The following is a 288358-nucleotide window of genomic DNA, read 5'->3' on the forward strand; positions in this document are numbered from 1 at the left end:
CCCTCCCATCACTTTTCTCCTGGCAGAGAACTGCATCGAGAGGCTGTTTTTTTGTAAGACTACACTACCCAGGGAACCTTGCGGAACCTGACACATCAAGAAATGTTAGCATGCATACAAAGACAAATTTCTGTACCAAATGCACCACCTGCTCAGAGCGTGATAACTGCTGGTTCACCACTCACACCACTGCCTGGTTGTCACACTAAAAACATACTTTTGTATTCTGGAATCAATCCTGTCAGATGATCATAGCAACCAATATTGGGAAGAACTCCAGGAATGTCATGTTCCTGGAAATAGCTGTCCCCAGCTAGGCAGCTGACCAATGCAGAGCACATCACCTCCCTTCCAAGTACAATCCAAACCCCACAGCCCGAGTAGCATTAGAATGCAACTAGAAAGTGGCACTCTTATCAGAGAGTCACTGCCAGAAAAAGGTGCCATTGAAGCTGTTGAAGAAAGTGCGCCATACCTGCAGGTCCTCCTTCATCCCATTGGTGATCCTGATGTGGTTGGGGGTGAGGGCTATGACCCCAATGGACAGCCTCCCGAGGAGGGCACAAAAGGCCCTCCTGGGGACCACCACCTTGTATGCGAAGTTCAGGTGCCCTAACAGGGACTGAAGCTCCTCCAAGGTACAGTTTTTGCTTCCCAGGGCCCTGTCAATCTGTCAGTCCAACAGGCAGCCAGCTTATCTGATGGCAGACTTGAAGTGCCAGCCATGGAGTTGATCAAGATGCCCAGGCAGACTGTATATCACACTTGGCCATCAGTGCACCCAGCCTACAGACCACACCAGGCTGACTGCACAGTTGAAGGAGGCATACTGGATTGAGTAAGCCTCCTGTGGGATTGCTTCATTGACAGAGGGGCCCTTGGGGTATGAAAGGTGATGGATCAGATGGAATTCACCCGGACACTTCTTGGACACAACGTCCAGTGGGGAAACCCTGAGTTAAGCAGGGGAGGTGCATTGAAGGGTTCAGCCACCCTGCCTGCTGCTATCTTCTTTTGCAGCTTGGCCTCAACTGTGAGGCAGGTCTATCACTGATTTCAAATTGGCAGCCATTGGTGGATACATGGGGCCCAATGTAGGTGGGTATCTGAGGCCCAATAAACTTGAGTGAACCCTTCTTAAATCTGGGGGGTCTCCAGGCAGTTGGGGTACCAATTGAGCAGGGGGTAAAAGGCCATTGAGTTGATCGGCATCAGAGTAATTCCAAACTCTACTTCACCTGCTGACCGCCCACTAATTTGAGGCTGCATTAGTGGACCTTTGGATGGCATTGCTCCTGTTCTCTCCCTTGACAATACTGGCTGCTCTTCACCCCTCAAAACGATTGTTGGGAACTTGCGTTGTGCAGGCAAGAGGGTGGGGGAGTATGCTCCAAAACTACTCTCACAGATGTGGTCAAACTTGCAGTTGAACCTGTGGCACATCTCCAGGTTGAAGTCTCAACATGCCCAGTGACTGAGGTCTTGCCAGGGGCTGATCTTCCCCACCTGGGACTGGTAGCTCCTGCCATGCATTTGTGGACTGACTGTCATCAACCATATTTTGTATTGATGGTTGTTGTGGGTTTTCTGGGCTGTATTGCCGTGGTCTTGGCATTGTAGTTCCTGACGTTTCGCCAGCAGCTGTGGCTGGCATCTTCAGAGGTGTAGCACCAAAAGATAGAGATCTCTCAGTGTCACAGTGTGGAAAAGATATGGCAGGTCATTTATATCTACTCAGGAGGGGTGGGACTGAGCTGAGTCATCCTGTAGGAGTTTCCCAGGGTGTGGAATGCTAATGGCGGGAGGCTTCACTGTATCCTGAGGAGGTTCTTTTGCATATGGATTGGTGCTTGATGTGCTAATCTTCTCTGCAGGGCTATTGTCGGGTGTGGAGTGTTTTGTTAGCCTGGTGTTTTTCAGAACTGGAAACCATGCTCTGTTCATTCTTAAGGTTTCTTCTTTCCTGTTGAAGTTTTGCTTATGCTTGTGAATTTCAATGGCTTCCCTGTGCAGTCTGACAAAGTAGTTGGAAGTGTTGTCCAGTATTTTGGTGTCCTGGAATAAGATACTGTGCCCTGTTTGAGTTAGGCTATGTTCAGCCACTGCTGATTTTTCCGGTTGTCCAAGTCTGCAGTGTCTTTCATGTTCTTTTATTCTTGTCTGGATGCTACGCTTTGTGGTCCCGATGTAAACTTGTCCACAGCTGCAGGGTATACGGTATACTCCTGCAGAGGTGAGGGGGTCTCTACTGTCTTTTGCTGATCGTAGCATCTGTTGTATTTTTTGGGTGGGTCTGAATACTGCTTGGAGGTTATGCTTTTTCATAAGCTTTCCCATCTGATCAGTAATTCCTTTGATATATGGCAAAAACACTTTTCCTGTAGGAGACTTTCAGTTAGGTCACAAGGTCTACAGGAAACCAACTCACACTGATCGGTACTTACACAAAAACTCCAATCACCACCCCCGACAGAAAAGAGGCATAATGAAAACATTAGTGGATCGTGCAAGACGGATATGTGAGCCACACTTTCTCAATGAGGAAATTAATCATCTAAACCACGCACTTCAGGCAAATGGCTACTCCAGAAATGAAATCCAAAGAGCAATCAAACCCAGGATGAATCAAACAACCAAGGAAAAACAGTCTCCTACAGGAAAAGTGCACTCCCTAACCTTCCAAGACAGATGGAACCCAGGCAGTGCCTCCTTGGCAGTGAAAAAGGGTGCCTTTGATAGAGGCCATGGGGGCTGCCTTCACTCCAAACAAACTCCAGCCTGTTGCTTGACTTGTCCCTATACAGCTACCAGATAGCCCATGGCTGGAGGCCCAGAATGCGAGCCACTATCCTCCAAAAGTTCCTGACCCCCATGTTTCCCTTCCCCATCTGAAGAAGACTCACACGAGGAACCATCAGAGGTAGTTTAGTCATGACTGCAGGTCTGTTGCTTCACCTTATACTGCTTTGTTAGGCTTTTCTTTCTCGCCAGTGGCCTGCCATATCAAACTCAGCCCTCAGGGCTGTTGGAGCTGTGAAAGGAGCTCCAGGACTGGACTCTCATAAATCCCCTTGTCTTTGGTCATGCCTTGGGTTGTGCCCTGGCACTTTGACCATGATCCCACCGCAGCCCTGGAGGGAATAGCAGCACTGTCCTCCTGGGAGCAGGAGGTGAGCTGAGTCACAATGCACTATCATCCTGTCCTCCTGGGCAGTACCTGCAGACAGGGCTCACCCAAACCTCTTGAGAATGGCTGCCCCACCTTGGAAGCCAGCATTGTGCAGCACTTGTATGGTTTCCCAGCCTGCACCCTCATCCAAGGGCTGCTCATTACTAGTAGCTGACTCTCTGTGCTGAACTTGTTCCTTCATGCCATACTCCCTGTCAAGATGCAAAAGCAAACCATTGTAGATAAGAAGCCTGTAGGAAGTCCCAAATCAGAGCCTGCATGTGGTACACCATCTCATGGTGTCCACCCCACCCCAGAGGGCCTGTCCAGAGGGCTGCCAACCACCAGTCTCTCCCATCCAAGCAGTGGGCCAATGCAGGCTGAGTGGCCACCTCTCCCCTCCAAGTGAGCATGGAACTGGAGTGGGTTCCTTGGCAACCACTTCCACCCCTGGCAACAAGCCCTGCCAGTGTAGTGACTCAGGTGCCTCCACAGCTTGGAGATGCTGCCACCATCTTTCCAGTGTGGGCACGGGGAAAGGGGAAAAATAGACCTAGGGACCTGCACCCACAAAGCCAGTGTGGTGAGGTCAAGGGAACCCTCTTCCACCCACTCAAAGATAAGAGACAGCTTGTCAGGGACAGCCCAGGGACAGTGATAGAGCCACTCAACAGAAGAGGCTAGTGGTGGATGCACCAAGGGGCCAAATCGAGTCCACCTACCTTGGCCACTATGAGCCTCCCCTGTTGGCCCTGAAGCCTGGCACAGAACAGGCACCTCAGGAGGCTCTGGTGAGCCAAACCAACCTATCCTGACCCCCCCCCCCCAGCCATGTAACTGTGCCATCAGGATGTGTAAGGGTCTTTGCAGCCCCACCCCTATGGCATAGCCCAAGGCTGCTACTGAAGAAAGTCTCTAGAGTCCCCCCAGTGTCCTGCAAGGAGGGGGGGCAGGTGAGTATCCTGGCATATGTCCAGATCCTCAAAAAGGGGAAGGATAGCCTTGATTGTGGTGCAGGCCTCCCTTCTCTCTTTCCTATTGTTTCTTTTTATTAACCTGACGGTGCTCCAAGTGCCTCCTGCCACCAATCAGTCACCTGTTTGCCTCAGCAGCCCCCATGGAATGACAGTGAGCACTATGAGGGGCTGCTGGCATAGTGCCAGGTCCCCCCACTCCTCCTTGCTCCACCCTCAGTGGAGTCCACTGCTTCTGCTGCAGGCATGCAGCCAGCCCTCTGCCTCAGCCTCTCCTCTCAGCAACAGTGTAGCCCACGGGTAGGCCCACAAACCTCTTTCTTATATGGTTCTTTATCTCCTATTCTGGTTAATTATATCACAGTTTTTGTTGTTTTATTTCTTCTGTCCTTTTCAGTGGAGAGTGTAGATTTCAAAAGTCCCTCGTGTGTTGAATCACTGTCTAGTATCTTTTGACTGGACTGCTAAACTTATGTACTCTAATTGACATCTGAACAAATACAGAGAAGAAAACAAACCCATTGCGGCAAACATCCCCTAAGCATTTCTAAGTTATAACACTGTAATAGTGATAAATTTGATTGGGCATTGAAGCATTTGGAAATGAAAGTGAGAGACATCGTGCTTCTGTGTAATAGCATAATTTGTAAAGCAGTCTGTACCAGAAATAAATCAATGTATTCTGTACCAGAAATAAGTGCATTTGTGAACACTGTTACAGTGTACAATGCAGGGGAACAAAATGAATTCTAAACGTTAGAAATTCTTGATAATGGAAGTTTGAGTAACAGCAATTCCATTATGTATGTTGTTCATTTATTCATTGCCGAAAGTAACATTAGCTTTGTTTTCTTTTTATTCAATTTATATCCAGAGTAATGTCTGAATTTTAATATTTGTTCTATTACATAAATCAGAGAATTATTTGGATTTATCACTGATATAACCACACCATCCACATAGCTTTTCATTTTATGTATCTCTTTCCCCTCCTTGATTGCTGTTGTTGTTGTTGTTGTTATAACTCCTTCTTTGTAAAGGTTAGAAAAGAAAGTTCTAATCTGAGCCTTCATTTCTTGCTCTTTATAGATTACTTGACTGTCTTTCCTAATTCCAGGTATCTTTCTATTCTCTTTCTCTTTTCTCAAACAGTACGCCAAATATCTTCCAGGTTTGTTTGCAGCTTTGAAATGTCTTTGTTTTAAATATTTCATTTTTTTCTGAGTTTCTTCTACCTCTCATAAATCTAATTGGTTCTTTAACTGCTTAATTTTTTTTCATATATCTTTATCCCTCGTTACTTGTTCCAGTTTCTTCAGTTTTTGGATTAGATTGTTGTAGCTCCCAATTTTTCATTTTTCTTTCTGGATGCTATTGCTAACAAGGTTCCTCTTATGTAGGCTTTACTGGTTTCCCATATTGTTAATGGATTAACATACAGTGGAACATTTCCATACAGTGTAACATTTATTTATGTCATTTATTCTGAAATAATCTGTCATTTCTTTCCTACATTTTTGCAATACATCCTCCTGTAGCAATAAAGTGTCATTTAATCTCCATCTTCTTTCTTTCTTGCCTCCAATTTGACAAATTACTTCTATCGGATTATGGTCTGCTAGAGGCCTGGGGAGAATTTCTGCTTTGTCCACTTTTGTCAATAAACTTTTGGATATCCAACACATATCTATTCTGGAATACATTTGATGCCTATCTGAGATGAATGTGTAATCTCTTTCTTTTGTGTACAACCGTCTCCAAACATCTTCCAATTCCAAAGTGGACATATAGTTGGGTATACACTTGGGAAGATTCCCTCCCGACCTTCTAAATCTAGCTATTTTTGAATCCAGGACACCATTCATATCTCCAAAAATCAAAATCTCTCCCACTTGAAAATCTAATAATGCTGAAAATATATCTCATAAAACTTCTTTTTGTCATTATTTGGTGCATATATTGATGTCAGTGTCCATATTTGTCCATCAGAAAGTCTTATTTTTAAAATCAGATCTCTTTCCTCATTATTGTTTATTTCTTGAAGTATCTCCAAGCTTTGATTATTACTAATAATTCGTGAAGAATCTCCAGGCTTTGATTATTAATATAATATATATTTTCTTCACTTGTCATAATGAAGTATAAATCTTGCCCAGTTTTTTATAATTTAATAGGTGTTCTTGATCTTTTAAAATATGGGTTTCCTGAATACATATAATATCTACTTTTAATTTCCTCAACTGATTGACACCTTGATCTTTTAGAGGGAGAAAAATCTGATTTAATTTTTGAGGTATCTTTTATATGAACAAAACTGGATAATCTTGATACTATAACTAAATTATTTCAAACTTTTAATCTAATTAATAACTGTTTAACAATTGGAAGAGAGGCAAATGAGGTTGAAATCTGCTTTGGGTTCCTGCTGGTGAGGGATGTGGACTGGAATATCTAAATAAATAAATAAAATGTATTGTCGAAGGCTTTCACGGCCGGAGAACGATGGCTGTTGTGGGTTTTCTGGGCTGTATTGCCGTGGTCTTGGCATTGTAGTTCCTGACGTTTCGCCAGCAGCTGTGGCTGGCATCTTCAGAGGTGTAGCACCAAAAGACAGAGATCTCTCAGTGTCACAGTGTGGAAAAGATGTAGGTCATTTGTATCTACTCAGGAGGGGTGGGGTTGAGCTGAGTCATCCTGTAAGAGTTTCCCAGGGTGTGGAATGCTAATGGCGGGAGGCTTCACTGTATCCTGAGGAGGTTCTTTTGCATATGGATTGGTACTTGATGTGCTAATCTTCTCTGCAGGGCTATTGTCGGGGACAGAATGTTTTGTTAGCCTGGTGTTTTTCAGAACTGGAAACCATGCTCTGTTCATTCTTAAGGTTTCTTCTTTCCTGTTGAAGTTTTGCTTATGCTTGTGAATTTCAATGGCTTCCCTGTGCAGTCTGACAAAGTAGTTGGAAGTGTTGTCCAGTATTTTGGTGTCCTGGAATAAGATACTGTGGGCACAGTATCTTATTCCAGGACACCAAAATACTGGACAACACTTCCAACTACTTTGTCAGACTGCACAGGGAAGCCATTGAAATTCACAAGCATAAGCAAAACTTCAACAGGAAAGAAGAAACCTTAAGAATGAACAGAGCATGGTTTCCAGTTCTGAAAAACACCAGGCTAACAAAACATTCTGTCCCCGACAATAGCCCTGCAGAGAAGATTAGCACATCAAGTACCAATCCATATGCAAAAGAACCTCCTCAGGATACAGTGAAGCCTCCCGCCATTAGCATTCCACACCCTGAGAAACTCTTACAGGATGACTCAGCTCAACCCCACCCCTCCTGAGTAGACATAAATGACCTGCCAACACCTTTTCCACACTGTGACACTGAGAGATCTCTGTCTTTTGGTGCTACACCTCTGAAGATGCCAGCCACAGCTGCTGGCGAAACGTCAGGAACTACAATGCCAAGACCACGGCAATACAGCCCGGAAAACCCACAACAGCCATCAAATAAATAAAACTTGGGGAAAATATTTTCTTACTTTGGAAATGCTGCTGTTTGAAGTTCTTGCAGCTCCTTAATTACCAGTCATTCCATATTCCAATTCCCCAATATTAAAATATGTATAGTATCTACTATTGTCAATAGTCAGTATTCTAAACTACTTAGTTTTTGGCATTCCTTGGTTAACATTTTATGTTGCAACCAAGAGTGTCAGTTAGTGGTATGAGAAAACAAATCTTGGCATGCTACAATTTGTTCCTGATATTAATGGTAAATTCATTGATAAGTTCTGAAAGAGACAATGCCAAGAATTTTTATTATGGAAAATACCTCAAATACTTTCTTTGCATTCTTGTCTCTCTTCTGTTTTAATAGTATTTTCTTTAATTAAGCTACTTCTTACCTAATAACATTAATACAGACTCTCCTTATGGTATTATTGTAAGGATTACTGAAGTAAATCATGACAAGAGATTTAACAATATTGTTGTTGTTGTTACTCCACAGCATTAGAATTAAATCAGGTGGTGCTAAAAATATTGCATTGCCCTAAGTACAGAAAATCAGTATTAAAAGAAAATGGCAAATGTGCCATGTTTTTCTAATTCTGCAAATGAGATGTGCCTGTTGATGACTACAGTCCACAAAACAAATGTTATATAATGTTTCTGAAACTTCTTGGTCTGTTGCAGCACACGAGATTCAGATTCCTCGTTGTCCCTTCACCTTCCTGTATGCTTTATTGAGCTAAAACAATTCATAAATTTGCCACATATGTAAAATATGATGCCAAATATCTGGACCAGAAGTATATATAGTGAGAAAATCAGGCTTGTATCTTGCTAAGAGTGCACAAGTTAAGAGTGCACAAATGGGCAATTTTTTCTGATTTCCCTCTCCTACAGTAGCCCTCTAGTTCCTACCTCATAATATTCTTAGGAGTCCCCTGTCCCCCAGTAGAAGCACTTGGGGGAGCATTTTGGGCTGCCGCAAAAGCAGGAGGGATTGTACTTCTGTGCATGGAAGTTTAAGATGTGATGGGATCCCAGACTCAGTTTGGCCACTCATAGGGCAGCATCAATATAAGTGGGTGTGGAACCTCTGGTGTGAATGACTATTATTTCTTCATAAGTCAGTTGAACATTTTTTCCTGTCACTAATATCATAGATGCAAGTGTGTATCCCTGTATACTATCTGGAGTCTTTAAGCATGGTTTTCCTCTTCCTTATACAGCAATGCCTTTTAGCTTGTGATGTTTCTGGATTGCTGCTAACTGGCCTATTCAAGGGCACAACTCTGTGAGTCTCGGCTAGTTTTTTGGGTGTGTGTACTGTCATCTTGAAGATGTGATGGGTCATTCTTAAGCTTGAATGTTGTGACCAAAGGAGACTATCTCTGCTTTCTCTCCAGAGATGGCAAAAATTCTGCTCAGTTGAGGCACAAGGCTGTGTGGATCAAATCTAGGCTTCATAAGCCTGCCAGTCAGATATCTAATTCCAGTCCTACCATCAGCAAATAAATTATTCAAACAAAAGTTAAAACAGTGAGCCACATAGGTGAATTAGAATAGTGTTTATTTGGAAGTACAACCTCTTGCAAACAAGGCTTTCACATAGGGACCCCTGTATTTGCACACTCCCAAAGACCCTCTGAATTAGCTGTCAGATCCTAGATAAAATAATCCAGTTCAATATCAAAGTGGGAGCACCTGAAATAGCAGTAATTTCCCTAGTCACTCTCGCATGGGAGTAACCTGCCCACTGGAGTGCTCTGGAGAATATATTAATTAAAGGCCTTTCCCCCTTAAGTCTCCACAAGCTCCCTCACACCTATGGCTAAGAGTAATCGACTTAGGTCCTCTGGACAATAACTTGAGTCTATGGAACCCTCCTCAATATACAACCCACCCTGGGAATTCAATCGCAAATCCAGAGAATGTGGTCAAAATGCTGCTCACCCTCTGTTTAACCAGCACTGAGCTGGTCTACCACTCCGGTAACTCAGTCACCACACCAGAGTTGCCCTGCTGTAATCTGTTTTCTGCCCATATTTGGACTTCCAGTTCCCTCTAGGTGTGCACCTTTTTGTACCTCATCTTTCCAAACCCATAAATAGGGCATCTTAAGCTTTCCAGCTTTGTAGTTGGCTCTGCACCTGAGCCTCCTTCATGACTTTATAGTTGGCTTATTTCTGGACTTTAGCCCTCTTTGATGAATCACTGAATCCCTCGCTTGGACCCTCAGCTTCATAGTTGATTTTGGTTTGGGATTTTTCTTTCATTCTGGGAATTCCCTGTCCTGGGCTTTAGCATAATCGACTCTTCTCTTCAGGAAAAGGCAAAGTATGCTTTTCATTTCCTCCTTTATTTCTCTTTAGATTCCCAATTCAGCTCCCCATTGGGAAAGAACCAAGAGCAGCATTGCTAGGATTGTGTTACTATACTGCTACATTATTTTGTGTTTTTGCTTTCACTTGCATTTTATTTCCCTAGCTTTGGATCTTGTTGGGGAATAAAAATGGTTTCATTTGAAATTCTCTCTCATTTTTCTGGAGGGCTGTATCAGATTGAGACTCAGGTATACACTAAACTGATTAGTCCAGTAATTGGCCTGGTGACATGAATTGATCCTACACAAGTAGAGGATACTTTGCATGTTATGGACCTGGACCTGACATATTTACCAATTTGGGTAACAAAGCTTAGTTGTTAGTAAGCTTAGAATACCTTAGTAAGCATGTTTAGGTTTGCCGTCTGGGCAAAGTTCTCACCATACATTGTTGATATTCAGTGAAATAGCTGTCTTTTTTTTTTTAAAGCCAAACTTGGAGTGAAAGGCAACCTTTTCAAAATTAACTCAGTTTGGTTACCAATTGTTTTTAAAGTCAGGCTGTTTTGAGGTGCATGGATGATGAAGTCGCCTGAGTTCAAAATCTTTGGCTATTTCCTGCTGCCTTGAGCAGCGTATTAAACACACTAAAATTCTTTCTCCTTTTGTTCTCCTATTTTCCCTTTCTTTGTTAGCTTAAAGATTTGGACACAGCTATAAGGAGGAATGTTTCAGATAAGGTCACTCCATGCATATTTATCGCCTGGTGCAGCTTTCCAGAATACTGCTTGAAATGGCCTAATAATTTATCTATCCAAGAAAATGGTTTAAATCTATGCTTTCATAAATTAAAACTGCTTGACCTCTGATGCTAAGAAAATCCTTCTTAAGAGAGCTTCCATTCCTCTTGTTTAAGATCAACAGTATATGCAGTGTTTGAAATAATGGGATACTTGTTATTTTCTTTACTGTATTTTTATGCTACAAAAAGAAAAAAAATAAGGGAACACTGTACAACAGTTTCTGTGTGTTCAGAGAACATTTTCTTAGTAATCTCTGCAACAGTCCAGTTCAATATATCAGGCGTGTTGTTCCCTTATTGCTGATGGGAGTCAGAGAGTGGCTTGCCAAAGGACACCTAGTAAATTAATGGCTTAGGTCAGATTCGGTATCCTTAATAAAAGTCTACATTATTAGTGTTATTATAACTGCTGAGATTACTATACCTGCTCAAGACACATCTTTCTACAAACTTGAGGAAAGCCTCAGGTTTGCAGAAAGATCTAAAATCTAACAACAACAGCAACAACATGGGGGTAGTGTTAAAACCTCCTACTGATAAAAGGAACACCTGTAGCTTTAAGAAAGAGATGCCCTCAGTGGCTGTTGCTAGGCAAACACAACCGTATTGTATGACCTTTTTATGGTTGTTTTGACCTTTGAAGATGGACTCATTGGGGTTAGGCCCATCAGCAACAACTGGGTAATTCATGACTCACTCAGGTCTGGCTGCTCACTGTTATTCAACAGTGGTCACCCCACAAAAGCCTGTGTGGAGTAGTAATCTGATTTTCAGACTAGGATTTGGAAGACCCAGTTTCAAATCCCACTCTGCCATGGAAGATTGCTGTGTGAATTTGGACCACTCCCACATTCTCACTCTAACTTACCTCATAGATTTTTTGTGAAGATAAAAAGGAGAAGAGGAGAATAATGTAAGCTGCTTTGGGTCCCGTTGTGGAGAAAGATGTGATATACATGAACAAAATATATGTAAATATGGCTGAATATGGGGAGGCAAATAACAGGTAGGTGGGTGGGTGGGTGGAAAAGAGAATGAAACAGGGAAAAGTGAGGCAGTTGCCAGGAGGTGGGAAAAGAGGAAATAGTGTTGGGAAGGGGATCTTTCTACAAACCAGGGAAAGGGAGTTATCATAAGTAACTTGCAGGACTGTGTAACTGGGCCTGGTCCAGTGAATGGTAGCATGCAACTGGGCCAAGCTTTGCTTAGAGAGAGCTGTCATGGTGATAGAAGGAGGGAAAGATAAAGATAAAGGAGAGCAGATAAAGTTAGGTTGGCTGGTGAATGGAAAAGAGAGAAGGATGCTGAAAAAGGGGAGAGGAATAAGGGCTTTCAGGGAAAGAAGAAATATTGGGAGACATATCTCCTCGCAAGACCTTGCAGGTTCCACACCCTGCAACTAGGCTTTAGACATGGGCATGAACCAAAAAAAAAAAAGAACCATGTGATTCGTGGTTCATAGCATTCCACGAACCACGAACCATGAACTTCTGACCTTTTCCCAGTTTGTGGTTTATGAGGCTGTCATTTCACAGACTCCGTGCTGGAACCGGCGTGGGGTCTGTGAAACTTACAGCCACTTTCTCCCACTGCTCTGGCAGCAGGAGAAAAGGGCTGTCAGTTTCACAGACCCCGTGTTAGAACCCGCACGGGATCTATAAAACTGACAGACTCTTTTCTGCTGGCTGGGTTGTCAGTTTCACAGATCCTGGGTCTGTGAAACTGACAGCCCGGGCAGCAGGAAAAGAGGCTGTCAGTTTTACAGACCCCGCTCTGGTTCCAGTGCGGAGGCTGTGAAACTGATAGCCTCTTTCTCCTGCTGCTCTGGCAGTAGGAGAAAGAGGCTGTCAGTTTCACAGCCTGTGCACCGGTTCCAGCGTGGGGGCTGTGAAATGATAGCCTCTTTCTCCCGCTGCCAGAGCGGCAGGAAAAGAGGCTGTCATTTCACAGATCCTGCATTGTTCCAGTGCGAGGTCTGCGAAACTGACAGCCCGGGCAGCAGGAAAAGAGGCTGTCAGTTTCACAGACCCCATGCCGGTTTCAGCCCATTGGCTGAACCCAGCTCAGGGTCTGTGAAACTGACAGCCCCTTTCTCCTGCGCAGGGGCTGTCACACTGGGTTCAGCTGATGGGTTGAAACTGGCGTGGGGTCTGTGAAACTCCGAACTGACCACGGAACGGCTGGAAAAATTAGTTTGTTCCGTAAACACGCATTCCCATGGAATGCGTGCTTTGGTACAAATGAACCAGCCATTCCATATGGAACCAGCCATAGACATGCTCTCGTGCTTTGTGTGAGTCTAAGTCTGGCCCATTTGGGGACAAAATTGCTCCACTGGGAGATGGCCCAGTGGAGAGTTTCCTGGGTTGCCTGACCAGGCCCAGCAGTAACCACTGATGACTTGCTACCATGTGACTTGTGTGACTTAACTTTGCCCAGCTGCTTGCTACTGTTCAACAGCAGCCATGAAAGCCAGTGTTGTGTAGTGGTTAGAGGTTCTGATTAGGATCTGGAGACTCAGGTTTGAATCCCTACTCTGCATTGGAAGTTCACTGGGTGACTTAGGGCCAGTTACACATTCTCAGTCTAACCTAGCTCACAGGGTTGTTGTAAGAATAAAAAGGAGAAGAGGAGAATTATGTAAGCTGCTTTGTGTCTCTATTGTGGAGAAAGGTGGTAAATAAAGTAAATAATGAAGATGGTGGAAGCTGATGGTGGGAGCAGATAAAAGGTAGTTTGGTGGGTGGGAAGGAGTGGAGGAAGCAGGGAAGAGTGAGGACATGGGGTAGCAGAGAAAGGTAGGTTGACTCGTGGGTGGGAAGAAGAGAAGGAAGCAGGGAAAATGGACAGAGAGAAGTAGGGAAAGGGGAGAGCCTATATGGATGGGCCTTTGGAGGTGGAGAGGAAATAGTGTGGGAGGGGAATATTCAGTTCCCTGTGCAAAATGCATTAACTTCCAGAAGAAAGTAAGATAAATCAATAACCAAAGCCCCATTCAGACAATATGTTTTTAAAAATTAAAGTCCCCCAAGTGTTTCAAAACTGTCCTTTTGCTGTAACATATTTCTGTGCGTTCCAAATTTCTTTCAAGTTTGTTCTTCCTAAGCAACATCTGTCTGGAAGTCTTTTGATTGAGCATCTAAATACAAGCCGTCAATGCTGCATTCCCTCCCACCCCCCATGCTATTTTAAGAACATTGTTTTGCTATAACCATGGGCATGGGGTTGTGCCATGAGTGGGATTTTTCATTATTGCGCTTGTGTCCAATACTGAAGATGACGCAGTATTTGACACACATGCTTCTGCCTTTGTTGTCAAATAATTTTGGAAACTATCATAGCTATGAAATACATGAAGTTCTTTTTCAGCTCTTCTCAGATCCTGTGGTTTAAAATTTTCTGTGAACAGAAAGCTTTTTTTTTTTAATTGCAGCTTAAAACTTTGATTTATCAGAGATCAAACATTGGGGGTCTTTTTCTCATTTTTAATTGTGTTTGATGAAATTAGAAAAATCACAGTAAGATTTAATGAAGTAACACATAGAAGCAACTCTTTGTGAGTGATATGATCAATCCTAGTTGTGCATGTGCAGCTGAAGGTGAATTTGGAGGGGGGGCAGGTTGAAGACTTCTCAGCTGGTTGTCTTGGAGGACTTCAGCATCCACTCTAAGCCTACCTTGTTCAGAGTGGCTTAGGATTTCATGGTCTCCATAACAACCATGGGCATGTCTCAGATAATACTACACCCCCCCCACACACACACACACTGCAGGTATCACTCTTGATCTGGTGTTTTGCTTTGAGGAAGAAGGTGATCTGAAGCTGGAAGGACTGAAGATGGCCCTCTTGTCATGAATGGATCATTACTTGCTGGGGTTTAGACTTACATGAATACCGAGAATATGCAGGGTTGGGGACTGATTAAGATGATCTGCCCTTGTAGTTTGATAGATCCAACAGGTTTGGTTGGTGCTACTGTTGATATCCTGGTTGACCTCAAGAATGAGGAAATGACCTGGGCAATGATCCCACCTAGGTATCCTCTCTTAAGTCTAAGAGCCTGGGCAGCCCCTTTGTTTAACATAGGTTTGCAGATGATGAAAAGACAAGGGAGATGGCTAGAGTGGCAGTGGAGAAAGTCAGGATAATCAGACAAAGCATGGGCTAGAGTACTCCATGGTGGTGATGGCAGCAAAGAAACAATATTTCTCCACTATCACTGCATCCGCACAGAGTAGATCTGCACAGGGCCGGTGCGGCCATGGAGGCCAGGTAGGCGGTGGCCTCGGGCGCGCGGGCATTGGAGGGGCATCGGAGGGGGTGTTGGGGGCGGAGGTGCACGCAGCGAAGCTGGCATGACTGGGCTGCAGCTACTGCTGCAGCCAGCCAGCCAGCTCCGTGCTGCTGCCGCCGCCACATACCCCAGCCAGGCGCAGCCTCCGGGCGCTGCCCCAGCAGCGGCTTGCGGCTTGTGCACCCAGCTGGGGTGCGTGGCGGTGTGACGGCACGGAGCTGGCTGGCTGGCTTCAGCAGCAGCTGCAGCCGGCCACGCCAGCTCCGCTGCATGCTCCTCCACCCCAGCCGGTCGCAGAAGCCGTGAGCTGTTGCTGGGGCTGCGCACGGAGCAGCCTCTGCGCGCCACCCCAGCAGCAGCTTGAAGCTTCTGTGCTCGGGGCTCCGCGAGCTGCCCAGCCCCCCTGCGGCGCGTGATGACATCTGCGATGATGTCATCACACAGTCTGTGGCGCGCGCGCACGCGCGCGCAGAGCGCACGCATGCCGCCTTGGGCGCCAGAACCTCTGGCACCGGCCCTGGATCTGCAGATCTCTTCCGGGTGGTCAAAGGACTATTGGTTTCTAGCCTAGAGGAGGAAGTAAACTACTCTACAGTCCGCTGGGATAATTTTACTTAGGATATTGTGGATAAAATCTCTTGCACACATCATGACTTGGACTCCACATTAGCAACAACAGGATTGGATGGTCCCAGGTACTAATATGTCCAGTTGTGTGAGATATCTTACAGCTTGTACTGTGTGAGGATGTTGACAGAATTCTTGGAAATTTGAGACCTATCACCTGCTTGTATGATCTTTGAGCCTCCTGGCTACTTAAATCTGCTACTTAAATCAGCCACCCTGAGCCCATCTGTGGGGAGGGCGGGGTATAAATCTAATTAATTAAATAAATAAATAATGCTAAGGGGTGGTGGTGGGCTGCATCTGGGAGACAGTAAATGCCTCCCTGAGAGAGGGGTGGTTACTCTTGCCTTGAAGTGGGCAATGGTGTGTCCATTCCTAAAGAAACTCACCATGGACCCATCCAGTCTCAATTGTACCATTCTTCAGCAAGGTATTTGAACAAGCAGTGGGTGGCCAGATCCAGAGATTCCAGAATAAAGTGGATTGTTTGGATTTATTCCAGGCCTCATTAGGGGATTGAAAGGGCCTTGGTTGCCCTGGTGGATGACATGCTCTGGAAGCTGGATAGATAAAGTGTGACCCTGTTAATTCCCCTGGATCTCTCAGTGGCTTTTGATACCATTGATCATGGTACCCTTATTGATTGCTTTTTAGAATTAGAACTGGGAGGCACTATTCTGCAATGATTCCAGTCATACTTTGAGGTTCCAGTCATAGGTTTCAGAGTATGGTGCTGTGGGACTGCTGCTAAGCCCCTTGGTCTCTGGTCTACGGGGTGCCCCAAGGTTCCTTCTTGTCCTTCATGCTTTCCAACATCTATGTAAATCCACTGGGAGGGATCATCTGGAGATTTGGGCTGAGATATCTCCAATATGCAGATGATACTCACCTCTATCTCATAGTATCAGCAAATCCCAGGGAGGGTGTGAAAACTGTAAATGGGTACCTAGAGGCAGTTTTGGAGTGGATGAAGGGTAACAAGCTGAAACTTGATCCTCCTGACAAAACAAAGGTGCTACTGGCGGTGAAAAGTCTGACCCAGGAAATAGGTTATTTCCTGTTATATATGGGATTGCACATTCCATAAAGGAGCAGGTTGATAGCCTGGGGGATGCTCCTGGACCTGGGTCTCTTGTTGGACAAACACGTGGCAGCAGTTGCCAGGGTTACCTTTCACCAGCTTTGACTGTGGCCCTTCCTGGGCAGGAAAGATCTTGCTACTGTAGTACATGCCCTGGTAACATCTAGGCCGTTTCCAGACGGCTTACCTGGCTCCGGAACGTTGCGCCATCTTGTGGGGAAAACGCAAAATATCGCGTTTTCTCGCGTAAGTTTTGTGCGACGTCGCATGACGTCGCGCAAAACTCGCGTGAGAAAACGCGATATTTCGCGTTTTCCCCACAAGATGGCGCAACGTTCCGGAGCCAGGTAAGCCGTCTGGAAACGGCCCTAGACTAGATTACTGCAGTGCATTCTACATTGGCCTGCTCTTGAAGACTGTCCAGAAGCAACAGTTGGTACAAAATGCTGCTGCCAGAATGCTAACTGGAGTGGGTTGTAGGGACCATATCACTTCAGTCTTGTTCCATCTGCACTGGGTCTGTTTCTGACCTTTAAAGTCCTGTGCAGCTTGGGGCCAGCATACCTTAAAGACAGCTTTCTCCCATATGAACCTGCCTGTTCATTCCAGTCATCTTTGGAGGCCTGCTTAGGGTGCCCTGTAGCGAAGGAATGACAGGAGACGTAGTCAGGATGCAAAGTCTGACCCCCCTTCTGGAGGCGAGGGCTTTATTAGAAACTTTCCAGGAAGTCCTGGAAGAGAGCAAGACCAAATAAGTCAGCAAGTAAAAGTTACATTACAATCTGAGACAGTTTCAGGCGACTGAGCAAAACACGCTGTGGTCAGCTTTTCGTCTTATCTGTGAAGCATAGCAGAGTACAGTGTGAGCTTGTGTGATTATATTATGCAGCTTCTGTGAGGGATGAGAGAACACGTTGAGACATGCCGAGAAAGACCCAAGGCCAAGATGTTTTCCCTGATCATTGATTGATCAGAAAGAACAGTGTATTTGCGCAGAGGGTCTGCAGACTGGCCCGCATGCCAGGTGTAGCTCATGCAGAGGGTCTGTGCAGAGGGTCTGCAGACTGGCTGGTGTGCCAAGTCCAGCCCACAGTGCCCCTGCTACCTGAGTCTAGATGGGTAGCAACCTGAGAAAGGGCTTTCTCGATTGTGGCAGCAAAACTTTGGAACTCCCTTCCCAGGGATATTTGGCTGTATCCTATATTGCTGTCTTCTGCAAGGAGAGAAATAATTGTTTGTTTCTTTTAGCATAACTGTTATTGGACCTCTTCCCTGTTCTTGGTGTTGTTTGTTTGTGTGTGTGTTTTACTGAATTATTTATACAGCTTTAAATGATGTTTTAAATTTAAATTGTTTTAAATTTTGTTTTAATTTTTTAAATGTTCACTGCCTTGGGGACCCTATTTGGGTAGAAATGTGGCATACAAATGTTTTAAATAAATAAAGTACTGACGTTAATATAAAATGTCTTTGAAGGGTGTTTACAGTTAGGCAAGTGTCCCTCTAAATAACTTAAAAGTGGATGCAAGAAGTGGCTTCCAAGTTTTTAAAGAGACATATATCTCATTCTAATTTTCTGAAATCTTTATACTAGAGGAAGCATGCATGAAATTTACTCATGATGACTGGTCAAAATAATAACAACAAAACCAATGAGGATTGAATGAGCAGATGTTATAAACATTGGTCAGTCTACAGAATGCTGTGTGGAAGATGCTTTTCTGATTAATTGGAAACTGAGAAATAGTGGGTTTGTTCCTGTTTATGCCACTGGTTGGCCCAGGCAAGCCATTTTACCACCCGAAGCATTCTCTGTATGGTATGTCAAAACAGCTTCTAGGTGTGATATATTATCTATATGCTACATAATACTGAAATGGTGCTAATACTCTTGAAATAATTAATCCAACCAGAGCCTGAGATAAAGAAGTGTGAAAAATGTAGTGTGTAATCACTTTTATCCATGATCCCTGTATTCTTATTGGCTAAACCATGCTTCTTTATCATGCAACAGGCTTGCTGAGCTTTAAAAAAACAAAACAGTGAACCTGACACATTAGTTGAATGGCTGTTCACAGAGTAATTTTTTTATTAATACTGTCTATTTGTAAAAATAATGCCCTCTCTTCAAATGAGAAATGAAAGCCATGCAATATGTCATCTTGCATATACACATATATATGGCCTCTAAATCTGGCAACACTTTCTTACTTTAATTGCCTTAATTTGGTTCTCTGCAGATGAGGGATGGTAAAGGTCTGAAATTGGTTTTTCAGTCACATCTAACAAGCAAAGCCAAAAGAGAACTGACAGAACATTTTCACAGCCTTGTCAATGGTTTTACCTTTTGCTTCAATTCAACATTCTCGTGGCCTTGTATGTTTGACCCCATTTCTTCTTTCATTAACATATTGGTGTCTGTGAAGTGTTACAATTCCCTAGTTCAAATTAACTTGCAAGGAACTAGAATGATGCACCCAGACATCTCCTAGGACTTTAACATTACAAAGAAATGTGTTAATAGAAACGTGTCCTAGTCACTATTCCTCATTACATGTTCTCATAGACCTATAAAAAGGACAAAGTGTGCAGGTATACTTTTATTTACAAAAACTTAATGAATAGCCTGTTCTTTTGAAGTGGAACATTATTACTGGCGAAGGTTACTAGCTCCAGGTTTAGAAACTCCTAGAGATTTGGGGGGTGGATCCTGGAGAGGATGGGGTTTGGGAAGGGGAGGGACCTCAGCAAGGTATAATGCCATAGAATCCATTGACCAAAGCAGCCATTTTCTCCAGGGGAACTGATCTCTATGGCCTAGAGATCAAGGGACCTCCAGCCACCACCTGGAGGCTGGCAACCCTATTACTAGTAGTCTTGCATGTCTATGAAACTTTTGGCATGCTGATAGCCTTCATGTCTCTAATATGTAGGGATACAGACAGGCTTGTAACAGACTGTGATCATATGGAATTGTTGTTTATGTGAATGTGTGCCTACTGCCTACTTATTCAGGCCTCCCATGAAGAGGTTCTTGTAAACATGTCTCAACTGCAAGCCTGCTTGTGGTCTCATATATTCCAAAAGATCTTGCTTGGGACAGTTTGCAAGAGTTCATAGTCTAGCTGAGTGAACTGATAATTATACAAACGGATATACATTTCCTTGAGAAAACTTTGTGGAATATACTCACTATGCAAATTTCACTTTAGTGTGGAATACATGCTCAATCTATAGAAATGAAGACAAGTGTCCTGACTGACTCATCAATGCCCAGCCCAAACCCCTAGACCTAGAAGCGTGAAATTAGGGGAGGATGTTCCTTTTGTGATGTAGGGGCTCACTAAGAAGGGATTTTAAGAAATTCACTCCCTAAGGGGGTAAAAAGGGATAAAAGGTGTTTTCCCATAGGGATACAGCTTCCCTGTGTGGCTAGCAGGGTCCTCCCCTCCCCTGCCAACTGCCACTCTTCCCTGAGGTCATTTGCATATACGGCCTTGATTGGTCATCTCTCCAACATTCTAAAGAGTGTATACTTGCTATTGGGAGTCATTGAATGTGTCTTGAGATAAAAATACACCTCCCAGTCTAGGGTTGCCAGTCTCCTGTGGGGCCTGGCTTTACTGTGTGGCTGGCAGGCTGATGGGTCAGCTGTGGAACTGTGTGTTCTGAGGTAAAAATTAGGCAAAGGAAACTGCAGACAGTAGAAGAAAGACAGTACAAGCCTCCTGAATAGGGATTTTATACAAAGTATGGCAGCTGAGGTTACCGTGTGTGTCAAGGCAACATATCTGTGGCCCCTCATCAGGAAACTCTCACTAAGAAAGAACATGAGGGTAAACTTGAGAGATAAGGTGTCTGCTGGGAAATTCTCTGAACTCCTACTAAAAATAGGGGACGGAGAGTATCCCGAGTGCAAAGAAAAGGTGACCATCCCTGCAGGCCTGGGCACAATAGTGATGACCCTAGCAGACCAAACAGCCACGATATACCCTGATATTGTCACTGTCATGGAGAAGACCATGGACTGGCTGTGCACGTGTGCTATTCTCAGGGCCGGCGTACCCATTGAGGCCAGGTAGGCAGTGGCCTCAGGGCGCGGGGTGCCGGAGGGAGCGCCAGAGGAGGGGCGGGGGGCGGGAGCGTGCGCCACAGAGCTGCAGCCTCCTATCCCTCCTGCCCCACCCCGCCACTGTCAGCACACACCCCCGGCTGAGTGCAGCAGCCGCGTGCAGCCATCTAAGGCTGCGCAAGCAACCGAGCGGGAAAGCTCAGAGGCCGCTCGCGCACCATCCCAGCTGCCCGCCGCAGCAATTGGGCTGGCGGCATGCGTGCTCCCGTGATGACATCACATGTGACATCATCACACAGGCCAGTGCATGTGTGTGTGCGCGCGTGTGCGGGGGGGGGGTGCCCAGCCCACTAGCCGGCTGCGAGCGCCGAAAACCCTGGCACCGCTGCTGGCCATTCTGACCCCCCAGATCAACAAGGCTGCCATCATTAATGAAACACAACTCCCTTGAAGGGGCACAAATGGAGTACAGATCTGTGGACTTAGTGGTGCAAATGGATGATGTGGTCCACTAACCTGTAGAGTTCCTCAGTATGCTCATCCCTCCTGGCTTCCCAGCCCACAAGCTTCTCCTCAAAGTGGGGGCTCCAGTGATGTTGCTCCAGAAACTGAGCCCACCTAAACTCTGCAATGGCACCAGATTGTGAGTGAAAGCTCTCCACAGGAACGTCATCGAGGCGATATTGTTCACCAGCAGTGCTCGGGGTGGGGGGGAGTCTGTGTTCATACCACACATACCACTCATACCATCAGAGAATCCCTTCGAATTCAAGAGACTCCAGTTCCCCTTTAAGGCCTGCTTTGCTGTGATGATCAATAAATCCCAGGGCCAGACACTGAAGGTGGCAGGAATTGACTTGAGGGAGGATTGCTTCTCACATGAGCAGTTCTATGTGGCCTGCTGCAGAGTGAGCTCACCCAGCAGCCTGGTGATCCTAGCACCTGAGGGGAAAACCACCAATGTGGTCTACAGAGAGGTCCTTCAGTAGAAAAAAAAAGTTGCATGTATTTGTCACTATTTATTGCACTACAATCTTTTTCTTTTAAAATCTCTTCGACAAATGTTACATTTCAAAATTCATTAGTTTTTGGCATCAACACACTTCGCTTTATTCAAACACCTTTGTGAAGCTCGGGTACTATGAAACCAACTCCAATAAACGCCCCACAAACCGAAAATGTTACATACTTATAAGTATTATAACTAGAATTAAAGTAGTTAAATACCGTAGCAAATCATGGGCATCAAGCTAGTCTATATATATAAGGACAAGTGTCCTGACTGACTGATCAATGCCCAGCCCAAACCCCTGGACCTAGAAATATGAAATTTGGGCAGGACGTTCCTTTTGTGATGTGATCACTAAGAAGGGATTTTAAGAAATTTGCCCCCTAAGGTGGTAAAAAGGGGTAAAATGTGTTTTCCCATAGGAATACATCTTCCCTGTGTGGCTGGCAGGCTGCTCCTCTCTCTTCCCTCCCCCACCAACTGCGAACTCAGCCACTCTTCCCTGAGGGCATTTGCAGATGCAGCCTGATGGGTCATCACCCCAACATTCTAAACAGTATGCAGTTGCTGTTGGGAGTCATTGAATGTGTCCTGAGGTAAAAATGCACCTCCTAGTCTTCTTCTCTAGGGTTGCCAGTCACCCTGTGGGGCCTGGCTTTCCTCTGTGGCTAGCAGGCTGTGCCTGCTTGCAGCCCCTCCTCCAATTGGTCAGCTGTGGAACTCTGTGTTCTGAGGTAAAAATCAGGAAAAGGAAACTGCAGACAGTTGAAGAAAGACAGTACAAGACTCCTGAAAAGGGATTTTATATAAAAGCCACTGAGTTTTTAAATGTCCATGGGGAGGTGGTGCATGACCTTTCTAGGGGCCATTTCAATGCAAACCTCTCACATGAACCTGCTGAAGTGCCCACCATACGACTCCTCCCTCATTCCAACTCCACCTCACACCTCTTGCAGTCATCACCTCTTATGGTCGCCAAGAAGCCTTCTGGCAGACGTCCTGCAAGATACACTGACGTTAAAAGGAGGAAGCAACTTAGAGATGCGGCAAAAAAATATGCACATCCTACTCCTGTGGTGCACTGAGCAGTAGTGGCCAAGTACTAGCAAGATCACCCCGAGGTACACAGAGCGGTAGAGTCTCTCTATGAGCAAAGCAGTCCTGGAAGATGAGTAGAGAGGCACTCACTTCCATGGAAGGTCAAGGCTCACTCAGGCATGGCATACAATCCTTTGCTACATTCAAGCTGCCTCTTAACCTCATCCACACAGAAACTCCCCTGTTCAGCATTTCAAAACAAAGCAACATGGCCCAATTGCTGTGGAACTGTAAGCTCATTGTTTGGGATGAGAGCACCATGGTGCTTAAGAGGTGTTTTGAGGCACTGAGCATAATGCTCAAAGATGTCAGGGGCAATGAGAGAGTGATGGGGGAGTCAACTTGCTGCAGGATGGGGACTTCTGGCAGACTGCCAGTAGTCCCAAGGGGAACTTGAGCTGACGAGGTTACCATGTGTGTCAAGGCATTGTATCTGTGGCCCCTCATCAGGAAGCCCTCACTAAGAAAGAACATGAAGGTCCATTTGAGAGGTGAGGTGTCCACTGGAGAATTCGCTGAACTCTTACTAAAAATAGGTACAGATAGTATCTTGAGCCGAAGGGAAAAGTGACCATCCTTGCAGGCCTGGGCACAATAGTGATAACTCTAGCAGACCTAACAGCCACAATATACCCTGACATTGTCACTATCACAGAGAAGTCCATGGACTGGCTGTGCAAGCATGCCATTCTGACCCCCAAGAATAACAAGGCAGCCATCATTAATGAAACACAACTTAACTCCCTCGAAGGGGCAGAAATGGGGTACAGATCTGTGGATTCAGTGGTGCAAATGCATGAAGCAGTCCACTACCCTGTGGAGTTCTTCAATATGTTCAACTCCCCTGGCTTTCCAGCCCACAAGCTTCTCCTCAAAGTGGGGGCTCCAGTGATGCTGCTCTAGAACCTCAGTCCACGCAAACTTTGCAATGGCACCAGACTATGAATGAAAGCCCTCCACAGGAACATCATTGAGGCCACATTGTTCACCAGCGGGGGGAGTCAGTGTTCATACCACGCATACCATTCATACCATCAGATAACCTCTTCAAGAGACTGCTGTTCCTCCTCAATGTCTGCTTTGCTATGACAATCAACAACAAGTCCCACGGGCAGATACTGAAGGTGGCAGGAATTGACTTGAGGAAGGACTGCTTCTCACATGGGTAGTTCTACGTGGCCTGCTCCAGAGTGAGCTCACCCAGCAGCCTGGTGATCCTAACACCTGAGAGGAAAACCACCAACGTGGTCTACAAAGAGGTCCTTCAGTAGGGAAAAAAAAGGTTGTACGTATTTTTCACTTTATTTATTGCACTACAATCTTTTCCTTTTAAAATCTCTTCAATAAATGTTACATTTCGAAATTCAGTTCATCAGTTTTCGGCCTCAAGACGTTTCGCTTTCTTCAAACACCTTTGTGAAGCTCGGGTAATATGCTATTATACTACAAAACCAACTCAACCCCTGCCACAAACTACAAAAATGTTACATATCCTTAAATATTATAACTGAATTTGAAGTAGTTAAATACCGTAACGAAGCACAGGTATCAAGCTAGTCTGGTATAAATGTTCTATTGCCCTAACTTTGTTTCTGCAAATAATTTTTCTTGGCACATAGATATATGTAATCATTACTATTCTTCTAATACAGTTAAGATATTATAAAACAATAGTGATAGTCAGAGGCAGATTAGACATAACATGCAAATTCATTTTGCAAACCTATCATATGTGTCCTTAGAGTATATAGTTTTAAGAGGCAAGGGACAAGAAGACCTTTTCTTCATCAACTACATATTCTGAGAAAAATATTACCCACAGAAATACAAATATAAAACAGTGAATGCTAACTAAATATAATTAAATAGCTTTTTATATATGATTAAGGGAATATTTACATGAAAATTTCAAAAGATATATCATTACAATACATATCACATGCCCTATATACTAATGTCTCTCTAAATTATTACAATCTCTTAAAAAAGACAAGATGCAACCCACTATAAACAGAATAGTTGCAAATACACTGTCACTGTCTCAAAGGTTAACTGAAAAGCAATAACTCATTTTCTAGAAGGTTTGCTGGGAATTAGTAACTCTCATTATTGAGATAAGATGTCCAATGCTTTCCACAGACTATATGTAGATAAAGGAGATGGCAGTTCCTTCTTGTGACTCCACTAAATATTATCCAGATGTTCACCTGCCCCATCCCAAGTTCCAAATACACGTTTTCCAGGGAATTTTTCTTGTAACTGCAGCCTTCAGGCTGCATTTTGTTTTTAATAAAGTACCAGGGCTTCTTTGCATACAGTTGCACCCAGTGCTTAGTTCCTAAAGGTAATCTCTTAAGAAAATATTCTGGAGGCTTTGAAATGAAATGGACTTTTTAAATATTTGAAGCTTTGAAAATACTGCAGCTTTCATTATAAATTCTGAAATGTTATATACAGTTTTTTGTGGGAAAGGCTCAATTAGAACTCCTGGGTACTAGTTTAGTTCATTTATAGTCTGTCCTTCAACTAAAAACATTCCAGAGGCAATTTGCATCATAAGATGCAATAAAAGTCATTCAACAATCAATAAAACAATTCTGTTTAAATACTGTAAAAATCAATCCAAGAAAACAAAAACTCGTTTTTCAGCCATGCTATTCTGCTTGTCACACCACTATCAATCTAATTCAAAGGCTCTGTGGAAAAGGCACATCTTCAAATCCACCCAGAAGGCTTTTAGGGAAGTAGCTGAAAGAAGGAGTTTCAAAATCTGGGAACAACAGCTCAAAAAGCGCTCATCAGTGTACATGAGTAGAACCTCTGCCAAGGCTGGTTCCTAGAAAATGTTCCTTGTGCCAACCTCAAATCTTGTTGATTGAGGGATAGAGACAGTTCTTCATGTACTATGGATCTAAGCTGTTTCTGGTTTTAAAAGTTATGGCCAGAACCTTGTACTGAAACTAGAAAGAAATTAGAAGCCAGAACAAATGGTATAACACGTGTGCACTGTGAACACTCTGGTAGGTATTTGAAAGGGTCTTAGCTGCCGCATTTTGGACCAAATGAAGTTTCAAAACAGTCTTCAAAGGCAGCCTGATGTAGAATATATTACAGTAATCAAAGTCAGAATGTAATCTGTGCTCAGGTCAGCTTTCTCCAGGAAATGTTGCAATTTGATGAATCAGCCTCAATTGGCAAAAGACTTTCTAGGCAACTTCTGATACTTGAACATCAAGAGCTTGATGTTTAGAAATACCCTCCAAGCATCACACACAGCTTTTCAAGGGGAATATAACCTCATCCAATATTGGGTGAATTATAATTTCTGGATTGGCTTTAGTCCTCCCATGTCCGCATCTTGCATCTTGTCTGGATTAAGCTTTAGTTCATTAAACCAGCATCCAGTTATTTACTGTTTCCAAACATTAGTTCAAAGCTTCCACTGTTTCCCTTGGTTATAATGGAAAGGAGAGAGAAAGCTGCGTGTCATTTACATATTGATGACACTGTACCCTGAATCTATGGATGAGCTCTCCTAGTGGTTTTATGTAAAGGCTGAGAAATATTGGGGACAAGATTGTGATACTCCCTTAGTCAGTTGCTATTGGGTTGGGCAAGTACTCAAATGCAATTTCCTACACAAGTGCTTTCTTCATAAAACACATGTCAGTATGAAGTAGACTTCAAAATATTCAATTTCCAAAGTCCCTCCCCCCCTTGACCAACAATGTACTGTGAATTTGAGGCGATCAAAGAATGACAGTTGCCTGAAGTTTTTCATTTTTCTGAAAGCTAGGAATTGTTGTGTTCAAAAGCTGTTCACATTTCAACAGTAACCTCCTGTTCTTGTTAAAAATACCCTTGCCTGTCAGAAGGTTTCAGGGGCATGAAATCCAAGTAGGATTGTTCTGGTGTTTTGTGTATTATATCCTGACATCAGGAAGTGGTGACTGAATGAGTGTACACATCTAGTTTTTAAGGCTTAACATTTGAACACACAATCAGTTCGTACCAAGGTGTAAGACAAATTGGAAGCAAATTACGTGCAGTATGTCACTCTGTCAGGGAAAACTGGTTCACTTAAGAGAGAGAGAATAGAATGATGGTTCAGGCATCTTCTACCAGGAAGCTGGCTGGACTAGCTTACTTTTCATCTTTGGTTTGAGATTCTTAGATGTGAAAACAAACTGTCCTAAGTTCTTTAAATGGCTACAATGCTAATTTATTTGTTGCATTACTTTTAGATCCTACTTCTCAATGTGGTTTACTGGTGGAACTGAGACTTCAACAAGTTAGGGCCCACTAATAATAATAATATTTGATGAATATTTTTATTGAGCATTATACCCATAGAGCTCAACACAGGCAATGGTGGATTGGGTCCTGTGTAGTGGTAACAGATGGCAATACAAAGCTTTCCTTGACTTCCCCCTGCCTTCCTGTGAGCCTTGAAAAAAACAAAGCCAAGGATTGGGGAATCCCACCTTGAGAAAATTATGTGTAATAACAAATACACATACATTTTCAAATGCAGCAACCATCAGCTTTTTGGGGGTTCTTCAGTTTGTGAAAATGGTGCAGAGAAGAAGGCCAAAGTCCCATCTCCATGCACATGTGATGTGATTGGATTACAATGCCTGTACACCTGGGAGGTATGCACCTCCTGGTGGTAGCTGTGGGAAGTTTCCATTCTTTGCTTATGGCTGTTAGGATCCTATTCACAATGAGCTTTTTATCATAAAGAAACAGTTTGCATGGCTGAAAGCCTTTGCTTCTTACAAAAATGTGCACATTTTCTTTTTGCTTTAGCTTTGATTTTCAAATGTAAATCCCTCCTCCTTCCCAGCTAACTACAGTACTTAGGCAATCCTATTTGCATTTTAATCAATGCTCTCAAACCTTCCTGATTGCTCATTTCCCAATATCTTGATAATAGATGGCTAAAAGAATATACAAAAGTGTGATTGAGTGGATCAATACTTGTCTAACCTAGTTTGCTCTCTCCAAAATTGGTATATACTGAATACACTAGAGGAACTGAAGAAGACTGAGCCATCACTATGTGTTCATGTCCAGACTTCTGATAGCCATTCAAATTGAGAATTGAATTCAAATATTTTTAGCTGTAAGTAGGGTTGCCAGCTCTTGGTTAGCAAGCAGCGGGAGGGTCGGAGGGAGGGCAGAGACAGGCAAGAATGGCATTATGTGACATTGCAATGTCATTTCCAGCTGAAAAAACTGGAAGTAAAAGCAGCTGTAGGCAGGTTTCAAGGGAAGGGTTCATTACCTTCCCTCTTGTCTGTTTCAAAAAGCCCCATTCTGAGGGATCTTTGACACAGAGAAGGGGATGCTGTACCCTTGTTTAATGCCACTGCAATGAACCATGTGGTTTGGGTTTAAGAGACAGAACTCAGAGACAAGATAGCTGAAGGCACTGCTTACAATTCTCAGAAACAAGTATGGGTGGCAGTTGTAAGAGAAGACTTGAAGAAATGTGCAAATGAGACAGGAAATTGATTCAACAGAGAAAAATCATTGAAGGGTCTCTGAAAAAAACCTCACGGTTCCTAAAGTTTCCCCATTTCTTCCCCCTTTGCCTCTTGGCGCATCTGTGGATTCTTCCCTCTGGCATCCTTAATTTTCTCCAAAATCTCCCTCAGGCAGTCATCTTCGTTTTTCTTGCTTCCGCTGCGGTTGCTGTTGATGGTGATAGAGATAAGTAGTGCCAGAGTTGGCAAGATGCAAGGCCCGCTTCCATGCCACAGAAGTTGGTCAGCCAGCACCTTTTGATGCAGCTGGTGGCTGGGATGGGCTCTGTTACTCTGGTGGTGGCATGCCGCTTTCAGCAGAGCCTGTCTGGTCGCCCACTGGAGGACTGTGCATGCACAGACCTCAGGTAAGTGTTTTTTTGGGAAATGTAAACCCCCTTCAATGGTCTTGGGGGGATTTCAGATTTTTCTTCATCCCTGGGGGATCCCCCAAAGTCGCAGAAAAATATGTTTTGTTCCCAGCTGGCTCCAATCTGTGGGTTTAAGTATCAGCAGATCAGGGCTACTTGGCTATTCGTATGTAAGATAATGTATCCTTCAGCCCATGAAAAATCTTCTTGGTGCACCATACATTTGTGCACCTTCCTTTCTCCTTTTCTACATCTAAGAAGTGTTATTGGCATGATTTCTTTTTTGTGGTTGCATTGTCTTGACCTTTGCCGCTCACATGTAAAGTTACCAAGTTAGGAGGATTCATGTATCCACATAAAGAGCCAGTTAAGTCTTTTGTTAAAAAATATGGGAAATTTTTAAAGAAGTTTTCCTTTTCTCCAAGTAACTACATCTTTGTTGATTGTGGAATTATGATAAAATTACAAGTCCATTTTCCCAAATGCTCTACGTTGCCATTGACTAACATCATTACGTTATGGTGAATCTAGATGCTGCTGCTATGTAAGGAACCATTTGTCTGTCCTGAGATAATTATCTGGCAAGATCTAACAATTCACATTCAGTGCATTTTAATTACTTTTTTGGATTTATGTCAGTCAGAAGTTTTTTTTTATAGTTAAAGTCATATATTTTTAGCAAATCTGCTGTTATATTTATAATGTATTTTACTGCACATGTTTACATGCATATGCGTTACAGCATGTGCTTAGAATCAGAATTTAATTTCTTGGCCTAGAGTGGGATTCTAGATTATGTTCAAGTTAGCAAGTTACTTGTGACTTTTGAAGCCTCAAACAGCTTGTGCCGAAAGTAGCTGAAGGACTGCCTTGTTCCCATAAAGCCAGCTGATACAAAAATATATTTGTCTCACAAAGTTCTGCAGAGTAGCTTCTGAGAACTATAATTTTCAGATACGTAGATGCTCTATAAAGTTCTGTGAGTAGTAGGACTTGTTTTTTTTTTAATTGCTTACGTGACTAGACAACTAGCGTTAGATGGACATACTAATTGTTTAAATGGTTTGTGATAAGTATTGGGAGGATTCACTGGTCTTGTATTTTTGGGAAGTAATGATGTAAGGAAACAAAAGAGGCATGTCACCTCATGCTAAAAGATCTTCATTGGCTACACATCTGTTTCTGGGTACAATTAAAAATGCTGGTTGTTACCTTTAAAGTCCTAATATAGCTTGCCTCCAATCCTAGCTCTGTTTCCCCACCTTTTGAGGTAAGGCAGGTTAAAATTTGAAAAGGGTGTTTTCAGTTGTGGCATCTCATCACTGGAGCCATGAGGCTCACCTGGGGCCAACTGTAATATCTTTTAGGTACCCAGCCAAAACACTTATTGTTACCCAGGTACTTAACTGAGGATTTTTATCCTTTTAGCTGTTTTCTGATCTGCTTCGGGTCTGAGACTTTTTAAAAGATATCTTTAAGCTGGTTTTGTGTCTTGTTTGTTTTAGTTTTATATTCATAACTTATGATGATTTTTATGGTGTTTATACTTGTAAGATGTCTGAAGCAGGACTTAAGAGAGGTGGCATAATTTTTTAAAATAAATAAATGAAGTCCTGAAGTTTTCTGTCATAAAGGTGAAAGTTCTAGCCCAAGCTTCCTTTTGCAGAACATTTACTTGGGTTGAGCTACACTGGAACAAAGAAGCCTGCCAGGGTTTAAGGAGGGTAATTGAGACACACATTAGTGGCAAACTAATCATGGAAATATTGTGGAAAAGGTTAATAAGTGTTCTGCATCCATCTTTCCTATTTTTACAGAGGATACTGTAGAAATACCCACACCTGTGTTATTCTTTTGTGATAATATATCTGAAAAACTGTCACACATTAACATTTCCACAGGAGAAGTTTTTCAAAGTAGCTGATAGATTAAAGAGCAATAAGTCACTAGGTCTTGATGGCATTCACCCAAGAATATGGAAAGAATTAAAATGCAAACTTTCTAAACTGCTGAGTCCAGCATGTAATTTCTCCGTTCCATAAGCTTCTGTCCAAGACAAATGGAAGTATGAGAAGTATTAAAACTAAAAGGAATAGATGGCTTTCTTGCAAAATTGCACTACCATTGTTGGGGGAGGGGCTGTAGAAATTATAGTAAGAAGAAGCATAGTTACTATACACAAACATGGGTGCATTCTATTTTAATGAAAACTGTCCATAAAAAAAGAAGGAAAGTGATATAGTCTGCAGTGTACTGGACAAAAATTATTACCAACAAACCTAGTAGAACAGTGCTTGTGGAGACTTCCAACGTTGTTACCTTTGTTTCCATCAAGCCAGCCTCCTTGCCTCAAAAGTTCTATGAGGCATGCAATCCATAAATGCATTTGTTAATCATCTAACTCTTCTAACAATACAGAGTATTTGCAAAGGAAAAAAACACAATAGGAAGTTCATGGCATGGGGAGGAATTTAGTGATGAATGAGTTACAGCAGAAAAAAATAAAGAATTGATGTGGAAATGGTTCATTATTCACTATCTAGGCTTGCCATTCCCCCACCAGGGGTGGGGGATTCCCCGCTCCCATCCTCCAATTCAGCCCTTGTGGCATGCTCCCACAGGCCCAATATGGCCTGATTTGGGCCTGATCTGGGCTGATTTGGGCCCCAAACAGCTTGATTTGGGCCTGGATCGGCCCAGATTGCACCACTGAAGAGTGCCAGAGCACTCCCCACTCCACAGCAGCCCATTCCAGGCTGATTTGAGTCTGATTCAGGCCCCCATGGAGCACAGGAGCAATCCAGGGGTGGCCGCGGCCTGTGCGATGATGTCACTTCCCAGATCTGTGAAAAAACATCTGTTGGGGTCTTGTTACATGCATTCACAAAAAATAAAAGCATTCACAACAAACTAAAACAATCTAATACTTTCTTCACCTACGTATGTTCAGTATTGGAGTCAGGATGACTGGTTTGGACTAGATTGTCAATCATTGTTGCTTTTAAAATTAGCATTAAGCGTGCCCTACTTGTATACCTTTACCAGATAAAAAGTGAATGTTCAGCCCTTACCGTTCCAATTAGAAAGAGACATTATCACAAACTGCTGTACTGAAGTTTGCATAAGTGAAAGCATTTTATGTGCTCCTGTAATGGGAAGTACATTTTAAAAACTGTATAGAAATGTATATGAAATAGTAGGTTGAAGGCACTCAGAAGAAAGTTAACTTCTTTATGAAAATATATCTTATACCAGCGGGTCTCCAACCTTTTTGATCCTGCAGTTATGTTTGAAATTCTGATAAAGTGTGGTGGACACAACAGTAAAATGCCACAAAATGGCTACTGCAGCTTCCCTTCAACCACACTGTAAAGATTTTTGTGCTGTGGAAGCAGCTTCTGCCAAAGCAATATTTTAAAAGTCTACACAGCTGATCAAATCTCTAAAGCCCAATCAGAAACCTTGCTGGGCAAAAGCCCCATCCACTTTCTAAACCACTTGGGAGGTACAAAGAAAGGTTCTCTTTTATAGGATATTAAAACATTCCTGTAATGATTTCAAGTAAATGGGTGCATGTGTCTTTAAATGCTTGGTTTGAGCTAGGTGAAGAGTGGGGGTGAGAGAGGGAAGAGTGAGTGATATGATTGGTTGATGACTGAGAGTGTGGGGAGTGAATACAGTTTAGACTGACTGTGCAGAGAGAAAAGTTTCAGTCAGAAGAAAGCAGGCTAGCTGTGTGCTGCCTGAGTATATTGAAGTATTTATGAGAGAAATATAACCTGTGTGGAACCTGAACTGAGCATGTTTGTGAAAGGACACTCAGTCATGGAAAGAGAGGCCAGCTGTGTGCTGCCTGAGTATATTTGAAGTATTTGTGAGAGAACTATTGAGTCTAGTGAAAGAGGCTAACTGTGTGTGAAGCCTTAGAAGAGATCGGTGTGAATGAGTTTATAGGAAGTAACTTTAAGAACTAAGAACTACTTTTATGAAGCCTCCGGCGTGGAACTTTCCCGCGGCGGCGTTTGCGGGGCCACAAAGCGGGAAAGGAAGGCAGGATGGCTTTCCTGCCGGCCCAGCCCAGGCGCGTGGCTCCGCAGCAGGCTGAGCTGGGTGGTTTGAAAAGCTCAGCTGGCCAATTGAAGTCGCCGCCTGGGAGCCAATGGGGAGAAGGCAGTCAGCCGACCTGAAAAGGGAAGTTTTCCCTCAGGTCCTCCCCAAAGGTTTATAGGGCTGGGCCAGCTTCCGTAGCTCAGTCGGCTTCGGAGCAGCGATCCCCGCCCACCCTCCGCTTGAGGACAGAAGTTAATGTAATAGTTAAGAAAAACTTAGTGCAGGATTACTTCAGTATGAGCATCGAAGTTAAACTTTTGTTAGCGTTAATTGTCACAACTTGTTGGCGGTTTGGGCGTGGGGCACTGATCCCGTTGGGAAAAACAGTGCTGGCCGGCACTGTGTTCCTATAGATGGGGATCCCCATAAGGGATCTTGGACCAGGCTTGGCAGTGGTAAGCCCAGCTCGGGAGGCTGACAGACCAGGCCTGTGTTCAGGTGACGGGGGAGCCACACAGAGGCTACCGCCCAGTGTGACTCCCTTAACTGTCACCCCATGGTTTCCCCCTGCAGCGGGCCGGCTGGAGGGGTGAGGGGTCATCGCCTGGCAGGTGGGTCAGACGATGCTGGGATCCGTGCCATTACGCAGCCATAACTCCATGATTCTGTAACCAATAAAGTTGTGGCCAATTTTCTCCAAAAGAAGCATCAGCGTGTTTTTTCCTGCCTGGTGAATTCTTGCGATTCAGGCTGGTCCCGCAAACCAATACGCTTCTTGTAAAATAAACATTTATTTTGTTTTGTTATATCCCAGTGTAGCTGTCATTGCTATATCCCATTCATATCCTCAGGGCCACATAGAACCACGAAGGAGCCTGACGCTTAAACACGTTACCAAAGGGGAAATTTGAATAAAATATTTTGGAATAATATATTCCTGGTGGCAGCAAACTACCCAGAGGGTGTAAAGGGAAGATTAAAAGAAAAATCTACCCCAAAGAAAGTACAGGGCCGTTTCCAGACGGCTTACCTGCCTCTGGAATGTTGCGCCATCTTGCGGGGAAAACGCAAAATATCGCGTTTTCTCGCGCGAGTTTTGCGCGGCGTCACACGACGTCATGCAAAACTCGCATGAGAAAACGCGATATTTCGCGTTTTCCCCGCAAGGTGGCGCAACGTTCCGGAGGCAGGTAAGCCGTCTGGAAACGGCCCAGGTCATAACAATTCCCATTTCTCCTATTCTAAAAGGGTTTTAAAAAGAGTCCAGTAGCACCTTTAAGACTAACCAAGTTTATTGTACCACCAACTGAACTATAATTTGTGAAGAAAAAAACTCTCAGTACTTTAGTGCAAACCTTTATTGAAAGCTAGCATTACAAGCCATCACACTTTGTATTCTCAACCAGGAAACTGTGTAATGATGACCAGCCTGAGAAAGTCAGAAGAGCCCCCACTCTCCTGGCTTTTCATAAATGATGCAAAACTGAACAATTCAAAAAGGCTTTTTACTCAAATGGGAGGGCTGTATTGTAGGGATGGGGTCTCAGATGCTTCGCTAACGAGTTAGGGACCATATACTTCATCATTGTATTGCCTTACATATTATCTGGTGCTTTAAATATGTATTCCTATGTACCACTGGTGCTCCATATTGTCTAATGTTAGTCCTAGAATTGATTACGTTCTGCTTCAGTATTTTTTCTACTCCATATTGGATTCTTGCTAATACTATGTCTTTTAAACTTGTATCTGTTTACCATATGACATTGTTTATGGAAATGTCCTTGATACTGTATGGAATTATCTTTGATACTGATTGTACTAATATCATACTATGTAATCTGCTTTGAGTCTCAATGAGAAAGGCGAACTATACATGACATTAATAATAATAATAATAAAATTCCGTGGCATCATTGATTTTTGGCAGCAATTCTGTAATAAAAATTAAAGTGGCGCAAGCTTGCTTTGCGCCTCATCCGCAGGAAGCAGATGTGGATGCCTCAGTTTGAACTACGCTCAGTGCAGGCACATATGCAGAGGTAGGCTGGTGATGCTTTTATTACCAAAACTGAAATAGAATGATACCTTTGTGGGAAAGTATATGAATTTTGTTTAAGGTCTTCGTTTCTACTGAATTATTTTTATTGCTGAATTTATGTGTAGATGTTTTCGTCCATTTAAATTGCCTTTTTGTCAATATGCCACAATGCTAATATATTCTGTACTTCTTAGATGAAGAACAGTATCTTTAATGTAATATATTATGTTAATACTATTAAACTGGCATTGCTCTGAAGACAGCTGTCATTCACTTTTTTGTCACTCTGACTGGGTGACACTCCTCCTTACATCTTTGCCCTGGTTTCCTGTGACTGTCCATTTCCAGATCTCCAATTCATGCTCCATGTCTGTAACATGGTGTGTGTGTGTGTGTGGGGGGGCATTTGTACTGAAGAATCAGCTGCAGTACTCTCTGTCTTCCAGTTGCTGATTCCTTTTTGCAAGCCTGTCCCCATCTCTGTATTTCCAAGATCTCATTAAATGCAGTATAATGTATTATTCCATTTCCAGTAGCTGTGGCTAAACTGGTATTACGTTTTCTCATTTTTTTCAAGATGTGTAAATTTAAAAGAAGGATGCACACTTACTGTATTACACTTCCATTCATGGCATTAGAAATGTCATTACTAATGTAGGATCTTCTATTGTAATTATATAGTAAAAGATGCCACACTGAGACTGCTTTCAAATGTGAAGGAATTTAATAGCAAACACTGCGTTAAGGTCTCTCTAGATATGCGTGTTTTGGATCAGGGCTGAGCTCATAATTTTGGATCTGGGCTTTGGGGGTGGGAGGAAGTGTCTCCCTTTGTGTTTGAGGGCAGGAATGTACAATAGGCCATCTGAGTTGTGATTTTATGATATGATTTTAATTGTATTTATATAATTATGTATTTTATGAATGTTGTACCCTGTCCTGAGCCCACTTGCGGGGAGGATGGGCTAAATACCAAATGAAGTAAAGTAAAGTAAGTAAAGATATTTATCATGATTGCTTATTTCCAGATAGGACATTACAGGTTCATGATTTAATTTAATGTGGTTTTTCGGGTTCTGGAGTTCAGAATCATTGGAGGGGGCATAGGAGGGTTTAGGGCAGCTGATAGACGCTAGAAACATAGAGCTGGAAGGAACCTCAAGTCTCATTTAGTCCAACCCCCTGCACAATGCAGGAAATTCAAGCACCCCCCCCCCTATTCTTCCAGTGACCACTGCTGTATGCCCAGATGAAGACAACTCCCCCCAAGATCCCTTGTCAAATTGGCCTGGAAGAAAATTCCTTCCTGATCCCGAAGTGGTGATCAGCATTACCGTGGACCTACAAGAAAGGGCCATGAGAGCCTAGCACCAAATCATCCCTTCCTGCCTTCCCTCTCTTTTGGAAAAATAAATAAATCTCTTTTGGAAAAATAAATTTATAGAATGCTGTTTGCAGATAGCAGACATCCAGTTGGGACAGAATACTCCTCAACTGGAGGTATGATTGGATAGGCTAATGGTTTTTTTTTAAAAAAAATTATCTTCCTTTTATGAATGCCTCTTCTTCTATATCTTCTGCTGTAGTTGGTTACTGATATTTCTTTAATAAATTGTTTTATATTAAAATAATTGCTTTCTGCTCAAATAATTATCAGTGTGTGTGCTCATAGGTCAAAATATGTAAGTCAAAGCTATAGCCAAATTTTAGAAAATGCATTTTGAAAATCACTGTTGGGTTGGGGTTGTATATAATGCAGCTCAGATTTGTGAAACTTTTCCATTGGCTTTTTTCTGCTGTGCTAAGTAAGCATGGTTGTGAAACATATAATTTTGGTTAGGGCATATGATCAAATGTTTTAAACTTTGCTGGACATATAGATATGAGTTTTAAAAAATTGAGAAATGTGAAGGAAGAAAGTAAAAAACATTGTTTTTGTTTTGAATCACGTTTCTCTTACTTTTTAACCATAAAAGTATTTTGATTACTGAGGGCAATAAATACACAAGTTTTTATTTTATTTTCTGTGAGCTAGACAGCAGTACAATGGTCACCTCAGCCCACAATTTTGGGACTGGAGAAAGTGAGCTCTTCTACAGCCTGGGTTGCACTTTAGTGGCACAGAAAGTGTGGCCAGGTTTGGTGCAGTATTACTTGCCAACCCTCCCCCAGTTCTCCTGTCTGTGTTAAATTGTTCTTAGTCAGTGCTGAATCATGAAACTGTCAGTACTCGACTCCTTTCAGCTAGGGCTGAAATGAGACTCATCTCTCTTCAGCATCCTGTTCAGAAGTCTCTCTTCAGCTCCTGCTACCCATTCAGATTTCTTGGAGTAGCAGGTCATTCAAAGCTCCCTGTTTCTGTAAAGAATTAACCCTTCATAATCGTTAAGCTGTTTGTACAGCACTTCTAAGCTTTTAAAAAGTGCAGTCCATCACAGATGACATATTAGCCTTCCAGTACATTTCCATTATAGCGTCTGTGACCGTATATTCAAGATAGACTTTGCCAAGCCATCACTATATTAAAACAAACTAGGGAGGGGATTATATTGAATCTGTGCATGTTTGTCTGAAAATACTTGGAAGTTTATATTGATCATATGAATCACCCATCCTATTATTGGGAATGTGTATCTGCATAATCTGCTTCCCATCTTACAATTCAAGGTGCAGATATGGTTAACCTATAAAACTCTAAATGTTATGCTCTGGAAAGCTGCATGTGCAACAAATCTCAAAGCTAAATACAATGGCTGGCAGCTATATTTTTATTTAAATTGTAGCACTACTAAAAATATACCAAGAACATAATTCTGGGCTGAAACTTCCTTATTCTATTACCTTTACAAGGGTGTCATTTTTGTTTTCTGCACTTTAATGCATGGAGTCTACTCAGGGTGTGAATCAAGAGCAATGCTAAACAGGGGCAGTGTTGTTATAGTTATTTTGGGAGTGATATTTGTTTGTCATTGTAATATCTATAATACTAGTCTAGCCATTCTGCTCTGTAAAGGCTTCTGTCTGTAAAATGTATTGATCTTAATTTTAATTAGAATCAAGAAAAATTTTCACAAAAAGAAACAAAAATCTTATAGGTAACATTTCCTGCTCTTTTTTTCTCCTCTTATTTTTAGCATGCACTTAATTCAGGTGGATTCAGTGCAGCGCTGGATGGAAGACTTGAAGCTTATGACTGATTGTGAATGCATGTGTGTTCTTCAGTCTAAACCAATCATCACAGAAGAAGATACTGAGAGCGAATGTTCTCTTTCATCACAACACAGTACATGTGATAACTTGCAATTGTTGCTGAAAAGAGCTTGGATTATAAGTACTGAGCTGACCAGGATAGTTCAAAAACTAGAGAAGAACAGATGGCAGAGAGTCCATAGCATGACAGTGAGAGTCAACTGCCATGTCCGTTCAATGATAAGTGAATACAGTACATTCACAAGGAATTCTTGGGATGAAATGCACCAGGTAAGATTGTTATGAGGTACAATTGACATCCTGTGTGCTCTAATAAACTAACAGTGCAATCCTATGGAGAGTTACACCAGTCTAAGCCCATTGAAGTCAATGGCCTTAGACTGGAGTAACTCTCCAAAGGATTGCACTGTAAGTCTTTTTAAAAAAAAAATCTAGATCCTCCTAGAGTTTCATATGATTTTTAAAAAGCCCTTCAACTTATTCTAATCATAGTAAAGTGTTATGATTAACCCCTTAGGAGATTTGAAAATGCACATTTCATATATTGCGTGTTATGTCATAATGCTATTACTCTGAATAGTATCAACTAAAGAACTATCAGTGAAATAATTAAATAAAATAGTGAGTCACAAAAGAAACACCTCCTGTCTCTATTAATTTTCACTAAATTAAGATACTTAGTAGACAGAGTAGATGTAACCGAGAAGATGTATGTTTACGTATGTGTTTTCTCATGGGGGAGAACAGGAGGCTGAAAAGTTAACACCTTCCCTGGTGCCAAAGCCATGATAAAAATTAGAAGTCTCTTAATAACTGTTTCTAGCTCTTAAAAGAATTGTAAGAGATCCTAACCAGAGATTTCCTTAGGCCACATCTAATTTGGCCCTAAGTTCCATGAAAACACATGGCCCTTTATTTTACAGACGATTGGCTTTAGAAAGAGGATAACTCAGAACAGGGCAGCAGGTAGAAAGGGTGCTTGATGCTTTCAAGTATCCATTGATTCTTTGCTCTAAATTTCTAGTTCATACTACTTTCAGTTTCCACAGGTTCCTAATCACATGCATATCCTTGTATATTCATACTCCCCCACCTGTAGGTGGAGCTGCTAGAATGGGTGAAGGACCCAAGGATCCTCCCTCCCCAACAAGTGGCCATGTCTTATGGTATGCCGAGAGAATGGGCTTGAATCAAGTTTGACAGTGATCGGGAATGTTATTGACTGAGGTGGAACTAAATATTTGGCCCTTGATGAAGTGCTTGTCGTGAAACAAGTTGGATGATATAGCCAGCCACTTGCTGGGCAGGGAGGATCCTCAGGTCCTTCACCCATTCTAGCGGTTTCACCTACAAGTAAAGAAAAAGAAAAAAGAAAAAAGTTTATTTTCCTGAATTGTTGGATTTCTTACCTGTTGAATTGGTTTCTATCTGGACACCTGTCTTTGGCTTTACCATCTGGAAAAAAGAAAAAAAATGACACTTAAATGTAAATATTATAGGACTGTAACATTTAAAGGGACTGCTACATATTCTCATATGTGGCCAACACCTATATGGATTCATATTTTTGTATTATGTATTGTCTTCCTATTATGAAATTAGGTTTTTAGGTATTTATAAATATTTATTAAGAGCACAAACTTTCACACTTTGAAATATATTTATAAATAATTATAATTGGATTGTATGACTGATTTAAAATTTGCTTCCAGTTGTGATCGTTCCACCGAGGTTTTTGGTTTGCATACTGGGAGTGCCTCTTGTATTTTTGCTTAGTGGCTTCTGTGAGTTACACTGGTTCTGTTGGGCTTGCAATAGTGTTCCTTGTTTCAATTTGGTTCTGCTAAGTTTATCTGATTTGACGTTGGTTCTGCTGGGATTCTCTAGTTTGACATTGCTTCTGTTGGGCTTTCTTGATTCAACTTGCATTGGGACTGAGCCTTTGATTAGTGTTGCATTTTCCCTGTGTGTTTGTGCCTGAAAGACAGCTTGGACTTCCACCCCCCCATCTCCAGAACAATGGAGAGTTGCTGGGACGGTTTGTTCAAATGCCCCTAGAATCAGAACCATAGGTCCAATCTTTTTGAAACTTGAGGGTCTTTAGTGGACAGTCATGACTAGATTCCCTGCAATTTTGATGGCGTTTTCTTGAAAAAAGCCCCTCCAATCCCCCTGATAGGTTCTCCCATAGGGAATAATGGCTGAATATATTTGGTATTATTGAATAAAACTGGATCTGGATCCCATACAAGTTTATTTGGACCTGAATATCTGTAATATCGAATATTTATAGTACTACAGATACTTGGATCCAAATAATACCAGTTTTTTTACTGCTGCACACCTCTGGCTCACACACACAAGTGGGGCACCTCCAAGAACTTGTGGGGGACATCCATTTTTCCCTTCCTCACTATTCCCTCTTTTCCTTTCCTGAAAGTCTCCATAGCCTCTCCTATTTCCATGCTTCCTTCTCTCCTTCCCACCACCAGTCAATCTATCTTTATCTGCCCCCACCCTTATCTTCAGTTTTCCCTCCTTCTTTTCTGCTGGCAGCCTCTCCGTGGGAAAGCTCTGTCCAAGTTGCATGGTCTTGGCTGAGCCAGGCCCATTTGTACAGTGGAGTTAAAAGTACTTGGGGGGGGGTACCTCACTTTTCTGTGTATCCCTTCCTCACATTATTTCCTATTTCTCTCCTTCTGGCAGCCTCCATATCTTCACCTATCCCTGCTTCTTTCTCTCCTACCCACCAACCAACCTACCTTTTTTCTGCCCCATCTTATTTAGTTACTTCATTTATAACGTGCTTTCCTCTTCAATGGGGACCCAAACCAGCTTACATCATTCACCTCCAGTCTATCCTCACAACAACTCTGTGAGGTAGGTTAGGCTGAAAGAGGGTGACTGGCCCAAAGTCATCCAGTGAGTTTCCACTGCAGAGGGGAGCTTCAAATATGGAATTTCCAGATCCTAGTCTGAAACTCTAACCACTACACCACACAGGCTTTTATGGGATGGCTGCTAATGAAGAATACCAAAGAACCACTCCTTGGTGAGTCATGCAAGTTGCATGAAATCAAGTTATTCTGTGGGTGCTGTCAGACCTGGACCTAATGACTCCACTGTCAAAGTCCAACACAGCTCTGGAAAGGGCCCTGCCTTCCCTTGCCTTTTCCTGACAGAAACCAAGGCTTGAAGACTGGCAATATTGTTGTAATTGCCTAGCAATGGCCACTGAGAGCATTCATTTCATAAAGCTACAGGTGCTCCTTTTATGATTGGGAGATGGGTAACACTTTTTTTAAAAAAAATCAGTTTTCTGCAAGCCTGGGCTTTTCTCCATTTTGTAGAAAGATCTGTGTTTTCTGTCCATGGATCTGGTCTGCATTTAAATATCCAGAGATGAGGTTATATTGAAAATTAGATATGTTGGTATATAATATTTGTATTTCTTTTCTTCTGTAGTATGAAAAAGTGTTGGTATATAATATTTGTATTTCTTTTCTTCTGTAGTATGAAAAAGTGTTAGTGGAGAAATGCTCGGAACTTACAACAGTTACTGAAAGGTAATATTAATTGTTACTGGCTATATTTTTACTGTATTTTTATTTAGAAAAAAATTGATGCCAATCTCTCCATAGAACCTGCTCAAGGCTTTTTTACCACATTAAACCTGCCCTCTGTTTAAATACTGAGGATATTTAAATTTCCTCATTTTAACATTTAATCTAGCTCCTAAATCCAGCTGAAGTCACCAGTTTCAATAACCAACTTCAAGGCCCTTAGGGTGGAAAATAAATATTCTTGGCCTAGACTCTATAAAACCTATCTTTTTTTTTTGCCTGTCCCTGACATCGAGAATTTATGAGGAGCTCTTTTGCACATTCAATTTACCATGGGAAGTTGGCTCCATTTAATTACTTTTCAAGTAGGGGTGTGCAAAGAAGAAAGTTCAGTGGATTCAGTTTGGTAATACCAATCTGGAAAAAAATCCAAAATTCAGGGAATACCGAATTCATGCTCCATTTCGGTTCGGTAATACAGAGCAAATTTGGTAAAATCTGGCCATTGTTTCCTATAGGAAACACAATTTGGACATTTCTAGTGGTCTGAGGGAGTGATTTTTAGACTGAATTTTACCAAATTTTCAAGGAGTCTACTCTTAACTGTCCTCTAACTACCACCCAAGTTTCATGAAGATGGCACTCCAGAGGACTCTTTTATGGACCTCCAAATAAGGTGCCACCAGCCACCTCCAATCACCATTATTCGCTATGGGGAAAACTATGGGGTTTCTCCAGGAGTCTAGAGGTGGAATTTTGCAAGCAAAATCCACTGAATTAGCAGGGGATCTACTCCTAACTGTCCTCTAAAGATCCCCCCAAGTTTTAAGGAGATTGGACCCCAGGGTCAAGTTCTGTGGGCCCCTGAACAAGGTGCCCCTAGCCATTCTATTTGTTCCTATTGTGGGAAAAATACTCCAAGCTGACTTCCACTGCAGAAGCACATGGACCAAGCACCCCAACAAACACTCCCCAGAAGAAGAACAACCAACAACAATCGAACACCACACCAACGTCTTTGCTAACAGAAAACAGAATCCACCAAAAAACACCAACCAAACATCTGTAAAGAAAGAGCAAGTCCCAACAACAGAGGAAAACTGTGGATAAGTCCTAACAGGGGAAAACAGCTCCCCACCACAAGAACAACCAGCCAAAATTTACAGAAACAAAGAAAGCTCCCACAACAGAGGAAAACAGCACTCCCAGAAGAACAAGCAGCAAAATGAACAGTAAATAAAACATCAAAAGCGAGAAATCAAAGCCCCCCTACACGAAAGCTCAACCAAAGCACTCCTCCCACACACAGCAAAAAAGCAGTTTTTAAAATGTGAAATAAAAATAACCTCCCCTCCAACCCTTTTTCTCCCAGACACCAGGCCATCCTCTCCTCCCAAAGAGAGAAAAAACCCAGTGAGTCTACAACTCTCAAACCAGGTGCCAGCAGAAGTCCTGGACTGGTTACAGGCAGCAGTAGCTAGGAATCTACGCACTGGGCAGCAGGATCCAGTTGCAACTCAAAGCATTCGGAGGTCATATTCCAAGGCAATCCGAGGTCACGGGCTAGGTAGAGTCAGGTTCAGTGGTGATGGGGTCGAGGGTGATTTGACTAGTTGCTTCCACAATTGGTCCCCCCCCCCTGTATTTTATCACTTAGGTGCTCGTTTCGCTGCCAAGCTGTACCTGCCCAGTGCGTGCACTCCCTGCACCCTTGATCAGCCCCAGGTGCCTTTGAGTTGCTAATTGTGCATTTTGCCTCCTCTACCGTAGCTCACAGTGGACCCTCTTATACCTGTGTTCCAATGGCTCCAGGAATGGGTCAGGTGAAGTGGGTTGTGAGGAGCTAATTGGTGTGTCCTGGGCCTCTGCAGACTGGCAGTGGATTGCTCATAGCTGAAGGCAGGCAAAGTCCTGCTGTGGTTAATTTAATTTAATTTTTTAGATTTCTTGCCCGACCTTCCTGCAAGAGGCTCAGGGCAGGTTACAACATTATACAGTAATATAATAAATTAAAACAACAATACACAATAAAAGATCATAGAATCAAAGAGTTGGAAGGGGCCATACAGACCATCTAGTCCAACCTCCTGCCCAGTGCAGGATCAGCCTAAAGCATCTCTGATAAGTATTCATCCAGCCTCTTCTTGAAAACTGTCAGTGAAGGGGAGCTCACCACCTCCCTAGGCAGCTGATTCCACTTTTGAACTACTCTGACCGTGAAAAAGTTCTTCCTAATATCCAGCCAGTACCTTTGTACATGTAATTTAAGCCCATTGTTTCGGGTCCTACCCTCTGCTGCCAACTGGAACAGCTCCCTGCCCTCCTCCAAATGACAGCCTTTCAAATACTTAAAGAGAGCAATCATGTCCTCCCTCAATCTCCTCTTCTCCAAACTAAACATTCCCAAGGCCCTCAGCCTTTCCTCGTAGGGTTCAGTCTCCAGACCCCTGATCGTCCTCATCACTCTCCTCTGCACCCTCTCGATTTTGTCCACATCCTTTTTGAAGTGAGGCCTCCAGAACTGCACACAATACTCCAGGTGCAGCCTGACCAAGGCAGTATAAAGAAGGGCTATGACCTCCTGCGATTTCGACGCTATGGCCCCTTTGATACAACCCAGGATTGAATTGGCCTTTTTTGCCACCACATCACACTGACTGCTCATATTTAGTTTACAGTCCACTCTTACCCCAAGATCTCTTTCACATATACTACTGCCTAGAAGTGTATCCCCCATCCAGTATTTGTGCTTCCCATTTTTGTGGCCCAGATGTAATTCTGTGCACTTGTCTTTGTTGAATTGCATCCTATTCACAGCTGCCCACTTCGCCAGAGCATTCAGGTCTTGTTGAATTTTAATTTGTCTTCTTGGGTGTTTGCTACTCCTCCCAATTTGGTATCAGATAAAATACACAATTTCATAGTTCCAATACAAAAGTTAAAACCACAATAAAAATGCAGCCTGATATGGTTCATCATAATACATCCCACACTCCAGTATCATGGAGGTAGGCAGGCACATCTTCAGAATGTAAAACAAGCGTACCAAGAGGCCACAGCAGAGAGGCCAACCAGGAAGTTTGCCCACACCTCAACCACCACTGTAAACCTGGTGGAACATCTCCAAGTCCCACAAGGCCATAGTCTTGCTGGAGAGAGAGTTCCACCAGGCTGGAGCCAGGGGCAAAAAGGCCCTGGCCCTGGTTGAGGCTAGATGAATATCCTTGGGGGCCAGTGATTACCAGAAGGTGTTTGTCGGCAAAATGAAGAGCACTCTGGGGAACATATGGTGAGAGGCAGTCTATGGTATGTTGGTCCCAGTCCATTAAGGGCTTGTTTTGTCCTCTCTCCTCAAGCTGTCTGCTTCATTGGGGCTGGCTGTGCCTGACTGACACATGATACAGGCAGTGTCTTTCAATCTCCAGATGAGAGCAAAATGGAGGCTGACTCCTTGCAGGGCAGTTTTAAAAAAGGCACTCTCTTTCTTGAGGATCCCATTGGCCAGAGGAGAGCTCCTGCACAGATTGGCCAGTCATTCCCCCCTCCCTTCCCTCTTCCCCCTCCCTTGTGCCTCTGGCTCACTCCCCCCTCTTTTCTCCCCCTCCCATCTGGTTAAAGAAGGTGAGAAGAAATGTTTCTTTGCTGTTCTTTAGCAAAGGAACAGCAAGGAGCAGTCTAGCTATGATTTCTGAACTTTACCAAATAAATGTGGCAAACTTAAATTTAGTAATCCCCTTTAAATTTGGTATTACCGAATTTTACCAAATCAGGTAAAATTTGGTGTTTTTTTACTAAATACTGAACTTGAATTGAACACCCATATTTTCAAGCACATACACATCCAGTGTAGTTGCTTCAACATATTATCTCCAACCTGATTAAGCCCAGTAATTGTTATTTAGCTTCACCTTGTGGGCAGCATTAACCAAACTGCAACTGCTTATTAAGACTTCTTCCATTTCATTTCTTTTATATGTTTAATGTCTGTATTACTTGAACATTACCTTCCACATGCTAAGCCTATTTGAACTTCCCTTTTTCCTGAATTTGAACATACGAATTATCTAAACTTTACCACACTGAACTCAGATTTGAATATTGAGCTCAATATTTAGTGAATTGATGTACCACTCTCTTGCTCTATGCAGTTTACAAGTTAAAAAATACCATAAAATATGTCATATATATATGACATGTTTTATGGTATATGTTTATACATCATAACATAAAACAATATTTCCAAATGTTTCAGAATGGCTCTAGTTTTGCCTTCTTCAGGATAGATATTAGTTTGTTTTGGAGTATGTACATTTAAATTGCAACACTTTACACACTTATATGCAAGGGCAATCTAGAAATTATAGGGCCTTGGGCAAAAAGATAAGGCCACCACACCCTGTTTATTCCTTCCCAACCCAATCTGAACAAGAATAAGAAATCCAACTTTCAAAGTCACCCTCTATGGAGGTCAGGGCACCACCCAACATGGGGTCCTGACAATTGCCCAGACTGACCCTTATTCATATATCATGTGAAAATCAACTTGTCACATGCAGGCAAATCTTATGCATAGTTAGTCAAAAATCTCTATTATATTCAATGGTGATAAGGCCTATGTAAGTGTGCATAAGATTGTAGTCTCTGATGCAGAAGTTGATGTTGTAATGTGTTATAAACTGAGCTCTCACTTTTTCTTTTAGGTGCATACAGATTGAAGATGAACAAATATTAAAGTCTATGAAAATTTGCATTAATGATGCATTAACCACAGTTGCACATTATTTTGGTCAGCTGATAGAACTAGCTTTAACACATGAAATAAAGGTTAGTAAATATTTAGTACTGTATACACATTGCATTTATCAGTACTTTAAGAATAAACAAAATATTTGGGGTCTGTTTTTAGGGTTTTTTTTAATTGCTCTTTCATAATCTACTACAGTTCATCCTCACATTTTGGGGATATAGAATAGAGTTTTATTGCTCCCAACTCCCACATGGTAAATGTTCGATAAGCTCTAATCTAAGTTTACTAGCCATTTAATGATCGGATGTCATGGTTTCCTTGTTTACATGTAGATATTATGCCACACAATACTCAGAGTAAAAACTAAAATGTTTTTGGAATTGTTTCATACACTTCACTTCTAGATAACTGCTTCTTAAGCAAAATATGCAATAATAAAATTTAAAATTCACGTAATAAAACAAAACCTAAAAATTAGATTATCAGAAATATGAATATTATGTTTATCTATGGTGAAGGCCTTTGAACACCATTCTTAAAAATGTGGTAGAAGATGTATGTTTTATATATAAATAATTAAAAATTGTACTTTTTAATTTTAAAATTACTTTTAGTACAATCCTATGGTGAGTTACTCCAGTCTAAGACCACTGAAGCCAATGGAGTTAGATTGGTGTAACTCCCCATAGAATTACACTGCTAGTGTGCCAAACATTGTGGTGTTTTTTTGTTTATTTCTTTAAGAGATATATAATATTCTAGTTGTAGTAAAATATTGTATATTCATTTCTAGGTGGTAGCATAAATTTACTTGGGTACTATTTTTGTTATTCATAGTACTAGCTCAATGGCTGGGGGAACAAATAATGGCATTAACAAATAGGAAGACAGACTATTTTCCCGAAACAATTACTCTCCTGCCCGTTTATAACACAATACTTTAACCGATACAAGCAAAGCCCTAGACAGTGTTCCCTCTTTTTTAATGGAAGTAAATAAAATGTATTTTGGTATATGTCAAACAGAACCTTGTAAGGGAAATAGATTCATCGGATAATCTGTATTCTGCTGAATCCGCTACAAACAATTTGTTCAGTCTTACCCAGGAAGGTGCTCATTTGTGTCGCATCATTGCTAAGGTAAGCCTAACTTGGACTCTCACTCATTCACAAAACCACTTGGAATTTTTGTAGATGTGCATGTGTGTTTTTATGGGTGATTATTAGAGGTGTGCACCAAAAAAAGGTTCAGGTTTCCTGCTTTAGGTTTACCAAAGCAGGTAAAAAAACCCAAGTAACTAAACTGGTTTGGGATAATGATGGTTGTTGTGGATTTTCCAGGCTGTATAGCCATGGTCTTGGCATTGTAGTTCCTGATGTTTCGCCAGGAGCTGTGGCTGGCATCTTCAGAGGTGTAGCACCAAAAGACAGAGATCTCTCAGTGTCACAGTGCGGAGAAGATGTTGGCAGGTAATTTATATCTACTCAGGGAGGTGGGCTTGGGCTGAGTTTCCCAGGGTGTGGAATGCTAATGGAGGGAGGCTTCACTGTATCCTGAGGAGGTTCTTTTGCATATGGATTGGTGCTTGATGTGCTAATCTTCTCTGCAGGGCTCTTGTCGGGTATAGAATGTTTTGTTAGCCTGGTGTTTTTCAGGACTGGAAACCATGCTCAATTCATTCTTACAGTATCTTCTTTCCTGTTGAAATTGTGCTTATGCTTGTGAATTTCAATGGCTTCCCTGTGCAGTCTGACAAAGTAGTTGGAAGTGTTGTCAAGTATTGTCAAGTAGTGTCCAGGACACTAAAATACTTGACAACACTTCCAACTACTTTGTCAGACTGCACAGGGGAGCCATTGAAATTCACAAGCATAAGCACAATTTCAACAGGAAAGAAGAGACTTTAAGAATGAATAGAGCAACATCTTTTCCACACTGTGACACTGAGAGATCTCTGTCTTTTGGTGCTACACCTCTGAAGATGCCAGCCACAGCTGCTGGCGAAATGTCAGGAACTACAATGCCAAGACCACGGCTATACAGCCCAGAAAATCCACAACAACCATCATTCTCCGGCCGTGAAAGCCTTCGACAATATATTGGTTTTGGATTATTAGATAAGATTTGGCCATTGTGTCCAATGGGAAACACTATTCCTGGCTATCCGGGGGCCCGTGGGGCATTTTCTTACCTAATAATTCTGATTTTTCAGGGGACCCTCTCCTAACCCTCCTTTCACATCCTTCCAAGTTTCAGGGAGATTGGACTTCAGGGGGACATGTTATGCCCCCCCAAAGAAGGTACCCCTATCCACCACCGATCTCCATTATTCCTTATGAGGAATGGGTGCGGGGGTTCCTAGGTGGCTAGGATTGGCATTTTGCAAGCAAAGTGCATCAAATTTGCAGGGGACACTACAAATGGAAAGCTTTTTTGAATCCGAAGAGAACATAGGGAGTTCCAAAGCACATTTTTTATTCATTCATTCTAAACATTCTATACTACTAGACAGCCTGAAAAAATGCTCATAGAAGCTAACAAATAAATCACCCTAAAAAAAGACCAAGTAGCAATCAAATGTAGAAAAACAGTAGCAACAGTCTAAACAACCAAGAACATTGTTTTTTTGCTGTCTTCCAGAATGAACTTAATGAACTGATTGGATAGACTTCTCCAAGTGGAGAATTCCATAGACAGGGTGCTAACCACAGAATAGGATCTACGCTTCTACACCATCATTTTGTCCGGCAAAAATAGTGTGGGCAGAGAGATTCTCCCTCTTCTAGCTAAAGCTAAACTAAGTGGGGTCCATATAATACTTACAGTGCAATCCAAAGCAGAGTTTGCCCCCTACCAGTCGGAATGAAGAGGCAGACACAAGTGCTGGGAATTAAAGGGCCGCTTTATTAAATTAAAACAACATATTTGTCAGCACGGCAAGGGCCTAAATAGCGGTACAGGTCGGGCTCTGGGGTCACTCCTGGTCCCCACCCTGTCCCCACCCTGTCTGGGTGATCCACCAACAGCCCTGGGGGCATGCCATCTATGGTATGGCCGTGACCCAGCCGACCTGGCAAAATGGTTCACCCCCTTAAAGCTCCACCCCAGTTCCACAGCTGCAGAGGGGGAATGGCTTGTCCAGGGGTTCCCCACCAGGGTGTCTGACCTTGCAGCTGGGCTGTACAGCAGCCAGCCGCTCCTGACAGACCCCAATTCCCCACCATATGCCTGGGATGGTCACCGGCCTGCTCATTTTCCCAACTCCTAACCTGCCACCGCTAAGGCCTAGCTTCTGCTTAGGCTTTCATGCCCCACAGGAGGCTTAAAGCCTCCCAAACCCTTGCTGCGCCTCCTCCAAATAGCTGTTCCCCCATCGTCTCTCTAGAGGTCAGCAAACGCAGCAGAGATTTGCAGATGGGAATGGGAGACCTACCCTACCCCAATCCCTGTCCAAGCTCCATGCACACCGCAAACGGGGAGCGGTGGACAACTAAACCGGGAGCCCGAGCAGCCTCGGGCCCCAACAAAACAGACCTTCCTGCTCTCCAGCAGAGAAAATACACACTCAGGCACACAGGCCGTGGGCCCATCAAAACAACTCCAAGCTTATTGCCCCCAAGGGAAGCCTTGGAGGTCAACTCTCCTCAAACAAAACAGTTCTAGCTTGGAACATACAAACCCAGGTCTTGCACCACGGAGAAGCCCCGGGCCTTGACCTGTAACAAGAATTCAAACAAACAGTCCACATGGTTGTTGTGGATTTTCCAGGCTGTATCGCCGTGGTCTTGGCATTGTAGTTCCTGACATTTTGCCAGCAGCTCTGACTGGCATCTTCAGAGGTGTAGCACCAAAAGACAGAGATCTCTCAGTGTCAAACTGTGGAGAAGATGTTAGCAGGTAATTTATATCTACTCAGGAAGTTTGACACTGAGAGATCTCTGTCTTTCGGTGCCACACCTCTGAAGATGCCAGTCACAGCTGCTGGCAAAACGTCAGGAACTACAATGCCAAGACCACGGCGATACAGCCCGGAAAATCCACAACAACCGTCGTTCTCTGGCCGTGAAAGCCTTCGACAATAAACAGTCCACATATCAATGCCAGGCCATCGCCAACCCTCACTTTGAACCTAGAGAAAAAACACCATTACCTCCAGAAAATGCAACAACTGTACAGAACCTGCTTAACTCGTTGAGGTGAGGGGCCCTTGCCTGCTGTTGGGAAGGACCTGAACCCTCTGGCCCACACCTTTTGGCCAGACTTGCCCACTTACATGCTGTAAAGGCATGAGGACTCCCACAAACTGGGCACACATGTTGAAACTTGCAAGGCTCCCTAGTACAAACCCGTTCGTATGCGAAATCCCAACAAAGTGTAGGAGCTGGAGGGTCCTGATCCCCAGAAGGGCGTAAGCCCATTAGCGCAGAGGACCGTTGGACCAGGTGACCGCTGTCCATGTGGTCTCTTGCATTGGGCTTAGCCAAGGACATGAACTGCAGCCAAAGCTGCTGGTGGATTTGATCCCAAAGCAAGGCAGGGTTAAGGGCGGCTCACATACAGAACTCTTCATCATATTGCAGCCAAGCTGCACTGGCAAAGTCTGAATACCCCCTGTATATAATATCCATATACTGGAACAGGGAGGCTGCCCTCCAGGGCTAAGCTCGGGCAATGACTCCTGCGTATATGAGGAAGCCTGGGCAATGATGTCATCACGTACCACAGCCATTTCTTCTGGAGGCTGTGCACCAGTTCCCTCACCTTCAGGTGCCACTGAAGGGCCACCCATGGCAGACGTACCCTCAAGAGCAGAAATCATTAAAAAAGGCAGTGGAAGAGGTCATCCGTACTGGCTTTTTGTGTTTTACAGAAAGGTTAGCGCCATACACTCCCTTGGCCTGCTCTAGAACAGCAATGTGCTCCAACAATTCTTGCCTGCTAGGGCCTGCATCTTCCTCATCAGGTGATGATAAAGCCACCGGGTGGCGCCGAAAGGCTGGCTTTGTGGTCTTCTTAGCAAGCTGCTTGCCCTTTGGGGGGCCAGATCCTTTCTTTGGAGGCATACTAGCCCCAACTCCCCAACAGAAGTCCTGCTGCTCTTAACCACTACACTAAATTGGCAGTCAACCAAACGCTTCTAGAGCACAGACCCTATGCCCTATACACCCAGCTGCCAAAATGCCCAAACATGCCCCCCAAAATGGCGACCCAGGCAACCCAAGCCCCTTTTCCAAAATGGCTGACAGGGCTACACAAAATGGCCACCAGGCCTGCCCCTGTGAGGGACTCTTGAACTGAAATGCACTGGGCACTGCCGCCCAACCCCAAAACCCACAGCCCCAAGCAGGGGGAAGGGCAATCGAGGTAGCTATACTGCTTTAAGCAAAAAAGGGGGGCACCTAAAATGGGAAACACAATTTAATCCAAAGGCAGAATGACCGCAGCAGCCTGAATGCTGAAAAAAGGGGGAGGGGGAGAAGCAAGCACTGCTCAAAAAATGCCACCCTAAGCTGCTGAGACCACAGGAGAAAAGGCCCCCCAGTGGCTCATAAAGCAAGGCAGGAAATAGCCGCAACAGAGCCGCACAGGCCGCCCCAGCCCACCATGACAAGCCACACCGCTAAACGCAGCCAGCAAAACATGCATCCCGCGTCGGGCCACACATAGCTTATGCTGGCCTGGGTGAAAATGACCACCAGGGACGGCCTAGAACACTCCCCAACACCACAGCAGTAGAAGGGGGGGACACAAACAAACCACAAGCAAGGCAGCAATGGCAGGGACAGGAGGAGAAGCACAATAAGAGCGCTCCGAGCCGCCTCCAAGCCCCAAGCAGCCAGCTGCCCCTCACTGTCACGCAGGTTTAACCGGATGGGCTGGGGTAAGAAGCACTGACGATCTCTCCCCAACAGCCATGAAGCCAAGCCCTCGAGCTGGGAGAGAAGGAGACACACGTTCTTACTCTGCCCGAACACGTACTCTGCCCAAGCACGAGGTGCACTGAGGCGTTTAGGGGTGGAGCGGCCAAAAAGGGGCCACCATAGCCCCGCCCCTCCTGAATGTTCCTCCATGTAATGGGAGGCTGCCGGCGCTGGCTCCTCCTCCTCCAGAGAGGCAAAGCACAGCCCCCACCCATAGTGGCTATCGCCACCGACCGGGAGCGCTGTATTTTATGAAGAAGATCAACTTATACAATCAGAATCTGCTCTCTTCCAATCAAGCTTTTTGGAAGACTAGCTATTGGTTAGAGATTATATGATTAATTTAAATCCAACAAATGATACCTGTCTGATCCTTTTGTTATATAAAATGTTATATAGAAATACTCTTTAGTATTTTAGAAACATGTTCTATGTTGTAACTAGGGGTGTGTGATTTGTGTTTCTGTTTCGGGATAAATACCCAAATCAGACCTGATTTGTAAAGATTTGGGATTTCCAAATCTGGCCTAGCATGCTGGTCCTGATTCGGAAATGCCGGATCAAAGCTTCCCAAAGCGATTTCCAAAGCTTGAAAGTGGCAGGGAAAGAACTCTTTCACTGCCTCAGATGGTCCGAAGGTGGAGATCCCCCCCAATGGGCCAGCAGGAATTTAGAGGGCCCTTTCTCTGCTGCACAAGCAGCAGGGAAAGAGCCCTTTTGGTGCCTCAGTTGGCCCACGGGGAGAGAGCACCCCGTGGGCCAGCTGAAATTTAAAGGGCACAAAGGGCGGGGAAAGAGCCCTTTCAGCACCTCAGTTGGCAGACTTAAGCCTAGCCCTGATGCTTCCCTTTGTCTACTGCGGAAGCAGGCATAGTAAATGTCAGCGGGGCTGTAGACTTAAGCCTAGCCCCACTGCTTCCCTTCGCCTGCTGCGGAAGGGGCCAGGGGATTCCCTAGCCCTTTCTGCATTGGGTGAATGGACAGCCAGGCAGCAGGGCTGCAGGCTTAAGCCTAGCCCTGCTGCTTCCCTTCGCCCACTGCGGAAGGGGCCAGGGGATTCCCTAGCCCCTTCTGCAGTGGACAAATGGAATGCCCAGCGGTGGAGCCTGCAGCTGTATCCATTCCCTTTGCCTGGTGCTGAAGTGGTCAGGGGATTCCCTGGCCCCTCTCGCAGTGGGCCAAACGGGGGGTAGGTTTTAAACCTACACTTTTCTAGCCATTTGCAAGCAGCTAGAAAAGTGTAGGTTTAAACTTCACGCCTGCCGCTTATTTGACTCAATGGGAGTGTGAGGAGGGCACTCTCTTGCACACCCCTAGTTGTAACTTTTAGTACAAATTCATAATTCAGACTTATGCTGTTACTAAATGATGCCATAATATGTAACAGTTCAAGTTCTTTCCTTAATCATTTTTATGTTTGTGGTTAGTGTTTATATTGTTGTTTAATGTTAACATTTTTATAAAAATTTAAATAAAAAGGTAAATTTGCATACCACCCTCTGTTCAAGAAGTTCATGGATCCCCCCCTGTCCTTTGCCCTCCTTAGCACTCTTGTAGCTTAGGGTGGCACAGAGTGATTTTGCTTACAGCTACCTACAGATTTTGGATCCTGTTCCTTCAGGAAAGTGAAACACTGTGGCTGCTATGGCTGCACATCCTGAAATTTCTGAGCTAAAAATATACACAAAAATTACTGTTTGCATTGGTATTGTGGTTTCTGGAATGGTAAACACAGATCCAGGATTCTTAGGTATTACAAAACAAACACACAACCTGAAAAATCCAGGTTGTTTTTTGTATTCAAGTTCTTACCATTGTCAGGAGGGCACCTTATTTATTCAATTCTCATGATTTCCCCAGGCCACAGCATTTCTCCTTTTCAACTGTATCCTGGCAAGGGATCAGGTGCACTCACAGCCAATCATCATTTGAAATAAGACCCAGAAAAAGAATTTGTAAGGTCTGCAACAGCTGCTGTAAGCTGGATGACATTTTAAGAGTAATGAGAGAACCAAACCAACATGAACCTCATAGTGGATGCAGTTGTGCAAATATGTGTCTTGCAGCAGTGATTGATTCATCACACGCAATCACCTTGCATATACATACACGTGCTCTGTTGTTGTTGTTGTTTTAATTCAAACCATTTTCAAAGATGGAAGTTTTGTGCAAAAGAATCCTTCCTTGTGAAAGGAGACAACAGACCACAACAAACAGACTATTCAGCAGAAAAGCACGAAAAATGTTTTTATGAGAGTCACTATAAGAATGTGTAAAGAAACTGGATGCAGTTCGGGATTTTTAAAAAAATTTTGGCACAAGGCCATTAACATTTCCCCCCTCAAGGAAACAGTGGAGAGAAGTGTGCCAAAGGACACCTTCTTCAGTGGTCTCTAAAAGCGAACCTCTTTGTCCATTCTGCTTGAAATGTGGGAAATCTTTAGAGTACAGGAAGGACTATGTTCTGTGCAAACATAGTGTTATTATCTTTAGAAACAGCTGCATCAGACCCTGCTTGAAACTTTTAATCATTCTTGTATTTAATGCTTAAGTAGTCTAGATGTGTAAAAAACTCTCCAGTATGAAAAACTGGAATTATACTAAGAACTTCTAAATATTACAGACTCAGAAATACTGCAAGGTTGAGTAGTGTTGTGATGGTAATCTATTCTCATTCTTTTATTAAAACTCCATTGATTTTCACAGAATACCTATACAATAATAGGAGAGATCTATGTTCCTTCCTTCCCCCATTCCCTCTCACCCTGTGGGCGTGTTAAATTGCTTAAATTAAAGTCTTCTGTGGGCTACCAGCCATGTGTAAAGTGATGCTGACTTTTTAAGAAGCCTATAGGGACTCATTCTTTTAAAAGTAAGGCTTAACTCCAACTTATCTAGTTTGAACAGCAGACTATAAACCTCTTTGATCTCCTCAGTAGCTCCTTTTTGAGAAGGCTGTTGTATGACAAGAATGCATCCATATTAATTGTTCTTTATCTGTTGTACTCAGTTTGGTTTTAATTTTGAGAAAACCTGGAGTAATTTCCATGGACAAAAGTTATTTCCATCAGCAGAACAGGATTTCCTCATATCTTTCATCCCACTGCAGTCCAAAATGCCCCGACATGCTGTTGCTTTGAGGCATGAGGAGGATAGGGACTTCCAAAAATAAAATGAGGGGAGTTGGATGTCTGCAGTGTGGGCTAGTCACAGCTCTCTGGAGCTCTCTCAGCTCCACCCACCTCACAGGGTGTTTTGTTGTGGGGATGATAATGACATACTTTGTAAACCGCTCTGAGTGGGCATTAAGTTGTCCTGAAGGGCGGTATATAAATTGAATGTTGTTGTTGTTGTTGTTGTTGTTGTTGTTGTTGTTATAGTTCAGCTCTGCACAGAGATTCTCAGATTTCTAACTGCATGAAGAATACTGTGCACATAAGTTGATTTTATACATAGAATTGGATCCAGCACAAAATTTCTGCTTGAAGTAGAGCTCGTATGCAAGTGTCCATTCAATAAAAAGGCTGCAATAGCCTCTTGCACTAAGTCAAACATTGTACGCTCACTTGCATTTTTGCTTGCACATGATCATGTGCAACCATTTTCAGGGCAGTATAACATATATGGAAGAAAGTGTTAAGTGTCACAAAGATCTTGCTCAAGTGGAACTCCTCTAGGTCCAGCTACATCTGTACTGGATCCAAGCCATATACTCCAATGGAGTCAGAGTTTGATACCATGATCCCACTATCTATTGCCCACTTAGAATGTCTGAAAAGGGATCCCATGATGGCAAATCACTTAAGCTTGGCTGCACAGTTAGCTACTTCTATGAAGTAGAAGTAGCTTGGGCTGTGTAGCACAACATGACTTGGTCTGATTATTTCCTCTAAGCCAAACCCATCATTAACAAGGATGTTTGTGGTTTAGTTAATTGCCCGAAACCATGTAACATGTATTTAGAGGAGCAGCTAACAACATTGAAAAGTGTCCAACTGGTCTGGGTTCATGATGGCAGTAACACAGGTATCATATTGTTAATTGGACTTTAGATTGCTTTAAAACTGATTATATAAATATGGACAGCAGGTTAGTCAATGGCTATTACCCATGACAATATAATAGACCTTCTATTGCCATACAGTAATATATCTGAGTACCAAACAAGCAAGAAGAGATACCATCAGCATCCTGCTTGTAAACTTCTGAAGACTGACCCCAGCTGGAGACAGAATATTGGACTAGATGGAATGCTGGCCAGATCCAGGAAGGATATTCTTGTGGTTGTATGTCTCAAATACAAATCTGGATAAGTTATTATACAGTTATTACACAGGCAATGGGTGGATCTAGCTAGGGTTTTTTGGTCCATATTTCCCTAATCTCTTCCTAATTACAAAGCTCTCATCACACTTGGCCCTAACCTGGATAGCTCAAGTGAGCCTGATCTAGTCAGATCTCAGAAACTAAGCAGGGTCGGCCTTGATTAGTAATGAGATGGGAGACCTCCAATGAAGACCAAGGTTGCAGAGGCAGGCAATGGCAAACCACCTCTGTTAGTCTCATGCCATGAAAACCCCACTAGGGATCGCCAGAAGACAGCTATGACTTGAGGGCACTCTCCATCACCACCATCATACATGACTTTTGTCCATGATTTGGTGCTCTTTTCACCTGTGGAAAAGCTTGCTGGATCCCTACCCAATAATTCCAGTTACTCTAGTGTTTTCTAACAGAGGACCCAACACTACACACCAAGCCATGTATTTCATACCCTAGCCTTTCCTTAACAGATATTAAACATCATCACTCACCTGCCCCTTTATAAAGGAAATATATAGGGGTGTGCAAAAAAAAAAATCATGTTTCCCACTTCGGAATTTCTGAAGTAGGAAAAAGGTCAAAAATAAGCAATTTCTGAAGCACCAAGCCCCTCGGGGACTCCCCCATGGGTCAACTGGAACAAGCCAAGGGGGGTTGCAAAGCACCCCTTTCCCCACAGCTTGAAAGCTGCATGGAAAGGGATGCTTTAACTTTTAAATCCCCCCAGCTTGCTCCAGCTGACAGGTGGGGACTCCCTCCCCCACCCATCAAAGGAGAAAAAGCAGCGGGGTGGGAAGTTTGAAAGCAAGTACTTTTCTGGCTGTTTGCAATGCAAATGGACAGGAAAATGCTGCAAAGCGGCTGGTGCCACTTTGCCCAAAGCTTCCCAAAGTGATACAAATTGCTTTGGGAAGCTTTGCTTCGAGATTCCCAAATTGGCTCAGCGATGCTGGGGCTGATTCGGGGATCTCGAATCTTTGCAGATCAGCCCTATTCGGGTTAAAAACCCGAATCAGAAACCCAAAGCACACATCCCTAGAAATATATGCTTTTTCACATCAAACTCATGTTCACTGACACCATACAATTGAAGTGTCTGGCAGTCATAAACAACTTCTAACCCTACCTTGTCAATTGACTTCAAATAAAAAAGAAACACATGCATGATTTAGGGAAAGATTTTTGAATTCAAATGATTAACAGATTTCAAAAGAATGTACGTGTAATAACAAATGATTATGCCTTTTTCTACTTATCTAACTAGAGCTGCGTGCTGGAATTAATATGATAGCTTATCACCCTTTCACTAAATGGAGAGTGCTAAGAACTAAATACACATTCTAAATCATCATAGTGGTGAACCATGTGATCTAGGAGATTTTATTTAAACCAAGAATTAATTAGTTGGAATTGGAAAGCTGCTACTATCTCAGCACCAATTCCCCTCCTCCATCTGTGATATCAGAATAATAATAATGGCCTATTTAACAGAGCTGCTGTAGAATGACTGCAATAAAGCAAGCAAAATGCTCATCTAAATCTTGAAATGAGCTGTATTAATACCAAGTATGTACAGAGTTAATCTCACATAACAGATGGTCAGCATTGTAAAACAACAACATCTCTTTAGAAGGACAGAGACTTCTGAATCAACCTCCATTCCTCAATGGACAGTCAGTATAGATAGAACAAACAGCAAGGACTCTGTTTGGGCTCTACATGGGAGTGACAGGCAAGGTTGTTCATGTCAGATTTTGGATCAGGGTTTTTTTAAGGGACATGATTTCCAGTATGCCAAAAAATCATGATATTTGATAACATTTTGTAGTTTTTTTCTTCAGGAATTGTGGAATCTGAAAATCATGCCCTTTTTAAAAACAATTTTCAGGTCCATTTCTCCCTCCCCATGCAGCAGGTTATCCTGCTATTAACTGGTGTATGTTGTACATTTAAATTTATAAAACTATTATTTTCCATGAGAGCAGTGTTTTGGGTCATTTTGGATATCCCCAAACCAATCCAAAACAGCTAATCTGGGTTTCAATTCAAGGAAATCTGAATGTACATCCCTAGTGGCAGTGCAAACTATATGCACCTTCAGTTGTTGTTTCCCCCATTCCTCTACCCTTTTTTGCATGTTAATTAATTTTTTATATCCCGCTTTTGCTTAAAACATCATTCTCTCCTCCTCTGTTCTCCCACTACAACACCCTGTGAGGTAGGCCAGGCGGAGAGTTTATGACTAGCCCAAGGTCACCAGCGAGCTTTCATTGTAGAAGTGAGGATTCGAACCCAGGTCTTACCAGATCCCAGTCCACTACAACACAACAGCTCTCCATGAAGCCACAGCCAAAAGGGCAATCCAGACAGAATTTTTTTAGTGCATTTTTTTTCAAAATTTTATTAGGTGAGAATATTAATACATACAACTTTCAAATAACATCCCAATATCATTTCCCCCCACCCTTTCCCTCCCCCCCTTTTTCAGGACTTCCAACAGCTTTCCAACCCTATATCTTAATCTATTCCTAATCTATCCCCTTTTTCTATAACTCATTATATCATATTTACATTCTACTTTGTTCAACCAAGCCCTATCTGTTAACTTCAGAACTATTATTATTAACTTAAAATCTATTATCTGTTACTTTCTGTTGACTTCAAATATATTTGAGTTTAAGCTAACAATTAAATAAAATATCTACTTTATTAATTCTACCAATATCTATTAACTCCAAATCCACTTAAATTTAGGCTAACAATTAGCTAATACTTCACTTCATATGGTAAAGATTCTGTATCTTCTAGTAAAAAAAGAAACCATTCTAATAATTTTTAAATTGCCATAATTCTCCTTTCATGTCCCACTTCTTTTCTAAATATGTTTTCAATCTTCCCCAATCAGTAAAAAATTCTACTAAATTCTGATCTCTCAGCTTTCTTGTCATTTTGTCCATTTCCGCCATATACAGCAATTTATACATCCAGTCTTCAATAGTTGGTATTTCTTGCACTTTCCATTTCTGCGCATATAAAAGTCTTGCTGCCGTCGTCATGTAAAATAGTAATCTTCTATATTGCATAGGAACATCTTCCATATTTAAATTCAGTAGCAATAGCTCTGGGTTCTTCTTTATTTGGGTCTGCAAAATCTCATTCATTACTTCTATAATATCTCCCCAGAACTGTCTGGCTACTTCACACGTCCACCACATATGATACAATGATCCTTCATGCTTTTTACATTTCCAGCATTTATCTGACATGTTTGCATTTCCAAGTGCAATTTTCTTAGGCGTTAAATACCATCTATAGATCATCTTATAAACATTCTCTTTGATACTGGTACAAGTTGAAATCTTCAATGTAGTTTTCCATAAATATTCCCATGACTCCATTGGTATTTCTTTGTGACAATTAATTGCCCACTTCACCATCTGTACTTTGACCGTCTCATCCTCTGTATACCACTTCAAAAGTATTTTATAAATTTTAGATATCTTCTTTTTACCTTCTTGTAGTATAGTCTCTTCCAACTCTGAGTTTTTCCATTTGATTCCTTCTTTTGAACAATCCGAGTTATAAAGGTCTCTAATCTGTCTATATTGGAACCATCCATAACAAGAAGATAACTCTTCCTCCGTTTTGATTCTTATCATTTTTTGTTTCATAATCAATATCTCTTTATATGGTAGACATTGTTCTTCATTATAGATAGCTCTCGGATCGATCACTTCAAACGGTACCACCCACGAGGGGATACCTTCACCCAGATATTTTTTATATTTTTTCCAGATCGTGAAGAGGCTCCTTCTGATATAGTGATGCAAAAACATAGAGTCAGCTTTTATTTTATCCTGCCACAAGTAGGCATGCCATCCAAACAACTTCTTATAACCTTCCAATGTTAAGAGCTTGCGATCTTTCAGTGACGTCCACTCTTTTAACCATACTAAACATATTGCTTCATGATATAGTCTAATATTCGGCAACTGCAGTCCACCTCTTTCTTTAGCATCACACAAGACTTTCATTTTTACTCGAGGTTTCTTGCCTGCCCACACAAAATCAGAGATCTTCCTCTGCCATTTTTCAAATTGTTTAGCGTCTCTAATAATTGGAATTGTTTGTAATAGAAACATGATCCGTGGTAACACATTCATCTTAACTGCCGCTGTTCTTCCCAGCCATGACAAATTTAATTTATTCCATTTAATCAAGTCTCTATCAATCTGTTGCCATAGCTTTTCATATTCTTGAACAGATCAATATTTTTCGCAGTTAACTCAATTCCAAGATATTTAACTTTATGTGTTACTTCACAATCAGTAATTTCCATTAATTCTTGTTGCTTTTGTTTAGTCATATTCTTGCATAGTATCTTTGATTCCTTCTTATTAACATAAAATCCAGCCAGATCTCCCAACTCTTTTATCTTATCAAGCAACTTCGGCATGTTTTGTATTGGACCTTCCACTATGACCATCACATCATCCGCAAAAGCTCTAACCTTGTAGGTAAATTCTTTAATCTTTATGCCTCTTATAGTATCATCTTCTCGTATTTCGATCAATAACAATTCCAAAATCAAAATGAACAACAGTGGAGATAAAGGGCACCCCTGTCTTGTACCCTTTCTTATTTCCAATTTTTTTGTTAAATCATCATTTACTACAATTGCCGCACATTGATCTCTATATATTGCTTTTACTGCTTGAATAAAATCTTTTCCCATTTGCAGCCTTTCCATTGTGGCAAACATAAAATTCCAGTTCAAATTATCAAAAGCTTTTTCTGCATCCACAAAGAAGAAACCAACTTCTTTTTCACTATGTTTATCATAGTATTCTATAGCATTTACTACAGTTCTCAAATTATCTCTGATTTGCCTGTTTGGAAGGAACCCTGCCTGCTCTTCTGCAATGAACTCAACTAACCAATGCTTTAATCTCTCTGCCAAAATTTTTGCAAAAAATTTATAATCATTATTTAACAATGAAATAGGTCGATAATTCTTGACATTGCTTAAATCTTGATTTTCTTTTGGTATCAATGATATGTTGGCCTCATTCCAAGACTCTGGTGTCTTTTGTCCTTTTAAAATTTCATTCATTACCACTTTCAAAAAAGGTGCCAGTTCGTTTTCCAATAATTTGTAGAATCTAGCCGTAATTCCATCTGGGCCTGGTTCCTTCCCTAACTTAGTCGTCCGAATAGCCTCTTTTATTTCCATCTCCGTTATTTCTGCATTCAACTTTTCCTTCCATTTTCCTGATAATATTGGTAAATTGATCTTGTTCAAATATTGATCAATAGTATCCAAATTCACTTCTTTTCTTTGATACAATTTTGCATAATACTTAAAAAAGCTCTGCTAATAGCCAATTGATCTATTAACGTCTTGCCATCTTCTTGAATCTTAGTTATTACTTTTTTCTCCCTTTTCTTTTTCAGTTGCCACGGTAAAGATTTCCCAGGTTTATTCGCACCTTCAAATGACTTTTGATTCAATTTTTTCAGTTCCCACTCTAATTCTTTATTATTCATTACTCTCAACTGTTCTTGAAAAATTTTTATTTCTTGATACAACTTCTTCTTCCCTGGTCTTTTCTTTAATTGTAACTCCTTGGCCTTTATCTTTCCCATAATTTCTTGCCTTTTTTCTTCTTTTCTCCTCTTGTCTCTTGCATTTAAATCCATTAAAGTTCCTCTGATCACTGCTTTATAGGTGTCCCAAACTTTGTCAATTGAAACATCTTTATTTAAATTGTATTGTATAAAGAATTTGGTCTCTCTTTGTAGTAGCACTATATTATCTTCTAATTGCAGCAAATCTTTGTTTATCCTCCATCCTCGTCTTTTGGTGCCTTTCCCAAATTTCCACATTACTGGGTTATGATCTGAGTCTACTTTAGGCATTACTTCCACATCTTTAGTCCATACCACCAAATCTTTAGAGGCCCAGATCATATCAATTCTTGATAATGTCGAATGCCTCGCCGAATAGAACGTGTATTGTTTTGTTTTAGGGTTACTTCTTCTCCATACATCTTCCAAATTTTCCTGATCTTTAATTCCAAAAAAGGATTTTGGCAAAAGTCCTCTTTTTTTATGAGCACCTTTCATTTTTTTATCATCGTCCAAATTTGTTACTCCATTAAAGTCACCTGCCAGAATTATTTGAGCATATGTTAGTCAATCCAGTTGGTTCTATAGATCTTTTAAAAAGTTCTCTTTAGCACCATTAGGTGCATAAATCTCAATCAAAAGTATTTTCTTTGTATTCCAAATTATTTCCACTGCTATATATCTAGCTTCCGCATCATTTAAAATCATTTTCAGCTGCAGCTCATCTTTAATATATAAAACAACTCCTCTTTTTTTCTGGTTTGACGCAGCTGCAAATTCTTTCCCCAGTTTAGCAAATTTTAAATATTTCACATCCTGTTTCCTAATATGTGTCTCCTACAGACAAATTATATTACAATGTTGTTTGGATAGCCAGTGGAAAATGGTTTTACGTTTAGACGGTGAGTTTAGTCCATTTACATTCCAAGATATGATTTTATACTCCATAGTCAAATTTTAGATCTTTTGGGTAAGTCTTTTTCATGATCCTTTATAAGCGTTTCTATCTCATGTCCAGATCTGAGTGTTCTTTTGATCTCACGAAATTCAAAGCTCAATCCTTCTGGTATTTCCCATCTATATCTAATGTTCAATCCTTTCAGCATTTGTACTAGTTCTCTGTATTTCTTCCTCTCCAACAAAACCCCCCTAGGGAGTTCCTTCATTATTCTCACTCTTTTTCCATCAATTTCCAGAGGGTTTTGAAATTGCTTACTCACAATCTCTTCTCTTATTCTTTTTGTTGTAAATTGGACTATTATATCTCTTGGTAGATTTTTTTGTGCTGCATATTTTGAATTGATTCTGTATGTCACATCTAGAAAGGCTGCCACCTCATCCAATTCTTTGTTCAAAAATTCTGCTAATACTTCTGAAATCTGCTCTTGGGTTGCTTTGCCTTCCACTTCCGGGACTCCATGAAATCTGAGTTGTTTTTCCATATGTTTACATTCCACCATGAGCCACAAAAAGAGAAAAGGGTCCCAACAAAGCCAATTACCACCAAGGGCAAGATGCCCTAGGAACCCAATAAATCAATAAATTATTTACTCAAAATATTATTATTCGTGTCTTGCTCACCATGTGAATAAAAGATATACAATCAGTCAAATTTTTACAATGTGTACATATACAATTACATAAATACACACATATGTCCCATAATAGCTGCAAAGAGACAATGATAATTCTACAACTTCCTATACAAATTTGCTGGAGTAATGACAGTTCTTGGAATGATTCTTCCTCGTGTCCTCACACTCCAAATATGTGGTGATGCCAACAGGATGGTCAGTATAAGGTAAGTGTTCAAAAACAGCAATGTCAGAAGAGCCTGATAGGATCCCTCTGGATCTCCAGGTAGGTGGCAACGAGCCCGCCAGCTTAGAGTTGCTCGTTTCGGTTTCCCTTCATCCTGGCCTCCTCTATGCACATAATAGTCCTAGTCACACTCTCCAGATAGAAACTTTCCAATTCCAATCAACGCTAATTTACAGCAAGATAGACAGGACCTGGGCTAACTGGGTCCCAGGCTTCCTCATATACGCAGGAGTCATTGCTCAAGCTCAGCCTTGGAGGGCGCCCCCCACCCGTTCCAGTATATGGATATTATATACAGGGGGTATTTGGACTTTGCCAGTGCAGCTTGGCTGCAATATGACGAAGAGTTCCATATGCAAACCACCCTTAACCCTGCCTTGCCTTGGGATCAAATCCACCAGCAGCTTTGGCTGTAGGTCATGTCCCTGGCTAAGCCCAATGACGGAGATCGCTCCGATAACAGTCACCTGGTACAACGGTCCTCCACGCTCATGGGCTCACGCCCTTCTGGGGATCAGTCCCCTCCAGCGCGAATGCTTTCTTGGGATTTTGCATACCAAGGGGTTTGTACTAGGGAGCATTGCAAGTTTCGACATGTGTGCCCAGTTTGTGGGGGTCTTCATGCCTTTACAGCATGTAAGCGGGCGAGGCTGGGCAAAAGGCATGGACCAGAGGGTTCGCGTCCTTCCCAACAGCAGGTGGGCAAGGTCTCTTCACCTCAGTGAGTTAAGCAGGTTCTGTACAGTTGTTGCCTTTTCTGAGAAAATGGTTGTGCGTTTTCTCTAGGTTCGAAGTGAGGGTTGGCAATGGCTGGAATTCATATGTGGACTGTTTATTTGAGTTCTGTTGCAGGTCAAGGCCCAGAGCTTCTTTGTGGTGCAGGATCTGGGCTTGTTCGTCCGAGCTGGAGCTGGTTTCTTTGAGGAGAGCTGACCTCCAAGCCTTCCCCTGGGGGCAATAAGCTTGGAGTTGTTTTGTTGGGTCCATTGCCTGGGTGCCTGGGTGTGTATTTTCCCTGCTGGAGTGTGGGAAGGTCTGTTTTGTTGGGGCCCGAGGTTGCTTGATCTCCAGGTTTTGTTGTCCTTTGCTCCCCATTTTGGTATACATGGAGCTTGGACAGGGATTGGGGTAGGGTAGGTCTCCCATCTGTAAATCTGTGCTGCGTTTTCTGACCTCTATGGTGGGGATGTGGGAACAGCTATTTTGAGGAGGTGCAGCAAGTACTTGGGTGGCTTTAAGCCTCCTGTGGGATGCAAAGGCCTAAGTAGAGGCTTGGCCTTAGCGGTGGCAGGTTAGGAGTTGGGAAAATGAGCAGGCTGATGACCACCCCTGGCATATCCCCATTTGTGAGGAATGGCGTATGTCTGGAGTGGCTGGCTGCTGTATGGCCCAGCTGCAAGGTCAGATGCCCTGGTAGGGAACCCCTGGACAAGCCAGTCCCCCTCTGCAGGTGTATGGCCTGGGGGGAGCTTTGGCTGCAGATAGTAGTATAGCCATTATTTTACCATGGATAGCTCTCCCCCGGGACTGTTGGTGGATCACCCAGACGGGGCGGGGCGGGGACCAGGAGTGACCCCAGGGCCCGACCTGTACCGCTAGTTAGGCCCTTGCCATGCTGACAAATATGTTGTTTTAATTTAATAAAGCAGCCCTTTAATTCCCAGCATTTGTGTTTGCCTCTTCATTCTGATGGGGGGGGGGCGACAATACAGCACTCCCGGCCTGCCACGATAGCTGCTACAGCTGGAGGCTGTGCTTTGCCTCTCCGGAGGAGGATGAGGCAGCGCTGGCAGCCTCTCATTACATGGAGGAACGTGCGGGGGGCGGAGCTACGGTGGCCCTTTTTGGCCACTCTACCCCTAAGCGCCTTGTGCTCTGCCCACCCACCTCTCCCTATTTCAGTACAGGATTAGCCGGTCACCGTTTTTCGGACCAGGTAGGAATTTTTTCGCTTCTCACCCTGCATTGGCTACTGGGTGGGGCATTTTTCGCCTACCTTGTACTGTTATCAGGAAGGTAATTAGCTTTGGTGGGTCGAGTTTACCATTCCTTGGCAGGTTAGGAGTTGGAAAAATGAGCGGGCTGGTGACCACCCTGGCATATCCCCATTGGTGGGGAATTGGTGTCTGTCAGGAGTGGCTGGCTGCTGTACAGCCCAGCTGCGAGGTCAGACACCCTGGTGGGGAACCCCTGGACAAGCCAGTCCCCCTCTGCAGCTGCACAGCTGGGGAGGGAGCTTTAAGGGGGGTGAACCACTTTGCCAGGCCGGCCGGGTCACAGCCATACTGGGGCTGTTGGTGGATCACCCAGACAGGTTGGGGCGGGGACCAGGGGTAACCCCAGGGTCCGACCTGTACTGCTAGTTAGGCCCTTTCTGTGCTGACAAATATGTTGTTTTAATTTAATAAAGCGGCCCTTTAATTCCTAGCACTTGTGTCTGCCTCTTCATTCCAACTGGGGGGGCAATAATGGTCCCAGATCTTACTGTGCCACATTTTCAATGTTGAGGGTTTGGGACTCTTCCAAACAGTGGCTATAGTTGCGTTGGCTGCAGATAGTAGTATAGCCATTATTTTACTTGTCCCTTTTGATAAATCATAGTCAGGTAATAAATTTAACACAATTGTTCCTCGATATGCAAATTTAATAATAATGTGTCCTTTTGTGTAAGGCTGATTTAAGATCAGCAGACTTCCAGCTTGACCAATCCCATTTTTTCTGCAAGTGCAAAATACAGGATACGAAAAATGAATTCTCCTCTCCTAAGAAATTTGCTAAACTGTAAATGGCTTTTTGCAGTTCATGCACTATGCTTCTTTGTGACAGGATGCTGATGGTTCACTTTCCATCAGTGGTAGACGAGAACAGGGTGCCTTTTTGTCTCCGTTGTTAGCAGCTAGTGCACTAATGTCACTGGAGATCTAGCAATGCCATCCATTTATAACCCCCACTTAATAAAGCAGTAGAAAAGAAACATTGCCTTTCAGGAATGCCAATGGTCTTGGTGTCATTCCATTAACTGATGAATTGTACAAGTTTTTAAATGTTCAATGACAAACTCTAACCAGTACTTGATTTAGAAAATGTTCAGTATAATTGTTTGTTATGTATGTCTGTGAAAATTTATAAAATTGGCATTATCGTATATCTAATCTTTCCCCCACTTCTCAAGTTGTGAGAAGCTAATAACACTGACCTACAGTGGAGTTTGGCTTTTTTGTCTTTAGGAAAGGCTGTTTCCTCAGATATACCTTATATGTACCCAATTGTCCCTTACTGAACACTTTAAACAATGAAGGGGCCCTCCTTCCTTGTATTTAAAGGATCCTTGGGGTTGCAAAATGCGTTCTGACAAAGCTGCCAAAGTCCCCGTTTTGTCTGGAAAATGCTTGAACTTGTATGCTGCTCTCTGCTGCCAATGTTTCAAGGCAGCAAGAAGACATTATGTGCACCTTCACTCCTGTTAGTTTGCAGAAAGGTCTCAACCTTCAAATTTTCCTGTCTACTTCAAGGGTTTCTCCATTTGCAGAATGAACTCATTTGATGTTCTTCCTCTTACTTCAAACCCAGCACAATGTCAGTCCCTGGTAGTTGGGTCCCCAAGTTATCCACAGTTTACACGCAGGTGTTCTAGCTGAAGTAACTTTATTAGAGATCCATTCAGTACAAGGTGCATTGACAGTTGAAATTGGCAGAAGTGACATATATGGGCTAGCAAGGTTAGTTATAAGGAATCTTCCCGCCAAGGAAAGAGGACCATTAAGGGAGTGGGGGAGGTTGTAGTGAGACATTATTTTAGAGCAGACAGTGAGAAAGACAAACTTATCTTTGGGTCTCAGAAGGAGCGCCCCACGAGCCAGCTTTGGCTGGCTGTCAAGGACACTGGCTCCACGGAGCGAGAAAGAGAAAGTAAACATAAGTAACATTTGTAAGATAACCCAATGGCATGGAGCAATAAAGAACTTCCCACACTCTCAGAAGCCAGAGACATGGCAGATATGCAGGAGGCCTTTAGATACCATAGCTAGTTTGAAAATGGAGGGGTTAATGAAAATTGATTTTTAAATTGTTCTGGTATTGTGGAAAAGTTTAAGGACCACTGAGAGATATTCGGCTTCCCTAAGTCATTGCAAAACATCTTTTAAGCCTTTGCAGTTACATGATAAACAAAGAACTCAGTTTACACTATTCAAGCTTGTCTTTGGCTTAGGTAGAAGAGGTTTAAAAGAAAGGTGAAGGAACAGGTTTACAAGGCCCCAGAACATGATTAAGGGTGTCACCACCTGTTAAAATTGACAACCTGAGTTTTTGTTGTCAGTGGTATATGGGCAATATGGTCTTGAAAGTGAGAGATTGTTGACTCATGAATCTCCAGAGGTAATGATATGGTTAATTTTTGCCCTGTTCAAGAATATTCTCAGAACTTTCTTCTGGAAACTGTTTTGCCTCCATCTGCCTTAATTCTGGAGCGTTCCCAGAAGTTTCCACCAGGTTGAATCCATGGGACTGTTACCAGAATGAATCTCCTTGTGAATAGGGGGCATTAGCAAGCAAGGAGAAGGCTTAATGAGAGGCAGTAACTAGTAAGATACTCTACCAATTTTTATGACGTCTAAGACTGAAGGAATTTTTCAACCACTCTGCTGAACAAAACGATGAACAAAGCACTGAATAGACACCATCACAGCAGCAATCACCCTTCCAACCCAGCAATGCACAATCATTGTTACAAAGCTCCAGAAAAAAGAATTCCACATGGACACCCCCTGAGGGCCACAACCCCTCATTGGACTTTTACAATGAATGCTTCCGTCAAAGCAGGCTGAGATAATTGACAAACAACAAGCTGATACAGGCTGAGATAATTGACAAACAACACTACTTAAAGCAGAATCTCAGCCATGCAGAAAGAGATGCCATAAGCAGCCTCCAAAATAACTCTGGCATCGTAATCTAGGAAGCTGACAAAGGCGGTGCAGTTGTCATCATGGACAAACATAACTACATACAGGAAGCAGAGAGACAACTCTCCAACACAGCATTCTATAAAACACTACCTTCTGACCCTACGGAGCAATACAAAAGAGAACTCAATAAAATATTAAAGCCACTCCCCATGGACATACAAGAATGTATCCATACGGACACACCCCAGGAACCACGACCAGGAACATTCTACCTATTACCCCAAATCCACAAACCAGGTAACCCAGGATTCCCCATTGTTTCAGGAATTGCCACTATCACAGTAGAAGCCTCAGGATAAATGGACTCCATCCTCAGGCCCTATGCCACCAGCACACCCAGCTATTTACAGGACACCACTGACTTTCTCAGGAAAATACAGCCAATTGACAACCTACCAGATTACACCATCCTAGCAACCATGGATGTGGAGGCTCTGTACACCAATATCCCACATGCAGATGGACTGCAAGCCATCAGGAATATTATCCCGGACAAAACCACAGCACACCTCGCCACTGAACTTTGTCACTTCGTACTCACTCACAATTACTTCAAATTTGGTGACAGCTTATATCTACAGGTTAATGGACAGCCATGGGCACACACATGGCACCACAATATGCTAACATATTCATGGCGGACTTTGAGCAATGCTTCCTCGGCTCCCGTCCACTGAAACCACTCCTGTACTTAAGATTCTTGGATGACATCTTCGTCATTTGGACCCATGGGAAGGAAGCCCTTGAGAGATTTCATCAGGACTTCAACAACTTTCACCATACTATCAACCTGAGCCTGGACCACTCTACACAACAGATACACTTCCTGGACACTACTGTACACAATGGACAGATAAATACCACCTTATACCAGAAAACCACTGGCCAGTACTCATGTCTACATGCTTCCAGCTACCACCCTAAACATACCACTCAGTCGATTGTCTACAGCCAAGCTTTACATTACAATCGTATCTGCTCCAATGCTCTTGATTGGGACTTCCACTTAAGAGATTTACAACAAGCATGGTTGGGGCTACAATGAAGTGAAGAAACAAATCAACAAGGCCAGACTAGTACCCAGAAACAGCCTGCTCCAGGACAAACCTAAAGGAACTAACAACAGCACACCACTGGTTGTCACCTACAGTTCCCAGCTCAAACCTATCCAATGCATCATCAGTAACCTACAACCCATCCTGGAAAACGATGCCTCTCTCTCACAAGCCCTGGGTGGAAGACTTCTCCTTGCCTACAGACAGCCCCCCAACCTTAAACAACTCCTCGCCTATAACCATGAATCGGCTAGCAGAGTCGCCAACACAGGTACCAGACCCTGCAACAGACCCAGATGCCAGCTCTGCTCTCATATCTACCCAGGAAATACAATTACAGGACCCAATGGCGTCAACTACACTATCTCTGGCTCTTACAGCTGCTCATCCTCCAACGTGATATATGCCCTCATGTGCCAACAATGTCCATCTGCTCTGTACATTGGACAAACCAGCCAACCTCTGTGCAAAAGAATAAATGGACACAAATCTGACATTAAAAATGGCAACACCCAGAAACCAGTGGGAGAACACTTAAATCTATCAGGGCATTCCATCAAGGACATAAAGGTCACTGTAGTTCAACAGAAACCTTTCAAAAACAGAATCCAAGGGGAAGCTGCTGAATTGGAATTCATACGTAAATTTGACTCAGTCAGGCTTGGATTGAATAGGGACTATGAATGGTTATCTCATTATCAGAAGTAACTGATTTAATTATCAGAAGCTACTGATTGCATCTACTCCCCCCTCCCCTCTCCACCTATATATCTGACCAGTTTCTTCTTACCCTCCGTGCATCTGATGAAGAGAATTGTGATTCTCAAAAGCTTATGCTACAGTAAAGTTGGTTAGTCTAAAGGTGCTACTGGACTCTTTTCTATTTAGCTTGAGAATGATAGCCCTTTCATTCCAGAAATTAATAAAGCTTTTGCTTTGCTCTTCTTATGCCTGGAAAGCTATTTGAATTGCCTTATTGCTGTGTAAAAAAAACAAGATAGGTAAAAAGATAATTTCATGAAGCTGCACAACCACTAAAATGGTGATCTTATTCACTGTTATTTGCAAGAATCAGCACAGTAAGTGGAGATGAATTTCAGAGCTGTAGCCACATCTATGTGTTACTACAAAAATAAAAAGCACTATTGCATCTGTTAGTCTTTATGGTGCTGCTATAATTCTTTTTTGGGAATTACTAAGTACCTGCATTTAAGCAGAGTTAAGCAGGAATAATTCTATTTCTGCACCAACTGGCATTTTGTGTGCATGTGTCTAATAAAAACTTCCAACTGAGGATAATTGCCATACATCATGATCTGACAAAGTGAGCTGTAGTGCGCAAAAGCTTATTTCCCAATAAATCTGTTCACCTTTAATGTTCCATAAAACGTATGTAGTTTAATTCTAGGTGTTTCACTCAGGAGTAAGTATCACTTTTTATGTACTGATCATATTTTAAAAGTATACATTTTCATGGAAAATCACCATAAGTAAACTTAAAGTGATGTGGGAAATGAAATTAAAATGTTTATATTCAAATGGAAGAAGCAGTTGTGTAAAATTTGGTCTCATCCCTTGCCCTCACTTTATAAAAACTAATATACTTGGTTAGCTCTTAACATGTCTTTATTTCTGTTCTGGTGAAAGGTACTTAGAAGAATTTACTAAAAGAGCAGTGATCAGAAACAACACTTAAGGCAGCAATGAATGCATAGCACTACACTGCAGGATAATGTCGTTTACCTTATGTTTTCCTCTTCTCTGCAAACCTTTCTACAGGAGGGAGGCATTGTTGCTCTGTTTAAGATCTGCCGTCAGGATTGCTTCAGATGCCTTTATCCCCAGATGTTAAGGACATTGGCATCCATATGCTGTGTAGAAGAAGGAATCCAACAGCTGGAAAAGGTACTAGTTCAGAAGTTGGTTTTTGTAGGGGAGATGTATTCCCCTTACTAGTGTGCTGCTATATACATAATCTGACCCAGGACATAGAGGCAAATAGAAAACTCTTTGAAAATAGGCATGTAGCCTGAGTTATTTCAAAATATTTTCCGAAGTGAATGTTCTGTGTTCTTTGAATGTTTCATGTGTCTTTTTTTTGTCTAGAGGGGCAGGTGTAGGTTGCAAAACATATCCCATTGGAATAAACAGCAAAACTACCAATTCTTTTAATGGACATGAGCTGTAGTTTTAGTGAACTGCTAGATTGTCCCTATATACCCTATGTTCACAAGCTGTCCTGCAAGGAAGGGTCTCTGCCAGGTACCTTTTTTGGTATATGTGGAGGTGTCTTCATTCTTTGTATCATGCTATTGTGTAACTCACTAGGTTGCCTTAGATAGGTTTCTCTCCTTAGACTTGCCCATCTGCAATATGTGGATACCAATAATGGCATACTTTACAAGTGGTAGATCAGGTTGCCTACACATGAAAGCAAGTAGAAGTTACTTCAATGCATATGTGCCATGGTGAGATTACAATCTAACCTTTTAAGTGGTCTTGGTTACCATATGATGGTAAATCAGTAGGGTAGGGGTCTTTCATGATGAATTCTATTTTCATACATTCTTCCATTATTTACGCCATTCCATTAGAATGCTAATAACTTGTTCAATTGCCTGTAATAATAATCTTGAAGTAGTTACCATTTACATGAGGAAAGTAAATGTGGAATGGCGTGATAAGGGGTATATGAAGTGATTATTTCTGAATTTGTTATATGACTTGTTTAGAAATTTGTGCACTCCAAAAAAATAAACACTGAAATGCGGAGAGATCTAAACAGACACTGTTTGATGTTCCTGCAAAATATCACCGTCTGAGGTGATAAGGTGACATACAAGGGGTAGAATTGCAGTTGAACAGCAGTAAGAGGCTTTTGTCAATATATGATACAGGCTAATTTTAACTCTCAGAGGTACAGCTGACAAACTCTTTCAGTAAGCATACAAATTCTAATGTTTTTGGAATCCTCATACTGGCACTTTCTTCTCTCAGAAGTACATTTTTTACTTTGGAAAATGAACACTTTTACTAGTCACTAAATCATGACCTCATCCTTAGTATTTTATAAAACGTATCTTGTAAGTTAGAATAATATGCCTCTTCAGCTTAATGATAAATGATTTCATTTCTGCTTCACAATGACATGTCTTGTAATTTAGTGCCCAGAACAGAAGCAGAGAATGATAGAACATCTGTAGCAAAAATGAAAACTGTAATCCTTTTGTCAAGCAAGATTTTCCATAGTTTAGTTGGCGTAGGAGTTCATAAGGAGATCTTCAGTCTATTTTCCGCAATGTTTATTGTAAACTAAGGAAACAGCAACTTGAATTGAAAGAATTTGTAAGATCTTCTTTGTCAATGGAACAAGGCATGTCGGTCCTTCAGTTTCCATAAGAGCTTCTATGATGTGGAGCTTAAAGTTCCATATGGTTTGATGAAGACTTCTTCAGATCTTTTGAGATTTTGTTGTAACTGGATAGAAAAGACTCCAGTAGCACCTTTAAGACTAACTAACTTTACTGTAGCATAAGCTTTCAAGAATCACAGTTCTCTTCTTCAGATGTTGTAACTGGTGCACTCGTTATAGTTATATTGCTGCTTGTGATGAATCATGGAGAATCAGACTTCTCAAGTTAGGGATTTTACATGTTATCTTGCTTCTTACTTCTTTGCCTTCTGTTCAGTTGCCATGGATAAACAGTTTTCCTTGTGTCTATAAGCTGCATATCCATCAGTAGTTGCAACATAGTGTTAAGAAGGCTTTTACAAGAATTACATAATCAGAGAATTGCATTCTACATGGCAGCCAAATATGTTTTGATATATTTGATGTCTTTCTAATAAGGAGAGCAATATGGTCAATAAAAAGGGCATACTGCCCTTTTCTTGTTTTTTCTTGTGCAATATGTCAGGGAACCACTGTAGGAACAAGTGGATCCCCAACATTCTGTTCCCTTTATTGTTTTTAATTCCAGTTTGGGAAATTTCTAAAATTAAGCACTCCAATGCTGCAATATTCATTCCTTTAGTACCTTGTTTGCCTTCCTGATGTGCTTACATGCATTAATAAAATACCAAACAAAAAGAATCCTAATATAATTCTAATATATCTTGATATATAACCATCCACAGTTTCCTGGATCTCACAAGATGGTAGGCCTTATCCCCAAGAACTGCAGTATTGATTGGATGGTAGCTCTAGCATCATACCTCTCTATTTCAACCCTTTCCGTCTTTGGTTCAATCCTGTAATTGTCCTCCTGATCCCTTCTGCTAGGCCATGTCTAAGTTGTTGCCCCCTGAATAAGTAGCCAATGAGGTTCTTCCAAGCTACCTAATGGGTAGCTTGCCCCCATTAGCTCTGCTCTGCCCCAAGTTTGTATGATTGTATGGAGTGAAGGTACCTGATGCACCAACCTTGCTAAAATTAAGTTATTATTGCTTTTATTTATTGTTTTGTATCTTTGATTTGTGAGCTGCTCCAGTAATATTTTTAAGCTAACAGTTTTAGAGTATAAATTATTAAGTAAATTAGTAATGAACTGAAGGCAAATATCTATAGCTCTGTATGAAGTTCATAAATAAAATGGAGGATTCCTAATGGATCAGTTTTGCTTCCAAGATAAGATCAGGCAATTTGGAACATCAAATTCTGGGAAGTAATTTATATAAAGAGAATTTGTAAGTATTTCTAAGAACTAGAGGTTGTTTTGTGCCATATGAAATCTTGGATTTGGGGAAATAATTACGGACAAGTGGTATGCTTTTGTCTTCCATTAGCAATACTTAGAAATTTTGTAGAAGTCCCATCAGAAGCAAAATAAAGTTTAATTGCTTAATTAATGTCAGTTCCAATTAAAACCTTTTTATGAAGTTTCTGAAAAATGTTGATATGACACATTTTGAAATTTGTTCATACTTTATTTGTAGCGGGGTTCATTAGAGGTCTATTTAAGGATAGCATTCCTCCAGCAGGGGCAACCTCCGCCCCCCCCCCACCTGGCTGGGGTCAGAGGCACAGGGAACAGGCCTGGGATCCTCCACAGCATTCTCCTGTGCACTTTGGAGCACCTCCTTCTTGCACTGGGAATGATGCCCCCAAACTAATGTCAGTCCTCTTGATGCATTTGCCCCCTCAAATCCCCCATCCCCTGGTTTGAGCTCTGGGGGACTTAGCAATCCTAGATCTATTTGAGGTTTTATATTGATTTTTATGATCTTTTAGATGCTTTTCTATTAGGTGCCATTTGAGATGATTTTTAATGAAGATTGCTCCTTTTGAGCTTTTACTTAAATTTTAAATTTCAGTTATCGTGGTTAGCTGTCAATATTGATGTTTTATTTTTATTCTAAGTTGGTTTGAATGCTCCTTTGAGGACTAATTCCAGATGGGTAGCCAAGTTAAGTCTGTGGCAGCAAAATAAAACAAAAGTCCACTTTAAAGATTAACAACATTTATTTCAATATAAGCATTTGTGAACCAGGCACAGAACCAGGCTCTGACTAACAAAAGCCTATACTGGAATAAATGTTTGGTCTTCTAGGTGCTACCAGACTCCTGCTTCATTTTGAGGACTAAGGTTTAAATGAAAGAGTATAAATAAGATATAAGTAAAACAAAGGCTAACATTTATTAAGTTAGATCCCATTTCTTCAGATGCTATGGAGAAAAATAATTTTTCAGATTTTAATAAAGTGTTTTTTAAAAAGCAAATCTTCCAGGTAAGAGTCACTGTGAGAATGATTGGATATGAATGTAACTCCGTGTTTGTCTGTAGCATGTGGATTGTTTTATATGCTCCAGGTGGTAAAGCTGGAAGCATGCAGGTATATTTGGTGGTCGGTTGGCTTATAGAATAAAGTGGTACTTATGAGTCAGTTGCATAGTTTCATCAGGGCATCTAGGAAATGCACCTGTTGTGTGGAATGATCTCTGCTGAGGTTGATGTCAGAGTGAAAATTGCTGAAATCTTGGTGGAATCTCTTCAGAGCTTACTTTTCATAGGCAAGATGCAACCTTGGTGCATCTTGATGTATTTTTGGTGGTGGTGGAGACTGCCCTCGAGTCATAGCTGAATTATGGTGACCCCTGGTGGGGTTTTCATGGCAAGAGAATAAAAGAAGTGGTTTGTCATTGTCTACCTCAGCAACCCTGGTCTTCATTGGCAGTCTCCCATCCAGTTACTAACCAAGGCCAACCCTGCTTAACTTCTGAGATCTGATGAAATCGGGCTAACCTTGGCTATCTAGGTCAGGGCAATGTATTTTTAGAATCACAATCACCTCCCAGTAAAGTAAAGGAATAGATTAACAGATCAGAATGGTATCTAAAGCCAGCTTGCTGCAAGACAGACCAAATAAGATAACAATGGAACACCACTGGTTGACAACTGCAGCTCACTATTTGAACCACTTCAATGCATCATGAATGACCTACAGCCTCTTCTGGATAAGTATATTTCTCTTTCATAGGCCTTGGTTGGCAGGCCTTTCCTTGCTTACAGGCACCCCCCCCACACACACACACATACACACATAAAAGAGCTTCTTATAGCAACAATGGGCCACCCAACATAGACATAAAACCAGGAACTAAGACCTGCAACAGATGTGGTGGTGGAAACTGCTGTTAAGTCATAGATGACATATGATGACCCCCTGCTAAGGTTTCTAAGGCAAGAGACTAACAGAGGAGGTTTGCTATTGCCTGCCTCTGCATAGTGACCCTGATCTTCTTTGGAGGTTTCCCATTCAATTACTAAAGAAGGCTAACCCTGCTTAGCTTCCGAGATTGGGCTTGCCTGGGCTCTCCAGACAGAGTACAACAGATTCAGTCCGCAATATAAACTAAGACAATATTAATACAGGACCTAATTACATCAGCCACTCTGTCCTGGGCCCATCCACTTGCATACAATCCAATTTAATATGTGTCATTATGTGCTAACAGTGCCCTTCTGCTGTCTACATTGGACAGATTGGCAGGCTCTACATAACAGAAATAATTAACATAAATTTAACACAAGAATTACAACATTCAGGAACTAGTCTGGGAATATTCTGGACATACTTAAGGCACTCTTCTAAAAAAAAAACCACAGGGTATATGCAAAGTTAAACTGCTGAATTAGAATTCATCAAGAAATTAAACACTTTGCCACCCCAGTTGGAATGAAGAGACAGACATTGAGCTTGGATCTAAGGACCACTTTATTAATTAACATCAACTGATAGCAAGAACTAATAACTTAGGCAAGGGCTGACTAGCAGTACAGGTCGAGCCACGTGGTCTCCGCCTTGACCTGTCTGGGTGAGCCCCAACGCCCCAGGTATGAACCATCCTGTGGATGGCTGAGACCCAGGCAACAGGCAAAATGGATCCCCACAAATCAAGCTCCTAAGCCTTAGCCGTACAGCAGTGAGGGAAGGACTTGCACATGGGGTTCCCCAAGGCACTCTGCCCACATAGCATGGCAGCTGTCACAAGCAGTACCATCCGGTACTGGCAGACCCCTCTTCCCCATCAGTGGAGAAGTGCCTAGGGTGCTCACTGGCCCACTCCCTATTACCAAACTGTATCATGCCATCACCAGGGCCAAGCCTCTGCTTAGGCCCTAGTGCCTCACAGATGGCTTAAAGCCAACTGGAGCCTTTGCCGCAAATCATCCAAGAAAATTTCATTGCCAGTTACTGACAGATGTACCCTGTCACCTCTGTAGAGGTTGGCAAATTTGGCCCTGATCCTAGGGTGGGGTAAATAAATACCCAACCGTTTCCCTAGGGCCTTCTGAATGGCCCTATTGGGCTTCATACAAGCCCTCTCAATAGCCTGCCGGTCCTCAGTCTCCTGCCAAATCCTTTGAGGTAACATTGCTGACCACATGATCAGCACGCCTGGCCAGCGCTGTCCTATCTCCTGCAGGCCCATTTTCACTTATAGAGACAAGGCCTTGCCTTGAACAAGCCCCAAGTCATTCCCTCCCAGGTGAATGACCAAGATCTGGGGCTGAGGACCACACCTGTGCCCAAATAACAGTAGCAACAAGCTTGGCCACAGTGACCCTGCCACTCAACTGTTGCCCATTCACTCAAACCAAGCTGGGACACAATCTGTGTCCTCCTCACTTGATGGGCCACCCAAAAAACCATGCTGTGCCCACAGATCAAAATTCTTTGCTTCTCATGGCGAGACACAGCACCTACAGAAAAACCAATTAGTGAAACACTCAAAACTGCGACAAAGGTCTAACATAAGCTTGATAAGCAGAGGACTTCCATCTGTCTACCCGCTGAATCATCTCTACCAGGTACCTCATAGCTGCAATCGTAGAAGCTGCCTCAATCCTAAAGGAATGAGTGCTGAATTTGACGCCAGCTAAACCCAACTTGGCTAATGCTTTTGCAGTCACTGCCCAAAACTGATAATGGGTTATGGGCCAACCGTCCTCATGCCTAAACAATATCCCCTGGTCTTCACCCCAAACTCTAAAATACTTACGTAGGGCCCAGACTGGGCACAACTCTAAATCTGCACAAGTCCCCAATTTGACAATCACTCCTCTCTATTTCTGATCTGTCTTGGATTTATGGATTGTGAGGGAAACCCCGTCTCCCTCCAACTTGACATCCCACACCATAAGGGCTTGACCCGATGTGTCTGTACTAGAGATGGGCACGATCCAAAAAATTTTAACGATCCAGCGGATTGTGGATCAGCGCCGACGACAATCCCGAAATAATGATCTATGCCGATCATCTCCCGTTCCCGAGCCGTGGATCATGGATCGTGATCGTGGAGGCCAAAGCAGGGCACGCTGGTATTATGTGGGAAGGTGGGTGGTGCTGGCAGCCGCGGGGCCTTGTGGGCACGAGGAGGAGGTGACAAGCCACCTCCCCTCAGGTGGCGGGGGGTCTGGCTGCTGGCCGGTGGCACCCCCCATGTGCCCGCCCACCAGGACAAACTGGAGCATGCTGGTATTCCCAGCGATACATGAATGGTGGGTGCTGGAGGCCGCCGCTGGGCCTGGCGGCCCCCCTCAGATCCCATTCAGCAACACAGGAGGTCTGTGTTTGGCCATCAGAATTGCCTATCAGGGTTTGCAGGGATGAGATTGGCGTGCCCATGACTACAGAACACCCCCTTCCCCCTCCCTCCCCTGGGTGTCTTCTCTGCTTTGCTGCTCCGTGGTTGGAAGGAAGCCCTGCTGATCAAGGAAAGCTGGGCTTCCATTCAGGTTTCCAGGGCGACAGAAGGAGGGCAAACAGAGCTCAGGCTTTCCCCTGGCTTTGTTGCCAGGGGAATAGATTGTTGGCGCCTGAGTGTCTGGATACCCAATCCGAGGCCAAATGCAATGATCCAGGCCTCTCCCGATCACTGGATCGTTGGCCGTGGACGATCACGATCCGCTGGGTCAAGTTCGCGTGGTCACTATTATTGTGGTTTTTTTCCAATCGTAATGCAGATCATGCCCATCTCTCGTCTGTACTAGACTGGACACGAGTTCACTAATGTGCAGTGCCCCGAAGAAGGCAGTCAATGCTGCTGCCTTCTTTGGGAAACCCCTGAGCCTTGCTAATAAAAGCCAAGGCAGCCAACTGCCCCCTTATTGTCTTAACAGCCAATCCACAACCTTTCTGATGCACACAAAAGTGCATAATGTGCTTAACAGGGATGGGCCACTGCTGTTGAAAGCTGACACCCCTCCTAAACCCCACCAATTGTCCTACCACTGTGATGTAGGCTCGCCACATGCTGGGGGCAACCACAGACCGAATGGCCCTGAATGCTTCAGCCTCCCAAGCAGCCATACCTCCTGGTACATCTGCGCAGGTTCCAGGTTGGCCTCCAAGGCAAGCTGCCAAAACCGCTCCATCTGTTGGCGAGACAAAGCATCTGCCACACCATTATTAATTCCAGGAACATGTTTGGCTTTAAATAAAATGTTTCACCGGAGGCATAGCAATGTAAAGGCTCTAATCAGCCTCATGACCTTAGGGGATTTAGTAGTCAAGGAGTTGACCACATGAACCACTGTCTGTCACACCAAAAGTGGACAGAGTGGTTGGCCAACTCCTCACCCCACAAGTGCACAGCCACCAGGATGGGGAAAAATTCCAGAAAGGTCAAGTCCCTATCTAACCCCAATGCCTGTCAATTGGGAGGCCATTGGTCTGCATACCAATGCCTTCGGAAATACACTCCAAAGCCCATGGAGCCAGAAGCATCGGACGTAACCTGCAATTTGGCTTCGAGCAGCAGGTCCTCATGCCAAAAGGTCACCCCATTATAACGCCAGAGGAATTTGGACCAAACAGCAAAACCCTCCTGCATGTCCTTGCTAACTTGGAGGCAATGATGAGGAGCACACGGTACTGCCATGGCATTGCAAAGCCACCTTAAAAAGGCCCTGCCTGGAGCAATCACCTTACATGCGAAATTCAAGTGGCCCACTAACTGCTGTAGCTCTAAGCGGGATACCTTATGCTTAGACCGAAACTCCTGCAGCCTGGCCTTGAGATCATCAACTTTCACCTGGAGAATCCTAAAGGATTGCTGCGCAGTATCCAGTTGAATACCCAGAAATGTTAACACCTGACAAGGCCCTTCCATTTTCTCATGCTCCAAAGGTACCCCCAGCTCCTCTGCAAGCTTGATAAAGGTGTCCAGCAGCCAGGCACACTGCCCAGATCCCTCTGCCCCCCCCACCAAAAATCATCTAAATAATGTGCTCTGTCATGGCAATGTGAACGGTGCCTCAATTCCCACTCCAAAAAGAAGCTGAAGCACTCAAAGGCAGCACAAGAAATGGAACAGCTCATTAGGAGGGCATGGTCCATATAGAACTTCCCTTCAAAGGAAAATCCCAGGAGCTCAAAGTCCTCGGGGTGAACCAGGAGTAGGCAAAATGCAGACTCAATGTCGCATTTCGCCATCTCAGCCCCCACCCCGCACCGACGCAAAACTTTGACCGCTTGGTCAAAGGAAGTGTACCTAACAGAGCATAACTGCTCTGGAATAGCATCATTGACTGAATTCCCTTTGGGGAATGACAGGTGATGAATAAGGTAGTACGCCCTTGCTGCCTTCTTAGGAACCACCCCTAAGAAGGATACCCTCAAATTAGGGACTGGAGGGGTATCAAAGGGGCCTAAAATCCTACCCTCAGCACACTCCTTAGCTATTTTCTGCCAAACTATGTCTTCTCTACCAACAACTGAATGTAAATGGTCAGTCATAAAGGGTGAATGTGGCCCCTGAACTGGAATCCTAAAACCAAATGGAAACCCATTCAACAGAAAAAGAGCATCCTGCTCTTTAGGATACCCACACAGTAAGCGTTACTGGGCTGGACCCTTTTCCCACAGCTTGCTGACCACCAGCTCCTCTGCCCCCAGCCTTCCTACCTCCCCCACCCTGCTTAACCTTGGGGCAGGCGTTATAGGGGTGAGGCCCAGCACATGAAGGACATTCATGTTTGAACCAGCAGGGCTTGCGATTATACACCCCCTTGTAGGTGAACTCCCAGCAAAGCATCCAGGGTTGAACCTGCTGCTCCACTGAGGTGCAGGTACCAGAAGCTGGAGCAGTATGCTGAACTATGTGGCCACTATGGGACTGGTCCCCCAAGCTTGGTTTTGCTGGGGACATCACCTGCAGCCATAGCTGCTGATGAATACGGTCCCAGGGGAGGGAGAGATTCAAGAATGCCCTCATCCAAAACTCCTCATCGTACTGCAGCCAACGCACACCTGAGAAGCTGGTATATCCCTTGTAAATAATGTCTAAATATTGGAACAAAGGTGCTGCCCAGTGGGGCTGCGGCTTTGCCAAGACCCCTACATATATAAGGAAACCAGGCAGCCAATTGGGCCAAGTCCAGTCAACGCACTTAAGCCTCAACCATTCCTTGTCCGTCATCTAATTCATCTTTATCCTTCTTCTCCAGCTCCTGGAAAAGAAAGGAAAAGACATCCACATATTCCTCTTTTAGTATTTTATCCCTTGTTGCCTGAGTTAGATGATCCCCAAGGGGTAGGGTACTATCCCCAAATGGTAGGGCACGTTGCCATAAGCCATATAAGCATAAAGGTAACCGCCCAAGGGCCAGTCATACATCCTGGCCACCCATGGAGTTGCCGGCATATGCCAAGCTCTCAGCCCCCCCACATAGTAGATGTACTCAGGGGGAAGGAAGATGTACTCATGCCTTGACCAGCCCATGGAGCGTGCCCTGATTGCTGCCATGGAGTAGAAAATTGTGGGCCCGTCACCTGAGGTGCCCTGTGCACTCGAAACACGGCCCCTTGACCCAAGTGCCCCCACGGCCAAGGGAATCACCTCTTTACCTACTGCTTCCACCGGGTCAACAGCCACGGCCACTGGAGCCGATTCAGTAGACTCTTCCTGAAGCAGCCTTGCTTACAAGGCTGCTTGCCTTTGGAAGGCCCCTTGCCCTTTTGGGGTGGCATAATCCCTATAACCCAATGAAATGGCACAGGCCCCAAAATGGCCACCCACCACCAGATGGCTACCCAAAGGAAATGGCCACCACAGAGGTACTCCCCACCACAAAATGGCCACAGAGCCAAACGAGGCTGACACTAGGCTGAAGGGCCTCAATGAAGGCCTGAGGTGTGGGACAGGTATTTTATTATAGTTCCTTTATTATTGGTATCTACAAGGGCCAAGTGATTGGGAGGAGTATAGTCCTTGGCAAGATAGGCCCCCTCCCAGACCAGCAGGCAATAAGCCCTGCACCTGCTAAACTTCCAGCCACACTGGCCGACAAACAAGGCCTCCCACCTATAAAAGGGGGGGTGGGGTGGACCATGCACCACAGAACAATCCCCGCTAGCAAAGTGCGCTGCAGCTGCCTGCACCCAGGCTGTGCGCAGGCCCCAAGCACGAGGCGCACTGGCGCAGCTTGCACTGGGCCGCTGCACTGTGACACTGAAATCCATCTCTGCCCATTACCACCATGCTGCAGCCTCATAAAGACACGGCCCCTGCTGCCCAGGTGCCACCGACTGAACTGCCTAAGTGGTGCCTGCCAGGTAGGCTGCAGCCTCTGATCCAGCTGCTGCCTCTGCCACAGCAAAAATGCCGCCGATGCTGCCTCGCCCCAGCCAATTTTCGCTGCCATGCTCAGTGCTGCGCTTACCGCTGCTAGGCCCAGCACTGGAGATGCAGGCACACATCCTGCTTCTCTGAGGGCGAAGCTACAAGTGACGAATGACACTTGAACAGCAAGTGTATTTCTCCCTGTTCACTTGCGCTCCACTCAATCCACTTGCCATTCAAGTGTTATTCGTCACTTGTAGCTTGGTCCTGAGTGCTTGAAGCAACTGAGGCCAGGGGCAGATGGAGCCACCTGAACGTGCTACAGGCTCCACAACCCCCAGCAAGGATCCGGGTGTCCAGGAAACAGTGCTGCCTTCTCCTCCTTATGAGGAGGCAAAGTGCAGCCCCTGGCATGCACGGCTTGTGCCGGCAGTCGAAGGGGCTGTTCTCTCACCTTGGCCTAACAGAGACTTGAATGTCCTTACTCGCTATAATTTCTAATAGCTCAACAGGACCCACTATATAGAGGCTTACATTGGCTTTTCTTGACATGTTGTATCATACTGTAAACCTTTACTGATGTTAGTTAATTTGCTTATGTTTCAGACTGCTTCTTCCTCATTAGTAAGATTTATCCTACTTCATTATACTTCTTTGTATTTCACGGGAGGCTGGAAACTCTGACCTTTTTCATCATCTATTATATGTAACAACCAAATCTTTTCCAATCCCTTACACATCACACCTGAAAGATTTCTGACAGGATTCACAACAACATTCTCTCTGCCCTTTCACCCCCTTTTGTGGTTTATAAAAATTTGTAAAATCTTCCTTCTATAGCTTCTGAAGAAGTGGACCCTGACTCGTGAAAGCTCATGCTGGAATAAATGAATGTAGTCTGTGAGGTGCAACTGGACTTTTGTTTTATTTTGCTTCAATAGATGAATACAGCTACTCTTTTGGAATTAAAAATGATCTAAACCAACAATACTTTAAAAAATTCATTTCAAGGTAACTAGACTGGTTTTAATGTAGAGTGTAGAATTTTAACTAGGAAATCTAATCTGGACAGTTGATCTGCTTTCAGGATCAGGTTTGTAATTTATCTCCCTTTCTGCTTTTAAAAAATGTCACCTTAGGAAATCACTTCTGATGTTAGTGTAATTTGTCCCATGGTACATCTGCAGCCTGCCTCATAATACCAAATAGTGCATTAGACTTCAGATTATTACTTTAAATGGAATGGCAAATGGATTTATGAAAGTGGAAGTTGTTTGAGGATAAAGCAATAACACCAGTCAAAATTACTTTTTGGTCAATTAGTTTTCTAACAATGTGGTCCTAAGGAGTGTTTTACCCTTCCAAGTCCATTGAAGTCAATGGTTTTAGAAGGGTGTAACTCTGTTTAGGATTGCATTGGAAGCAGCTAATACGTATACAAGGCGACTTGAAATTATAAAAAAGATTGTATCAGCTAATGGAATATTTAATGCTGTGTTGTGGTAACTGGGAGTGGCACCCTCATCAAAGTGGATTTATCAAGTTATAGGAAATAGTAGAAACCTTCTGCAGAAGTTCCTGATGTTTATGTAGCTCAGTGCTATTCTAACCACCCCTTTCTTGAATGCTTTTGGGTCATCATAATGTGTTTTTCTATTAATTTTTTCAGACTGTTACCTAATAACCTTGATTTTATTTTTATACTGTTTACATTAATGGTATTTTTAAATTACATTTGATTTTAATGTGATCATGATTGTAAGCTGCCTTGATACAGAAAGGTAGAATGCATTTATGAAAAAAATATAAAGATAACGATTTGCTATAATGGGAAGTCATATTAGTTTTAATACTTAAGAGGATAGTGTTGCAACTCTTCCTATTCCTGAAGAAAGTATAAGCAATCAGTAGGCATATGGGAAATTTACCAGAGAAACATTGTAGGTCTTATCAAATCACTTTTGACATTCTTTGGATACTGTAAGTGAAAAGGAACCACCGTGCTTGCTCTGAAGTTCATTGCATGTATGAAATTCATGTCTTATTATATTGAAATACTTCAGGCTGAATTTTAAGTGCTTTTGCTGATGTATTTATTTACTACATTTATATACCAGAATTCTCCTCAATAGAGACCCAAAATAGCTTACATTGTTCTAATCTCCTCTATTGTGTCTTCACAACAACTCTTTTGAGTTAGATTAGGCTAAGGGTGTGTGACTGGCCCAAGGTCACCGAGCAAGCTTTGCAGGCAGACTGGGAATTTGAACCTGGAATGTCTCGGATTCTGGTCCAAATAGTGTAGGTGGCATCTTTCTACAATGCTTCATTACCCTACTTGACAAATTACACAGAAAGGAGTCAGACAACAGAGTGTAATCTGCTAATTCTCTTGGATCTTGTAATAGCTTTTAAAATGTTAAAACATAAGAAAAGCCCAGCTGGTCAGACCAGTGATCCATCTAGTTCAGCATCTTGGAAGGCCAACAAACTGGACATAGAAGTCAAGTCCTTCCCCTGATGTTGACTTCCAGCACTAGAGTTCATAGGTTCATTGCCTCTGAATGGGAAGGTTCCTTTTAGTCACTAGACTAAGAGTCTCTCTACACAAGACGCCTCGGTGTGTGTTCTTCAAGTTTAGAGAGATGCAATGTTAGCCAGGAAACATAGTTTTAAAAGACAGAGCAGCAAAGTTCGTTTCTCAGAGGGTTTGTTAATTTCATCTTTGCCTCCCAAAGGCTCTGTCAATTTCCTCTCTCCAGTCCAAAACTGTGAGATTGCAACCAGAGGGCAGTAAGGAATGGAAATGGAATGGAGCTGGCTTCCAGAGCAGGGCTTGGGCCTGAAGAGGTTATAATTGGCTGAAGTTTCCTTTCTGGCATTTCACAGCCCCTTCACACAGCAACAGTGTATAGCAAAGCCTTTGCCCTGCTGCCAGCTTTGTCTTTTTAACCTACCCTTCTCTGTTAACATTGCATCTCCTGTCCTGACACATGCACTTCACATGTCAGATGTCTCATGTAGAGAGACTCTAAGACTCCATGAGTCTAATTTCCTCTTCAAGATATATATGTTTATTGTGGCCATTATAATTTACTTACTGAGTAAAAAAATACTTTTGTCCATTCTGAATATATTGCCTGTCAACTTCATTGAGTGCCTGTGAATTCTAGTATTACTGAAGGGATAGAAAAAGTTTTCTCTGCTTTTTCTTCTCTATGCATAATTTTATAAACTTCTATCATAGCTCCCATGAGTGACCTTTCCTCATAGGAAAGTTATTCCAACCTCTTAATCATTTTGGTTGTTCACTTCTGTCCTTTTCCCACCTCTGTAACATCTTTTTTTGGAGATATATTCAAGCCTGGAATCATTCTGAGCAAACTCAATGGGTTGCAAGTTAGAGGCAGTGTAGATGAAGTAATGGTAGTGGGAGATTCAGTAAACTGGCTAGATGGGAAATTAATATTCTGGATGGGGCACTCTTGCAGGATTCAGGAGTTCAGTTTTTCTGTGCACTGAACTTTTGAAAATGAAGGCTTTGGCCTCTGGCCTGATTGCTGTTGTTTTTGTTATTGTAATTTAGATGTTTTCAGTACTGAGGTTTAGAGATTGGTTTTTAATTTTTTTTTAACATGAACAGTTTTGAGACTATTGTTGGTGAAAGACTGTATATTGGGATTGTTTTCTGTATATCTGGAATGCAGGTATGGAAAGTCTGGAGTCAGGGCAGCCATGGTCTCAAACTAGAACTACTTGCATATATGTTCCTTAGGCTACAGGACTTTGCAGTCTGTAACAGAAAAGCAGACTACTACAGGGCTCCTTAAAGCTCCAAATGTGTTTTGATGAATAAAATGAATTTAATTGATATAAAATGTATTATCTGTTAATTATCTATATTGTCAAATATTAACTACTGATGTGTTCCAAGTGTAAGATTACTGACTCATATGAGGTTTTGTAGAACACTCACATGCTCAGAGAATGTTTGCCATCAAAATGTAGAAAGGTGAAGTTTCAGCATTAGGATGCATCCATGGGAGTCAAAGGTTCAAGGTATGGGGGACTTCCACACGGGTCATCTGCCCTAAGTGCAATACTTTTGGGAAACTTTTTTTACCTGATACCCCACAGTGTCATGATACAATCGTTCACCTCCAGGAGTTTCCCTAACTTTTCTTCAATCTTTCTGAAAACTGCTTTGCTCTGAAGTTTTGGGAAAGATGGCAATAAAGCCTGGATATCTTTGTATGAGTGAGTAAATTCAGATTTTCTGATCTCCATGGCAGCCATTTTCTCCTTGTGCCATTGTGGAGGTTTTTTGGCACAAAAATATTGTTGAATCCATATATCATTGTAACAATAGTTGTAATGGGGTCTCTGAAATCCCAGCTTTCATTTTTTAAAAAGGTAACTCTTTAGCTCCTTCTCTTACGGAGATATATGAAAAATATATATAAAAATATATAAAAATATATATAAAAAATAAATATAAAAAGATATATCTCTGCAAGGGAAATAGAAAAAAGTCCAGTAGCACCTTTAAGACTAACCAACTCTACTGTAGCATAAGCTTTCAAGAATCACAGTTCTCTTTGTCAAATGCAAGTTGGTTAGATGCATCTGACGAAGAGAACTGTGATTCTCGAAAGCTTATGCTACAGTAGAGTTGGTTAGTCTTAAAGGTGCTACTGGACTCTTCTATTTTGCTACTACAGACTAACGTGGCTATCTCCTCTGGATCTATTTGCAAGGGAAGGGGCCAAAGAGTTATTTTTAAAAAAATGAAAGATGGGAATTCAGAGAATATGCTATGTCTATCATTAGAATAGTATGTCAATATATTATTATGCGGATGTTTTCATAAAGAATTGCAAAAGCCCTGGTAGCTTAGGGGAGGCAGTTGGCCACTTCCAAGGTACTGGGACTGTGTGGGCTGTGTGGAAGCCCATTGCTGCTATGCTTTATCTGCCTCCACATTAGCAACGGAGAAACCACAAAGCCTCATCCCTGTATGGAAGGCACCAAAGTTTCAAGATTCACCGACTGATAAAGTGAAGACATGCAGAAAAGGGCAAGTTTAAGCACATGCTGTCAACAGCCCGTGAAGTCAAACTAGATCATTGTATGGACCAGTGAGGTGTGAAAAGATTGCTCCATGCTCTTTTCAGGTTCTGAGAAAGCAGTTCTCTTCTATGCTAAGGAAACAGGAATGAAAGATGTAGTCTTCTGAGTGCAACAATTACTGACAGTTGGAATCCAGATAAGCAATAACTCTATTACTAAAATTAAGGCATCTTTCCAAACCATTATAGACCCAATGCAGAGCTTGCATGTGCCAGTAGGGAGTAACTGACAATTTCTAATTAGAGTAAGAGGAATGTATTACCATGCCAGTAATGAATACCAGTTATTGCAATATAAATTAGCACCTATGTTTCATAGGACATTAGATAATGCATTAATTAAGCCTACATTTCCCTTTGAATCAAGGAAGCTGCTTCATATTATCATTGCAAACAGTAATTCAAATAGCTGCCTAAATATTATAATTGAACATATTTGTTTAAAAAGTCACGTGGAGCCCAAAAACTGGAAGTTATCTAAATGAAAAGTGATAGGAGAAAGAGATCTGAGAATGGCATTTAGCTGTTCCTTTACTGAGTGGCATATTACAGTGGTACATTAAAAAAGGCTGTGACAAGAGAATGGAAACATTGCAGCAAATCTTTTAAGGCTGTGAATCATGTTAAATGATTCAGCAATTTTGGAATGGTTATAGTATTTCAAGGTTTTTAGATTGTTGGATACAATAAATATCCAGCCCCAATGTGGGGGTGGAGGGTGAACTTCTTATATGTTTAAGTGAGTTAAAAACAAGAATTGCACTTGAAGAGATAATGCACACTAATCTGGGAGATCCCTTTATCACAGCCTCCTTGAATCCTCAAGGGGGTTAGAGTGGGGGGTCAGGAGCAAAAGCTCAATACTAAGAGGTGTGTCCTCACCTCACAGGGTGATGAGAGCCAGCACAAATCACTCTTGACTAACCTTAAGCGTAGAGATTGAGGAACAGAGTCTTAGCCCTACCGGTGTTAAGCAAGAAGTCAGACTTGCAAAGTAGGACACCTGCAGGCTGAGTTCCACAAAACAATTACTTGGTAGCTGTAGCTAAATTAGTCCAAAGTACTGGTTTTAGATTGATGCCCCCAAACTCAAATAACACCATAGAAGTATAATTAATAAAGTTTAAGAATAGTGCAAAAGATTACAATTTTAGAAAGTGTGCAAGACAGGAAAGAAAATAGTAAAACTAAATATCTACCCTAAAATATTGTACAGGCTTTGGTTCAACTCAGATGTTAACTTGGCAGATCAAACCACTAGTCCAACAAAACTCCAAAGGGCCAATCCAAGGTCCAAAGTTCAAGATGGCATGTAAGTGGCTACTCTCCATAAGCAGCACACAGAATAGAATGAAGACCCTTGCTTTATGCCAGGCCATCCTCAGAATAGCCTGATTCTGCTTGACCAATCATGGGTGTTACTAGGACCTGTGACCACATCTCTTTGCAGCTTGGGTGTGTTTATCATCAGAGCAACTTACTCTTTCCAGTGTTCCTTGTGCTGATTAGGTGGAATGCAGTGTTAGCGGTAAGACGCCCCCATAATATTAGAAGGCTTATGATTATGGATATGCCATAAGCCCCTTCTTTGAATGTACTTCAACCGCTAAAGCTACTGCTCAAGCAGGCAGGAAACATGGAAGCTGCTATCCAAACAGGAAGAAAACATGAAAGCTGCTGCCCAAGCAGACAGGAACATGGAAGCTAAATCCCAGCCGGGAGATAGAATGTGCAAACATCGGGATGATAGGTGAGGCCAGCTCACCCCCTCCCACACCCTGGAGATGCACTAAGGATCCTGATACAGTTGGGCCTTCCTGGAGTTCCTGAATTAATCAACTCAACCTGCCCTATCAATCTCCCCTTAAACACTTCCCTATTCTTAGGCAATTCAGAGAGCTGATAGCCTCACCCCTCCACCTCGTAGGTCATCATAACTTTAGTTCCACCCAGGAAGACCTAATCAAGCCTTCATAGTTCATTGTCACACCCCGGAGATGGTTTTCTGGCTTATTGTCCCACTTTGGAGACAGTTTGCCAGCTCTTTGTCTAACCCCAGAGACAACCTCTCAATCCTTTGTTCTACCCCGGGAACAACCACTCAAGCCTTTGTCTTTGAGGTAGAAGATGCAATCTTGCCCCTAGACAGGATCCATGGTATAAAATAAGCTGCCCCCTGCCCTAATCTGTGTGCATGTTTTGGATCCAGCATCTACCCTTGAGCCTCCATTCGAGTCCTTCCACCATAAAGTGCAGGCTGCTCAATGCTGCTCCTCTCTCCTAAATGTCTGGATGGTAAATATCACCCAATCCCACAAACTCTAACTTTCACCACTGCTTTCTAGTTAGCTCTGAATGCGTGTTGTTTGTATGTATTGTGTGCTGTTGATCTCTGTTATTTTCAATAAAAATCCTCTTTTGGTTGAAATAGCTATCTGGTTATTGGAAGGAGTGCACTAGCTAGGACATTGGTGGAGATCCCTCGTTACTGCCTCTTGCTGCCTTCTTCTTGCTGCTAATGCCCCCCAACTCGCAAGGAGACCTTCCCTTTGGGTAACAGCAGTAAAGAGCCTCCCACTCTGGTCTATGGCCTTGAAGTCCTCTGATCCCATGATCTTACCTGCACCTGTGTTCCATCTTATCTCTCTGAGAACTGCTAGCTCAGAGCTCTGTTAATTACCAGAGAGGCCAGTTTCCTGACACCTTTTAGTCAGGAAGGATGCGGCGAGAGAGAAATTCAAGAAGTGTTGTAAGACCATTTGGAAGAACTAGAGATGGTTGGTTCATGGGATTGAATGCATTGTAAAGAATTAATCTGCCTTGTGGGAAGGGGCTTTTTACCTATGTCTATAGGAGTCAGAAGACTTTTCAAGTTGAGTAATTTATAACTTGCATTGAGTTCTTAGGGTGGAACAATATACACATTGTACCAATATCCCCAGGTAAGGACGTGAGACACCAGTATGCAGGTTAACAAGTTTATTAATGGCTGATCTACATCAATTTAAATATTCCTGAATTAGTGCGAGTTGCTGTTGATAGACACTCTATTGCAGCTACTGGCATTTTGTGCAAGCCCACCCTGCCTCCAAATATGACCAGCACTACTGCTGGCTTTGTTCATCCTCACCTGCATGTAACACAGTGCCCTACATGCTACTGCAGATACTAAAAGTTTGGCTGATAGTGCTCAAGAACCAAGAGAGTTCTCTCCCCATCCCATGGGCAATGTTGGTTATAACCCTCCATCCTTAGATAGGTCAGGGTGTTTACAAATGATCTCTTCCTATATTGTAACAAGAAGGGAAAGCACCATGGTATAGCTCAATCTCATCAGATCTCAGAAGCTAAGCAGGGCTAGTACTTGGATGGGGGACCACCAAGGAAGACTTTGCAGAAGAAGGCATTGGCAAACTACCTCTGCTTCTCACTTGCCTTGAAAGACCCTTGCTAGGGTTGCCAGAAGTTGGTTGCAATTTGATGGCACATATGTACACATAGTAGCAACATGCATTATTCCTGTGAAAACCAGTTATGACCCAACCAGTCAAAAGACCAGTCCTAATCAGAGAATACCACCACTTGCCAGCAAACTGGGAAGTAAGGGAAAAAACTTCTTTTCTAGGCCAACTTGAAAGTATGTGTGTGTGTGTGGGGGGGGGCACGTGAATTTCCCCCCAGCAAATTCCATGCTGCCCACAGGTAGGGAAGGTGGGTGAACTTGCAGCAAAATCTTGCTGCAGAGAGCAGGGAAGAGCCCAAATTGCCCCTCCAGCTCCCATGAGCCCCCAAGAGCCAACAGTGACCGTGTTGGGACCAGCACAAACCAGTGCCTCGGCTGTATAGGCCAGGTACTAAGTTTCCTTTCTTTCCTTTCTTTCCCTGTAACTTAACAGCCTACAAGCCATTTTATAAGTAGTTTATAATTCCGTGGATAAATATGGCTAGATCACATGTACATTTTTTTATCTTGCCTAACAGCAAGATCTTTAGTTTCTGTTGTTCAGAAATATTCTAATAGATGTTCAGTCCAGGGAGTAATATATTAATTGCAAAGTAAATTGTAATGGGGGCAGCTAAAAAGGATATGGGCAGTTGAATCAACTTGATCCATACAATGAATACAATAGTGTTTCTCAGGGGGAATTCTACTAAAATGGCCCTTCATCTTAGTGGAAGGTAACACATTGCATCTGAGTAACATGAAAGAGTGTTGATATTTTGGAACTGTTAAGAAGAAGAGAGGTTTAGCTGGTTCAAACATTTTCTGGTAGGATAGATGAAAATAAATTGGGGAGCATTTCCAATCAACTTTGAATTTTAGCCCAGTCTTTTTTAAATAATCAGTTTCATACATCTTGCAAAGATTTTTTCAGTGAAACCCTATGAATCAAGCTTGGGTTTAATGTGGCAAGCTTTGAATTGGTTGAGCTAAGCCAAGTTTTGAACTAAATTTAAATAAAAATGTCAGCTACTAAACACTGCACATTGATAGTGATGATCTGTAATAATACTTCATAAATTTCATGTAATGTATAGCAATGGGGGTTCCGCCAAAGGAGCACATGGGTCTTGGCCCCTTCAAGAAAAAAAAGCAAAAGAACAGCAAAAATGCATTCAAGATTTAATTATGTTAAATTACTTAAAGATTTCTCTGTGACCTAGGCTAAGTCACTGATTAATTAATCCTGTTTTTCTTTGGTCATCCAATATCACTGCTTCTCTCTCATGTCCAAGTCTTTAGTTTCAAGCTAGCTTCTCATTCAATCTTCTCTGATGCTATCAAGGCAAGTGGAGAGGGCCAGCAGGCTACAGACTTGCATGGCAAGACTCCTTTGCAATAATTCCCAGTATAGGAAAGGCCTGTTTACGTGTTTCACTATTTGGCATTTTTTCTGAGGAAAGTATCAAAGCTTTCAGCCAATGACTGCTGAGGCTGCCAGTAGTTGTTGTGAGCCAATTTTTAGCCAATCGTATAAATCCAGGGAGACTTAGGTAGGGCTCACCTTTCAAGGAGCCTGCAGATGATGAGCAATCTCCTGGTGATGGGCCTGCACAGCAGGAGGCAAGCTGGGGAAATGGGAATGCACACTCCTGTGTCCCAGCCAATGGTCGCTTCCATTGTGATCCAGAAGTGATGGTGTCATTTTAATGATCAACCAATGGAGGCTGTATGTTGATATCTTCAAGGAATGTCAGCAAAAAGGTAAGATAGTATCTATTGCTATTCAGTAGAAATCTGTCTGCATGTTCTCATATTTATTTTGTAGGAAAGACTTCACATATGAGAAGTATGGAAATTGGTAATGGCTGCAGAGAATAATAATAATTTATACAAGTGGAGACCCATAAAGATTTGCAGGGGGTATCTCATTTCCCTCTCCACCATGTCCTCTTTTCCTTCCTTGCCCCCATAGCCTCTCCTATTTTTCCTGCTTCCTTCTGGCCTTCCTACACAACCGTTGTGTGTAATATAGGTTATTTGGGGAAATTGACTTTTAAGTGATATTAGGCTGGCTGCTTGTTAGGTTCTTCATATAATCATTGTTATTTTGAATCTTTAACGTAAGGAGACATTGCTTCTTCATCTTTGGGGGGAGTTAGAAATCCCAAAAGGAAAGTCTGACCTCAGGTTGCCTAATTTAATTTACAATGGATAAGGATCAGATCTAGTATAATAATGCATGAAGTGACTATAAGTTGTATTTTGTTAGAGTGGCAGATAATCCTTTTGAAAAATACATTACCGGGGGAAGTATCAGTGAAGGGCTTTTGTTTGGCATATAGTGGTTATCCAAATGTGTGCATGAACACACAAAAAATCTGTACATGTGTGTTGAACACATGCAGCACTATAACTGTTGTAATGCATACTCTGCATGAGCAAAAGAAATTGGCCTAACCAACTCCAAATCTCACTGGCCACCCACCACTGATGAATAGTCTTTTATGTTAACCAAGAAGAAAGAAGTTATTTTCCTGATGAGTGCAAGCATCAGAGGAGATGAATGAGTAGGAGTCAGCAGCAGCAGTGGGCCCCACCAGAAGCCGCAGGCTGATGCTGGCCCTGATCTAATGCTGAGCACTGAACGCTGATGACTCTTTCATAAGTTGCTGGTGAATGTGTTTCACAGATCCCTTTGTTCAATGCTGTTTAGATCATAATTGCCAATGAAGAGGCAGACTTATAGACACAAAATGATTAACAATATGTGGCAATTAATGTAGGAGGATGATTCCTAAACTTATCAGTTCTTCTGAGAACCTGTCATGTGTTTCAAGAACTGTGTGACATAATTAGATAATATCGGGTCTAAGGCTCAATTCTGCCACTCTGAAGACTTTTTATCAATTCGAAGTGAAGAACATGTTGTGTTTGACAAGCAGTTGTGTGAATTAGTTGTCATATCTGCAAAGATACACTGTTATGGATGTTGTAGTTTTTATATTTATGCTTTTCTGAGTTGGAATTGAGTAGAAGCGAATTGGGGACGATCAGGTAGTTTGGTGCCGAAGGGACACTGAAAAGAACAAATGCACTAGCCGCTCCATCTTATGCAGACTTGTGTCTTTTTGTTCATTAAAATCAATGGGCTTAGGAGGATGCAACTCTGCTTAGGATGGCTCTGTAAAATTTCTATGAACATTCCGCACAGCTGTTTATTTATTTAGACAATATATATGCCACCTCTGCAAAGAAGCTGATTTGATTAAAAGTATTTTGCTTAAAACTCTGCTGAAGTGGTCTGTCGTGTGGTAATATGTTCCCCCCCAAAGTCTTTGGGAGGAAGTATTTTTATTGGTATTATATGTTAATTCTTCACTATTTTCTGACATGCATATATTTTCCCCCTGAGATAAATGTTTTATTGTGCAGAATTTCAGCTAGCACTAGATTTATGATTGAAAAGCCCACCATTAGTGGAGGAAGTTCAGAGACTATTGTGAATGAGAAATAGGCTCCAGTTGCCTGACAGTGCTTTTGATTTTATTTAGGGACTTATAATAATGGATAAAGTGAAGGCAATAATCAGGGCTGACAAATGGTTCCCAATCAGCATTGAAGAAATCAGATCCAATGTGACTAATGATAACTTTGTTTTATTATAGCTCAGGGAAACCCACCTGGCAAGCAAGCTGACTTTTCTCTAGAGGAAATAAAAGCTTGCTCAGCTTTTATACTCTGGGCAGTGTTTAATGAAAATCAATGAAGAAATTTACAGCAGCGAGGCTTAAACATTCTCTTTCCCCCTTCAGAAGACAGTGGCAGAAACTGAAAGAGGCCTGTAGAAAAATAATATTGGTTTTAGGAAATGTGTATGTTAGCTGCTTTTCTAGGGGAAGACCAAAGACATCTCTTAGCTTGGGTGACTAGGAATAGGAACACAGAGACTGTGGTATTGACTCTGGGAAGTAGGGTTGCCAGGTTCCCTTACCCTACTAGTGGGGGGTAGGGAACATGGCACTCACCTTTTGGAACATCTTCACGTGCACTCCCGGGGGTGGCATGATGACATCACTTCTGGGAAGTGATGTCATCATGAAATGGCTGGGAATGCTCCTGTACTTTGTGGTGGGTCAATTTGGGACCCAAACAAGCTTAATCACATTTGGTGCCCAAACTGACCCGGTGCAAATCACAGGAACACATCCAGGAGGCCTATTTCCCTGTCTTCCCCTCCTACTGGCCAGGTGAGTGGTCGTGGTGGGCCAAGAGTGGGAGCAGGGATCCCTCCCCCCCAGTGGGGGAACTGGGATCCCTACTGAGAAGTTATAATAATAATTGCACTCATTTAGACAGATTAGTGCCCCACTCAGAGTGGTGAACAAAGTCAGTGTATCATTATCCCCACAATACAGGTGGGGGGCTGGGGCTGAGATGGGGTGGCTTACCCAAGGCCACCTGCAGAGCTAATAACAGTAGTGAGATTCAAACCAGCAATGCTGATTTGCATGCCAACCACTTAAGCAGTATGCTACAGCAGCTCACAAAAGTCACATTTAAATCCACCCTCTTAATTTAAAAGATACAATATACATTGTACACTAATGCACACAACTTCTATGCAGAGTAGGGTTGTCATCTCCAGGCTGAGAAATTACTGGATATTTGGGAGTGGATCCTGGGGAGGGTTTGGAAGAGAGAAAGACTTCAGCAGGGTATAAAGACATAGAGTCCATCTTTCAAAGTAGCCATTTTCTCCAGGGAAGCTGCTGTCTCTATTCTGGAGATTAGTTGAAATTCCAGGAGATCCCCAGGCTGCACCTAGAGGTTGGCAACCCCAATGCAGGGTCCAATATGTAGCTATTCAGATTTTGCACAAATGCATGCATTCACTGGACACTGGAAGAATTAACAAGTAGTAGTCAGTGTGCTTAGTGACTGATTGAAATAGTTCATAAAGAAAAAAGCAGGATCTGTTGGCACACATTCTCCTTTCCAAAGGATATTTTGTACCAGAGCCAAACACACTACTATAATGAAGTAGACTTGCTGACATACTGGCTTTATATCTCACTACAAACCACATTGCTGACTTTGTGTTTTTTCACTGAACTCTTGAGACTCAGAGGAACAGTGAAGCCTACACATTAATTCAGATGTATCTCCTTTGTTGGTTTCGGTAATGTTTGGAAGTCCCTGTTCATGCTGTGCATCTAAGCACATTCTACATATATTCAATGTGAATGCACACATTTCCTGGTGTTTGTGAACATTCTTCATCCCTATAACAAAGGCCACTTACCTGTGTTGTGAAACTACTTTGCATGGTGGTGAAGTCAGATTATATACCATCCATATAAAAGAGTGTTTGGCATAGAGGAAGAGATTACCTCTTTACTGTTCAGAACTTCCTAGAGAATGGCAAGAACCATGGCTTGAACAGTAATCACCTCCCTTCCTCCTGTGCTAATGGATGATTTATTTATTCATATTACAAGTCATTATAAATACACCACTGGATATACAATACACAGAATATCAAAAACTATTTGACACACGCATAGAACTACACCTGAACTATGGAAAGAAAATGGAAGTAGACAGGGAAAGATTCATAGTGAAGAAAAAAAATCACATCAACTAATCCAGATACAGACTTGCTAGATCCCTTGCTTTAGTGCGAGATCTCCTACGCCCAGCCTCCACCAACCTCTGCCTTGTGTCACCATTACCTGGCTGGTGGGAGGGGGAGGAGGAGAGTAACCTGGAAAGGTCAGAGGCATACCTGAGGCATGTGTGCACCCACCCGTCGCACCAAAAATGACATCTTTTCTGGTGTAACATGGAAGCAATAGGCTGTACTGGAAGCCAATTCTCTAAAAATCAGCACCAAACACTGTTTTGTGCCAAATTTTGGAGAATCAGTCCCCAGCATGACTTGTCACTTCTATGTCGCACTAGAAATGACTTTATTTTCTGGCATGATAGATGGGTATGGGAGCCCCCAATGCCCCCCTGATTGGCCCCCAAGGGACCTGGAAATTCTGTAACTGATCTATTCGTTCTCTCCCCTTGCACCACAATCATTCATACACCAGTGACCACCTGTGACCTATGCTACCATTCCCCAAACTCTTCTCACATTAATTGATAATAATTTCTCCTGCTTTCCAGCATCTGAAGGGTCTGCTGGTGGTTTATTCTTGTTCTCCTTCTGCAAACAGGAGACCCAGGTCTGAATCCCCATTCTACCATGAAAGCTTGCTGGGTTATCTTGGGCCAGTCACACGCTCAGCTTAAAATAACTCACAGCTTGTGAGAATGAAATGGAAGATGGGAGAATGTTGTAAACCACTTGTGTCCACTTGGGGAGAAAAGTGGGATATAAATGAAGTAAGTAAATAGATGAATAACTAGAGGCCTGGTGTGACCACTGTATCTAAAGGCTGAATCACGCTACCATTCATTCAGTTTCTACTAGCTCTGTTTTGGTGTGGTGATTTGTAATGTTGAACAGTGCAACGATCATATCACTACTTTTCAGCACTCATCTAGTAATCCAATGTTGACACATTAAAATGGCAATGTGGATCTGACCTTAGCATCTTCAAAAGTAAGAGATATTTCACACTTAAGGGTTAACGCACCATTTCCAAGGAGTCACCATGATTGCAACAGATTCAGCTCAACAGCACCTGCGCGTTTCACACTATCCGAGGAGTTTCGAATTGGTGTCCTGCATTTTGTTTCACAAGCCCTGGTTCTGTTGCGTGCTTTGGAATTCACATCACCTTTTTTTTAAAAAAAAAGTTTGCACATGCGTTGTAACTTTGTGATGTCACCACTTGAACCCCCACCCCTTCCTATGCATATCAGTACTGCATCTCTGTGTAGCCATTTTTGCACCCTAACTTTTCACATTTGAAAATAGTGCTGAAGGGTGTTGAGAGCTGATTGTCCCTGCCTAGCAAATTTTCCAGCCACCATTGGTCTCACGCAATCATGTAAACCCTGAATGGATGGGGTGTGGTGAACTTTTTGGAGAAAGACTCCCCATGTTTGTTTGAATGCTATTTTAATGCTGGAACATTACTGTCCTTTAGAAATATAAAGAAAAATTACAGAAAAAGCTGACAGGGTGCTGAGGAGCATGGGTTTTATTAGATCTACACAGACTAATCAGCTTAAGGAAAAGGAGAGGGTGGTGTGGAGAAGCAAACAGCTCAAATGTGATGACAGAAGCTTAAGAGGAAGCCATAGCAGTAGGATGCAGGGGTGAAGGGGGACCCAAGGATAGGAGCCAGAAGAGAGGAGAGACTGAGCAGAGGCCTTGCCAGAGGGAAAGTCTCCCACACCCCTTGCTCATTCCAAGTCTTCCACCTTCCTTCACTCCGGGCCGCACATAATCGCTGGTTCACATACTTGCTGGGACTGGCAAGGGCAAGAGGCAGCTGTGCAAAGATTAAAGTTGGCTCAGCCCCAGACTGCACACCAAGCACCTTGCGTTTTGCACAGCTGAAGCTCTCCCCCCCCCCCCGCCACCAGGGCTGTCTGCTAAGCCAAGCCTGAGTTCTTTGGGGGCATTGCTTGGAAAGAGGCTCTGGGGCACAGGGGGCAAGCATGTGCATTTGCACCCCCACCCCATTTGCTCTGCTTTCTCTGCTCGGGCCAGGCTAGGCGGGCGCCCAGCATCCTGCCAGCCTGGCACCCAGCCAGCCAAGCAGGCTGGGATGCTTCATACAGCCACCAAATGCTGAAACATTTAAAAAGGGGGTGGACAAATCGGTCAGGGAGCTGAGGAGAGAGGGTGTGGTCATATCCGTACTGACCAATCAGCTCCCGAGGAAAAGGAGAAGGGGGGGAAAGAAGCAAAAAGAGGACAAAAGTCTTCACACTGGCATTAATCGGGCCAGCTGTGAGTCGGCAGTGTTCAAAATAACTTTGCGGTATGTCTGCAGGGGGAAAAATTGGGGATATCGCAGACTAAGAGCGGCACTGCATCCCAGGACTAGCTTGCAAGTGTGAAACCTCTGCAAACATGGGACATGAAACAGGTGCAGAAATGCTATAAAGTACGAGTGTGAAAAGTCTCTAAGTAATAGTTCTGTTGAACTGCTAAGCAGAACTAAAAAACAAAACAAAACTTCAATAAATAAAAGGAAAGACAGCCACAGGTACATAGTTTGTAATTATAAGTTTTTCTTTGCTTTGGAATTTTTCAAGCTTCAAATCATGTAATAAATTAACTTGAAAACAATGCAGCAAACAGAGAGGGTAGTTTAGTAGTCTTGGGTTTGCTGCTATATTACTTTTCTAATTCTTTTAACTAGTAATAGAATGTCATCAGATACGTTGAATGTAGTACAAGCTTTCTGTTCAATTTCAGTGAACTAACAGAGTGTTTTAGTTGTGCAGATATGTATTTGGTTGGGATTACAGTTAGGTTTACTGTTCTGTTTTTGAAATAAAACATCTATTTATCTCATGGCCCAGTCCGGTAATGCCCTCCTTATTTTACAAGTGAAGACATGTCACTGGCAGTCTCTTACTTCAGAGAAACTCCCAGTAAGACCAGAATCTTGGCAACAGATGACACAAGGAGAGGTAGAACTCTCGGATCAATTATTTGTAGTCTCCTAATCTGAGTAAATGTAACAAAATTGATCAGGAAGTCTAAAAATTGTACAGGACATCTCCACAATAATTTTCAGAATGACATTTCATTTTTCAGAAGAGATAATTGCTGTTAAATGAGATCTTACTAAAAGTTCACTATAAAATCTCAGAACAGTGACTGAAACTCCAAAGGAAACAACATCTGAAACATTTCAGGCTGCTGTCTATTATTTCTTGTACTGTCTATAAGACAGGATTGTGTAACAGTGACATCCAGTGGATATGAGAACCATAGCAGCGGATGATGAAATGATTTGAAACATTCAAGTATGCTACTAGGATGTCCCTCTAACAGGTTGGGTGAAAAAATTAATCATATCATTTTCAAGTTCGTACCATCTGAATCAGAATGAACACTCTTTAATGGACTGTGGTAGATTGAGAATGGTTTAATTCTGTGTAGGATGGCACTGTACAAAGTCCAGTAGTGAGTTAACTTGTTTTACATAGGTTAGAATGGAATGGAATGGGGGAGGGGATCTGCCAACTGAAGAGGTCACTTTTATGAAGAAATAATAGTATTATAATGATATGGTTCAAGACGGTGCTTTTTGTAAAAGAACTCTAGTTCTGTTTATTGTATGCATTATCTTGCTCCTACCACATAATCTTCTACTTTTCTAATCCATTCCTTGCATTGTTTATGGCATGCCATATTTTACATTATTATTTTTTGTTTGCATTGTTTTCTAATTTTGTAATCCTAGTCCTATTGTATTGCTGATTGGATGTCTTATACTGCCTGATTGCATCACGTTTTATGCTTTGTAATCAGCTTTGAGTCTCACTGTAAAAGGAAGGCAATTTATAAAGTAAATAAATAAAACTACAGGACATATACTGTTATTATGGGATTTCAGTTGCCACCAGCATTGAAAGACGAACACTCAGCTGATAGCACTTGATTTTTCATTAAAAAATATAAAGACTGCTGAAAAGCACATCCTTGATTTTTTTTAAAATACTATTTGAGAAATATTTACCTCTTAATTGCATTGCCCTGACTTGTTTTTGCTGTCAGGCTGGAATCAGATGTAACATCCAGAGAGGATTCACAGCCGCCTTTACAATTAAACTGATAGAGTATCATACCATTGAAGGAAAACATTGGCTGAAGCCTGTCAATTTGTTACCTTCCACCTATCTCTTATGCTGCCTCCACCTTAACTTGAAAAATATTTGAAAAAGCATGGCCATTATAGTTTCAGTAACTCTGCTCAAACTGTATTTCCAGCCCAGCTCTTGGATCATCCTCCTCAGGCAGCAGTTTGACCTTGAAGTCTGCCTCAATTATGAGCATGCAGAACTAGGGATGTTTCAGTCTGTCTCTTCATAGCCCCTTGGAAAGCTTGCACAGGTATTATATGAGACAAAAGAAGTTGGCAACCTGAATCCCCAGAGCCCTTTGTAGGGCTCCACCATTTTAATAGCAGTTTTATATGTCTGCTTGTAATATTAAAGATGTTCAGGCCTCTGGAGTTAAAATGGCTGCTGTATTGCCACTAGAGAGCCTCCAACAGTTGCTAAGTCCTGCCCGGGACAACATGGTATGCATGGAATGCTGCACAGGAATGTGGAGTGATTGAGAAGCGATTGGATTTACTATCCCTCCGGCCCCGAAGGGATGCAGTGCACAAAGGTCTCGCAGAGTCATCCCCACTTAGCACATTCCTTTTTCTCCTCCCATGATGAGATCTCCTGTCCATGATTGAGGATCTAATCAAATGACATTCATAACTATATACAGTCGTTCCTGGAACAGTGCATTCCCCACCTAAAAACCATCAACTCAACTCTGGTGGAATTCACTAACAAACTATCCCTTTTGTACAGCGCTAGAAAATGTTTTGCTTTCACACACCCCAACAGCTACCCATCAAGGCAATCAAATCTTTTGTCACACCCAGGAACTGACCGTTGGAGTCTTTGTTCTAACTGCTAGGTGGGTTCTCCCACCTCAGGGCACATTTTACCTGTAAAGGTAGGCCCTGGCCTCATTCAAATTGTGCTAGATTCCAGGACACTGCTCCATTAGGGTCTCTTCCCTAAGCCTCTCTTCCTTCATACACGCTTACTGGATCCACAAGCACTGTTCCCTTGAGGTTTGCTCTGAGCCTCTTGCTTTCTTGGCCGAGGATGCTGGATGTTTGAAGCTCTCTCTCTCTCTCTCTCTCTCTCTCTCTCTCTCTCTCTCTTCACCATGGACTGGACTACTCTTCAGGATACTTACTCCCTCTTTCTATTCCCAATCTCTGGCTAAGTTTCCTAGGACTCTGTGTGTGTGTGTGTGTGTATCAACCATTTTCAATTAACTTTGTGTGTGTGTTAGTTTTTCCTCTTTAAATAAATTATTCTTTGACCTTAAAAACACCAGCTTCATATGCTTCCTTGGGGAGGGAACCTGGTAGAAATTGGTGGAGATTTCCCACTTGTTACCCTTCTCGCATAGCCATTCTCCTTGCTTGCTAATTCCCTCACAAATCATTTTATTGCAAGGAGGCCAATTCCGATAACACCTTCATGATTTTCAGTTTAATAAAGTCTGGGTTGTTCACGACTGTCTCCCTGTCTGTTTGTTTGTGAGAGGATGACACTAGCTCTACACCCTACCTGCCCCACCTCCCCTCCCACTAATGTCATAGCTGACTTATGGTGACCCCTGGTGGGGTTTTCATGGCGAGAGACTAACAGAGGTGGTTTGCCATGGCCTGTGTCTGCAACCCTGGTCTACGTTGGAGGTCTCCCATCCAATTGTTAACCAAGGCCGACCCTGCTTAGCTTCTGAGATCTGACAAAGTCAGGCTCACCCGGGTTATCCAGGTCAGGGCCACTACCCATTTGGATTGCCTCTTCACATGAGATCTGACTCAGGGATGCCCAAGCTGGAGTTGTTTTTCAAGTGTCACTTGGCCCCTGTTTTGTTCTGCTGCAAAACAGAGCAGTTGTTTAGTGGCACTTTGGAGACTGAGCCCACATGCCGAAGCTGATGCCAAAGTTTCCCCCCTCCCATGCTGTAGGGTGCTGAGTGCAGCTTGGTGAGTTGTCCAAGGTGGCTGTGACTACTCGGGGAGAGGGGTTTCTGAGCGGACCACACACTCTCCCATAGCACTGCTGGTGATTGATAAGCCACATAGATGGTTAGTGCTTGAGACGGCAAAGTGAATGCTAGGGCACTATCATGGGCTGTGGGAAGAGTTGTGGAGCCATATCCTGGCCAAAAATGCCAGATCTCTTGGGCATCCCATTGAATAGACTGTCCTGCTCCCCCTTTTGCCATTTGTGGAGGGTAAAAAGTCAGACCTTTAGCCTGCCTCTCCCTTCTGCTCATGTGGGGATTGAAGCAGGAACCCAGCCTTTCCACCGAGCTATGCCTATAATAATAATAATACTAACAACAACAACAACAACATTCAATTTATATACTGCCCTTCAGGACAACCTAACACCAAGTCAGAACAGTTTACAAAGTATATCTTTATTATCCCTACAACAATCACCCTGTGAGGTGGGTGAGACTGAGAGAGCTCTGAGAGATCTGGGATTGACCCAAGGTCACCCACCTGGTTTCAAGTGGAGGAGTGGGAAATCAAACCCAGTTTTCAAGATTAGAGTCCTGCCACTCTTAATCACTATACCAAACTGGCTATCTGTGTGATATTATCTGGCTGGGCCCATGTGGCTGGTGCTGACATCTGGGCTGCAGTGGGCTATCTACTGCCTACTGGCATGTCTCTTAGAAACTTCCTCTCCTGGGCCTGGGGTTTAGAGGACTGGTCCTGAATGTTAGGAGCTGTCAGGCTGAGCTTGTCGGGCTGAGCTCATTGCAGCACATCTATGCATGTAAATGTGCTGCCTTGAGAAAACCAAGTGAGCTAATTTAGACTACAATTCTAAGTACACTTTCCTGAGAAGCAATATCCATTAAATAAAATAGGATTTACTTCTGAGTAGATTAGTTTAGGTTTGCCCCCTTAGCTTTTCAGATGTATCTGAGATTAAATGGAAACAGTAAGAAAACACAACTAGTAATGGAACAATTACTTGGTTATTGGCTCTATTTTAGCCCCACCTGCTGGCCAATTAAAGGCAAAAAGAATCCACAAACAGTAAAAATCCTGCAAACTTGACCATGTGCCATATGTACCAGTTTGGTGTAGTGATTAAGCGCGCAGGACTCTAATCTGGAGAACCGGGTTTGATTCTCCACTCCTCCACTTGAAGCCAGTTGGGTGACCTTGGGTCAGTCACAGCTTCTAGCTCTCTCAGCCCTGCCCACCTCACAGGGTGTTTTGTTGTGGGGATAATAATGGCATACTTTGTAAAGCGCTCTGAGTGGGTGTTAAGTCATCCTGAAAGGCTGTATATAAATAGAATGTTATCATCATCATCATCATCATTATCATCATTACTATTATTATTATGTTATATGATATAATTGTCCACTTATTTTGCTATTAATTACAATAATTAGGAAAATTGAGTGTTTCATAATTATAGTAATTAATATGAAATCAAAACAAATCCCCCATCTAAACAGCCAATAATGAAAAAAACCCCACATAATTTTCTTTCATTTTCTTTTTTAGCTTTTGTTTCTCCTTGACCTGACCTTTTTCATCTCTCTGCTCTGTTTTCCTAACAAAGGCATAAAGCTGTGTTCCTTAGGGGGAGCGGGGAGAGAGCCTCTGGGTTTTCTTGAGGGATTTCAGACTGTAACCACTAAGATTACATATATGTGTGAGGTAGTCCAGTTCTGCAGCATGGGGTGGGACTTTGAATCAAGTAAGAGTTGGTTTTACATTCTGGAGAGTGCCTGTTTGTAGGAACCAGGTCAGAAATAGAAAAAAGATCATTTGCAAGTTTTCTTGTGCCAGAATACAGTGCAGTATTTTATATTATGTTATTCCTTTCTTATCTTTCTTCTTGAATATAGTTTGTTTTGTGTGTGCTGTCTTTTTGGTTTTGTGTGTGTGTGTGTGTCTCCAGTTCTCTCTGAAGAACTGTATTGTTTTTACCTGCCCCCCTCCCCCTCCCCTGCTTTTTTTGGCTTGCCTTCTATCTTGCTTTTTCCTGCATGCTATCTGGCCATTTCTTTTTTGTCTAATCCCCCTCAGTCTTCTTGGCTTCATTAGTTTTTTATTGTTTCAGTATGTGATTGGCAGTGGCTGTGTTGGCTGAGTGTGCCCTTAAACCCTTTTGATTTTTAATTGCCCCCCACCCCTGAAGCTGCCGCGGTTCTTACAATTAATTTGAGATTTGTCTGTCTTGTGTAACTCTGTCTGTGTTGTATGTCTAGGTATCCCAAGTATAACCCAACCACAACATTTTAATTTTATTTATTTATTTTATCACACAAGTCCAGTAATATAATGTACATTTCACACACACATTACACTATCTTATCTGATATCTGTGCACGAACACAGTACATCATGACTGCCAGAGGACTGTCCAACTTTGGTGGAAAGAATGTGCAGCATGATGGGGACAGATCTAGCAGAGGGAGGGGGAGATGAAGGGGTGATTTTGAAAAAGCAGCAGCAGCCAACAGCAGTAGCTGTCTACTTAGCACTGGGCCTCCCCCTCCCTCAAGTTCAAGCTTCTGTTCTTGAAGCTAAGTGGCTGCAGTGCCAATTCCTTAAACTGCTTTATGTGTGCTACTGCTTCCTATCAAGAATCAGGGCTAGTAGCACATTACAGATCAACTAGATTTCCAGGGTGTGAGTTTTCAAGAATCAAAGCTTCCTTTGCCAGACATGTGGAGCGGGAAAAGATAGCAGTCTTTAAAATCCAGGTAGAGGGTAAGAGGGGTATTGCAAATTAGATAGTCAGAAAGCTAGCTATAATACATATTGTAATTAAGTTGATAGAACATAGGTGTGAAGTGCTGAAAATTAGCATCTGTGATGTGAGAAAAATCCTAAGTCCTGATTCAACCCTGAGGCTTTATTGTTCCAAAGTTGTGAATAAACTCGATTTCAGCAATCTGACATTGTAATTTTCCTTTGAAGTTTCTCTGCTTGAGAACTGTTACTTTGAGGTCAGTGATGGAATGTCCTGGCAGATTGAAATGTTCTCCTACTGTTTTTTAATGTTGTGGTTTTTAATATCAGATTTATGTCCATACATTCTTTTGCAACGGGACTGACCTGTTTGTCCAATACAGAGAGCTGAAGGGCATTCCTGACACTTTATGCCATATATAATGTTGAAAGATGAACAAGTGAATGAGCCTGAGTTTGTATAGTTGGTGTTGTTAGGTCCAGTGACTGTATTGTTGGAGGGAATATGGGGACAGAGTTGGCATCTTGGTTTATTGTAGGCCCTGATCCCAGAGTTTGCATCCTTGTTGGGACATGCATTGTTGTGAGTGAGGAGTTGTTTAAGGTTGGGAGGTTGTCTGTGGGCAAGAAAAGGTTTGCCTCCCAATGCCTGTTAGCGAGCAGTATTATTGTCAGCCATGTCAGCATAGTGCCATGTGGTGACACTGAGAGATCTCTGTCTTTTGGTGCTACACCTCTGAAGATGCCAGCCACAGCTGCTGGCGAAACGTCAGGAACTACAATGCCAAGACCACGGCAATACAGCCCGGAAAACCCACAACAACCATGTCAGGATAGGTTGCAGGTTATTAATGATGCATTGAACTGGTTTGAGCTGGGAGCTGTATGTGGCTACCAACAGGGACACATTTCATTGCCTCAAAAAGGAGGAACCCTTTATTATATCTGGCTGATATCTGGCAGTGTTGATGTCCTAGTGATGTACTGCAACTCCTGTGAGTTTTGTCCACTTCAGATAGAAAACTAGGAAAGGTCAGACTCAAGAATTGTGTGTGTGTGTGGGGGGGATACTACCATTGAAATCAATGGGAAATAATAACAAAATTATTATGAAAGTGAAACAACAGTAACCAAAATAATAATAATAATGATGATGATGATGATGATGATGATGATGATGATGATGATGATGATGATGATGATGATGATGATGATGAAACGAGCAGTCCAATCCTAAGGCTGGCTCAGTGCCTGCACCTGCGTGTTGACATAAAAGCAGTGCCACTTGGCCACTCCTATGGACTTTTGCAGGAGAGCCACACTGATGCCTGAGCCCGGCAAGGTGAGGTGCTGCTGCTGCCAAGAGCATCTGCCCGCTGTTCCCTGACAACCCTGCCCACACCAGCCAATGACCACACCACTCCCCTGACAGGCATGTGAGGGGTGAGCAGTTGCACAGCCAATGGAGAGGCTGCAATCTCCGCTGCCCATCAATACCACCCCCCCAGTCAGTGAGCAAGCATCCCTGCCCAGGGGCAGAGGTATCACTGATGGTGTGGACAGGGCACCCACACTTTTGCCCATCCAACTCCCGTTTCTGATGAGGGCCAGGTGGGTGGCTGCAGCTCCACACGCTTGCAAATCCCTCATTGCCGCTGTTTGTTTGTTTGTGTTTGTTTGTTTGTTCGTTCATTCGTTTATTTATTTATTCGATTTGTATTCTGTCCTCCCTGCACCTGCAGGCTCAGGGCAGATTCCAATTAATAAAATAATATAAAATACAATATCTTTAAAACCAATAAAACATCTTAAATATTTAAAAAAGAACACACACAACTAGCAGTATAGCAGCAGGTTTTGAAAAACATATGGCAGCAGATTTCACCAGTGACCACCACCCAACCACCACCAGAAATATATGGCAAAGGCTAGGTCGTAGATATCCTTTTATAGGGGCACAGCTTTCTCTAGGTGGCCAGCAGGGAGGCCCAGAGCATCAACCATATGCCTGGCAGAACAGCTCTATCTTACAGGCCTGGCGGAAGGATAGCAAATACGACCATGCCCTGATCTCTTTAGACAGAACGTTCTACCAGGTTGGAGCCAGGACTGAAAAGGCCATGGCTCTGGTCAACACTAAACAGGCCTTCCTGGGGCCAGGGACCAATAGCAGCTGTTTATCAATGGATCAAAGTGTCTTCTGGGGCTCATACGGGGAGAGACGATCCCATAGATATGCTGGTCCCAGTCTGCATAGGGCTTTATAGGTTGGTACCAAAACATTGAATCTGATCCGGTACTCCACCGGTAACCAATGCAGCTGGCGCAATACCGGTGTTATATGTGCAGTGCAAGGCACTCCAGTGATGACCTGCGCCGCTGCATTTTGGACCAGTTGTAACCGCCAGATCAGGTTCAGGGGAAGCCCTGCATAGAGCGCGTTACAGTAACCTAGAGGTGACCATTGCCTGGACTACTGTCATTAAGTTGCGAGTCGAGAGATAGGGGGTGAGTTGCCTGGTCTGTTGAAGATGGAAAAACGACAACCTGGCAACCGCCATGATCTGGGCTTACATTTTCAAGGAGGCATCCAGAATCACCTACAGGCTCCTAACTCTTGGAGTCAGTGTAAGCACCGCCCCATCGAGTACAGGGAGCCAGAGTCCCGAATCCACATTCCCACAAAGTACAGGATCTCCGTCTTTGAAGGGTTTAACTTCAGCTGACTCTGCCGCAGCCGTCCAGCCATGGCTTCAAAAGCATGCTCCGAGGCATCTAGGGCCGATCCAGGCCGGCCGGCCATCAGCAGATATAGCTGGGTGTCATCAGCATACTGATGACACCCAAACCCGAAACTTTGCACCAGCTGGGCAAGGGGGCACATATAGATGTTGAACAATAGCGGGGAGAGTATTGTCCCCTGTGGTACACCACATACTAGTGAGTGGCGGGATGACAACTCCTCCTCAAGTGCCACCCTCTTTCCCCAACCATGGAGAAAGGAGACAAGCCACTGTAGTGCTGTCTCCTGTATTCCCGTGTTGGCGAGGTGTGGGTCAAAAGGGCATAACTGACCATATCAAATGCTGCCGAGAGATCTAGTCAAATCAGCAGCGCTGATCCACCTCGATCCAGGTGTCTGCGAAGATCATCCTTGAGGGCGACCAGCAATGTCTCAGCCCCATGGCCTGGGTGGAAGCCGGACTAGAAGGGCTCCAGGGCCAAGGTCTCCTTCAGGAAGCTCTGCAGCTGTTTCTCTACTGCCCACTCAATCACCTTGCCCAGAAACGGAAGATTCAAGACTGGGCAATAACTGAGCAGGTCGGTGGGATCCAAAAGTGGCTTCTTTAAAAGGGGCCTCACCACTGCCTCCTTAAGGGCCCCAGGAAAAACCCCGGAGCCCAAGGACTTGTTAATGATAGCCTCCAAGGAATCCAGCCACGATGGACACGGGTCCAGGAGACAAGTGGTAGGCCTCACCATTTGCAGAATCCTGTCCTCCTCCTCTCCTGAGAAAGGGCTGAAGCAATCGAATATTAATCCTGAAGATGGCCAAGTGGCCTCTAGTTCACATACTGTATCAACTGTGGCCAGCTGTGGCTGGTTGTGAGAAGCAAGTTCCCCCTCCCTGAAAAGTGGGACCAGAAAGACAGCATGACCTGGCGAGTCCTGCTGCAGCACTTGTAGCACTTGAGATCAGCCCTCAGGTCCTAGAGAGGCAGGTGGGGGGCAGTTCTTCAGTGAGTGGCAGGAATGCCTATTGGAGAGGCACAAGAGGTCAAAAGGCCCATTAGAGGTGATGGAAGCGACAAACTCCCACAGACTTGTGGCAGCCCCATTTGAACACATCACTGCATTACAAAGATGTGAGGAGACTGTGAGTTGGACCTTGAGAGCCATGCTCCAACCCTTGGCTGATGCCCCCCCAGAGTGAACTGACAGCCTGCAGGACCAGAGAAACTGCTCTGGGGGCCATCGTCTTCCTAGCTTATCAGATGCCAGCAGCTCTGTCTGTCAGAGAATGTGAGTCCTCAGTGGTGCCCCTCCTGCTTTGCCAAACATACGCAGGCCACACCACAATTCCCACTGCCTGAAGTTACATTGAGGGGGGAAGGGAAGCTGGATGGGGCCCCAAGGCGCCACTGGACACCTACTCCTTCTGGCAGCAGAGTCCATCCCATCCATCCCAGCCCTGAGCCAGGGATCATTTGCCAGGATGTGTGAAAAGACACCCCTATGGGGAGTTGGGGTGGGGGGTTACTGTCATCGTCAGGCAAGCAAGCAGACAGGCAGTTCATTGTTTTTCAACACATGTTAAACTGGAAAAGGTGAATTGGTTCTCTGACATGTGTCTTGCCAATGTCCCTTGGCTGGAAACAGAGCAAAGGCAATTTGCACAGCAGTCAGAGATGCAAAATCCATTCCTCGTCCTGCCCTCACAAGGGTGAGGTTGAGATGCAGGTTGCCTTGGGGAACTGTTCCCTGGGTTAGACCTGAATGGCACTCTTGGAGGATCACTAGGGGCTGGAACAGCCATGCTCCTTTGTCTCCTGGATGAGTTGCAACCTGCCTGCAATGAAAACAGACACAAGTGCAGCAAGGGACCCAGCCCGGCCCGAGGCCAAAGCCAGTCTGCAACAGTCTGGGAGGGTGTCCATGGTTGAGAGCAGTGGCGGCAGTGGTGGCTCCAGTGTCACAAGTGCAGCCCACAACCAGATGATGCATGATCTTCTGGTGAGAAAGTGCTCTGCATCAGGATGGTCTTATCTTGTGAGGGAGAAAGTTAATTGACTGAGCACTCTCCATCAACAGGGAGTTACGAATACCCAGTCAACCTGACCCACAGCAGCACTTCCTCCTCTGCCAGGAGGGGCCCTGGCTGAGGAAGTCTGAACAGAGCCCCCAGATGTGTAGCTGGTGCCTCCCCCAATAGCTGAGTAAGGAGCAGTTTTCTGGACAACTGCCTCTGTGGCAGGCAGGCACTGCCGCCGGCCCCCCACCAGCGAGCCTCACCTGCAGAGGCTGGCATTTGAGAGGGTTCAGGTGAGGGGGGCAGCTGGCACAAATCAGTGAGCCAGGGTAGCTACTGTCCCAGCTCTTTCTTGCCTGTCAGTGCTCCTGCAAGAGGACTTTGGTGATCGGTGTTAGTCAGACATTCTGGACTTTGCTCTTCTTCCCTTGAGTGAGTGCAAAGTACTACCTATTTTCCGCTAAGTCCCCCCAGTGCACTTGTGGCCCACCACCGTGAGCACCCACTCTCCCACCTTGTGCTCTAAGTCCCCGTGGCAGAAGGCTGTCAGGCTGTCAGACAGCGCCTCCGGCTGCCTCCCAACTTACCTGGGTTCATGGGCCAGAGGTTATGTAGTGTGCCTGGGGAGCTGATTGGGCATTGGGGGTGGGGGGCGGGCTCGTCCACCACGGGGTGCATGCTGATTGGTTCCCACAGTAGTTGCCATCCTATGCCCCATTTGGGCTGCATGGGTGGGGCTGAGCGTTGAGAGGGGGTCTGAGTTTTCCCAGTTAATGGGTGCCTATGGGCTATGCTGCCTTTTTTTGTGGCATAACTTTCCCCTGCTGCAGGGGGTGTTCCTAGGCTGGGGCAGCTTTGGAAGCTGACTAACTTGCAGTCCACTGCCGCACCCCCTCCAGCACCGGTGCAAGGACTTGTGCTGCAGTTATGCCTCTGGCTGGCCACCAAGTATACCCACCAGCAGTGACCCATCAGCAATAGTGTACTTTGGGTGACCGCTGGCAGAGAGGAGGTTACGTCCACGTAAGTGCCATTTACTCCTGCATAAGCATTAGTTCTCTCCGTGTGCACTTTCCACCACCATCCTCAGGATTGCACTGAAAACCATACAAACAACCAATAATTAAACAGTCCCTTTGTGAATTAATAATAGAAACAAAAGGAATTAAACAAACTGCCATGCACAAGTCTACCATATGGAAGTTTATTGTCAAAACAATGCAGAGCAAAAATTCCTCAAAGTTTGTGTGTATTTTTGGAGAAGTAAGAAAATACATGCTAAGAGATGCATTCCATATATTTATTACCTGTATTTCTGTCAGTTCTGACTTATAACATATATTCTATATGATGAATGATATGATCTTATGTTGTTTTCATTCTTTTTGAAACAATGGAAAGCTAAAAAATTAACTGAACACTAGGATCCTGTAAAAAATAGCTAATGCATGCCCCAGAATGCGAGCCACAAACGAATACTCTTAGGACTCTTATCTCTCGCCATGCCCAGACTAAACACATGCAAGCAGAGAAGAAACCAATCTCAGCCCAGATGGTAGTCAGCTGTTACTAGCAACCTAGTAGGATTTTCCAATTTCCTCCTCTGCCACTTACTTATACTCACAGAAAATCTATGTCCCTTTGTATAAAAATGAACCAACCCAACCCAAATCTTTAAATATAGTAAATTGTGAATACTGCGAACAGAATAAATCTGACATTTAGACTAGACATATTGAAAACTGCAGCTGCTGCTAAATAAAATCTAGTTGTCATCTTAAAACATTTTTGGTCTTATATGTTCCTTAAGCTATGAGGATATTGCAAGCTAAATAACATGTAGGTCTCTGCAGAAGGGTGAATAAGATATTGCTAAAAGACCAAGTGGATAAAACCAGTGTAGACTTTTCAGAAAATGGCTTTCCTAATAAGTGAACGAATTAGCACAGGAATTCAAAATACTTCGGGATCCATAATGTTATTGCAGTCTAAGTTACAGGAGTATTGAAATCATATGTTTTCTCTATGTGTCAAAGTTAACTAGTATTTTGGTTCTTTAAAATAATTCATCATATCCCCATCTTTATCTATTGTATATTATTGCAACTTGCCCTAAGAGCTCTTTAGTAATGTATGTGTTATATTTTTCCTCTTCATAACTAGTACACATTGAAAACACTTCTTGAACATGAAATGTAGGGTCACTAAAAAAAAACCACCCTTGTTAAAATAAGCCTTACAATGTGGTCAGCAATGCTGCATTAATACTTCTGCCCAAACACTAGATGCCAGGTGTCAAATAATATGTAATCAACTGCCAGTGACATTACTAATTTAAAACTGAAAGATCAGAACATGTTTTTTTTTTTCTTTTCAGTGAGGACCCTTGTTTTTAAAGGTGACCTGCTATATATAAATCTGAACCTTTCTGGATATGTGATGGGCTTTTTTTCCTGGCTGCCATCCCTCAGGGCAAATAAAAATGAGGGCTCTGTGAGAACTGCTAATATTTGGCTGTGTCTAGTCCCAAGTTTCAGGTTAAGCATCATTATATTTAAGATGACAGTTTCTGTCATTCTGCCTTCCTCTTTCAATGAATGTATATCTTCATGCCTGTGAGTTTAGACCTGAAATGAAAAGTAAAGCCTTGTGTCTTATTTTAAAAGAAGCAACCTAAAGAATCTTGAATATGATGCTTATGGAGATTTCTACAAATGATGAACAAGTTCTATATTAAATATATAATTAATATTTTAATGTTGTAGTATTTAGTATATTGCTAAAAAGTTGTCATATCAACCTACTGAATGTAGAATATATGAAGTCCAGGTCTTCCTTGTGTCCACCTAGAAGCCAAAGGCCTCCATTTCCTTCAACAGGGTAAGCTGATGTTTTCTCCCATGCTTTCCACTTTCCCCAGTTTCCTTCATACTGAGGGTGAGAGAAACAATCCACAAATATTCAAATATTCTTATTCTTGGCTCAAGTGGGTATTCTAGCCTTCCAGCCTTCTTCCTCATTCTGCTTTCTGAGGGTAAGGGGGAGGTCTATTCTGCTGTGTTATGTCATCTGTGTCAGAAGAGACCAATGAATGGAGGATGGGTTTATCCGTGGCTACCCACCATTATGACTAAGGGGAACCTTCACATTCAGAGTTTGTAAACTCTGAACACCAGAAGAGGACATCAGAGGAAGGCCTAAGCCTCTGTGCCCTGTTTTTGGCTCTCCAGAGTAACTGGCTGGCCCCTCTGTGAGGGGATGCTAGACTACATGGTCCTCTTATCTGATCCAGCAGGTCTCTTCTTTTATTCTTATATTCTTATCCTTACATCTTCAGCTGTGCCCCTAAATGAGCTGGTGGCATCTTTATACACCCTTCAGTTAGTTAGACACTTGCTGGCATCACTAATGGTTTGCCATATCTACGTCTGGTCAAGCTCCTGGCTCAGAGTACAGACAAGAGCCCCCGTCATCAGTCATTTTAGATTGTGTTATGCTAGATATAGAACCTATGGCTCCCAAAAGCTATTGTTTGTAGAGCTTTTACTGCTTTGACCACTATCCATTTTCTATCACATCTATTATCTTGCTTTTCCTCTGAGGATCTTAGCACAGGCTGAGAGAGAGGAAAAATGTCCTAGTTCATCAAATGAGCTTCATGGCAGAGTGGGATGTCAGGATCTGCCGCCTGGGGGAGCGGCAGCTTCTGCAGGCATCGGAGGGGCTGGGGCCAGCCAGTTAGACAGCCAGAGGAGCTGGTGAGTGTGGGGGTGAAGACTAGAGCCTGACCCTGGACACAGGGATTGGAGCTTGAGTCTTCCGAGTAGACATGGGCACGAACAGCATTACGAACAAAAAAAACCCCACAAACAGCCCAATCTGCTGTTTGTGAGCAAGCTGTTCGGGAGGCCCCATCCTAAACGAACAGGTGGTCGTTAAAAGCCTTGTTTGTTGCAGGCAGCAAGCCAGACAGTCTGGAGCCTGCTGCAATCAATCTCCTTGGCAACCAGAGAGGGCGGGACTGAACTCTGTCTGAACTCCTTCTGGCTTTCCTTCTGGCTTTAACCCGTCAAAGTACTTCCAGCAGAGAGTCCCGTTTTTGCCACTGTGAAGAGAAAATGACAACAAAGGGAAGGACCCATGGATCATGCCTTTCTTGGGGTGCAATCTCTCTGAAACTTGGGGGGTCTTCAGAGGACAGAGACGACTATGTCCCCTGCAAATTTGATGGGTATTGGACATTGGGAAGGTCAGTTTGTAACCCCTCAAAGTAGCTGCCTTCCAACAGGCAATTCCGTTTTTGCCACTGTGAACAGAAAATGACAACAAAGGGAAGGACCCATGGATCATGCCTTTCTCAGGGTGCAATCTCTCTGAAACTGGGGGAGTCTTCAGAGGACAGTGGGGACTAAAGGGGGAGAGCCATGGATCATGCCTTTCCTGGGGTGCAATCTCTCTGAAACTGGGGGGGGGGTCTTCAGAGGACAGTGGGGACTATATCCCCTGAAAATTTGGTGGGTATTAGACATTGGGAAGATTCTCCCAGGTGTGAGAGAGACGGGGAGAATCTCCCCACCTCTCTCACACAGGGCAGGCAGCCTGGCTGTGCAACTGCTCTCCGGGCCCTTTAAACTATCAGCTGGCAGTCGGCAGGGGGAATTCTCCCCCTGCAGCCTGCCAGCTGATAGTTTAAAGGGATCTTTAAAGGGCCAGGTAAGTGGGTTTGAGGGGAGGGGGGGCTAAGTGGGGAGTTTGGGGGGGTTCTGGTCCCCACGAAAAATGAACAACAAACATGTCCGGGAACAGTTCATGTTCATCCATGTTCATTGTTCATTGTTCATGGATGGCATCAAACGTTGAACAGGGTGTTTGGGTTTTTTTCCCCATTCGTGCCTATGTCTACTCCCGAGTCCTAGTTCAATTAGGCATGCTGTAAAATTCAACATGAATACAATTTCCACGATGCTTACGTTGCTTGACTCCTGTGATCAGATGCAAGCGTAGTTCCTCATTGGATTACCTCAATGGTTGTTGCCAAATTTCATGTTGAGCATCTTTGAGCCTTTACTACAGGCAGCCTATTATTCTATAGGGATGTATCATTGCATCTTCAGTTATAGTTATGTAGAGTCTCTTTATACAAGACATCTTACATGGGGACACTCAAGTGACTTACTGTCTGCGTGGTCTTTTATTCAAGTGTCCTCTTTCTCCTAGCAGTGCATGTGTATCCACAATGAGAGAACAAGTGTAAGATCTTTCACTTGAGTGTCCCTGTATAAATGTCTTGTGTGGAGAGACTCTGATTAGTTTACCAGGGAAGATACTTCAATGGAAGCTCTTTGTGTTTTCTAATCTTCATTACTGAATGTTAGAATCAAACTTTTCTCGTATAATATTCCTCAAATACAGTCTCTGTAGCATTTTGTTGCATTCATAGAATTCTTTTGTTTGCATTATCCAGCTGACCCATTCTCTTGTATTGCCAAGGCATTGACACATTTGTCATTTTAGCTGATTACTTCCCCAGAATTAAACAGAAAGCAGGGCAGCAGTCCAAAGTTCCTTTCAGTGTGAAAGCTAATTATATAAATGCTTTGAACAGCAATTTCTTTTTGGATGTTAAAGTGCTTTTATTAGATTGTTCTCCTGTCCTTTTAAAATTTATTGTTGGACATTTATAAATGGTGTAGCCTGGTGGAGTCCCCCCCACTACTTCTGAATTAGGCCAAAATAGTATGAAAGTACACCTCAGTGTATATTACATCACTGCAAAAGGGGGGGAAAGACAGTGTCCTGTTTTGGACAGTTAATATAATTTTCTTCTTGGTCACCAATACAGAGCAGTTCTTACTACTAACTCTATCTCTGTTTCCAAATACAGTATGTCAGCAAACTTATCCTCTGAATGGAGACACTGCTAACTGGCTAAGGCAGACCATTTAATTCTTTTTCTTTTGGTATCACTCTGATCAGTAAACTGCAATTGCTAACCAAGAGATGTAATCTTATAATAAGGCAAATTCCTGATGTTTTATAAAACAGAAAGACCATAAGTAATACCTGGAGCAGGCTTGTAAGGATTTGAAATTGTATGACCTCCCTGCCAGGTGACAGCCCTTTTTTTTCCAAGTCAGTTGGCCACATCTTTGTGGGGGAAACAAACCACATATGAGCCCTGTGCTGCCACTGGCCTGGGTGTTTTTAAAAGCAGCCGGGGTGGGGGCCTCAGTAGGTGGGGCAGTTTCCTCTTTTGCAGGCTGAAACCTGATAAAAAGGTGGTAACAGCTGGGAGAAGGGAGGAAAGATTGTTAAGGAAAGGAAGTAGCCAAGGGAAGACGTGCTTGTAGGCAGTTTATTGGTGAGTGGAGCAGAGACAGATGTCAAGAAAGGGAAAGGCGAGGACTGGGAGAAAAGAGGACTAAAAAATGGGGAGCAACACTAGACAAAGCTGCTCCCTAGTTGAGGTGGGGTCAGCATGCAGGCTCCAAACCTAGGAAGGGACTACAGGCTCAGATTAAATGGACAGCACTCTTTAGATGGTGAAAGAGAATATGTAAAGGGTTCATGTCAGCTGATAATGAGGGTGGGTAGAAGGGGGAATGCCCCCAAAGCACCATTGAGCCCAAGTGTGACAAAACATATATATCATTTGTGACAAACATGTATGGGATTGAATCACAGCATTTGTTCTGTTCTGTGCAACACAGTACTTTTGTCTAGATGAATGACTGAAAACTCAGGTCTGACTGGATAACAACCTTCTTGGATGTTAGAAAAATGAAACAAAAATGTCTGGGAATGGTCTAGAGCCATCTAGATTTGCAGAAGGTAGTATGCATCAGAAACCAGCTGCAAAACAACTGTAAGGAGACCAGGAAAAGAAGTGAGCAAAATGAAGAAAGCCCCCCCCCCTTAATCTACGTGGTCTATGTCCAATTGTTCTCCTTTCACCCCAGATTGGGAGATTGGCTTCCCTAGTCCTTTGACAATGCACTGTACTGACACTCTTTCCAGATCCTGTGCCAATACTTCTTATGAGTTCCAAAACTGAGTTCACCCTACTGCATAGGGGTTACTTTTCCCATGGGCTCAACAGAAGCAGTTGCTGTTGCAGTGTTAAGGCTGATTGCAGTTGGATGCAAAATGGATTATTCTTAACTGTGGTAACTATGCTTGAAACGGGCCTCCTTCTCAAATCAGTAGCTCAGATCAAAAAGTTCACTGTCTGGGACCTTGGGAGAAGGACAAAGTCTGTTGAGGAATACAGGCAGAGAAAGCTGGATGACTGTAAATATTGTATAAAAGACAGTGATGAGCAAGGGGTGGAGGCAGATGTCAGGAAATACAGGGTTAGGATTAGTTGGATTCAGACTGCAGGGCCACAACTACTTTTAAGACAGCTGACTTCATCTAACAGCAGCTAGAAATAAACCAAGACCTTTAAATACTTGATATCTGGGCCAATTTTTACTCCTTGAGGGTGCCATACTCTGGCCAGGAATCCGCCCTTCCTTTGGCACTTACTTCCTTTGCATGCCTTCTGTGTGTCCCTAGACAATATGTAGAGTAATTCCTCTAGGCAGTCTAGCTTCTTGCTTGGACTTTCTAATACCACTTGCTGCATGCCTTCTCAGTGGCTGGTAGCATATCAAATGTGGGAGATATCTTAGTGATGCTGGGGGCAATTTTTACTCGGAGCAGCAGGTTCAATGAATGAACTATTCCACTACAGATGGGAGCTGATAGATGTGATCTTCTGAAGATGACCAGTATTTGGCAAGGATGCTTGCAGCCTATCTAACCTCTATAGCATCCTGAGAGGTGACTGGTGCAAGGGACTGTATGTTCATATGGGAAGAGGTGGTCATATGGGAAGAGGCTAGCCCTAAGCCATAAAGGGCTTTAAGAGTCAATACCAGCACCTTGAATTGGGCCTGGAAGCAAATTGGAACCAATGTAGTTAGAAGAAGACTGGAGTGATATGGTCCCTATGACCCACTCTAGTCAATATTCTGGCCACAGCACTGTTTACCAACTATAGCTTCTGAACAATCTTCAAGGGCAGCCCTACATAGAGTTTACTGAAGTAATCTAATCTGGATGTTACCAGGGCATCCATCACAGAAGCAAAATCTTTCCTGCCCAGGAAGGGCTACAGCTGGCTCTCCAGTTGACCATTCCTGCAGTGCGTTGAATTCTAGCACATGAATGTTTTGTGGGCATTTTATAGAATTTTGTGAATGTTTTGGTGGAATGAGAGCAGCCCCTGATGAAGTGGTTGCATCATGAAACAAGCTAAACAAACAAGCCGGCAGCTTGTAGGGCCGGGGGAGCCCCTTTGGGGTCCCCCCCCCGAGACTTCCACCTGCTTTCAACAAGGAAAGAACGCCTATAGTCGGTTTCCAGTGGTCTTCATACCACACTTACCTGCAATAATTTACCTGGAATCCTCTTCAAAGCACGTTGGGTTCCCTCGTTCTACTGCATCAGAGGTCGGGACTTTTTCTGACTTCTAGTGAGTCTCGGGCTTTTCTAGCTGGAATGCATGCAAATGAAGGACTTCAGAAGCCCGTTGGGACTACTTAAAAGGAACGTTGTTGACTCTGCTTTATTGTATGGGTTTTGATATTGTAATTGTTATTTATGTGTAAGGTACACTTTGCACTGAGCATTTTAAAAAAATTTTGAACAAAATATTTTTGTGTTGATCGCATTATGGGAATTGTGTGTTAATTCTCACCGAAAGTGCTTCTGTTGGGTTGGCTCTCCAGTTGAAGCTGGTGAAAGGTGCCCCTGGCTACTGCTGCCAACAGGAGGGTTATCCAACAGGAGGGTTCACGTCCAGCACCACCCCAAGCTCCTTTAGGGAGAGTGCAATCCCATCCATTTCTTGGGTCAACCTCCCCACCCCCATCACAAGAAGCACTGCCATGTTGTCAGGATTAAGTTTTAGCTTGTTATCCTCCATCCATCCCAAAACTCTCTCTAATCATCTCTTCATGGTTTCCATGGGGTCCCTCTAATGTGCTGAAATATAGAGCTGAGTGTCATCCACTTATTGGTGGCAACTCAGCCAAAATCTTGGATGATCTCTCTCCCAGCAGCAGTCTCCCAGCCCCACACTCTGAAACCTACCTTTAAGGTAGGCCACAGCAAAACTGTGCCTCTCACTCCCAACCCTGAAAGGAAATCCAGATGAATGGTATCAAAAGCCACTGAGATGTTCAGGAGAATTGATAGGGTTGCACTCTTCCTCTACACCCAATCAGGTCATCCACCAGTGTGACCAAGGCCATTTCAGTCCATAACCCGGCCTGAAACTGGATTGGAATGGATCCAGACAATTTGCTTCATTCATGATTCATTCTATCACCTTGTTCAATTTGAGAGTGAGTGGCTGTTTTTCAGCTCTCCTGGGTCCACAGTAGGTTTCTTTCGGAGTAGATGCATCACTGCTCGCTTCAAGGAACGGGCAACCACTTTCTCTCCCAAGGAGGCACTGATTGTCTCCTGGACTCAGTCTGCCAGCCGCTTCCCCCCATCAGGCTACAGGATTCTATCATCTGTCTGTGTTACAATCTGTTCACTGATGTCATTGATCTGCTGTTTAGCATCTGTTTTAAAGTTCAAATACACTTTGATACTACAAAGCTCCAAGGTGATAAAACTGGGTTTTTTGATTATTGTAGTATCTAGTGCACATATTAGACAACAATGTTCAATACGGGTAGCATATTATTAGACAACAATCCCTCTTAAGGACATAATATATATAACATGGGAGTATTTTAATATACCTTGAAAAAAAACGACTTATGCAAATAGCTGGCTTTGACCTCGTGTGTCACCACAACTAGAAAAAAATACCTTGTGTTAAGTAGATGCATGTTGAAAGCTTGTTGATGACAAAATGAATGCTGGAAACATTGCTTCTTTGTCATTTCTGAACATCAAATGCTGAACATTATTTGTATTCTGTGCAATAAATAGTCCAGTGATAAATTTATCCTTGTTGTTCTAAGCACAACAATCTGAAAGATAATAGCATTTTTTCAATGAGCCCTTCTCATAGAATGTTCTAAGTGACAAGTCAAACCAAACACCTTAATGTATGGCCAATTGGGAATGTTTAATTAAGATAACTTGGCACTGCACATTAATAAATAACTTAAATGAGAACAACAAAAGCTTTAAACAAACAATTTAAGGAATGAATAACAGTATGCTAAAAATTGAGGAGGACACTTGGAATGTATGGTGCTGAATATGCTTTGATGAACAATGCCGATCATACTGAGACGTTCTGTCACAGGACTACTGTGGGGTGACAGGTGTTACTGCAGGCACAAGCACATAGATCATGATTTAATATGACCTCTCTCAATAATTTGTATCTGAATTAATTCCTACTATGTTTGTACTACCAGGTCTTAACCTTGGAACCTAAGGGCTTGCAGCGTGTCAAAAATCTGTTGATGGAAGGGATTTGCATCTGGAGTGGCAGTCCTTCACTTCCCACTACAAAGTGAAATGCTCCCCTAATGGTGTTCCTGGGGGGAAGCTACCCCTGTCCCAGAAATGATGTGGGAATCAGGTCTGCAGCAGAGGAGAAAATTGGCAAAAATTACCCCCTTCTGTCACCAGAAATTTTCTGCTGGATCTAACCCATGAAATAAAGTAAATTTCCCTCACCATTCAGCAAATATGATTTTCACATTCTACACATATCAAGAATATGTGGGCTTCCAGATCAGGAGGTAGTGCTTGCAGAAGATTTGAGCCCCAGCCAAGAATGGATGTACATTCCCATAATAAATCAAATTCTGATCATACCTATTCTTTCATAGAGTTAATGTAACTAATCCCAATGCAGTACTTTCTGGTAATAATGGAAGATGTTTAGATCGGACTTTCCCCCTGGCATTCTTCTGCCTACCTTCATTTTTAGTGAGCAGTGAAAGAGGTAACAAAAGGAGAGAGTGACTCAGTAGAAATTTGTCTGAAAGGGACATCATTTTGTAGATGTTCCAAATGACCAGAATTGTTCAACTGGCATTTCTCTGTAGTGTTTCCTCTTTTTGTCTATCATTACACCATAACAATTGCTCTGAGAGGAATTTCTGATTTTATATAAAAATGGACCCACTTGTGTGACCTTAATCTTTCTTTGTGTCTGTACTTGCAAAGCAGAGGCAAAATGTCACTTGTAGGGGGATTGGGATACAGGATAGAGACAGAGGCACAGATTTTGTATCCCTAGTAAAGGTTGACTGACCACAGAGGCAAATGCTTTGTTTATGCTATCTGGAAGACAGGCAGGGCTCTAAACCTGTCCCTTTACTATATTATTATTTATTTACTTCATTTAAACCACTTTTCTCACCATAGGGACCTAAAACAACTCTCCTCTTCTCCATCACAACAGCCTTGTGAGGTAGGTTAGGCTGAGAGTATGTGACCTGACCCAAGGTCACCCCTCAAGCATCCATGGCAGAGTGGGGATTTGAACCCGGGTCTTTCAGAGCCTAGTCCAACCACTACATCACAGTTGCTCCACCATGTCTTACTCCAATGGGGCATTTTTCTCCTGACCATATTTTGATATTAGAACTTATCTGGTCTGGAAGAAAAGTGCTTCTGAAACAAGAGCAAGTACTTCCTGTGAAGGACAAAGTGTGGGAATATTAACCATTGCTGATTCTTCAGTTTGACTGCTGTAATGTGCTCTGTGTGGAGCTAATCAGAGCCATTCCCTAGCAATTTAAAATTCATTCTTGCAAGTGCAATTAATACTGGGATTTAATTCCCTTCTTGCTCCTTTATCAATGGTCAGGAACAGGCTTGGGGACTCCTTTTATAGATTATTTGAAAAGTAATGTCCAGTCACCCTATAGGCTTAATTCCAGCAGAAAAAGGAGGGGGAAGGGGCTATTCCAGGTCAAGTGTGGATTCAGGGACCAACTTAAAGGTATAGTGGAACCATTCACAGGTTATGTTGCTAACTGGTCTATTGTGTACAAGCAGACTTGTTAGACTTTGGGTTGTCTCTGTCATTGTCTCCTAGATGTGATCTCTGCCTCTCTGTTGAACCTTTAAGTCAGCTGGTAGCACCATGGTGTTTTGTTGAAATGATTTGTCTGTGTTATCTTAGTTTCAAAGGAAAAAGTGGGTTTTAGGTTGGCTAGTGTGACTCCCCACCCTTACACACTGCCATTCATCATAATCACAAGATCTAAGTCTTCACAGGCAGAAGGGTAGTCACAAATGTATCCTGCCTAACCTCTGTTTATTGAGCAGAGATCCTGGACACAAATTAGCAAAGAGTCCAGTAGCACCTTTAAGACTAATCTTTATTGTAGTATAAGCTTTTGAGAGCCACAGCTCTCTTTGTCATGCATCTGCCAAAGAGAGCTGTGGCTCTTGAAAGCTTATGCTACAATAAAGTTGGTTAGTCTTATAGGTGCTACTGGACTCTCTGCTATTTTGCTACTGTAGACTAACACGGCTAACTCCTCTCGGTCCTGACACAAATTCACACCAGGTCCTCTCGCTCCTCTTCTCAGAGGCTCCACCAGACAGGCAGTCAGCTCCTTACATTTACTACCCCTCAGCCAGCTATGGCCCAAAGCTTCTGGGCAAAGGAAACTCAGTGTTTGCTTCCTTTATACTACCTTTTATAAATCAGGCCCATTTGTCATGACCAGAATGCTTGATGTTTGTGTGTGTTTATTTCTCCTCAGCCAAAAACTTCAAGCTGGCCAGGGTGAAAAAAGAAACAAGAATAACTTTTATTTACATGATGTATAACACAGAAGTTAATTAGTTGTGTGTGTTAAGAGTAGACATGGGCACGAATGGGGAAAAAATTCCGAACACCTTGTTTGTTCTTCATTACCATCCACGAACAATGAACAATGAATAGAACCGAACATGTCCCCTTAATGAACATGTTTGGTGTTTGTGTTTGTGGCCCTTTAAAGATCCCTTTAAACTATCAGCTGGCAGGTGGCAGGAGGATTCCCCCTTGCCACCTGCCAGCTGATAGTTTAAAGGGTCCTTTCCTGCCACATGCAAGGGGCAGGGCCCTTTAAACACCCCACAACCCCCACCTCCCTGCCCCACCCCAGTGCCCCCGGGCTGCTGCCGCCTGGTGCGAGAGGGACGGAGAGAATCTCTCCGTCCCTCTGACAGCAAGCAGAGCCAGCACCATGGGCTGCTTCTGCTTGCTGTCAGAGGGATGAGGAGGCTCACCTCGTCCCTCTGATAGCGGGCAGAGCTGGTGCCGCCGCAGGGCCACTTCTGCCTGCTGTCAGAGGGACAAGGAGAGACTCCCCTCTTCCCTCTGACAGCGGGCAGAGCCGGCGCCACAGCAGGGCCACTTCTGCCCACTGTCAGAGGGATGAGGAGGCTCGCCTCGCCCCTCTGACAGCAGGCACAGCCGGCACTGCGAGGCTGCTCCTTCACGGTGCCAGTGGGATGGAGAGATTCTCTCTGTCCCTCTTGCACCGGGAGAGCCGGCGCTGCCCCCTTTGCTGTCATTTTCTCTTCACAGTGGCAAAAACTGTACTGCCTGTTGGAAGCTACTTTGAGGGGTTACAAAACAGACCTTCCCAATGTCCCATACCCACCAAGTTTGCAGGGGACATAGTCGTCACTGTCCTCTGAAGACCACCCAATTTTCAGAGAGATTGCAGCCCAGGAAAGTTATGATCCATGGGTCCCCCCTTGCTGTCTATTTCTCTTCTGAGTGGCAAAAACTGGACTGTCTGCTGGAAGCTGAAGGGTTGAAGCCAGAAGGAAAGCCAGAAGGATTTCAGACAGAGTTCAGTCCTTGCCATTGCCAGGGGAGTTGATTGAAGGCGCCTGAGTGTCTAGCTTCTCGAAGAGCATCCAAACACAATGAACGAGGCTTGCGACGACCACCTGTTCATTTGGAATGTGGACTCACGAATGGCCCGTTTGCGAACAGATGATTGGGCTGTTTGTGGGTTTTTTCCGTTTGTACTGCTGTTCGTGCCCATGTCTAGTTAAGAGGTCCATATATAACCCCACACTCTTCTAACAGTGGATGGCTATAGTAGATATATTAACAAATGTCAACAGCCAGCTATTACCTACTGCAATTCCTCACCAGCTCCAAAACCTTTTCTCTCTTTCACTAACTACCTTAACAGATCTTTCAGCTATCCTAAACCCCAGCATTTTGCCAGTTTTCATTGGCTGTATCCTGGGAGAGGTGGAGCTGGAACTAGTCACATCCATCACAGTTAGTCACCCACATATTGGTGATGGTAAGTGCCGTCAAGTTATAGCTGACTTATGGTGACTCCTGTTGGGGTTTTCAGGGCAAGAGAATAACCGAAGTGGCTTGCTGTTGCCTGCTTCTGCATAGCAACTTCTTTGCAGGCCTCCTATCCAATTAGTAATCAAGGTCAAATCTGCTTAGCTTCTAAGATCTAACTAGATTGAGTTTGCCTGGGCTATCCAGGTCAAGGCTGTCCACATATTACTTATGTTTATTAAATCATGCCTTATTTTATATCAGTCAGTGAAGAAGCTGATAACTATGTATGCTTGGAGCATGGAATTTTCAGTAGTGGTCTCAAGGTTATAAAGGTATAGGTTGCTAAGCTTTGCCTATGTCTTAGAAGGGCTGCAAGATGTCCTTAGCGTTGCTGGATTTGAGCTGTTAAAGTTAAGGGCATTAAGCTAAGTGAGTGAATATCAATGGATGCTATCACCTTTTGTTGTGATGTCTAAACTGTAGCACAGTGGTTAAGTGGTTGGGTGGCAAAACAGCACTCTGCTGGATTGACTCCCACAACTGCCATGAGCTCACCTTGGGTAAGCCACTCCTCTCAGCCCCAGCTGTATTGATTTTGTTCGCCACTCTGAGTGGGGCACTATTATGCCCAGAAGGGCAGCAGATAAGCACACAGTTGTCATTACTATTGTAAATGTTTAGGATTTTGTTTTACATCAGACTAGCATGTAAGTGTTTTAAATTAATAAATTAAGCATTGGCATCCTCTACTACTTGACTAATTGTGGTCGCAGGGCATGAAGCTTGTGCGGTAAAACATGCTGTGTGTTGAGGTCACATGACATGCTAATGTGAGGGCAATCTGGCTGCGACACATGTCACCCCATTGATCTCCAGGGTTGATTCAGCTGATCTGGCTGGCTAGATGGGTGTCCCCATCCTCCCTCACTGCTTCGTGTGCATCCCTTCCAAAGCTGCATGCTCAGTGGACGAGAACAACTATCCCAAATAAAAGGAGTGTACCATTCTTTGGTCATATGGCATGCTAAAATTTGACAAAGATGATATTGACCAAAGTAGCTTGTACTGCCTTTAATTCATACATTGTCATTTATAATTTTTTAACTCTTCACCACTTACTCTTTACATTAGACTCTTTCTTTTGTATTTATTATTCTTTATATTAAAAATGCCTTTTTTCCAGAGTAGTTTGATACTTAAAATATGCCCTTGATAGTTCAAGTTATCCTTTTCCTCCTAGGTTGATGGAATATTATGCTTAGCTGACATCCTTACAGACAACACTCACTCCCAAGCTACCCATGCAGAAGCAGCAGCTGTAATAGCACAGATTACATCTCCTCAGCTCTCTGTTACTGAGCATCTCAGTAGCTTTCTTGAAAATATGGAGGAAATAGTCACAGCGCTTCTCAGTATGTATATTTTCATTCTTTTCCTATACAAACTACATGTTTACTCTAAATGCTAATAAGGGAAGAGGCATCTTCTGCATGCATTTTGATTTTGATTTTTTATTAAAATATTTACATTCCACTCTTTCCGCTATTCAACAAGGCTCAAAGTGGCATGCTTCTCTATTTTATTACTCATTGGACATATTGCATAATTTGAATCATAGGTTGATGATTAGAAGTATAAACAAAGCAACTAGTATTCTCTTATTATAGTACAGTAATCTTATGCCTGTTCATATCTCCTCCAACAATTGTTACAGATAGAGATGCCAAGTCCCCTGGGCTTGAAACTGGGGGATGGAGGGGTTTTGGTGGGGGTGTGCACTGGGAGGGCTCACCTCCTCTGCACAGTGTGCTCCTGCATGCTCCAGAGCACTTCCTTGTCATGCCAGTAATGACATAATTCCCAGCATGTGGGACCCTTCACTTCCTTATCATGGCAGGAATTACATCATTCCCAGGGTGACGAAGAAGTCCTATAGAGGTTGATAAAGCCAAATACCCTATTATACTTGTTGAAGTGACAGCCATTTTTTCTGCAGCCACCATTGTGTGGGTTCTGACTCTGTAAGAGGTTATTTTGCAGAGGTCTGACTATGTAAGAAGCACATAGGTTTCCTGGTGGCTTGCATCCCTGGGGCTTGCTTCCAGTGCTTCAAACAGGTATTCCAACAGGGGAATTGAGCTTGGGAGTTAAGTGAGGGAGTTTGCAGGGAAGCAGAAGACAACCCCTCTAGTCTGAGTTCCCTGAGAAAGGCCATACAAGCTCCACATCAACAGGAGGGTCATGTGCTGCAGTATCTTTCCTGCTATGAACATCTGCACAGGTAATAGATAAAAACCCTATTTCTACCCTAAAACACCTTTAAACAACCAAACCAGTTAGGCAGGTAGAAAGCCAGTAGGGGAGTGGGGGCTATCCAGTGTATTGCAGAGAATGCCGCATGGATGATTATCTGCTCACTGAGCAGAAAGTGTCTGTGTGTGCTCAATACATGGCTCTCTTGGCTCTCAGAGAACAGGTTCATTTCCTTGAGGCAAGGGTTTGTCGACCTGGAGAAAGTTGAGGGAGAGAGAGAGAGGCCTGTGGGTGAGATCTTTAGGGGCCTACTGGAACAGTCCCCCTCCTGTGCTCACAGCTATTCTGCTGTTTTGGAAATTGAGAGTCTTGAGGCTGGAGGACATTAGGCTGAGGAGGAGGAATTTGATGGTTGTTGTGGGTTTTCCGGGCTGTATTGCCGTGGTCTTGGCATTGTAGTTCCTGACGTTTCGCCAGCAGCTGTGGCTGGCATCTTCAGAGGTGTAGCACCAAAAGACAGAGATCTCTCAGTGTCACAGTGTGGAGAAGATGTAGGTCATTTGTATCTACTCAGGAGGGGTGGGGTTGAGCTGAGTCATCCTGTAAGAGTTTCCCAGGGTGTGGAATGCTAATGGCGGGAGGCTTCACTGTATCCTGAGGAGGTTCTTTTGCATATGGATTGGTACTTGATGTGCTAATCTTCTCTGCAGGGCTATTGTCAGGGATAGAATGTTTTGTTAGCCTGGTGTTTTTCAGAACTGGCAACCATGCTCGGTTCATTCTTAAGGTTTCTTCTTTCCTGTTGAAGTTTTGCTTATGCTTGTGAATTTCAATGGCTTCCCTGTGCAGTCTGACAAAGTAGTTGGAAGTGTTGTCCAGTATTTTGGTGTCCTGGAATAAGATACTGTGCCCTGTTTGAGTTAGGCTATATTCAGCCACTGCTGATTTTTCAGGTTGTCCAAGTCTGCAGTGTCTTTCATGTTCTTTTATTCTTGTCTGGATGCTACGCTTTGTGGTCCCGATGTAAACTTGTCCACAGCTGCAGGGTATACGGTATACTCCTGCAGAGGTTAGGGGGTCTCTACTGTCTTTTGCTGATCGTAGCATCTGTTGTATTTTTCGGGTGGGTCTGAATACTGCTTGAAGGTTATGCTTTTTCATAAGCTTTCCCATCTGATCAGTAATTCCTTTGATATATGGCAAAAACACTTTTCCTGTGGGAGACTGTTTTTCTTTGGTTGTTTGATTCATCCTGGGTTTGATTGCTCTTCGGATTTCATTTCTGGAGTAGCCATTTGCCTGGAGTGCGTGGTTTAGATGATTAATTTCCTCATTGAGAAAGTGCGGCTCACATTTTGGTGCTACACCTCTGAAGATGCCAGCCACAGCTGCTGGCGAAACGTCAGGAACTACAATGCCAAGACCACGGCAATACAGCCCGGAAAACCCACAACAACCATCGTTCTCCGGCCGTGAAAGCCTTCGACAATACATCGAACACCTCTACGGGGAGGAAACATTCCAACAGACCCGGAGATTGGAAACACTTCGGAACAAGAAAGCACATCTACTCTGTTCTTTAACCTTTCTTCTACGCTGCAGGGACACAAGAACTATTCCATCTTTTCTCACAACCAAAAGAATCTTCAAAACCACACAGGCGAACCGCATTTATGACCGTCTAGAACAGGCCCTCTTACGTGAGAGAATCCACACTACCCGCAGAGAACTTGCTGCCACAGACAAGGAGCTATTTTGCTTGCATATCAACACCAGCCATAAAATGAGAAGTCAGGATTGGGACAAGATCGATAATCTCACCTACAGGAAGATGGAACAAGTTTTTACCAACCACACATCCAGACAGAAGCAGAAGTTTAACAAACTACAGGAAAAAAGACAGACAAGCCCCATGCTCGACAATGCACGCATTGTCATCAATCTGACAGACCGTCAACTGTGGAAGACATCATTGCAAATGTAGAAGCTGCCATTCGTCATCTACCTGAAGAGGAAGCTGAGGAAATAAGAGGAGAGACAGCCAGGATTCTATGAAAGGCAAAGCTTCCCACCAGCAATATAACACGCAAAGAGAAAAATGCCATCAAGACCCTCAATGCAGATCCAGACATCATCATTCTACCAGCTGATAAAGGCAATGCTACAGTGATCATGAAAACAGAGGAATACAAAAAGAAGATTAAGGAACTCCTGGATCCCCCCACCTACAAAAAACTAAAACGAGATCCCACTTGCAAAATCACCAGGCTAACAAATGCGCTGATCAAGAATTCCTCACTACATCCCGACACGCACAGAAAACTATGCAAGACTGAAGCACAGCCACCTAGACTATATGGACTCCCCAAAATACATAAGGATTCAGTCCCACTCCGACCCATTGTGAGTGCCATTGGTTCACCGACATATGAATTAGCTAGACATCTGGCAGATCTCCTGCAGGACCACATCGGAAAAACCTCGTCTTACATCAAAGATTCAGCAGATTTCATCAACAAAATCAGTTCTCTGAAACTCAATCCACAAGACATACTTGTCAGTTTTGATGTTGTATCCCTGTTTACCAAGGTTCCAGTAAAAGACACTATTGCACTTATTAATCAGATTTTCCCAGAGGATGTAACAGCCTTATTCCACCATTGCCTGACAACCAGTTACTTCCAATGGGACAACGAATTCTATGAACAGATGGATGGGGTGGCCATGGGGAGCCCACTCAGCCCAGTTATAGCAAACTTCTACATGGAACATTTTGAAAAAACAGCTCTAGAATCAGCACCCCACAAACCTAGCGTATGGTTCCGGTTTGTGGATGATACATTTATCATTTGGAGCCATGGGGAGGAAGAATTGGTGGGGTTTTTGAATCATCTCAACAACATCCACCTGAACATACAATTCACCATGGAGAAAGAAATCGAGGGAAAACTCCCATTCCTGGATACCTGGGTCATCCGCAAAGCAAACTTTCAGTTAGGTCACAAGGTCTACAGGAAACCAACTCACACTGATCGGTACCTACACAAAAACTCCAATCACCACCCCCGACAGAAAAGAGGCATAATGAAAACATTAGTGGATCGTGCAAGACGGATATGTGAGCCGCACTTTCTCAATGAGGAAATTAATCATCTAAACCACGCACTCCAGGCAAATGGCTACTCCAGAAATGAAATCCGAAGAGCAATCAAACCCAGGATGAATCAAACAACCAAAGAAAAACAGTCTCCCACAGGAAAAGTGTTTTTGCCATATATCAAAGGAATTACTGATCAGATGGGAAAGCTTATGAAAAAGCATAACCTTCAAGCAGTATTCAGACCCACCCGAAAAATACAACAGATGCTACGATCAGCAAAAGACAGTAGAGACCCCCTAACCTCTGCAGGAGTATACCGTATACCCTGCAGCTGTGGACAAGTTTACATCGGGACCACAAAGCGTAGCATCCAGACAAGAATAAAAGAACATGAAAGACACTGCAGACTTGGACAACCTGAAAAATCAGCAGTGGCTGAACATAGCCTAACTCAAACAGGGCACAGTATCTTATTCCAGGACACCAAAATACTGGACAACACTTCCAACTACTTTGTCAGACTGCACAGGGAAGCCATTGAAATTCACAAGCATAAGCAAAACTTCAACAGGAAAGAAGAAACCTTAAGAATGAACCGAGCATGGTTGCCAGTTCTGAAAAACACCAGGCTAACAAAACATTCTATCCCTGACAATAGCCCTGCAGAGAAGATTAGCACATCAAGTACCAATCCATATGCAAAAGAACCTCCTCAGGATACAGTGAAGCCTCCCGCCATTAGCATTCCACACCCTGGGAAACTCTTACAGGATGACTCAGCTCAACCCCACCCCTCCTGAGTAGATACAAATGACCTACATCTTCTCCACACTGTGACACTGAGAGATCTCTGTCTTTTGGTGCTACACCTCTGAAGATGCCAGCCACAGCTGCTGGCGAAACGTCAGGAACTACAATGCCAAGACCACGGCAATACAGCCCGGAAAACCCACAACAACCATCGTTCTCCGGCCGTGAAAGCCTTCGACAATACATCGAGGAGGAATTTGATCCCTTAGAAGGAACCCCTTCCTCAGATGATGGACCAATATTCTCTTATCCAGAGGATAACCCTTTGGGTTGGGGAGAAGTGGCTTTTTGGTAGTGGGTGATTCAATTACTAGGAATATTGGGGTGGGGGTGTCTGTGACAGGCATTTTGACCACCTGGTGAATTGCTGCCTTGTGCAAAGGTTGTGGATTGTCTAGATAGATTTACTGTACTGGGGAGGAGTCAGCACTTGTGGTGCATGTTGGCACCAACTTTGGAAAATGTAGTCATGTGGTTCTGAAGGGAAAAAATAGGTTATTAGGCAGAAAGTTTAAGGCTAGGACCTCAAATGTAACAATCTCAGAATTTCTACTTGTTCCTTGTGCAGGGCCAGCTAATCGGACACAAATTAGGGGTCTCAATGCTTGTAAGAAAAAGTGGTGCTGAGAGGAAGGATTTAGATTTGTTAGGCACATGGAAGTTTTCTGGGACATGCCAAAACTGTACAAAAGAGATGCTCTTCATTTGAACCAAAAAGGAACCACTCTGCTGGCTCTTAATATCAAAAATGTGGCCGATCAACTTTTAAACTAATCCTGGGGGGAAGCTGACAGGAGCCGAGAAGCCTTCAATTTTGGACAAGTCAGTCCAAAGGGATAATCAGATAATAATGGTAGGAACATAATAGGATTCTGAATGACACTAGGATGGCAGAGGAAGGCCAAATGTGCACACAGAAGGACTGTGGGAGCAGGGGGTTGTTGGAAAGGAAACCACATACAGGTATCTGTATGCCAATGATAGAAGCTTCCAAGCCAAGATTGGGGAGCTGGGACACTTGGTACTAAATGACAATATAGATGTGGAGGAATGGGAAAATCAGTGGGATAGGTCATCCCTGGATATAAGCTGGATAGGCAGGACAGAAAGGGACATGTTGGGGGAGAGATTGCTTTGTATATCAAAGAAGGCATAGAATCAGATAAGTTAGAAAGTATTAGGAGAATGAACTCCCCAACAGAAGCAATGTGAGTGGAAATATTGGGCCCTAGGCATTACTTAAAAGTAGGGGTGTACTATCATTTACCTGATTAAACTCTTGAAGTTGATCTCAAGATGGAGAAGGAAATAAGGGAGGTGACTAAAGCAGATATGATGAGTGACTTTGACAACCCTTATATTAACTGCATAAATGCGCTCAAGTCACACTGTAGAAATGAAATTCTTAGATATCATTATTTATTAGATTTGTAATTCACTCTCCCTGCCAGGCAGGCTCAGAGAGGCTAACATGCATAAAAACAATACAATATATAAATATCCACAGTTAAAATAACCTTATATAGAATATAAAACAGCATCCAAGACTGGTAGCACTACAACAACTTTCTCTAGCAGCACTATAGCGCAACCCTCACTTTATCATCCTGAGTCCCGGGTGGCAGATGATGACAAACCACTGGCAGGAACCAAGAGGGGGAGAGACTCCCTCTCCCCAGTGGGAGGCTAAAAAGGAGGCCCATTTGCCTCAACCACCAAAAGCCTGGCGGAATATCTCTGTCTTACAAGCCTGGCGGAATGATAATAAATTCTTCTGGGCCTGAGTGGTTTCAGACAGAGTTCCACCAGGTTGGGGCCAGGGCCGAAAAGACCCGGGCTCTGGTCAAGGAGAGTTGAACTTACTTGGGGCCAGGGACCACCAGTAGGTTTTTTCCTGCTGAGGGCAGCGCTCTCTGGGGAACATAGGGTAAGAGGTGGTCCCGCAGGTATGTTGGTCCTAGTTTGCTAAGGGCTTTAAAGTTCAGGACCAAAACCTTGAACCTGACCCAGAACTCCATAATGATTGTGCATTAGGATATTTGGTCACAGAACCAACCAGACAGGCAGCAATCTTGAACTTAGTTCTGAGGGGGGCTGAAGAACTGAAAAGTGTGAATAATGTTGTGCCAGTTGGAAACAGTGACCACAATCCTATTATGTTCAGCATTCTTGTCAATGGAAAGTTACCCCTAATGTCCAAAACAGTTACATTTGATTTCAAAAGAGGAAACATTACAAAAATGAGGGGAATATTTAAAAGGAAGCTGAAAGGGAAATGCAAGAGAGTAAAACCTTTAGAGGATGCTTGGAAGCTATTTAAAACTACACTAATTGAAACTCAGGTACAATGCATTCCCCAGGTTAGGAGAGGTACTGCCAAGTCTAAGAGGATGCCTACATGCTTAATGACCCAAGTCAAGGAAGCGATAAAAAGCAAAAAGGCTTCTTTTAAAAGTGGAAGGTCTGTTCCTCTACTTCCCATAAACAAAAACAAAGAACCTCCTCTCCTCCCATTCTGGTTCCCAAGTTGATGGCAGCTGTCAACAATTGTCTGCCAATGGACTCTGTCACATTTTGGGTATGGTGTGAATAGCCCTGTTATTAAATCAAGACAGAAGAACAGATTGAGGGCCCAGTGCAAAATTATGGTCTGTTTTTTAGTTGAAAACACAGTAACATTAAGATCTTTTGAAGAACATCAGGTTCTCAGAGGCAGAGGGCATCAAGTTAAATGCCAGTCGGTTCCTTTTGCAGGTCTCTCTGACCAGTTCCACTGTGACAATAAATCCAATGCTGTAAATTAGGCCTTTGGGTTGGAGTTAGATTTCACTTCAAAATTTTAAGCTCAGAAAGATTTCTACTGTCTTTCTGGACATTTTGTTTCTGTAGGTCACAGATCAGAGCGGAGGAAGGAACTGAGCCAGATCCCAAAGTATGGACTCTACTTGCTTCTGCTAGGCACTCCTTCTCCTTCTTCATAGCTAACTTAAAAATGGAAACTAGGAAATCCTCCATGATTGCAAAGGATAATTTTATACAGATAAAAGGGGAAATTGCTGCCTGAAAAAATTATAGGGAAAAGTACTGGACTTGATTGGAATGGAGGTATCCTGGAGGTAAGATGCAGGTTGACTAGGGTTGCCAGTCCAGACCCCCTGCTCCCACCTTCCACCCCCTGCCCCTGCTTGCCTGGCTGATGGGGGAGGAACGGGCCTCATGGGTGCACTCCCAGGTGGTGTGGCATGCTCCTGTGGGCCTGAAATGGCCCTAATCGGGCCCAGATCAGGCCGTTGCAGCATGGGGGAGTGCTCCCCTGTGTGGCAGCAACACATTCCAGGCTGATTCAGGCCCAATCCGGGCATTTTTGGGTATGATTTGGCCCAATTTGGGCCTGAAATGGCCTGGATTGGGCTGCTGCCAGGCGAGGAAGCGCTCCCTTGCATAGCACTGGCCTGTTCCAGGCTGATTTGGGACTAATCTGGGTCATTACAGGCCTGATTCAACCCAATTAGGGCCGGAAATGGCCCAGATTGGACTGTTGCTGGATAAGGCCATGCTTCCCTGCACTGCAGCAGCCCATTCCAGGCCAATTCGGGCCCAATCTGGAGCATTTTGAGCCTGATTTGGGCAAATTTGGGCCTGAAACTGCCTGGACCAGGCCACTACTAGGTGGGAGAGTGCTCTCCTGTGCCACAGTAGCCCATTCCAGGCCAATTTGGGCACAATCCAGGCCATTTTGGGCTCAATTTGGCCCAATTTGAGCCCGAAATGACTTGGATCAGGCTGGTGCCAGTGGTGGGAGTGCTCCCTTGTGCTGCAGCAGCCCATTCCAGGCTGATTCGGGCCCGATCCAGGCCAAATTGGGCCTGAATCAGGTCCCTGTGGAGCATGGGAGTGCTCCTGGAGTGGCCACGGCCTGCGTGATGATGACACTTCGCAGAAGTGAGGTTATTGCACACGCCCGGGGATGCGTGCATGAAGGAGACACCCAAAAGGTAGGTGCCAGGGGCCCTACCTCCCACTGGGAATACAGGGGGACCTGGCAACCCTAAGGTTGACCAAAGAGTTGCACCAATCCAGCACTGTAGCATTGGTATGTTTCCCCCATCCCCATCAGGGAGAGCCAGTCACTGTGAGGAAAAGTGCTGTTGGGTGGGGTGCAAGTTGTCTTTTCAGTTAATTGAACTTGATAAAAGCCCTGGAAGACTTCAGTCATAGTATTTCAAGTCTTTCTTTTTCTGAATCCAATGGAAAACCTGTACTGCAATGAAACTTCAGCTACAGTTCCCACCCACCCAACAATCTACTTTTCTCATAGTACTGCAAGCTCCCCCCTCCAGCATCTGCCAAAACATTACTTAAAAACAAATTCTCCCCATCAAGCTTAAGTCAAGCCCCCTGTGAGCCATTGGCCTACTCTACCCGTTCAATAACAGTTTTATATTATTACTTAGAAAAAGAAAAAAGTGAACATAAAGCCACCCCGCCGCCACTGCCCTGCCAACGCTTTGCCAGCCAGTTTCCCACCATATGTGCCTCCTAACACAGCTTCTTCAGGGTTATTGTTATGTGTGTGTGTAGTAGAGGGGTTAATGGTCATGTGTGTTCCTGATGTTGTGTCTTCTGTTGCATATCCTCCCTTCAAACTCTCCTTGGTAGTTATATTAAATCCCCTGTAATTCTCCTCTTTTAATTCTTGATACCTCTTTATTGACTTAACAATTAAAAAGGACGTATTATTTTTAATCAGTCCCCACAGACCAGCTGAAGTGGGGGGGGGAGGGTTAAAATTTAAAGAGCCCTTTCTGTGTATTATCTGATTGACTTGAGTTTTGTGGCATAAAGTAGCACATGGGCAAAAAAGGGGTTGACTGTGGCCATTTTCACACATACCTGTAAGCATCCGGAAGATCATGTGAAACTCATGGCATGAAGCATCTTCCCAGCACAATTTCTTGGCATGATCCCCTTTAATGGCGCGATGACATCAGAATCATGCAATTAAATGGGATCATGTGAGAAATTGTTCTAGGAAGACACTTCATGCTGTGAGTTTCGTGTGTTCATCCGGAGGCTTTGGCCATGTGAAAATGCCTCAGTGTAGTTGAACCTGTGCAGTACAGGAGTTGTAGGCAATAAGGATTCTAGGAGCTGAAGTAAAACACTGTGTAGCTTCTTGTAATGGCTGGTCCCAAGGACATGAGGGGAGATAGTTCTTTCAGTGCGGTCTGATTTTCTCCCTCCTAAATGCAGCAAATGGCCTCGAATGAGATGCTGCTTTTAAAAATGTATTTTTAGATTGCTTAAAAATACACAGGTTAGTTGTGCCCTTCTTTTCCCCCCTTTCCTATATTCACTTTATTGAATTCAGGTACACTAGCAAATAGGCTTTCCTGCTAGGTGGAGTTCTGGTTAAGAGCGTGGGACTCTAATCTGGGGAAACTGGGTTTGATTCCCCACTCCTCCACTTGAATCCAGCTGGGTGACTTTGGGCTAGTCACAGTTCTCTGGAGCTCTCTCAGCCCCACCCACATCACGGGGTGTTTTGTTGTGGGGATAATGATAACATATTTTATAAACCATTCTGAGTGGGCATTAAGTTGTCCTGAAGGGTGGTATATAAATTGAATGTTGTTGTTGTTATTTCTTGTGTTCTTTATATTTTGCTGAAGTAATTGCATGTTTGTGACATTTTTACTATACCTTCCTTTACTCTTTACCTGTGTAAAGAGTTACCTTTACCTTTTTCCCTCCTGTGGTGGCTAGTGAAGCAGCTTGGTTCTGATTTAAAGGCAGGGCTGGTTGTCTTTGATATCCTAGATATATATATAACCATTTTAAATAAATAACCATTTTATTTGGTTATTTATCTAAGATTATCTACTATTAGTAAACTAATCTTCAGTAAGAAAATTAGCTCTTATTTATTTAGTATATTAATCCATTAGCACACAAAGTAATAAGAAATATGGTATTTCACAAAAAGAGAAATAATATTCCAACAGGGAGAAGAAAAATTCTTTTAAATTTTACATTTATCTAAAGGGAAGATTCCCCGTATTTAATTCCAGCATTTGCTCATTCTAGAAAGCTTTTAATATCATAAGTTGCTATTTTAATATTATTTTGGTTATTATATGTGAGGCAAATTGATGACAAGTTTGCACACAATATAATAAAAAATTACTAAGAAAAATGGTATTTCGTAAAGAAAAAAGTAATATTTCAGAAGGAAAAGAAAAATAACAATTAGGGGGAAATGGAGGGGAAATTGACAATTACTTTAAGAAGATACGTAAATAAACTGGCAACTAAGAATTTCCCATTCCATGAAAAATAAGTTGAATCTTAGTAAATTACCAAAGACTGACTTTTGGATATATGCTCTGAGGGGGAATTCCAGATATTTTGCTTCTAGGAAGCTATTGGCCTCATAAATTGCTATTTTAATTAATTTCTTCTAAAACTTTATAGCATATTTTGCTTATTATATATCAAATAAATTGATGGCAAACAGCAAGATAATCAACCCTCATTGCATATAACGGAACGTGTGCCTTCAGTATCTCTTTTACATCTGTAATCTTTGGAATCTCCGTGTGGGGTGAGCCTCCTGGGTCAAAATCACCATTGATCTTCACAGTGTCTTCATGGAAGCCTAGATTGTTTTTTCTGAATTCAAAATCTGCTTGTAAAGAATATTGAAATTCAGTTCCCTTTCCCACATCAGTAGTTTTCTCCCACTGTTTCTTAAGTTCTTGGATGGCTTGATTGGTTCTTTGAGATGCCTGATTTGTTTTGGACAGTCCAGAAGATAGTTCAAATCCATAATCATGATCTTCAGGAACTCCTTCCATGGCCTAATCAGCTTGCTGAGATAGCAGTGCTAATTCATTGTTTTGTGAATTTAGTTTTACTGCTCTTTCTCTCCTTGACACATCTTGGCCAAAATATTTCCATAATCTTGCTTTACTTTGCTTAGCAAACTTTCAAATTTCTTTGTTGTGAGGGAAGAAGAGAGCCTTTGTATAATTTCTTCTTGAGGCTGATTCATGACTGCAATCATTTTTTAGTCCAGCAGGTGGTAATAGATGGTGAAACTATGCAGTTCAAAAATCCACCATATTTACCTTCCCCTTTTTAAATTTATGTCAACAAATTTATTAAATCTCTTGTGTAAAGTTTTTTAAATCCTTCCCTTTAGGTGAGTTACAGTTCAGGTTAGCCTGGTAATGTAATGTGCTAAAATCAGTTGTTTGTTTACAAAAACACTTGTTGTAATCCTTCTTAAAAAAGAAGTTTAGTAAAGCAAGCCAAAAGTAAAAGGAGAAAGGAAGGAAAAGACCTGACAAAATTCCCAACAATTAGAAGAGCAGTGTAAAATACTGTCTGAATTCCCAAACTCAGTTCTTAGTTATCAGTAACTTGCCGATCAGAGAGGGAATCCCAGTTATTTTATATCTCAGCCAGTTAATTCATCAATGCTGAGCTGATTAGCGGGTATCTTTGTAGTTTTCCAGTGTTGAAATAGCTTCGTCCTGAGCACAGATACAGGATACAAAATAAAACTTCACAGTCTCATGGGGAGAGGGGAGGAACAAATCACTTAAAAGAAAAAAGAAATAAGGTCTTAGCAAGTCCAAGATCCAGAAAAGAAAGAGAAAAAGATATTTGCAAGGTAGACTTACTCAACAGTTGCCAGCTTGAAACTGTTTCCTGCTTGATGGTGGTGCATTGGAGGAAACAGAAGATCATTAAGCCTCTAATTAAAAGGGCTCAGAAATCCTCTGATATTCCTCTGCACGCATAGCTGATACATCTTGTCATTAGGAGATGGGCTTGGGGTTTATTTCCATAAACCTGCCTTCACGTAAACAGCCAGCGTGGGAACACCCAAGCTACCAGTCAGTCACCATTTTGCTTCTCCAGCTGTGAAGAGCTTTATATGTAATAACTAATACCTTGAATTGAGCATGGTAACTGATAGGTAGCCGATGGAGTGGCTGTAAGATGGGAGAGATGTTCATGCTCCTCCTCGCTCCTGCTAACAGTTGAGCCGCAGCATTTTGCACCAATTGGAGCCTCCTAGTTAATGTAGATGGGAGACCAATGTATAGTGCATTAGAATAGTTGAATTTTATGTTACCATAGCATAGAGCTAGGTGGCCAGGTTGGCTATGTCGAGGTAAGAAGCCATCTTCTTGGCTAGAGTGAAATTGTAATAAGCATTTTTTGCAGCTGCCTTAACTTGTCTTTCTAGTAGTAGTGCTGGATCCAGTACAACTCCTAGGATCTTAATCGAGTCTGCAAGGGGCAGACAAACTCCATCAAAAGTGGGGAGTACAATGTCTTTCAAGATCTCTGCCTTCCCAACAAGCATAACTTTAGTCTTGTCTGGGTTCAATTTCAATTTGTTATATTTCATCCCACTCCATAGCTGCAAATGAGTTCTCCTAAAGGTTTTATGTAGAGGTTGAATAACATGGGAGATAAGATTGCATCCTGCAGAACCCCACAAGTTAATTCTAGAGATTCTAGATATAGCTGATCTCTGATGGCAACCCTTTGAGTCTGTTCCATGAGAAACATTTTAAACCAGTCGAGGGCATATCCTTTGATGCCCACTTTTGTTCCTAAATGCCTCAACAAGATGGCATGGTCTACTCTGTCAAAGGCTGCAGAAAGATCCAAGAGGAACAATAAGGAGGCATGACCTTTGTCTATATTCAGCCGGAGATCATCTACTAATGCTATAACAATAAATCCAAACAGTAGACAAATAAAATTGGAGATAATTGTTATCAAGGAAGGAATTCATAATTATTTATGGATTAAGAAATCATTAATGGGGCAGAAATTGTTAAAAACTATTCAAAGACAGGGTGGCCCTCATATTGTGAAAGATGGGTAATTAAAAATATGGTTTTGATACAGAACTAGATTAAGCCCACCAATGAATACATGATGAACAAACAAGGAAAAATAAAAACATGGGAAGAAATTCAAGCCTAGGGAAAGAACATCCCATGGTTGATGTATCATCAGTTAGTGACTAAACTTAAAGAAAGACTACCCAAAGAAAGAGGATGATTAAGAGAGAAAACAGTGATTTTTTTAAAATTAAATTTTTATCAGAACATAATTTCAAATACAAATTCAAACTTCATACAAAGAAGATAATAAAGATATACATCATATAGAATAATTGTTGATATAATAATATACATAGGTCAGAGTATGTTAAGCAATTATATAACATATAGACATACTAGACATATTGATTTAAGAGTGATAAGGACCTTAGAAAAATTTAGTATGGTATTAAATTAGTTTTACCTTTTCCACTTTTTTATTTATTATATTTATATCCCACCCTCCATGCAGATCTAAAGATCTAAATCAAGGCAATTCAGGTACATTGATATTGTTGGTTGTGTGTTGTTGAGTATAAGGTAATCTATAACTGGTTGCCACTTTTCTGCAAAACTTGAGTGTTTGGGTATGTAGTGCCTGATGTAGTTTGTCAGTTATTTTTTCCATTGCCATATGCTCCCAAACTTTATTAAACCATCAGGTTAGGTGGATATGAAGCTTTCCAGCAAGAGGCAATAGCTGTTTTAGCAGCAACTAAAAGTGAAGTAATCAGGTCTCACCTTACTTATAGGATTGGCACATTTAGCCACAAGTCCAGGAAGATCAGTTTGGGGTTTAAAGGTATATCATATTTGGTTATTTATGATATCTGTTGAAATACTTTATCTCAGAATTTTGCAATATGTGGGCATTGCCACCAACAGTGTGCAAAAGTACCTATTCTACTACAATTTTTCCAACATTGTGATTAATTCTTTGATTTTATCCTAGAGAGTTTGTGTGGGGTGATATACTAACGATGTAATATTTTATAGGTCTGGAGGCTTGTACTGATGACATGAGATTTGATTAATTTTAATGACCAGATATTTTCCCAATTTGATGGTGACAAAACAACATTGCAATCTTGTTGCCATTTGTCTTGCAAGGATAGGTTAGAAAACAGTGTTTGAACAACTAATCTGTGGAGAGCCAAGACACCTGTTAGGAAAAGTATATAAAATCTTATTGCAGTATGAAAACAGAATCAGAATGGGTCAAAAATTGTATGATTAAATGGATGCAAATATTTCAATGAGACAATGGGAAAATTGATGAACTAAAGAAAATTAATTTACAGATGTTAAGAGAAAATTGGTATAAAATGCTTTTTAGATGGTATTTTACTCCTAAGGATATTGCAAAAACTAGTAAGGAAAGTCTAGGGAATGCCAATGTATGGATAAAACTTTCTACTATATGTCGTGGACATGTAAGTGGCAAAAAGATAATGGATAAACTATTTGAGGAGATGTAAAAGATATTGAAGTTTTGCTTTGCTCTGGATCCTAAAAATATGTTATTAAATATTTTACCAAGCAATATAATAAAAGAGCATAGCAAACTTTTTAAATATATGGTGACAGCACCAAGAATGGTATATGCAACAAAATGGAAGGCAGACTCTTGTCCAGGCATGATTGACTGGATGAATAAATTGTATGAATATGTGTCAATGGCAAAATTAACTCTTTGTATGCATAATGCATAATAGACCATATCAAGAATTTCAGGAAAAATTGAAAGGGTTTTTTGAATATGTAGCTGCAAACTAAGAAGAATTAAATATAATATTAAAATAGATCAATTGGTAAGCTAAATAGTTTAGTTAGCATGCTAATATAATATGCTGAACATAATAAGATTGAATATAATGTTGAATATAAAATATGAAATATAAAAGGCTTTATGTCAAGTATCTTAAGTATGTATGGGGGTTTAGAAGGGAAATATGTAGTTTTATTATTCTAATATTTTCTTTTTTTGCTTGTGTTTTATGTATATGCTGTTTGTTTTTTAAATGTTTCATTCATAGTTGATTGTTTTTAAATGTGTCTGTCTGTCTGTTTAAAAGAAAGCTCTGATCTAGGGAATCATTGTAAATCATCTGGAGAAATATAGCCCTTCATGACAACCTGAAAACCTTTAATGGCAGTTTGGAGAATATTTATTGCCCCAGAGAGATATATTAATGGGGCAGAAAGAATACCTAAGGCACAAAATGTTAGAAATTAATTTTAGATGTTTTTAAATATTTTCCTTCAAAATTCCTTAAAGTGAGTTATTCAATAATGCAAAGTGGGAGGGATGGATCTACACAAAAGACTCATTCTGTCCCATATCAAAGTGTATATTTTTCAGCTCTGAATGTTTTAGTACTCTGGAACACAATTATTTCTGCAACTGCAAAGAAAAACAGTTTTGCGGAGCTTACAAAATCATAATAAAGTAAAATATAGGTAGCTATTTAAAATATCAATATAACTTAAAATAATCCCATAGTCATATATACAACTTGTATTTATTTCACAACAACCCTTCAAAAAACTTGAAATGTATAAGTATCAAATTGTGAAAGCTCACTGAAAAAAGGCTACTTATTAAAAACTTCTAAAACTGGTTCAGATCTCATCAGCCAATTTATTTAATAAAATGGGAGCCACAACTGAAAAGGCACAAGATCATGCTTAGGAAGTCCATGTTTGACAAAAGGAAAGCACATACAAAAGTAGTTGGTGTGAGGTGCCTGTGGATGTATACATTGGGGAAGTGGTTCTTCAAGTGAGTTACATGTCACGTAGGGCTTTAAAGGTAAGAAACTGAGCTCAGAACCAAATAAGTAACAATACAATTGTCTTAAAACTGGTATCCTATGCATGTAGTGTCCCTTGTAGCACAGCATACGGGGGCACAGCCACACATAACACAATGCAATCATATTTGTCATTACGCAACTGCTTCCATGTCAGTCAAATTTAGAAGTGATGATAATTTCTGAATTGGATGGAAATTATAGAAGGCACTGTTAGTAAAATCCCCAGGCTATTTTTCTAAGAGCAGCTGGGTCCTGGAGAAACCCCAGATTTGTAACCTCAACTGACTGATAATTTTACCTCATCTAAAAAAGTGTATTAAACCCCTCAGAAAACTAGCTTTCCCAACCTACTTCACTTGTATCTGTTATGGATTCTGTTTCAGCTTGCTATTCCTCATCCACTTAACCATGGCATCTAAGCTCTTCATGGACTTGGTCCCTCATATTTGTGGGACAGCCCCATGTGGCACTGCTCAAGGTCTGTTGGCCAAATAAGCCGTATCATTAAGATAAAGAGAGACATATGGGACTACCTCTCTACCTATTCCCCACCATGGCAGCTTCCCTCATTTGAACATGGCCTTCTGCAGCTGCCACCCCACAAATTGGCAATTCCAGCTGCTGCCCATAAACACATATTCTCCTTGGTGCCCCCCACCTCATGGAATAGGTGGGGGCCAACTCCTTGATTTCAGCAAACAAACAAAACTGAATTATTCAGAGGGCCTTTTTACACAGGTAATAGGACTGTGCTGTTAAGAAAATGGTTCAAAAGTGATTAGATAGGTACTGTAGACTATATTACTGTGTACTGTCCATTGCTCTAAGTATGCTTTTACTGGGGAGTTTATCTGTGTCATTTATTATATCATACCAATTTACTTATGTTTTGTTTCAGCATTGTTTCACCTCTGTATCAGAGTTCTGCTTGTTTTCAAATTACTATTATATTGTTATTGAACATCTCCAGCCATTGATTGTATTAACTTACACTGTGTAATTTGCCTTAAGTCTTAGTGAGAAAGACTATAAATAATATAAATAAATAAATGAATAAATAAATAAATAAGCTCTGCTAGCTAAGGACAAACATAGCTGCATCTGCAGGCCTAGTCAAAGATATATATATATAGCCGAGCATCATCTAAAACTATGAATGATCTCATTCAAAAGCCTCATGTAGATCTTAAAAAATGTGACTGAGAGGACAGACCCTTGGGGAATTCCACAAATTAGTTCCTGTACTGATGATTCTATATCCGAAATAGAGATGTACTGCCTATCAGATAGGAAGGACCAAACCCAGCGAACAACAGTTCCTTAAACTCAAAATTTGAAGCAGGGGGATGGTTCAAGGAAATACTGATTGTATCAAAAGCAGAAGATAAATCTAGCAAAAGAGAAGTAAAATCCTTATCAGTTTGTAGACTTACCACCTTCACCATTGCTACTAAAGTAGTCTTTGTCCCATAGTGAAGCTGAAAACCAGACTGATAAGGGTCAAGGAGAGATTATGATGTAATACAGTCAGATGTTCAAAAAGTAGGTTGGGTGTGTACATAGCTTGGGGGAAATATTAGACATTTTATGTAATGTTGCTGCCAAATCACCACCTTGTTTTGACAGGGCTATGCATGCCTAAGTACATTTAGAAAGAGAGTCTGCAACTTTGGGGAGAAAATTTTTCCACTAATCAATCACCAATTTCTCTATAATATTTATAGCTGAGTAATTGAATTACTTTTCTCCATATATTTAATCTTTAAACCACATTGAAATCAAATTGCTGGGTGAGTCAGACCTTAGTTAAAATAAATGTGTTCAGGAATTAAAAGGCACTTAGAAGGTTGTGATGATAATAGCTGTGTCTGCAGCATTTTTACAAGGATCACCACCACTACCACAACAAACTATTCTGAGTATTCTTAGATTCTAAAGACTTGGTTTTATGAAAAGCAAGATAAATTATAAAATTGTACTCTCAATTATAAAACTGTACTCTCAAGGTTCAATTACCCACCCCATACTATCACATTTTTTTAGGCATGAAACATCATCTTGAATAACATCCATGTAGACTGCTATCAGTGCAATCCTAAGGGCTGCTTTCCCGCAAGTGCCTTTGCACTCACATGCAATCCCCTCCCTAAGGACGTTTGCACTCATGTACAATCCCCTCCCTGCTCATTCCCTCCCTAAGGACTGTTGTGGGAGAGCTATTCTATTGGCTGAACCCAGCAAGGCATGATGAGGCCACAGCAGGGAGAGCACACCCCGCTGTTTCCCTGACAACCCCTCCAGCATCTCCTAATGGCCGCGCCACCCCTCTTGACAGGCCTGCAAGTGGCAAGCAAAGGTGCAACCAATGCATGGGCTGCCATCTCGGCCGCCTGTTGAATCCTCCATCCGCCCCATGAGACAGCCAGTGGCCACTGTGACTGCAGCACCTTCCTGGGGTGGTCCTGAGCACTCTAACTGTGAGGGTCCTCCACTCAGCCATGTATACTGTGGGTGCAAAGAAGGGTGGCCACAACCCACCCTGACCCCCCAGTTGCCACAAAAGATCTCTTTATGCAGATGAGGGGGACCACTGGCCAAAAATCCCCATTGGGAGGGTCCCACTGAGGAGATGGGTGCAGGCATTTTGGGCTGATGGATGCCGTTGACACTCTGGGAACTCCTACTGCTGCTGGGCAGGTTCTCTGAGCGGGAGTGACAGACTTGCTCACTGTGACTAAAAGGACCCACGGGAGATGGTGGGTCAGGGGAAGGGGGTAGGAGGCTCATCCTGCCCAAGTAGCCCTCGGGCTATCTGGGATGGTCTGATCACAATGGATAACTCTGTGAGGACTGACAGAGAGCAGGTGTATGCTTGCATAATCCCACATCTGCTCTGATCTCCCCGGATCAGTATTCCACATGGAAGGACTGATTCGCTAGGAGCATCGCTGGAGCTAGCCTGCCTGTCCCAGCCTGCAGCCAGAGACCATCCTTTGGGTTATGCTCAACAGGACAGTGAAAGATGGGGGGGGGGCTCATTCAAACACAGATGAACAAACAGACAGGGAGAGAGTTATTGATTGAGACAGACTTTATAGAACTGTCAAAAGAAAGGAAGATGTCTGGACACGGGTTGCCAACTTCCCTCTTACAGGAAAGAAACTGTGTTTGTGTGTGCAGTGGTCATAGCTGGGAGAGTTATTCCTCATGCTGCTTCCTCAGCCACAAGGTTGAGTTGTGGGCTGACTGGGAAACTGCTTCTGGGGCTGTGCTGGAAAGGCAGTCATGCTCCTCAGCCTCCCTGATGGGTTGTGACTTGTCTGAAAGGAAAACAGAGACATGTGTGATATGGGTAAGGGCCCTGACCTTGCATGAACCACAATCAGGTCTGCCATGCCCCAGGAGAGTGTCTGTAGCTGGGGGAGTGGCGGTCCATTTTCGCAGATGCTGGCAACAACCAGATGATGGAAGCCCATCTGGTGAGACAGTGCTCCTCGACAGTGCTCCTCACTCCTCTGGCGAGATAATGCATCAGGCTGTTTTGTTGCTGTCACAGCTGCTTGGAGCTCTGATCCTGTGAGGAAAACAGTCTAGGCATTGCATGGTGGCCCTCACAGAGGAGTTACAGGAGCAAACACCCAGTCACCCTGACCCACAGCTGGATTGCACCCTCTGCCACTGGCCAGCCTCAACCACAGAGGCCAGTGTTTGGGGGGGGGGGTTGGCTCTGGTGAGGGGTGAGGGGAGCCAGTGTGAACAGGCAACCTGGGAAAGCCAGCTCCTCAGCTCCTTCTTACCTGTCAGAGTGCCCTCACCCCTGTCCGAGTCAGGACTCAGGATGAGTTACCGTAAGGGAACTTGAGAGTGAGTTGTTAGTCAGAAATTCTGCACTTAGCTCACCTCCTGTGTGTGAGTAGAAAGTACATCCCAATTTTCACAAAATTCTCCCTGCACACTTCTGCCTCACCACCATGTGCACTCTCGCCTGCCCTACACTGTAAGTCGCCATGGCAGAGGGTTCTCAGGCAGAGCCTCCTATCACATCCCTACTTCATCTGAGTTTGTGAGTGTCCTGGTTGGAGGTTATGTAGGGAGGATGGGGGAATGATTGGGCACCAGGGAGGGGGCTTGGCCTCCATAGGGGCACAAGCAGATTGGTCACTGTGGTAGTCAGCATCCTATGCTCTGCCAGGCCTCTACGGGCTGCTGTGCCATTGTAGGGGAGGGTTTCTGGGCACTTTTGCCCCCCCTCAGGATGGCACTGTAAGTATACTAGCACAGACTAATAATTAAATTAATAATTACAGATATTTCTGTTCTTCCTGTTCATAGAGTCATTGGCACTACAAATGGAAATGCTTGATATATATAATAATAATGCTGAATAATAAGCAATGCTGAAAATGAAAATATGTTTACTAAATAATAGCGTATTTCAGGAGAGGGCACTGCAGGATGGGGGACCTTCTTTGGGGTAGAAAGGCAGCATATAAATGTTTTTAATAAATAATATTTTTTTTTAGTTAAAATGAAAATATGCAGTGAACATCTGAGTGCAAAGTTTTCAGTGCTGGACAAGTAAGTGATTTATCTGAATCAAATCTCCAAACAGCAAGTGTTTAGAAGGGAAAAGTGAAAGAGACTATCAATGTCATCCTGTGCAGAGATACTCCAATCTAAGCCAATTGAAATCAGTCCGCTTGAGTATCTCTACATAGGATTGCACTCTAATTTCTTTATCAAGGGTTTCTACTAGGGATTTGCACTAGTATCATACTTGGAATTCCAAATTTGACCCTATGGATTTGGAATTTAGACTTTAGAAAATCAAGAATTTCCAAATATTTGGAACTTCATTGAAATTAATAGTAATAGCCATTTTACACACAGAGAATATTATAATTTAATATAATTTAAAATTTTAATGTCATGATTTAAGGACAACAGATGTTTTCTGATTGTTTAGAACTGTGCCAAGAGGCTACTTCTGGAGAAGTTTTCCTTCTGGCTTCAGCTGCACTTGCCAACATTACGTTTTTTGACACAATGGCCTGTGAGATGTTGCTTCAGTTAAACGCAGTGAACATTCTTCTAGCAGCCTGTTGTGACAGACAGAAAGTAGATACTCCTTATTCCCGAGATCAGGTAAGTGAGTAGATATTTATGTATGTATTTATATATGCAAGTATTTATAAGTATCTGAAGGAATGAGCAGTGACTCACAAAAGCTCATATCCTACCACAAATGTTGTTGGTCTTATAGGTGCTACTGAACTCTTGCTCTTTTCTATTGTATTTATAAGTTGTAATGGTGATGACTCCCAGATCAGAATGTCTTAGGCACAGTCAACACATACATGTTCATTGATGGTAACTTGTATGCATGAATAAGCTATACAAAAGACATAATTGTGCACTGAAATAATGGAAGGAAAAAAATTGTGCTTTTACCCTGTTGAACCATCATAACTACAAACAAAAAAGAGTAGCTATGTTAAAATTATGATATGTTCCATATAAAAGCCATAGATTACACAAAGTTCCTTAAAGAGATTTTATGATAAGGGGTGTGGACAGGAAAAAAATTCAGTAAATTCAGTTCAGTAATAGTATTACCGGTTCAGTATTACAGATCAAATTTGGTAAAATTTGGCCATTGTTTCCTATGGGAAACTCAATTAGGGTTTTTTCAGTGGCCTGGGGTGTGTGTCATATTTTGACCAAATTTCACCAAATTTACAAGAAGCCTAATCCTGACTACCCTCTAACAACCCACCAAGTTTCATAAAGATTGGACCACTGAGAACCATTAATGCCTTCCCAAATAAGGTGCCCCCAGCCACCTCCAATCTCCATTATTCTCCATGAGGAAAACTATCTGGGAGTCATCCAGGGAGCTGTGGGTGGCATTTTGCAAGAAAAATCCACCAAATTTTAAGGGGCCCTACTCCTGCCTGTTCTCTAAAGACCTCCCAAATTTCATAGAGGATGGACCCTGTGGGGCACTATGGCCTCCCCAAAGAAGGTGCCCCCAGTCAACCCCAATTTCCATTATTCCCTATGGGGGCTACCCAGAAGGATGGGATTGCATTTTGCACACAAAATCCACCAAATTTTCAGAAGATCTACTATTGCCTATTCTCTAAAGACTTCCTTTGTTTCAGGGAGATTGGACACTGGGGTCTAATTCTGTAGGTCCCTGAACAAGGTGCCCTGAGCCACTCCATTTGTTCCTGTTGTGGGGAAAAAAACCTCCAACATGACTCCCACTGCAGAAACATAGGACTAAAGCTGCTATGGCCAAAGGCACACTTCCAAATACAAGCTCCACACCAGCCAGTCCTACAGAACCAAACCAATCCCCTCCCCCCCCCCCGCCAAATCAATGCTCCCTGAGCAGGCATTGTTCCCAATGAGGAGAACTTTTATAAGTCTGGCCAGACCGCCTCCTTCCTAACCCAGTAGCTCAGCTGATTGGTGGAAAGCAACTCTCAGGGCTCTGCAAGGTAGCCCATGACTATTACCTACTCCAAATCCTGGCTCATGTGCCTCCCGTTCCAAGAGGGGCCGAAGGCATGCCAGAGTATCTCCATCTCCATGGACATCCTGGTGCTCCATGGACATCTTGGGGAGGTAAGCCTGCTGAGAACAGTGGGAGAGGGACCAGCAGAACTGGGCCCCTCCTCTGTCCCTTCTCCTGGCAGGAGGCCCCTCTTGGCATGCCTTTGCTGCACCCACAAATAGAGGGCATCTCTTGTGGTGGTGAGGTGCTAGGCTCACTTGGCATAAGTGTCCTTGATACACAGGTCACCAACCTGTGCTACACACTGTGTTACACTTGATACACATGGTCACCAACACATGCAACTCCTTCTCAATGAGAGGCTGCAGCCGGGATGTGAAGGCCCAGTTGCAGCCTTCTCACAAGCATGTGCACTCCTGGATCTAGGTCTGCACATTCTGTGTCCAAGAAGGAGACCATAGCACTCTAGAGTGTATGCACTAGAGGAATGACCAGACCCAGGGTCACTGTGTCAGAAGAGACTGCAACAGCGAATTTCTTGAAGATCCTCAGGAGATGATGAGCAAATCCTCTGCGCTGAACTCACCCTCCCCTCCTCCAAGTGTCACTTTCTAAGAGCCATACTATGAGGATGGCCTGCTGCTCCACCAAATGCTCAGGCATTACATGGGTGAAGTTGTAGTGAGTGACAACATCAGAGATCAAACATTGCTCTGGCATGCCTGTCCTGGTCTGCTTCTGATGCAGTTGGTAAGTTGCTTTCATGCTGCACAAGAAATGACTCATGAGTCGCTGGCATTTCTGGAGGAGGCTCTGGAACTCATGAGTTGCGGAGACTTCTTCAGATTCCTCAAGGGACCCCAGACCAAGTGTATCCTTCACCAGGAGGTGAAGTTGTGGGCCACACAGTAGGGATCATAATTTATTGTTATGGTCCAAGACCAAAACAGTACAATAAAAGTATGGAATAGTGAGTAAAAGCAATACAATTCTAAAATAGAATACCATCTAAAATTATACATAAGAGTTAAAATTCTAAGATCTAAGTTAATATTAAGATCAAATGACCCTATCTGTGCTTCTTTCTCTTCCCTAATTCGGTAAGCCAACCAACCAAACTTGGCGACCATCCTAGTCAGCTTTTGATTATCGCCTGCAAGCATAATTGACAGAAGTATCATTCTGCTGCAACCAGGGTAGGAATTGGCAATAGGTATAACCAGATTTCCCTAATATTTTGGTATAGTCTGCATTCAAAAATAACATGTTCTAACATTTCATCAGCTCCCATTCCTCCACATGCAGCCTTTCTTCGAAGATCTAGTAAGTCTGGCATCCAATGTAGCTGAAGGTAGGGCATTATACCTTAAGAGTAAAAATTCTCCTATGGTTACTGTTATCTAAAGATTTGATATAAGGTTGCAAAGTTATCTTATTAAGTGTAGTTACATCAAATCCAGGGTTCCTAATCCTACTCACATCCATCTGCCATTCGACATCCAAAATTCTTTGTTTTAAAATAGTTCTAGCCTGAGCATAATCCAAAGCCTGTATATGCTGCTTAGAGAGACCATAAGAGTTCAATTTTACCTCTATCTTCTTCTGCCACGGAGAAACAAAATTATCTTGTGTTATAGTATGGGTGAGACCAATAGGTGAGAAAATCAGTTTTAACCAATAATTAAAGGCAATAATCCACAGTTTTGCCTGTACCGAGAGCAGGCCTGCCTCTAAATGAATTGCAGCATTTGAAACACTTGTTGAAACCTGTAAAATAGCTCTTAAAAAGGTCAATTGCATTCTTTCAAGTAAGGTCAATTCAGTCTGGAGTAACAATGGAACTCCATATAATAACTGAAGTAATACTTTCATAGAATATAGCTTAATAGCAGCTTCTATATTACGACTCCCTTTGGACCACAGAAAATGTGCTTGATGCCCATTTGTGCTGCCACTGCCTTCCTGTTTGCACCACCATCTGTCACCATGTCTCCACTGGTGATGCTGCCCTCACCCTCACTTACCCAGTCCAGTAAGTCCCTCTTGATGGTGGTAGTGATGTTCTCTGCCATGTGCACCTTGTCAAGAACCTTGGCATGGAGCAAAGCCTTGCAGTAGCTGACCTAGTGGTCTCCCATCTGCCCTGCCTTACACTGGTCATCCAACCCCCACTTGGTCATCAGGTTACCACCAGTGCACAGTAAGTGAAAGGTACACATGCTGTGACTGAGGGTAGGTCCAGATGTCCAATGTGAAGTATACAGTTCTCCCAGTGGTGCAAGACAACTCTGCCTTCACATGGTTCTTGGCAGTCCTGTAAAGGGAGGGCACCACAGTCCTGCTCAGTGTGGTGCAAGTACAAGGACAAACTAGCAGGAGCTGCCCTTGGAAGCTGAAGGTCTCTGCTGTGGAGAAAGACTGCCTATCTACAGCAATCATCTCCACGATCTTTCGAGTAATGAACCTAGATAGTGTCCCTTATCTACAGGAAACCTGAAGAGGAGAGCACCAGAGGTGTTCATGGGATGACCCCTGCTAGCTTGCTGGGAGCTGTGTGGTGCAAGTCTCTGTCCCTCTGAAGAAGCACTGCCTGGTGGTGCTTCTTCATGTGGTTCATAGGCTGGTCCTTGAGATGATTCATATCTTTCTCTCAACTTACCCGGGCCCGACAGTGCTGGCACTGTGCATACTAAGGGCCCTCTGTTCTGGAAATGCATACTAAGGGCCCTCTGTTCTGGAAATGCTCTCAGACATTGGAGGACAAGGGGGAGGATGTTACCATTTAGCAGCAGACACCCCGGGAGACAGCTCCTGTGAGGCACTTGGGGCAGGCACAATGTGTCTAGGCTGAGCAGAAGAAGATCCTAACTAGAAAACAACTTATCTGTGATTATCTAACTACTCTGAGTACCCTCCACCAGCTGTTGAGACCCAGCAGCGGGAGGAGGAGCAGCATGATGAGTCTTTTGAGGTGGTCTTGGGGATGTAAGTTTTCCATCCCTTGTGATCACGCAAAGGACTCAGAGGATGTTGGAGGAACTAGTGGAGGCATCATAGTACGAGTAAGACCAATAGGTGAGAAAATCAGTTTTAACAAATAATTAAAGGCTGCCCAGTGCCAGCTCCTGTCTCAGGGACCTGTGGTGGAGGTGGTGCTCCTGCAACTCCCTCAGGAAAGAGGGCCTTATGAACCCTCTTGCTGTCACCAGAAGCCAGATGTAGACAAGGCAAAGGTCTCCTCCGAAACTAACCCGAGTTCAAAAAGAAGGTAACCGCATGACAGAGGGTAGAAAACAACTTGACCACGACAAGCTTCTCCAAAGGTGAATATCCCATTGAGAGCATACACCAACTGGGTGATGTCGATTTGATGGTAAAAAGCTGTATTGATTGTCGTGGTCAAGTTGAGCCTTTGAAAAAGTGATTATCATGAAATGGGATTATAATGCTGGCGAATGTCCATTAGGCTCCGCCCATTTTCATTCAGTTTCAGAAACGGCTGCAACGTTGCTTTCCTTGGAGAAGGCTTTGTCCATTCATAAGTAGTCTCTAGAAACAGTGGCAATGCTGCTTTCTTTGGAGAAGCCCGACAATACACCTTCATTAGCTATCTGAAAGTCAAGAAGAAACAAGAAGCACCTGAGCTGAGGCAAGAGCACATGGTGGAGAGCTGAAGCTAGAAGGTAAGGGTTTGTTGTCTTTCTGCCTTTTGCCTTTCCTAGCTACTGTGTGAGAAGCTGAGGGTGAGTGGTTCTGGGTAGCTTGCTAGAGAGTGGTTCTGGTTAAGTTCTGTGTGAGGCTGTTGGGGGCTGAGTGAATTGCTGTTGTTTGCAGCTGGTTGCTGTTGCTCGTGGTTACAAGCCCCGCCCCCTAGTGTCCTGGGGCCCTGCTGGGCTAGGCAGGAAGGCACCTTTTGAAACAAAAGGCTCCTCCTCGCCAGAGGCGCGAGCCTTTGGCGAGAGCTAAAGGGCTCTTGCCCTGTGGCTCTTAGCCTGGGGATTTGCCTGGGGGACCTGAAACTCTGCTAGTATACTGGTTCTGCTAGTACTCTAGGTACATTTGGAAGGCAATCATGTCTACTGAAGCCCCCTTCACAGTCACCTGCATGGACTGTGCCATGTTTGTTTTCCTCCCAGAGGAGAAGACAGAGTTCACTTGCCAGAAGTGTAAGCTGGTCAGAGTTTTGGAAGAAAAGGTTCAGAGCCTGGAGGAAAGGATCACCACCCTTCAGGAAATCAAGGAGGGAGACAATTTTATTGACAACAGCCTGGGGGCTCCGCACAGCCAAGAAGAGGAAAGTCAAGGAGGAGGGGAAAGAGCCGATCTCCCTTCTGAGCCTCCTCTCAGATCTACAGTACAAACCCGAAGGCGTCAACGAAGAAGATGCTCTGGTCCACTTGAGCTCAAGAATCGCTTTGAAGTGCTAGGGATGGTGACAGAGGTGACAGTGGAAGGAGAACCGCAAAGATCTGGAAGAGGGAGTGCAGAAGACATGGGGCCTCATGGAAGTGGAAAAAAACGGAAGGTGGTAGTCGTCGGGGACTCCTTGCTCAGGGGTATGGAACGCCATGTCTCTGGGCCAGATCCCCTATTCCGAGAGATGTGTTGCTTGCCGGGAGCCAGAATTCAGGATATTACCGACCGGCTGCCAAAACTCATCAAGCCTGCTGATAAGTACCCGTTTGTGCTGATTCATGTGGGAACGAACGACACGGCTTCGAATACTGTTGCAAGAATTAAAGAGGATTACGAAGCCCTTGGAAGGCAGTTGAAGACATTGGGGGCTCAGGTGGTATTCTCTTCTATCCTTCCAGTCACAGGAAGAGGAGCACGCTGGGAACGGACCATACTTGAGGTGAATCGCTGGCTGAGATGGTGGTGCCGGCAGGAGCGCTTTGGGTTCTGGGACCATGGGATAGGTTTTCTTAGAGAAGGCCTTCTAGCACATGATGGGCTTCACCTCTCAAGGGCAGGGAAGAAAACATTTGGAACGAACCTGGAGAACTTCATCAGGAGAGCTTTAAACTGATGCCACAAGGGGCAGGGGACGATCAACATGGCGACTTCAATGATGAAGTGAACACAGTGGGGACCCACCTGGGTAGGAAAGGTCAAACAAAGGTACAAGGCTACAAGTGTTTATATACCAATGCCCAAAGTATGGGCAATAAGAAAGAAGAGCTTGAGCTTCTATTGCAAACAGAGGGCTATGACATAGTAGGAATTACTGAGACTTGGTGGGATGATTCCCATGACTGGAATGTGCTAGTGGATGGGTATGAGTTGTTCAAGAAAAACCGGAAGAGTAGAAGAGGAGGTGGAGTGGCGTTGTATGTGAGGAGAGGGCTTGATTGTCAAGAAGTTATGGAGAATGGGGCGGACAGCCTGGTGGAAAGTATATGGGTAGAAATAAGGGGAGGAAGGACAAAGGGTATTGTTGTTGGAGTCTGCTACAGACCACCCGACCAGCGAGAAGAAATGGATGCTGCCCTCTTTGAACAAATTGGCAGAGTATCCAGACATCAGAACCTTGTAATTATGGGTAACTTCAACTTCCCCGATGTGTGCTGGGAGACAGGCTCAGCAAAGCGTCATGAATCACGCAATTTCCTGACCTGCCTGGCCGATAACTTCCTTTTTCAAAAGGTGGAGGAAGCTACAAGGGGTTCAGCCATACTAGACTTGATATTAACCAACAGGGAAGAATTGGTAGATGAGATGAAGGTGGTGGGGACCTTAAGGGGAAGTGACCATGTCCTTCTTGAATTCCAGTTGCTGTGGGGAGCCAAGGAAGTTCATAGCCAGACTCGTAGGTTAGATTTTCATAGGGCCAACTTCGATGAACTCAGAGGCTTGATGAGAGTCATTCCATGGGGGAGTGTGCTGGAAGGAAAAGGAGCGAGTGAAGGGTGGGCCATTCTCAAACACGAGCTTTTGCAAGCTCAAGCCCTCACTATCCCAGCAAGACGGAAACATGGTAAGGGCTCCAAGAAACCGATGTGGATGCACAAAGAGCTCCAGAATAAGCTAAGGGAGAAAAGGGAAATGTTCAGGAAATGGAGAGAAGGACAGACCTCTAAAGAGGAGTATATGAGGGTTACTAGGTACTGTAGATCAGCCATCAGAGAGGCCAGAGCTCAGTACGAGCTGGGTCTGGCCAGGAGGGCTCGCTACAACAAGAAAAACTTCTACAGATATGTGAGAAGCAAACGCAAGGTAAAAGAGGCAATTGGACCACTGTTGGGAGTAGATGGAGAAACTCCATCTATTTTATCTGATACCAAATTGGGAGGAGTAGCAAACACCCAAGAAGATAAATTAAAATTCAACAAGACCTGAATACTCTGGCGAAGTGGGCAGCTGTGAATAGGATGCAATTCAACAAAGACAAGTGCACAGAATTACATCTGGGCCACAAAAACGGGAAGCACAAATACTGGATGGGGGATACACTTCTAGGCAGTAGTATATGTGAAAGAGATCTTGGGGTAAGAGTGGACTGTAAACTAAATATGAGCAGTCAGTGTGATGTGGTGGCAAAAAAAGGCCAATTCAATCCTGGGTTGTATCAAAGGGGCCATAGCATCGAAATCGCAGGAGGTCATAGCCCCTCTCTGTACTGCCTTGGTCAGGCCACACCTGGAGTATTGTGTGCAGTTCTGGAGGCCTCACTTCAAAAAGGATGTGGACAAAATCGAGAGGGTGCAGAGGAGAGTGACGAGGATGATCAGGGGTCTGGAGACTGAACCCTACGAGGAAAGGCTGAGGGCCTTGGGAATGTTTAGTTTGGAGAAGAGGAGGTTGAGGGGGGACATGATTGCTCTCTTTAAATATTTGAAAGGCTGTCATTTGGAGGAGGGCAGGGAGCTGTTTCAGTTGGCAGCAGAGGGTAGGACGTGAAGCAATGGGCTAAAACTACATGCACAAAGGTACCGACTGGATATTAGGAAAAACTTTTTCACGGTCAGAGTAGTTCAAAAGTGGAATCAGCTGCCTAGGGAGGTGGTGAGCTCCCCCTCACTGTCAGTTTTCAAGAAGAGGCTGGATGAATACTTGTCAGAGATGCTTTAGGCTGATCCTGCACTGGGCAGGGGGTTGGACTAGATGGTAGGTATGGCCCCTTCCAACTCTATGATTCTATGAACTTTAAAAATGTGGGGCTGGTTACTTACTTGTTGAATTCTTCCAGTGGTGTCTGATTGTGATTGATTGTGATTACTTATCTCTCCTAGGATGAACTTTTTGTGAATTTTGTGTGATATATTTATTATATTTTAAGATAGTATTTATTGTATTTATAGCACTTATAATCGTCTTTGCACTGTTGAGCACTTTGAGCACTTTAAAAAATATAAATTTGAAATAATAATTAGCTTTAAGACTATATAGAGTTCATTGTTTTCTACCCTCCATCAGGCGGTTGCCTTCTTTTTGAACTCGGGTCACCAGAAGCCAAGCTGGTGAATGGCAGCTACACTCTGCCCAAGCAGGGGGAGAGCCGCAGCCCTCCCCCTCCCCCTCCCTTCCCCTCCACCCCTCTAGTCTTATCCCTTACCTTTCTTCCAGTGCCCCCTCTGGTCTCCTGTTAACCATTTTTAATGGCCCCTGGAACCTGCACTTCTAGTAACTAACCTTATTAAACAATTAAATTACCAAACTCCCCAAAGCATGCAGCCAAAAATGAGAGTTTCTTTTAGAATTTACCTACCTACTCTAAAAGATCACTTTTTGCAAGTCTAAATCTGGAGATGGACACAAAAATCTCTTTTTAAAAGGCTCTATTTAGGTATGCAGTCACAGCCTCAACAACAGAAAAACGCCCATCCCCAAAGAAGCAGCAAAAATTTACAGCAACAAAACTCCAACAACAGGGGAAAACACAGAAATCCCCCTCACCAGAAGAACAAGTGAAGCTAATAAGTAGATAGAACAGCAAAAAGACCCCAACAACAGCATAAAAGGAAGACCCCAGAAGATCAGCAAAATAAAAGCTAACTATAATATTTAAACCAAAGCATGTCTCCCACAGCAACCCCCACCAGTTTTTAAAATGCAAAGTAAACAAAACTTTCCCCCTTCCCCCACAACCATATCCTTCCCAGACACTAGGCAAACCTCTTCCCCCAAACAGGAAAAAACTCAGTGAGTCTACAACTCTCAAACCAAGCAGCATCAGAAAGTCCTCCACGTGTGGCAGCAGCTGAAGTCCTCCAGGTGCTGGTTTCAGCAGTTAGCAGCAGGAAGGAATCCACTGGGCAGCAGGATCCAGTTACAGTCTACATTGAGTCCAAAGCAGGCAAAGCCCAGACCAGACCCCGGAGAGAGAGAGTCCACCGCCAGCAGCAAGCAGGGTCTCAGTTCTCTTCAGGCAGCCAGATAACACAAAATGGAGATTGCTCTGAGGCAACCCTGCCTATTTAACTCCTTGCAGGCAGTTTAAAAATGGCACTCTCCTTCTAGAGAAATCCATTGGCCAGAGAAGGAGAGCTCCTGCAAGGATTGGCCACTCACTTCCCCTCCCTTCCTCTTTCCCCCTCCCTTCTGCCTCTGTCTCACTCCCTTCTCCCTCCTCCCATCTGGTAAAAAAGGGGGGAAACAATGTTTCTTTGCTGTTCCTTAGCAAAGGAACAGCCCAAGTGTGATTACCAATGTTTACCGAATCAAATTGAACTCAGTAAACTTGAGTTTGGGAATACCAAATCAGATTTGGTATTTGCGTTTGAGTTTGGTAATACTGAATTTTACCAAATCAGGTGAAATTCAGTATTTTTAAAGGAATGCCGAAACTGAATTGTGCATCCGTATTTATGGTATCTGAAATTTTGTGAGAATGAAACAGAGTGGGGTGGGGTGGGTTGTCACAAGACAGAGTGTTGTTTGTTTAGAGATGAGTAAGCACTAATGATTGGTTTTATTTTACCCAAAGACTGGGTCCTTAATTTTATCCAAGTAAGTACTGAAATTTGACTTATTAAATGGTTTGTTTCAACACTTGGAAGTATATTTGCAGTATATTTTTGATTTTGATCTAGGAAGCACACCCACATGGCACTATTCCACTTGGCAGGTGTAATATTTGAAAATCTTCGGACACATACATTGGTAGGATCACCAAACATTATGGTCCTGTTCCACCCAGAAAAAGTCCTCACAATGGCTCAGCAGAAAATTCTTCTGGGTAATAGTTTTGCAATAAGTATATTGTGTTAAAAACAAAAATAAGTAGTACTTGGTGATCAGAAGAATTTAAAATAATTTTGCTACTTATTATTTACCTTCTCATATGTTATAGAACATATGCAGCTGCCTTATACCAAATTATGCCATCTAACTCAGGACTTCCTCTAAACTTCTATTCCACCTTTCACACTTAGGTTTTATCATAATCTCTTTTTTGAGTAATTTAGCATTCTATGCATGGCATTGGTGGTGGAGAGTGCCGTCAAGTCATAGCTGACTTCTGTCAACCCTGGCAGGTTTTTCATGGCAAGAGACTAACAGAGGTGGTTTGCCATTGCTTGTGTCTGCAATCCTGGTCTTCATTGGAGGTCTCCCATCCAATTATTATCCAAGGCCCTTTTCATACTACTTACTTGCTTACTTGCGACATCGCGCAAAACTCTCATGAGAAGACGGTATCTTCCGCATTTTTTGCGCTTCATTTCGCGATGTTCCGGGAGCAAGTAAGTAGTGTGAAAAGGGCCCAAGACCGACTCTGCTTAAATTAGATCAGACTCACCTGGGCTATGCATAGCATTATCCTACTATATAAAAGGCTAAGCATATTCCAGACAACTCATTTTCTACCCTGGTGAGCCTCCAGAGGGTGGTGCTGTGGAGGGAAGCCCAGATGAAACAGCCAGACCTCCTGAGAGCACACCATGGTGAGAAGCCCAGGCCAAAATCAGGCATGGAGCAGGTGGCAATGCCCACCTCCCACCTTCACCCAGCTGGGATCCAGAGTGGAGCAGGTGGCAATGCCTGGACCCACCTTCACCCAGCTGGGATCCAGAACAGAGCAGGTGCCAATGCCTGACCCCTGCCTTCACCCAGCTGGGATCAGGAGCAGAGCAGGTGGCAATGCCCATCCCCTGCCTTCACCCAGCTGGGAGCTGTGCAGGTGGCAATGCCTGCCCTAGCCTTCACCAGTTGGAATCAGGAGTGGAGCAGGTGGCAATGCCCAGCCCACCTTCACCCAGCTGGGATAAGGAGTGGCGCATGTGGCAAAGCCCGCTTGGGATAGGGTGCAGAGAAGGTGGTACTGTCTGCCCACTCTTTACCCAGCTGGGATCAGGAGTGGAGCAGGTAGCAATGCCTACCCCCTGCCATCACCCACCTGTGATCAGGAGCAGACCAGGTGGCAATGCCCATCTCCTCTTCACCAGCTAGGATCAAGAGCAAAGCAGGTGGCAATGTCCACTCCCCCCTTCACCCTGCCAAGATCAGCAGTGGAGAAGGTGGCAATGCCGACCCTCACCTTCATCCAACTGGCATCAGGCACGGAACAGGAGGCAATACCCACCCCCTGTCTTCACCTAGCTGGGATCCAGAGTGGAGTAGGTGGCAATGTCTGCCCCCTCGTCTCCCAGCTGGGATCAAGAGTTGAGCAGGTGGCAATACCCACCCCCTGCCTTCACCCAGGTGTGATCAGGTGCAGAGAAGGAGGCAATGCCTGCCTGCCCTTCACCCAACTGGGATCAGGATGGGAGCATGTGGCAATGCCTGCACCCTGCCTTCAACCAGGTGGGATCAGGAGTGGAGCAGGTAGAAATGCCCCCCCCAACCAGCTGGGATCAGGAGTGGAGCAGGTGGAAATGTCTGCTCCCCTTCATCCAGTTGGGATCAAGAGTGGAGCAGGTGGCAATGCTTGCCCCTTCACCATCACCCAGCTAGGATCAAGTGCAAAGCAGGTGGCAATGCCCACCCCATTCACCTAGTCTGCATCAGGCACAGAGCAGGAGGCAATGTCTCCCCCCCTTCACCCAGCTGGGATCAAAAGCAAAGCAGGTGGCAGTACCCACCCCACCTTCACCCGGCCAGGATCAGGCACAGAGCAGGTGGCAATGCCCATCCCCCATTCATGTGGCCAGGATCAAGCGCAGAGCAGTTGGCAATGCCTGCACCCTGCCTTCAGCCAGATGGGATCAGGAGCGGAGCAGGTGTCAATGCCCGCCCCTTTCACCTGACTGGGATTAGGGGCAGAGTAGGCAGCAATGCATGCCCCCTGCCTTCACTTGCAGGTATCAATTGTGGAGCAGGAGGCAATGGCCACCTACCTTTCACCTGGCCCTGAACAGGGGTGGAGCAGGCAGCAATGCCCACCCCCTTCACACAGCTGGGATCAGTCATGGAGCAGGTGGCAATGCCCACCCCCCTTTCACCTGGCCAGGATCAGCAGCAGAGCAGGAGAAAATGCCTGCCCCCCTTCACCCAGCTGGGATCAGGAGTCGAGCAGTTGGAATATTAAATTTTTTCTTTATTTAAGCTATAAACTACACACTACAACACAATAAACAACAAACATAGAGAACAAGAAAAAACACACAGTTCTAAACATAATGCACTAACAATACATATATCTATAAAATTAAGAGGAAAAGAAAAAAGGAGTCAAGCAGTTGGCAATGTCCTCTCCCCTTCACCTGGCCAGGATCAGGAGCGAAGCAAGTGACAATGCCCACCCCCTACATCCAGCCAGGATTAGTGACAGAGGAAGATGGAATGCCCACCTGCCCACCCTTCCCTTTGTAGACCCCATTGTATTTTCCCCCACAACAGGCTTTGTTGCTAGTACATAATATAAATTATTCTGGTGAGTTGTCTGCCTGGTTTAGGGCATACAAATATAGGATTTATATGGTCTAATGTAGGCATATGTGAGTTCCAGGAAAGCCCTACAAGTATGAGCAAAATCTAATTCAACCTCCCTCTGAAGCCAAATAGAATACTCTCATTGACATCAATGGACTCTGGCTCAGGTAGCCAGCTGTGTACAGTTTCTGTTGGCAAATATCAAGGAAGCAGCCTTAATTTTCTTCCTTATAAGTGCCTTTTATTAATGAAATGCTGTGGATGAAACACAAAAATGTTAGTACATAATAATGGCTATATAATTCATTATTTTTTTTTAAATCTTGTATACTCTTTTAAAGCTCTGGGTCTACATTGGGTCTACATTGGAATTGGTGTGCAAAGCATTGTGAGAATCTAAAGATATACCTCCCTCCAGTAAAACAAAGTCTCCCCTGGAAATTGTACTTTGGGATCCTAGTACCCAAGATCTTGCATGGCTGCATACCTTTGTGAATATAGACAAGCATGTCACAAGTGAATTCCAGAAGACTGATCATGTTAGATGATTTTATTAGAACAGATTGAAAGTCATGTTGCATATGAAAAACTAGCAAATAGTGGCAAACTTCCATTGAATACATGAACTGTTCTCTTCAGCTGATATGTATGTGTCATGCATATGCATGTATTTATGTAATAGAGACATGAGGATAAATACAGAAAACAAAAGTTCATGATCAAAAAGAGTCCAGTAGCACCTTTAAGACTAACCAATTTTATTGTAGCATAAGCTTTCGAGAATCAAGTTCTCTTCGTCAGATGCATGATACAGAGACTGGTCAAATATAGAAGAGGAGGGAGGAGAAGGGGAGGAGAGAGAAGAGGCAATTAGGGGGGAAAGGGGAGGGTGCAATCAAAACATTCCTTTGCTAGTATATGTAAACATCTCCTTTTAGTGTGTGGATCAGTTGGCTTCAAAGGAGTTTGCCCTGTTAGTTTGTAGCAGCCAAACAGCTAGACCATCCAATTCCAATGCAGTATGAGCCTTCGATAACCACAGCTCTCCCTGCCAGATGCATCTGACAAAGAGATCTGTGGTCCCCGAAAGCCCACGCCAGGTGCCACTGAGCTCCCCCAGACCCCGCCTCTGTAAAGGAAATCTGTTACCTGTGATAATGTGATAACCATTCACAGTCCCTATTCAGTCCCAGCTTGACAGAGTCAAATTTGCATATGAATTCCAGTTCAGCAGCCTCCCGTTGGATTCTGTTTTTGAAAGGTTTCTGTTGAACTACAGCGACCTTTAAGTCTTTGATGGAATGTCCTGGTAGATTGAAGTGTTCTCCCACTGGTTTCTGGACGTTTTCATTTCTAATGTCAGATTTGTGTCCATTTATTCTTTTGCGTAGAGGTTGGCTGGTTTGTCCAATGTACAGAGCAGAAGGACATTGTTGGCACATGAGGGCATATATCAGATTGGAGGATGAGCAGCTGTAAGAGCCAGAGACAGTGTAGTTTGTGCCATTGGGTCCTGTAATTGTATTCCCTGGGTAGATATAGGGGCACAGCTGGCATCTGGGTCTGTTGCAGGGCCTGGTACCTGTGCTGGTGACTCTGCTGGCCGATTCATGGTTGTGAGTGAGAAGTCATTTAAGGTTGGGGGCTGTCTGTAGGCAAGGAAAGGTCTTCCACCCAGGGCTTCTGAGAGAGAGGTATCATTTTCCAGGATGGGTTGTAGCTCACTGATGATACGATGGATGGGTTTGAGCTGGGAGCTATAGGTGACAACCAGTGGTGTTCTGTTGTTAGTTCCTTTAGGTTTGTCCTGGAGCAGGCTGTTTCTGGGTACTAGCCTGTCCCTGTTGATTTGCTTCTTCACTTCATTTGGTGGGTACTGTAGTCCCAAAAATGCTTGTTGTAAATCTCTTAAGTGTGAGTCTCGGTCGAGAGCATTGGAGCAGATACGGTTGTAACGTAAGGCTTGGCTGTAGACAATAGACCGAGTGGTATGTTTGGGGTGGTAGCTGGAGGCATGTAGATATGAGTATCGGTCTGTTGGTTTCCGGTATAAGGTGGTATTTATTTGTCCATTATGTAGTTGTACAGTGGTGTCCAGGAAGTGTACCTGTTGTGTAGAGTGGTCCAGGCTTAGGTTGATAGTAGGGTGAAAGTTATTGAAGTCCTGATGAAATCTCTCAAGAGCTTCCTTCCCATGGGTCCAAATGATGAAGATGTCATCCAGGAATCTTAAGTATAGTAGTGGTTCCAGTGGATGGGAGCTGAGGAAGCGTTGTTCCAAGTCCGCCATGAATATGTTAGCATATTGTGGTGCCATGTGTGTGCCCATGGCTGTGCCATTAATCTGTAGATATAAGTTGTCACCAAATTCGAAGTAATTGTGAGTGAGTACGAAGTGACAAAGTTCAGTGGTGAGGTGTGCTGTGGTTTTGTCCGGGATAGTATTCCCTATGGCTAGCAGTCCATCTGCATGTGGGATATTGGTGTATAAAGCCTCCACATCCATGGTTGCTAGGATGGTGTCATCTGGTAGGTTGTCAATGGACTGTATTTTCCTGAGGAAGTCAGTGGTGTCCCGTAAATAGCTGGGTGTGCTGGTGGCATAGGGCCTGAGGATAGAGTCCATGTATCCTGAGACTCCTACCGTAATAGTGTCTCTTCCTGAGACAATGGGGTGTCCTGGGTTACCCGGTTTATGGATTTTGGGTAGTAGGTAGAATTTTCCTGGTCGTGGTTCCTGGGGTGTGTCCGCATGGATGCATTCTTGTATGTCCACGGGGAGAGTCTTTAATATTTTATTGAGTTCTCTTTTGTATTGCTCCGTAGGATCAGCAGGTAGTATTTTATGGAATGTTGTGTTGGAGAGTTGTCTTTCTGCTTCCTGTATGTAGTTATGTTTGTCCATGATGACCACTGCTCCGCCTTTGTCGGCTTCCTTGATTACGATGCCAGAATTGTTTTGGAGGCTGTTTATGGCATCTCTTTCTGCATGGCTGAGGTTCTGCTTTAGGTGTTGTTGTTTGTCAATTATTTCAGCCTGGGTGCGTCGACGGAAGCATTCAATGTAAAAGTCCAATGAAGAGTTCCGGCCCTCAGGGGGTGTCCATGTGGAATTCTTTTTTCTGGAGTTTTGTAACGATGATTGTGTATTGCTGGGTTGGGAGGGTGATGGCTGAAGGAGAGCAGTGGGTCTGTCACATTTCTATGCAGAGCAGAAAGTAAGAACAGGAAAAGAATCAACTGTCTTTACCTGGTACCAAAATCAACACTCTGGGTGTCACAGCTGCAAAGGGCCTGTTTCTTACACCAAAGCATCTCAACTCAGATAGGTTCTTGTAGGCCACATATCCGGAAGTCTGCCAGTCCTTGTTTGGACTTGTGAACCAGCTGTGTTCCATCCAGCAGCTGTTGTCTGGGGTTCCTTCATTGTGAGTGTCTTGCTCTTGCACTTCCCATCCCTGTACCTTTCTGGTCATTGTGCCAATTTTATGGAAAGAGGTTCCTAAAAGGAACATGCAAGGCATCTTCTCTCCTAGAGTTCTAAAAAACTTGTGTGGCTGTATTATTTCCATTAGCTTTCTCTCGAAGGATGTAATCGGTCATTTGTCTTTTTCTTTTCTTTTCTGTTTCTGTGTTTGCATAATAAGTTAACTTTTGATTGGGGAATTCATTTAATATTATTGTTTGCACTTTTATTGTATTTTTTATTTTATAGTATTTAGTTTTTATCTGGTTCATTAATGTAACCTTGAACTACCTAGAAAAGTGGAATACATTTTTAAAATAAATGAAAAGCAAAAGACAAAGCAGGGCAGATTTTAAGATTTTAACTGGCAGAGATAATTTAGTTTTTCATTTTCATGGTCTCTCTGCAACGTTCTACCACATGGTAAGGAGAATTGTATCACTTTTTCCAAATTTCTGATAAAGTACTGAAGTGTGTTAAAATCCTCCTTGCGATTTGGTTTGATTGTGGTAAATTAACATTTGTCTTTCTGTTGCTTTCTGTTTGATATGGATATAATTTCTTTGTTGCTACTAAGTATTTAAAAATGCTTAAGCGTTCTCTCTGAAAGACCAAATCACTTCATTCAACAAAATGGATGAGATTATTCATGCCAATCTGCAAATATCTTGTAAGTTAGAAATGATTAAAAGAGCAAGTGGATAGGACTGACGTTTTTATCCAATGAGTCATTTTGCCAAAAATGGAAGAGAAATAATTTAATTGAGATCAAATGGTATTCAATATTTCCTCAAACACAGCAGTGATGGCTTGTACTAAGATGATAAATTTAAATAAAGCAATTTTCTTAATAGAAAATGAACCACAATTTGTATTTGTTACTTTTTGTGGCTTCACTTCTAGCTCTGGTAAAATAATTTCTCTAAATCATGATTTTCATTTCAGACTGCTTTCAGGTATGGGTAGATCAGGTAGAACCCCTAGTGTTCTGCAGTGTGATCCACAAAACAGGTGGACTTAGATTGAATTTAATTTGTTATTACAGTTATTTTTATTATTGAACAAACAAACCATTCTCTTCAATTTTTGATTATTTTCCCTTATTAACCTCTTGTGTCCTCTAAATGTTACCACCATAGTAAGTATCATTTTCTATGGGCAGTGATATTCCTATGAAGAATATTAAAAGCCAGCCTTCTAAGAGTCTCTCTACACAAGACATCTTACACAGGGATGCTCAAGTGTAGGGAGACATAATGTTAGCTAAGAAGCCTAGTTTAAAAAGACAGAGCTGGGGGAGATCACTCCTCAGAGGGTTTGTTAATATCATCTTTGCCTCCCTGAAGGCTCTGTCAATTTCACCTCCCCTTCAGCACTGACTGGGTGTACATCCATTTAATTTCATCCATGCTTAGCACTGGGTCATGACAGATCATTCACTAATTATGTGCTCTTTTTAAGAAGACTGAGACTATTGATAGTATAGCCAATAAGATGATTTCAATTGATTTGGGGACTGATTTTTCTCTTCTGTCTGAATTCTTTTGGGTCAGATCACACATTATTGGACACATTATTGTGTTGCCAAAGCAGTTATGTGGTTAGTTGTAGATTGTACTCATGAGAAGATACATAGATAGTGAATTTCAGTCACTATGATTTTTGTGATAGTGATACTTCTGCATTCATGTAGGAAATGGGGGGTGGGGTGGGGTTGTGGATCAGTAGAAGAGCTTTTCATACAGAAGGTCCCAGGTTCAATCCTTGGCATCTCCAGTATAAAAAAGGATCAGGTAGTAGGGAATGTGAAAGACCGCTACCTGTGACCTTGGAGACCTCTACCTGCCAGTCCTGGATAGAGCAATGATCTGACTCAGTATAAGGCAGCTTCATGTGTCCATGTGTTAGAATTTCCAATGAATTGCCCATATTTATTTCGGGTGCTATTTCTTTCTTTCTTTTTTTTTTTTGAAAAATTTTTTATTGGGTTAGAATCCATTATTTTTACATTTACATTCAATTTTCCCCAATTTTTCATCTCTAACCCTTTCCCTTTCCCCCCCTTTTTGTTGACTTCCAACAGCTTTCCAACCCTTTGTCTCCTTTCCCTTACTTCTATTAGATTCCTCTATCTAAAACAAATATATATTCTCCATTGTTCTAAGCAGTACATCCTTAACTATTTTTAACATTATATGCCCAAACTGTAAGTCTTTGTTTCCATCTTAGATAAACAATTTATCCCATTTTTCAATTTCAAATATTTCTATATATCATAAACCATGTAAATCATACATTCATTTAGATCAAACAATTTGACTTATTCTCTATATGTTACTCATTCTATCTTTTTGTAATAATTCTATATATCTCTCATCACGTAGTCAATCAATTTGACTCATCTGTATCTTCAGACATTCAGTTTGGTACATTTTACAAAGCTTACCAAAAAAAAAGAAAATATTGTTAGTTACTCAATCCTTATATTTAATCCTTATAGTTAATTATTTTCTATCTATATTCTGTTTGTTAACCTATATATATCTATATATATGTCAATCTATTAATCTGACTGCTTATTAATTCACATTTATCTCTTCTCCCCCCGGTAAAGTCTCCCCCCTCTACTTCAGTACTTCAGTAGTTCTCAAACTGCCACAGTTTTCCTCCCACCTCCCATTTCTTCTCCAGGTATTGTTTCAGCTTCTCCCAGTCTGTGTTGAACTGCCCTGAGTCCAGATCTCTCAGTTTTCTTGTCATCTTGTCCATTTCAGCCATATACAGCAATTTGTAAGTCCAATCTTCAATAGTTGGCACTTCTTGTACTTTCCATTTTTGCGCATACAAAAGTCTAGCTGCTGCTGTCATATAAAATATCAACGTCCTGTGTTGGGCTGGAATTCCCTCCGTTCCCAAGTTCAGTAGCAGGAGTTCTGGGTTCTTATTAATTTGAAATTGTAAAATTTCACTCATTTCTCTTATTATTTCCCCCCAGTACTGCCTGGCTACCTCACACGACCACCACATATGATAGAGGGAGCCCTCATGCTTCTTACATTTCCAGCATTTATTAGAAGTATTCAAATTCCCTAGCGCAATCTTCTTTGGTGTCATGTACCAACGATAGATCATTTTGTAAATGTTCTCTTTGATATTAGTACATGTCGTTGTCTTCATTGTAGTTTTCCACAAGTATTCCCATGCCTCCATTGTTATTTCTTTATTAAAATTTATAGCCCATTTCACCATTTGTGTTTTAACTGTCTCATCCTCGGTATACCATTTCAACAGTACTTGGTATACCTTGGATATTCTTTTCTTGTCCTCTTTAAAAAGGGTCTGCTCTAGTTCCGAGTTCTCTGTTCGTATACCTCCCTTTACAGAGTCCGAGTTATACAAATCTCTGATCTGTCTATACTGGAACCAATCGTAGTTCGGTGATAGTTCCTCTTGCGTCTTTATTCTAAGTTTAGATGCTTCTATTTTAGTTATTTCTTTGTATGTCAAACATTGTTGTTCGTTGTCAACAGCTCTCGGGTCTATCACCTCATATGGAACCACCCACCAAGGAGTTCCTTCTTGTAGGTAAATTCTGTACTTCTTCCAGATTGTATATAGACTTCTCCGTACAAAATGGTGCAGGAACATCGAGTTGACCTTTACTTTGTCATGCCATAGGTATGCATGCCATCCAAATATTTTTTTATATCCCTCTAGGGCTAATAGTTTCTTGTTCTTTAATGTCATCCATTCTTTCAACCAAACTAGGCAGATTGCATCATGGTAAAGTCTCAGATTGGGCAGTTGCATTCCGCCTCTTTCCTTTGCATCTTGTAAAACTTTCACTTTCACTCGAGGCTTCTTGCCTGCCCAAACAAAATCTGATATTTTCCTCTGCCACTTTTCAAATTGTTTAGAGTCTCTGATGATTGGTATTGTCTGTAGCAAAAACATTACTCTTGGTAACACATTCATCTTAACTGCTGCAATCCTGCCCAACCATGACAAATTCAGTCTATTCCATTTAATCAAGTCTCTCTCTATCTGAGTCCATAGTTTTTCATAATTGTTTTTGAATAGATCTATGTTCTTTGCAGTTAATTCGACTCCCAAATATTTCACTTTGCTTGTTACTTCACAGTCCGTTGTTTCCGTTAATAATTGTTGTTTCTGCTTAGTCATATTTTTACATAATATCTTTGACTTCTTTTTGTTGATATAAAAACCTGCCAAGTCTCCAAACTCCTTGATCTTATCTATCACTCTTGGCATGTTCTCCAATGGGTCCTCTACAATTAACATTATGTCATCCGCAAATGCTCTGACCTTATATGTATAGTCCTTTATTTTTATTCCACGAATTTCCTCATCTTGACGTATTTGTATCATCAGAATCTCCAATACTAGAATGAACAACAATGGAGACAACGGGCAACCTTGTCTTGTTCCTTTACTTATCGTCAATTTCTTGGTCAATTCATCATTCACCACGATTGCTGCAGTCTGGTCTCTGTAAATTTCCTTAATTGCTCTGATGAATCTTTCTCCCAATTGTAGCTTTTCCATAGTGGCAAACATAAAGTCCCAGTTTAAATTGTCAAACGCTTTTTCAGCGTCTACAAAGAAGAAACCAACCTCTTTGTCACAACGCTTGTCATAATATTCAATAGCATTGATCACTGTCCTTAAATTGTCTCTTATTTGTCTGTCTGGCAAAAAGCCTGCTTGTTCCTCCTCTATAACTTCCGAGAGCCACCCCTTCAATCTCTCCGCCAATATCTTCGCAAAAATTTTATAGTCATTATTGAGTAGCGATATAGGTCTATAATTTTTCACGTTAGTCAGGTCTTGGCCCTCTTTTGGGATCAATGATATGTTCGCTTCACTCCAAGTGTCTGGAATCCTTTGATCCCTTAAAACCCCATTCATCACCTCTTTTAGGAATGGTGCCAGTTCATTAGCCATTGTCTTATAAAATTTAGCCGTAAGTCCATCTGGCCCTGGCGCCTTTCCTAGATTTGCAGATTGTATTGCCTTACTTATTTCCTCGTCAGTTACTTCACTGTTCAACTTATTTCTCCAAGCTTCCGAGATTTCTGGAAGTTTGGTTTTCTCCAAATATGACGCTATTGATTCTTTATTTACTTCTTTTTTATTATACAGCTTAGCGTAGAATTTATAAAAGGCTCTACTAATGGTAGTCTGCTCCAAATACGTTTTGTTGTCTTCACAAATTTTATTTATTATTTTCTTTTCCCTTTTCTTCTTCAATTGCCATGCCAGGTACTTCCCAGGTTTATTAGCGCCCTCAAACGCTTTTTGATTCAGTCTTTTAAGATTCCACTCCAATTCTTTATTACTCATTGCTGTTAGCTGTTCTTGAAGTATTTTAATTTCCTGGTATATTTTCTTTTTCCCTGGTCTCTTTTTTAGCTGTATTTCTTTGGCTTTTATTTTCTCCTCAATCTCTTGTCTTTTCTCCTCTTTCTTCTTTCTTGCTCTACCATTTAAGTCCATTAGTATGCCCCTTATAACCGCCTTGTAAGCATCCCAAACTTTATTGGTTGGTACTTCTTTATTCACGTTGTATTGTATAAAGGGTGCTATTTATTTATTTCGAAGATTTGTATACCCTGCCTTTCTTCCAACACAATCAAGGGCAAAGACAATATATAAAAAATACATTTTAAATATAATAATTGTGATAATTTAATAATCATTTTAAATTAATTAAAACATATAAGTTAAAAACAGGCAATTATATATAATCAGAACAGGTAAAATGTTAATCTAGAGCCCGTTCAAGTTGGTCCATAAATTCCTTCAAATAATTTTATCTTACAGTTTTGCCTGAAGGCCCCACAAATAGGTGACTGCCTCGCTTCTTCTTGGAGGTTGTTCTGAAACAGTGGGGCAGCAACAAAAAAGGCCTGGGTCTGAGCTTTCACAGACCATATCCTTAAAAGCGAGAGAACTAGTAGGAAACCCTCAACCCATTTGGGGATTCTGGTGGAAAATAACAGCCATCGGAGCAGAAAACAAGCGATACTTTTTTTTTTGGATGAAATTTTATTGGATGGGTTGACATACAATCAAATTAAAAGCAACTACATTTCTTTTCAATTCAACAAGCGATACTTTCTTAGTAAATGTCACAGCATGTCTTTTGTCCCAAACTGTCTTTGTTTCTTCATCATATTTTGTCTAATGCATCCTGGCATGTGTGACACAGTCATTTTCGAAGTGACTGGGCTCACATTTAGAAAACGACATCAAAAGCATTGTTACATAGTAAGGAGTGAGGTAATCGTTTTGTCTCTGTTAACAAAGCTGAAGATGATGGATTGCATAATTAAATTTCACAAAATACTTAGGAAATTAAACAAGTGGCACAATTGCCAGTAATGGATATAAAAATAAGAACAGGACTGAGTTGTGGAGCCTATTTTTTATGAACTCTAGCAATACAGCTGTAACATTACTATCCTAGTACATTTTATCTATGAATTTATAATCTCTTCGCATTTTATAAGAATATAGATCAGTGTACCTTTTATGCCTGGTTTGTTTACAAGGGCTAAGATAATAGTTTCCAGGAGATGGGAATTGTGTCAATTTAAGAAAAAAAGCAAAACTAGATAGCTATAAGCCTTGCATTAAAACTTTATGCCTTTATAAAGATCTCATACAGAGGCTTGAGTCCAAATACAGGAGATGTAGTATTTAGAATAAGAGAGACATAAAGTATTGTGACTTGCCTGTTTCAGGTGCTCAGATATAAGTGACAACTCAACATATATGGGTTCTGAAGTATCTTGAGCTGTAGAAGCTTCATTTGAAATATGATTAAATGACATTCCATGATGGACATCTTAGATAGTTTAGAATACTGGAAGATTTATTTTACATCACACCAAAGATTTATGTAGTTGTCTCTCCTGTTCCTTAGTGACCATCCAAATGATGGCCTACCATTGTTCCTCAGTGCAGAGGTACACTGGACAAGATTTACCCATCATCACTAATAGACATTGATGGATCTATCCTCTGTGAATTTTTATAGCCCCTTTAAAATCATCTAAGCTAGTATACTGCCACGACTTGTGGCAATGAGTGCCATAAGATAATTATATACTGTGTTAAAAGCTCTTTGTTTTATCTCTCCAGAATGTTCTGTCTATTAACTTTATTGTTATAGCAGGGAGAACGATGGACTGTTTCCCTCAAACAATACTTAATTTTGTTAAAGCCCACTTCTCTTTAGTTATCTTTTTTTTCCTAAGTGGAAATGTCCCAATCATAAATAATTTAAAAATATTCAACATACTAACCAATAGTACAACTTCACAATTATTAGCAAGAACACACGCAGCAATTAAAAAGCACACAATGCTGAGGAAAATAAGGGTTTATCTTTTTTTTATTTTAGTTTTTTAAATACGTAAAATCCAAACTGAAATCATAATTTAAAAGATAGTTTACCCCAAAATTCAAATTAATATCTGAGTAAGTAAATAATTAAGTAAGTAGTTATAAAGAAAGCAAAGAAAAAATCAAAAGAAAAGGAGAAGGGGAAAAATCAAAGGAAATGGGAAGGGGAGAAAAGGGGAGAGGAAAAGGAAAGGGTGAAGAAAGAGGGAATGAAAACATCTTAAAGGGAAGGGGTGATCTATGAGCTAAATCTAGAAAGAAAAAAGGGAATAGAGCAGAAAAGGAAGAATAAAGGAGTGATGGGAATAAAATGTCCTATGGGGAGGAGAGGGAACTCCCCAAACCCTGCTGTCCCCAGGCTCTGTCCTTAAATCTCCAGGAGTTTCCCAGGCCAGAGTTGGCATCCCTACTTGAAAAATATAAAACATATATGTGAATCAGTCACCCCTGGAGTCAAAGGCACTCACTCAGTTACTCACACGGAGGCTTTTACTATGTTGAATGAGAGTACAGTTGTCAACCTCCAGGTGTAGTCTGGCATTCCCCTGGAATTATAACTGATTTTCAAGTTACAGAGGTCAGTTCTCTTTTTCTAGAGGAAATGGCAGCTTTGGAGGGCAGACCCTGTGGCCTCATATCCTGCTCAGCTCTTTTCCCTCCCCAAATTCCACTTCCCCCCAACATTTCCCAAGCCAAAACGGGCAGTCCTAAGGGAGAACCTTTCTGTTCCTTTTATTTACACGCAAAAATGATGCTTATGATGATCTTATTGCTTTTCTAGCCCTTGGATCTGTAATAGGTTGAGGAAATAATCAAGGTCTCCTTAATCGGGATTTATGTGATTAACAGAAGTGAAATACTGTGTAGCCAAAAATAATTCTGCTTAGTGATGTATCTAGATACTAGTTAACTAATATTAGTGCTTTCTTATTTATCTACTTAGCCATATTATGAAATAACATGGTAAATTTTGTTTTAAGCCTGAATCTTTCAATTTATGTTAGTGATAGGAACAAAAGGATTCAAGCAGGGGGCCCATAGGGACTTGCAGGGGTATCTCATCCCCCCCACCCCTCCACTATTTCCTGTTGGCCACTCTCTGAAAGCAGCTTACATAATTCTTTTCTCCACTATTTTATCCTCACAACAACCCGTGAAGTAGCTTAGCCGGAGATTGTGTGACTGGCCCAAGTTACTCGGTGACCTTTCAAGGCAGAGTGGTGATTTGAACATGGGCCTCCTAGATCCTAGTCTAAAACTCTAACCACTACACACACTGGCTTTCAAGAGGTGGCTGCTGTTGAACAGTAGCAAACAGCCAAACCTGGATAAATCATGTAAGTTGGGTAGTAACAACTAACAAGTAACCTAGTGGTTGCTGACAGGTTTGGCCCAATGAGTTCTCCCTGAAACGTCCTGGAAAGGGCCCTGTCCTCATCCCTCTGCCTTTTACCACTAGAAACCAAGGCTTGAACACTGGCAATACTATTGCAGCTGTCTAGCAACAACCAGTGACGGCCTAAATTTCTTAAAGTTACAGACATTTCTTTTATCATGGCGGGTTTTAACCCTTCTGATTTTGTTTTTTTTTAAGTTTTCAAATTTTTATGCAAACCTGGGATATTTTTCAGGTTTGTAGAAAGATGTGTCTTGTCTGTTCATAGCTCCACTCTCTGAATTTAAGTATCCACAGATCTGGCCACAGATCTGTCATTTTCTTACAAATGAGATTTCATTAGCATAATAACTCCCTACTCTGCATAATAAGATGCTGACTACCATAAAAGGAGGACCTGAGCTCTTGAAGAGATCATGGTTAAGGAGAAAAATTCCATTATTTGTTACTCATCTGCAGCCTTTCTTTACTTTTTCTTCTTAGAAAACTACCCTTCAATATCTTTTTCTCCAAGGTCTAACCATACAGTAAGTAGAGTGTACATTTTAATTTTTAGGAGCAGTTTACACAAAGTCTTGGCATACACATTCTGCATACACAAACAATGGGACATAGGAGTGAGCCTTAGATTTATGCTCCACCCAGTTGATACATGTACAATGTTCTTTATGAAACAAGGCTATGTGCAGATTTATATGTGGGAAAAAGCCCTTTCCACAAAATCTGCCAACTCTTTTTTGTGGTGGATGAATAGTATAGAGCCTGCTTCGGAATATGCCTTGGTTTTCATTAGGATATCTACTTGTGGTATGTTTTGAGGCCACGATCCTTGCCATATATAGAATATACAATGATATTTGGATTGTGTGTGAATCTGGTCACATGGATTTATTATCCAGATTCCCCCCGCCCCTTTGTGTGAAATTTCTGTGATGTCTGATATTGTTATTCCCATCTGAAGACTGCCTCACTGGACAACATTCCACTGGATGAGTGTCAGGATTAGAGGTGGGCACGATCCAAAAAAAATTACCGATCAAGCTGATCGTGGATTGGTGCTGGCGACAATCCCGAACTAGTGATCCACACCGATCATCTCCCGTTTCCGATCCAGGGATCGGGGATTGGGGATTGGGGATCAGGGAGGCCAAAGCGGAGGGGCGCCCTGCTGTTCCCAGCTATGTGGGAAGGTGGGTGGTGGCGGCGACCGCCGGGCCTGGCGGGCACGGGGAGGTGGTGACGAGCCGCCTCCCCTCAGGGGGCGGGGGGTCTGGCCGCTCGACGGCGGCACCCCCCATGTGCCCGCCTGCCGGGCCAAAAAGGAGTGTGCTGGCGAGAAATGAACGGTGGGTGAAGACGGCAACTGCCGGGCCCCGTTCTGCAATGCAGGAGGGCTGTGTTTGGCCATCAGAGCTGCCTCTCAGGGTTTGCAGGGATGAGATTGGAGTGCCCATGGCTACAGGACGCCCCCTTCCTCCTCCCTCCCCTGGGTGTCTTCTCCCAACTGGTGAGTGCTTTGCTGCTCTTTGGTTGGAAGGAAGCCCTGCTGATCAAGGCAAGCTGGGCTTCCATTCGGGTTTCCAGGGCAACAGAAGGAGGGCAAACAGAGCTCAGGCATCCCCCTGGCTCCGTTGCCAGGGGAATAGATTGCTGGCGCCTGTGTGTCTGGCTTCCCAAACTGAGCCCGATTGCACCCCTATCAAGCCCCCCTCCCTGAATGCTGGATCGGTCGCTGTGGACGGCACCGATCCGCCGGGTCCTGATCGCGCGATCGCCATTACTGTGAGCATTTTTCGATCGTAATGCCGATCGTGCCCATCTCTAGTCAGGATGTCTCCTGTCATACTCTGTAAGGCCTATTTGATTATGTGTGACTCTGATGATAGAAGCTCTTCTCTGCCTGGAATGTGACAGCCTGCTGTTATCTCTTTCTCAGACTGTGGTTTCTCTTTCACTTGAGAATCCGGGCCTCGTGGTTTTGGAGTTTCTCACACATCATCTCTGCTGTATCCTGCTGCTCATTTATTAAACTTAGCTAACTGCTTCCTAAAGGGGAGTGGGAACTTAGGAGCTGGGCTTAGAATCCTATATACATTATGTGCTTGTAGAGAATTGACATTCCTGGCAAGGAATGTAATAGGAAATGAACTAGTTGTTTATCAGCTAAAATGCTTTAACTCATGCAGTTCTTGGATTCATGCAGTGAAGTCTTTGAGACGAGAGTTACTTGGCAGAACCTCATAATGAGATAGACAGGGGAGTGTATCCCTCTTGGATCTCTCAATGGTATTAGACACTGACAAGAAGGAGGTGCACCTGGCTTGAACTGCATATGAGTGCTATTGCTTCATTGGAGGGGGTTACATTCCCATGAAAATTCCAGATCCGCAGTATGGTAATGCTCCTATATCAACCGGTACTCTGGCTAGATGGCCAGATAACAGCTTGGTTATCTTTGGCTAGTTCACTGGTACTAGTTCCTCACAGTGCTTGCCAATTAGTGCTTGCCACATCTTCCAACTCTTCTTCATGCTTCCCTGATGTTACCCCATAATTTCTGTCTTCTGTTCTCATCTTCTTTGTAGCCATATCTAAGGATATGCAATTTGGGTTCTGTATTTGGTAAAAATTACCACATTTTACCTGATTTGGTAAAATTTGGTATTACTGAACTTGAATCTGTATTCCTGAATAAATTTGGAAATACTGAACTCAAGCTTACTGAATTAATTTGGTAAAATTCAGTAAAATGCAGGAAGCGTGGCTGCGTTGTTCCTTAATGTTGCTTTGCTAAGCAAAGAAACACTGCTTCCCGCCTTTTTAACCAGATGGGAGAGAGGAAGCAAAGCAGAAGCAAAAGGGAAGGGGACAGGGAAAGGGGGGGGGGAGTGAGTGACCAATCTTTGCAGCAGTTCTACTTTCTGGCCAATTGGATTCTCAAGAAGAAGAGTGTCTTTTCTAAACTGCTGGAGATTGAGAGACACTGTGTCATGGGTCAGTCAGGCACAGCCAGCCCTGATGAAGCAGACAGCTTGGGGGAAGAGGACAAAACAACCACAGCATGGCTCTACCCATCTTTGGCTATGAGCATCCCACTGCTGTTCAGCAAGGGTCCATCTGTCTCGGCCTAGGACACAACAACTAGCTCCCCACGTACCACCTCGCCTCTGTTGGAGCACAGGCAGAAGAGGGTCTGGCGCAAAGTACTGTAGAGGAGGTGAAGTGCCTGATTAGCAAATCAAAGGCACATGGAGCCAATTGAGAGCACGGGGAGCACAAGCACTGGACAGGTGCAGCTCAGCAGCAAAACATGCACCTTGGTGATAAAAGATGGAGGGGGGGAGCGAACAGTTGTGGAAGCCATGAGTTGAATCACCCTTGATCCTGCCACCAGTGAACCTGACTCCACCTAGTCCCTGCAATCTCAGACAGCCTTGGACTATGACCTTGTACTGCTTTGGACTGTGACTGGATCCTGCTGCCCAATGAGTGGATTCCTGGCTGCTACTGCCTGCCTTCTGCACCGAGAACTTCTGCTGGTGCCTGGTTTGAGAATCGCAGACTTGCTGGTTTTTTTCTCTCTTTGTGGGGAGCGGGGAGGGAAAGGGTTTTTTTACTTTACATTTGAAAAACTGTTTTTGCTGTATGTGGAACATGCTTTGGTTGGGCTTTTGTGTATGAGGGGGGGGGTGTTGATTTCTCACTGTTGAATTTATATTTGATGGTTGTTGTGGGTTTTCCGGGCTGTATTTATATTTATTGTTCATTTTCCTGGTTGTTCATTTGGATGGGTTGTTTTATCCTGTTCTGGGTAATTTGTTGTTTGGTGTTTTACAGCTCCTGTTAATTTTATTAAATTCACTTCTTGTTCTGGGGCGGGGGGGGGGGGCTACTTTCCCCTGTTGCTGGAACTTGCTCTTTCTTTACAGAAGTTTGGTTGGTGTTTTTGCTTGGTTCTGTTTTCTGTTGGCATTGAAGTTGGTTTGGTGTTCAATTATGGTTGGTTGTTCTTCTTTGGGGGGGATGTTTGTTGGGGTGCTTGGTACATGTGTTTCTGCAGCGGGAGTCAGCCTGGATTTTTCCCCACACAATAGGAACAAGTGGCTGGTGGCATCTTGTTCAAAGGCCCACAGAATTGGTCCTCAGTGTCCAATATTCCTGAAACTTGGGAATTATTTAGAGGACAGTCAGGACTAGTTTCACTGAAAACTGAATGGATTTTGCTTGCAAAATACCACCCACAGCTCCCTGGATAGCCCCCATAGTTTCCCCCATTGGGGATAATGGAAATGGCTCCCCAGGTCCAATTTTTATGAAACTTGGGGAGTCATTAGAGTACAGTTAGGAGTTGGTCCCCTGCAAATTTGGTCAAAAAATTATCTCCCTAGGCCACTAGTTATTCCCGAATTGAGTTTCCCATGGGAAGCAATGGCCAACTTTTACCGAATTTGCTTTGTACTACTGAACTGAACTTGAGAATGAAACTGGTATTCAGGGGTTCCGAATTCTTTTTTGGGTTGGTATTACCAAACCGAATCAACCATTTTTTTTCCTGTCTCACCTCTAGCCATATCCCTCCTGCCCAGGTTTCTATTTTTATTCCTCCATCTAATTTTATTACTCTTTCTGTTCTTCAAGGCCATGCTGTGTTGGCAGTTTGTTCTTTTATTCTTTGCAAATATAGAGAAGACTTGTATATGTATTGGGACAGGCAAAGCTGACCCTGTAGACTAGCCACTGAATAGTGTTCCTTTGTGGAGAAGAGAGGGAGAGCAAACACTGCATTTTCTTTTCTTGGGCACCAGACCTAACAATATCGGCTGTCCTGATGACCAGATTACTGGAATTTTGTTCTCTTTTACATAGTATACAAAAATTATTGTACTGTATAGTTATTAATCATTAGCTGCTCAAAGGAACCAACCCCAAATCCCAAAAGCATTTTTTCAGAGTACATATTTAGTTTTGTGCCAGTTTATGTTGGCTCTGGTCTTATCCAAATGCTTTGTCTATCCCTATTTCTCATTAAGTTCTGTGACTACTGACACTGACAAAAATGTGAATGGTCGCTAAGCAAATTAAATACAGTACAAATTCTATATAACCTTTAATCAGATAAATAATTCTAATGAACCAATAGAGTAGAAAACTGGATCCTCAAGGGAGGTCAATGATTGCTAAACATTTAATTGTTGGGCAAGTCTAGGATTGCCCAAGTCTAGTAACTCATTACAGCAATGTTTAGAGGTATGATTCTGGTTTAGGCAGATGATTGGCCTCATTTAGAAACATGATAATGTTTCTTTCAGTTTTATATAATCTGAAGATTTGTATTGGAAAACACTAACTATAGGGTCACTAAATGAGATTTACAGTATACATAACATGAAGTCAAATTATCTATTTATTTATTTACTTCATTTACATCCCACTTTCTTCCTGATGGGCATGCCAAAGTGGCTTACATTGTTTTCCTTTCCTCTATTTTATCTTCATGACCGTGTGTGGTAACTTAGGCTGAGAATGTGTGACTGACCCAAGGTCACTAAGCAAGTTTCCATGGCCAGTTAAGGATTTGAACCTGGATTTTCCAGATCCTAGTCTAACACTCTAACAACCACACCATACTGACTCCCATAATCTTTCTTGTGTTGTGTTTTAAAAGTCAGATACCACCATGTATGATTGTCTAACAGATACATAGAATTCTGGATAATTAGAGTCAGGGGACCTGAGCTGATTGAATTGATATAAACCCATCACTCAAATAATTTGCAACATAGAAAGATGCACATTTTAAAAAATTCCAAGAACATTTATTAGATAAACTAACTTGAAGAAGTGGAATAACTGGAATGTATTCAAATTGTCTTTAACTGAATTCTTTTACTCAGAAAGTCATGTGTGGTGCAGGCTCTGCATGGCGTAAGTAATTTTCATTAACAAGATATAATTTAGAATAATTTAGAATGAAGAAATATATACACTGTGCCTGAAACTCTGTTAATAATTAACATTGAATAAATATAGAGATGTGTCTTGAATTTTCATTTTTCTACCTGTCACTACTTAGTGTTTAATCAAGTCATTTGCATTCTAAGTAGGTCTGTTTATTCAGAGAGATGACACTATTGCTCTGCTGGCAGAAGGAGGAGACCTTTGTGAGCCGCATCAGTGAAAGCACATTTCCTTTGTTACTATAATGGCCTAGTGAGAGCCAAATTGATAGCAACTTGGCTTACTTATATCTATCAGTAAGGTTTTGTTTGAGTACACAAGATAGAGCCAGAAGCTATGTTATCTAAATGTTTATTTCTCTTGTGCATTTTTCCTACCCTATGTAGCACATAATGAGCTCCATCAAATATTATTAGCTTATAATACTTACACTTGCTAATTTGGAGTGTGCAGAGACATGTGAGCTATGGAGGATTTTTTCCTTGCCTAAACTTCTGTTCATGCCTATCTCTCTGGCTTCATAAGGGGCCCTAAATTTATAACATTTAATAAAATTCCCTTATATGGTATAGCAGCCTTGCTATATATAAAGCAAAAGAATCATGATATTATCGAGAGTTCATACCTAGCAACAGGAATCAGTGAGATGCAGAAAGTATTTGGCTGGCTCTAAAATGAAGTGAGGCAGTGATCTCAGTGATGGAGTAGGGAGCAGCTGTTACCTAATCCTCATTATCATCATGGCCATGGCGATGCCCTGCACTTCTCACTGTGGAGTTGGAAAAGCTGATGTTCCTTCCCTCCATGTTGCCCAGGTATCTTGAAGGACACAAGAGTTCAGGAAGCCCCACCAGCCATGTGTGACTTGACATATTGTCATTAAAAATATCTGGGTATAAAATAAAAACATAATTCCTTATAAATATAATAAAAATGTAGATGAGATTTAAAGACACAAGAACTTCCAGAAATGGGAAAAGATGTAAAAAGTACCAAACTACAGGTTTCTTACACTGATGCCAGATTTTATGCCAGAGAGGGCAGAAAACTTGAATTACCAACATATTTTTGTTCAATGTATTCTCAAAAGGGATTCGGCCACATGTTCTCTCACAACACGGAATCCCACAAGAAACAGTAACTTCAATCTATGTTTGTCCAACAACATGTAACTCTCTTCCACTGGAAGCATTTCAGAATAGGACCACCTACTGCCAGGTGATGTTATTTACCTCCATAGCATGAAAAACTTCATTTCCACATATTAAGCTTCTTCTGATGGGAAATAATGTATTTTCTCAAGCCTGTTGGCAACATAAACTTTGGATCCTACAGGCTCCTTCCTTTGGGTGGTATAAAGCCTAATGAAATAAAGGATTAACGGCAGTCAGAGAAGTGTATACAAATGTGGACCTTAAATCCCATGCATATGAACCAAGCACCTGAGGAGTACAAAGCAAACACAAAAGGAGATATGCAATTCACTCCCCTATGGAGTGGTCTGACAGGGAGGAAAAAGTGTAAAAAAAAACCCCCAACATGGCAAGCACTGTATCATTAGAGGGGAAAGCATGCAGCATAATATATAAAAAAAACTCTAGAAAAGTTTGTAAAATAATCAGTTCTTCAGTAAGGCCATGGCTTTTTTGTAGCAAAAGATCTTCATGAGCACTTCTGCAGTTGATGTTTAGCAACTAAAATGAATGATTTTTTGAAAAAATCGGTGGAGCTTTGGAAGCAGTTATGCTGCTTGTCACTGGAGATGTTATAGGTTCTGTTATATATGTACAGCTGCAGTTCATGCACTTATAATAATGATGGAAGCACTGACTAGGGAGTCAAGAAGAAATAAGAGGACCTTCAGAAAGCTACAGTTCACGAACTTACCGATGGGCTGCTTTGCAGAGCTGCAGGCAGGGCGGCAGGCAGAGTCCTGTGGCGGTGGCCTGGCCAGGCCTGGGTCAGCTCCTTCTGGCTCATGTGGCCCAGCAGGGGCCTATTGCTGGGCCAGGGCCTCGCCAGCCAATCAGGAGCAGCTGGCCCAGCTGGGGGGCATGACTTGTGCCTTTCATGTGCAGCCACCCCTCACCACTTCATGCTTCACAAGTCTGCATTCCCACCTGACCCTCACTTTCTTCATGGTTTTCTTGCATGCATGTCTGATGGAGTTTGTATTTTGTTTATTTACTCTGTCACAAACGGTGGTTTGGCATTGGGTTTGGACTCATTTGGGGTTAACACAGCTTGTGTGCTCTGTTTATCCATAGTGAGGATCAACTTATGAGATCAGAGGAGCCAAGCAAGGCAGTGACAGGGCCAGCTTAGGGGCTGTTCAGGCATGCTCACTCCCTGGTAACGGGAACCACACAGAGGTGTATGCCCAAATGTGTTCTCACTTGCTGTCATTCCAAGCCCTGCCCCCCAAGCTGGTGTCCTAAGGGAGTGAGAGGGTGATCGACTGACAGGTCAGTCTGCCGATATGGGATCTGCGCCCTCTGAAGCGCCAATGCCCTGTTAAACTGTAAGCAATAAAGTTGTGGCCTATTTATACCTCCTCACATGGTTTCTGTGTCTCCTTCCTTCTCCTTAGCCCTCTCCCCTCATGCTGGCAACTTAAATGGAGGTTGCTGATACTCTTTAATTGGTAGTTCACACAAACTGCGATGTTAACAGTTAAGAAAAATAAAATTTCAAAGTGTTCCCTATCTTTCATACAGGTTGTGACAATATTAGCAAACATGTCTGTCCTGGACCAGTGTGCTTCAGATATAATTGAAGGAAATGGTATGTGTTCCAGATGTTATAGATATGAAACACAAACAACATTTAAAGAGCAAGTGTATACCTTAGAATTAATTTCTGTTAATTGTGAAGGATTTTTAATATTTTACTCTCAAAACAAATTAATCCTTCTAATAGCTTTTATTTATTTATAACATTTTTGCTTTGTGTCTTTTAAAAAATCATGAACAGACACAATTAAAAGGTATAGTAACCAACAAACAAATCTAGCTGACCCCTCAAAATAGTCTTAAGAGCCCTCCTGCATAATTCCACCATAATCAATTTTTGTAATAATAGCAATGTGGAAATGTTCCTGACAATTTCAGGAAGACTATTACATAAAATAGAAATGGCTACTGATAAAGCTCTAAACCTAGCAGCAACTTCAAAACTACAGGAAGGAAATATATATTAGATTGTTTTTGTTAGATTCTCTACACAGACATTATATTCTATCTAAGTCATGTATGCTCTGCCCTGAATAGTCTAGACTAGCCAGACCTTGCCAGATCATGGAAGATAAGCAGGGTCGGTCTTGCTTGGTACTTGGATGGGAAACCACCAAGAAATCCAGGGTTGTCAAGCTGAGTTCATCTCTAGCCTTGAAAACCCTGTTTCAAATTGTTTTCCTTGCATTCATGCTATCATTATCAATGGCAGGATGCAAACTACTACTTGTAAAAAACTGCTTTGAACTGTACATGTGTGTATGCTTATAAAATTCTTTATTCAACAGTAATACAATATTCATAGAGAGGTGTGATGTCACTTCCAGGTTTACCTGTGAAGTGATATTATGCCATTAGCCGACAGTAATTTTATTTTTCTCCTGCTGTTGCTCAGAGCAGCCATAGGAAATACCAGTTGGAGTGGGGGATCAGCAACTCTACAGTGGACTGATTGTAGTTTTGTATTGAGATGCAGAATACTCATGTAATTGATATATTTGGTGGTGGAGTGTGCTGTCCGGTCATAGCTGACTAATGGTGATTTCCATGCCAAGGGACTAACAGGGATGGCATTCCATTGCCTGCCTCTGCAACCCTGGTTTTCATTGGAGGTCTCCCATCCAACAACTAACCAAGGCCAAACCCTGCTGAGCTTCTGAAATTTGACAAGATCTGGCTTTCCTGGGCTATCCAGGTAAGGCTGATATATTTTAAGGGTGTGTATATATAAAACATGTCCCTTTTTCCTTCAAATACATGCAGGTGGTAACCTGATGCTTTCTGAAAAACAGTGTATTTTTCTTTTAAAAGGAAAACAACTATTTTTATACACATGTATCTCAATGTTACTTCGAATTTGGAAATTTTGAAAATACAACAGTGACTTAAAAGATTGCTTGCTGAAGTTTACCATCAACTTTTTTTCCCCTGGAGCACAGGTTTTGAGTGCAATATTAATGACATTCTCAGTACCAACAACGTGCATTTTAAAGCACCAATTTATGATATTATAGGCTCAGGTTCAGAAGTTGATTCCACTATACAAGGGCAAGTGAAGCAGTGGCAACTTTTCCCACTGTTGTTATCAGAAAAGGCATATTAACTAAATGAAGATTGTACTCATTCAGTATATGATGGTGCAGTTTTGAGGGTACTGCTATTAATATTTGGTTGGTGCTATATATTTCCCTCATTTTTGATTGCTGCTTTTGTGCTAAAGTTTTTAACTACAGTGTGGGATAGTTACAAATAATATCTCGCTCCTTTGTAGGTGTTCAGTTTTTAATGGAAATGCTGTCTGAAAAATCGTCATCTGGGAATTCACCAGAAGCAGCTGCTTGTGAACGAGTTCAGCAAAAAGCTGCAGTTACACTTGCCCGGCTGAGCCGTGATCCTGAAGTAGCACATGTCGCCCTGAAGTTCAGCTGTAAGAATTTTAATGCTTAATGCATAGTGTAAAATATGCTAAAATTCACATCCTACTAAGACAGGAAGCAACAGCTTTTATTGTCTTCATCATGGGATCTCGTTTAACTCATGTAGTTCTCTGCTAGATGCCTTATCATTTGTATTACATTAATTTCTTAATGTTTAGGTTTCTTTTTTCCAGTTCATACAAACTTTTACCTCTCATCATGTATAAAATGTGTACATGGTGAAAGAGTCCTATGAATCAGATGAGCCAAGCACAAATAACCCACTTATACATTATCATTTGTAGTGTAAATTTTCTTACATCATTTCAGGCATTCACATGGTTGTTTGCCCTCATGTTGGTCAACTACATGTATGCATTTAATATGTGCAAGAGAAAAAAAATCCCTAAGTGCACAGGTTGAAATGAGCCCCAAATATTGCCATTTGGATGATACTTCTCATAACCATTGTAGGGTTAAATTTTTTGCATGCCAATCCATATTCTACAACCATTTCATAGCATTGTTCAAGAAGTTTAATTCTGAGAAGTTGCAGAAACCACAAAAACCAACGAATCTTGAGAAGGGTATCATCATGTAAAGGTTATAAGAGAGACCACAATCATAGCTTTTACTCATCCTTTACTCACCCTTGAATTAGGGATGTAGAAAATTTCACTGTGAACACATTCATTTTGGGGGGGGGGGGAGAACTTTTCTTTATTTAAACTAAAAACAGTAAACAAAATATATAAAAAAACAATCTTCTAAGAAAACCACACTAACCATACATATAAACATAAAATGCAATACATATAAACATAGAATAACAAGCAAGACAAGTAGCTAGTAATAATAAAGGAAAAATACAATAAAAGGATAAGAAAAAGACAAACTAAACTACAAATTGAGTTCCAGTTTTCTCCACAACAAATGTATATCGTTTTCAAAGTCTCAATTATTCTGTTAAACATAAGAGCCATCTTTTTTCTATTGTCCATGGTTCTTAATCCCTAAATCCAGATGTCATAAAGTTATTATTATCTATGTCATGTAAAAAGTCTATAAATAGCTTCCATTCAACCAAAAATGTAGATAATGTCTTTTCTCTGATCAGTAAAATAAGTTTTGCCATTGACGCAAACTCCAAAACATTTATCCACCATTCCTCCATTGTAGGCAATATTGAAGTTTTCCATTTTTGTGCATACAGTACTCTTGCTGCCGTGATCAAATGTAAAAACAAAGTTCCAAAGCTTCTTTCTAACTGGTTGTCCATCATTCTCGCAGCGAAACAAGGCGAGCGTAACAAACAAGCCAAGAGACCGTGAATAGGCTACTCCAGATATTTGTATTTGCAACAAGCAAGCCACACACAAAGGAAGAAAAAAGAAAAAGGGGGGGAGCGCCTGGATTCTCGGCTGCTCCCGACAGGAAAATGGCAATGGGTTTGCCAGGCTAAACTATCCCGTTTCGCAATAAATTAAGCTTCTTCAATGGCCAATATCATGAATTCCTGAAAACATACAAAACACAATTCTTTACACAATAAGCAATTTACACGGAGGGCTAAAATAACATCAAGAACATTTCACAGGAACATTTAACATTTCAACATAAATCTCTTCACCTTAAACATAACTTTTTCGGCTGTCCGACAGGAACAAAAAGTTTCTTCTCTGTTTCAATGATCCTTGTGTATTCTCCCATCTGCAACCCATAATAACCCTTCCTTTGTGTGCGGCTTGCTTGTTGCAAATACAAATATCTGGAGTAGCCTATTCACAGTCTCTTGGCTTGTTTGTTACACTCGCCTTATTTCGCTGCAATTTTTGGACCGTTCCTCTCGTCTTTTTTGCCTTGTCCATCATTCTCAACAAAAAAGTCTCTGGTTTCAACTGGATTTTAATCTTCAAAATCTTTTGAATCAATGATTATATCTGCAACCAGAACATGTTTGCTTTCTTACATGTCCACCACATATGATAAAAGGCCCCTTCTTGTTTAGTACATTTCCAACATACGTTTGAGGCATCCTTGTACATTCTAGCCAATTTTCAGGAGTCATATACCAATGATACATCATCTTATAGAAATTCTCCTTAAATTTCAACTGTGAACATATTCAGTGGTTAAACTTAAGATGTTCAAAGGTCATATGTGAGCTGATAACTTGGAGTCAAGCAACCATGCATGCTGGACATCTTGGCATTGGTTTTTCCCAAAGTTGTGCATGTGTATAAACATAGCTGTCATAGCCCAGTCTGAGAGTGAGGTCTCCTCTGGAGGAGAGGAGCCTCGTGTAGCCAGCCAGGACTTCTCAGGAGAAGAAGAGTTCTGTGTAGCCAGCCCTAGCCCTGACTCAGCAGAAGCCAGCAATCATGAGCAGCAGCTGCTGGCTGATCAAGGCTCACAGCTAGCAGCTGAGACACCAGCACCCTCTAGCCCCAATACCACAGGGGAAGCTCAGCCAGGAACTTCCACAGGGGAGGCTCAGTCAGGGACTGCCAGCACCACAGGGGAAGCCCAGCCAGGGGCTTCCACCCCCCCAGGCTCACCCACACCTAGAGAGCGCTGCAGGCAGCGCCAGAGACTGGAACTGCAGGAGAGACGGCGCAGTGCTCGCCTCCTGAACCAACACCAGCTGCTGGAGAGTGATGATAAGTAGCATCAGGATGGAGCCCCAGCAGCTGGCTGAAAATCACGCCTGGCTATAAAAGCCAGTCAGGAGCAACTGCCAGGCGTGGAAGCAACGTGTCAACTACCTGCAACCACTCCCTGGTACCTTGTGTCTTGCTCTTGCCCGCACCTTGACTTGATACCCTCGTGTTCTGACTTACGGACTGGACTTGGCTTGGCTTTTTGGATCCTGGAGGCAACCCTGGCATTAACCTTGTGCTCTGACTACGGACTGGACCTGGCTTGTGACTTTTGAACACCCCTTGGCTTCGTGCTAATACCTGGACTACCAGCTTGGGCGGGCCCAGCCCATGACAGATTGCTTCCACCACAAAACTTCCCAGCATGGACACGGCGATGCCCACCCTGGGGAGCCTGGCTCTGCTGCAGGATCAGGTACTGCAATTGACTCAAGCACTGGTGACTTTGCAGCAGCAGATTGCCACCCTACTTGCTGCCCCTGCTGCACTGCCGCCTGCTAAATGCCCAGTGAAGCTTCCTGACAGTTTTGAGGGCGATGTGGAGGAATTCCCAGCATTTCTTGCCCGCTGCCAGCTATATATTGAACTCCGGGCCAGAGACTTTCCCACAGATAAAAGCAAGGTCGGCTTTATCCTCAGCCTGTTAAAGGGGCAGGCGGCAAGATGGGCCACACCCTTGTTACTGGCCAAATCCCCACTGCTAGGGGATATCCCAAACTTTGTGGCCCACATTTCTGCCGCCTTTGCGAACCCCCTGAAGGCCATCAAAGCAAACCAAAGAATACGTGCCCTCACCCAGGGGAATGGGACTGTGGCCCAATACACCACTGAATTCCAGTTACTGGCCCAGGACCTGGGCTGGAACGAAGCTGCCCTCGCCGGCCAGTACCTGGAGGGCCTATCTGAGGAGGTATTGGATGAAGTGGCCCGATCCAAACGACCGAGAGAACTACAAGCGCTCATTCTCCTATGCTTGCGAATCGATGGGCGGCTAGAGAACTGGAGACAAGCCCGTGTGCTAAGCTGTCCTCCGCCCCAGGCCTCACCTGCCAAGGCAGCAGAACTAGCACCCTCGAGCATGCCTTGTACCCATTTGCCTCCTGAGGAGAAGGAGCGGCGTCACACCCACAACCTCTGCTGGTACTGTGGTGGGGTGGGCCACTACGCCAATGACTGCCCTGCAAAAAGGAGGGCCCCAGCTTTAGCTCTGGAGCGGACTCCTGCTAAACAACTTGTTGGAACAGCCAATGCCTCCTGTGACCATCCTGAACCATTCCTGGTGCCTGTAAAGCTGTGCCTGCCCGACGGCCGATGCCTATTTGTGTATGCCATGGTAGATTCAGGGGCATCCCGCTGCTTCATGGATGTCAAGTTTGCCGCACAGCACAGGATTCCCTTGCGGGCAAAGAAGACCCCCACCGTAGTGGAGGCCATTGATGGGCGGCCTCTGCGTTCTGGGCCAGTGGTCAAGGAAACCCAGGAGCTTCTCTTGCAGATCCAGCATCACCGTGAGCAGCTCTGCTTCGATGTTGTGGGCATCCCCCACTTTCCGCTGGTCCTGGGGCTCTCCTGGCTCTGTTGCCATGATCCGGTTATTCGGTGGGGCCAGCAGGACCTTCGCTTCCGGACACCCTGCCCACATGAAAATAAACGCACGGGTCCAATTGCAGCCGCTGCACAAGGGGCCTTTGCACTACCGGAGATATATGCGGATTTTGCAGATGTGTTTGAGGAAAAAGGGGCAGACCAACTCCCCCCGCATCGGCCGTATGACTGTGCTATTGACTTAATCCCCGGCGCCCCCCTGCCAGTGGGACGCCTGTACTCGTTATCAGAGCCTGAGCTGGCCGCACTCCGGGACTTCCTCACAACCAATCTGCGTTGAGGATTCATCCGCCCCTCCACCTCGCCCACCTCTGCCCCAGTCCTCTTTGTTAAAAAGAAAAGTGGAGAACTCCGGCTCTGCAATGACTACCGGGCCCTGAACAAAATCTCTGTCTGAGACCGGTATCCACTGCCACTGATCTCCGACCTCCTGGAGCAAGTTAAGGGAGCCCAGATCTACACCAAGCTGGATCTTCGGGGAGCCTACAACCTGGTGCGCATTCGGGAAGGCGATGAGTGGAAAACTGCCTTTAGTACCAGGTATGGACAATACGAGTACATGGTAATGCCCTTTGGCCTGACTAACGCACCCTTGGTGTTTCAGAGGTTTATGAATGATATCTTTCGTGACCTGCTGGATCAGTTCGTCATCATTTACTTGGATGATATATTAATTTATTCCCGGAACCCGGCTCGACACCCCCAGCACGTGCGCATGGTGCTGCAAAGACTCCGGCAGCACGGCCTGTTTGCCAAGCTGGAAAAATGTGCATTCCACCTGCCTGCCGTAGAATTCCTCGGCCATGTGATCTCGCCCCGGGGTATCCAAATGGACCCAGCTAAGGTCGAAGCGGTACAGACCTGGCAACCCCCCCCCCCCCGCTCACGGAAGGATGTGCAACGATTTCTGGGGTTTGCCAACTACTATCGGCAGTTCATCCCCCAGTTTGCATCCATAGCCGTTCCCCTTACCCGGCTTCTCCGGCCTCGAGAACCCTTCCATTGGACACCGGAAGCCAATGAGGCATTCCAGACCTTGAAGGCACGCTTCATCACACAACCGGTACTCCGATACCCAGATCCCCAGCTACCCTTCGTAGTTGAGGCGGACGCCTCCAGCACTGCCATCGGAGTGGTGCTCTCACAACGTGCAACCTCCTCCAGCGTCCCCCAACCCTGTGCCTACTACTCTCGCCAGCTTACCCCTGCAGAAAGGAACTATACCATCTGGGAGCGGGAGCTGCTGGCAATAAAGGCAGCCTTCGAGGTTTGGCGGCACCATCTGGAGGGGGCTCAACACCCTGTCCGAGTGTTCACTGATCACCGGAACCTTGAACATCTCCAAACCGCCCGCCGCCTCAACCAGAGGCAGATCCGCTGGTCATTGTTCTTCTCCCGCTTTGACTTCAGGATCACGTATGTCCCCAGTTCCCAGAATAAGAAAGCCGATGCTCTGTCCCGGAAACCGGAGTACAACTCATCCCCATGCTGGGAAGAGCCTCTAACTACTATCCTGGCTCCCGAAACTTTCGCTGCCGCGCAACCCTCCCAGGGGCTGGTTGAGGAGATACTGGCTCAACAGGTACTGGACCCAGTTGCCCAGAAATACCTCCAGAAGGTCCGGGAGCCGCACCAGCTCCAGGCGGATGGCTTTGCAGAGGAAGAGGGGCTACTGACCCATCGAGGCCGAATTTATGTACCACCTGGCTCGCTGCGAACGAAAGTCCTGCAACTGGTCCATGATTCCAGACCCGCTGGGCACTTCGGTCGCCACAGACAACCCATCTCTTGACCCGTGACTTCTGGTGGCCCCGGGTGCAATCAGATGTGGCCCAGTATGTGGCAGCCTGTGAGACGTGTAGGCGGGCCAAGGATTCCCCTAGCAAACCCTCCGGCCTTCTGCATCCGCTACCCACACCCACCGGGCCATGGAGGACTATTTCCATGGACTTCATTACAGACCTGCCCTGCTCCAAAGGCCATACCTGCATCCTGGTGGTGGTGGACTTATTCACAAAAATGGCCCATTTCATTCCCTGTTCTGGACCCCCCACCGCACAGGACACTGCACACCTGTACCTTCAGCATGTTTTTCGACTTCACGGGCGACCGGACCATGTAATTTCCGATCGGGGAGTTCAATTCACCTCTAGGTTTTGGCGGGCACTGCACTCCCTTCTTGGCACCCAAGTCCACTTATCCTCAGCACACCATCCCCAGTCCGACGGGCAAACGGAACGCACCAATGCAACCCTGGAGCAGTATCTGAGATGCTATACAAACCATCAACAGGATGACTGGCTAGCCCTACTGCCTTTGGCCGAGTTCGCATATAACAATGCAGTGCACTCCTCCACCAAAAAGACCCCCTTTATGGCTAACTATGGCCATCACCCTCGCTTCTTTCCTAGCACCGCACCCTCGTCAGGAATCCCAGCTGCGGACGATCGCCTCCAGGAACTTCAATCCATGCATGAGCTGTTGCGGGAGCAACTCCAGCTTGCCAAGGAAAACTACAAGGGAGCTGCGGATCGGAAACGGCAACCTGGTGTTCCCCTGTCCATAGGTGACCAGGTCTGGTTATCCACCCGCCATATCCGCAGCCAACGGCCCTCCAAAAAGCTGGATGCTCGGTTCCTTGGACCCTTCGTAATCACAGACCAGGTGAACCCCGTAGCCTACCGCCTGCAACTACCACCGACCCTCCCGATCCATCCCGTGTTTCATCGTTCCCTTCTAGTCCCGGCATCACCCCCAGACCTGCACCATCCCGGGCCACCACCTCCTCCGCCTCCGATTACCATTGAGGGACAAGAAGAATATGAGGTCGCCCAGATCCTGGACTCCTGTCGCCGGCGGGGGCAAGTGCAGTACTTGGTGGACTGGAGGGGGTATGGACCGGAAGACCGCTCATGGGAGCCGGCTGTGAACATTCATGCCCCCCGTCTAGTCCGACAATTCCATCGGGCCTATCCTCAGAAACCGGGGGCGCCCGGGCCACAGAGGAGGGGGGGCCTTGGGAGGGGGGATGGTGTCATAGCCCAGTCTGAGAGTGAGGTCTCCTCTGGAGGAGAGGAGCCTCGTGTAGCCAGCCAGGACTCCTCAGGAGAAGAAGAGTTCTGTGTAGCCAGCCCTAGCCCTGACTCAGCAGAAGCCAGCAATCATGAGCAGCAGCTGCTGGCTGATCAAGGCTCACAGCTAGCAGCTGAGACACCAGCACCCTCTAGCCCCAATACCACAGGGGAAGCTCAGCCAGGAACTTCCACAGGGGAGGCTCAGTCAGGGACTGCCAGCACCACAGGGGAAGCCCAGCCAGGGGCTTCCACCCCCCCAGGCTCACCCACACCTAGAGAGCGCCGCAGGCAGCGCCAGAGACTGGAACTGCAGGAGAGACGGCGCAGTGCTCGCCTCCTGAGTCAACGCCAGCTGCTGGAGAGTGATGATAAGTAGCATCAGGATGGAGCCCCAGCAGCTGGCTGAAAATCACGCCTGGCTATAAAAGCCAGTCAGGAGCAACTGCCAGGCGTGGAAGCAACGTGTCAACTACCTGCAACCACTCCCTGGTACCTTGTGTCTTGCTCTTGCCCGCACCTTGACTTGATACCCTTGTGTTCTGACTTACGGACTGGACTTGGCTTGGCTTTTTGGATCCTGGAGGCAACCCTGGCATTAACCTTGTGCTCTGACTACGGACTGGACCTGGCTTGTGACTTTTGAACACCCCTTGGCTTCGTGCTAATACCTGGACTACCAGCTTGGGCGGGCCCAGCCCATGACAATAGCTGATTCAAACTGACTGGTAGTTTGAATGGCTCCTCAGCTGAACACTGAAGAGTATGGTTTTATTGAAATATGTTTATTATGGCTGATTTATATTATTGTGAAAGGCCTAATTGTCTGTTTCAACAATTGCCTGCTGTTATGCCTCAAGGATGGGGAAGTAGTAGAATTCATTTGAGCTGTGTAAGACCACGTGTACAAAAGGCCAATTGCGTTGCATTGCACAGTTAGCAAGGAATGCATTGAAACAACCTATTGATCACCCATTAACAGTTAGATAAACTATCAAATTGATCGCTGAAATATTACATCTCTGCAACTGCTGAAGAGGGCATGAGTCAAACTGTGGGTGTTTGTGCCTCCCTACTTTGAATTCATGGCTGAGTCAATATGAGGGGTCATGTTGCCAGTGTATCTGTTGCTCAATTTGCACTTGCAAAGATTCAACATGGCACAGGGGAATCCATTTTTTTCTCATTAGCTGTGGTTTCCCTTTTGCACCAGATATGGATTCTCTCCCCCCTCACTGTTGTTATGCTACTATCATGATTTTAATTGTTTGGTGCATGTGTAGTACTGCTGAAAAATAGCACACTTTGTTTATTTATTTGTTTGTTTATGTCATTTATAGTCTACCTTTCTCAGTGAGACTCAAGGCAGATTACATAGTATGAGATTAGTATAGTCAATATCAAGGACATTTCAATAAACAATGCCATAGGGTAAATAAATGCAAGTTTACAAAGACAACATTAGAAAAATCCAATACAGAGTTGAAGAAATGCTGAAGCAGAACATAAGCAATTCTAGGGCTGACAGTAGACAACATAGAGTTCCCAGTAGCATCATTCTTAAAGCATAGATAGTACATAGAACATAGTACATAGAAGCACATACTTAAAGCTAGGCTGATCCAAAATAATATAATATTAGAATCCCTTGGTGATTGTTAATGCCATCTTCTAATCCTCCATTTTGTTAGTGTAAATTCCAACTTGGGAAATTCCTGGACACTTGGGAGCAGTGCCTGGGAATGCAGAGTTTGGGGAGGGGAGAGAGCTCACCTTACAGTTCACCCTCAGAAGCTGCCAGGGATACTGAACTCTGCAGTCTAGAGATCACTTGTAATTCTATAAGAACATCAGGCCCCTTCTGGATGCTGCTAAGCCTACTCTGTGCCCAGTTTGTTGGCCCTCCATGAAAATTGGCCACTGTGCAAAACAGGATGCTGAGCTAGATGAATCATGGGTCTGATCTTATATTCTTATTGTGGGTATTTTAAGTTTTGAAAATATTCTATTTGTTCATATGCATTTCTAGGTATACCACGCCTCATAGAGCTCTGCAGGTCTCCTACAGAAAGAAATAACAGTGATTCTGTTCTAGTGGCATGCCTAGTGAGTACATACAATTATTACCCCTTTTCATTATCTTTTCTGTTGGTCTATATGATTCTATGAAATTACAGGAAAAGAATACAAACAAATAGCTATTCATGGCATTTGGGTTGGAAGGGTGAGCTAGGGCACAGAGGAGAATAGTGGCTCCTCAAAACAATCTCCTGCATTTCCATTACAAAAGGCTCCTCTGTATGTGGGGGGTGGAGAAGGGAGCTCTGCCTTTCCACTGCCGTCCATGTCTTGAATTGTACCTAAATATTTGAAGATGAAAAGAGGGGTTGATGATTCACCCGTCCAATGGCAGACTTTTTACTTCTCTTAGCTCCCCCAGGACCAGCATTTCATGGTGCATTTTCAGCTGCAGCTAGAGGGGAGATGCAGGAACCTTTGTTCTGTGGATGGACATATTTACCCTCTGCAGATGTTTTTTCTGCAGGATCTAGGCCCATATGCCACCACAGACACATCTGCTTTGGATATTGAGCATTATTTAGAGTTACCATGCAGCATTACAAGATTTTTTAAGAAGTTTGTAAAATGTATGACTGAAGATAATAATGCCAGTTTGCCACCTAAGTGCTATATCAGACTACGTTGCGGCTGAATAATCACACCCGACACTTTCATGGGTTGGAAATGGCCACAACTTCATTGATTACAGCTATATGGAGCATTGGCCTGGCATGTGGGCTGGATCCCCATTGGCATCGTAGGCCTGGCAGCCGACCGATGCATCACCCGCCAGCCTGCCGCTGGCATCTCGGCACATGTTGTTCTGTCGCCGGCCCTGCCATGCGACCCTTGCCTCCAGATCTGTCGGGGTGAGCAGTCCCGCCAGCCCACTCACCCTGTTGGGATCCGGCCCAATGCTTCAAAAACCGCCACAGGAGGAAGGCCCCCGGCCTGACTCCCACCAACGCTCCAGCTGCTGCAACCAAGAAAGATGGAGCCACCCCCTACCCCCCAGGGTCCCTGACTTCGATGCCCAGAGGAAGGCGCAAAAACCCCAAGTGGCCTTGGCCAATTTGGCCCCTTGCGGGAAAAATTCCTCCCTGGCCCCCGAAGGCGACCGGCACAAGTGGCCCTGGTGATCTCTGCCAGAGCCCCACAGGGGGCCCACTCACATCCCCCTGACTGTGCTGCTCCCGTCGTCATTCATCCTGTAGTAGCGCTATGCAGTCTCTCCTTGGGGGATGCCATGCCTGTAACTAAATCACACAACGTTAGTATATTCTCTCCTGACATAGCCCAAGTAGGCTCTGGAGGTCCACCTGCCCATGGTTTTTATCTGGTCAGCGGACAGGCCAACCTCGGCAGCTGTGGTTGCTGCCCCAATCCGGAATGAGTGGGGCCTGTACTCGCCTTGCGGGAGGCCTGCTGCTTTTAGGCAGGCTCTGAGGACGGCTGTGAACTTGTACCTGGTGAGCAGTCCTCAGTCGGCGTGCAATAGGAGTTGGCCAGGTGTGGCCGGGCGCCTATCCAGGTATGCCTTGACTGCCTGCACAGGGCAAAGGGCCCCTCGCCCCATGGCACGGAGCTGGACCGCTGCTCCACGCCCCTTCTAGTCAGTCTTGGACTGCCGGACCTTGATAAGCAACCTGCCCCCCTTGATCGAGATGTCTGCCTGCGCGAATGCCCTGTTGGTCTGATCCCCCGCTGACGAAGACGCCAGCTCGCTCACGCGGAAGGCCCTGTAAAATGCGAGGCTGAAGGCCGCCCTGAATAGTGTGCCCTTGAAGGATGAGTGGCATATCACACCCAGTTGTTTCAGGATGACTTGCAAAATGTCGGCTGTGATGGGCCGCCGGGCGTCCTTGCGCAGCGGCTCCTGGCGGGCCCAGCCTGCTATGGCCCTGCGAGCCAGAAAGCTGCCCATTGGGTCTGCCCACCCCGATGCCTTGCAGAAGAATGACACCGCTGCCATGTGCAGCCTGATGGTCTTGGGTACGTATCCAGCTCCATCCATCCATGCCAGATATTCCAATAAGGCCTCTTCTGGCACATCCCCTTCCGTCTGGCCAGGCTGCTCGGCGAGGAATGCCATGAATGAAGTGACCGCTGCCCCGTAAGCCCGCCTGGTCATAGGCGCCAGCGAATTCAGAACTCCCTGCAGGATCCGATGCTCCCAAGTTCCCACAGCTCCTCTGGGAAGGGGTCCGGGTGCTGTTTTGCGTCTGGTGCCATCTCCCAAAACCTGTCTTTCTGAAAGCGAGAAAGTGCATCCGCTATGTTGTTGTCCACCCTGGGTATGTGGCGAGCTCCAAACACAATGTTGTGCTGCAAGCCCAGGAGGACCAGTCTGCGCACCAGCCGCATGATGCATTCTGAACACGAGGTCTGCCTGTTCACCACTCCGACTACTGCTAGGTTGTCACACCAAAAGAGAACCTTCTTGTTGCGGAACTGGTCCGTCCAGAGCACAATTGCCACCAGGATAGGAAAGAGCTCCAAGAACGTGAGGTCCCTGAGGATGCCCTCCCCTTGCCAGGCTACAGGCCACCTCTGGGTGCACCATCGCCCCCCCCCAGTACACTCCAAATCCCACACCCCCGGCGGCGTCCGAGTGCGCCTGGAGGGATGCTCCCAGGTTGAGGGGATCCCGCCACCAGGACACGCCATTGTAGTCCTGCAGGAACGTGTCCCAGATTCGCAGGTCTGTTTTTAACTGCTTTGTTATCCTGATGTGGTGATGTGGTGCCGTGACCCCCGTTGTTGCCCTGGCCAGCCGGGCGCAGAATGGCCTCCCCGGCACGACTACCCTGCAGGCAAAGTTCAGGCTGCCCAGGAGCGATTGCACCTCTCACAGTGATTTCTTCTTGGCCTTAAGCCCAGATGTCACCTTTTCCTGCAGTCCTTTCAACTTCTTGGGGGGCAGTCTGCAAGTTCCCCGCACCGAGTCTATTTCTATCCCCAGGAACGACAGGCAGATAGAGGGACCTTCGGTCTTCTCCTGTGCCAGTGGGACCCCTAGCTCCCTGGCCATCCCTTGAAACAGGCCGAATAGCTCCTGGCATTCTCCACTGCCCACCGGCCCTGCCATGAAAAAATCATCCAGGTAATGAGAGATGAATGGGGAGTGAGCCAGGTCTTTCAGTGCCAACTAGGGGTGTGCAAGCCAAAAATTTTCGGCTATAGCCGAAAGTAGAAAGCCGAAAGAAGATTCTCTATCGTTAAAGCCGAAAGCCGAAACAAGAATCTCTTTCGGCTTTCGGCTTTCGGGATTCTTTCGGCATTATTTCGGCATTCTTTCGGCTTTTTTCTATGGGAAAATGCCTCCGTCTTCCATTCTCTGATGTTAAGTGAGTTGTGTTATTTTTGTGTAAGATAGTGCTGCCATGCCCTTTGGTGTTCCCCCCTGCTGTGTAACCTAAAGCTGTTCAAGAAATAAAGTGTTTTTGACAGGAATCATGCTTTGTGATTCTCTGATGTTAAGTGAGTTTTGTTTTAATTTTTCTGTGTGGGGGACTGCTGGTGTAATGTGTCATAATGCTTTGCCTACTTGTACTTTGGAAGGGAGAATATAATTTTTTTAAAACTTTATTTTGTGTTGTTCTTGTTTTATTCTTTGTTGTGCAGTTGGTTCCCATCATAGGGAACAATGGGGCTGGCTGGCCAGCCATCTCTGTAGGTGGTGGGGGAATTTGAGGGAGGGTGTCTGTGGTTCAGGTGCTCTTTCACAGGGACCAGCTGGCACTCAGAAGTGTGCCCACCATTGTGGCACCCCTGGGCTGTGCAGAATTGCCCAGGGAAAGAGAGTTTAGAAGTTCCCAGCATAGGGAACAAAGGGAGAGGGCTGGCCTTTGCCAGCCTGTTCCTGGGGTTATGGGTGTGGGGCAGGTGGGGGTGGATTTGGGTCTGTGAGGGGCTAATGTGGGGATTTGGGTCTGTGTGTGGCAGCTGGGGGGGAATTGGGTTTGTGTGGGGCTGTAAGGGGTGGACTTTAGGGGCTGAGAGGACCTACTTGGGGATGCCATGAAATGGCCCCCCCAAGTGGGAGCAGTCTGAGCCTTGGTGGGGGGTGGGAGGAAGGGTGGGAGAAGGGCCCCAGAGGGCTGGGGGGCATTTTGCATGCAAAATGCCACCCCTGGCAACACAAGCCTCCCCCAGCTGTCAGTGGTAGAGATGAGAGCAGAGCACCTACTTGGGGAGGCCATGAAATGCCCCCCCCAAGTGGGAGCAGGCTGAGCCTTGGTGGGGGGTGGGAGGAGGGGTGGGAGAAGGGCCCCAGAGGGTTGGGGGGCATTTTGCATGCAAAATGCCACCCCTGGCAACACAAGCCTCCCCCAGCTGTCAGTGGTAGAGATTAGAGCACCTACTTGGGGAGGCCATGAAATGGCCCCCCAAGTGGGAGCAGGCTGAGCCTTGGTGGGGGGTGGGAGGAGGGGTGGGAGAAGGGCCCCTGAGGGCTGGGGGGCATTTTGCATGCAAAATGCCACCCCTGGCAAAGGAAGCCTGCCTCTTCATTTTTTCCCCATAGGAAATAATGAAGAAAGATCAGCAGCAGCATGCTAACAATATGCTGCTCCTTCGCTTTCTTATGGGAGGATGGGGGGACCTGCTTTGTTATGTTATGTTATGTTATGTTATGTTATGGCCCCCCAAAGTCCAATCTGTCTGAAACTTGGGTGGTTGTTAGAGAAGGGTTAGAGGAAGGTCCCCACCAATGTTGGGCTTATTCGGTGGGAAAATGCCTCCTCCAGGCGTCCTGGAAGACGGAGGCATTTTCCCATAGAAAAGCCGAAAGAAAGCCGAAAGAATCCCGAAACGTTTCGGCTTTTTTCTTTCGGCTACCCGAAACGTTTCGGCATTCCCCGAAACGTTTCGGCATTCCCCGAAAGAAGCCGAAACACTTTTGTTTCGGCATTCTTTCGGCATTCTGAATGCCGAAACGCACATCCCTAGTGCCAACTCGAGGAATGTGCTGAAGGTCTCAAAGGCCGAACATGCCACCGCACAGCCCATTGGCATGGCCTTGTCTATGTACCACCTGTCTTGGAATTTGAACCCCAGGAGGCACCAGTCCTCCAGGTGGACTGGCAGCAGCCGGAAGGCGGATTGAAGGTTGCACTTGGCCATCAGTGCGCCGTAGCCGCAGGCCCGCACTAAGTTAACCGCTTGATCGAAAGATGCGTAGCGCACCATACAGAGTTCAGCTGGGATCGCCTCGTTCACAGAGGCACCTTTTGGATAAGACAAGTGATGAACCAGCCGGAACTCCCCCGGCACCTTCTTCGGGACCACCCCCAGCGGGGACACCCTCAGGTTGTTAATGGGAGGCATGTCAAACGGACCTGCCACTTGCCTCGCCTTCACCTCCTCAATCTTGGCCGCCACCACACCTGGGATGTCCTACATGGTCTTGAGGTTGGGAGCATCTGTGGCGACCCACGGGCCCACGTAAGGTATCCTGAAACCTTCTGTGAACCCATCCCAGAGCATGTTGGCATCCGCCCGGTTGGTGTATCGCTGCAACCATGGCTGCAGCGCGGCTGGGGAGACTCGCGTCCGGGCGAGAGAACGCCAGTCCCACAGGCCAGCAGTCTCACTTCTTTCCCGGGCCTGAGGCACTACCCTGGCCACCAGCTGCTGCTGCCCGGCTCCCGTCATCCCCTCTGGATCCATTCCCTGTGGCCCGTCCTTGAAAGGGCCATTGGGATCCAGCACCTCTGGGGAAGTTCCACCGAGGGTGGCGGCCATGGCAGTCCTCACACACATGGTCGAAGCGGCACCTTGTCTTGTGGCAGTTCCCTGCGTTGAACTCCCAGCAGGGTCGTTTGGCGGCTTGCCGCCTGAACCCTGACCCATCGGCCCTAATGTGCTTCCCATTGCTCTTGCTATTGACCGCCCATAGCCAGCCCATGCTGAATGATTGGTCCCAGTGTGTCAGCTCATTGCTGGATGCCTTCTTCCTGAAGGTCTCGTCATATTTTAAGGCAGCTCTTTCACCCGATGTGGCTTTTATGTGGGTGACTTCCCTCATATGCATTGTGAGGTGCCAGGCACGCTCGGGGTATGCCGCTTGCACCACCCCAGCGTACTCACAGTACCCCAGAACCCAGTTAGTGAAGGTGCACTCTGCCTACCGTTCCCTGTCCTGTCGCCTGCGCTTCCTCGGGGATCTGCTGTCCCCCACTGGCTCCTCTGCTTGCAACAGAGTGAACATGTCCACATAGTACCCATTCAGTATCTGTTCCCTTACCCGGGTGGGCAAGTGGTACCCAATGGGGGCCTCCCCAGGACCCACTGGCGGTGGGGAATCCCCCCGTCGAGCTGAGCGGGGCTGTTCCCATGCTGCCCGGGTCCCTGAAGTGGATATCACAAAGTGTCTGCGGCGCCGCGCCCATTCCACCAGCCGCAGGACATAGGCAGCTGCCTCACAATAGACTCTTGCCTTCTTTTCTCAGTCCTCGTCCCCTGAAGACTCACCTCTCGATGCCCCGGACAACGAAGTGCTGCGACTCCGGCTCCTCCGCTGGGTCCTCTGTGTCCTCTGTCCGGAGGCCCATGACTGACCCCGACTCCACCCCCAATCAGCATCACTCTCCAACACGTCTTCGGGGGTAACCTTGTCCGTTTCATCTTCTTGCTCGACTGGCTCCCCAGCCCCTAGTGACAGGCTCCTGTGTGCTGGGCAGCTGGCCTCCTCCCACCCTGCCCCCCCGGGGGGGTGAGCACCCTCGAGCCCGCTTGCCCGCTGCACCTCTGGGGGGGGCTCTGACGAGCTGCGGTGGCCTCCCCGCCTTCGCAGAAAGCAGTGGAAAGCACGGCCATGCCATCCTGCATGTTCTGCCATGCTGCCTGGATGTCCACCCCTTGCCTGAGTGGAGCCACCCGGCGCACACCCGGCTTCCCAGCAGGCGCTGCTCGAGCGCTGCTGGCGGTCTTTTGAGGGCCTTCCGCCCCATGGAGCGCCCGACCGGGTTCCCCCCATGCCTTCCTAGGGGCCCCTGCTGCCCCCCTCGTGAGCGGGCCCTGGCGTGGAGCCTTGGCCACCGTCTTGCTGCTGGCACTAGTACTTGGAGCCATCCCGCTAGAAGAAAGGAAGAAAAAACGCCTGCACCTGCAAGGTGTTCAGATGACCAGACCATGAGCTACCCTCTAGCCCACGCTGATGGCCGTGGCCAATGCCCTGATGGACTTGTCATGGGAAGGGGAGAGTGAAGCGAGCCACCCGTGCCAGGCAAGTCAGCCACCCCCCCTCTCCTTGCCCGCGTGCCCAGACGCGGTAGTTGTGTGCAGCACCCGAGGACCCACTGGGCTTGCCGCCACCACCACTGCAACCATGAGGCCACCCAGGCCCAGTGCGCTGCGCCGGGCCCACAAGAGGCCCCTGGGGCCGATCCAGGCCGACCGCACCAACCAGCCCCGGCAGCAGCCAGGCAGCCCATCCCGCACCCCCCGCGTGCGCCATGCGGCACGCGCCCACTGCGGCCACATCATCCAGCTCCATTGGCAGCCAGGCTGTCCGCCCCGCGCCAGTGCCTGAAGAAGGCCCCCCACAGCCGAAGGCCACCCGAGCAGGCTGTGCGATACAGGCCAGCCATGACCATGCCATTCCACTCGGGCGATGGCTGGGCAGCCCGCCCCATGCTGCCGCCCGAAGAAGGCCCCCTGAGGCCAAAAGTCCCCCCAGAGCAGGCCGCGCGGCATGGGCGCAAAGTGGCCACGCCATTCTGCCCCAGCGGCAGCCGGGCAGCTGCCCGGCACCGCTGCCCAAAGAAGGCCCTGAGAATGAAGGCTCCCGGTGTGGGCTGTGCGGCACAAGCCAGCTGTGGCCGCATCATCCCGCTCCAGCGGTGGCCGGCCAGCCTGCCCTGCGCTGCCGCCCGAGGAAGGCCCCCCCGGGGCTGAAGGCCCCTTGCGCGGCCATGCGGCATTGCCCAGCCGCGGCTGCATTGTCCCACTCTGGCAGCGGCCGCGCAGCCCACCCCGTGCCACCGCCTAAGGAAGGCCCTCCTTGGCTGAAGGTCCCCGGCCTGGCCACGTGGCGCGGGCCAGCCGCAGCCTTGCCATCCCATTCTGGTGGCGGCTGGGTGGCCTGCACCGCACCACCACCCTCAGAAGACCTGGCCCTGCTACCCCTGCTCCGGCGGCTGCATGCACCCGAGACACGGTCCCAGAGGCCCGCGGGCCGGGAGCTGAATGGTGCAGCCGCAGCCAGCCCACACCGTTTTCCTTTTCCGGCAGGAGGAGGTGAGCGTGAGGGGGCCCAGGCGGCCGTTACTCACCTTTAGCTACCCCACGCGCCCCCCCACCCTTATCCCCACCCGGGAAATCTTGCCCCCCTGTGAGGGGTGTGAGGGAATGGGAAGGGGGGGTTCCAGGTGTGTTCCCACCCCCACCCCATGACCGGGGGGGGCATCCACCCGCCTGAGCATCTGAACTTACCTGCTGAGGTAACAAACAAGCTGCTCCTGCAGATGCTCGGGTGCAAATGGCGCTGACCATGCAGCTGGGCCAGTGCTGGATGGACGCTCCTCCTCCTTCTCTTCATCCCGCCTCCACTCCGTCCTGCACGAGGTGCCAACTCAGTTTGCCGGTAAGTCAGCAGCTTCCTTTTGGTGTAGTAGTTAAGAGCGTGGGACTCTAATCTGGAGAGCCAGGTTTGATTCCCCACTCCTCCACTTGAAGCCAGCTTGGTGACCTTGGGCTAGTCACGGCTCTCTGGAGCTCTCTCAGCCCCACCCACCTCACAGGGTGTTTTGATGTGGGGATAATAATAACATACTTTGTAAACTGCTCTGAGTGGGTGTTAAGTCGTCCTGAAGGGCAGTATATAAATCGAATGTTGTTGTTGTTGTTGTTCTTCTTCTTCTTCTTCTTCTTCTTCTTATTATTATTATTATTATTATTATTATTATTATTATTACTTTAGTAAGTATTGTATATCAGAACAATATTGATATGATACATGCTAAACTAATTTATTTGGATTATCTTTATTATCTGAAAATGATATAGAAGTCAGTTTCTAATCAGTTCATACTGCATATAGAGCAAGGAGTGCAGTTTGGGGGATTGGAATTAGAGATGAGCACGAACAGCAATACGAACTAAAAAAACCCACGAACAGCCCATTCGTCTGTTCGCGAACAAGCCGTTCGTGAGGCGCCATTGTAAATGAACAAGTGGTCGTTGCAATCCTCGTTTGTTGCGTTTGTCCGCTGTTCATGAAGCCAGACAGTCAGGCACCTTCAATCAATTCCCTTGGCAATGGAGGCAGGGACTGCCTGAACTCTGTCTGCACTCCTGTTGCCCTGGAAACCCCAATCAAAGCTCCAATCTGCACTCCTGTTGCCCTGGAAACCCCAATCAAACCCCCAATCAAACTCCAATCTAATCCTCCATTTTGTTAGTGTAAATTCCATCTTGGGTTTACAGGGCAACAGGAGTGCAGATCAATAGGCAGGTCTTCCTTCCAAGTGTAGAGCTCCGAATTGGTTAAAATTGGTTACATGGGACCAGAGACCGGGGGGGAGGGAGGGGGAGGGGGTGTTCTGTAGCCATGGGCACTCCAATCTCATCCCTGCAAACTCTGTTGGGCAGTTCTGACTACCAACCACAGACCTCCTGCTTTTCTCTATGGGATCTCTGGTTATAAAAGGAAGTGTGCTCCAAGTTCTGGCTTTCAGTTTCAGCAAGCAGTGGAGTGGGAGAGAGTTGTTGCTAGCATTTTGGGAGAGAGACAGGAAGAGTGCATTGGAGCTTGAATTTTTTTTGTGTATGGTGGTATAGGGATCTATCTCCTCTGCCCCCCCGGGGGGGGGTGAGCACCCTCGAGCCCGCTTGCCCGCTGCACCTCTGCGGGGGCTCTGACGAGCTGCAGTGGCCTCCCCACCTTCGCAGAAAGCAGTGGAAAGCACGGCCATGCAGTCCTGCATGTTCTGCCATGCTGCCTGGATGTCCACCCCTTGCCTGAGTGGAGCCACCCGGCGCACACCCGGCTTCCCAGCAGGCGCTGCTCGAGCGCTGCTGGTGGCCTTTTGAGGGCCTTCTGCCCCATGGAGCGCCTGACCGGGTTCCCCCCATGCCTTCCTAGGGGCCCCTGCTGCCCCCCTCGTGAGCGGGCCCTGGCGTGGAGCCTTGGCCACCGTCTTGCTGCTGGCACTAGTACTTGGAGCCATCCCGCTAGAAGAAAGGAAGAAAAAACGCCCGCACCTGCAAGGCGTTCAGATGACCAGACCATGAGCTACCCTCTAGCCCACGCTGATGGCCATGGCCAATGCCCTGATGGATTTGTCATGGGAAGGGGAGAGTGAAGCGAGCCACCCGTGCAGGGCAAGTCAGCCACCCCCCCTCTCCTTGCCCGCGTGCCCAGACGCGGTAGTTGTGTGCAGCACCCGAGGACCCACCGGGCTTGCCGCCACCACCGCTGCAACCATGAGGCCACCCAGGCCCAGTGCGCTGCGCCGGGCCCGCAAGAGGCCCCTGGGGCCGATCCAGGCCGACCGCACCAACCAGCCCCGGCAGCAGCCAGGCAGCCCACCCCACACCCCCCGCGTGGGCCGTGTGGCACACGCCCACTGCGGCCACAACATCCAGCTCCATTGGCAGCCAGGCCGTCCGCCCCGCACCAGCGCCTGAAGAAGGCCCCCCACAGCCAAAGGCCACCCGAGCAGGCTGTGGGGCACAGGCCAGCCATGACCACGCCATTCCACTCGGGCGATGGCTGGGCAGCCCACCCCATGCCGCCGCCCGAAGAAGGCCCCCTGAGGCCAAAGGTCCTCCCAGAGCAGGCCGCGCGGCACGGGCGCACAGTGGCCACGCCATTCTGCCCCAGTGGCAGCCGGGCAGCTGCCTGGCACCGCTGCCCAAAGAAGGCCCTGAGAACGCAGGCCCCCGGTGTGGGCTGTGCGGCACAAGCCAGCTGTGGCCGCATCATCCCACTCCGGCGGTGGCCGGCCAGCCTGCCCTGCGCTGCCGCCCGAGGAAGGCCCCCCTGGGGCTGAAGGCCCCTTGCGAGGCCACGCGGCGCAGCCCAGCCGCGGCTGCATTGTCCCACTCTGGCAGCGGCCGGGCAGCCCACCCTGTGCCACCGCCTAAGGAAGGCCCTCCTTGGCTGAAGGTCCCCCGGCCCGGCCACGTGGCGCGGGCCAGCCGCAGCCTTGCCATCCCATTCTGGTGGCGGCCGGGTGGCCTGCACCGCACCACCACCCTCAGAAGACCTGGCCCTGCTACCCCTGCTCCGGCGGCTGCATGCACCCGAGACACGGTCCCAGAGGCCCGCGGGCCGGGAGCTGAATGGCGCAGCCGCAGCCGGCCCTCACCGTTTTCCTTTTCCGGCAGGAGGAGGTGAGCGTGAGGGGGCCCAGGTGGCCGCTACTCACCTTTAGCTACCCCATGCGCCCCCCCACCCTTATCCCCACCCGGGAAATCTTGCCCCCCTGTGAGGGGTGTGAGGGAATGGGAAGGGGGGGTTCCAGGTGTGTTCCCACCCCCACCCCATGACCGGGGGGGCGTCCACCCGCCTGAGCATCTGAACTTACCTGCTGAGGTAACAAACAAGCTGCTCCTGCAGATGCTCGGGTGCAAATGGCCCTGACCATGCAGCTGGGCCAGTACTGGATGGACGCTCCTCCTCCTTCTCTTCATCCCGCCTCCACTCCGTCCTGCACGAGGTGCCAACTCAGTTTGCCGGTAAGTCAGCAGCTTCCTTTTGGTGTAGTAGTTAAGAGCGTGGGACTCTAATCTGGAGAGCCAGGTTTGATTCCCCACTCCTCCACTTGAAGCCAGCTTGGTGACCTTGGGCTAGTCACGGCTCTCTGGAGCTCTCTCAGCCCCACCCTCCTCACAGGGTGTTTTGATGTGGGGATAATAATAACATACTTTGTAAACTGCTCTGAGTGGGTGTTAAGTCGTTCTGAAGGGCGGTATATAAATCGAATGTTGTTGTTGTTGTTCTTCTTCTTCTTCTTCTTCTTATTATTATTATTATTATTATTACTTTAGTAAGTATTGCATATCAGAACAATATTGATATGATACATGCTAAACTAATTTATTTGGATTATCCTTATTATCTGAAAATGATATAGAAGTCTGTTTCTAATCAGTTCATACTGCATATAGAGCAAGGAGTGCAGTTTGGGGGATTGGAATTAGAGATGAGCACGAACAGCAATACGAACTAAAAAAACTCACGAACATCCCATTCGTCTGTTCGCGAACAAGCCATTGTTCTCCCCAATATCCCTGTACACGGTATCTGTCTCTCCTGTCAATCCAATACAGGTATTCAATATATCCATGCATCCCTCTATCTTATACACCTATCCCATACAGCTATGCGTCTATCAAGAAACCTATTTATCCCATGTACCTAACTGTCCAATGCTCCATGTCCAGCCGGTGTGTTTGGGCAGCAACAGCCTCTGCACCACACGAGGTGTGGACAACTGCATTGGCCCCGATTCTATGATGTCCCCATCTGGTGGACGTATGTTAGTGTCTCTGACCCACCAGGGTGTGTGATATATGTGCAAGGCCTCTGCATATGCCGTCATGTCTTGCTGGAGGGTTTTCTTTGCAGACTGTTGCTGGATCATTTGGTTATGCGGTGGCCACCGACATGACCCACCTTCCGACCAAGCAGAAAGTAGCCTCGGGGAGGCCTGGTGGGCGGGCACATAGGGGGTGCTGCCAGTGAGCAGCCAACCCCCCACCCCCTAGAGTGGAGGCAGTCTGCCACTGCCACTACCTCCCCGAGCCCGCCAGGCCCAGCGGCCACCGACATCACCCATTTCCCTGGCATCCGTAAAGTAGTGTCTGGGAGGCCCGGTGGGTGGGCACATGGGGGGTACTGTTGGCGAGTGGCCAACCCCTCCACACACTAGAGGGGAGGCAGCCTGCCACCACCTCCCTGAGCCCACCAGGCCCAGCGGCCGCCAACATGACCCACTATTACCTCAGTGGAAAGTAGCCTCTGGGAGGCTTGATGGGTAGGCACATGAGGGGTGCCGCCAGCGAGCAGCCATACACCCCACTCCCTAGAGTGAAGGCAGCCTGCCACCACCTCCCTGAGCCCACCAGGCCCTACAGCTGCCAACCTGACCCACCTTCCGGCTGTGCTGAATGTAGCCTCTCTGAGGCCTGGTGGGCAGGCACATGGGGGGTGCCGCCAGTGAGCAGTCAACCCCCCTGCCCCCTAGAGGGGAGGTGGCCCACCACTGTCTCCCTAAGCCCGCCAAGCGTGGTGGCCGCCGACATGACCCACATTAATGGCTTGGCAGAAAGTAGCCTCTGGGAGGCATGGCAGGTGGGCAGATGGGGGGTTGTCTCTGGCGAGCAACCAACCCCCCATTGCCTAGAAGGGAGGTGCCCTGGCTTCAAGTCCACTGCTTGTACATGGGGCCAAAGTCAATTGGTGGGTCCAATTGTATCGAATGGGCATTTCCTGGGGGCGTCAGATTTGCAAATGTATAACTCCAAGATCCGTATTGCAATCTTGACCAGACTTGGGTGATGGCTGGAGGAGAGCCTGTTGAACTCTCTCTGTGAACATGGGCACTCTTAAGTCTGAAGGGGGCCATTGTGGCCCCCACGAACGATGAACATCGAACATGTTCGTTAACGGGACATGTTCATTACTGTTCATCTGTTTGTGTTCTGTTACTGTTCGTCATGTTCGTTCCCCTCCCCCAACATTCGTGCCCATGTCTAATTGGAATTGGCTATATTACTACATGCCAGTAAGTTATCTGGTACAAAGCTAGCAGAGGACAAAACCTGACCCTCACTGCAGAGAGTGAGATTGGTGAGATGGAAGGCAGGCTTAGCACCCACTCTAATGACATCCCCTAGCTTGCCTCTTTGTTTTTTGCTGTATGAAGACTACATCTCCACCAATGTTCTCTCTAAGCTGTGCAGTGTTGTGAACTAAAAAACTACTTTGTGAGCTGAAACAACAACTTTTATTAAAGTTTTGAGCGTGCCTCCTCAACAATGTTGGGCCTTTTGCTACCATATCTATCATAAGCACGTGTGGCATCCTGCTGTTATACATCTGCAAGTTTTATGATCTGATTCTTTTCTGTTCCCAGGATCCTTGTGTTGTGGACAAATGTACTCCCAGGATTTCACTGAAGTGTTTTTTTTAAACTTAGGAAGTACTGGCTTGCCAGTCTAGAATCATTTTCTTTTCTTTTAGACAGCTGTTTTTCATTTTAAATTTATTATCACATTGCCACAAGCAATATCTGGTGTTTAGTGACTGCACTTTCATGACCGATAAAATAATTTCTGTAATAACTACATTATTTTAAATTAAGTAAGTGGACAATATTTCTCTGCACAGGGGAGTTTTGTACTCAGATTCTCTCTGTAAATGCTTGGAAATCATGTGATTTATTATTTGTAATACAGTAATGCTTATAGACACCATTCAAAATGGAACCAGTAGTATGCTAAGTACTGTGCAAAGATAATTTCTGTGTCAATTTTAAATCTTAAGCAGATAGATGAAGTGGCATGCCTGAGGTCATGCTATAAATCTTTATCGGACATAATTGTTCAACAAAAGATTGATCCTAAAAGTGCTTCACTGATGTGAACCCCGTAGAAATGAATGTGTTATGCCAGTTGATGGATTTTAGGGTCTGAGGCAAGGGTTGCTTTCATGTAGCATGGTTTAAAGTGGCCTTCTAAAGGGTCTTGTTTTTCTTCTTTTCATGAATTTAGTTTGGAAATCAGAGTAGATATCTTTTATTTCCAGAACTAAGACAAGGAATTGAAGTATAAAATTGCTTTTCCTCTCTGTAATAGGAACTAGCCCAAATGTGTGTTTAGTAAGGGAGGGAGGATATTACTCTTTTTTTCTTTCATTCCCTCTCTCTTGAATGGGAAAAATAAGGACACAGCTTTATTGATTACAAACTCCTTCAAACTTAGTGTGGCATGGATAGAGGCTGACAGCCTGGCTACTGACTAGGGATAAGTGAGAAAGGAAAATTGATGATGGGTGCAGCTTGTTCATGCCTGCTACTATTCTCCTATGTGGTAAATCCACCAGAACTGGGAGTGCCTGCCATGGTTGTTAGCCTTGGAAATATTTAAGAGGCTCCACTGTACAGTCGTTTGGGCAATTCACCCACAGTTGATAATGCATTAAGTGCCTGGCCTGCCCCTAGATGCCGCCCTTTTAACTATTTGGAGCAGACTACAGGGAAGAGGTCCCATATTCCAGGCTGGCTCATCCACAGCCAACCAGCCAAAGGACTGGGTACATAGGCAGCACCACAAGGATTTGTGGGGGGGATTGCCCAGAAGGTGACTATTTATTCTTTTGACTTTCTTCTCACATGGAACACAGTGTACACCCCACATATGTCCCTAGTCAGACTACTGCATACTGCCCCTAAATAAATGAGCAATTGTTAAAAGTCCAGCCAGAGCATAAAAACAGCGTAAATTGAGGAAAATGCAAAGATACTATGCAAAGTTTACTTCAATAGGGGGGAAATGGGAAAGTATTAATCTACAAGATCAATTTCATCTGCTGGCCTGCTGGGTGAAACTCAAATGTTCTGGTTATCATTTGCCTAAGTAAATCACAGACTGGAAGGGCAGAGATCTGTGAAACAGAAATATATCCAGGGAGGCACACATGTTTGTTCTTATGTTTTATCCATCTGTAAAAAAATCAAGATTTTTATACTGAAAATGTTTGCTTCTTTGTATTAATCCAGCAGTTAGAAAGAAATGATGCAGAGTTCTTAGCCACATGGAGATGTTTTAGCTTTTTTACTTCAGTGAAAAGGAAGCAAGAATTCTGGGCTGGATCCAAAGTACTTCAAGTGGAACAAAACTAATAGACTGGGACTTTCCCACCTTTCTACTTTTAGAGGTCAAGGAGAGGGGAGACACTAAGGGGAAGCAAAGTGAAGGCCTGAAGAGGTAGGAAGTAATCAGCAAAAATTGCACCTCCTCTTCAGTCTACAGAAGTACTATTATGTTGGCAAAACAGCAGCTTTGAGTCTAGCTTTTTAGTCAAACATTGGTCAAAAGTGTGACTCAAATTTAAGAGTTATCACAATCACGATAAACTTATTTAGTCTGTCTGAACATTTTTTCCCCTTTGTACCCTGGCATGGACTGCTCAACATTGCCACCCTAGTCGGAATGAAGAGACAGACACCAAGTTTGGATATAAGGGCCACTTTATTAACTTCATACAACTAGAACAAGCCAGAACAGCAGCAAGGACCTAAAGCGGTACAGGTCAAGCCATGGGGTCCACCCTGGACCACTGCCTTGACCTGTCTGGGCAAGCCCCGAAGCCCCGGGTGTGACCCATTCATGGATGGTGTGGACCCGGCTGGCCAGGCAATTTGGTCACCCCCTTTCAAGTTCCTGAACACCTCAGCCGTACAGCAGTGAGGGAAGGACTTGCACGCAGGGGTTCCCGAAGGCAGCTTGCCCCTGCAGCTGGCAGCCGTCAACGCAGTACCAGCCCTTCAGGCAGGCCCCTCTTCCCACCAACAGGGAAATGCCAAGGGTGCTCACCAGCCCGCACCCTATCTCAATGACACTGCTAACCTGTACCACCCTTAGCCAATGACCTCAATCCCCGAAATCGGTACAAAGTAGGCAAAAAACCCCTCAGTCCCATGACAAATTGGAAAGAGGGTAAAAAATTCCTACCTGGCTCTGATAACAGCAGCTGGCTAATCCTGCACCAATACAGGGTGAGGAGGGTAGGCCGAGCGACTCTTCCCAACTGTGACTGGGCAAGGTGGAGCAGCCTCCTAAGGCCCTTGTCTCCGCCCTCCCAGCCAAACCCTGGATTGAAAGGAAGGGGTGGTGCTGCCTCCCTCCTTCCAGGGCGGCAACTAATGGCCCCCAGCTTTAGCAGCATAGCTGCATGCCAGGAAGGGGCCATATTCATGTACTTTCCCCCAAACATTTCCTTTCTCAGAAGGGCTAATATTTAGAAACTAAATGAGTTTTCTGTCAGAGAACTAAATCTGTATCTTAAAAATGTAAGTACAATAAGGCTTTTGTGCAATTAAAAGCATTTGCCCTGCCCCGCCTTCACATGGTGATTCCTCATTCTCTTTTCATCTACCTGTTATGTTTCAGAAATTAATGTGATGCTGTTCTCCGTAAGCCCAAAATTAATTTGAAAGGGATCTTGGCTAAAAGGAGTATGGCAGAGATGGCTTTCTTTTCAAGCAAGTGTAGTTGTGATGAGGCAAGGATACCAAGTTTGTTGTTATGATGGAAACATCTGGTAGTCAGAGATAAGCCAATATGGCAACATAAATTAAGATATATTTTGGGACAGGGGCCTACCCATTTAATAAAGTTGCTGTTACCCATTCTGAGCCCTGTACATCTAAATAAGTAAACTATTCTCATTTTATACAACATACAAGTCCAAACATACATCTGTAGCCTATTTCACAGGGCAGTCAGCACTTCACAGACTCTGTGCCCATGGCCCTGAGTGAGTCTGATGCGAACGGTGCAGTAGACTGCTGCTGAATCTTGGCATAAGAATCAGTCTGAACAAGTAACTCTTATCAGTTGGTGATGTGTATCTACCCTTGCAGAAAGCAAGTTCTGTATTCTTAAACTGTACTGTCGCATTTTGTTACAGGCAGCATTACGGCGACTAGCTGTGATGAGTCCTGATGGCCTTCAAGAATCAGATTTCCAGCAGTTGGTAAAGCCAAGACTTGTGGATTCCTTTCTGCTTTGTACCAATATGGAAGAGAGTTTTGTATAAATAGACTGTGTAGACAAATATAGATAAAAAGAACAATGTACCAAATAGAGCAATGTACCAAATAAAGCAGTTGATGCTATACAGGATTATATTCTAACAGTATTATTTATGATGAAGTTGTTATAATATAAAACCATATATTATAAGACCATAAAGTTTGGCAAGAACACCATTCCTTTCTGATTCCCAGTAGGTTCAGCCGTGGGTTCAGGAGGGGGAGGCTTCCTTCCGTTTCCCTGCTGACTCTGGTTTCATGGAACTGGGGGAGAACGGGAGGCCCATGTGCACCTCCTATTTACTCATCCAACTTGCCCCTTTGTCTTTAGAATTTCAGATAAGAAGTTTGCCAAGGCTCTAAATCCAGGACAGTCGGGCAAGTATTTAGGAGATGCCATATACATCTTATACACAGCTCTGTTACTTTGAAGGGGGAAATGATTCATTACACACATAAAAGGAAGGACTGACAGAATTTTTTTTTCTTAAATGAAAAAGCAGGTTTTGGGTTGTAGTGGAAAAAACTAGTAGTGGTGGAAGAGCCGATCACCTCCAATAAGTCTTCTTTTTTTGATTTCTAAAAGTGGCTGTTGGGGCTTGTTTTGAATAGTTTCCCCCCAGTAATATTTGTTTTAATGTTCAGATTGGACCAAATTCTTTTATGATTAATATATCTTGGACTTGATGTCTATATGTTATAATCTTATCACAATTTTTAATAAAAATAACATTGTTAACTGAGCTATCAATATATAATAATTTTAACAAATTAGCTAGAAACAAAGAAGAATGAAATGTAGGTTGATGAAGCAATCCTGTACTTGGTTGTTGTGGATTTTCCGGGCTGTATTGCTGTGGTCTTGGCATTGTAGTTCCTGACGTTTCGCCAGCAGCTCTGACTGGCATCTTCAGAAGTGTAGCACCGAAAGACAGAGATCTCTCAATGTCAAACTATGGAGAAGATGTTAGCAGGTAATTTATATCTACTCAGGAAGGTGGGTTTGGGTTGTGTCATCCTGTAAGAGTGGGTTTTCTGTACTTTTTGGTGAGCAGCAACCTCATTGGCTACAATACTGCCGCTGTGCAAAGTTTCCTCAAGATACCATCAAATCAACACTTCTGCAACTGCCCTTTGGCTGAAGTTGACTCGCTATCCCTTATCTTCTTTCACTGTCCAAAACATGAACTAACCAGAGAGAGATTTTTTAAAAAATAGCTACTGAGGCATTCAAACATTTCTGACACCTCAAAATTAAGACTATTACTGAGTAGCCTTTGTAAAAACTGTATTGTAGATGTGGCAACCTTTTCTTTAACTGTTGTTTTTAATTCTTAAACTTTGTTAGAGTGTATGGCCTATGGGCTGTTAAGCTGAATAAACTGAAACTGAAACTGGTGAGCAGCAAATTCTCATTGATTTTAATGAAGTTAGATCGCAGTTGATGTGAATGAAATTCTAAGGGACTGCTGCACATATTACACTTGCCATGCAGCTGCATCAAAAAGTGACCTGCCCACCATCTTACCCAAGCCATGACATTTAGAACATTACATAATAATGATCAACAGCATTATGCCAGCATTTCCATATGTCTAAAAATGGCTACCAGGAATGCCTGATGGGAGCATGAAAATGTGATGATTCTAAATGTTATAATCAAGATGGTGGCACACTTATAGAAAGTGTAAAATGAGCCTAATTTGCTATATGAAATTAACTGGTATCCAAATCCAGTTCGCCTGTGGATTATTCTCTCAGAGCCTGACACATCTGTGCAATCTGAGCCATTGCTTATAATTTCATATTGAAAAGCATAGATATGTATTTAATTTCTCATTCAAAAAGTACAAATTGTGAGTTGTTGTGCTTTATTCCTCATGTATCTGCTCCCAGGTGAATGGGGTTTAGGCATACATAAATGAAACTGGATGCCCCCTCTTGATTTCAGAGTTTCCACAAATATTAATGTAGCAGTGATTTCCTGTTAATTTAGTGGAAATGTTTTAAATATATAATCAAACATTGTGCAACCCTGGCATGGGAGGCAAGCATGTTGGAAAAATCTGCTTTTGCATGCCATATGATATTGGAGACATACTAAAGACATGATTTTTTAAAAACCACATTTAGGTTTAGCTGTTTACAATTTTTTTGGCTATGACATTTCTTGCATCATAGATATTTCTATTTGTTTTTGCTTCCAACAATACATTAAAGATAATTTGCATTGAAAATCCCTGGTCTGAAAGTCATTTGAAATATTTTAACATACAAAAAGTAAACATTTTTTTGTTTGCAAACATGTGGTCATATTCTGACTATAAAACTAACTAATAAATCAATTTTAAAGCAACTTTCAGTTCTGTTTTTGAATGTATTTGCCTGGAAGATATGTTTTTAGTGGCATTTTTATCCCAAGAAACTGTATCTCTCTGTGTTAACTTCAAACAATTTCATTAAAAAATGTACACATATTGCATTGGGGGGGGGGGGCAGTTCTGCCTCAGTGTTTCTCAGGTTGGGAAATGTCCCACAAGACCAGTGTTTGTTGCGACAGAAATCATAAAATTTGACAATCCAAAACATCCAGAGCTTGAAAACACACTTTCACATTAGGTGAAATTTTTCCTTTGCATATATGTGCTCCTTTACATACTGAATAGTTCACACCCATTTTGCTCATTTATAAAGCTATAACTTTTAAGTTTGAACAAACCAAAACAATGTTTCAAACAGAAGATATTAGAAAGCTGACATAACCTTCCATACATTTTTAACAAAAACATCTAAACCCTAATATTTTGCAGCTGGGGTGAGAGAGATGCTAGATGTTTGGTTGTGCCAAAGTGACACTTCATTGCTGCTGTGAGTCTTGCAAGAATATCACCAATAGCTGGCACACATTTTCTCTCTCTCTCTTTTTTTAATCCACTACCCTAGGACAAGTAAAACAGTACTCATTTTCTCAATGTTGCACTGATGAGGTAGAAGCTTCTCTAGATATTTGTGATACAGTGTATTTTAGAAAAGCTAGAGATTACATGATGCTCTGGTTGAGCCTGATTTTTCATCCTCTGATGTATCTGGGAATCAATCAGCTCTTACCCCAGATTTACAAGGAATAAATGCCTTTTCTCATCTGAACCCTTCTTCCAGTTAGGATAGGTTTTCACTCACAAAATGCAAATGGCAGGGGCAGCAACATCTAACATACTGAAGAACAACGCCATTGGCTACCTGTTGCTTGTATAATTTACACCACCACCACCACCACCACCACCACCACCTCTTCTTCTTCTTCTTCTTCTTCTTCTTCTTCTTCTTCTTCTTCTTCTTCTTCTTCTTCTTCTTCTTCTTATCTCTTCTGATGTTTAGTGCCTGTTGTGCTCCTTTTCAACGAAATGACTGAAGGAGCAGCATGGAAAGGAATGCCCTGTCAAGTGTGTGTGTGTGGGGAATTAGCATGGAAGAATCCGATACCCGCATGGGTCCTGCCAATATGTGGATTGTGCCCACTGTCACCTACAAATGCAGTTATTACTATTGTGGGCTAGATTGTGGAACATTTCTGACATTCAGCCAACTTTCAGATTACATCAGTGCAAATACGTATATCCTATGAATGCATCAGTTAAGTAGTGTTTATTTATGATATTTTTTGCAGACATGTAAATAAGACACATTCATTCGGTATACTTATTCCCAAAAGCCAACAGGAGCATCAAACACTTGAAAATTCCTGTTTTTTGAAACACGTGAAGATGTTTCACACAGGCTGCAGACAGCATGTACATACATACATACATACATACATACATACATACATACATAGACAGAATGGACTTGCCCTGAGACAGCAGGAAGTCAATGAAGTATATAAAATAAAACTGAGCAAACAAAGATTTTGTTATAGAACTGATTTATTTTATTTTTATTTTATTTATGTCACTTATAGTCTGGCTTCCATAAACAATGTCATAGAATAAATAAACACCATTTTACAAAGACAGCATTAGTAACTCCAATACAGAGTTGAAGAAATATTGAAACAGAACATAAGCAATTCTAGGGCTCACATTAGACCACATGAAGCACAAACAATTCATAGGAGCACATATTTAAGACAACAGGTAGTACATAAGGCAACATAGTGTTGAAGTCTATGGTCTTTTACTCATTAGTGAAGCATCTGAGAGCCGCTCCCTACAATACAAAAGCTTTAAAAAATAATTTGGTTTTGCATCATCTGTGGAAAGCTAGGAAAGGGGGGCTCTCCTGACCTCCTCAGGCAGGTCGTTCCACAGAGTAGGGGCCACCACAGAGAAAGCCCATGCGCAGGTTGCTGTTGATTTTGCCCATTTGCAGGGTGGCACCTGCAGGAGACTCTGTTCAGATGAGTGAAACTGCCATGGAGGAACATAGGGAGGGAGATGGTCCCATAGGTATGTTGGGCCAAGGCTGTGAAGAGCTTTGTATGTGATAACCAAAGCTCTTCACAGTCTTGATAACCAAGATTTGATGAATGTAGAACATTTAAAACAAGTAGAACTGTCAGAGAGAGATGTGTTCAAAGCCCCATCCACCAATAAAGCTCATTTGGCTATGTCTCACACTAGTATAATTTGTAGGCTGTTGTAAAAACAAAACTACATATATGCCACAAAAGCTTGTTGGAGCACCCTTGAGTGATACTGGAACCTAGAAAAATAATCATAGTATGCTTGTGAGGAAAGCAGTTGCTTGCAGGATTTACCTGAACTGAATGGGATCTTCAAAAGGTACTTAAGATTTAAGGTGAACAAAATACTGTATGCAAAAGGCTACTTATTGTTCATGCAGTGCTTAGGCAAGTGGGGCCTACTTTATATTAAAAATTATAATTTTTATTAAAGATTTATTGACATATTTTCCTAATACAAAAACATTAAAAAGGGAAAATGTGAACATTTAAAAGTTGCAGTATGTGGTATGTAACCCAGGAAGAGGAGAGCATATTTTCTCAGTTGTATTCCTTCATTGTTTCAGAAGTTCATTTTGTGCTGCACTCTACTCTTCCTTAATATCAGATTAGCTAGGAGGATTTCTAAAATTAATTTCAGAATTGCAGCACATGTGACTTGCTGAGTATTTGCTTCATTGGTGGAACAACACACAAAAGGACTCTGAAATGAAATGAAACATGGTACAACCGATTTGGATAGAGTTTTATTTACCCATATATTTACATTGGTGTGCAGTCCTAAATATATTAATGACATCCTTGATGCTGCTTTTCAAGTTTTCATGTTGTCTAAATCCCTTGTGTTTGGGGTCCTTGTATACTAACGCTCTTCCCCCAGCCCAACTGCTGCAGAAAGGATGGTTTGGTTGGTTTATCTTTGTCCCTGGTGGCTGTCCCATCCTTCCTGAGAGAACCTGTTACCTTCACTCCTAGTTCAGGCCCCTTTAGGACCTCCCCAATATGCTACATGCTATAGCATTGGACCATGCTTCAACCCTAATAGACATAGACATAGAAATGTCTTTAGAAAATTTAGGCTTTAGGCTGAAATGGGTAGCTAGGGAATGTTACAATGTGAAATGAAAAACAATCGTTTGTCAGAGTTAGAGACACAGTTATACTTTTTCCTCTTCAGTTATCTTTTCTATGATATAATATCTTTGGCTAGCAAGATCTATGTTTTGGCTCACAGTATTAAAATACCTCCTCAAATGTAACTATAATTTTAAACTATATCTTTTTGTAATACTGAAAGTGTTTGGCACTAAAAAGGTTATATTCTGCTGATAGGATATTCTCTTGGATGTGAAAATGGTAGGACAAGAAACTGATTTTAAATAGAACTGAAGAGATAAAACCAGCAATCAGAAGAAGCATGTTCAGAAACAACAGATATTTATATTAGTTGATTACGATCCTCCATTTAATAGTTTCTCAACAAAATAAGAATATTAAAAGGCTATGTATGTCTGTTAGATTTATATACTTATATATTTTTAAAATGTTTTAATTTTTGTTTTCAAAGAATTTCAAATTTTGTTTTCAAACGTTGACAGTGATTAAAAAACACTCAAGTCTTGTTAGTGATTTTTTTAGGAAAGAGGGGAAAACAGACTGCTTCAGTATAATAAATACACCACATCCTCCTTCCTTACTTTGGGGTGCTCACTCAGCACAATTTAAACATTACAAAGATTATAGAGGCTACTAACACTTGACTCACCACTGGGGTTTGCCTTTACAGCTAACTCATCACATAACATAGCAGGCAACATGATCACCCATCCATTATTAGTCTGTACACCATCAGCTGGAGTGTCAATGGGTCTTGGAAGGTTACCTGGCATGTACCATCTTTATGTTCTTGCTGGTCTAGAACTTCATGAGAGATCAGGTGTTGCAATGAATTCCCCAGGTACTGGGAAACAATCTTTTCTTAGATGTAGCCTGTTCCTGTGATATACATTTCTGCTTAGTGTTTCAACTGTATAAGAATGTGGTTCAGCTATTGTTCCCATGACTGATACCAGTATTCATCTGGTATGTATCTGCATTAGTACACTTTCCCCTTCTTGAAGGGGTTGAAGAGGCAGAACCTGCTTATCATAGTAGTTCTGTTGTCAACACTGGACATTATTTAACTTCTGATGAACATCAGGTGGTAATCTAGTTGTCAGTATTGCTGATGTAGCTGGTACACTGCTGCATAAAAGCCTTCCCATCAGGAGTTGTGCAGCAGCATATTCAAGACCTGAAAAAGGAGTGTTTCTTAAATTTAGGATATTTTGAATTATAATGAACTGTAAGATAGGATTGCCATTGAGCTAAAAAATATCATCTGCTAGTTTGAACTAAGGCAAGTCTGGGATCTTCTGTGAGATCATTAACTCTCTGCAGTTACTAGACCGAAGTTTATGGCATAGTGCACAATGTTCAATCTACTGCTCTATATGAGCATTCACATTGGGCCAATGCATGCTTTGATGAGCCCAAACTTTTTACCCCTGAATGCCTTGATGGGGGAAATAAGCAGGGTCAGCACATAAGACCGCGTCTTTAGTAATTGATATTGTTAGGGATGTATGCTGAAAAAAATCTGTTTCCGTTTTGGATCCGGGGATTCTGAACCAACTATGCATCATTACTGTTTTTTACCGGCTGGGGTGTTGCAATCCACCCTCTGGAGTCTGAAGAATTTGGGTCCATTCTACTTCCTCAGCATTCCACCTACTCATTATGCTGCATGTGTAATTCAGACCTATGTTCCACCTATCACCATAGATGGTCTTTTCATATATTATAGGATACACAGGTTATGTCCAAGGTCCCTATCCTGCATAATATTCAAGCATATTTTTCTAACCTGCACTGTTTTTCCAAACTGCAACTGTTCTGGGTATATTGTGTGGCCTGTTCAGGAGACCTACATGTACTCTTGTGAGTTACCTCCATTGTTTCAGACCAAGAATCCCCCTTTGAGATCAAGAGTCTTAGATTATATAAAATATCTCAGTTTCATAGAGTATCTGGTGTACTTTGTAAGAATTTCATCTCTTTACTAGATCAACTATAATTCCTTATACTGTAATAAACATTACTTAGTATAATTTCTACTCATTATTAACATAGACTTCTTGTGCGTTATAAATGTTTGTATATTTAATTGTTACTTATTACTTGCTTTGACTTTATGCATGTTTTTAAATTTTGTGTGCTTATTGTTTAACGGTTTACAGTTGTGTTTTACAGTTTTAATAAAATTTTATTTTTTTAAAAAAGAAAAGTCTTAGATTGGAATAACTCAGCAAAGGAGTGAACTGTAAAGCACTTAAAATAAAGAAACAGCTTCCAAATCAATCAATATTATCTTGTGTCACCAACTGTCCCTCTTTCTACCTTGAGGTATAATTTGGAATATGAATGACTGAAATTTCAGAATCTATAGTGATAGTTCATCAGCAATATAGAGAGATACTTTGTTAAAAAAAAGGGTTCCGTTCAGTCCTGAAAACTGTAGTTAATCAGCTTTTTCCAGAACTTCCTATTCTTATTCATACTACTTAAACTGGTTTAAATTTTCAAGACAAAACTTACCATGTTCTTAAGGAATAGCCTTGCTTTTTTTACACATCAAAGTCTGGTTTAAGCATTTTCCAAGTACCTAGAAAAGTTGTGTGGCAACCACTGAATTTGGAAAGAATAATTTTGGTTCTTCTTGAATGTGCATTTGGTCAGATAGTGTCTTTATTTAGGTGTCCTGTAGACATTTGAACTCTTTCCAGAAATTTCCGAAGAGCTGCTTTATCTCGATCCAGCTCATTGCAGCTGAGAACAGCGGTTTTCTGAAGAATCTTGATCTTGTCAGCATTTCTCTTTTCTTCTGCTCGATTTACTACCCTTGCCCATTTCAAAGCAGTTGTGTCTTCAACCTTTGTAAGAGTCATCTTTTTAACTTTCTGTTTATTCATAGTAAATGTTTTTCTTCAAATAACAACACTGTAGCTAGCCTAGACAAACAATCAGAGTTTTTGTCGCTTCCAAGTAGAGGGAGTTATTAACTTCTTTTTTATTTTTTAAAAAAGTATATATGTTTCTGGAAGCCTTAAAGTTAATCATTAACCAATTTTCTCAGGGCTGGCTGCTTTCATTGTTTTCCTGCTGTGTCATCCTTTTAATAAACAGCCTGGAAAGTTTTTTCTTTTTGTTTTTTTTTTTGTGGGGGGCCTTCATCTTAAACCTGTGTTTGAATAGAGTTTTTAAGTTTAAAGGCAGCGAGAAAGAAGCTGAAAGATATTTTTTTTTAAACTCTTCATGCCATGTATTAGATTTGTGCTGTTATTTCTTGTTTAATGTATCATTATATTTTAACCTACTTTTTCCTCCAAGAAATTCAGGGTGGCATAAATTGTTCATTCTCACAATAGCCTGTTATGGCCTAAATGGCCTTAGTGAATTTCATGGCTGAGTGGGGACTTGAACCCAGTTCTCCTCATTACAAGTATAAAACTATCACACCATGCCAACCTAGTTCTCATTGGATTGTGAAATTTAGAAATGTGAGTAACCATCTGAAGTCTTGTACTTTTAGAGAAAGAGTCTCTGCATTCAGAGACAAGCAGCAACATATAACTCTTAAAGACAATGCTGGTATTTCCAGATTACCAATATGTAACCCTCAGTTACACATTGGACCAGGGTCCTCAACCTTGTTGAGACAGACTGTTGACACTTCTGAAGTGTTGAGAGAGGGTAGTGTCACCCAAAGGCAGCTGGGCCAGACGGCCAGACCCTTCCCGCTTCAAACCACAAGAAGAGAGAGATTGAGGCTCTGAGAGGAACAAGCCGTTTTATTGAAGCAATCGGAATACACAGGCCTGTGGGTGCCAAAGAGGAACCCAGAGGCTTCCTGAACAAGGATTTTTATAGACTGTAAATCATTACTGATAATTGACAGATTTCAAGCATCCTATCCTTGTCCGCAATTTCCCTCTCCCTTTCCCCATTGGCTGAGGTACTTGGGAGTTACACCTTTCCGGTCTTCGCCTAAAACTCCGCCTTAGTTTGCATCTCCCATTACTCTGATAGCGAAACCCCCTACTCATATTTGTTTTATACCATACATAGTTTGTCACACATTAGCACACACACACATGTCTGCAAGTCTAACCGCAAAGGTCATAGCCCTTAGTGCTTCTGCTACCTTACTTCCTATTTTATATAGCTGAGCGCAAGAATCTCTGCTACTTACTTCCTATTTTCCATGGCTAAGCACAGCTATACTTATCTTGCAAAAACCCACACAACTTTCCTGTTTCAGTGAGACAGAAAACAGCTATGTATAAACTTCTTTATAATCTGTAGGTAAGAAAAAGGTCATAGCGAGCAAGCAAATGGTTACTTTATCTAACCCCCTGTATATATATAATATAGCCTGAGTTGTAGCTGAACCTGTAAGCAGGGCAGGGGCCTGAGATATATCTAGGGTTTGCAGGCAGGGTGAGGGCCTGAGACAGGAGGGGGGCAATTATGGATTTTTCTTTTTGGTGCTGGCTTACAGTAGTGAATGCCAGCACAAAATAGTTACCATGAAGGGGATAGTTTAGTCACAAAATGGCTGCCAAAGAGGCATGACCAATCACAGAACATCAGAAACTTCACAAAAAGTTGGAATCTTCCAAGCCAAGTACTCTTCTAAGGCAGCTGCTTCAAATAGGCAGATGTAAAGACAGTGGCTTCTGGGTTCTTATGAAACACCTCTTGGTCCAAAGAGGTAGAGGAAAGCTGTGACTGGTTCTATGCTTTAGGGAAGTAGATTTGCCAGGCTGAGCCTGGCAACTGGTGGCAAGGTAGCAGTGGGTACATGGTCAGGGACAGCATAACCAGCATAAAGATGTCACTTTGGGGGAAAACCTAGAAGTAATAGCAGGTAGCTTTAGGAATTGCAAAAATGTTTATGGTTTTACCATAGAATTTCTGGCAATTCCTAAAGCTATTTGCAATTGCTTCTGGGTTTTCCCTGGAAGTGTTGTCATACTGGTGATGACAATGGAAGAGATGGCCAAACGGTGAGACATAAGAAAGCATGTATCTATGGCCAAGCCAAGTCTGCATGGCTGTAACATACCTGCTTTGCTTGTCAGTAAGCTGGTATGAGAGGAACCAAAGTTCCCTGTTTTTTTCCTCTTCTGTTTGAACTTTATTTCCAAGACTCAAGAAGCCAGAGGGTGCCAGGAAACACACTGGAGAAAACCATGATGACCACATTGTGGATCACTGTCCTAGAGCCTTAATTTTTGTGTTTTGCTTAGAACTCTTACATAAGAGAAAGAGAATTTCACATTTAGACTCCTTTTGTGCACTTTCTCTGCCTTTCACAACAGTATCATAAACAATTTCACTTCTAGAAAGTTCCTTGGAGAAGCACATCCATCATTTTCTTTCTCACCTCAAGGAAGGAGGCAACCCCCAGCCGCGGCGTAGCCGTTAAGGCTGGGTGCCTATTTTGATGCCCTGGAAGGAGATAGAGCAGAGCTCCCCTTCCAGGACCTGTGGGGTTGGGCGGAGCTAGCCTGTTTAGGCGCGCTCCGCCCGTTTCCCCCTCAGTTGGTGCCTCGAGCTCGGCCCACCCTCCGCACCCTATAACAGGACAGGATTAGCCGGTCGCCTTCTTTGGGGCCAGGCAGGAATTTTTCCCCCTTTTGCAAATTGGCATGGGCATCTGGGGTTTTTCGCCTGCCTTGTTCTGTTGTGGGGGTTGTGGTAATTGGCAGGCGGTGCCGCAGCCTGTTAGGTTAGTGGCAGGTTAGAGTTGGGATTTGAGAGCGGGCCGGTGAGTACCCTTGGCACATCCTCATTGGTGGGGAGTGGGGGTCTGTCAGGAGCGGCTGCGGCCCTACGGCTCAGCTGCAAGGGCAGACTGCCTGGTGGGACCTCCCAGACAAGTCCTTATCCCAGGCTGTACGGCTTGGGGTGTTTGGAGCTTTATGGGGGGAACCATTCGCCTGGCCGGCCGGGCCCAAGCCATCTCTGTTGGATGGCTCGCACCCGGGGCAGTGGGTCTCGCCCAGGCAGGTTCAAGGAGAAGGTCCCATGGTGACCACTGGCTTGACCTGTACCGCTAGTTAGCTCCCCTTGTTGCCGCTGTTGAGGTTATGTTGTTGCTTTAATAAAGTAGCCCTTAGTACCCAAAACCTGTGTCTGCCTCTTTCTTCCAACTAGGGTATCAATATCTGCTGTTCCTAGTTAAAGAAGTATCAGGTTCCTGTTAAGGTCAAAACTGCTGAGACTTTTTCAGTCTACTTTCTAAATGGTATGGTTTTTAAAAAAAGCAGCCCACAGTTTATACAGTGAAGAAAAGGAAGCTAGCTTCCTCTCCCAGGTGCTGCTACTGCAAAGAGAGGGCATGTGACTAGGATTTTCTCTTGGAGGGCAAACACAGCATGCTTGGGCCAATGGACAGGGCTGGTGAATGTGATCATGCCCAAAACACTAGAAAAAACTCTTCAGCATTGCATACCTTGCTTGAGTAGGCTTACTGAGGATGCCTTGTTCTAGAATCCCCCCAATCTTGGCACTGGCAATAATGGCATTTGAGTAATGCATCCCCTCCCCCTTTAATCAGTGAGCACCCTCCTCTGACTAACTTTTTGCTCAACGTCTGCCAACCACACCAACAGCTACTACTAAGAATGCCATCCTCCAAACTGCAGGCACACTGAAGATAAGGTATGTAGCTGCCCATATATTTCTGTTTTAAGAGCCTCCAGTAAGGCCAGGCTGGAAAAACAACAGCATTCCTTTTCGTGGTTTTCCAAGGGTTGTTTTACATCAATGATCTGAGGGTCAAACTAGACTTGACACTAGAAAGTCATGATTTGCAGTCTCAAGTGTGACTGCTTTGAAAATCGGAGAACGATCACGGAAGGAGGGAAACTGTTTAACTATTTCTTCCTTTGTCCTTTTTGCAATGCATATTGCATTCCTGAAAACTACAGTAGAGTTCAGAAGGAGAAGGGGGGAGGAGACTTGGGGCCAAGCTACAAGTGATGAATGACACTTGAATGGCAAGTGGATTGAGTGGAGGGCAAGTGAACAGGGAGAAATACACTTGCTGTTCAAGTGTCATTCGTCACTTGTAGCTTGGCCCTAAGTTAAAGTAGCTAATTGGAGATCTATTATGACAAGATCATCAGTGCATTTTTATTGATGAATGGCAGATGCAGGATCTCCCCAATTCAGAATAAGGCTGAAGGAAGGGGGTTAACGCCATCGGAAATGCTATTTGTCCCATTAGAGGAAACATACCTTTTTCTTCCATCAGGGTAAATAGCAGGTTCAGGGTACCTTCGAGATTTGGCTTCAGTATCCAAATTTTTAATTAAAAAAACCATTGAAATTATAATCTTCCAAGCAGAGCTGAGAAATCAGCTTTCTCTCTCCCTTTCTCTCTCCTGGCTTTTTAACAGTCTTTAGATTGTCTCATCTGCTTACTGAATGAGTTGTGCTGACATCTACTGGAAATGTAAAGCATTTCATAGTGCATTTTTCTAAGTCAGCACTGTATTTTGACTGACAATGCCATATGCATGGTAGAAAAGTTTATTGTTTTAAATAGTTCTTTCTCCCCATCTCTTTGTATCACAGTCTCACCACATACATGTGTCTGCAGCGGCAGTAATGATAATCTAATGGAAGGATGAAGAAGGAAGAAACCACAGTACTGGTAGAATTTAATTTATGTTCTAGAGATTAATAATGATCTTTAAGTTCTCATCCTCAAGATGTTTATTTCACCATGAACTAAGGAATTTAATTATCAGCAAGCATGTGGCACATCACTTCAAAGAGCTGCCAGCCAAAGGGCTTTTCCAAGGGCAGTCAAGTCATTTCTTTTCTCTAAGGAGACGGCATGAATGTTTCCCCTCCGTAGTTGAAGTGGCATTGCAGGACTGTTATATCTTTTCTTTGTTGGGACTAAACTTTTTATTTTTATTATCCTCTTAAATTTTATGAATGATATTTCATGGTTTATGATAGGCTATTATAGAATAGAAAGGTGGGTATAAATGCTTTACTATATAAATAAATTCAGACTGGAGGTGGTTTAAATGCTCCCCCACATAATTTTTCTGTAGCACGCAAGCACACGTGGGTGCACACTCATACAAATACCTCAAAGAAGAAGATTCTACCCTAACATGCAGTTTGGAATCAGTAGTCTGATCATGAATGAAATTTGGTGGTAATGGCTGTGAAGACCCAGTACAAAATAGTGGTTGTAACGGTCTGCATTTTTGATGTTTTAAGGGGATCAGGTGACTAATGATTGAGCTTTAAAACCTTTAAGGCCTGAGATCCACATATCTGAAGGACTGTCTCTGCCCGTATGAGCCTTCCCTCTATACTAAGATCTGGGCAGCAGTTGTTTCCCTGTTGCGTTATTATGTCAGGTGAAGATGGCTAGAAACAAACTTTTCAGGAATTGCTCCCCTGCTGTCAGGGATAACGATGTTGGTCAGCAATAGATGAGCAAAGTTCAAGTCCAGTAGCACTTTACCAAGAGTTTCCAGGGTATAAGCTTTTGAGAGACAAGCTCTCTTTATCAGATACGAGTAGGAATGGAGATTTAAGTTAGACAATATGAGGAGTGTTGCAAATAAATAAGATAGGATGTGGAGGTACAAAATGAAATGTAATTACCTTTACTGAAGCAGCCTGTGGTTGCAAAATATTTTTACTGCTGGTAGGATGCTGTTCAGAAAAGAAAAAAACAGAGAGACTTTCATCTTCTGCTTTCTGTTTTTGCCACCTCTTTAGTTTTGGGACATTTTTGCTACCCTTAGCCACTTTCTTTTTCTTGCATATTTATACCACTACAACAGACCCCTCCCTCCCCAAGTCTGCAGTCAGATTCATATGAGCACATACTGACATTTCTATCATTGCCAGACTTATACCCCTCTAAGTCCATTGAAGTCAATGGACTTATACAGGTGTATCTCTGCTTAAGTTGGCGCTGTATCTGTCTATCACATATGTATCACACCCTTCCTTTAAGGAAGTCAAGGCAGTATACATGGTTCTCCCACCATCATTTTATCCTTACAGCATCCCTTTGAGATGGTGACTTGCTCAAGGTCATTCAGTGAATTTATTGGTGATTTGAAGTTGGATCTCACAACTTGTAGTCAAGTGTGCCAGCTACTATTCTATACTGGCCCTTTAGCCAGTAATGGGCATTTTGTATCTCGTGCTAGTCCTATTTCTGCTTCTAGTGTTCTGCCTTGTAAAAACATATTCCAGTGCCATTTATTCTGAAGAGCAGCCTCCGGGTGCTGTGATATGAAACAGATTGCAAGCACATTGTTTTGTGTTAAATTCAGAACTGGAACAGTTTGGCTGTCATTTAGCGTTAGAATCAGAAGCCTTGACATGACAGTTTTCCAAGTTGCATTAATATGTTTTAATCCTGCAAACTAATTTTGTTCCTCTGGCCAGACATTCCCGCATTGAATTTCAAATTTGCAGGACTAACTGCTTTCTCTCCAGACATCACTTTCATTCTTCCCTTTTTCAACTGCCACAGTCCATTCATGGCCTAGAAAATGTTCTCCAATATCCACAAGGTACACATAAATCAATGTCTAGAATCTTTTAAATACACCTATCTTGTCTCAAACTGACTAATTAGACAGAAATACTTTCATTTCAGCTTTAACTTCAGGTTATAAGATTACAGTTTTACCACACAGTATGGAAATCAATTATGAGATGTCCATCAATTGGTTGGAATGGTATGGAACTGCCATCAAGATGTGTACAGCAAGAGTTGCCAACTTTCAAGTACGTCCTGGAGATCTCCCAGAATTGTAACTGTTCTCCAGATGTCAGAGATATGCAGTCAATCACATTGGTTGTCTCCCCACCCCTACCCTGCCTTGGACCAGGGACCAGGCTGGGCTTGCCAATCTACTACAGGGGGTGCCAGCTCAGGGAATGCTGAGGGTACCCTCACACCAGCTTTAGCCACACCTTGATATGTTCAAAAAGCAGCTGCCTTAGGCCCTGGAGCTCCTCATGGAGTGAATGGAGTAGCTCAGAGCCTCCAGGCCTGTGCCAGCTGTGGAAGTGATGGCTCTAGCACCTCAGGGTGGAAACAGGGTTTCCAGGAGTAGAAAGGTGGCAAAGTGGCAGCAGAGATCTCACACACCTTACAACAGTTTTGGCAGCTTCAGCAGCAGCAGCAGGTCTTGATGGATGCCAAGACCTGCCTAGAAGGAGAGCTTCAAGACTCACAGGAAAGGCATTAAGCAGCTGAAATTACTTAGGTCTATGATGGTCAGCTCAACAGGGGCAGTGACACATGGGGTGGGGGGAGCTGCTCGTTACTACAATACTTCTGTTGATGCAGCCCAAGTTTGCATTTGCCTTTTTAGCTACCACATCACACTGCTGACTCATGTTCACTGTATGATCTACTAAGATCCTAGATCCTTTTCAAATAAACTGTTGCCACAACAAGTCTTCCCCATCCTACAAGTGTGCCGTTGTTTTTCCTATCTAAATGCAGAACTTCGTATTTATCTCCGTTGAAATTCATTTAGTTAATTTTAGCCCAGTTTTCCAGTCTGTCAAGATCATCCTGAATCTTGATTCTGTCTTCTACTGTATTTGCTACCCCTTCCAATATAGTGTCCTGACCTGGATAGACCTGGTGAGCCTGATCTCATCGGTTCTCAGAAGCTAAGCAGGATAGGCCTTAGTTAATAATTGGATCGGAGACCTCCAACAAAGACCAAGGTCACAGAGGCAGGCAATGGCAAACCACCTCTGTTAGTCTGTTGTCATGAAACCCCTGCCAGGGGTTGCAATGTCAGCTATGACTTGAGGGTAATTTAATATTATCTGCAAATTTAATGATCCTCCCCCACTATAAGTAATGACTGTTGAGGATTTACAGGCTGTGAGATTCCACATAGGAGCAAAACTCTGGGTGGAGCCCCTGTCTCCTGAGAGTGAGCATGCCAGGAGAACCCCCAGCTGGGCTTGTCCCTGCAAGGCATCACTCCCAAGATCCTTTAAGAGAATTTCCAAGTTTGAAGAAACTGGGCTTGCTAGTCTTGTTTCCCCCAAAAAAGATCCATGCTCAGTGCCAAAACCAACCACAAGAGGCAGGTGATTTATGTATGTATGTATGTATGTATGTATGTATGTATGTATGTATGTATGTATGTATGTATGTATGTATGTATGTCATTTATAGCCCGCCTTTCTCACTGAGACTCAAGGTAGATTACATAGTGTGAAATTAGTACAATCAGTATTAGGACATTACCATACAGTGTTAAGGACATTTCCATAAAAAATGTCATAGGATTTTACAAAGACATAGCATTAGCAAATGATAACTTTGCCCGGCTCCTGCTAAAGCTCCTAAAGCTGCAACCAACCCAGGAGCCCATCCCAAATGCTGAGTATTGTGTAACTAAATGTCCTGTCCTCATCTTGACAGCTGTACCCAATCAGGGTGAAACAATGCTTCCAGCCAGGGAAAATGTCTGGTGATAATAACAATAACAACAACATGCTTATATACTGCTCTTCTGGACAGATTAGTACCCAATCAGAGCAGTGAACAAAGTCAGTATTATTATTATCTCCACAATACAGCTGGGGAGCTGGAGCTGAGATGAGTGGTTCACCCAAGGCCACCTGCAGAGCTCATGGTGGTAGTCAGGGCTTTTTTTCAGCTGGAACGCAGTGGAATGGAGTTCTGGAACCTCTTGAAAATGGTCACATGGCTGGTGCCCATGCCCCCTGATCTCCAGACAGAGGGGAGTTTAGATTGCCCTCTGCGCCACCGAGTGGCGGGGAAGGCAATCTAAATTCCCCTCTGTCTGGAGATCAGGGTGCGGGACCACCAGCCATGTGACCATTTTCTCCAAGGGCAACCCACTGAGTTCCACCACCTCTTTTCCCAGAAAAAAAGCCCTGGTGGTAGTGGGAGTCAAACCAGCAGAGTGCTGATTTGCAATTCAACCACTTAACCACTATCCTACAGCAGCATAGCCCCCTGGTGCTTCCTCAACACACCCCAGCAGTGCTGGTCACCTTATTCCTGACCATATCAATCCTTTCTGAGCAAACTGCCCACCTGCCAGGAAACCCTTTCCCACAAGTCCAACCAGAAGACCTGCATGCCAGAAAGATGCCCCAAGGAAAGAGTCTGGGTCAGCCAATATTAACTATGCCGAGTTCAGGTCCTGTCATAAGCCCACCTCGTTCCCACCAAGCTGGATGCCCAATCCACTGGCATGGTAAAGCACCGTTGGTACCAAAGAGTCCTGGAGCATCCCTCTGATCTACTGATCTACTTGAAGACAATGGCCCCAATCTGCAGTGGTGGCTTTCCCAACCCAATGACACTGCACCAACCTGCTAGGACTACAAAAGAGAGAAATCAGTGGAGACACTCAGCTCATGATGAATGTAAAATCTATACGATTCTGCTTTCCACCTGACTATAGCCTTGGCACAGGAAAAGGGGAGGCCAAGAGTCATGGCAACATTAGCTACCCCAATGCTGAAAATGGGCACCAGATTTAGGAACATAGATGCTGAGAAGCATGGAGCTAGAAGGAATCCATGAGGTCATCTGGACCAACCCCTTTGTCCAGTGCAGGAAATGCGCCACTGTCTCCCCATGCTCCCACCAGTGGCCCCTGCTCTGTGTCCCAAAGAAGGCAAAAAATCCTCAGGATCCCCATCCAATCTGACCTGTAGGAAAATTCCTTCCTGGCTCCCAAATGTCAATTGGTATTACCCTAGGCATATAAGAAAGTGCAACAAGAGCCAAGAACTGGCACATCCCTCCCTGCCCATGGACCTGAACCTGAGAATGGGAATGCACTGAAATCCAGGGAATGGAGAGCCAACTCTGTGGATGGGGGAGGACCTATGCAATAAGGATGAATGGAGAGGTGGGCCAAGATGGCCTGAACTGGGCACAGGCGGGTCCCTCCCTGCTACTGATCTTGGGCAAATGCATTCCTCCCACCCCTACTGGCTGGTCTTGGACTACCATGAGACCAGATAGCCCTGAAACCCTGCACTGAAATGTCATTATCCCCTATAGTGGTCCTGGAAGTGTGCCATAGGTCTTGTCAAAAGAAAATAGCTGCCAGGCAATGCTCATGGTCTTGGGGATGAAGCCCTGTTCTCTCAGACAAGCCAAGTAGCACAAGGGCATGGTACCCAACATTGGCCATGAAGCTGGCCTACCAATGTTAAACAAGAAGGCCATACAACTAGAAGCCATAGCTGAGTCGGCTTACAAAGTGGACAAAGTGACCAAACAGAGAACTCCTTGTTATTATGTAGTTACCACAATTCCTCTGGAAACAGGTTTGGGCTTCAACTCACATGTACAGGGCTGAGCTGGAGTACTTCTCCATCTGTATCTGCAATGCTGTTAACAGTTCCTGCTACATACCAGACTGAGAATGACATGTTACCAGACAAAGAGACCAATACGAGCTTGGGTATGAGGTGCGTGACCCGGACAGGGTATGAAGATTGCCTGTTTGGTACCTGGATAACTGGCATGTTGTCATCCTAAATCCCGACCCATTTTTTTCCTGAGCGGCTTCCATCAAATGGACACTACCACCTGGATTGGGAAGAGCCCTGCAAGAAGAAGCTACAAAGACAACCTTACCCTGACCCTTGATGCAACCACTATTGTGCACCCCAGCAACACTGTAGAAAAATACCCCAAGTCCTCACTGCCCACAACACTGGGTTGCACCCATAAACCAGAATCTGGCAAGGCCAGAGGGAGACCCCATCAAAATTGGGCAGGTAGAGAAGCTGAACTGTGAGCTCCTCCTTCCTGACCCTTCTAAAGTGGCCTTTCTACTCTTACTTCTGCCAGCAGGGCCCACAGCTGGCTGGCCAAGGCCTGAAAGGTGGCTGAATGGCCAGCACAGGCTGTACTATGCGCAGGCCCCACCATTAAGAAATCATATAAGTGCTGTTTGCATGTAAGTGACCTCATGCTGTCCTTTGCAGCCTCTTCTAAGAAGCCTAACAGCATGGACAAAAGAGGAAAACTTGATGGAACAGAACACTGGGGATGGCTTCATTGATGGAAGAGCACCAGGGATATGAGGGAGGTGAATAGAGGTGGGCACGATCCAAAAAAAAAATATCGATCAAGCCGTTTGTGGATCCGGGCCACCGCCGAACCCAGGCCACCGATTCTAAACGATCAAGTCCCATTTCCGATACGGGATCGGGAAGGCCAAAGCGGGAGGGCACCCCGCTGTTTCCAGCGATATAGGAATGGTGGTTGGTGGCAGCGGCCACCAGGCCCAGCGGGCAGGGGGAGGCGGCGATGAGCCGCCTCCCCTCAGGGAGGGAGGGGACATTCACACACACACACACACTTAGAGTAGAGGGGGGGGGAGTTTTTAACCCGGCAATGAGCTGCCTCCCCTCAGGGAGGGGACATTCCCAGGGCCGGATCTACGGCACTGCCTTTTGCCTTTCCCCAGGACAAGGGGCGGCTGGCTTGCCCGCGCGCCCCTTATCCTGGGGAAAGATGAACACCGTGGGTGGCCTCCCAGCCACCTGCGCTGCCTTTTGCTTTTCCCGCAAGCCGGCCACCCCTTGACCTGCAGGAAAGGCAAAAGGCAGTGTGGGTGGCTGGCAGGCCGCCCGCACCATTCGTCTTTCCCCAGGACAAGGGGCGTGTGGGCTTTTTTTTTTTTTAAAGCAGGGACAGAATCCTCCAATCCATTCCTCCCCACCCAATTTTAAAAGCAAGCAACCAGTCTTCAAAAAGCATATTTTAAACACACACACAGAACTGTGAATGAGGTTTTCCCACAAAATACAATGTTTTAAAAGCAGGTTAAAAACAGAGAGTGACAGGCAGAAAAACACCCATTCCTCCTACAAAGCCCTGTTTTTTAAAAAAGCAAAAAACCTTTGTGCCCATGGCTCCAGAACACCCCCTTCCCCCTCCCTCCCCTGGGTTGCTGCTCCGTGGTTGGAAGGAAGCCTGCTAATCAAGGAAAGCTGGGCTTCCATTCGTGTTTCGAGGGCAACAGAAGGAGGGCAAACACAGCTCAGACATTTCCCTGGCTCCGTTGCCCCGGGAATAAATTACTGGCGCCAGAGTGTCTGAAATTCCGAACAGAAACTGATCCATCCGATCAAGTCCCGAACAACCAAACCCCCAACCGCTGGATCGGTTGCCGTGGACGGAACCAATTAGCTGAGTCACGATGGCGCAAACGCCATTATCGGGTTTTTTTTCAGATCGTGATTCCGATCGTGCCCATCTGTAGAGGTGAATTAAGCACTACACACCTGAAGTCTTCTTAGGGACCTCCCCAAGAGGGAAACCCACAGGTTTAGAAGGAGTAGGCTGTGGAAGGGGCCCACAATGCAGCCTGCAGCCTGTTGTTTTCAGAAAATAAATGTGCAAAGTACAAAGTGCAAAGACAATTATTATACAATTAAATACAATGTTAGAATATTAGAATATTCAAAAGATAGAGTCAAAAGTCCATATGGTAGAAAGTCCAACCGGTGAAAACCATACAGTTAACAATTTATCTTTCATTAACAAATTCCAAGTGCGTTCTCAGAAAAAGCATGACAAAACTGGAATGATCATGAGATGCGCATGGCTGGCTAACAATGATGTGTGAATCAAAGAGAATAAGATGGCAGAATTCTGAGAGTGTACCATTCCAATAAGAACATGTGGGAAAGCCCCATGTCCCTGCTGGAAATTGTCCCTTCTCATGCTACTGTCAACTCCATATTGAACTTCCCTCCCCCTGCCATGATTAATAGCAGCTTTGGGAGGGCAATTTCTTTTATGGAAATGATGCAGAGAAAAAGGATTAAATCCACTTCCTCCACCATTATGGTTTAACTCAATTTGAACACCCCTCCCCCATGGCGGATTAGCATCAAGGAAAATGGCTTGCGATCTCCCAAGTAACGTGATTTGGCTCACAAACTACATTGAAACCTGTTGATTTCTCCTAAGTTTGCACATTAATGTCAAGTCTTTTGCCTATTTCTAAAAATACAAAGTCGGCCCAGGGTTGTTTGACTGGCTTCAGCATAACAAAGGTAACTCTTATACTGAAACAGACATCACTGTGCCTCTTGGTAATGAACTTTGAAGACAAAAGTTTGAAGACATTCCAGACAAGGGATACTCATCAACAAATAGAAGTAAACAGTGAATGACCCTTAAAATAGGCTATAACTGGATGAGCAGATAAAGTGCAAACTAACTTCCCTATTCTAGTAGTCTTTGCTACACCCTGTTCTGGTGTTACTATGTGTGAGACATGTACATCAGACATGAGCACAAGTCCATTACTAGTATTTGTTTTTTCTTCATCAAAGTCTATACTAGCTATTCAGATACAATGAATGTAGTGGTTTTGAACATGAATTATCTGCTCTCCCAACCAAGTGGCTGGGAGAGAGAACAAACATAGCGAACATAAACACAAAATCTAATTCAAAATGTTACAAGAAAGTCCCATTCTAGTTTATAACAACATTCCTGTATTTTGATTGAATTAGGAAGACCACAGTTTTAATATGATTTCCTTTGCTTAATCTTTAATAACAATAATTTTTCCATCCTAAGCCACAAATAAAACTATAGCTACTACTTTGCAGAATAAAATAAAATAAATGTGTACTGCATCAAGTTAGACAGTGAAAGGGGTAAATATTAGAGATGGGCATGAACTGGGAAAATTCTGGACTGTGCAGTTCATGGTTCATCACATTTCACAAACCACAAACCAAAAACTTTCACGAACTTGCCTTGGTTCGTGAACCAGTTTGTTCGGTTCATGAAAATGTCACTTCTGGGTCAGCAGAAGGTCTGCAGAGAGCCCATCCACCCTTGTTGCCTAGGAAACTGATTGATTGGTGCCAGACTGTCTGCAGTGATGAACCGAAATACGAACCAAATGAACTGGGCTAAAATTTGTCACAATTTGTGAGAAATAAGTTCCCATAAACTGCCGGTTTGCAAACCACGAACCGGCCCGGTTCGTGATGAACTTTGGTTCTTATTTCAGGTTGTGCCTGCCTCTAGTAAATACTGAATGAAACAGAGCTTTGTTTGATAAATAAAAGCTGAAACATATGAAGAAGATGCCTTATACTGAATCTGATCAGTTCTGAAATTACCATTATATATTCTTCATTTATGAAAAATATCTGCACTTGCTACTTTTGTTTAATAAGAACACCTAGCCTAAGGTTGCCAGTGACATAATGGTTGAACAGGTGTACGAAAGTACCAGTTAAGGCCAGGTGTTTAGAAAGGATGGCTGGACTTCAGTTCAATGCTGTAAGAGTTTGCAGGCCCAAGTTCAGGCCTAGATCAGAAACGTGCTGGCTTGGCTAATTCTAACACCTGCATGCCAATCTCTGTCCCCTAGAGATTCATCCTTGACAGACTGGATCTCAGAGTTTCAATCTTTATTCCTCAATTTTCACATGGCTGGAAATGCTAATTAGACTGTTGGGCCATGATTGGCTGTTTGTTGGTAAGGTGATAGTTGGAATCCTGAAAAGATGGTTTCCCGGCTCTAATCTAATTTAATCTATCTCTAACTATAATTCCTTCACCATCATGTGAAAATAGAATCTGCAGGTGCCACACTCCTTGGTGCTCCAGCATGCCTTGTGTAGTGTGGCATGGAGAGGGCATACATGCTAAATGAACTGGTAAGAAACAGCCAGCTAAGAAAGCTATCCAGAGATGCATAGGTAGCAAGCTTTTATAAGTTTTAGATAGGCAGGTTTTAGCTAGCAACAGAGAGGTTATTTGTTTTGTGTGTCTGTTGCCACAATTTGAGTGCTTTATGCTCAGCAATAACTTCAATAAATGGAAGTTTTACATGGGTTATATATGGGGACACTGCCAGAGAGAATCCAGAGACTGAAAAGTCTCACAAAGAAAAAAACAGGAACTTTCCTTCTGCCTAAGGTCTGGAGGGGCTGTGATCAGTGCCCAGAAGTAGGAGTTGGGGTTTCCTGGTTTATGCGACAGGTGACACATTGATGTCACTTCCTGCATGCCAAGAAGTGACATCATCATGTTGCAGGGGTGAAGCCCTAGTATTCAGGCAAAAACCATGGAGTTTTTGCCCAAATACTAGAGCACTTCTGGAAATGACATCAACACATCAGTGGTAATGTGAGTACTTTGCTGGTGAGTGCACCCTGCAGCCTGTCTCCTGCCCCACCCCCTGGTTGTCCCCTGCCTCCTGTTGATTGCCATGGGCATCCTGATAATCCTAACCTAGTCTGAGAGTCCATGGCAGCTTGGTGTGTTTGTGTGATTGTGATGAATTGGCCCCTTTATATTGATTAGTAGGTTTTTTTAACATGGATCCTAGAGCCCTTGCTCCAGAACACATGTGCAGCAGGGCAGCCCTAGTTAGCTTAATATACCATCTAGCTTATATTTAGACTGCTTTGAACCAATTACAATGACAGACCTTAACAGGATCCTGGCCACTATGAAAGCCACTACTTGTGTGCTTGATCCTTGCCCATCCTGGCTGTTAAAATCAAGTAAAAATCAGATAAGTGAACCACTGAGATCTATTGTAAATCAATCGCTAATTCAGGGAACCTACCCCTGGCCACTCAAACAGGCAGTTATTCGTCCACTAATTAAAAAAACATCCCTAGACAAAACTGATGTGGCCAATTATCATCCAGGCTCTAATCTGCCCTTTCTGGGCAAAGTGATTGAGAGAGCAGTAGCTGACCAACTCCAGTCCTTCTTGGATAACTCTAGTGCTCTGGACCTGTTCCAGTCAGGTTTCAGACCAGGGCATGGGACAGATACAGCACTAAACGCATTAGTGGATGATCTCCATCTGAATATAGACAAAGGCCATACCTTCTTATTGCTTCTATTGGATCTATTTGCAGCCTTTGACATAGTAGACCATGCCATCCTGTTGAGGTGCCTAGAAACAGAAGTGGGCATCAAATGATGTGTCCTGGACTGGTTTAAATAATTTCTCATGGAACGGACTCAAAGGGTTGCCATCGGAGATCAGCTATCTCCAGAATGGGAACTATCTTGTGGGGTTCCACAGGATGCAATCCTATCTCCCACGTTATTCAACCTCTATGTAAAACCTTTAGGAGAACTCATTCACAGCTGGGGAGTTGGTTGTCATCGATATGCAGATGCCACTCAACTCTATATCTCACTATCCAGGTCCCCACAGGATGCAATGAGTTGGAAACCATGGGCTCCACCATTATGTTGCTTTACATATTATCTGTTGCTTTGAATATGTATTCGGATATACTCCTTGTGCTTCATGTTGTCTAATGTCAATCCTAGAATTGATTATGTTCTGTTTCAGCAATCCTTTTACCCTGTATTGGATCCTTGATAATGCTATGTCTCTGTAAACTTGTATTCATTTACCCTATGACATTGTTTATGGAAATGTCCTTGACACTGTATGGAAATGCCTACCCTTGTCCTTGCTACTCATTGTACTGATCTCACACTATGTAATCCGCCTTGAGTCTCAGTGAGAAAGGCAGACTATAAATTTCATAAATAAATAAATAAAATAAATGTCGATTTGCTGGCCAGCCAGCTCACTCAGAGGCATGGCCTCACTGCGTTGTCCCAGCATGCTGGGAGGGGGGAGGATTACCCTTCAACCCTACATGCTCTGCTGCCACAGCTTTCCTCCCGCTCTCATCTCCTTTTGCAAGAGGAAGATTTTGACCTGGCTGGCGAGCGCCACTACTGCCTGCCTGCTATTAACTATACCCACCAAATGTGTTAAATGCGCAAGAGACTGTGGGCTATTCACTGTGCCTGGGATTGTCACTTGGCAATCCTTGCTGTGTACAAAAATGAACAGATTTTGTATTATGAGCTGCCTTGTATTTTTTTCATTTGAAAAGTAGGGTCAAAGTGGAACAGCACAGAGTGACTCATGAGCATGTAACTATCCGGGAACTGGAGGATGCATTGCGAAAGCCCCCAAATGAAAGCACAGATTCTGCACAGGGTTGTGTGAATGCTGACAGCAATAGATTCAGGAACTTTCCAAAATGGAAAGACCTGGGATGGGGGATGGGAAACTAGTCACTTCCAATTCCTTGTGCCCACTGAAGCCCAGAGTGCCTGCTTTGCCCTCCCTCTCCCTGGCCCCCTTGCAAAGAAGCCAAATCTGAACCTTCCCCTCTGCACACTTGGATTCAGTACTAGGCTAGGCAAGGGGAGGCAGGGCAGGCAGCTCATATCAGCATGCCATGGAGAGAGGCAGCTGGTTTGCCATCTTCTACCTGCTTCTTCCTTGGGTGAGCTGGCCAGTCAACCAGCCCACTCTACTAGGGCTGTCCCACTGCATGCCTATTCTGGCTCAGTGTTAAAACAAACTACAAATCAATTAAAAATAGTGTCAGCAGACATAAGTTTAAACCCGGGGAAGCCATCGCTTCTAGCTTCGCCCTTATTTTCTAAGTAGCCCTGACCAGAACAGCCAGGGTAGCCCAATCTCATCAGATCTCAGCATCTAAGAAACATTGGGCCTTAGTACTTGGATGGGAGACCACCAAGGAAGTCCAGGGTTGCTACATAGAGGCAGACCATGGCAAACAACCTCTGCTCATCTCTTGACTTGAACACCGCCCTGAGTAGTGGCTGTAAGTTGGCTGTTATTTGATGGCACTTTACACACACACACAAATTCTCAGTAGGCATATGTTTAATGTGTGCAAGCACCCTCTAGGAGACAGCTGTCTGCTTTGTGTGTCCTTCGGTCTTGGCCCGTCAGGGCTCCTGTAGCAAATTGGTGGCTGAGGCTTGACTGAGAGGCTGACTAGAAATGCAGGTTGACCCTGAGTGAGAGCTGAATAAAAACATGTTATTTGTATATAAAACTGGCATGTCATGGTGTTCAAGATAAACAGCACAGATCGGATTATGCTGTGAGACCGTTTCACATTATTATGAGGCAGCAAACTTAGTCCTGCAATTAAGACTGCAGTAGGCCTGAAGCTGTTCCGAGGTCCTCAACAAGCAAATCTGTATGACACATTTTTGCAAACACATCCTAGTCCCATTCATATGTTACGTTCTTAGGTATACGTTTATCTTTGGTCCAGACATAAAATATAAAATGGTTTTTAATTTGGTTTCTCTTGGACCATAAAATGTATATAACATATTTAGTAGCAATTTTGAAAGGAAAATGTTAAGTATTCTTTCCCCCCTTTTATTTCAGTTAAGGTTCCATTGTCTTGCTCCTGTACATGGTCTACAAATAAGAGAAACAAGAATGTTTTTATACCAAACTTGGCATCAGATCTTGGGCTAGCAGGTTCAAGACCAGGCCTGGAGACTGACTGCTTGGGCTTGTGAGGAAAGGCGTGCAGTCCACAGACAATGAGCTCATTTGTGCAGGTGGAATGTTCAGCTGCATTGATCTGACAGCACCCCAGTCTGTTATGGCCCTTGTAGAAACACTGGCTGTAATCTGAAAGGAAATTGTTCTGCTTTTCTAATAATTTAACTTGCAAACTTTAATAACATTAACAAAATGAAATGTTAAATAAGGAGGCAACAAACTCTATTAGGTACGCAGTAATTTCCTAGAAATGGCAGATACAATAAGCAAAATACTGAACTCTTTTATTATGTAATTGTATTTTCAGGGAGTCAGCCAGTCTCGCTGGCTAAGCTGATGTCAGTTCCAAAATATGTGTATAATGGACTTTATGCATCTGTTAAATATAAATTTCACAGGCAATGATGGTGCCAAAGTCAACTCTTTGGCTAACACTTTTTGCATCTGTATTGATATTGCATAGATGTGAATGAGGTCAATGTGATTACTTCAAAGTAAGTAGTTGGCAGACTATGGTTACTTCAAACTAAGTAGCTTGAGGTCTGTAGGCTCCATGATGCCTCACAGCTTCATATATGGGGCTTTAGTCAGGTATAATACCTTGCCCTTTTGTATGAATGCATGAAACATTTATGTCAGTGGTTTAGAAACTGGGGTTATAATGAACCAGCTAGACAGATATTTCTAGATAGCAACTTAGATGTTCTGTTCTTCCAGGTTTTCACATGCTGAGGGAAACCCCACTGCAGGTTGTTTTGAAAAGAAAGGCTACTTGTACGAGGAGCAGTGCTGCTGCATTTGGCAAAGAGGCTCAGAAACATGGACCTCCCCTACTTTATTTTGTTCTTGCAACAACCCTGTGAGGTGGGTTAGAATGGGATGCAGTGATTTGCCCAAGGTCTTCCAGCAAACTTCATGGCAGAATGTGGATTTGAACCCAGGTCTCCCTGCTTCTCAATACTCTAACAATGTGACAACCCTGATTTTCATAAATGACTCTTGTTTTGGATGCTTCTGTGGTGATGATACCTGTAATTCAGGGAACAATTACATTTCTTCAAGTGCCATTCAAATTATCAGACTTTCAGGATAGTGTGTTTTCTGTAAACAAGTAATCAAGTTGTCTAGATGACTGTCCCCAACCAAACCATTTGGAACAAGGTTTGGATTAGATAGGGTTTCTGTGTGGAGACTAGAGAAAGAAATGTTCACCCTTGTGTGTTATATGCTGTCAAGCTGCTTCTGACTTATGATGACCCTATGAATTAATGACCTTCAAACCATCTTATTAACAGCTTTGCTTAGATCATGGGAACTGAAGGTGATGGTTTCCTTTATTGTGCCAAAACATCTCATGTTGGGTCTTCCTCTTTTCCTATTGTCTTCAACTCTTCCTAGCGGTATTACCTTTTCCAATGAGTATTGCCTTCTCATGATTTTGTAAGAAGTGAAGGACTTGTATGTTGTCCCTTTTTCCCGGGTCTCAGGTTACAAAGGGAAATTACAATAGAGAGACAGAGAGCAAGACACACGATACTGCTCTATCTTATGCTATCCCTTTAATGTGTAGATTGCTAATCTCAAGGAACTTCCTTCTTCCTTCTTCTTCATCTCCCTCACGTGCACACACACTGTATCTCCATCTTGCCACCATGGAAGACACTGGGCTTAATCCCTGTATCCACCAGTATCCTAGTTTAGATAGATTAAATTAGATTAGATTAGATCTCTTCTCTTTCCAATCCATAGTGGAATGTCTAAATAAATTTTATTTTCTTTACTGAAGTAAATGGACTGTGTGAGTTTATTGCCTCTTCAGCTCACATGCACAAATGCTTAGCTCTGCTCTCTGAATTGCTCTGCTTTACTCATTGACTTGTTTATCCTACATTGCCAAAAGATTTGACCAAAGTACAATTGCTAGTTTAGCCGGAATAAGAGACAGACACTGGCTTGGAGATAAATGACCATTTGTTAATATAACAATAACACAACAACTGTAACTATGGCAAGGGCCAACTATGCGGTACAGGTCAAACCATGGGGTCACCTGACCACTGCCTTGACCTGTCTGGGTGAGCCCCAAAGCCCCGGGTGTAGGCCATCCATGGAATGGCTGCAACCCGGCCAGCGAGGCTAATGGATCCCCCCATCAAGCTCCTAATGCCCCAGCCGTACAGCATGAGGGAAGGACTTGTTCCTGGGGATCCCCGCAGGTGTCTGCCTGTGCTGTGGTAGCCATCACAAGCATACTGCACTGATGGCAGACCCTGTTCCCCCACGTATGGGGGAAATGCCAGTGGGTGCTCACCGTCCCGCTCCCTATTCCCCGATAATCTCCTGCCAGGAGAACCTAAATGGTGCCACCCAGGCCAAAACCATCAACCTCTGCCAACAGTGCAAGGTAGGCGAAAAAAACCCCAACCAGCAGCCAATATGGTAATAGGGGCAAAAAATTCCTACCTGGCTCTGGAAACAGCAGCCGGCTAATCCTGCACTATGCTACGGTGAGGTGGGTGGGCCGAGCAAAAGGCAACAACTGATGGCCAGGAGAGCGGAGCCACCTTCTGAGGCTGTGGCTCTGCCCCCGGCCAAATACCTGGATGCCCGGGAAGGGAGTCTATCTCTCTCCCGGGCAAGCCAGCAAAACATGGCCCCTGGCCTAAGCAGCGTTGCTGCAGCTCAGCGTGCCAAATTGCTAGCTTAGTCAGAATAAGAGACAGACACTGGCTTGGAGATAAATGGCCGTTTATGAGGGAAGGACTTGTTCCTGGGGATCCCCGCAGGCATCTGCCTGTGCTGTGGTAGCCATCACAAGCATACCACACTGATGGCAGACCCTGTTCCCCCATGTATGGGCATCTGACGAAGAGAACTTGATTCTCGAAAGCTTATGCTAAAATAAAATTGGTTAGTCTTAAAGGTGCTACTGGACTCTTTTTGATCATGTATGGGGGAAATGCCAGTGGGTGCTCACTGGCCCACTCCCTATTCCCCGATAATCTCCTGCCACCGACAGGGCCAAGCCTCTGCTTAGGCCCTGACACCCCACAGGTGGCTTAAGGCCAACCTCAGCCCTTGCCGTAGGTCATCCAGGAAAATATAATTGCACTCTGGCGATAAATGCACGCCATCATCTCTTTAGAGATGGGCAAATTCGGCCTTAATCCTAGGGTGCGGCAGATAAATACCCAGGCCATCCCCCAAAGGTTTCTTCATGGCCCGATTGGCCTTGCGACGAGCCCCCTCTATAGCCCGTGGATCAAAGGCCTCCCGCCACACCCGGCGCTGCAGTATTCTGGACCAAAAAATAAGCACGCCTGGCCACCGGCTGCTTATTTCACGTAGGTCCACAGTAGCCTGTAGTGACAGGGACTTCCCCTGTACTAAACCAAGGTCATTACCACCCAAGTGTATGACCAAGAAATGTGGGGGTGGACCCTTCTGCCCCCTCAAAAGGAGTGGCAACAAGGCCAGCCACCAAAGGCCATACCAGCCTAGCCACTCGACCGTGGCCACAGTACTGAGCCCCAGCTGGGATCCAATCGGAGTCCGTCTGGCTTGGTGTGCCACCCAGAACACCATGCTGTGTCCACAAATCATTATCCTGCACTTCACAGGGCCCGGTGCCGCACCTAAGAAAAAGTAGTTAGCAAGGGCTGTCAACAATGAGACAAAGGGTGGATATAAGACCGAAACGCCCCCGAATGCCACCTGCCCACTCGTTGTATAGCCCTCTGGGGGTAACCCATCGCTGCAGCCGTAGATGCCGCTCCAATTCGAAAAGAATGGGTGCCAAATTTGACCCCCGATAACCCCAGCCTGCCAAGGGCCCTCTCTGTAACAACCCAAAACTGATAACGGGTCAATGGAGCCCCATCCTTACATCGAAACAAGGCCCCCTGAACATCACCCCGCAGCTCAATATAATCCTTAAGGGCCTGGACCGGGAAAAGCTCCCGGACAGAACAGGGGCCCAAAACCAAAGTAGCTCCCAGCTGCCTCTGGTCCGTCTTTGACCGCTGTATCCTAATGGACACCTTGTCCCCCACAAATGTAATGTCCTCGGATAACAAGGCTCTGTTAGTCATGTCCGTACGAGACTGCACCACCAGCTCGCTGACACGCAATGCCCTGAAGAAGGCCACCAATGAGGCAGCATGGAATAGCCTCTGCTCATAGGGAGAGGAACAGACCTCAGGCCAAATGGCCCCCAACCCCTTGACAACCGAAGGAGAAATGGGCTGCTGCTGGTCCCTAGGTGCCCCAGCTTCTCTGGACCAGCCCTCCAGCATTTTTCGCACCCTAAAGTCCCCTGTGGCTTCAGACAGGCCACGAGCCTTGCTAACAAAAGCAAGAGCTGGTAACTGACCCTTAATGGACTTAACTGAGAGGCCGCGTCCACGCTGCCCCACACAGAAATGCATAAGGTGCTCCCATGGAATGGGCCAAACTTCCTGGAGACCTACCGCCTTCCTGAACTCATTAAACTGCCCTACTGCATGATCATAAGCCCTCCATGTACTAGGAGCTATGGCTGACTGGATCGCCCGGTTTGCTTCCACTGTCCAAGCTGCCAAAGCTCGCTGGGCATCTGCACTGGCAAACGATCAGCCTCTGGGGCAAGGAGCTGAAACCGTCCCATCTGTTGGCGAGACAAAGCGTCTGCCACCCCATTACTAACCCCTGGAACATGTCTGGCTTTGAACAAAACATTCAGCTGCAAGCATTTCAGGGTAAAAGTCCTCACCAGCCGCATAACCCTGGGCGATTTTGAATTCAAGGAGTTTAAAAAAAAAAAATTATTGGGTGAGTTAACATACAAATTAATTAATATACATTTTATTACCCCACCAATTCCTGTTTCCCCCACCCACTCCCTCCCCCCTTTTCTTGTTAGACTTCCAACAGCTTTCCAACCCACTTTCTAATTGTATCTATTATTCTATCCAATACATTGTCTAAAAAAAAGAATATTAGTTTACACTATTAACTTATTTTAACTTTCCATATATTATTTCCATCCCCCTTTAATAACCACACTTTCCCCCTTACGTCCCATTTCTTTTCCAAATAACTTTTAAATTTCCCCCAGTCCATAATAAATTCTTCTGAATCTTGTTCTCTCATTTTCCTTGTCAATTTGTCCATCTCTGCCATGTACAGCAATTTCGGTATCCAATCTTCTATTGTCGGTATCTCTTGTGTCTTCCATAATTGTGCGTATAACATCCTTGCTGCAGTTGTCATATAAAACATTAACAATCTATCTTGAGTCACAAAATCTTCTAAACCTATACATAACAATAACAACTCTGGGTTTTTACTCACTTTTTTCTGTAATATATCTGACATAACATCAACAATATTCCCCCAAAATTGTTTAGCTTTTTCACAAGACCACCACATATGATAAAACGACCCTTCATGTTTTTTACATTTCCGACATTTATCTGACATTTGGCTATTCCCAAAGGCTAATTTCTTTGGTGTTAAATACCATCTATACATCATTTTATAAACATTCTCCCTTATATTAGTACATGTTGATATCTTTAATGTATTTCTCCACAAATGCTCCCATGCTTCCATTGTAATTTAAGGAGTTGACCACATGCACCACCGCCTGGTTATTGCACCAGAAGTGTACAGTGAGGTTCGCCAGCTCCTCCCCCCACAGTCAAACTGCTACCAGCAAGGGAAAACAACTCTAAAAATGTCAAGTCCCTGGACAAACCTTGCTCCACCCAATTGGCTGGCCAGCAAGCAGCACACCAGTGCCCTCTAAAGTATATGCCAAAGCTGAAGGAACCTGATGCGTCGGAGGTAACCTGAAGCTCGGCTTTGAGCAACAAATCCTCCCTCCAAAACATGACACCATTAAAGGACCTCAAAAAGTCCCCCCAGACCTGGAGGTCATCACGCATGCCCCTACTGAGGTGCAACTGATGATGAGGAAATCTTAAGGTCCCCATGGCGTCACACAATCGCCTCAAGAAGGCCCTGCCTGAGGCAATTGCTTTGCAAGCAAAATTTAAGTGCCCCACAAGCTGCTGTAATTCAAGGAGGGAAACCTTATTCCGCCTCGTAAATTCCTCCAACCGCCTCCGGAGGTCCTCAACCTTCTCCGCAGGAAGTCTAAATAACTGCCAAACGGTGGCCAACTCAATACCCAGGAAGGTCAACACTGTGGAAGGGCACTTGGTCTTTTCATGAGCCAGGGGGACCCCAACTTCATCCACAAGGGCAATAAAGCTGGACAACAGCCTAGCACACTGACCCGTTTCCTCAGGCCCCATGAACAAAAAGTCATCTAAATAATGACAGGTGTCAGGGCAGGCTGTGCGGCGACGCAGCTCCCATTTAAAAAAAGTGTTCAAAAGCCACGTATGATATAGAGCACCCCATGGGGAAGGTGCGATCCATATAGAACTTGCTCTCAAATGCAAACCCGAGGAGCTCAAAGTCCCCAAGGTGAACCGGGAGAAGGTGAAAGGCTGATTTAATGTCACATTTAGACATTTCAGCACCCACTCCACAACAGCGCACGACCTTGACCGCCTGGTCAAAGGACGTATAGCTCACTGAACAAAGATGCTCCAGAATGGCATCATTCACAGAACCTCCCCTGGGGAAAGATAAGTGGTGGATAAGGCGGAACTCCCCCGCCGCCTTTTTCGGCACCACCCCTAAGGGGGAAACCCGCAAGCAGGGAACAGGAGGGGCATCAAATGGGACAAGAACACGGCCCTCAGCACACTCCTTCGCAATTTTGGCTCGCACCACATCTTCCATGCCAGCCACAGACCGAAGGTTGGCTGCCATGAAAGGCTTGTATTGGCCCTGAAAAGGAATATGGAAACCGAACTTAAACCCTGAAACTAAATACTCAGCGTCAAGACGACGAGGATAAAGGGACAACAGGCCCTCAAGAACCCTCAGATTTACTGGGCTGGGACCCTTTTCCAGACCCTTGCTGATTACCACCTCCTCCGAACCGCTTACCCCCACTGCCTGGTTTGGCCTTGGGACAAGCTGCATAAGGGTGGGGCCGCGCGCAGGCAGGGCACTCATGCCAATATTTGCAAGCCTTCAGGTTGCACTGCCCCTTGGATGTAAAATCCCAGCAGAGCAGCCGGGGTTGAACCTGCTGCCCCGCAGGGGCGCAGGCACCGGATGAAGGTTGAGGATGAGAAATCTAGTGGCCACTATCAGACCTATCACCTGAATTTGGCTTAGCCAGGGTCATCACCTGCAGCCATAACTGCTGGTGAATCTGGTCCCACGGAAGGCTCGGGTTCATGGTTGTACGCATCCTGAACTCCTCGTCATACTGGAGCCAGCCTGACCCAACAAAAACCATGTAGCCCTTGTAAATTATATCCAAGTATTGGAAAAGATAAACAGCCTTCCAGGGCTATGCTCTTGCCAACACTCCCGCATATATCAAAAATCCCGGCAACCAATTAGACCAATTCTGGTCCACTCTACGCCACCTGATTTTTTCTTTGTCCCTCTCATCCAAATCGTCTTTGTCCTTCTTCTCCAGCTCCCTGAAAAGAAGGGCAAAGACGTCAACATACTCTCCCCACACGATTTTATCCCGTGTGGCTTGAGTCAAATGGTCCCCGAGAGGTAAGGCAGTATCCCCGAATGGCAAGGCCCTATACGGCACCAAGTCATAAGGAGAGGGTCCGAATGGAGAGTAACCCCCTGGACCCCCATAGCCATAAGGCCAACACGCAGCTGGCAACCCCAAAGATGAAGACGGGGCCTGAGCTTGCAGCTGGCCTTGAGAAGTAGCCGCACCCCCTTGCCAGCCCAGGGAAGCTGCCGGGGGCCACAAAGCTGGCTGAGATGGTGCAGGATTGGGAGCTGGGTTCCAAGCCGGAGCAGAATGTCGCAGGGCAGTATGAGTGTAGCTGGGAGGCGCTGAGGTAGCAGGCTGACCCCAGGGCCCCCAGGGCCAGGTGCATGGCTGTTGAGGCACAGCCGACTTACCCTCCTGCAGCATTGGTTCCACAGCTATGGTGACCTGCCCGCCCTCGACCGCAGCCTCCTGTTCAACATCAGTCATAGGCACCACCTCAACCGGTTGGGAAGTTTCCTGGGGGGCACTGGATTCACCACGCTCTATACCCGAAGCCGCCTCCAAAGTAGAAATGCGCTGCAGGATATCCCTCTGAAAAACAGCATGAGCAACTTTTTTAGTAGGACAGCGAACCCTAGCCCCAGTAATCCAGGCTGGGCACCACCCCATGCCTGCTCCAGTGTTGCCAAGTGGTCCAGTATTTCCGCCATGCCGGATCCCCCATCCTCCTCAACTGATGAAGATTAATGAGGGAGGGTGGGGCCTTTTTGCCACCTGTCTCTTCACCAGCTGTTTGCCATTGGATGGGCCACTCCCTTTTTTAGGTGGCATATTTTAAGAATCAAAATCCCCCAAATTGAGAACTGAGGCTTCAGGATTAGCCAGCCGGAACTAATACCCAGAAAATGCCACCTAGCACAAGCCAAAATGGTGGCCACAGCACTCCCTCACAAAATGGCTGCCAAGCCTTTCAACTCTAATTATTCAAATGTGGCCTAAAATACCACAGCCCACCAAGGCCCGGGGGAACCAAGCCTAACCAAGCCCGCAAACGGCCTGCAGCACTCCAATAGCCCAGTCTCTTAAGCAGGCAGGCAAGCCAAGGAAAGGCCAACGGGCCTGATGGGGGGGGGTGCTAACAAAGTCCTCCCCGAAAAGCACCACCAGGAGAAGACACAGGCAGACGCGCATAGGGGAAAAAACCGGGAGCATTGCAGAGCGCTCTACAGCGGCGAAGCTGCCGCCGCCGCCGCTGGGCACGAAGTGCTCACGGCGAGCCGAGAAATCCCCTCCGAGAACAGCACAGGCAAGCCGCAATGGAGAGCCGCTGGAGCAGAACACACTCCGGCGGGAAAAAAGCTGCTGCCGGCCCTCGGCCGAACTCTCCCTCCCTGCCGTCTGCTGCCACCAGGCACACAGCGCCCACGGCAAGCAGCGGGCCGCCTTGGGGCTGCGGCATGGGCGAGCCCCGCTGCCGGAGAACCACCACCGCCACTCTTGCTCTCCCTCCCCGCTGTCCACTGCCACCGGGCGCAAAGCGCCTGCGGCAAGCAGCGGGCCACCTTGGGGCCACAGCGCGGGAAAGCCCCGCCGCTGGAGAACCGCCGCTGCCGTTCCTGCTCCGCCGGTGCCAGCCGCTGCTGATCCCACTCGCCTTGCTCCTCTTCTCTGCCGCCAACGCTGCTGCCGCTCGACCAGGTAGGCCCGAGCTGCTCAGAGAAGTAGAACGTGTCCTCACTCTCCAAGCAAAAGGCAGCAACTGATGGCCGGGACAGTGGAGCCGCCTTCTGAGGCTGTGGCTCCACCCCCGGCCAAATACCCGGATGCCCGGGAAGGGAGTCTATCTCTCTCCCGGGCAAGCCAGCAAAACATGGCCCCCAGCCTAAGCAGCATTGCTGCAGCCGGGCATGCCAAATAGCTTCAGTTTTGTCATTTTCGCTTCTAGGGATAATTCAGTCTTGATTTAATTGAGAACCCACTTTTTTGTCTTTTTGGCCATCCCTGGTATCCACAAAATTTTCCTCCAGCACTACATTTTAAATGAATCACTTTTCTTCTCCTACTGGACCCAATAACGGATTGGGAAGTATAATTTGAATAGGCAAATAGGGTGTGTGAGGGAGGAGGTTTTAACTGCTCCTTACCTGGCATCTTAACCCTAATGTTTTCCCTCCCGGTGACTACTTTTTAAGGCTTGGCTAATTGTCAGAGGATCCAAACTCAGATTCCCAACATAAAGTGTACTGTGTGACTATTGCCCCATGTGCTAATGCATCCTTTTTTAAGGAACAGGGTTGCCTATTTAGAAATTCTCCTTGGAAATCATTTTCTAAAGACATCACCACAAAATGGTGGTCTGTAACACCCTGAGAAGTCACAGCTTAAAGAACTACTTTTTACAGTCAGTGAAAGCAGAACTGCTGATAAAACAAACCATTTCCCACTGGAGTTGTCTGCCTCAGAACAAATCAATTATTTACTTTACACCATGCCAATGGATAAATACCCCAGTTGGTAACAAGCTTATGAGCCTTGGCAGATGTCTTTTGTAATTACTTGATTTTATAAATACCTGCTACTAGACGCAGACACTGAACAGTAGATATGAAGCACCTCATTGTTGTTGGGCTTTTCCCCTTTATAACAAGCACATATTTACTGTATGTAAATTGGATTTTCAGGCTTTTTTTTGGTAAACTGTTTACCACAGAAAGAAGGGCAGATCAAGTCCCATCGCTCTACAGATGCTAGTTTATTAAACTCTAATGTCAGAAACTGTCGGTGCAGAATGGAATGTTCACTTTTATGAGTTTATCTTATGTCATATTGTTAAAGAAAAGATGCACACCGGTGTAAATATTCATTGTAGAGCTTAATTGGCTTGATATACTGTAGCAGCGTGCATGTCATCAGATGCTTGTTATGTAGGTCTTCGTGTTGTTTCAAAGTCTTTATTATAATGGCAGCAAAGTCTTGTTCATTAAAGTTTCACAATCCATTTTCATTAGGACGAAACTGATGCTGTAAATGAACAGTTGCTCAGAAAAATCAAACCCTTGCAGCTATCACAGGGGAGGTACAAAGTCTGTATTAATTATCAGGAATATGGTGTCGATCGAAGATGTTAATTGCCCTGATGGTTAGTTATTTTGGGAATTGCCATGCATTTCATGCAGGGATAATAAAAATGAATTTTTAAACAAAGAGATCTTAAAATAATATCTAATCTGTGGAGAATACTGACATCAAAGCCTTATCTCAAAGCTTTGAATTTTATCTTTGTGGTCCAAAGTGTTAAAGATGAACCAAGTGGTATTTCAGTTGGTTCAAGCTTTTTGAGACAAAAACAAAACAAGAGTTAATTAACTGTTATTACAAACCTTTTCAACTTTAATTTGACTTTCAAATATTAGCATTTATCTCTGAACTATGCTTCTGGGTTTGACAAATTAACTTTCACAGAACAAGTCTAATTAGGCTTCATTGTGCTTTTATGTCACTTTGCACAGCTCCAGACAATGAATGGATTAACTTATTAAAAGTCAGATGATTAAAAGATTTTGTTGCATACTAAAAAGTTGATAATGTCAAAAAGAGAGCTTTTTGCTAGCCAGATGTGGGAAGGATGTATTTTGTTTAGCATCTCTACGTGCATCCTTTGGCAGAGAACAGCTGGCATCAACAAAACCCCACTTTGTTATTGTCTGATTCCCAAGGGCTATTCCACCTTCCTGACACCATAGATAGCGTGGGATAGATGTTTACTACCTAAGCCTAATATATTGAAAATGAGAAGGGAACGCAATAGCTACAGGTGCACACCACCTGGGTAGGTGATATGTAACTTGAAAAGGTGGGATCACTCTGTAATAACATTATGATCTTGCTGTGAATTCACACCATAGCTGTATTTTTAAGGCATCATGTCACTAGTACTAGTCATGTATTCATTTTTTCTTTCATGGACAAAGTCATAAAAATGGAAAATTATGAGAGAATGCTGATAAGTTACAGGCAAAATTCCAAGTTAAACTATTGGACCTCTGCTGATATAATGCTTAGCTGTGCTTTGTTTTCCTTAACAATAATGTCTGATTTCCTAAACCAAGATTAATTATTTTTATACATGGATTTAGTATGAGAAATTATGGTTTGAAATGGTCTTGCAAACTATGGTTTGTGTTAATCAATGAGTGTTATACTGGCAACCAAGCAGATCATGTTTAAGGCTGTTTTCTTACTTTTCATGGTTAAATCATGGTTTCCCTGTACATTTCATATCTTTCTTAATCTGAGTTAAAGCAGTAGACTGCACCAACCATTGGTTAGTGCAAGAGAGGTTTTTTTTTAGTAAACACTGTCCAATATTTATTTTCATTGGTTAAAAATGTCCTACTCTCTTTCAACAGCTTCAGGGAGATTGTCCTTTATGAGATACATTTTCAAAATACTGTGTCTATATGTGGGAGGGGTGTATCCTATTCTGACATTCCTGCCTGATTTGGCATAAAATTTGTTCTACAGTTATGTGTGGTCCAAGCCTCCATCTCCCATCTTTTCACTCTTTTAAAGTGGAGAAAAATTATTTAGGTCACCCAGCTCTTATGTGATCAGGTGGAGTGTCTGTTTGGAATGGGTGGAGCTTATATTGCCTGCCTCCAGTAGTATTGCTCTTACAATGAAATTTTATCATTTTAAGGGCTTCTGACTCACATCAATCTAATGTATTTTAAATCATGCATAGATATAGCTGGATGTCTGCTAAATCCATGTATTAAAATAGCATGTGATTTAGAAAGCTAAATAACTAGCAAATGGGTAAGCCATAGCAGCTTCATAGGTTGCCGTTTGCATTGCATTCTAGCATGTGCCACATCTTTTTTGTAAGGACATTAAATCACTGCAGGCCATCTAGTCAAATGGGCTAAACCAAGGAGGCTTAATGCACATTCATGATAATGTAAAATGCATTAGAAACGAATTGCATGATACTTACCTCTCAAATTATAGTAAAAACAATGATGAGTCTGTGTGTGAATGCAAATTATACACAAGGAATAAATGAATCCTGGAACGGTAACACTTGTTGTACATTTCTGTAAATGTTAACATATCAGAATTTATTTTAACACACAACTAAGATAAGTGCTCGACTGATGGCATTAATGTGTGGTTTATGTCCTCCTTACTCCCTTGTTAACATCAGTGTTTTTACATTATAATGTAAATTACTTTAATGACTCCAATGTTCAGCAGATCATTCAAGCATTTGTTATTTTATCTTTACCAGATTTCTATTGGTGTTTTCCAAATCACAAAGCACTATTATATTGTCCAGGCTATTTCATGGTACATAGAATTTGTAGAGCTATTTCTACATTCTGAAAGCCTTTAAATAAAATTCTTATAAAAATCTTATCATTACAGCACATAATTTATGTGTGTGTATAAATTGAAAAGAGAAAGGACATTGCTGAGAACATCTGTATTTTAAGCATACGCACACTGAAGTGCAATATTAAGACCTGGTTCACCTTCTCCATTTTGCATGGTGAAATGTGTACTGCTGGATGAGTTGCAAATGTTGAAACTTTGCATGTAATAGAGAATGTAATAGAGAACTTTTTAACTAACTTTGTGAGTAACTTTTTAAGTGATGGCGGCGTGGCAGATTGACTGATTACTTCTGTGCTGCTTTCCTATACTTTTTAAATATGTATATTGTGTTGTTTTGATATTGTTGTTTTAAATTGTTAAATGCAAGTTTTATTGTAATGTTTTATGGAATGTAATCCACCCTGAGCCTGCTGGTGTGGGGAGGGTAAAATAGAAATACAAACAAACAAACAAACAAGCATGATGACTGGAAATATGTGAGTGTGAGTGGTTGGACCTGATTTAGAGTGGGGTCACGGCATTCAGAGAGAGATTTCCCCATGTTATTTTTGTGATGCAAATTGTTTATTTTATTTTATTATTTATGATATTTATAGCCCTCTTTTCTCCCCAATGGTAACCCAAAGTAATTTACAATATGATTTCAACTCCTCCATTTTATCCTTACAACAATAACCCCACAAGTTACTTTAGGCTGTGAGAGTATGGACTAGCCCAAGGTCACCCAATGAGCAGTGTAGATTCAAAACTCGGTCTCTCAAATCCTAGTTCAGCACTTTAACCACCACATCATGCTGGCTGTAATCTCATCAATGCCTATTACTGCCCTGCAGGTGAAAGCTTGAGAGATACCATGGCCCATAACTGTATATCTCCATCTTCACCTTAGAGCAAATAAAGCCCTTCAAGAATTATTCAGATCATCAAGACTTTACTACATCTCTGAATGCCTAGGACACAACCATGTGTGGGTCTAATTTAAAGTTAAAATGGGGAGGGATGCATTAACAGATCTCCCATCATCATATCCAGGGCTTTTTTCTGGGAAAAGAGGTGTTGGAACTCAGTGGGTTGCCCTCGGAAAAATGGTCACATGGTTGGTGGCCCCACCCCCTGATCTCCAGACAGAGGGGAGTTTAGATTGCCCTCCACGCGGCGTGGAGGGCAATCTAAACTCCCCTCTATTTGGAGATCAGGGAGCGGGGCCACCAGCCATGTGACCATTTTCAAGGGGTTCCGGAACTCCATTCCACTGCGTTCCTGATGAAAAAAAGCCCTGATTGTATCTACTTTAGCCATGAAATGACACAGAATATGTCTTCAAGAGCTGATACTTTGGGATGATGATATAAATCTAACAGTTCTAGACACTGACAGATACTAATGTTCTAACTTTCTTTCTAAAAGATTATGCTGATTTTAGAGTAAGTGAATGCCAGAGTTGATGTTGGACTAATGATGGCAATTTGCTGTAATGCAAAGGAAGCTGCAATGTCTGAATTCCTTTCCCCTGGGAAACCCTTGCAGGGCAAATTTTTGTCTCATATTCAGTATTGAAACCAGAATCTAAAAATCCTATCATTCCTTACTAAAAGGCATCCATACTGCGAATTGTTCATTTAAATTGCCAGCAATGTCAAGAAAGAATCCAGAGATTAACTGGGCATAAATATTGAACTATCCTTTGATTCCCACTGAAGGTTCCCTAGAGGCAAAGCTTGAAATATATTAGTAGGGCAGCTTACAGATGCATGTAGCTGCTTCTCTAACACTTTTCTTCTTTTTTTGTTTACTTACTTTATAGTGTATTTTCATATGAGATGCCCAAAGTGGTGTTCAATAAAGTTATCAAACTTATAAATTTGGAACAATAAAAAAACTATATATTTATCAAATATACACAACCATACAAAATCCATGGCTATATGCATAGCAACATAAAATTACCTGTCATGGTATTATCTAGAGCAACACAGACTAACAAAATGAGACAACTTTAAGAGGGATGGAATTCTTGAGGGAGAGCCCCCCTCAACAAGACCACCTGCAATGATCTTAAAATATGCTGTGGCAGATATGGACAAATATGAATCCAGGTACCACCTTATAAAACTAACAGTATGAAATCTGATCCAAGTAGTAAATATATAATTTAAAATAATTGCATGACAAATCAAACTTTCAGTAACTATTGGTTATTAACGTTTAAGTGCTAAGGACAAAATAAATTGCCCTATTACTAGATGAAAGCTAAAGGTGGAAGACTGATTGAAGTTCAGCCAGCTTGTAATGCATTATATTCTGAACCATGCATCATGTGATCTGGAGATGCTATTACCTTTCCTCCTTTCAATAGGAAATGTCCTATGGATTCATGCACCATGGGACAGTTGCAGTACCAGACTCCCTGGAACACGGGGTCCTAATTTTCCAAGTGCCAAGGATAATAGAGCAGTTTTCAGATCTCTTGCAGTTACCATTGGCCACTATTGTTGCCACCAGCCTAGCAGGATAGTGATGGCGGAGGGACATCTGGAAAAACTGTTTTGCTCTTAATGGAAGTCAGTGAAGGCCAACAGGAACTCACTGGTGTTTCTGAAGTTTGGAATTGGGTTCAGAAAAATGCAAGCCCAATTCCATATCAAGCCCAGGGAAATTCTCCCATCACTAATTCATTCTTTTCCCCCCTCCCCCCCTTACACGGCACATAAATTCCCCCTTAATAATGTTTGTCTATATAACTCTTCTTTGGGTCTAATGGACCAAAATAATGACAATGTGTTTTCCTGGAGTGTAATATTCCAAATTGGTGCTGTAATCTGTGGAAACTAGAAAAGAACAGTATGTTCTGAGTTCTTCTAATGAAGAGGAATTGGGAGGCAATTACATTCTGTGGTATACAAGCAGTATTCAGCAACAATACTAGTATAGCTATGGTAGAAACCATTCCCTTTGAATTCTTGCATGGCAGTATTAAATGCTTTCCAAAAAGAAAAACCAGAAGGACTGGAAAATGCAGCTAAAAGGCAGCATTGGGAGGGAAAATTGAAAAATAGTTAAGACATTAACCACAAAGGAAGAAAGTGAAAATTTGACAGAGCTGGCCAGGCAGATTAGGGTGCACAAATACAATATTCAGAATGAAAAGTCATGAAGTAGTGATGGATGTTTTCTTCGGAATGCTGAAGCTTCCAACAATCCCTGATGATTAGGGATATCCCTCAAAGCATAGAATACTAACCCTTTAAAAAGAATCTTCAGGAACTTACCAGAAATGTTAGAAAATAAGACTTCTTCAGAAAGCAAACAGTAAAGTCTTACCATGTGAACTTTCTGTTGACCTGTTAGCAAACCATTTGTGTGTATCTGACAGAATGTGGGAAATTGTGTTCATATACAGACGTGTTATGGGGAAATTGTTTCTCGTTTGAATATGAAAATTCTGAATTAAATAGCTACCAAAATATAGCCCACTTTTCTTTTGACAATTATTAGCAATACACCCAACTAGAAAAGCTATGTGATAAATTTAAATCTACAAGATCTATATTAGAGTTACAAATTGCCCTTGGAAAGTATTTCCCCCCATTCCCTATATTTTTTCCTATTAACATCTTGCTTTCCCCCTTATTGTTCAATGCTGCTTACAGTGTAGCTTTTAATGTTAAAAGTGTAAAACATTTACACAGGGACAGTCTTAATGGTTTTGGGGCCCTAGGCAAAAGTCAAGCATGAGGCCCAGAATAGCTGACTGTGGTGGGTGGAGCAGCCTCAGGAAAGCAGCCAGCAATAAATTGTAGGGCAATCAGAGGGGGCTCCAGCCAACAGTTGATAGCCTGCTGCCATCTGAGGGAAGCCACAGCCCCTCAACTCCAGAGATGGACAGCAAGGATGAGAGGGTCTATCCATAGCTGTCATTCACTTCTGAAGTTGCAGCTGTGGCAGCTTTAGGACAGGGACCAGTGGCAATCAGCTGCAGTGCATTCAAAGAGACCCCCTTCCACCACCCTCTAAAGATGAGTCCAGGATTGGGCAGGATGCTCCTCATACTCTGAGGGAACTCCCTCAGGTAGTGAGGTGCTGTGGCATAAAGGTTGGCAGTGGCAGTGCCACAGCAGCTGGGTAGTTGAGGCCCACCAGCATGGACCCTCCTGTGCAGGGCCTGGCCAACTGCCCTGGGTGCCTCATGGCTAAGAACACCCCTGAATTTACACATAAGTATCACTGCCATATACCAGTCAAGCTTCTTAGCAGTCATTTCAATTTTAGATAGAACTGCTACTTCCATTTAGAGCCGCATTGGTGAAAAGGGTCTGATTTCTCTGAGGCATACAGAAGTGCTAACAGTAATGTGGGCCCAAGTCCTTTTCTACTTTGGTTCCTTCAGCATTATTAGTTAGTCCTTCAGTAGGTATGATTGTATTTAAAAAGTTCAAGAGAGTAAGAAGGGATTGGCCGAGCCACATCAAAGGTCATCTGGCCTGGTTTATCTCATTGTTTATCTCATTCAAGAAATTGTATTTTCTCAGTGATAAGAAAACAGAGTAACTTGCCCCCCTTAGTCTCACTGTTCTACACTATACATTCCAGTGTGCGTTCCTGCCTTCTCCTTGACAATAGATTTCCCCAGTTTGAAATAAACACAGAATCATTTTTTTCAATGCTTATACTGTCAGATCATCAAGAGAATCTGAATACTCATGCACTAATCAGAAATGAATGCAGTCTACAGAAAAAAATTGCAAAATTTCTTCTTTCTATTCTTGACTGTCCCTTTAATTGATTCCTCACTCCTCTACTTGAAGCCAGCTGGGTGACCATCACAGCTCCCTGGAGGTCTCTCAGCCCCACCCACCTCACAGGGTATTTTGTTGTGGGGATAATAATGGCATACTTTGTAAACCTCTCTGAGTGGGCATTAAGTTGTCCTGAAGGGCGGTATATAAATCAAATGTTGTTGTTGTTGTTGTTGTTGTTGTTGTTATTAATTGATGCAAGAAGGGCAATTTTACCTATTTCTCCCATTTTCACTGCATCAGCTCCCCTCTAGACCTTGTAGTGTTTTATCAATAAGACTGTTCCAACTCCAGGTATTGGCTTTGGGCAGTCTTATATTCTGGGAAAAGGGGATGGTTGCAAAATATGTGCCATCATGAGCACGTTCTACTTGGGATGTGTAGGTTCCAATCCATAATGTAAAAAAATAGCTTACAACTTGGTTGGGGGAAGAGAGCAATTGCTTCAAACAATCTTGAGCCTTTTTTTGTGTGATAGTTTTGTATCAGGCTCAAAGAGAGATGGAGAAATATCTTAAAGCGACTGCATAATTTAAAATATTAACAGTATATATTTTCTAAAGCCTCTAGCCATACACAAAGCTTAATTTTCTAATTTACAGAATGTACTACATTATGCATCTTAATTAAAAAATTCTGTTTTATTTCCCACTTTTAAAATAGCACCATATATTTATTTGTGTATCTTTGACTACATTCCCCATTACCCTTCAAAGTGTAAGGTGATAACTTATCAGTATAGTGGTTGTAACAACACCATTTCTTGATCCAGGCCACTATTTTGGATTGCCTTAGGTTAACCACATGTTAATCTACACCCGTTTTGGGGCAACCCAATGCTGAGCACTGCTTTGGTGATGGCATAACTGCAGAACTGCAACTCTGACATCACCATTCACCACCAACCAGATGGAGCAAGGCAGGAAACATTGCAAAGATAGGTGTGGCCTAGTAGGAAGGCACTGGAATACTGTGGCTGAAACCCCTGGTTCAAACCTCACATGGGGAGAGGCCAAGCAATATTTTGCCTTCCCACTAACTGCAAAAGGAGAGGGGATGGTCCAGCTGATGAACCACTTGCAACTGACATTTTGGCTGACATGCCCTTTTACAACCCCTCTGTACCATACACAAAAGCCTGTCACTGCCACCAGCCCCCTTGTACCTCAGATCCCCCTCCACCCAGAGGCCTCCCTTGGACCACCCCACCCAGCCCATGCCCTCATGCAAGCTGCAGCCAGCTTATGAGTGGGAAGGGGGTGGGGACTGCTGAGGGGTGGCCAGGCCTGTCGATTGCAGTGGAATACAACAGAATTCCAATGGCACCAAGGCAACTAACAAAATACATCCCAGCATGAGCCTCCAATGAATCAGAGTCTATCTGCTTAGATGTGTGAAGAGTTAATTGTTCAGGAAGGTCCCGTGGAATTAACAGAAGAGGTGAGAAGGAATTGGGGCCCAGGGTGGCATGGCATAACATGCTGGGGTTAGGAGGAGTCAGGGGCAAGCCCCAATCCTAAAGAGGGATGCAGCTTTTGAACACTATAGATTTCATCAAACAGCAGCAAGGAAATAGTAACAAAGTCTAATGAGGAGGGTTGTGAATTCCCTCTGTCCAATACAGCTCCTGTGACTTTACAAGCTGTTCTGGTGAGCCATGGCGGGGGGGTGGTGGGGTACGGTGAGCCCTCTCTATTATAGCATGCCTGTGAGTGGGGCATCCTGAATACTGTGAGCATCCTGAATACTGTGCAGTGTATATTGGGCATACACCAGCCTATCTCTGAGGTATGCCAGGGTAGTGGCTAGTTGGCTCCCTGAGCTCTTTCCCCAGGATTGTGCAGGTAGTGGACTAAAAGGACAAAAGGAAGTTCTAGAAGCTAGTTGTTGATACAGGGAAGGAGTCCCCATTATTAAACTCATGATTTTGACCATTAAGAGTATCTAGTTTTCAGTATAAAAATGTACTCATAGGATTGTATATGATGAATTCACTGAAAGATACCAACACACAATTGTGAGATATTATTCATTTATCAGCACATCACAGATCACATTCTACAACTGAGTTCACAATGTTCCTTAAATTAGAGGTTTACCATGGGAAAGTACCTAACCGGAAAAAAGCCTAGATGATACATGGGGAGCCAGTTTGGTATAGTTGTTAAGAGTGGCAGGACTCTAATCTGGGGAACTGGGTTTGAGCCCCCACTCCTCCGCTAGAAGCCAGCTGAGTGATCCTGAGTCAGTCACAGCTCTCTCAGAGCTTTCTCAGCTCCACCCACTTCACAGGGTGATTGGTGTGGGGATAATAATAACATACTTTGTAAACCATTCTGAGTGGGCATTAATTTGTCCTGAAGGGCAGTATATAAATCAAATATTATTATATAAATCAATTATTATTTATTAATACAAAGATTGACTGAAGGATCAAAATTGAAGTTATGAACTTTTGAATTATTCTTGACCTTCTGACCCTAAGATTTTAGAGATGTTTTTTCCTGACAAAGTTCTCTAGCACTATAAGTTCTTTTACTTTCACTGAGGACCCAGGGGTAAAATGGACAAGGTATAAATTTCACATGATAAAAGAGCCACACTGTTGTTTTAGTTAATTGTTCCCTACAAGGGACTTTTGTCTTGTACTGACAGTATTTTCAGAATTATCACTACATGGCACAAATCTTAGGGTTCTTTCTTTCTACTCCATCCCTTTTATGATAAAGAAAAAGAATTGTAATGTAACCAATTTAATCAAGCATGAGATCTCCCTGAACCCTACTGAAAGAAGGACGAGGTCATCATGGGGTCAAGAATGTCCCATTTTCAGATAAATGCACTGGGATGCAATTCACTTGCTACATTATCTGCATGTTGGTGCTCCAGAAAGATTTCTCAGAACTTGGAGATTTTACCTTTTTTGAATGAGTAGATGTTCTGTTCAAAGATAACTTATTAATTCTCTTAGAATAAATTTTATGTTCTGCCACTAAATGTCACTATTTGCTGTTTGTTTCATTTGCACATAACATATCACAATGTTGTGCTATATAATGTTAAGTTCTGGCAAAAGATAAACCACAAACAGATGGTCCTATGCAGAAAGCATGCACATCTAAAAATAGAACTTCAGATCTTGGTTCCTGAATTCATCCCAGCATTAATGCAAAGAAAACCACACACATTGCTTGTATAAATTCTCCCCTGTCTGACTATCAAACAGTTCACTTAAAAATAGTTCACTTCCTTAATTGTGGATTGTATGATTTCATATGATCCATAATCTGTTTGGGTCCAATTCCTTAGATTCTGTTAAACGTTGGCAGAAATTTCATCCCATTTCTGAGTATACTGTTTTCACAAATGTCAGTCCCTGGCAGTTGGGTCCCCCAAGTTCTCCACAGTTAACAAGCAGGTGTTCCAGTTGAAGTAACTTTATTAGAGATCCATACAGTACAAGGTGCATGAACAGAGAAAATTGGCAGAAGTGACATAGGTGAGGTTAGCACTGTTAGTTATGGGGAATATCCCCGCCTTTAGGACCCAGACCATTAACGGGGGTGGGGGGTCGGGTTGGAGTAAGACGTTATTTAGAGCAGGCAGTGGGAAAGATGGACTTATCTGTGGTTCTCAGGAAGAGCACACTATGGGCTGGCTTCAGCTTGCTGTCAAGGACACTAGCTCAGCGGAGCGAGAAAGAGAAAGTAAACATTGTAAGATAACAGGCACAGAGCAGTCAAGAACTTCCCACACCATCAGGAGCCATAGGTCGAACCCACATACATTCATGGCGGATATGCAGGTTTGTAGAATGCACATTTTATTTTTTCCCTTTCATTCATTACTGTATTCATATATTGTTGACTTCATTCTTCTATTGGTTTCAGAAGGAAACACATTCACTGGAAAACTAATGGTGCAATCCCAAGCCCCATAACCAGAGGGACTAGGATGGCAACTAAGCTGTATGCCATGGTAACTCAAAGACACAGTGGCATATGCCCACACTGATATAGAATTCAGTAATACTGGGGGCCCTGACCTGGATAGCCCAGACAAGCCCAATCTCATCAGATCTTGAAAGCTTAGCAGGGTTGGCCTTGGTTAGTAATTGGATGAAAGATCTTCAAAGAAGACAAAGATAGCAGAGGCAGGCAATGGCAAATCATCTCTGTCAGTCTCTTGCCATGAAAACCCCTTATGAAGACCAGGGGTCGCAATAAGTTAGCTATGACTTGACAGCACTCTCCATCACCAGTATCAGGAGCATATCCTGGGCAAGAGAGGGTAAAATCAATTTCTTTAGCTCTGGGCATCTCCCTGACTCAATTATGTATCAATATTATGCCCCCAAGAATTTTGTAGATGCTCATGCAAATGAAAAACACATTCTGTCTCCACCCACTCCTAAATATCAGCACACCTTAGGATACAGCCAATTACAGTCTTCCAAAGCACAATATAGAACACACCTACCACAAACACTGTGCAGATGAGAAGGGATTAGAAGATAACATGGACGTAGAAACCTCTAGCATTCTCTCATGCATATGTTAGCTCAATAGGAGGTCTCTTTAATTAGTTTAGGGAACTGGCATTATAGAAGACACAGAGAGAGGGGGTAACTAGGAATATCCACCAATGTATACCAGGATTGTTCCCTTAGGGAACTCTTGATAAACAGTCAGATATTCTACTGGAAAGGTTTCTTTATTAACACAGGAATAAAAGGGGAAACATATAGAAAACACACAGCATACACAGAGTTAACTAGGAAAACAGTGAGGAAATGGGGAAAGCAATTTTGGGAGAAGGATGTTAATTATCAGTCTTGAAGAGGAGGAGGAGGTCTGCAGAGGAACAGCAAAATGACCAGCATTTCATGGAGAGAAAAGTCCAAATGGAGATATGTGGACAGGTATCAAGGCACACATGCTGAGCAAATGGCTGGGAAGCCCAGTTATAGGGCAAAATGTTCCTGGAGGCAAAACTGGCGATTTTGTCCCAAAGCAATGGCTTAATGGCTGTCTATGGAGGTGGACAAAAGAGTTGGGAGAGGTTTGAAGTAACTATCTGGGATGGACTATAGATGAAAATATTGCTTGATGACCTGGTAGGTACCAGATGGTAAGGCTATCAGGTGTTCTGAATAACTTTGATTAGAATAAGTGGGTGAGGGGAGGTAAAGGAAGGAGTTGATGAGAGTTTTCTCAGGAAGCCTTGTTATCTCTGTGTTTCTCTAGGGCATGGAGTCAGTTAGTCACCCACCTCTGACTCATGTCCTGGTATCTTTCCAGTTCTCCTGCCCAGCTGTTATCTGTTCTGCCTTGGGCCAGGCAGTGTCTAGAACTTATGGCAAGAGGGTTATGATATTTCATATCCATAAACTGCTATTTCAGCATGGAGAGGGGACTGACTGCTAACACATATTTAGAATAGACATGGGGAGAACCCCACAAAAATGGTACTTCACCATTTCACAACAAGGGAGCACTGAGCACAAACTTATCTGATGTGGCTGCATTAGTATGTGCCTATCACAAGGGTATTAGCAGCACTCCTCTCCATGACTGGTGGTTTGTAACAAGGTTGCTGTGGAGCCCAATGTCATTGCTGTGCTCTGTACTTTGTTGGGAAATGTGTGTTTCTGTTACATAGTTTCCTTTGCAGAGTGGACAGAGGATAGTAGAGCTGCCCAGGTGCACCAGCTTTAGTGATGTGCTGATGTCACTGTCTTAAAACTATACTGTAACACTTAGATGAAACTGCATTTTTCTCATTTATTTCTGTTGAACATTTTAGGGATTATACCCGTCACACAGGGGATTCTTGTCAAATTAAAGCAAGGGAAGAGAAATTGTCATAGTTTTATAGTCCATTATAATTTTCTCTTGCACAGATGTCAAACAGAATTTGAAACCCCATGAGAGGCCAGCAATATCACACTGAAGGCATTTGGCACCCCAACACAGTGAGGTAGTATGGCAGAGTGCATCTAGGAAGGCAGTGCCTTAAGAAAGGTGGACCAAATTACACAGTGGCCCAAAAAGGCATAGCCCACCCCTCAAGATTAAGTGCAAGCTTTGGGCAGGGGGAACCAGTTCCAATCTGAGAAGTGGCAGTAGAGTGAGGCAAAGAAATAGTCTTAGAATATATAAATCACATCCCCATCAGCATTAGCAGGAGGTTATCAACAGTTGTTTGACTCAGAAACCAGCATGGCAGGAGACATTAACATACACACTCTCCTGGAACACTCGGCAGCATAAAGAGAACAAACTAGGTTTAGATTTGCAGGAATTATACCTGGACAAGCAGGAACTCACAAGGTCTTGTGGGGGGGATTTCATTTCTCTCTCCCCCCACTATTTACTCTTTCACTTCCCTGAAACTCCCCCTAGCCGCTTCTCTTTTCCTGCTTCTTCCTCTCCTTCCTACCCACCAGCCAACCCACTTTTGACTACCCAGTCTTCACCTTTCTTCCCTCTGGCAGCCTGTACCTGAGAAAGCTATGGCCCAGTTGTGCAGTGCTTAGATTGCCAGACTCCAGGGAACCTGGAGATCTCCAGACTACAGAGAACAGTTTGTCTTGAAAAAATTGAAGAGTGGACTATATGGCATTGTACCTAGCTGTGGTCCATTCCTTCCCCGAAACCTGCCTTCCCCAGGCTTTACCCCCAAATTTCCAGGAATTTCCCAAACCAGAACTGGCAATCATATGCAGTGTTGGCTACCAGGTTAGATCCAGTTGTGCAGTGGAGAACCTACAAGTCACTTTCCCTTTTATCCTCCTTCCTGTACTATTTCCTCTTTCTTTCCTCTTAGCAGTCTTTCCCTGCTCCCTTCTCTCCTTCCCACCTACCCATCCACCTATCTTTTAGCTGCCCCCATCTTCAGCTATATTTATTATTTATATCAGAAATGTTACCTGGAGATTTGAAGTGAGCTGTCAATGTCATCATTGGGTAAATGATCCTCAGCTTTTTTCTCCTCTCAGATAAATAAATTGAGAATGTAGATGTTTCTAAACGAATATATGAAAGCAATAAAAGATTGGACTAGAGACAATAAACTAAATCTCAATCCATGCAAAGCTAAGATCCTGTTGTTCAATAATATAGCCTAATTCCTGATACACAACCTGTTTGGGAAGTGTTGCATGGCCCTTACAGTAGCATATTCATTGCTTGGGGATGCAAGTGTCTTCAAGTGCAGCAGCAGTGGCAGCGGGACATTCCCAAGTAGGAGAGTGCTCCAACAAGTGCAATGCAGCAACATTAAAAACAAGTTTGCATTATGTTCACTTTTTCCTTTTTCAATAATGCCGAGATCTTATGAACTTTGCATTCTGCTGTTTCCTGTTCATTTCCTGTTTCCTTCTGCTTTGTTCCCACAATGATGGGCGAATCCAAATCCTTCCTTTTGATGCTCGGTGTTTTGCTGCAAAATGGGGGTATTCTCTCTGCCAATGTTCTCCATCACCCAAGTGGAAGCAAGCAGGAAGGCCAGTAGAATGATTGGCTGAATTCCCCTCCCCCCTGCCAAAACAGACCTATATATTCCCCATAAGTTTTCCTTTTGCAGTGGGAGTAGGCAGGATTGTTTTTGAAAGAGGTTTGCCATTTGACTCAGAAGTGTGAAAGGCTATGGACTATGGAAGCTATGATGGATTGCACTGGAAAGCAGGTTTCCTAAGTGCAGCAATCAGAAAGCTGGGAGGAAAATAGTTAACTCTTGCTTGGAATAAAGAGCTTAAGTGACAGGCTGCTCCTTCATCTCTGGTCAGTTAGAACCTAGCTGAAGGTCTGACAGTTGGTTTCTGACAGGATTGTTCAGAGACAGAGAGTTTGTGAATGAATCTGATAGGGGAGGTCAGACAGGGTCCTCTCTGGGGTGAGGGAAAAGAAATTTTCCACTTCAGTTGTAACATCACTGCCCTAAAGAAGAATTCTATCTAAGAATCCTTAGTATAAGTGGCAGCATAAGCTGAAGCTCACTTGACTCAGACACCATAGAACTGGGAGTGGATTTTGGTAAGAGTGATTGGGGAGTAGGTTGAGACTCCCTTTCAAGCCAAAAGAAGAAGGTTTATAACATCTTAGGAGCAGAAGATTAATTCTTGCCCAGTTACTAAGGCAGGGTTGGCTATGAAGAGGACACTGGGTCAGTTAGCTTTAAACTAACTCCAGGAAACTTGAGATGACATAGGAAACTCTGTGAAGAAACGGACTTCCGGCTTGGGATCCATGAAGGTCTAATGCAGGTCAGGGAGCTGAGCTGTCCGTGCTGCTGTTTGTAGGGGCTGGAGGGGCGCAAACTGCCCATAGCCCCCCGTTCTCAGGCGGAGAACAAGCAAGTATGCTCAAGACCTCGAGAGTGCGTTGATCTTGGGTGTGAGGGGGGGGTCTACGCAATGATCCCCCACCCACCCTTGAGGTCCCACTCAAAGACAGGCAACCAAGATCTCTGCAGTGGTTCTGGAGTCATTTTCTGACATAAGACCCTCATGCCCAAGCTTCAGCAACACAAAGAAGTACTTTGAATCAATTGGATAATTGAAGCAGTGATTACAACCCAAGAGAAACGTCTAAGAAGGTAAAGATTGCTATCTCTCAGTACGGGACAGATTACAATAAGAAATAAAGTGATAAAGAGAATTAGAAAGCTGCGAGAGACTTAATAAATAATTGAGAAAGTTCCAGCAAATAAATTGCTAAGAAGTGACTTTTTAAAGAGAAGTTAGAGCGGAAAAATGAATATTGTTTACATACCTGCGGCTTGGAGGAGATAGTGGACTGTGAGAAAGTTTTAGTATCACGAGAGCTGCTGTGCAATGGAGAGGAACAGGAAGTGCATCACAACCATAAAGAGACGGGCGAGAAGCGGCTTGTAACCAACGGAAGTGGAATATCGCCATTTTGAAGAAGGGCAGAGTTTTGACTTCAAGGAAAAAGGAAGTAGGACATCTTGGACAAGGGTAAGGGCGGCTGCCTCAAATAAGATCATAGAGAAAAGACGTCTGGCATTTTGGATTTAGTAAACACTAACTTTTGGAAAAACAATTTAAACTCGGACTTTTAAAAAGAAAAGAAAAGAACAAATTTGCGCCACGGAGTTAAGGAAAAGAGCGGACTCGTGGGAGCGAAGTAAAGCTAGCCCCACGATGTCGAAAAAGGACTGGCAGACGGCACTGGAAAATTTAGATAGAAAAGTTACAGAGGGAAATAAAGAGATGGAGAAAAAAGTCATGGAAGAAAATAAAGAGCTTAAAGATATGATGCAAGAGATGGCAAAAAAATTGAAGGACTTTAAAGAGGCATTTAAATCGGAAATGGCAGAGCTATCTAAAAATATGGACCAAGTCCAAAAAGACCTACAAGTCACACAGCAGAGAGTTAATGCAGTAGAAAACGCGGCCGATACTTTGGCGGATGTGCACAGAACGGAGATGAGAGGAGTGAAGGGAAGAATGGCCATAGCTGAATGTAAACAAATGGAAAAACAACTCAGATTTCGTGGAATCCCGGAAGTTTTGGAAAAATCAATCCAAGAGCATATTACAGAAATTTTGGCAGGTTACCTGGACAAAGAGGAAGTGGAAATAGCAGCTCTTCTGGATGTGGCATGCAGGATTAATTCAAAATTTGCGGCTCAAAAGAACCTACCAAGAGATATGATTGTGCAATTTACAACTAGAAGCATCAGAGAGTTAATCGTGAGTAAACAATTTCAAGATCCATTAGAAGTCGACGGGAAAGCGGTGAGAATTATGAAAGAGCTGCCCAGACCGGTGTTGCTGGAGAGGAAAAAGTACAGAGAGCTGGTCCAGATGTTAAACGACTTGAAAATTAGATATAAATGGGAAATACCTGAAGGGCTGGCTTTCAAATTTGGTGGAACTAGGAGGAATATCAGATCTGGTCAGGAGATGGAAATGTTTATTAAAGACAATGAAAAAGACTTACCAAAGAGTGCTAAAATTTGATCATGGAGTGTAAAATTATATCTTGGAATGTAAATGGACTAAATTCACCTTCTAAACGCAAGATTATATTCCACTGGCTTTTAAAAATGTAATATAGTGTGTTTGCAAGAGACACATATTAAAAAGCAGGATGTAAAATATTTAAAACTTGCAAAACTTGGAAACGAATTTACAGCAGCTTCCAAAAAGAAGAAGAGGGGAGTTGTATTGTACATAAAGGAAGAGCTGCAGCCTAAATTAGTTTTATGTGATACAGAAGCCAGGTTTATAGCAGTGGAAATAATTTGGAATTCAAAGAAGACCTTGGTGATAGGAATTTATGCGCCTAACGGTGTAAAAGAATTTTTTTTCAAGGATTTACAGAAACAGTTAGACGAACTGACCTATGATCAAATAATTCTGGCAGGTGACTTCAATGGAGTTACAAACTTGGAAGAAGACAAGAAATCTAAAAGTGCACATAAAAAAAGAGGACTTTTGCCAAAATCTTTTTTTGCAATTAAAGAACAAGAAAGTCTGGAAGATGTATGGAGGAGACAAAAACCCCAAAATAGACAATATACATTTTATTCAGTAAGACACTTTACATTATCAAGAATTGACATGATCTGGGCCTCCAAGGAACTGGCGTTATGGACTAAGGATGTGGAGATAATGCCCAAGGTAGGCTCAGATCACAATCCAGTTATGTGGAAATTTGGGAAAAATACTAAAAGAAGAGGATGAAGGATAAATGAGGATTTGCTGCAGATAGAAGATAATATGGCGTTGCTACGAAGAGAGACCAAGTTCTTTATACAATATAACATGAATAAGGACGTGCCAACTCACAAGGTATGGGACACATACAAAGCTGTGATAAGAGGAATATTAATGGACTTAAATGCAAGAGACAGAAGGAGAAAGGAAGAAAAGAGACATGATATTATGGAAAAAATTAAAGCCAAAGAGATACAAATTAAGAAAAGACCAGGGAAGAAGAAAATATACCAGGACATAAAAATTCTGCAAGAACAGCTGACGGCAATGAATAATAAAGAATTGGAGTGGAATTTGAAAAAAATGAATCATAAACTATTTGAGGGTGCAAACAAACCTGGGAAATATCTAGCTTGGCAATTAAAAAAGAAAAAAGAGAAGAAAACTATAATTAAAATCTGAGAAGAGGATAAAATACTGTTGGATCAACCAGCTATTAGTAAAGCTTTTTTTAAATTCTATGCAAAATTGTACCAAAAAAAGGAGGTGAACAGAGATTCAATAGCGGAATATTTGGAAAAAATGAAGCTTCCAATGATGTCAGAGGAATGGAAAGAAAAGTTAAGCAGAGAAGTGACAGAGGAAGAAATAAAAGAAGCTATACAATCAACTAAATTAGGGAAAGCACCAGGTCCGGATGGAATAACGGCAACGTTCTATAAAATGATGGCTAATGAATTGGCACCTTTTTAAAGAGAGGTAATGAATGAAATCTTGCAAGGCCAAAGGATTCCTGACTCATGGAACGAAGCCAACATATCGTTGATTCCGAAAGACAGACAAGATCTGACTAATGTTAAAAATTATCGGCCAATTTCGTTGTTGAATAATGATTACAAGATATTTGCAAAAAATTTGGCGGAGAGGTTAAAGGGATGGCTGTTGGAATTTATTGCAGAAGAACAGGCTGGATTTTTACCTAATAGACAAATTAAGGATAACCTAAGGACAGTAATAAATGCTATTGAATACTATGACAAGCATTGTGATAGGGAAGTTGGTTTCTTCTTCGTGGACGCGGAAAAAGCATTTGACAATCTGAATTGGGACTTTATGTTTGCCACTATGGAAAAGCTGCAAATGGGAGAAAAGTTCATACAAGCAGTGAAAGAAATTTATAAAGACCAGTGTGCAGCGATTGTAGTGAATGATGATTTGACCAAAAAATTGAAAATAAGCAAAGGTACAAGACAGGGCTGCCCTTTGTCTCCATTGTTGTTTATTCTGATTTTGGAAATATTGTTGATTCAAATACGAGAGGACGATACAATTCGAGGCATAAAAATAAAGGAATTTTCCTACAAAGTCAGAGCATTTGCAGATGATGTAATGGTAATAGTAGAAGATCCAATAGACAACATGCCAAAAATAATAGATAAAATAAAGGAATTTGGAGACTTGGCTGGATTTTATGTGAATAAAAAGAAGTCGAAGATATTGTGTAAGAATATGACAAAGCAAAAACAGCAAGAACTAATGGAGATAACGGATTGTGAGGTAACCAATAAAGTGAAGTATCTAGGTATTGAGCTGACTGCGAAAAATATAGACTTATTTAAAAATAATTATGAGAAACTGTGGCTACAAATAGAAAGAGATTTGATAAAATGGAATAAATTAAACTTGTCATGGTTGGGAAGAATGGTAAACAACAACGGGCGGCCCCGGTACCAATATGAAACAAAAACAACCAAACCGGGACTCAACAATCTTTGGAGCCGAAATATATTCAAATTTTCGTGTTATAAAGTGCAAACAGTGCAATAAATACAAACATAAATACAAAATACGTTATACAAAATTTTGAAGTGCCAAGATACAAAGTCCAAGCATATATACATATATCACAATGTTTCTGTTGTCCGGAATCGTCAGAAAAATTTTTTGGAAAAATTTTTTTATAAAGTGCTAGTTGCCAATTGCCAGTACATCAAAGGGAGCCGGTAGGTAGGGAGTTGTGCACCGTACTTATATATTCACAGTCCATAGATATGAATGTAATTAGACGAACGCCGACGGGGGTTTGCTTGCAAATATCATTAACCCGTTTCGTGAGTACTGAGACTCACTTCCTCTTGGGCTTAAGGCGATTCGGACTGGTCATACTGTAAGAAAAAATTAATTATAAATGTCTAGCAACAATTACAATAAAATGAAAAATAAAATGGCAATATCACTTACAGTATGTTACAAGCACAAGGCATACTCTCCTACCACTCCATACATTCCACGGACATGTGATAGATGAAATGGACCATGAGTTAAAATAATCAAAAAGAGGAGGGGCCAATCGTAACAAGAGGAAGGTTTTTACAGAATTCTCAAAAACTTACAGTAACTTACCTATCTGTGAATGGGGAAACTATAGAAAGCAGGAAAAGTTAATTTCTGAGTTCAGACCATGAGGTGACAGGGTGTTTAGTCGGAAAATCCATTTAGATTCTAATTGGAGCAGCAATTTAACCATGTCTGTAGCAAAGGGGCGATCAAGTTGCTCTATTACAGAAACCTTAAAATCATTAGGTGAGTGTTTCTCTACATGAAAGTGGTTAACAAGGGGAGCCTCCCAAACCTGATTTCTGATCCTAGATTGATGTTCTTGGATCCTTATCCTTAAAGGGCGAGTTGTGCTCCCTATATATAATAGGGGGCACGGGCACTGAATACCATATATCACATTTATGGACTTGCAGTTAGAAAATCCATGTGAACAATGATTAGGTAGTATTTGCTGTATTTTAACCATAAGGTTGCACACACTACACGAGCCGCATGTAAAATGGCCATTTGGCAAAGTGCCACCTGGTAGATTGTTAGAAAACTCTGATCTCATGACTATGTCCCCAATGGACCGTGTGCGTCTGTAGCCTACCGCTAGCCCTGCTTCACAGCCACGGACACCACTGATAATGTGCCAGTGTTGCTTAATAATTGATATTATATTTGGGGCTAAAGTAGTGTATTCAAGACCCCATTTTATTTTATCATCTATCCTTGGTGGCTTAGATACTAATAAATCTGCCCTATTAGTAGTGTCAGCACGTTGTATAGCTCGTTCAATCGTGTGCTGGGGATATCCCCTCGCTCTAAAATTTTCTTTCAGTTTACGGCCACTAGATTCATAAAAACAAGGGTTGGTAGAATTCCGCTTCAGCCGTAAAAATTGACCCAGGGGGATGTTGTCCCTTAAACCCCTTGGATGGAAAGACTGATAATGCAAATAAGAGCACCGGTCCGTCTGCTTCCTGAAGGGGCGCACTGCCAGTTTGTTATCTCTTTCCCGATAAATGGTAACATCTAAATAGTGTAGGCTACTGGTGCTACCAGTCCATGTGAATTCAATATCAGGGTGGAGGGAGTTAAACCACCTCCCTAAATCTTCAGCAACGTCCCTTTTCAGTAGGACTATGATGTCATCTATGTATCGCCTGTACAATATAATTAGATCTTTAAAGGGGTTCTTCTTATCATCAAACACCCATTTACTCTCTAAGGCGGACATAAAGATATTCGCGATGCTAGGCGCAGCCGCGCATCCCATAGCCACCCCCTTTAGCTGGAAATAATACTGCTCATTGAATCTAAAGTAATTCTTCTCCAGAATAATATCTAAGATGTTCAGAAGAAAGGGGGTGGAGGGCTGTTGTGCCTCGCGTAGTAGAAGAGCATCCTGCACTACCACTCTCGCCTCATCGTGAGGAATGGAGGTATACAGTGATCTCACATCTAAAGACATGAGATATATAGAGGGCGGAATATCTATGGACTCTACAAGTGAGATTAAGGTAGTAGTGTCCTTTAAATAAGCTGGCGTGTTGGCTACTAGGGGCTGCAGAAAAAAGTCCAGGAAACGCGAAAGGGGTTCCAAAATAGAATTAGAGCCGGAGATAATTGGCCGGCCGGGGGGAGGATGTCCCGATTTATGAATTTTCGGGAGTGTGTAGAAGACAGGTATTCTTGGACAGGGGTTAATTAACGCGTCCCTAGTCTTCTTATCTATCTCATTATCCCCCAATCCCTCGTCCAAAACAACTTTAATAATGCGTTGGATATGCACTGTTGGATTATAAGATATTCGTTTGTATGGGAAGAATAGCAGCAATCAAGATGAATGTGTTACCACGTGTGATGTTTTTGTTGCAAACAATCCCAATTATCCGAGACTTCAAACAATTTGATAAATGGCAAAGGAAAATCTCAGACTTTGTGTGGGCAGGCAAGAAACCCCGTGTGAAAATGAAAGTATTACAAGATTCAAAAGAAAGAGGTGGACTGCAACTGCCAAATATAAGATTATACTACGAAGCAATATGTTTGGTATGGTTAAAAGATTGGATAATGCTAAAAGACTGTAAATTGCTGGCTTTAGAGGGACATAAAAATTGTTTGAATGGCATGCATATCTGTGGTATGACAAAGTAAAAGCGGACTCTATGTTTTTGCATCATTATTATCATTATTTTCACAATCTGGAAGAAATACAAGGACTATATGGAAGATGGTATCCCCTCATGGGTGGTACCATACGAAGTAATAGATCTGAGAGCTGTTTATAATGAACAACAATGTTTAACCTATAAAGAGATAACAATAATGGAACATAAAAGGTTAAAAATAAAAACGCAAGAAGAGTTATCTCCTCATTATGGATGGTTTCAATATAGGCAAATCAGAGATCTTTACAGCTCAGACTGTTCAAAAGGAGGAATAAGTTTGGAAAAGTCGGAATTAGAAGAAGTGATTTTACAAGAAGGTAAAAAAGAAATCTCGAAAATTTATAAAATACTTCTAAAATGGCACATGGAAGACGAAACAGTTAAAGTCCAGATGGTGAAATGGGCAATAAATTTTCATAAAGAAATAACAATGGAAGCTTGGGAGCATTTGTGGAAAAATACACTGAAGATTTTAACTTTTACAAATATTAAAGAGAATGTATATAAAATGATGTACAGGTGGTATCTAACACCAAAGAAAATTGCGCAAGGAAATACTAATATGTCAGACAGATGCTGGAAATGTAAAAAGCATGAAGGATCGTTATACCATATGTGGTGGACTTGTGAGGTAGCTAAGCAATACTGGGGAGATATAATTAAAGTAATTAATGAGGTTTTGCAAACCCAAATAAATAAGAACCCAGAATTGCTGCTACTGAACTTGGGAATGGAAGATGTTCCAGTGCAGTACAGAACATTATTTTACATGACTACAGCAGCAAGACTTTTATATGCGCAGAAATGGAAAGTACAAGAAATACCAACTACAGAAGATTGGATTTACAAATTGCTATACATGGCTGAGATGGATAAAATGACAAGAAAACTCAAAGACCTTGATCCAGGAGAATATATTGCAGATTGGGGGAAATTGAAACAATATCTAGAAAAAAAATGGGATGTGAAAGGAGGACTGTGGCAGTTTGAGAACTATTAATTTGTGATTTCTTAAATAGAAGAGAGAAGTAACTTTACCATTAATGGGAAAATTTAGCTATTAATTAACCTAAGCTAGTATTACTATTAAGAGACTTTATCAAAAATATACAGTTTAAACAGTGATGTAGAGAATGGATATATTAGTGGATTTGATAAAGTATATATAAGAGAATCTGAATATGCTTAGAGTAAGAGATATAATACATATATGATTTAGAAGAATTTAATGGAAAATAAGTTAAGTAATAAGATAGGTTAAGGGTTGGAAAGCTGTTGGAAGTCTATAAGGAGGGGGGAGGGAAAGGGTGGGGGTTGAAATAAATTAGGTATGATGGGGAATAAAAAAATAAAATTTAAAAAATTAATAAAAAAAATTAAAAAAAATAAAAAAAATTAATAAAAAAAAGGAAACTCTGTGAAGAAACATTGTTGCTGTAACTAAGGTATTAAGTAAAGCACCTCTCACTACTCTGGGAAGTAGATTTAATGAAGAATATTTTATATACCTTTATGTGCTTTTATTACTGCCAAGCAATATTATTCTCAGGAGCTAATGTAGCATTTGTAATGCAACTTGCAAGAAAATTGAAGGGTCCAGTAGCACCTTTAAGACTAACCAACTTTACTGTAGCATAAGCTTTTGAGAATCTCAGTTCTCTTCAACAGATGCATGGAGGGTAAGAAGAAACTGGTCAGATATATAGGTGGAGAGGGGAGGGGGGAGTAGATGCAATCAGTAGCTTCTGATAATGGGATCAGTTGGCTTCTGATAATGAAATCAGTTACTTCTGATAACGAGATAACCATTCATAATCTCTATTCAATCCAAGCCTGACTGATTCAAATTTACATATGAAATCCAATTCAGCAGCTTCCCATTGGATTCTGTTTTTGAAAGGTTTCTGTTGAACTACAGTGACCTTTAAGTCCTTGATGGAATGTCCTAGTAGACAGAAGTGTTCTCCCACTGGTTTCTGGATGTTGCCATTTTTAATGTCAGATTTGTGTCCATTTATTCTTTTGCACAGAGGTTGGCTGTTTTGTCCAATGTACAGAGCAGATGGACATTGTTGGCACATGAGGGCATATATCACGTTGGAAGATGAGCAGCTGTAAGAGCCAGAGATAGTGTAGTTGACGCCATTGTGTCCCGTAATTGTATTTCCTGGGTAGATATGATGGAAGAGCTGGCAACTGGGTCTGTTGCAGAGTTTGGTACCTGTGCTGGTGACTCTGCTAGCTGATTCATGGTTGTAGGTGAGAAGTCATTTAAGGTTGGGGGGCTGTCTGTAGGCAAGGAGAGGTTTTCCACCCAGGGCTTGTGAGAGTGAGGCATCATTTTTCAGGATGGGCTGTAGGTCACTGATGATGATATGTTGGATGGGTTTGAGCTGGGAACTATAGGTGACAACCAGTGGTGTTCTGTTGTTAGTTCCTTTAGGTTGCTGTGCCATCCCAAAGGGGCAGGGATTCTTAAGGCAGGAAAAAACCACGCTGAAGCTTGTTTTGGATAAATATTGGCCACAACTTTATTGGTTACAGGATCAAAGAGCTATGGCTGCGTAAGGGCACGGATCCCAGCATCGGCAGGCCCGCCTGCCCATCGATGACTCCTCACCCCTGCAGCACGCGTGCTGCAGGGGGAAACCGCGGGATGACAGTTAAGGGAGTCACACTGGGCGGTTGCCTCTGCGTGGCTCCCCCGTCACCCGGACACAGGCCTGTTCTGTCAGCCCCCCGAGCTGGGCTTCCCACTGCCTGGTCCAAGATCCCTTATGGGGATCCCCATCTATGGGGAAACAGTGCCAGCAGGCCCTGTTTTTACCCCACGGGATCGGTGCCCTACGGACAAGCCGCCACTGGAGGCATGAAATGCCTCCCCGCCAAAGCTCCTACCTCCGCAACCAACAAAGCAGGGCATCTCAGATGTCTTGTAACCATATGTCCTGGCCCCAGCTGGACAGATGCACTCCATCTGGTCGATACAAAGCCACCCTCCTAAACGATATTTCTGGGTGATCAATCACTACTCCACCCACTGCCACAACAAATCGGCCTACCATCTTGGATAGCCGCCGTCTCGCTAAATCCACCCGCTCATTAGCCCAGGCCCCCCTCCATACTATCCACTGTAGTAAAGCCGACCAGAACACAAACATATTGGGATAACTCTCATGCAACACCCCCAAGTCTATCAAGATGTCCAGTTGTAGTTCCAACTTCATCCACCTCGGAAGGTCATTTTCCCCCAGCTGCAAAACTACCGCATTTGGTGGTCCCACTCGGCGAACAAGCTGCAAGAAGAGAGGCAGCAGCTCCTTCCAGGTCATTCCCCGTGAACCAAACCATGACACTGCAACTGATTCCCCGAGGCCCAGGTCACGTCCCCAACCAGACATCTTCGCATAAGCTGCCGCCCAGTGTACAATACTGTGACCCACGATCCAAACTTGCGTCCTGCGATCTGAAAAAACTATAAAGAAGAAGGATTAATGACCCGTTCCGGACGTACGTATACTCTAAAGCTGCTCGATCTCCAGCGGCCAATTGCTTTTACACGATCATGTGAAAGGCCCAGTTGCGAAGCTGTTGTGGCTGCCCCAATCCAGAAAGAATGAGCCCCGAAATCCTGCGCTGGGAGCCCTCAATTTACTAATGTGGTCCTAAGTACCCCAACAAATTGATACCAGGAAAGGGGGGTCCCACCCCAGTGGATAAATAACAAACCCTCCGAAGCTGGCCGAGCCAACAAATAAAGAGACAAGGCTTGAACAGGGCATGGTCTGGAATCCGAAGCCCCCAAAGAAATCTGGGCCCCCCGCCCACGCTGATCGGTTTTAGACCGCCGAAGGCGGATAACCACACTGGAGCTGCCCAGGGTAACGTCTCCCACCCCCAACGCCGTGCTGTTGATCTCTCGTTTAGAATTGGCCACCAACTCTCCAACCCAAAAGGCCCCAAAAAAGGCCAAGGTGAATGCCGCTTTAAATAACAGTGCTTCATAATTTGAGTAACACACTGTGCCCAGTTGCTCAAGAAGCACTACTAAAATTTGATGAGTTATCGGACGTCGCCAATCTGGAGACGGCGGCGACAATCGGTTCCACCCCTCTATGGCCCTTCTGGCTGCAAACAAGGCACAGGGATCGGGAAAACCCCGTGCCTTGCTGAAGAAGGAAATGGCTGCCAAGTGGCACTTCATGGTCCTGGGAGCCAGACCCAAGTCTCGGAGGTGTGCTAAATAATGGAGAACCATTCCTCCAGAGGTAGGCAGGCAACCAGAACCACCCCAGCACCTGGAAACCAACAGGAAATTACCCAAAGCTCTGCGATACGCCTGCAAGGAAGAAGGAGCAACTGAAGACAATACTCCCTGAACTGTGGAGCGTTCCCAAGGCTCCAGAGATCTTCCAGAAAAGGGTCGGGATCCCGGCGTGCATCCGGTGCCAAGGCCAAGAACCGCTCTGTCTGGAAGCGAGATAATGCGTCGGCGATACTGTTATCTGTGCCTGCTACATGCCTCACAGAAAAGGAAATGTTATTGACTAGACATTCCAAAACAAACCAGCGAACCAAACGCATTACCCTCTCAGAGCGTGATAACTGCCTGTTCAGGACCTTGACGACTGCCATGTTGTCGCACCAGAAAACCACCCTTCTATTCCTAAATTGGTCCACCCATATGATGACTGCTACCAGTATCGGGAACAGTTTCAGGAAAGTGAGATCCCTCACTAAACCGGACTTGCTCCAGCTGCTGGGCCAAGGTTGAGCGCACCACCGGCCTCTAAGATAAACTCCGAAGCCGGCACTGCCCGCTGAATCCGAATGCACCTGTAGTTCAGAGGAGACGTCCCAGCTGTCTTGCCAAAATGATACCCCATTATAGCGGGTCAGGAAGGTCAGCCAAACCCTGAGATCTTCCTTTATTCCCTTGCTGAGCCTAATGTGATGACGTGGTGAAGAAACCCCAGACATGGCTCGGGCCACCCCAGCACAGAAAGGGCGAAAGGGAGAGACGACCCTGCAAGCAAAATTAAGATGCCCCAGCAGGGACTGCATCTCCTTCAAAATGACCTTGCGACGAGCGAGCACGGTCTGGATCAGTGCTTGCAAGGCTTGGAGCTTACTCTGAGGAAGCCTGGAACACCCTTCAATGGAATCAAGTTCTATCCCTAAATAGGTAAGGCGAGATGTGGGACCCTCTGTTTTTTCAGCCGCCAGGGGGACCCCCAGCTCGCATGCTAATGCCTGAAAACCGGACAATCTCTGAGCACAAGTGGCCCCCCCAGGTGACCCAACGAGAAGGAAGTCGTCCAGGTAGTGCGTGACCTGGGGGCATCCCAATCGTCTCTTGGCCGCCCATTCCAGAAATGTGCTGAACGCTTCGAACGCTGCGCACGCCACAGAACACCCCATCGGCATAGCCTTGTCCACGTATCAGGTGCCCCTAAACTTGAAATCCAGTAGGCAGAAGTCGTCGGGGTGCACTGGTAACAGCCTGAATGCTGCCTGTACGTCGCACTTAGCCATGAAGGCCCCCGTGCCGCAAGAACGCACCAAGCGGACGGCGTGGTCAAAGGAGGCATACCTGACTGAGCACAATTCCGGCGGGATGAAATCATTTACAGAGGAACCCTTCGGGTAAGACAGATGGTGAATAAGGCGGTATTCACCAGCTGTCTTCTTAGGGACCACCCCCAGAGGAGAAACACGGAGGTTGGGGAGTGGAGGAGAAGCAAAAGGCCCCACCACCCGCCCGGCCGCAATCTCCTTGTCCAACTTCTTTGCCACCACCTCAGGCATGTCCATAGCGGACTTAAGATTGCCCGAAGTTGTAGGGATCCTGGGGCCAGTGAAAGGGATCCGAAAACCCGAAGTGAACCCCGCCCACAAGTATTCCGCAGCAGCCTTATCAGGATACTCATCCAAAAGTTGCCGGAGAGCTCCTGTACAAATGGGGGAGGGGGCAAGAGCAAGGACTCGCGTCCCATCACTGCTTTCCTCCGGAAGCAGGCTGGCCTGAGCCGGCGGTGCCTCCATCCTTGCGGACGCCTGCATTGGTGGGCCGGCCCCCACGAAAGGGCTGCTGTGATGAGACCTGCCGAAGGCAAGATACCCGGGGGTGCGGGCCAAAACAAGACTCACAAAAATGCTCGAACTTACAGCGAGTCCGCTGGCACATGCCTTGGTTATATTCCCAGCACACCATTTTCCTGTCCTTCCTGGACCCCCATCTCCCCTGTCGTGTGGCGTCACTCTTTCCCCGCATATAAGGACCGAATAGCCACAGCCATAGTTTTTGGCTTATCAGATCCCACCTCCTCCTGGCGCTATGTGAAGCCCTCTTCCGAAAAGCCTCGTCATAGTCAATGGCTATTGTGTCCCCTGCCAGGGATCGAGCCTTTATAACATTGGCCAAATGATTAGAAAGGTGCCAACCTCTATCAGGGTATGCTAGCTGAACCACCCCCATAAAAACCGTATAACCTTCCAGCCAGTTAGCAAAGGTCCTTTCCGCCGCGACTTTTCTGTCTTTCTCCTTCCGCCTGCGAGACGGCGGACGAGAAAGACCATCCTCAGCTTCGGGATGGAGCAGTGCAAAGACATCAACATAATACCCGTCCAATATTCGCCTCCTCATTTTGCGTGACAAGTGAGCCCCTGGGGTGTCCTCGTCATCCCCATAACTAACTGCAGGGCAGTTACTGTCCTCTCTGGTGTCCTGACCCCAGACCGCTCCCGGCCCAGAAACGCCCGCACCCCTCTTAGAGCGCCCCCGGGCAGCCCAGGCCGGAATAGGAGGTACTTGTGCAGCTGCATCCCAATAGTCACCATCTGACCCCCTCCCTTCTTCCCCAGAAGAAGACTCACTCGATGTACTGGACTCAGAGTCAGTTCTACGCCTCGATCTGCGTCGTGCTCGGCGCTTCCTGTGTTTTTTCCTTGCGACGGAACATCGCCCGACCTCTGGGCTGGAGGAGGCGCCACTGGATGGAGACGGGGGCCGTCTCCGCTTCTTGTCAGCACCCGTCTGCCCTGTCTGCCTGACTGTCTCCCCATCAGACGAACTCCCACTCTCTGGGGTAGAAGTGCTGTCATCCAGTTCAGCCTCCGGGGCCCCCATCTTGTCCACCCTATCTGATAGACGCTGAAGCGCCTTGGACAGGCCCCGCAAGGATGGGCCTGGTCCCGGACGCATGCCCTGCCGTGTTGCTCGGTTAGATGACTCCCCGTGACTACCAGGCATGCTCCGCCTTGCTGCCCCATTAGGTGACTCCCTGTGAGTCTGTGACTCATCCCGACTCCTAGCTGTTGCCTGAGGACGTTTCCACCCCTTTTCCCCCTTGCGGGCTGACCCAAAGCCAGGAGTAATGGTGCGTTGGAGTGCCCCAGATGCTAGTCTGGTTGCAGGCCTGCCTCCCTGGCGCACAGCACTGGTGCCTGCCTCAACACCCCTGAGTTCCACCTGAGCCCTGGCAGGCCTCGCATTCCCTTTGCCCTTGGATCCACCGGGCCGAGTGCCCCTTGCAGCCTTATGGGACTTTCCTCTGGCCCGACTGGACTGTGGGGGAGAATGGCCTTTCCCCTTTTTTCCCGCCATTTGCCGCTTCGAAGGCATGGTGAGAACGACTATAAAGCCCCTGCCTATAAAATCTGGGGCCACTATTTAATCGAACTTATATCGCTCAGTTACGCCTAGGCCCCTTAAAGCCCCAAAAGAAAGGGGAAGGCCTCTGAAAAATGGCGGCCGCGGCACAACGCTGAAAATGGCGGCCGCAGCACCAGGCCCGAAAGGGAGGCGGGCCCAGAAATGGCGGCCGCTGAGGCACGAAATCCTGATAGGGAGAAGGCCTCTGCAAATGGTGGCCTAGGGAAACCCCCCCCGAGACTAATGTTTATGCTCACCGTGGCAAAAGAGGCCGTCTAACCGGCCCTCCCACTCAGCCAGCCGCAAACCTACTGTGTCTGCAGGCTGCCGAGCAGGCCCGACCAGACAGCGGCCCCAAAACTAATGGGCCACTGCAGCAGCCGGATGCTGGGCCCACCGCGCAACCCTCCGCCCGATCCCTGTGGGGAAGGCCCGAATCGCAGCGACTGACTGGGCCCAAGCAAAGCAGCCGGAACAGCGATCAGCACATCCTCCCTGATTGCTGTTCTGAACCGACTGCTTGCCAAGAGGGCCGGCCCAGCAACGTCTTCCCAGGGAGGACCTGAGTGAAGCCCTCCCATCTCTGTTTGGGCCTCACCAGCCTCCATGATTGGTCCACAGCTGACCAGCCGGCCGCCCCGATTGGCTGGCAGGGCTGCTGGACTACATTGCCCAGCCTGCATCGGGGCAGGGTGTCCAATGCTGGGCCGGCACAAAATGCCATCCTGCCTTCCTCCCAGCCCCGGGAGGCCCAGCAAACAACGGCATGGGTAAGTCCCCGCCGTGTGCTTTGTCCTGGAGCAGGCTGTTTCTGGGTACAAGTCTGGCCCTGTTGATTTGTTTCCTCAATACATTTGGCTATAAGGAAGCTGCACCTGCAGGACATCTGCTCATGACTTGATACAGAAACTTCTTAGTAAAGCTGTTTATGCTAAATGTAGCAGTGGAGAAAGGGGAAAGAAAATGTGATGCCAAAAGAAGAAAGCTAGCTGCAAGTTAATTAGATTAAGCTGTACCTTTCAAGGCTGAGAAGAAGCCCCAGAGGAAGAGGAATGGGTGCTAAATGTAACAGCAAGCACATTCCTCACGAAGGGAGAGCGATCCCCTCCCACGAAACCTAGCATACAAGGTTGCCAGAAGCAACATCGGGGCACCCTTGGTAAGATGTTACATAAGCTAGAGAAGGCGGCAAAATGAAAAGCCTATGAAAGAGATATGTGGGAAAGGAAGAGAGATGTTCCTCCTAGAGATAAACCAAGGACAGATAAGATAAGCAATGGCAATCGGAAAATATTATAATTATGCTGTTGACCAAAGATGTTTCTTCCAATAAGCATACCCCTGGACTATTATATCATTAGAGGTGGTAGCCCACTTGAGCCAATGGGGACCACAGCAATATTTGAGCCAACAGAATAACAAATATTGTAATTAATCAAAAGGTATAAAATTGTTGCTTTGATGAGCATTGGACACAAGGGAACCCTTTACTCTCTGTGTAACCTTTTGTTCTCCACGTTTAATAAACGTTATAGATTTGCTTCATTCTCAGGACTCTGCGTCTGTCTCTTCTTATGATTGACTGAGGGACATTCGGACCACAGATTGTTTGGAACACTACTAAGAACCAAGAATATAAGAAACTAAGCTTCAAGGAAACTATTTTGCCTGTTACTCAAAGTGTATTCTGTACTACTAGCAAAATTTTATCTTAGCACATTCATTCCCTGACTACACTTGTTCAAAGTTGTTATGTTCTTTTTGAATGTTATACAGTCTCTGGGGCCATTTCCCACAAAAAGGAAGAGAGCTCCTGCTTCTCCCCATCAGGTTCATGCGCAGGGCTAAAAAGCAAAATTATATATGACGGTAAGTGGGACAAACAGACTTTCAAACCACAAAGATTAAAACATTAGTTGGGGCTGTTCAGCCAAAGCAGGCAAACTGAATTTTGGTGGGAAAAATCTGTCTCACGGTGGGGTAGTGAAGGGGGGGGGGGGTCCATCATAGAAGCATTCCTAAACAGGTCTACTCAGAGGTAAGTCCCATGTTATTCAGTAATGCTTACTCTAAGGGAAGCATCTTTCAAATTTCAGCTTGTAACTGAAGTTTCCCTTCCGAATATTTCCAAAACTGAGGGGAGGGGGAGAGGGGTGTCTCTCCTTGTGAGGACCCGATTGGCAGGGACAGAGATGATACTATTTCCTGGGTAGCTATGGGGTAGATAGGGAGGTGCACTCATACACATTGGTCTCATTCTCCTTTTCTGCCTACAGAGTTATTTAATAATGTAAGGTCTCTCTCCCCTTGGGATCTAACTGGTGAATGCTGTTCAGAGAAACAAGCTGCTGCCCTGAGAGCTGAGCCCAGTGCCTGCCTACTGTTGGAAGGTACAAAATGAAATTAAACACACAAACTTTTTGGTGGGAGGGACTCATTACAATTTAGTTTTCTGGATTTTGTTCAGTATTCCAGAAGCTGCTTTAGTGAGCCAAACCACTGATTTCTATGTATATTTTAGCTCATTTTTTCCATTATGCACACCCCTATTATGGGGCTGCCTTTGAAGATGATGATTGTACAATGATTGACTGGCATAATGTGATTGTACAATTATTGAATGTGATTGTCCAACTATTGACTGGCATAAGTTAAAAGGAACATTCATACTTCATCAGTGCTAAAAGCACTACAACGGACACTAATTCATTTGCAGATACAACTTAAAAGTCCTGGTTCTTATCTCTGGTATTTCCATTAGGTTTTCCCGCCTAACACCAATTACTGCTAGCATTTATTCTTTTCATGGTTCTGATGTTATTGTTGATTTTTAGCACTGCTGGTAATCTTGCAGAATTTGCCCTGCTTTATTTTTAGGATATTAATACTGTTTCATTCTCTTCTACAGGGACTGTTTCTCCCTGTATGTGCCCCAGAGAGCCCTTTGTTCAACCAGAAAACATCTACTGGTGGTCCCTGGCCCTAGGGAGGCTTGGCTGGCCTCTACCAGGGCCAGGGCCAGGGCCAGGGCCTTTTTGGTCTTGGCCCCAACCTGGTGGAACTCTCTGCCTGAGGACACTCGGGCCCGCCAGGATCTTGTATCATTTAGGCGGGCCTGTAAGACAGAGATGTTCCACCAGGCATATGGTAGAGGCTAATGTTAGCCCATCATTGCCGAGCCTTCCACCAGTCTCCCTCTACAAGTGGTATGGAGAGTCCACTCCCGCTGGTTGCCCCGAAAGGGGCACAATATTTTATCTGTTTTTATAATTGATTTTAAGTTGTATTTTAATCAATGTTGTACCTTGCCCTCAGCTTGCTTGCGGGGAGGGTGGGTTAAAAATAAAATAAATAAATAAATATGATTATATTTTATTAAAATAAACTTTTTCCATTTTAGAACTGTTTCACCTTTTTCCTTGTTACTGATTGTTGTAAGCCATATCAGATGTTTCTAGCCAATGTAAATATTTTAAATAAATAAATAAATATAAATCTCTTAGTATTTAGATAATGTTGACATTATACGGAGGTGAGCTATATTAGTAGTATTTAGTGGGGTGAGTGACAATAGTATTTTGTTTATTGGACATTTTAAGGGAGTTTTTGAACTGTGTTTTTTAATACGCTGGAAATTATCTATAGAGCACACAATCTAATGATGAACAATACACACTAATGTGACATGCTGTCATTTCATGGGAATTAATTTATACTAGTGAATACCTCATAATCAGAATCTCTATATAGAATAGCCATGCCAAGGTCCATAGAATATGTGATTTTTCACCTAAATAAACTGATTCACAGAGGAGCCTTTTGAGGACAAGGGTGTTGTACACAACAAATCAGGTTTGCTCATGTATGTGAAACTTTATGCATCTTCAAACCTGATTCTCTTTGGCATTCTGCATCTTAATATCATCTCCCACAATCAGGTAGACTTTCCTTCCTCATTTTAGAAGCCTGCAGGCTAAGTGGATTTGAATGCCATGGGCATTATGTTCCTGATTATATGGTATATCCATTTTCATATCTAGAGTGCCTGACTGTAGCCTCTGGGCATCAGCACTCTGCGAGAAGGCTAACTTGTACATTTGTTACTGCTGTCTGTAGCCATATTTTATTAGTTCTGGAACACTTCTGCTGTAAAAAATGCAAAGTGGCAGTTAAAAAGCATTATCATCAGCTCAACTATAAATTCTTCCAAGGATAATAATAGATGCCGAATTCTGGACTGCCCATTAAATAGTCCCTCCTAACTTCCTCCACTGCCTGGAACTAATGTTTAAGCCTACCTTTTCTTAAAATATTAGTTCTCTTCTAGTCCATTGTGAAATATTTTTCTTCTCAAAACGTGTTAACATTTGTACTGGAATTATCACATTACATATACACAGTGCTTTTTCTTTTTTAAAAATGTGCCGGTAGTCATTATATTCACTGTCTTAGAGGCTCAAGCCTGCTGGTTGAAAGAGATGCTGGTAGTGTGGAAAGAGGTGTTGGTACTGCATGTTGGTGCATATCCCAAGGGGGAAAAAAGCCCTGTGTGTGTATATATATACACTTCCACTCCTACAAGGGAAGACATTTCCACTGTGCCTTTGTACTGTGAGTTCCATCTCTTGATGATAACATAGAGCTTTCAAATACGTAGTAGAAGCATGACTAACAGTTCTGTGATACAAAGGCATTACTGGAAGTCCCAGTAGGCTATCAGTCCTTAAAGGATCCGGCTTTTCTTTCTATATTATAACAGAGACACAAATTCAACATATGAAAAAAAAATGTTCAATTTTTTTTTAAAAAAGCAACACCTAATGTTACTTGTTGATTAATTTTAAGGCACTATATATTGCATGTAAAGTATAAACTTGCCAGATTCTGTGAATCTTATAGCTCAACCCCACTGTATTAGAAAAGGTGAAAAATATGCTGCTTAGAGCAAATTAACAATCTTTGCAAACAAATTCAAATTGGGATAAATAGCTTGAGATTCTACTTCACAACTTCATTTTTAACTATCATTGAACATTATAAACATCCTTTTCAGTGTGCTATCAGATAGGCTATATTTCTCTACACTAAATACACTCACAGTGCAATCCTGTGCATAAATACCCCAATGTAAGCCCACTGAAATTAATTAGTTTAGACTGGGGTAACTCTCTATATGATTCCCCTTTCTGTCACAGAGCAATTACTGGCAATCTTTGCATATGTTATAATTCAAGGGCTTAATACTAGCACCTGCAAAAAAATGTTGGGAAGTTGGTATGTGAAACTTCAAATTTGAGCTTGAATTTAAAGTCTGCCCAATGTTCCAGACAGGCACCAGGGCTTTTCTTCCCCACCCCATTGCATATTCTTTTAAAATCCCACTTCCTAAGATGTTCCTTAAGTTTGAAGATCCTTTGGAGCAGCTTCCAATATCTGACAGGATATACCTAATAAAGAAATTCGGCGTCTCTTTGTCCCCCACCATGACTGAATGGAAATGCTTTCTCCTTGCACACACATCTCTTTGTAATCTGGCTATAAAATACATACAGACTTTATAGTATCTCAATAAGGCTATTGCTGTATTAGCAATAAAAATAGGCTCAATTAGATATTGTCAGAGCTTTGTTTCTATGCAGCTGCCTTTTGAATTATGACATTTTTGAACACTATGGTAATTCTAACTAAATTCACTGAATTTATTAACATGTTGTTGAAAAGTTGTTATAGGAGAAAAATAATATAGCACAAGCTTCTGATATCTTTTGTTCTTTTCTTGTTAGTAACACATTTACAATTGCAGCCCAAATAAAGTGCTATAATCTAAATTTAATCGTACTTACAGGGGCATACAAAATATTGTGTTCTTTCTCTCTCTTTCTCTGATACTCCAAGGAGAGGAATGCAACCCATGAAAAGTAAAACTCATTTGCACAAATATATCAATTCATACTTTTTATATTTTAACAAAGAAAAGCTTTTTTTAAAGTGGTATTCCCACAAGAAGAGGGCATCATTGGAGAAATATCTTGGTTCTATGTTCTAACAATATAATTTACTACAATCCTAACACTTTGCATTCAGAGCATATAGGGTATTAATCAGTTCCTCATTACAACTTTAATATATGCACTTTGTATTTGTTTGTTCTCTATCTAGTGCAAGAGGGACTGAGTCCATGTTTGGGAATTCTGGAGGTATAATAATACTAATTTTTGCATTAAACAGCAGCATGTAACATGATGAGCCAGTAGATGGCATTTGAGAGCAAGCTGTTCTCAGATTAGTTATTCCACATTTCACCTTTGGGTTTATGGGCAAAGATAGTAAATTCAGATCATTGGGGATCTTGATTGCTTGAGATTTGTTTAAAGTCACCCACATTGCTGCACATTAGAGTTCATGTGGTGTTCTATATGCTTATATGACTACAAATATGTCATATTTGATCTTAAAAGAAATACCTTAGGTCTGCATGAGAGTAATGAGGATTTATTGGGAAGAAAAACAAGTTGTGGCAAGGAATGCTCAAACACCTGCCAGTCCAACTCACTTCCTGTTCACCAGTGATGATCACACAACCAATTAAGCAATGTGTTGGGCTGTTCACAGCTAGTTTATGCATATTCACAGTAAGAGGATACTTACAGCCTTCAGAAACCAACTCCCCATTGATGGGGAATTAGCAAGGATCCTGCTTCTGATCTGTATGGACAAATTTTGCTCTGTAGTTAACAGTGTTTCTGTAAGGAGGCATGAATTTGGGAGACTCAGGTGTAAACTCCCAGCAGATCATCTAGAAGTTGGGTTTTTTTGATTTTCCATCCTGGAAACCTAAAGCCACCGAGACTTGCTGAGATGCAGCAAATTTAGTATGGTGGTTGTGGGAGATTAGAAGGTCAGTGTCAGGCTATGGATGACAGGATGTGGCAGACAGATCCCTGTACCATTGCAACAAGAAGTCCAGGCTCTTGGTTAAATGGTTTATTCAGAAATCAAATCATTTCCATATATATGTCCATAGGATTACTCAGAAGCAAGGTAAGCATTTAAGCAGTAAAAGCAAGATTGACCGAAATGGGAACCTGTGGAAAAACCCTTCTTCATAACACACACGTGTGCTCCTTCCCCCTCCCAACAATAAACATGATTTTGGCGGGCACTCTGTGAGAACATCTCACATATTTGTACTATCCAGTAGAGTCACCGAGAAAGCAAAAGATCAAAGTCGAGACATAGCAATGCCTGGGAGTGGGTAGTCTACAAGTTCATGAACACTGAAAGTTTCTACAGTCCATTAGATAAGCACCTGCATGAAGTCTGTGAAAGAAACAGTTATGGCACTGACAATATGGCATTAAGTTACAGTATGAAACATTGGTTCAGTGTTAGCATTGGCATGGATGGGGTTCAGACATGACAGTCAGATGATTTTCCTTCCCTTTCTCCACTTTCTTTTGCAGTATAGAGTTCAAAAGCATTGTCCCTGCCCAGTTTGTAGGGGTGGAAGAAATTATCTCTTTCTACCCTCCTTTTACAATCTGAACATTAAAAGCATTATTTCTGCCCAGTTTGGAAGGGAGGGAAGATAAATTAGTTTTTTATTTCCCCTTTTCAGTGCTAAAATCAAAAGCATTGTTTCTGTCCCTGCCCAGCTCGGAGGGGACAGAAGAGCTCCCTTTTGCAACTTTATTGTTTAACTACATTACTGAGGGGGCAGGGTGGATAAGAATCTAACCCCAAGGTGACTTCCCAACCAGCTGAAAATCAGCTTCTGACTAACAGGGAGATACAACCTTGGTGACTGTTGGCTATTCAGATTACTTGATGCAATTTGAACACATCCTTTATTGACTCACAGTGTGATTGCAAATGATGAAGTTCGATGGGAAATTCATGGCACCCTAGTTGTGGCACTAATTTCAGCCTGCTTGGTTTGTGAGACCTTTTCCTATACAACAGATCAATATATATGTATTGTCTAGTGCTAGTACTGTAATGTGGCTCAGGCAAAGCAAAGAACAGTGAGGCTGTGCCCATAGCCTGCCAGGAGCCCTCAGGGTGGTTGCAACATACAGAACAGAGAGCAGCACTCATCCTCTGTAGTGGTCAGCAGGAGGCTGCAACGCAGATAAGGGCAACAATCCAACAATCAGGAGCAGAGGTGAGCAGCCAGCCCTCACCCTATCTGATGATGCAGCTGAGCTGGCAGAACAAAGCTACAACTTCAACAAGGGACAGTCCAGGGAAGGCCAACAGCTATAACCTGCAGGAAGGAGACAGGGCTTCCTCAAGCCCCCAGCAATGCAGCAGTCCAGGTACTCAACTTATTTTGCCCTGCATTGGGCAAGAAAGGATGCAATACCTCAAATGAGTGGGTGGAGTCAGGACAGTGGAGGCCATCCAGAGAAGACACCCTCAGGACAGGCACATGGGCATGGGGCTAGGTGTTTCCTAAGGAGGGAAGGAGCATATAAGAAGGCTCTAAACCCTGGCCAGGGAGGCGAGAGAACTGTCTCTGACACCCAAGAGCAGCCTCCAGGGAAAGGAAGGGTGATACTGCTGGGTGAAGTAACACAGACCCTCTCCCATATCTGAGGCCAGGGGTGCCCTCCAACATCAGAGTGGCTGGGGGGAGGCCACATAGGAAGAGAACAGACCCAGAAATCTGGTGGGCACCAATGTCATCATGGCAGAAGGCCAGGAGGCGACCCTCACCTATAAGGGAGCATCACAGTGTTCTGTTGCTTTATGTCAAGGATAAAGTTGTGCACCCAAGAAAGCTTCTGTTTTAGTTTTGGTTCTGAGGGAGTTCCAGAATAATTCTGTTTCATTACTAGTTTGTTCCAGGTCAGCCAGTGCCAGATAAGAACTGTTCCACCTGAGTTTTTTGTTTTCATGAGTTTCAGTCTGTTGTGCAAGCGTTGGCCCCACATGTGTAAATGCACACTGTTCTTTGGGGGGTAGGGAGGGAAACAAGGCTCTCGGGCAACTATTTTCACACTTAACCAAAAACAGCATCAATTATTAGTTTCCCTCTTAGTATAAACCATTAATCCACTGAGTTTTTCTTGAAGCAGAATAACACACAACAAAGGATGCATAGAGGGTGAATATCAGTGGGTGGAGCAAGGAGGTGTTTCCAAGCAGGAGGGAGCTCCAACAAGTA

General features: G+C 43.8%; 1 protein-coding gene across 1 annotated transcript; it reads left to right on the forward strand.

The window, feature by feature from the left end:
* Positions 1-28719: 28719 nt before the first annotated feature.
* On the forward strand, positions 28720-213850 carry INSC (INSC spindle orientation adaptor protein). Its single transcript, XM_054969992.1, has 12 exons — positions 28720-28859; positions 38088-38433; positions 41677-41729; positions 46427-46550; positions 47499-47612; positions 71968-72093; positions 126565-126736; positions 148182-148360; positions 182518-182584; positions 184304-184459; positions 193814-193890; positions 211490-213850. Exons 1-12 carry the CDS (start codon positions 28720-28722, stop codon positions 211616-211618), a joined length of 1683 nt encoding a protein of 560 aa, XP_054825967.1. The 3' UTR covers positions 211619-213850.
* Positions 213851-288358: the final 74508 nt, after the last annotated feature.

Source organism: Eublepharis macularius, chromosome 2 (genome assembly GCF_028583425.1).
Source record: "Eublepharis macularius isolate TG4126 chromosome 2, MPM_Emac_v1.0, whole genome shotgun sequence".
In the NCBI taxonomy this organism is placed as follows: Eukaryota; Metazoa; Chordata; class Lepidosauria; order Squamata; family Eublepharidae; genus Eublepharis; species Eublepharis macularius.

Excerpts from the sequence above, each read along its gene's own strand:
- INSC (XM_054969992.1), top strand. The coding sequence starts at position 28,720 with ATGCCACAGAAGTTGGTCAGCCAGCACCTTTTGATGCAGCTGGTGGCT. Across the intron at positions 47,613-71,967 it reads TGTGTCGCATCATTGCTAAG|GAGGGAGGCATTGTTGCTCT; the intron begins GTAAGCCTAACT and ends ACCTTTCTACAG. Across the intron at positions 193,891-211,489 it reads CTGTTCTAGTGGCATGCCTA|GCAGCATTACGGCGACTAGC; the intron begins GTGAGTACATAC and ends ATTTTGTTACAG.